The sequence below is a fragment of the Rhinatrema bivittatum genome, chromosome 4 (assembly GCF_901001135.1).
Source record: "Rhinatrema bivittatum chromosome 4, aRhiBiv1.1, whole genome shotgun sequence".
Lineage (NCBI taxonomy): Eukaryota > Metazoa > Chordata > Amphibia > Gymnophiona > Rhinatrematidae > Rhinatrema > Rhinatrema bivittatum.
In genome coordinates, this window is record NC_042618.1 from 432,065,733 (window position 1) to 432,354,090 (window position 288,358).

General features: G+C 46.3%; 4 protein-coding genes across 25 annotated transcripts in view; 2 read left to right on the top strand and 2 right to left on the bottom strand.

The window, feature by feature from the left end:
* Positions 1 to 47,268: 47,268 nt before the first annotated feature.
* CRBN (cereblon) lies at positions 47,269 to 131,996 on the top strand. 6 transcript variants are annotated; one of them, XM_029601471.1, is made up of 11 exons: positions 47,273 to 47,473; positions 47,622 to 47,734; positions 48,431 to 48,633; positions 59,542 to 59,691; positions 60,571 to 60,733; positions 76,104 to 76,166; positions 84,244 to 84,328; positions 112,271 to 112,386; positions 114,597 to 114,661; positions 116,254 to 116,385; positions 127,671 to 131,996. In XM_029601471.1, exons 1-11 carry the CDS (start codon positions 47,377 to 47,379, stop codon positions 127,852 to 127,854), a joined length of 1,371 nt encoding a protein of 456 aa, XP_029457331.1. In that variant the 5' UTR covers positions 47,273 to 47,376; the 3' UTR covers positions 127,855 to 131,996. The 6 variants fall into 6 exon arrangements, with proteins under 6 accessions (XP_029457333.1, XP_029457336.1, XP_029457331.1 ...); XM_029601472.1 differs by having other exon boundaries at positions 47,625 to 47,734; positions 127,671 to 127,854; XM_029601474.1 differs by having other exon boundaries at positions 47,338 to 47,473; positions 47,575 to 47,734; positions 127,671 to 127,854.
* An 8,132-nt stretch (positions 131,997 to 140,128) lies between these two features.
* On the bottom strand, positions 140,129 to 207,913 carry TRNT1 (tRNA nucleotidyl transferase 1). Of its 12 annotated transcripts, none has more exons than XM_029601483.1 (11): positions 207,870 to 207,913; positions 206,674 to 206,775; positions 196,481 to 196,553; positions 190,213 to 190,338; positions 162,259 to 162,397; positions 156,588 to 156,781; positions 156,202 to 156,340; positions 151,957 to 152,083; positions 150,615 to 150,808; positions 149,762 to 150,015; positions 140,129 to 141,319 (listed from the first exon to the last, which is right to left on the bottom strand). In XM_029601483.1, the coding sequence occupies exons 5-11, from the start codon at positions 162,395 to 162,397 to the stop codon at positions 141,065 to 141,067; spliced, it is 1,302 nt and encodes a 433-aa protein (XP_029457343.1). In that variant the 5' UTR covers positions 190,213 to 190,338; positions 196,481 to 196,553; positions 206,674 to 206,775; positions 207,870 to 207,913; the 3' UTR covers positions 140,129 to 141,064. The 12 variants fall into 12 exon arrangements, with proteins under 12 accessions (XP_029457343.1, XP_029457337.1, XP_029457339.1 ...); XM_029601477.1 differs by lacking the exon at positions 207,870 to 207,913 and adding an exon at positions 207,693 to 207,846; XM_029601479.1 differs by lacking the exon at positions 207,870 to 207,913 and adding an exon at positions 207,583 to 207,713.
* IL5RA (interleukin 5 receptor subunit alpha) lies at positions 166,004 to 225,696 on the top strand. The gene is made up of 10 exons (XM_029597528.1): positions 166,004 to 166,130; positions 193,352 to 193,503; positions 201,166 to 201,307; positions 201,647 to 201,779; positions 203,499 to 203,689; positions 204,667 to 204,812; positions 215,478 to 215,616; positions 222,961 to 223,054; positions 224,272 to 224,350; positions 224,432 to 225,696. Exons 1-10 carry the CDS (start codon positions 166,067 to 166,069, stop codon positions 224,501 to 224,503), a joined length of 1,212 nt encoding a protein of 403 aa, XP_029453388.1. The 5' UTR covers positions 166,004 to 166,066; the 3' UTR covers positions 224,504 to 225,696.
* A 7,439-nt stretch (positions 225,697 to 233,135) lies between these two features.
* CNTN4 (contactin 4) overlaps positions 233,136 to 288,358 on the bottom strand; it is a 770,042-nt gene continuing 714,819 nt past the window's right edge. For 5 of the 6 annotated variants that reach the window (XM_029601492.1, XM_029601493.1, XM_029601490.1 and 2 more), the window contains 11 exons: positions 278,497 to 278,672; positions 277,871 to 277,991; positions 277,565 to 277,723; positions 276,218 to 276,367; positions 275,498 to 275,568; positions 274,374 to 274,608; positions 263,906 to 264,021; positions 263,588 to 263,774; positions 260,772 to 260,884; positions 244,008 to 244,173; positions 233,136 to 242,330 (listed from right to left, as the gene is read on the bottom strand). In XM_029601492.1, the coding sequence (XP_029457352.1) occupies positions 242,230 to 242,330; positions 244,008 to 244,173; positions 260,772 to 260,884; positions 263,588 to 263,774; positions 263,906 to 264,021; positions 274,374 to 274,608; positions 275,498 to 275,568; positions 276,218 to 276,367; positions 277,565 to 277,723; positions 277,871 to 277,991; positions 278,497 to 278,672 (1,595 nt within the window). In that variant the 3' untranslated portion in view covers positions 233,136 to 242,229. The remainder of the gene's footprint in view (positions 242,331 to 244,007; positions 244,174 to 260,771; positions 260,885 to 263,587; positions 263,775 to 263,905; positions 264,022 to 274,373; positions 274,609 to 275,497; positions 275,569 to 276,217; positions 276,368 to 277,564; positions 277,724 to 277,870; positions 277,992 to 278,496; positions 278,673 to 288,358) is intronic. The other variant, XM_029601494.1, reaches the window with a different exon arrangement.

Sequence of the window (288,358 nt, forward strand, 5' to 3'; positions counted from 1 at the left end):
TTGGCTACCCTAACAGGGGTAAATCGTTTTGCAAGTTGTCCTTTCCAGGCTAACAGTTTCCTATCTTTTGAATACAATTATTCAAAATGTAAATACTGGTACTTGATGTAATCTGCCAGATATGGTAGGGATGTGATTGATTTTTTTTTTCTGGGGTGTGGGTGTGTATGTGTGTGTGGAGGGTACTTAGCAGTTCCTTTCTGCTCCTTTTGGGTTTCCAGTTCTGTTGGAACCAGGGCCAGGATCTGGTGCCAACACCTTTCATTTGCACTTATCCAGGGATTTTTTCCCCTTGTCTTTTATGCCCCCTTCTAACTTACTTTAGCTCAGTCATAGCAGCGGCAGTCCTTGGCCCGGGATTAGGAATCCTGCATTGATGGGCCCGAAGCCTGGTCATTAGATGTCACTGTTACACCGTGTTTAGTATTCTGTTCCCTCCGTAGCATCCCCAGCTCTGGCCAGTGGGAGAGGGCGGGCACTCTGCATGGCAGTATGCAGCACTGCCATGGAGCCTCCAGGTCAGCCTGGTCTCCTTACTCTAATTGAAGTGTTAATGATTGTCATTGCAAAATTATAGTTTTATCAATATTTATTGCTCCACTTTAACAAAAGTTATTGTGCCTCTGGAAGGCCAGATAAATGGATAGTCTTTACATAAACACTTTTCAGATCTATCAAAAAGTACTAACAAAGGTCAGCAATTGTACTAAATATAAAACCAACTATTGCATCCATTGAGATATAGCCCTGGAAAAGTGAAAAAGAGGAGAGAGGATTTGGGAGATCAGAAACAGAGGGACTGGCAGAAGAAAGCTAGGCAGGAGAAGCTGGCTGTTTGCCTCCTGTAGTAGAAGATACTTTCTGTCCTGCTTCACCCAAAGACATGAATCCCATGGAAGAATATAACATTATTGCAAGCACTTCTCAGCCTGCCTACCAAAGGCAGAGCCAGCCTAGAACGGGCACAGAAGAAAACAGAAGGAAAAGTTCCAGGAATGTTGCCAGCAGAGCTAAATTTGGGTTGTGAGGCTGAGTTTGTCCCTGTAATGGCTTTGTTACAGAATGCTGTGCCGGGTAATTTATCTTTCTGTGTCAGCTCCCTGGGGTGGAGGAAAGAAGAAATCTTCAGCTCCATGATTCTGGCTGAGGACCTCACGCAAGAGTTGCTACTTTTATCTCTGGCAACCCAGAGTCTCTACGGGCAAACAAAGGAGGAGAGGGAAAAGGAGCACAGAAACACAAACCGGAGGAAAGAGAAAACCAAACGGAGCGACAGAGCGTATGAATCACTCTCCCAAAATCGCCTGCTCTTAACATTGAGAAACAACTCAGATAGTGGGGAATACACTCTAAAAGCATCTGCTGTTCGTGTGGGTGACCAAGCAGGGGCCAAACTTTACTCTGTTGACCTAATCGCCTCCTGGCAACCCGGCTCAAATTGTGCGTGCTGTGGGAACCCAGAGACGGCCACATTCAGATCAGGGCAATCTGCATCAAAATCGCCCTGCGATGTCTGGCAAATAGGAGAAATGGGAAACATCCCACGCTGACTCTGTGCGTCTGTCACTTTCCGGAGAAAACCGATGTGGGAGAGAGGAAGGTCACACGGATCGAGGTGAGGGTACGGATTCAAAAGAAGGAACCGTACTGGGCATCACGCCATGCGCCCCAAGAGCTGCTTACAGCAGGACTCCTCCCAGAATGCCTCCTTCCCAGGCGTGAAACCTGGGAGCTTTCTGGCAAGGTCAGCATTACAGCCGTTTCTAGGGTAAAGGAGCTGAGCTAGGCGGAGAGCGGCTGCGGCAGGCGGACTGCAGACAGCTCCGGGCTCAGTCAGCACGTTTTCTGAGGTAGCGTCACCCTGCCAGGGCGCTTTCCACCAATCAGAAAGCAGCGAGCTTACTGAAGCCTCCCCCCCCACCCCCCCCAATAGAACTCGAGAGACCCCCTCCCCTTTAATAACTGTCACTGTTAAAGTGGGTTTTTTTTTTGTTTGTTTGTTTGTACGGGAGGAGGTTACATTTCTGTCTGTTTGGTAGCCCCAATTGGGGGTGGGGAGGGAGGACATTAATCCCTCGTGTCGTACAAGGTTCTCAGGCTCAGCCAAAGGCCAAGAAGAAACTTCTCGGCTCATAGCTCCGATGCTGCAGAAAAGCCGAAGTTGGCACCTGTGACCTTAACGTACAACATTTCGGCTCCGTCTGTACAATAATCTCCAGACCTGGAGGACTGGGAAGTGGATCGGTTTCACTGGTTTATCACTTTGCCGTTGCTATTGCTCCGGCTTTTGAAAAGCTTTATATTAATTGCTTCTTTTCTGGAAAATCTAGAAATCTTAGAAAGATATAACTGGGTAGGGGAATGTCCCCAGTAGGAGTATGCACACTGATTATTATCATTTTATTTTGTTTTCCCTTTTCTGTGCGTGCAGTTTGTAAACTGCACAAAATGGAAAAGGAAACAAAAACTGAATTTCGTTGCTATTTTGTTTTGAAACGACAGTATATTAAAGTCTCTCTCGTTGCGTTTTCATAACGTTTCTCAATGAATTCATCCTTTGCCTTCAGTCCATCATTTGATTTGCTCCAGCAATATGAGACCTAGGATGCTGGCTTGGGTCATCAGAATATTCCAGCGGGAAACCCCTGCATAAACTGGCAGGCTCTCCCTAGCCTCTCTCAGCCAGTCAAGTGAGAAATAGTTGTAAATGGGTAATAATACATGTTGGATATGTTTGTAAAATGTTTTGAATAAAGGTGATATATAAAAGTATAAATATTATTATTGAGAGGACTTTACCTGTTCCTAAATATGATTCCCATCAGTCAGTGTTAGATAGGGCATAGAGGGGCATGGTAAGACAGTCAGTAGATCTACCAAGAAGCTCCACACTGACAGGAGGACCAAACCATGGCATAAGGGCTGTTTCAGTTGTCATTCATTGTGCTAAAACTCTTGAACACAGGCATAGTGTCTACTTTTGTTGTGATTCTGCTCGCCCGCGAGTACCTCACCTCCCAATGCTGTTTCTGGTTTCCAGCGCGGTCTTGGTGCCACTGACTCCCGATGCTGACACTCTCCACAACACTGCCATCTAGGCGTGCAGTGCTGTGCTATCTCTTACAGTGGGAGCCATCGCTAATGCTGATCAGTCTTCACGGCTGAGTGCCGCTGCCGCCAACTATCTTCACGGCAGTGACATGTTGCTAACCTCTATCTACGCCCCGCGGCTGCTGCCCCTCCGTGCTATTTAAAGGGCCCACGGCGGGAAAAGCCCCGCTGCCCTTTCTGATGACGTTTCGCAGACAGCCCTATAAAAGGGCTCTTCCTGTAATTCAGTTTTGCCTTAACAAGGAGTTGCTTGCTCCTGGAGTTCCTGGTCCAGCTTTTCATTCCTGGAGTTCTTCCTTCACTTCTTCTTCCTTCACTTCTTCTTCCTTCATGTTCTTCATTGGTGCGCCACCATATTTTGTTTCATGTTCCTGGTCTCGTCAGCTCCTGTGTCCAAATCTTCATTCTAGTGATGTTCCTGGTATTGTCTCCTTGGTGTTCCTGGTTCCTGAGTCTTCATCTTGTTCCCAAGTCCAGAGTGTTCTAAGTCTTTGGAGCTCTGCAACCAAGTCCTGCGTTGGCGTGGACCATGACCAACCCATGGCAGACTGTGTAGGTTGCACCACTACCCAGGTCCTGGGCCCAAGTCTTCTAAGTCTGTGGAGTTCTTTGCCTCATCTCCAGTGTCTGTGTTTTTGTTTCCTGAGGCGCAGCCCAAGCCTTCGTCTTCAATTCAAGTTCTAGTCTTCAGCTTCTGAGTTCAAGTTCTCTTCTCCAGAGTTCCTGGGTTCCTGTTTCTCATCCTAACCAAGTTTCTTGAGTTTTCTCATGTGCCAGCGCATGGTCTGTGACCAGCCACGGAGGCTGTGTAGGGCACATCGCTGCTCAATCCTGAATCCAAATCTTCAAGTCAGTTCCCGCTGGTTCAAGTCCTCAGAGGCCATCCTCATTCCGATATTCCAGTTTCCTAGTTCTGGTCTCATAGAGCTTGTTCAGTCAATGGATCTCCTTGTTCCTAGCCTAGTTCCTTTTTCCTCACCTGGATCCTTGTCTTCAGCTTGTGTAGATCCCTTGTCAAGCCTGGACCTCCATCTGAAGTCTAAGTTCTAAGTCTTCAGTGGCTTGTCTAAGTTCATGTCTCCAGAGTCATCTTCTGTCCTCGACCTCCATCTGTCCTGACACACAAGCCGTTCCCATGCGGCAGGTCTGAAAAGGCTTTCGAGTGGCCGGAGAGCTACCCCAGAGACCTGGGTGCACAGGTTCAGCGGAGTCTCTGAGTGTTCAGCGTCTCCAAGTGTTCCAAGTCTCAAGTGTTTCCAGCCCATGCCTGGATATGCTCGCCTCCTGCCTTGGAGCCTCGCCCTGGGGTTGTGCTGTGGCCCAGGGGTTCACGTTCATGTCTGCTCCCGAGCACCAGCCACATTCACAACAGATTGTGAAGGTCTTGTGACTTTCAGCATTAGCGAGGCCCCAGTCTGCAACAACCTTCTATTTGTTTCTTGTTTTCTTCCACGTCCCTTCCAATATACATAGACTTTCCACAGAGAGGGATGTGTCCCTCTCTGAGCTAAGCACGGTACTATCTGCATGCAGCTCCTAGGTATCCCCATAAGAGGTATCCTCAGCCCAGGTTCCGCCTGGTCCCAGAGTTCCTGCTTTGTTCACCAGAGTGCCAGTTCTAGCATTGCTTTATATTTATTTGTGCCCAGCAGCAGGGCCAACTCTAGCTTCACTGTTGATGTCCTGTGTGAAAACTGAAATTGGTACCTCCTCCCACTATGAAAAATACTTACTTGATTTTTGGCTTCCCCCACAGCCTCCAACCCCCTCACCTTCCATCCTGTCCCTTCCCCACTGCACCCTCACCTTTCATCCTCCCTCCTTTTGCATGCCCCTCTCCTCATCACCTTCAAATCCCCCCTCATCTTCCATTCCCCCTTCCTGTGGCCCATCAGGAGATGGCAGCAGTAGCAGAGCAGGGCTGGGTTTCCTGGTGCTTCTAACTTCCTCCTGCCTCTGGGTCCTTGTGCTTGCATGGTTCAAAGAGCTGTAACTTGAACAGGAAGGAAAGGAGTCGCTGGCAGGAGGAGAAAAAGTAGGTTAGAAATGATGGGCTATAGGTTTCGGGAGTGGGGCAATGCAACTGCTTTTCTTCAGCTCCCATAGACCACCTCAAGGTTGGATTCTAGCAGATCTTTGGCCCTAAAGGCCCCTCCCCCAAAATTGGACCAGTCCTTCTGTTCCAGTTATGACCCAGAGAGAGCCCCCCCCCCCCCCCCAGATCTAATGACCTCATGAGGTTCCTCATGAGCAGGGAGTTCTCCCCCTCTAAAGATTTCATGAGGGAGGGGGTTAGTACAGGCAGCTCAGTGATTTATCTCCCTGACCTCATCAGTTAGCAGCTTCAGCCTTACACAGGCTGCATCAGAGCAGGGCCATAGCATTTCTTTCTTTTGTCCCCATGGCCACATCCGAAAAGAGGCAGTGACCTGATGATGTTGCACTCCACCTCCTCCTGGCCTTGGGGCTTGAACAGTGCTACTGGGCATGGGCGATTTCCCCACGTAAGGACAGCCCTGAAGAAAGATGGGGCAGCAGGTGCAAGAGCTCTTCAGCCCCAAGGAGTGTATCGGAAGGAAAGGAGGCGACGTTGCGTCAGCCGCATTGTGAGGGAGCTCTGAAGCCCCCTAGTAGATGGCACCCTGTGCAAATGCTCAGCTCACACACCCCAAAAGCCAGCCCTGCCTGATGCTTTTCTTCTGCTGCTTCGGGCTTCCAACTCCATTGGAACCAGCTTCTGTCATGAGCCTTCATTCACTGCTACCTCAGGGAGAAGGGTGGGTGGGTGGGGGGTTTCCCTTATTTTATTTTCTTCCTCCTCCCAACGCACTTAGCCTAGTGCTTACAGCGACAGTCCTCAGCCGGGGACCACATACCAGGGCTCCTTTCAGATTGCCGTAATCATGAGCCCTAAATCCAGCCAGTGGGAGTCACCATTTCATGATGATAGGGACTCCTTCCTCCCTCCTAGGAGCTGTGAATGCTGCCTCCGCAGCAAAGATTGGAAGCAGCCCTGGTGCTTGAGCCCAGAATAAGTTAAAAGGAGATGTAAAACAGAGGCAGAAGTATCCCAAGTGTGGCTCATAGTGCCGTAGCTCAGCAGGCACTGGTTTTGCCTGAGCTGGATGATTAAACGAACAGAAAGGAAATGTCTAGGTCAAGATTATGTACCAATGCTAGGATGGATGTTCTAGTGAAGAAAGCCACAGCTCAGCTTTTAACATATTTTCTCCTGAAAACAAATATTGTTCTATACTGTATATACAGTCTAAAACGAGATATGGTCAGGAGTCTGACTTGTACAAGGTTCCGAAATAAAGCCGGTTATCAAAAGGACAATTACAAATAAGTCTTACACAGGTAAAAGGAAGCAGCTTGTCTAAATCTTGCCTTTTTCCCAGCATGTATAATATTTGAAGCTGTGGCACAAGATACGGAATGAGGCATAATGATGTTATTGGATTTATTGTTTTTATATTATCTGGAGAAAACAAATTCTTTTTAGCATGTTATTATGTTTGATATATATCAGCATCTACATTCCCTCAGTGCATGCTAATGTGTTAACACCACCATCTGACAATAGATTAGAGAGCCTGCTTGGCACATTAATTCATTTAAAAGCACGGAGCAGACTTCTATAAATATCTCACCAAAGATGGGGAGCAAGCACCGAAATGGTTGCAAAAGATGGTAGGCTGGTTATGCAGTGACTCTGCTCCACAAGTTTTCCATAAGAAAGGCCAGCCCAGGGCTGGGAACCGGGGCTCGGTTCTGATGGAACTTTGTTTTGTGTCTCTTTGTTTGAGACTTGTGAGTGGTTTGAAGAGCAGATGGTGTGCAGCTTCATCCATATTTATTAGCCCTGTACTGCTCTCTGGCACCCTGAGATCTAGCCTTTCACACTTTCCACAGTCATCAAGCCAATAAGTCAGGTGTCTTCTGTCAGAAGAGTTTCAGTGAAAACTGGAAGAGGAGAGGCGATAGAAAGTTGTCTGAACAGCAAAGATTAGGGATTGCATCCTGTACAAGGATATTGTGCACTGACATATTGTAATGAATCACACTATTCTCAAGGCACTTAGTGGTTCATTCTTAAAAGCGCAGGCACAGGGACTACACTGTGCAGAATTACAAGACTGGCGATGCCACAGGATACCTCCAAATACCTAGTTACTTGCTTAGAGAGTTCAAAGGTCCATGAAGTCCAACCTTCTCATTGTTTCTAGGGGAAAGCAAAATAAAACTCCTTAATAATAATAATTTGTATTTCTGGACCATCTTTCGAATTTTAGGTCAAGGCAGTTTACAACATTGTTCAGGCAATTGGCTCAGAGTTGCTGAACTGGCTCTTTCCTGTGTATCATCAGATCCCCAGATCTGGCTGGGGGTTGAGGGGAGACATTCCCAGGGGTGTGTTTGCTTGCAGGGGTCAGGGGCTAGCAAATCCGTATTGGATTTTTCAGCAACAGTTGGGCCACAGAAAGAGCAGGTGTAATGTCTTACAGGTCCGTTTATTTTTTTTATTCAGTCTGATAGTCCGATTTACCACAGTCAGCACAGAGCAGATTACAGAAATAAAGTATGGAAATGAAGTATAATACATAAAGAGAACATTATATAGAACAAACAAAAAAGTACATAAATTTATAACCGTGTTGTCTCTGTGAACAATTCTGAAAGGGAAAGGACTTTGCACCAGGCAGAGACTGTTTGAAAATTGCCCGTTAGGAGTCACCACCTAGGAGAAGAACCTCGGGGTAGATTTTATAAATCTGCGCGCGCTCGTACTTTTGTTCGCGCACCAGGCGCAAACAAAAGTAGACTGGATTTTATAAGATACGCACGTAGCTGCACGTATCTTATAAAATCTGGGGTTGGCGTGTGCAAGGGGGTGCACATTTGTGCACCTTGCGTGTGCTGAGCCCTGCGCGCGCTGCCCGTTCCCTCCGAGGCTGCCCGTTCCCTCCAAGGCCACTCCGAAATCGGAGCGGCCTTGGAGGGAACTTTCCTTCCACCCCCCGCACCTTCCCCTCCCTAACCCACCCCCCCCTGGCCCTATCTAGACCCCCCTACCTTTATTCGAAAAGTTACTACTGCCTCCGGGCAGTAGTAACTTACGTGCGCCGGCTGACTGCTGGCGCGGCAGGCCCTGACACAGGCCACTGTATCGGGGCACTCGGCCACACCCCCGGACCTCCCATACGCCCCTGAACACGCCCCGACCTGTCACCACACCCCCTGGCCATGCCCCTGACCACTCCTTTTTGCAATCCCCGGGACTTATGCATGTCCCTGGGCTTGCGCGAGCCGTCGAGCCTATAGAAAATAGGCTCGGCGCGCGCAGGGGCGTTTTAAAAGGGTTACGCGCGTACCTTATGCGCGTAACCCTTTTAAAATCCGGCCCTCAGTGTCCTTGTAGACAATGCATTGAAATCTTTGGCTCAATGTGTGTAGTGGTCCAAAAAACAAATAGAATGCTAGGAATGATCCAAAAAGGAATGGCGATCAAAACGGGACATGTCATAGTGCCTCTATATCAGTCCATGTTGTGACCATACCTTGATTATTGTGAACAGTTCTGATCGCTCCAATCTCCAAAAAAAACCCAAACTATATATATATATATATATATATATATACACACTTAGAGAAGGTGCAGAGGAGGGTGACAAAAATGAGGAGTTGTAGAGGTTAGGGCTCTTCCGTTTGGAAAAGAGGTGCCTGAGAGGGAACAAGATAGAAGTTTATAAAATGAGTGGGTAGCACAGGTAAATAAAGAACAGTTATTTACCCTTTCAAATAATAATAAGACTAAGGGACACAGAGCCTGTCACTTCTAGGACTGGAGGGCTTAGGGGGTGAGCACAGGGATTCAGAGCCCATTGTCCCTGGGACTGGAGGACTCAGGAATACAAAGCCTAGATACTTGTAGGATAGAATGACCAGTGGTAATTTTGTAAGTAAAAATACCGGGTCCAGTGGGACAAAGCCTCTGATGATCTCTGCCAAACCCCTTCCCCCCCAGTCCAGACCTTCTTTTTCCTCCTCTCTCCCTACTTTCCTGTGGGGGGGATGGGATGGGGGTGGTGGTCTACTGTCTTCGACTAGGGCCAGAGCTTCCATTAAAGTAAATGGAAGCCTAGAGCACCAACATTTTGGGGGTGGCAAAAATCTGCCAGCACTAGGTTTAGAGGGTCGCTGTTCCACAGTCAAGACCACTAAAGAAGGGAGTGCTGTGCCGGAGCCACTGCCACCGGTAGGAGGGAGCGCTGTGCTGGGGCTCCCACCAATAGGTAAGTTGGGAGATGGTTGCATGACTGAAGGTTTGCCCTGAGGCACCAAATACTCTTGTTCTAGCCTTGTCTTCAACAGCTAGTGGGATGAGCTCTGCCAGTTGCCACAGTACGATCTGGGAAGCATGCCGTCTAATGTCTTTGGCGGCTGGCGAGATGATTGCTGCCAGCTACTCCATCCCAGCTCTGCGAGCATGATTAAACTTGCAGGATGGGCGATGGCACAAAATGCTTGTGGTGCTGACACCTTTCGCCCATCTCTGAAACCTTGAACTGCAGCAAATTCTTGAAAAATTAATTTGCCACAAGGTCAAAGAAGTTGGTGACTCGGCAGAACATCACCACTGAGCATGACCTAGAAATACAGAGCCCTTTACCTTTCAATTTCTCCTTCATGCCGTGGAAGCAGCTGATCAGGTGAGAGCTTTCTGTATCTCTTACTCTGCCCTACTGTAGCAGACAGGTGTCACTTTCATTCATGCTTCTACATTGGATTTTACATAGAAGGATTAAGCTATCGCAACACTGATACTCGAAGGTCCCTAACCACGGGTTTTCATAATATTCTTAATGAACATGCATGACATAGGTTTTCATGCACACTTAATTTTATGCAGATCTATTTCAGGCATATTCAAGAGGGTTATCCTGAAAATCTAACCCTTTGGGAACCCTTGAAGCCTGGAGCTGCCCACCCATGCTGCATGCAACATTAACAATTATAAAGGGTCACTAAGGGCAAATAAATGTTCTTGTCCATTCTTGATACTGAATATAAGGGCATTCAGTTGTCTTTGGATTCTTCACTATGATCTCTTCCTTTGTAGTTTTGGAAGAGGGCAGTCATAAGAGGAGAATTTACTGCCATGGAGTAAGGTACTGATTACATTCCGAGACAGAAGAGCCTCTCTTAGTACACAGCAACACTTTGATGTAAAAAACTTGCTCTCCATAAGTTCCCTCACACACCCTGTCTTGTGGTTTCTGAAGGATGGTCCCACGGGATAAATAGAGAGGATCCCTAGTTACAAAGATGTGAGGGGATACAACTACAATCTATGGCAATGATCCAGAATGTAAATTGGGGAGAACAGATGGGGCCTTAGGGTATTCTCCCTTTATGTTCTATGCTTATCTGCTGGGACCCTAATCACTGGAAACCGCTTACTGTCAAATCCAGTTGCCAGTAATTTCTTGCGAGGGCTGACTGTAAAATATGTAAGTACAAAGATCTGGTTCCCTTATTCCATCATTAACCCTTTGCTGACTCATCATTAGCTCAAGGTGCAACTGGGTAAAATAATATGCAAGATTTCCCGAGACACTCACATAAAGCATCCACCAGCCCTGCTGCAAAGCAGATCTGGAACAGCAGACTTAATGAATCAAAACACACTGTGATTGAATGATTAGAAGTTCAGAGTTAATTACAAGGAAGGAAACTAATTAAATTGCATCTCAGCTTTTATGGGGGCGACAAGCAAGTGAGAATAGTGAAAATGGCTTCTGAGCTATTTGTCACACTCAGGGTTTGGTTCAGCAGACTAATTCTCTTCCCTACATCTCCAAACAATTGTATTTCAATGATACTCTGCTCCCAGGCCTGCTGCTGCTGCTAAATTCCTGCATGGCCCCTGCACTGTATATACAAATGGTATTTAAGGCAATTCTCATTTTTCACTCGGATGAATGATGTAAGAAAGAAATCATTAAGCACTTATATTAAGATTTGTAATTATCCTCTTTATGTTATTTTAATCTTAAGAGCGTGGACTTTAATGCCGAGGATAACGGATTATAGGACTTTAGGTTGGCCCAGACAGGTGATAGGATGGAGTTGCTGAGAGACCTGCTTCTTCCACAGAGGCAATAACAAACATGCTGATGATGGATTTAGTACCTTTAATAATTCATCCGTCCCTAAACAAAAGCACGTGGACCCCATGTGTGCCAGCTTGTAATGAACCGAAAAGGCTTGGTAGGAGAAATTATCAGATGTTATCGGATCCCAAAGGGTCTAATCAGAGCATTGCTGCAAGTCTGACTGCCAACTGTTAAAGAAAAAGTCACACAAATCATCCTTTGGACAGGTTTTATTGTTTCTGTTTATGCAGCTATTCTCTCTGAGCCTTCCATCAGCCCAATCACAGAAGGGCTGAGGTTGGAATAAGAAGTTAGAAGAAAGTCAAAATAATCAAAAATACCTTTTGCTAAAAGTGGGACTTAAAAACATTAGTGTCACACTAAGCCCCAAGAAGAGAACCACGAGGGGCAGGTCTGCTGAAAGTGGGAGTAGTCACTGACTGCCAAGGCTGTTGTGCAGACACCAGCATCCTGTCCACCATCTGAGGGCTCAGATTCCACTCTCTCATAGGAGAGCTTTGGTACTTTAAGGCTAGAGGCAGGAGCCTTGTTTTAGTCATTTTTTTTAATATTTAATTTTTATTGAGTGAACAAGGAAATTATACATGCCGATCATCTTGACAATAACAATCAGTCCAGAAGATACCTATGTTCAAACTTTAACTATACAGCAATTATATTTCACTCTTTCATAAACTTGTGCAGCCCACACATACACATTCCATACCATTCATACCACATCCATACCAAAGCACACATTTGGCAGTAAAGCACAGAACAATTCTTGCAGAGTACCAATGAGAATCCGTTAACCCCAAATCTCAGGATACTTTAACAAATTTTTTCCCATAGCTTAAAATATCCCCTTTGAAATAATAGTGCCTTTTCCCCCCATATAATTCCTGCTTTCTAAGGGGTAGGTTTTAAAAGGTTGCGCGCGCGTACATGGACTCCTGATTTTATAGCATGTGTGCGCTGGCGCGCGTATGTTCTAAAATCGGGGGTCGGCATGCACAAGGGGGGTGCACAATTGTGCAACTTGTGAGCGCCGATGCCCGCGGCCTTCCCCCGTTCCCTCCTAGGCCACTCCAGTTTCGGAGCGGCCTGGGAAGGAACTTCCCTAGCCCTAAGCTAGACCCCGCCCCGGACCTTTGACCTACCTTCTGCGCCTGCCTCAGGTTGTGTGCACCGGCAGCCTGCTGACATGCGAATGGCATGGCAAATGGCTGCTGTGCCGGGAGCTCTGACTCCACCCCTTTTTCGAAGCCCCGGGATATACGCACGTCCCGGGGCTTTACGCACGTGGCCAGGCCTTTCTAAAATAGGCCCGGTGTGTGTAAATCCAAGGGATTTACGCACGTAGGCTTTTGAAAATCTACCCCTAAGCGTTTCTAAAGTAGCATGTCCCTGCATCAACGCTTTCCAGTCATCAACCAGAGGCATTACATCATTATGCCGGGGTGACAAAATAGTTTTTTTTGCTAGCATAAGGGAAACTGCAATGAACTTGTTTCCACCACTAGGCAAAACCATAACCCCCTGGAATAAATGCAAATACAACATTTTACCATCCCATTGAACAGATTTTTCTAATATCTGTCCTAAAAGCACACAAACTCGTCTCCTTGCAACTTATAGCATTCAGTGAGCATATGACATAGATCTCCACTCAGGATATTACCTTTTAAACACATGGGTGAATCCCAGAATTCATCTTCTCTCCTTTAGTCCTAATGATATATACACCATGTAGTATTTTAAATTGGATTACCTTTAAATTGACTGGCAGTAGATAAGGGTAGACAGCTGTAAATACTTCCATCATATCCACTTCCTTCATATCTATTCCTGTCAGAGACTCCATGAGGAGTTAGCAATCTGATGTGAAAGCTCTGTTGTTAAAGCTGGTATTTAGCAATCTGTAGTTATTTAGAATAGTTGTGGGTGGATCCTTGGACCAGTGGCAGGTGACCACGCCCTCGGGGGAAATTCCAAGAGGGACCACTGATCTGGCTTAGTGTAGAAGACAGACACACACTAGTTCTTTTATTAGACAATATAGTAAACCACCAGAGGTGGCAGTAGTGAGCTGGAAGCGCCCGGCTGGGCTGTAGTCCCTCAGGTCTTGGAACAGCGATCCCAGGGTGGCTGAGCTGTAGAGAAACTAAGACAGTGAGTAGGCAGTATATGCAGAGTTCTCGAACAAGTCCTTGATGGTAACACTCACACAATAGTCTCTTAAGGCAGCCCAGGAGATGGTATACATTAGGCCCTCGAGGAGCGAGTACCTGGACCCAGGGAAAGCTCCGAGAGATAGATGGAAACTCACAATGTTGTAAGCAGCGATGACTTCTCAGCAGAAGTGGTATTCAGGAGCAAGTCCGGGACGTGGGCCCTCGAGGAGCGAATACCGGTTCCTGACTGCGACCTGCAAAGAAAAAGAGAAAGCGAGGCCCCCGAGGAGCGGGTACCTCTAGTGAAGTCCAAGGAGGAAGAGTAGCTAGGATCGTGGAGAGCGAATCCCATCCGCAGCGACCAGGAGGAAGCGAACCCTTGCTAACTCGTCTTGTTAGCGAAAACTGAGATCTTAAATATCTGGAGCTGGTGACATCATCTCGGGGGGACGCCCCTGAGGTTCGCACCAACGCTGGTACATCAGTCGGGCCGCGCGAGCCCTTAGGCATCTGGTCAACAATTCCTAAATCTGCCTTCCAGTAATTGACCAACTTTGCTAAATAGGACACAGGTAACTGCGTGCAATACAGTAAATAAAATTATGCTAATTACGGCCCGCGGTAAAAGGCGCTAGGGACACTAGCGCTTCCCTAGCGCCTCCTTTTTGACAGGAGCGGCGGCTGTCAGCGGGTTTGACAGCCGACACTCAATTTTGCCAGCGTTGGTTCTCGGACCCGCTGACAGCCAAGGGTTCGGAAACCAGACGCCGGCAAAATTGAGCATCCGGTTTTCAACCTGTGAGCCGCGGGCAGATTTTTAATTTTTAATTATATTTTTCTTTTGGGACCTCCGACTTAATATCGCCATGATATTAAGTTGGAGGGTGTACAGAAAAGCAGTTTTTACTGCTTTTCTGTACACTTTCCCGGTGCCGAGAGAAATTAACGCTTACCTCTGGGTAGGCGCTAATTTCTGAAAGTAAAATGTGTGGCTTGGCTGCACATTTTACTTTCTGAATCGCGCAGGGATAACTAATAGGGCCATCAACATGCATTTGCATGTTGCGGGTGCTATTAGTTTTGGGGGGGGGGGGGTTGGATGTGCGTTATTGACACGCTATTACCCCTTACTGAATAAGGGGTAAAGCTAGCACGTTGAAAACGCGCGTACTGTATCGGCCTGTTTGTCTGCATTCATTATCCCTCTACCATTTCCAAGTTTTCCTTAGAGCCGCCACCCAGAATACTGAAAAATGTAGAATTCGAATTGTTAGACTAGGATAATGCAATATATTAATGGGTTTATGCAGTCTGGTCCAGTCCTCCAATAATTTATCAGTATCATACTTATTTTGAAGAGAGATCCAATCTTGAATATACTGCAGCAAACAAGACACATTGTATAGATGTAAATCTGGCACTCCTACACCCCCTTGATTCTTTTCACCCATTAATACAGCCAATTTAATTCATGCCTGCTTATTTCTCCAAATAAAGTCAGAAATCTTAGAGCGGTAAGCTTCTGTTTCTGAATTCTGTACCCATAAGGGAAGCATTTGTAAATTATACAGTATTTTAGGAAGAATAATAATTTTAATGACTGCACATCTCCCCATAATATTCAGCGGAAAAGACATCCATTTGTGTAAGACAGATTTCATTTTACACAAAACATGTACGATATTCTGAGAATACATATCTCGAATGGAATGAGTAAGCCAAATTCCTAGGTATTTTAAGGCTTCTAAATTCCACTTCAATGGGACATTCCAGGTTTCTACTAGAGTAGAGTGCAGAGGAAATGCTTCAGCCTTGCTGTATTTTATTTTTAAACCTGAAAAGGTGCCAAACAGATTTACGGTGCAAATACTTTCCTGAACACTTTCCTTAAGATTACTTACAAACAAAATGCATGTCATCTGAGAACAAGCTGAGCTTAATTTGTTTGTGCTAATACATTTATCGGGTAGTAGAAAGCTATTGTAGGGTGCAGTATATGGCATTATTTATTAATAAGAATACAACTAGTAGGTCTCAGACCTGCATGTCCACAGCCCCATCCATGTTAATCTTGTGCCCACCCAAAAAATCAGTTCAGGCTACACCATTGATCCAGCCAAAGTTGGGAGACCCCTGCTTTAGAGTTGGAGATGCCTGCTACACTGAAGTAGCCCCTTTTTCCAGCACCATCTCTTCTATGTACCTGTAGCACTATACAAATATTTAACAACAATAATAATAGTAGTAGTAAAGACCTGATGATGGCAGCATAATTCTCAGAGGACAAGAAGGATGGTAGTCCTCACATGAGCGACATCACTGGATGGGCCTTCCTCTGGAACTTTGATCTCAAAGATTCTAGAACTTTCAAACGTGCCCTACTGAGCATGTGCAGCTCTAATTATCACCCTGCCCCCTAGGCAGCGTCCCTCAGTCACTTTTTTGGAAGAGCCATGCAGTCTCTTCTTGGGAGCCATCTTTCACAGTATTCAGCTTTGTTTTCTCCTCACAATTTGTGGGCAACAGTGGACGCAGTCAAATGCCACAGGACACCACTGCAGAGCACCATGGGTCACCATGGACTTTTCTGCTGCCGTTCCATGAGGGGAAAGGCGATGTGCCATTTCTGATGCCATTTCAAGGGTTGTGTTCAGCCTCTTAGAGTGTTATCAGGTACTGTGGGTACCATGGGGGTGCTGCCATAGAATGCCACCCACCACCACGCCATAATCTGAGCCCCAGGGGTTACTGGGAATGCCATCATCACACAGTTCCTATTCTGTTCCACACTGTTCCACACTGTGACAGTGGAACCCAGCATGCATGGTCAGGTACAGCAGGGGTCACTTACTCCTCCTAGTGCCTCTGGCGCTGGCAGGTGACATTCTCTCTGTTGGTGCGGTATACAGCCTTACCAGGGTTCTACCATTGATGCATCAAGGTATCAGCTTCTTCATCTGTTCTGCACCATAAGGTGCTAGGGAGCACTGGCAATTGCTTTTTTGGGCCACGTGTAGCCACTGACTAACAGGTAGTGCTCGTCCTTTCTGTGCCATGGGATTCTACCCACAAGCACAGGCCAGTGGGTTTGTAGGTGTGCTGCCATCCATAGGATGGGATACCTCTGTATGAGTACTAGTCAGCATGCTTTTACAGAGGATGGCACTATTCTTCCAGGTGCCCTCTACTGTATGGGGGGCCTGTGTGTGTTCCCCTCATGAGAAGCAGAACAAGTTGTGCGCCACAGCCACAAGACTGACCGAAGACTTTTCTCCTGGTTGAGAACTCCTATGGGAGTGGATACCAGGAGGGTAGTATCGGGAGTCTTTCCCTTCCTGTTGCGTCCGTCGCTGCTCGACGCCCTCACTCTGCACTCTCTACCTCTGTGGCGACTCCCTCTGGGTCTGATGGACGGTTAGCTGCCGCGGTGACTCCATGCCGTCTCCCTCCGGCGTCCCCGGACCGGTATGACGCTGCGGATCCGCCATGTTCCTGTTGACGTAAGGTGCGCGCGCTCCGATTGATGTACCAGCAAGGGCGCAAACCTCGGGGGCGTCCCCCGAGATGACGTCATCCGCTTCCAATGTAAAAGGTCTCAGTATTTGCTAACGTCTTGGAACGGACTCGCTTCGGATTCCAAGCTACTCTTCCTCCTCGGACTTCCCAGGGGTACCCGCTCCTCGGGGGCCTCGCTCTCTCCTTTGTTTTTCAGGTGACGGTCTGGAACCGGTACTCACTCTTCGAGGGCCCTTGTTCCCAGACTTGCTCTGTATTCTCTTCTGCCTGGAAGTCATCACTGCCAACTACATCAGTGCGTTACCATCGCTCTCTCAGAGCTTTCCCTGGAACCAGGTACTCGCTCCTCGAGGGCCTATTCATTCCAGCTCCTGGGCTTCTATGAGACCATTGTGTGAGTGTTCTATCAAGGTTCCTTACCTGAACTCTGCATACCCTGCCTACTCACTATACTCAGTTTCTCAACAGCTCAGCCATCCAGAGATCGCTGTTCCAGTACCTGAGGGACTACGGCCCTGCCGGGCACTCCAGCTCACTACTGCCACCTCTGGTGGTTCCTTATATGGTTTAATAAAAGATCTAGTGTATGTCTGTCTCCAAACTCTGAGCCTGACTGGTGGTCCCTCTTGGGATCTTCCCCCGGGGGCGTGGTCATCTGCCACCGGCCCAAGGATCCACCCACAAACATCCCTATCTGTTTGCCAACTCTCTAACAGATTGCTAACTCCTAACAGGTTGCTAACTTGATGGATCCGGCACAACTTAATGCCTTGCAGGCCATACCGGGTCTGGCCCGCGCACTACAGAGCAGCAAGAAGTCTTGGAGAAACTTACTTCAGCGTTTCATCAGCTACACACACAGAAGGTTCAAGGCACTGCCTCCAACCAAAGTTACAGGAGGTAACTTTAAAGACTGCTGTACCACTGCCGGCTCCAATCCGCTTTTCCGGAGAAATCCAGAAGACCCGGGGATTTTTGAACCAGTGCTGCATGCATTTTGCCTTACAGCCATCTCTATTTCCTACAGCTCTCTCCAAGACTACCTACATCCTTTCATACCTGGATGGTAGAGCCTTGTCTTGGGCATCCACCTTGTGGGAACACAAGGACTCCATTTGCAGGACATAGAAGGATTTATGGACTTGTTTAAATCCATTTTCGATGACCCTGCTCGAACTTCTGTAGCCAGTTCTGCTTTAGTGGATTTGAAGCAAGGCAACAGATCATTGCCTGAATTTGCCATAGAGTTCAAAACTCTTGCGGCAGAACTCCGCTGGGACCCCAAATGTCTCAAGACTCTCTTTTGCAGAGGCCTGGATAACGGTTTGAAGGACGAGCTGGCCGCTTGCCAAACACCTGACTCGCTGGACGAATTAATAGCCTTGGCCACTCGGATTGATCACCGACTCCGGGACAAGATGAGGGAACTCCAGCCTAAAGTGTAACCCGGGTTAAAACAGGCTAGTGCTGTCTGTGCTCCTCGGATGGTTCCAGTAACCCCTGCTGCTGATAAAGATGAACCAATGCAACTTGGTCATGGACGCTTGACCTCCAAGGAAAGAAGATTTCGGAAGAAGCACGGCCTTTGCATGTACTGTGGTCAGTCCGGCCATTATGTCTCTACATGCTCCATTCATCCAGGAAACGGACGGGCCTATGTCCTGCAGGAGGACTGTTCTTAGGCCACACTGCGACATCTCCTCCGCTCTCTCTCCCAGTCTCTTTGACCTACGGACCGATCACGGTTCAGACTCCTGCCCTGGTGGACTCAGAGGCAGGAGGCAACTTCATTCTCTTCCACTAGACCTGAGGAGTCCCCTCATTAAATTAGAAGATCCACTATTGTGTTACAACTTGAAGTGGGCTTTGGACATTCCCCAACTTCGCCACTTCCACTGAAGATCTCAGTGACGTCCCCAGCAGCATCCATCGCTGCTGACATCTACAACATACTCAGCAAATTTTCTTCCAAGACTCAAGATCTACCTATCATTAATGCAGAAGATGACTTAGAACTCAAGATCAAAGAGATTCTGGATGTTCATAAAAGAGGCAAGACTTTTGAATACCTTCTAAAGTGGGAAGGTTTTGGCCCCGAGGTAATCTCTTGGGAGCCTCAGACCAATATCCTAGACAAAGAGATGCTTCGCCAGTTCCACCTCGCGCATCCTTCAAAACCTAAGCCTGGTACCCGAAGAGGAAATCGCCCTTTGAAGGGGGGTACTGTTGTGTCCATCAGTTCCCGACGCCCTCTCTCCGCCCTCCTTACCTCTTTTGCGACTCCCTCTTTGACTGCGGGAAGATTGGCTGCCGCGGTGTCCTTCTGCCAAAGTCCTTTGGCATCCCTGGACCGGCTAGACGCTGCAACCCGCCATGTTTCCTGGAGGCCTACGGGGCGCACGCACGGCGCGCCCCCGACTGAACTACCGGCGATGGCGCGAACCTCAGGGGCATCCCCCTGAGATGACATCATCTGCGACGGATATATAAGGTCTTAGAATTTGCTAACACATCGAGTTAGCAAGGAATGGAACGGACTCGCTTCGGATTCCAAGCTACTCTGCCTCCTCGGACTTACCAGGGGTACCTGCTCCTCGGGGGCCTCGCTCTCTCCTTTGTTTTTCAGGTGACAGTCTGGAACAGGTACTTGCTCCTCGAGGGCCCTTGTTCCCAGACTTGCTCTGTATTCTCTTCTGCCTGGAAGTCATCACTGCCAACTACATCAGTGAGTTACCATCGCTCTCTCATTGCTTTCCCTGGAACCAGGTACTCGCTCCTCGAGGGCCTATTCATTCCAGCTCCTGGGCTTCTATGAGACCATTGTGTGAGTGTTCTATCAAGGTTCCTTACCTGAACTCTGCATACCCTGCCTACTCACTATACTCAGTTTCTCAACAGCTCAGCCATCGAGGGATGGCTGTTCCAGTACCTGAGGGACTTCGGACCTGCCGGGCACTCCTGCTCACTACTGCCACCTGTGGTGGTTCCTTATATGGTTTAATAAAAGAACCAGTGTGTGTCTGTCTCCAAACTCTGAGCCTGACCGGTGGTCCCTCTTGGGATCTTCCCCCGGGGGCGTGGTCATCTGCCACCGGCCCAAGGATCCACCCACAAACATCCCTATCTGTTTGCCAACTCCCTAACAGATTGCTAACTCCTAATACACACTGAGTGCACTGAGCATGCTCAGCCTGCAATTATCCCTGTGACCACAGGTGTCTGCCCTCAGTCTCGTCTTATAGCAAAAAGCGCAAGCGAAACTAAAATAATACTCCTACTCCGCGGGGTGGTGGGTGGGTTTCGTGAGGACTAACATCCTGCTGTCCTGTGAGAACACATGTTACAGGTAAGCAACATTTGCTTTCTCACAGGACAAGCAGGATGGTAGTCCTCATATATGGGTGTGTACCGAGCTGAGGATGCCCGAGAGTGCACCAAATGCACCCAAAGATGTGCAAAATGCGCAACGACGGGGGTGGAATTTGGTAAGGAGGGCATCCTGAAACCCTTAACGGGTTGGTGGAAGGATATTGGGTAGTTAAACCGAAAAGAAGATGAGTAGACGGACTGGCCAAACATGGAAGCATGCCGGCCAGTCTTATGTAAGCAAAAATGGGCTGCGAAGGTATGGAGAGAGCTCCAGGTCGCAGCCTTACAAATATGTACAAGTGGCACCGGCTGAAGGTGAACTATTGAGACTGGTACGGCCCTAACAGACAGGCTGATACAGGACAGTGCATTCCGGCGGAGCGCACTGTTAACCAGCGATTGGACGCGCATTTTGGATGCGCTAGCTTTACCCCTTATTCAGTAAGGGGTAATAGCGTGTCAAAAACGCGCGTCCAACCCCCCCGAACCTAATAGCGCCCGCAACATGCAAATGCACGTTGATGGCCCTATTAGGTATTCTTTCGCGATTCAGAAAGCAAAATGTGCAGCCAAGCCGCACATTTTACTTTCAGAAATTAGTGCCTACCCAAAGGTAGGCACTAATTTCTGCCGGCACCGGGAAAGTGCACAGAAAAGCAGTAAAAACTGCTTTTCTGTGTACCCTCCGACTTAATATCATGGCGATATTAAGTCGGAGGTCCTGAAAGTTAAAAAAAGTGAAAAAAAGAAAAACAATTTTGAAATGGGCCCGTGACTTGCGGATTGAAAACCGGACGTTCAATTTTGCCGGCGTCCAGTTTTCGAACCCGTGGCTGTCAGCGGGCTCGAGAACTGACGCCAGCAAAATTGAGCGTCGGCTGTCAAACCCACTGACAGCAGCCGCTCCTGTCCAAAAAGAGGCGCTAGGGACTTGCTAGTGTCCCTAGCGCCTTTTTTTACCGCCGGCCCTAATTTAAATATTTTAGTTTACTTTATTGCGCGCACAGGCCAGTGTCCTGAGCAGGCGCTCTCCCGCGAACTTTACTGTATCGGCCTGTTAGTGTGGTTACACACGGTGTTGTAGTGAAATGCCTGCTTGTTGGTAGGAAAAAGAGATACAGACCGCCAATTAGGAGGAAAAGATCTGTTTGCCCACTGGAACTCGCAGCTTGGCTTTTGCCACAGAAGGAAAGAGTTAGGTGTAATTCCTATGGAGTGTAGTGCGGTCTAGATAGAATGCAAGTGCACTTTTACAGTCCAAGGAGTGGAAAACTCTCTTGCCTTCGTGAGAGAGAGGTGTTGGGAAAAAGTGGGCAGAGTATATTCTGAGTAAGGTGAGATGCGTCTAACTTAAGAAGGATATGAAGTTGAATACGTAAGACCACTCGGTCACGGAGGAACGCAGGGTCGGGTGAGTATGTAACAAGGTGTGGAACTCACTGACCCTGTTGGCAAAAGTGATGACTACGAGGGAAAGAATTTCCCATTGCAGACTGTTAAGTGAGAGGAATGGAAAGGCCCGAACGGGGAACGTATGAACATAAGAACATAAGAAATTGCCATGCTGGGTCAGACCAAGGGTCCATCAAGCCCAGCATCCTGTTTCCAACAGAGGCCAAAACCAGGCCACAAGAACCTGGCAATTACCCAAACACCAAGAAGATCCCATGCTACTGATGCAATTAATAGCAGTGGCTATTCCCTAAGTAAAATTGATTAATAGCCATTAATGGACTTCTCCTCCAAGAACTTATCCAAACCTTTTTTGAACCCAGCTACACTAACTGCACTAACCACATCCTCTGGCAACAAATTCCAGAGCTTTATTGTGCGTTGAGTGAAAAAGAATTTTCTCCGATTAGTCTTAAGCACTAAATATAGGCCCCATTCCGTAACCAGTAAAAATAGAGGCGGCTTAATCAGTGGATAACCCATGGTAAGCTGACTCAGAAGGGGTTGAACCGTTAATTGGGTATCCCCACTCCCAAGTGGTACACCAATTGGAACAGAGGTGTACCCATGTGGAGGATGTCTGGGGAGCAGAATCCGAGGGAGTAAGAGAAAAGAGTGGTGTAGAAAGAAAAAAAAAAAAGGGGGGGTAATACCCTTTTGTATGCGCCATGTGGTAAATCATGCCATTTTGAATGGTAAGATTTATGTGTGGAAGGTTTTTGTGATGCTACCAGTACCTAAGAACATCAGTGAGTCCATGATATGAGACTGACCTGTGAGAAGGCGAATTGGTTACTGGTGTGATAGATTGAGAAGTATGGGAAAGCATACTGGTCTCGTCCAGGATGTGGGTCTGAGACCCACATCCTGGTCCCGGTGCAGCATAATAAGAGTGCTGGCTATGAGAGGCATTGAAAGAGACACATATAAGAGGCCTTTGTTGCAGCAAAGGCGTCCATGGGAACGCATTCGAGACATGTGTAGGGAGTAGAATCCGTCCACCATATGGTTCGATTCAGACGTAGAGGGCAAGGTCGGTTGACCTCAGCGCCAGAAGATTTTTCTCGCTACACATGTAGACCGAGACCATCCGAGAGGATGGAAACCTATATGGAGAAGGTCTGCTAGTGCATTCAGTAAGTCTGTTAGATAAGTGGCCCTGGGATGCATGGAGTGAGCAAGGGCCAAGGGTAGAGCTGCGTAGCTTCCTAGCAGAGCAGCTAAGAGGTTGTGCGTGCTTGTGTGTTGGAAATACCACATTGTCACTATGCTGTCTGTCTGTATGCACAAAGGTTTGTTGCAGAGGCAGTATTGTAAGGCATAAAGGCATAACTCATGGCTCGAAGCTCCAGGAAGTTGATGTGAAACTCTGCATGGAGCGGAATAGACGCATATTGGGGTGAGAAGATGTTAGTTCGAAATCTGCAACCCTGAGTAAATGCGAGCATGAGCAGAACCAGCCTAGGTTTTGGTTCTAGATCTGCAATATGGATCAGGGACAAAAGCGGTTGAACAGTTTAGATCCACTGATAGTTGAAATTTCACTGAATCTTACTCATAGCAAATCTGGACCTATGAGTAAAGTGCATGGTGAAAAAATCCCGTGGCCCAGCAATGAAAGAATGGAGGGGCTGAAGTTATGTTGTATGCACGCAGAGACATATAGGAATTTGTCAGAATGTGTGCGCGGTTGTTGGACAGGAAGTTCGTTGTGACTGTGATGTCCAGAAGTTTTCTGTATGGGATTTATGGTAGTTAACAGCAATCCCAGGTAGTAGATTTATAGTGAGTCGTGAAGAAGATAGAGCTCCTTGCTTGGATTGACTGTTGTTATGCAGCTGTCCATGCAAGGAAAAGCGTGAATGATGTTTTACTCCATAGAGAAACAGCAGTCACTGCTAGTGATTTAATGAAATACCCAAGTTGCCTACGCTGGAGCAACCGGCAGAGCTTGGGATTGTAATATTGTTGACTCACCATGAAGCACATAGAAAGATTAGAGGAGAGAGGCAACCTACTTACTGCGGTATGGAAGTATGATGATGAGAGACACCATTTTACCTGTCCATTCTGAAGAAAGTTGATATTTCTGAGGTCCAGGATGGGCGGAGAGTAACTACTTTCTGTTGAAAGAAAGATTAGTGAGATTAAAACTCCCCCCCCCCCCCTGCGCTTTATAGCGTCCTGGGGACTGTACCCTGAACCTTGGTACCAAGTGGGGTAGGCCACTCTGACATCCGGCAAGTTGAGAGACCAGGAGGTGTCCAACTGGTGGAGCTGATGTAATCTGGATATCATGTAATCTCCCATAGGAGCGTGAGCAGTAAAAGTCTTACCCGCATTTCTGTGTGCTGTATAAGAAAACGTCGAGACCTGTTGCCAGGCCTCGAGGTGGATTTGCAATTGAGGCAGTGTTTGCTGGATCTTGTGTTTAGCAGATCAGTGAATGCATCTGGGATTTTGGTCCTTAATTAGGAAGCAGAAGCCAGAGTATTAATCAGTACAGAGTCCCGTTGCTGACAACGGGAGGATGTCCTGATACAATCTCAAATGATTGGTAGAGAGGTTCTCTTGGTATTGTGTCCGACATAGCTGGCAATAGCGATATGTGACACTAATATGGTTCTTGGAAGACAAGATGATCTAGAACCTTTCGAACCATATGGCCCGATTTAGAGAACAGGTCTCAATGGGATTGTTGCTGAAGCGGGATTAGAGTATTTACCATCCGTCGTGGATCGCAGAAGGATGAGCTGGTGAAGATCGATGGCTCTGTGGATTTCAGGAGGCATCGAGGGACAGCCTGAAGGACGTAAACATCCAACTCAACTCTATAACCTGGTATGGTAGCACAGGTACAGAGGAGACAGGCTGAGCATGTCTGGCGCTACCACAGTAATTTGTGGAGGGTCAGAACCCCGCACTGGTGTCGGTGGGGAATGCCTCGGGTACAGGGGAGCCATTATGACTCATGAATTATGACAGCATTATGTCATAATTATTATATATTATTATATATATTATATATAATATATTATCATTATGACAGCACTCAACGACTTTAAAGTACATTTAAAGTTCAATAATATAGCCTGCTATTCTTTCAATATCCCCTAAGTCAATCTCCCCTATTTCATGATACAGATGTTTCTACGATGTTCCCAGATATCTCTGTTCATCTATTCAGGGTATCTACCCTGTGTTATCTTGTTTCGTTCATTCTCCTAGTTATGTCATTTCTCATTATTGTTAATTATTTCATTTCAAACATCGTTCAATGTAACTTGTTGTTTTGTATGTAAACCGGAGTGAAGGCAACCCTGCTATACCTCGGTATATAAAAAATGCTAAATAAATAAAATAAATAAATAAATGAATCTGGCCCTCTTTGCAGCGGCTCGATGTATCGTGACAGCAGTGCAGAATTCTTCAGAACTTGGTCCTGTCATTCTGGAGCACCGAGGACTGCCACTGCACCGAGGACTGCCACTGTACCGAGGACTGCCACCGAGGACTGCCACCGAGGACTGCCACCGCCACTGTGTGGAACAGTGGCGGTGGCAGTAGCGATATTGCTCGGCCCTAGGCATTCTTCAGCACCGAGTAGGATAGCACCGATGTCTTGGATGGCGTCGGTGGCGGACGGTCATCTTGCCAGTGACAATGAGTGCCATGGTGCTCGGCCCGGTCTTTCCCCAGCGCCGAGGTGGATGCCCTCACTGTCTTGGATGGCGAATGATGATGGACTGTTAGATGCCTGCACTGCTCCTGGCACTATGTAGTGTCGTGGGCTGATACGGGGCTTTAGTTAAGAACCCAAAGCATGGAGCACTGTGTTTAGGTGAGGGCATTGCGTGTAGATGCTATATCAGTATTGACGGTATCGATGGCGGCATAGAAGCAGCCTCGAGGATATCGTCAAAAATATAGATGAAAAAATGTTGATGGCCCGGGCAGAGCAACGATAACAGTGACAGAGGCACCGACGGCATCGGCATAGGTATCGATGGAAACGATGTGGCATCGAAGAATCGAATAGTCATCGATGACATCGGGAAATTGATACCGGTATCGACGGAATCGATGGCCGCATCACTAGGAACGACAAGGACACCGATGGAAACGATGTGGGCGTCGATGGCATCAATGGATGGAGATGGGCGCCGACGGCATCAGTGGCATGGCCACAGGCATCGACGGCATGGCCATGGGCATCGATGGCATCGATGGCACCGACATGGGTATCGATGGCACCGATCCGGGCATCGACAGCATCGATAAAGGCATCGATGGCATCGACCCAGGCATCAACAGTATCGATGGAATCGACGATGGCATCGATGGAACCGACCTGGGCATCGATGGCATTGATGGAATCGACGATGGCATCGATGGAACTGACCTGGGCATCGATGACACCAAGGTGTGCATTGATGGCATCCACCCAGGCATCGATGACATCGATGGACCGCGGGGGTAGGGTGTTGATGGCATCGAAAAAGGCAGGACAGGCCTGGATGGGGGTACTGATGGTAGCGATGGGGGCATCGACTGCACGAAGGTACCGAGGGATGAATTCGACAGAGGCCCTGGCGGCAATGGTAACCGTGGAAGTCCCTATCCCACTAGTGCTAATAACCAGGCAGAGGGTCACAGGAGGACACTCGCAGGCTATGTGGGGCTAACTGTGAAAACATAGGGAGAGGGAAGGCCGCAATTCGGTTGGTAGGCTGGGGATACCGTAGCGAGGTGACAGGAACCGACCGAAAAACAGGGCATAGTACTCACTGAGCATCGATTAAATGTACGCAAAGGGAGACCCGTGCAGGGAAAAAGCGTTTACGAAGTAAAAGTTTAAGTGTTTCCGTGAGGGAAAAATTGTGAGAATTTCTCACAGAGCTCCTAACCGCTATGCTTACTGCAGAGTGGAAAAAAGAAGACTGAGGGGAGACACCTGTGGTCACAGGGATAATTGCAGACTGAGCATGCTCAGTGCACTCAGTGTGCCAGTGTCAGTCAAAGCTTTATAGAAACTTTGACAGAAAAGTTTTCCGTAACAGGGCTCCGTCCACTGACGTCACCCATATGTGAGGACTACCATCCTGCTTGTCCTGTGAGAAATCATCAAACCATGTTGACTTTGATTTTACCTACCTCTTAAGAAAGGAATAAAATGTTTTCTGTTTATCAACAAAAGTTGATATAATGTTCTTACTCTGAGCTCTATCTAAAAAGTTCTTCTATCGCCTGATATTTTTCCCCTGTAACCCCTGGACTGGGTCCTGGATAGGAGTCCACGAGGGATAAATGTCCTTCCAATTTCATTCATGCTTCAGCCCCAATCCTACAGGATTTTCCGGAAAGTGGAGGGGAGGGGGGTAAATTAGAACCAGGGTCCAGGAGGTTAGCTGAGAATGGATAGGTGCCAATAATCAAACCAGAGGCAAACTGGTATTCCACCACAAGTTTACTGACAAGGGGGCAAAGAGGACTGGGTGAATCTAGCATGTGTGAAAATGGATGAAGTGGAACAAAAAAAGAAGCTATAATAAAGGCAATACAAGTATATAAAAGGAAGAGGAAGGAGGAGGTTCACCAAAGTGCTGGCTGAAAAAAATAAAGGCAAAAGAGCAGCATTCAAAAATTACAAAGAAACTCAAAAAGAGGAAGAAAGGAACATTACCTGCTGAAGCTGAAAGAGACAAAGAAGAGCAAAAGCTCAAGTGGAAGAAAGGATCGCTAAAGAGGAAAAGTGAGGTGAAGAAACATTTTTCAGATATATGAGGGAAAGGAGTGTGGCCCTGGCCACTAGATGGCATCTGGATCCTAGCAGTTTAAAGAGCCTGTCCCTTCAATGACCCAGAGTCTAACCTCATATTCATACCTGGGAACTTTGGATTTGCACTCATCCTGAGTTTACCGTAGATTAGTTGGGGGGAGAGGTGGGAACCACATGTGCACATACTTACTCTTATACATACACATTTATACACTCACATGTTCATTTTCACACACATACATGCACATTCTCTCACATACACACAGACTCTCATTCATTCTCTCACACTTTTACTCTTCTCATTCTCCCACCTACACACTCTCTCAGATGCATGCTCGCTCACTCACCTTTGCTCCCTTTTCCACACACACACATGCCTGCCCTCACATGTTCATTCATACCCTCCTACTCACACAGACATACTCATCTCTTCCCCTCCCCCAGAACCAACCAGGGACATCAGCCTCTTCCTTTAGGCTGACACAGCCAACTGCTTTTCTCCTCCTCCTCTTCTGCTGCAGGAGTCAATGCTGCCATTTCTTCTTCTTCTTCCTCCCAATCCACGTGGCTCCATGTGCCTCCTTCAACCATGGGCCCGACAATGCTTCCTCTTCCGATTTGACTGATGCTATCCCTTCCCCACAGTTTAAGCAGCTCAAAGCCCTTCCTTCAGCCACGCAGGCCCGACGCTGCCTCTCTTCCTCCCAGCCCGCATGGCTCGATGCTCCTCCTCCTTCAGCCACGAAGGCCTGATACTGCTTATTGCTGGGCTCCTGCAGGCCAGCTGCCACAGCACGGCATAGAGGCTCAAACGCTGAACTGAGGGAGAGCCCCAGACTGGGTTCACCTGAGGAGCTCAAATTTGTTTCTTCTTTTTCTCCTTTTTTTTTAATGTAGCATGTGGTAGGTAGTTGAAGCTAGGGAGATGCAAGTCCACCATCTGCTGGAGACGGAGAATATTGGCGGGTTGATGTCGGAGCAGGGCTGTATGTCTGTGACAGCAGCGAGTCAGTAGGAGTGCATAACCCACTGGTGTGGATTGGCCTGCCTTTCTGCACAGGAAAATAGGATTCACCCACCACTCTTTATTAAAGTGTCCAGGACCTGTCATATATTATGTAGAAATGAAAGACCATTATACCAGGACTTAACTGCTCATGCATTTGTTGGTATAATCATCTGGTCTGTGACTTTTTATGAAAAAAAAATAAAAAAATCAAATGTGCTCCATTACTATATATCATGAACATCAATGCACTTAAGCACCACTTAACTTGTATTTAGTGAACCAAAGTCTAAACGATCTCTTTACTCCTTCTAAATGTTTAAGTTGGTCTTTTTTCTCCTCCCGGCATGGCACTATGTTTTGAGCAAGTGAGCTCTGCCTCAGGGACAATTTATTTAGCTTTGGGGCACTTGAATCTGCACTCTCTCACTCTCCTCATCACAGCTTGAACTTGCAATAATTTCATTGGAAAGCGAAAGGAGAAGATATGGATGTATAAATCTCTTCTACTTGCTTTTCATTTGGTTAACACCACCACAGCAACGGAACCTCTGTACCCTTCTCTGTCCAGAGCATCACCGTCCAAGCAAGACAAGAGCTACTGTTTGGGAAACGGAGCCAAAGACTACTGCTGCTGAATAGCACAGTCCCAGATCTGAATCTTGCTTCAACTACCTACCACATGCTCCATAAATTCCATATGATGATCCCCAAGTGTTCATTATCATTTACTTTAATCTCACTTATTGTCACTTAAAAGACTAAAGCAGAATGGGTGACATGGAGACTAATGCTGCTCAGCGTGGTTCTTTAAATTATGATGTAAGACAGATTAGGCTCCTTCTTTATATAAACATGCTGAACAAAGAGCTCAGATTACATGAATTTTTACAAACACTCTGTAAAAATAGAGTTCTTTGCTGGGTTTCTTGGTGAAGGTTTTGTTAGCAGCTTTGCAGGGGTGTAGAAACAATATCAGGCAAATAATCTGTTCAAACCAATCTTTTCACAAGTATAGTAGGACTGCCATCGCCCCTTTTCAGCAGCGGCGACGGCAAGCAACCACCCCCGTACTCAGGACCGCAAGTGTTTGTGTTTCTGGACGCGGTGGGGGAGGGGAGTGGAGAACGCGGGATGCCTTCCAAATCCCACGATCCGATTAAGAAGGGCAAGGGCTGTTCAGCAAGGCCCAATATATATATATATATATAAAAAAAAAGGGGGGGACAAACGCCGGCAGCCTGCCCTTTGCAGACAAAACCGGCCCAGCTGCCCAGCGGCAGCCAAAACACGTGGCTTACATGTTTTAACATCTATTTTATTTCTTAAAAAAAAAATAAAATTATTTTTCTTCTGAACTTCTGCTACCTAGATAAAAAAAAAAAAAAAAAAAAGAGAGGGAGAGACTCACTCCTCAGTGACTGGGGTGGCAAGAGGCCTGTCCTCTGAGTCATAGGGGCCGAGTTTGATTGGCCGTGCTTATGGTGAAGACCTGAGCACTGCGTGCTGCGGCCGCAAGACAGATTAATTTAAAAGAAGACACCAACGCACAATTTAAAGGAGGTTGGTCACACTACACCATGGCAGCCGTCCCGAAAGAAGCCGCGGACAAAAAACACCATGGCAGCTGTCCCGAAGGAAGATGCAGACAAAACAGTACTGGAAAACAAGAAAGCAATGGCCAGGCCACGCGCACAACGGAATGCCAGCAGACAAAAGCGCAAAAGAGCAGAATGCGGGTGCATCACACGCACTGAAGTACCAAACAACAACAGAGATGGTACAACAACAGAACAACAGCCTGTGTCACAAACACAAGAATTGGTCCAAGGGACAAGCCTGACTGAGCAGTCAGCAATACAAAGTCAAACGGCGACACAGGGGCCCAGTAATGCAGAAAATTTGGTCACGGCAACCGGCTGCCCTACCAACATGAGCGAAGGACCGACGCTGGCAGGACCTGCGAGTAACCACATGCAGAATGTTCCACAGTCATCCTGGAAGATGCTAATTCCATTCTGGCCTGGTGCAAATCCATTTGCCAGTTGGAACACAGGTATCGCGGGCATTACCTGCGAACAACCCGCAGCAGCCCCCCCTGGGGATGGTGGCCATGGCCAGGACAAACAGCCGCAGGACAAACAGCCACTGGCAACCCGGCTGAAAGCACCGCATCAAGCAAGAAATCAGCCAGAGAACACAAACATCGAGCTCCGCGCAACATAACACGACCGCCTCTGTCGACACAGCTCCACCGACTCAGGCGTTGGCAGAAGAATTCACCAGTGAAAGAAACAACAAAGGCAATTCGGCAACTGACCCAGCACAGGAGAACGAGAGAACGGCAATAGGTGAGTTGGAGTTAACACCAGGGGCTAGCCTTTGCAATAAAAAAGGTTAAAAAATAAGAAAGCAAAAAAGAGGTAAGAACAGAAATAGAATCTGATTCTAGCAGTTCCAGTGACACATCACCCTCTGACACAATCACTACGGAGCACTAATAAGTCCCCTTAATAGATACACAATCCAACACACTTAGGGACTCCCAAAATATTCCCATAAATATACAATATCAATTTAAATTTATCTTCAATATCACCTTTCAAAAATGTTTATATCCTTTATTATTACATGTCATATAAGCATTTATAAACATATATTATATCACATTTAATAAAACAGCCATTAAATACATCGTTTAAATTACATTAAACACATCATTTCTAATGACACCATATTCAACAGTACATATACATCAATACATATACCCCTCAACATACATGTATCCTATCACAATGTCTGTATTCTGATGAATTCAATGTTTAATCACAGTTTTAAATACACCCAGTCCGGACAAGTCCTAACTAATAACCATCATTTATCCCAACCCTAACCCCTTAATATCACACAATCACACCCATTCATCATTATCCACTTAAAAACTATGTACCCCATAAAAGTGACCTATTATCCTTTATATTATCATCTAATAGTAAACGATTTTATAGCAGTTGGCATTGTTAGAATGAAGAGGAAGTGAGTGGATCGGCGTTGAATCTGTCCGGTAAAACAGTAAGAGGCTATTATTTAGATTTAAAAATCGAGACCCTTGTTGGGCATTTGGTCGGCTGGTTGGATCATGTACCGAACGGTTATAAAAAGTAATTTGGAAACGTGTGGATGCACTGTGTAAGTGTATGTAGTGAGGTTCAGATAAGTGGCGTCCAGAATTAGAGGAAGTAAATTATGATACCCGTTTCATCAAGAGTGATGCACGATTGAAACTGTGATATACAGTAAGAGTCCCCTGAGGAAGCCCGATTAGGGGTGAAACGAGGTGCCTTGTTGGGGCGTTTGATGTTAAAACATCCGTTGAGAAAGATTGGGGTGATCGGCACAACAAACAGTGTTTGTAAAGAATTGAGAATCAGTTGTCTAATAACTGTCAAATTCCTAAAAGAGAGAGGTTGGAATGCAGGACCAGTTCAACAAGATCTTATGGTCAAATTTATTGTGAACGCAAAAGAGAAAGGTATATCAAGGGGTGTAGTGACGAGTCAGCTAGCTGGCTTTGCAGGCAAGAAGTTGGGGCAACCCATGAAAGAATTTCCTAGTTAAGAAAATTATGGCGGGATGGGCCAAAAAATCAGTACCTGTCATTGATACACGTAAGCCTATCACACATGACTTGCTTTTGCAGCTGTGGTTGGCATTACCAATGGTATGCGTATCACCTTTTGAAGTTAAATTATTTAGAACCGCCTTTTCGCTGGCCTTTTTTGGAGGCACTGCGAATTAGCGAGATGGTGGCCGCGTCAAATAGTAAAGTGGGTCTCAGAGGAATATTATTGCAGAACATCACAGTATCCGAACATGTTGTCCAGATAAGAATGCAGAGTTCAAAAACAGACCAAGCTACTAGAGGAGCCAAGTTGTATTTAAGGACCATCGAGAATGTGTCCACACGCCCCATTAAAAATCTTAAGACATACCTATTAGCTCGCCCAGCAGGCAGCACACAATTGCTGATCCATAACGATCATACCCCACTCACTAGATACCAGTTTGCGTCAGTCCTCAGATTGGCAATTCAACAAATAGGACACAACCCTAAGGAATTCGGGATCTGCTCATTCAGGATAGGTGTGGCCACTAGCGCCGTGCAAGCCGGACTAAACATTGCCACCATTCGAAAAATTGGGAGGTGGAAGTTGGATGCTGTCTACACGTATATCAGGCCAAGTTTACTGTGAGCACTTAACCTCATTTGTGAAATTTCTTTACAGAGACACCACAACGGCAAAGGTCTGTCTGGATTATCAGACACTCCTTGTTCACTGGGCAGCCAAGAGGGCGCAGTTTCGCTCTTATGGGATTTACTTGGGTCTAGCGCCAAGAAATGTGAGCATCATATGGATGGGTCATAAAGGAATGACCCGGGATCAGCTTCTCCAGAGAATGTAGCACAGTAAAAACAGTTTGGCTGAACCAGATGCCGTGGTCATTCACCTCGGTGGTAATGACCTGGGAACTATATCTTGCATAGAACTAATATGACGCATTAAACAAGATTGGAGCAAATTGGTTGCCAATTTTCCTAATTCCTGCATGATGTGGTCAGATATTATACTGCGACTAAAATGGCGCAATAGCAGGTTATGGAAAAGAGGTCAAAAAAAGGTTAACCGACAAGTCGGACATTGGGCCACCAGGCTGGGAGGCCGGCCCATATGCCATGAATGGGCGGAAGATGCATGTGAAGGTTTATACAGGTCTGATAATATATACCTATCAGATATTGGCATTGATCTGTTCAACAATTCCACCCAGGAAGCCATTGAACTATTCTTAGGTTGAAAAAGCCGCAGCTTGGAGGGGGGGGGGGGGGGGCATGAGGCAAGTGCTATTACCTCATGCTGGTGGCGGGTGCATGAGTCGGAGCCGAATTTGGTAGGCCGGGGACGGGGCCCCCTTGCTAGCATGAGCACGGCGGGGGGGGCCGGTGGAAGGGGCTGCCTTGCTTGGAGATATGACGGGTGGCACCCTGGACTGTTGGTCAAATACAGATATGATGAGAGACTCGTGCATCTCAAGGTTATATAGTGTTAATTATATAATAAAGCTACAGCCTTTATTACCACCATAAAAAGCTTTTGCCTCGTATCATTCTGCATTGTGTCTGCGATTCCTGATTGCGACAGTGAACGGAGTACTGCCCCGAGCATCGGCGGTCGCAACGTTAATAAAAGGGCTCACGCCCATAAGCATGCCTGCCCTTAACAGCACGCCGCTGGGACGGAGGACTCACCGTCCTCCGGTGCTGGTCTTCCTGGGCATGTCGGGTGTGGGCCTCTCGCGAGAGCGTGCCCTCCAGACGTGCCCATGATGTCATCGGGCTGCGACGCACACCAAAGTGCGCGTCGCAGCGCCAATAAAAACCTGCCTCGCCAGCGTAAAAACCTGCCTCGCCGCTGCCATTGCCCCTTTTCAGCAGCAGCGACGGCAAGTGACTCCACTCACTCACATCTCAATCATATATATGCATGTATTAGAAATAGCAAATAACAGTTAAAGAGTTTCTAGAGTGATTGTTTATATTGTAATATTGATAATGGCTGTTGATTTCTACTGTTTCAATGTTGTTTAGTTCTCTGTTAATTATTACATTTGTACAAATGTAGCATCACATATCGCAGCTTTAGACAAGTGCATGAGTCGGAGCCGAATTTGGTAGGCCGGAGAAGGGGCCCCCCTTGCTAGCATGAACATAGCGGGGGGCCGGTGGAAGGGGCCGCCTTATTTGGAGACACGGCGGGATGGCACCCTGGACTGTTGGTTAAATACAGATATTTATTTATTTTATTTATTTAACAGCTTTTCTATACCGACATTAAAATACACATCATATCGGTTTACATTTTAACGTAAAAAAGGTGGAAAATTACAATAAACAGGAAAAGGGGGAACGGGGCAACTGATAAATACAAAAGGAAGCACAGAGGTGAAATTTAGCAAAATGAAAAAAAGAAAACTAAAGAGAATACAGTATGCAAAAAGTAAAACATATCTACAAATATACAAGTAGTAGTATGTGGCTACATGGAGTCATCAGAGAGCAATTGAGAGGTGTCATGGAGCGACGGGAGGAGTAAGAGGTGCCAGGGAGGTGTATAGTAGTCAAACGAGGAAAATTAATCAGGGAAAGCCTGGTGAAAGAGCCAGGTTTTTAGCATTTTTCTGAACTTAAGAGGGCATGGCTCCAAACGAAGGTTAAGGGGTAGAGTGTTCCAGTGCATGGGGCCAGCAATCGACAGGGCGCGATCCCTGGTGGCTGTCAGACGAGCCTTTTTAAGTGGGGGGACTTGTAAGGTGTATTTGCGGTTCGCTCTGGAGGGGTGGGAAGAATGAGTAAGTTGTAAGGGTACACTGAGCCACAAGGAGTTATGGTTGTGGATGGCTTTGTGAATGATAGTTAGCGTTTTGAACAGAATGCGGTATGTGATGGGGAGCCAATGTAGGTCCTTGAGGATGGGGGTTATATGGTCTGATTTACGAGCATTGCTTATCATCCTTGCCATTGCATTTTGTAAAATCTGGAGAGGTTTGATGTTAGAGAGAGGAAGGCCCAGGTACAAGGAGTTGCAGTAATCGAGCTTGGAGGTTAAAGTGGCTTGGATGACTGTTTTGAGGTCTTGTGTGTGGAGAAGGGACTTGAGCTTCTTTATGACCATAAGTTTATAGAAACCTCCTTTAATGACAGAGGAAATATGTTTTTTTAGGTTCAGGTGCGTGTCCACAAAGACGCCTAGGTTCCGTACAGGGTGGTGAGAAGTGAGTGTAGCAATCCTGGGGTCATTAGAAGGGGAGAGTTTGAGGGTCTGTTGGTTATGGATGAGGAGGAGTTCAGTTTTAGCGGAGTTCAGGGCAAGCTGGAGGGAGGTCAGGAGAGTGTTAATGGAGGTGAGGCATTTCTCCCAGAAGTTTAAAGTAGCAGATAGCGATTCTCGGATAGGGATGATGATTTGAACATCATCAGCGTAAATGTAGAATTTGAGACCAAGATTTGAAAGATGATGACAGAGGGGGAGGAGGTAAATATTGAATAGAGTGGAGGAGAGGGAAGAGCCTTGGGGCACCCCTTGTGGAAGAGTAAAGGAGGAAGATTCTGAGGAGCAGAGTTTAACGGAGAAACGTTTGCTAGGTAGGATCTGAACCACAAGAGGGCTGAGCCATTTATGCCAATGTCAGTAAGGCGAGAGATGAGTAGATTGTGGCTTATCGTGTCAAATGCTGCTGAGATGTCAAGGAATGCTATGAGGAACCTATGACCTTGGTCAAGGCCAGTGAGGAGAAAGTCGGTGAGTGAAAGAAGGAGGGTTTCTGTGCTTAAGTTTTTGCGAAAACCAAACTTTGAGGAATGAAGTATGTCATTATCAAGGTATTCCATGAGTTGGGTGTTAACAACCTTCTCCATGATTTTGGAGATGAAAGGGAGATTGGAAATGGGGCGGTAGTTGGCGGGGTCCTTGGGATCCAGAGTGGGCTTCTTGAGAAGGGGTTTGATTACTGCATGTTTGAGGGGTTCGGGAACTGAGCCAGAGGAGAGGGAGCAGTTAATGATCTCTGCTAGCAGATGAGCAATGATATTAGGAATGGAGAGTAGGGATTTAGTAGGTATAGATTCAGATGGGTGGGATGCAGGCTTAGATTTTTTGAGGATGGCCTCACTTTCTTTAGCAGATGTGAGCTCTATGGTATTAAAAGAGTATTTTTTTGAGGGGAAGGGGTTGTGTGCGGGCTGGAGGGAGCCGGGAGGAGGTGTGGTAGTAGGAGGCAGGGTGCGGAGTAGGTTGGCTATTTTGTTGTGGAAGAATTGTGCAAGTTCTTCACACTTCTTGCTAGCTTCATCAACAGTGATGGTTAGGGGGGTGGGACTGGTAAGGGTTGTGACATAGGAGAAGATGGCTTTGGGGTTAAACGTGTATTGATGGATCTTGGTGGCATAGTAATCACGCTTGGTTTTTTGAGTGTAGGTGGGATTTATAGTCGGTAGAGCACTGTGGGTTTGATGAGATATGATGAGAGATATGATGAGAGACTCGTGCATCTCAAGGTTATATAGTGTTACTTATATAATAAAGCTGCGGTCTTTATTGCCACCATAAAAAGCTTTTGCCTCGTATTGTTCTGTATTGTGTCTGCGATTCCCAATTGCGACAGCGAACGGAGCACTGCCCCGGACATCGGCGGTCGCGACATTATAGAGTTCTTTGCTGGGTTTCTTGGTGAAGGTTTTGTTAGCAGCTTTGCAGGGGTGTAGAAACAATATCAGGCAAATAATCTGTTCCAGCCAATCTTTTCACAAATATAGTAGGACTCCCACAGAGACATTTGAAAAAATAGTTGAAGGCAGAGGGATTTTCAGTTTTTCTAATCGGTTTACACAGAGCACTGGTGACTGTAGTATTGATGCTGAAGAAAAGGCAATTCCCTGCCAGCTCTTAGGTCTTTCATTGGACCATACAGAGATGTTACACATGAATTTTTATAACCATAAAAGTCTTTATAGTTAGAAATTTTAACAATTCCGTCAAAAAGCATGACCAAAATACTGCAGAAGGTTCCAGTATAAAAACAATAATCCTCAGATCACCAAGTTAAATAAACACACACGGCAGTCATTGATGATCTGCTGCACAGCAGTTCCCACAGACCTCTCACAGGATGAGGATGAGGACAAAGATGAGGATGAGGTGTGGCGTAGGGATTAGAGCAGGAGGCTGAGAAGGAAAGCCAGTGTTAAAATCCTGCTTCTCACAGTCTTTGTGACCTTGGCCAAATCATTTGACTTTTTATTGACTCAGGAATAAACTTAGGGGGTAATTTACTAAGCTGCATTAGGGATTTATGGAGCAATAAACAGCAACATGGGTATTAAAACAAACTTATGCAAATTAGCTAATAAATAAGGAAATATAATGCAAATCGAGCAATGCAGCTTTCCTAAATCTGCAAGCCACATTATTTGATTGAAAATTAGGTAAACCTCAAAAGGTGTAGCCAAATCCCTCCCCCCCCCCCACCAGAAGCATTAGGATATTGACACACATTCTGATGCTCCTGGTCTGAGGCTTTACAGTGATCAGTGGGGCTGCTGGTACCCCACCCACACAGATATAAAGTCAGTGGGAGTCTATTGAGACCCCCCTCTCCTCGGCTATCCCTTGAAGCAGCCAAACTTAAAAAAAAAAAATTATATATATATAATTTTATACATATATATGATATTAATTATGATATTGTTTCTCATTACTGATTTCACACTATATATTTACAATATTTAGTAAACTAAGTTTTGCTTTACCAGAATGTGTGTAGATTGTTCTATGACATAAAATACCCCCATATGCCCATTGCGTGCAGAAAAACCCATTCATCTTAATTGATCGGTGGGACTCAAGGAAAGAAAATTAGCAGGTAAGAACCACATTTTTCCTTATGTTGATTCATACACTTACCCTACATATTGTTTAATTGTACCTAGGTGGGTTTGTGTTTGTTTAGCCAACTTTATTTCCACTAGTGAAGAAGGTCATAATGCCCTCTATGCTCCAGGATTGACACTATATACAAAATGGTGCGTGATGCCAGCTGGAGGAGCTTGGGTGCGCTGCAGCCTTCTACACTAGACCTTCAGGAGACCGGGGGAATGTTGGGGGCACCCCAAGGAGATAGGAAGAGGGTAGGGTTTCAGGGCTAAGTTCCAAGCAATTTATATATATATATATATATATATATATATAAATATATACCGGTATATAGGATTAGGATATTGACACACATTCTGATGTTCCTGGTCGGAAGCTTTACAGTGATCAGTGGGGCTCCTGGTACCCCACCCACACAGATGTAAAGCCAGTGGGAGTCTATTGAGACCCCCCTCTCCTCGGCTATCCCTTGAAGCAGCCAAACTTTAAAAAAAAAAATAAAAAAATTCCAGTGTGACCCACTTCACAAAAAAAAACAACATTTGTTTGGACTGATTTGGGGAATAATAAAGAATACAAAATTCAAAAAGCTAATCATGATACAAATAACTTATTTGAGGTATCAGAATATATTTTTCACAAAATACCATTTATGTGCCTTTTCACACAAAGAGAACAATACAAACAAACAAGGTTACATATATACATTCAAAACCAAAAACAATCAATATCCTACCCACATAACTAACAACCCTCTTCTTATACATTAACAGATCCCATCACACATTATCCCACCTCCCAACAATCCCCATACATCAACACCCCTCCCCATCCTTACTTTTTCCACCACATGAATAAAACCCAATACAAATGACCCTCTTTATATTATTTAAAAAAGTAACAGAAAAAAAATTAGAGAAATTGCAGCACTGCAGTAAATTTACCACACCCTTCAAGAAACAATCACAATGTTCTTCAATCCTCCACATGAAGACTTCAGTACTATCACAAATCTCTTCAATTTTTCACTCCTACAACCTCAAAAAAAAATAAAATTTGATAACGGTATACATCTATCTCCAAATACTGCATGCCGATTACTCGGCATTACCATTCTCCATCACACTGAAGATATTCTGCATCATGTTATACATTCTACAGTAGATCACTAGGACATTGGGGGTGGGAAATCTGTACTGTGGGTTTGTGAATCCCATATTTGCCCCTTCTAGGGAAAATACTGCAGCTTAGTAAACAGATCCCTTAGATTGAATGCCCTCTGTGGCAGGGAAATATATTCTGTACATGAATATAAGATGCCTTGGGTTTGTAAAGACAAGTAAATCTAAATCTACTTCTGTAATTCATTTCATGGCATTTTTTTTTTTTTATTTTCGATAAATTGCATTCCTATGTGGCCCTAGAATATGACACTTAAGTAATTCACTTGCTCTACAGATACTGCCGTAAATAGGAGGAAGACCATGTTTTGATTTTGAATAAGACTCATAAATCTGTGATGGCATGTGCAGACTTCTGGAAGATGTTCCAGTGGCTTTCAAATTCATATGCACTTCAGGAGCTATGATAAATGAATGGGACACACCACAAGATCAAATCACTTTTTTGTAATTTTTTTTTTCCCTCCCACACACCTTGGGCTTGAAGGCGTTTCTTGCATATCTCACACCACATAGGAGAGTCTCCATTCTGCAATAAACCAGTACTGTGGCACCATCCAGTGGAAATCTCATTGATAACACCATTCCCTAGTACCAGCTCTTGATTATCTCAGTTTTAGCGTTTGCTGAAGAAAGAAAACCATGGTCTTTGTTCATAGGACAGTCATATTTTGCTTTCAAAGTTTATGATTTACTTTGATTTTGTACTTATAATTTGTTTTCCCAAATCTATCAAGAAAAACACACTTGGGGTACATTTTAAAAGAGAGCGCGCGCGTGTACTTATAAAATCCGGGGTCGGTGTGCGCAAGAGGGTGCACATTTGTGCAACTTGCGCGTGCCGAGCCCTGCGCGCGCTGCCCGTTCCCTCCCCCCGCCCTTCCCCTCCCTTCCCCTACCTAACCCACCCTCCCGGCCATATCTAACCCTTCCCCCTACCTTTATCAGAAAAGTTACTACTGCAAAAAAAGTTCCCAACAGGACAATGCTTGGATCTCGGAAACCCGAGCGGAGGAGATAGAAACAAGAAAAACTGTCTTGAGCATGAGGTCCTTTACCGTAGCCCGACGGAGAGGTTTGAACGGGGCAGCACAGAGGGCTTGGAGGACCAGATTAAGACTCCACGATGGGCAAGTAATGAGAGTGGGAGGATGCAGGTGTTTGACTCACTTCACGAACCGAACCATGTCCGGGTGGCCCACTAGGGGATGACCCTCGACCCGTCCAAGGAGAGAGCCGAGAGCGAAAACTTGCACGCGCAGGGAACTGAAGGAAAGACCCTTCTGTAGAAAAGAAAGAACTAACGAGACCGGGGCTGAGCATGCTGAGACACCCGACTCCTCACAAACAGTCTCAAAGACCTTCCAAAAGCGCATGTAAGCTAGAGAAGGCGACTGCTTCCGGGCTCGCAGCAAAGTGGAGATAACCTCCTCCTTATAGCCCTTATGCCTCAGGCGTCACCGTTCAAAAGCCAGGCCGCTAGACAAAAACGATCGGCCTGGTCTAAAAATACAGGCCCCTGCCGAAGTAGACGAGGAAGATGGCCTAGCCGGAGGGGTCTGTCCGTCGCCAGGTTGACGAGATCCATGAACCATGGTCTGCGAGGCCATTCGGGTGCTACCAGAACCACAGGCCCTCGGTGTAGTTCTATTCTCCTGAGAACTTTTCCCACCAGAGGCCACGGGGGGAACACGTACAGAAGGACGTCCGTGGGCCAAGGGAGAGCCAGAGCATCCACGCCCTCCGAGCCGTGCTCCCTCCAGCGGCTGAAGAACCGATTGGCCTTGGCATTGCACAAGGTCGCCATGAGGTCCAGGTGAGGGGGACCCCACCTGTCGACAATCAGTTCCATGGCTTCTTCCGAGAGTTCCCACTCTCCCGAATCGAGTGATTTGACGACTGAGAAAATCGGCCTGAACATTCTCCTTGCCTGCGATGTGGGAGGCCACCAGGCAATCCAGATGTCGTTCCGCCCAGACGAAGAGACGGCCGGCTTCTAGGGCCACCAGGCGGCTGCGAGTGCCCCCTTGACGGTTGATGTAAGCCACAGTGGTGGAGTTGTCGGAAAGAACCCTCACCTCTTTGCCGCGTATCAGGGGCAGAAAATCCTGCAGAGCCAGACGCACCGCCCAGGCCTTCAATCGACTGATGTGCCAGCGAGTCTGAACCGGTGACCAGATCCCCTGAGTGGACTGGGACAGGCAGACCGCACCCCAGCCCGAGAGACTGGCGTCTGTGGTTACTAATGTCCACTGTGGAGATTGAAGGGACATTCCCCAGAGAAGATGAGGAAGCGAAAGCCACCACTGCAAGGCGGCGATGGTAGAGTCCAAAAGAGGGAGGACTATGTGAAACTATTTCGACACCGGCTGCCAACGGGATAGCAAAGCTTTCTGTAACGGTCGCATATGAGCAAAAGCCCAGGGAACTAGGTCGATAGTGGAAGCCATGGAACCTAAGACCTGCAGGTAGTCCCAAGCCGTTGGAAGAGGCAGCGAGAGCAGATTCCGAACCTGGTCGATCAACTTGAGGGCCCGCGCACGAGGCAAGAATACCTTGCCTACTCGAGTGTCGAAGTGGACTCCCAGGAACTCTAACACCTGGGAGGGCTGAAGCTTGCTCTTAGAAAAATTCACTATCCAACCGAGAGACGCAAGGAGAGCTAATACCCGATCCACCGCCTGTCTGCAAAGAGCCTCCGACTTGGCCCTTAAAGCCAGTTGTCCAGATAGGGGTGGACTAGGACTCCTTCCCGGCGAAGGGCCGCCGCCACCACCACCATGACCTTGGTGAAGGTGCGTGGTGCGGTGAAAAGGTCGAAAGGCAGCGCCCGAAACTGGACATCCCGGTTGAGGATGTGGAAGTGAAGATACTTCTGGTGATCACGGTGAATCGGAATATGGAAGTACACCTCTGTCAAATCGAGCGAGGTGAGGAACTCTCCGGGGCGAACCGCCGCGATGACCGCTCACAAGCTTTCCATGCGAAAATGTGGGATCTTGAGGGCCCGGTTGACCCTCTTGAGGTCTAAGATCGGCCGAAAAGCCCCATCCTTCTTGGGAACCATGAAGTAAATAGAATACTGGCCTGCGCCATGCTCTGCTTTCGGAACCGGGACAACTGCGCCCAGACTCAGTAGTCTGACGAGAGTTTGCTCCACCCCCTCCCGCTTGAGATGATTGCATGGGGAGAATACGAAGAGGTCTGGTAGATCTTGAACAAATTCTAAGGAGTAACCGTCTCGGAAAATGTCGAGGACCCACTGGTCCGACGTAATTTTGACCCATTCCTCGAAGAACAGGGAGAGGTGACCGCCCAGAAAGGGGACCGAGGAATGGGTCAACTGAACTTAATTGTGTGGCAGGCTTTGGGGTGGGGCGCTGGGACTGGCCCTCGCGAAAGGAGCAATGCCCACAAAAGGGCTGAGAACATGATTGAGACCGAGAAGAATAACCCCTAGAGGAGCCACCTCGTCCACGGGGCATATACCTCCTCTGTCCCCGGAAGCGAGGACGAGAGGGCGTAAAGGAACGGGATTGTTTCGGACAGTCCTCCGTAAGCTTATGAACCTTATTTTCCCCCAAGGAGTCAATAAGCTTCTCAAGGTCCTCTCCAAAAAGCAACTTACCTTTGAAAGGCAACGTGCCTAGCCATGCCTTGGAGGATGGGTCAGCCGACCAATTGCGCAGCCAGAGGAGCCATCTAGCGGATACCGCCGAGGCCATCGCCTTCCCTGGACGCGGAGGAGGTCATAGAGCGCATTAGCCCCATATGTGATGACGGCTTCCAGACGTTCAGCCTGCTCCCCCTCTGCAGATGGGAGGTCCTGGGTGCCGAGTAATTGTTGAACCCACCTGAGACCTGCCCGTTGCATGAGACTGCTGCAGATAGTTGCTCGGACCCCCAGAGCCAGGACTTCAAAAATACGTTTCATATGGGCCTCGAGCTTGCGGTCTATCCATCCGTCAGAGCCATCGATTCCACCACAGGAATAGTAGTGTGCTTGGTGACCGCAGAGACCGAGGAGTCCACGATGGGGATCTTCAACATGTCTAAGCATTCCTTCGGGAGGGGGTAGAGCTTATCCATAGCCCGCCCCACTCGGAGTCCCGCTTCAGGAGCCTCCCATTCCCGTAAGAGCAACAACTCGTGCATAGGATGAAAAGGAAAAGCGCTTGCCGGGGCCCTGAGTCCCACCAGGACCGGGTCCATATTCTTGGGCAAGGAGGCCGTAAGGGTATCTGCAGGGGACCCCTCCAGCCCCAATTCCTGGAGGACAAAGGGGATGAGAGGCTCCAACTCCTCATGCTGAAACATGCGGAGAACCCTAGGATCGTCCCCCTCCAGGGGTGGGAGGGCGCTCGCTAAATCGGAAGTGGAATCGGGATCCTGAATAACTGGGGCCACCGGGGGGGGTCAGGGATGGGGGCCACCCCCGGAACCACCCACACCTGGACCCTGGAGGTTCTGCGGCAGGACAAACAGGTAGCGGCACGGGGCGCGGAATTTTCACCGGGGGGGGGGGGGCCCTCCTCCTCCTCCTGCAAGCTAGCCAAATAGGATTTATGCAGGTGGAGGACAAATTCTGAGGAAAAACGAGCTTTGGATTTCCCGGGGGTGGGGGGGCAGGGGGGGTCAGGGACCACATCCTGGGGGGCCTTGGGGCTCAATTGGGGGGGAAAATTGCCAAATTCTGGCTCCTCTGCACCAGGCAGCTCCGAATAGGGAGCTGCAGAAAAACCCAAAATGGCCACCATTCCTGGGTTTTCCGACCAGGGAATGGCCTGGCCATGCGCTGGGGGTTCCATCCCCAGGCTAAATTTGCCTGCCCTGCCGAGGAGGGGCCTTCCTCACCCAGCAGGCAGGCTGAGCAGAGCTCCTCGCGCGATAGGTACAACAAGGGCTGCCCACACGCTAGGCAGGCTGCTGGCCACGGCATCCTCTGCGAACAGGAGCCGCGCACTGAAGAAAAAAGTTAAAAATAGAAATGATTGGCAGCCCGCCAGCAGGAGCAGAGGCAGGGGAGTGAAGCCTGCATGCTCCTGTCTGTCTGGCTGCCGGTTCAAATCCCAGGTAAAGCAAAAAATTAAAGTCTTCTTATAATTTTATATATTTTTTTTTTTTAAACTCAAACTGAGCACAACAATGGAGCACTATGCTCCCTAGGCAGCCAGAAGGGAGGAGACGAATGACTGGACCACCAGCCTCAGTCCCCACACCTGGAAGCAACCACGGACTCAGGCTATGCTCCGCACAAGGGGCGAAGCCCCCCTGAGTCCGGCAAGAGCCAGGAGACGGGACCATCTCCTGCACAGACTAAAAATTAAACTTTTTTTTTTTTATAGAGAGAAATCTGATCAAAATCCCTAAGGAAGAAGTACTTGCTTGATCAAAGAAGAAAAAGAAGGCTGATTAGCCTAAATCAGGAGACCGAAGGGTGAGCTGATCCACCTGCTGGAAACAGACAAATACTGAAGGGCTGCAGGGTAGGCTCTGTCCTCATATAGGATACCCTTTCAGTTTTGGTCTGTCTCCACCTGCTGGAAAGGAGGATCAACCCACGGTCTGGACTGATCCGGGAACATACAGGGAACCATTGTACCTGAAGACTGGAGGATGGCTAATGTAACCCCCAAATTTAAAAAGGGCTCCAGGGGCGATCCGGGAAACTACAGACCAGTTAGCCTGACTGCAGTGCCAGGAAAAATAGTGGAAAGTGTTCTAAATATCAAAATCAAAGAACATAAAAAAAAGACATTGTTTCATGGAACAAAGGCAAGTCTTGCCTCACAAATCTGCTTCACTTTTTTGAAGGAGTTAATAAACATGTAGATAAAGGTGAACCGGTAGATGTAGTATATTTGGATTTTCAGAAGGCATTTGACAAAGTTCCTCATGAGAGGCTTCTAGGAAAAGTAAAAAGTCATGGAATAGGTGGCGATGTCCTTTTGTGGATTACAAACTGGCTCAAAGACAGGAAACAGAGAGTAGGATTAAATGGACAATTTTCGCAGTGGAAGGGAGGGGACAGTGGAGTGCCTCAGGGATATGTATTGGGATCCGTACTTTTCAATATATTTATAAATGATCTGGAAAGAAATACAAGTGAGGTAATCAAATTTGCAGATGATACAAAATTGTTCAGAGTAGTTAAATCACAAGCAGATTGTGATAAATTGCAGGAAGACCTTGTGAGACTTTAAAATTGGGCATCCAAATAGCAGATGAAATGTAATGTGGATAAGTGCAAGGTGATGCATATAGGGAAAAATAACCCATGCTATAGTTACACAGGTTCCAAGAAAGAGATCTAGGTGTCATAGTGGATAACACATTGAAATCATCGGTTCTGTGTGTTGCGGCAGTCAAAAAAGCAAACAGAATGTTGGGAATAAAACGGAAAATGTCATAATGCCTCTGTATTGCTCCATGGTGAGACCGCACCTTGACTACTGTGTACAGTTCTGGTCGCCACATCTCAAAAAGGATATAGTTGTGATGGAGAAGGTACAGAGAAGGGCGACCAAAATGATAAAGGGGATGGAACAGCTCCCCTATGAGGAAAGATTAAAGAGGTTAGGACTTTTCAGCTTGGAAAAGAGACGGCTGAGGGGGGATATGATAGAGGTGTTTAAAATCATGAGAGGTCTAGAATGGGTTAATGTGAATCAGTTATTTACTCTTTCAGATAATAGAAAGACTAGGGGGCACTCCATGAAGTTAGCATGTGGCACATTTAAAACTAATCGGAGAAAGTTCTTTTTCATTCAACGCACAATTAAACTCTGGAATTTGTTGCCAGAGGATAAGGTTAGTGCAATTAGTGTAGCTGTGTTTAAAAAAAGGATTGGATAAGTTCTTGGAGGAGAAGTCCATTACCTGCTATTAACTGACTTAGAAAATAGCCACTGCTATAACTAGCAACAGTAGTGTGGAATAGACTTAGTTTTTGGGTACTTGCCAGGTTTTTATGGCCTGGATTGGCCACTGTTGGAAAGAGGATGCTGGGCTTGATGGACCCTTGGTCTGGCCCAGTATGGCATGTTCTTAAGTTCTTTGAGAAGTCCATAAACAATTATTAACCAGGTAGACTTGGGGAAAGCTACTACTTATCCGTGGACGTTGGCAGGATCCCAAACACTAGATAGATCCCATGCTGTAAGGTACTTGTGACCTAGATTGGCCACTATTGGAAACAGGATACTGGGCTAGATAAATCCTCGAACTCACCCAGTATGGCAATTTTTATTTTCTTAGGCTCATCCCTACTGCACCAAAGTCCGGGCAGAGTCCAGCATTCACATAAATGCCTTGACTTTAATATCTATTGGATGACGTTCTGAATACAAGTTTGTACTGGTACCTGGCTGGAATTTTTTTTTTTAACTTATCACCGTAATCCATTTATTCCTGGATTTTTTACTCTTCTGTGGGAGTCCAACAACCCACAGAGGCAGAATCAAACCACAGAAATAACCAGCAATATATGTTGGTATCATTTCTTGAATTCAGATACCGTTTTTGCCTCCACCACCTACATTGGGAGGCTGTTCCATTCACCCATTACCCTCTCTGTAAAGAAATATTTCCCAAGACTACCCTCTTTCACTTTCATCTCTCTCTAGCGAATGGGGCAGCTGAGACACAACGTAACATTAAAATTAACTTACAAGCTAAAAACATAAATTTAAACATCAAGGGAATTTGCTATCCTGCGAGGAGCGCTAATACTGACACAGCGACTTATAACAAACCTTAAGCAAAGGCTCCTTGGAACCAGCTCAACTAATATATATATATATTTTTTTCTCTCTCTAGATCCACCCCCTCCTTCCTCCAGACCTCTCTATAGTCCCACTTCCTCCTCTGGTCTGTAACCTCTAAATGGGCCCGTCCCCTTCCGCTTCCTTCTCCGGATTGTGGCTTTCCCATGGTCTCTCCCCCTTCCATTCCTTCTATGTTCCCACCCCCTCCCGCACTCCCTCGGCTCTGTGACGTCTCTATGGTCCCACCCCTCCCGCTCTCTCTTCCGGATTGTGAAGCGTCTATGGCCGCACCCCCTTCTCTGCACGCTCTCCTCTGGACCTCTCTATGGTTACCACTCTGGGGCGGCTTCCAGCATCCTTTGCGTGTAAACAGCGATGGCAGAAGAGGAAGGAGGAAGAGAGAGAGGAGGAGGAGGAGGAGATCCTGACAACAATCATAACGACATGGGGAATCAGCTGCAGCTTATCCCCGGTAAGCTCTTGTCCACTCTCCCTGCTCTGGCGGGTCTGAGGAGAGAAATGTGCTAGTACGCTTTGGCTGTTGATTAAAGATGAAAAGAAGCTTCCTTGCAGGTAATGCTGGGCCTCCGCCCCTGAAATGATTCTGTGGCTGTTGTTAGCAGAGAGCGATGAAGAGGAGGCCAATGAAATGGAAGTAGAAGACGAGGACATGAAAGAAACTGAAAAAAGCAACCTTATTAATTTTGACCCTAGTCTGCCAACGTCACATGCGGTACGTACTTCTGCCGCCTCTTCTGAGGGATATCTAATGCCCCCTTGGTGCGAATAATTTAATGAGAAGTGCTTAGCAGGTCCTCCATCCCCATCAAGCTATATAAATAAATATTCATACATATGCACAGCATTTATTAGTTAGATTCCTCCCCCCTCTTGATGATCTTAGTTGTCCCCTGATGGTATAAACAGCTCCCTTTCCTTATGTCATATTCTATAGATCCTCCTGGTTCTGCACCCCTCTCCCACTTCCTGTGGTGCAATAACTGAGTAGCCTGGCTCTGCGCTTTTAATTCTGTTTTACTTTATAGAATGCCAAAATGAGCTACTGATCTTGCATATCAAGAACATAATTAGAGCAGGACATGGGACTGTTGCAACCTAATGTTTGCTGAAGAGGGCTGTAGTGACAGGTGGATGCCCATTGGTGTCAAAAGCACAGGAATCTCCATAGCATCTTGGTTTATATAATTTCTCTTTTGTTTTTTTTAGTAGCCTGCTTAAAAGAAATATCTCTAGGAGATTGCATCATATGCCCTTGTGTTCTGTGCTGGCCTTGACAACCCCCCCCCCCCCCCCCCCCTCTGTTTTATGCTTTGTGCCTTTTGGCCCATTTGCTGCCTGCCCCAGATTTCTCTGGCTGTTGTATTTCTCTGCTTGATATATGGTACATGGTTTCTTTTCATTTCTGTAGTACCTGGGGTCGGACATGGAGGAGTTCCACGGGAGAACGCTGCATGATGATGATAGCTGCCAGCTTCTTCCAGTTCTGCCACATGTCATGATGATGCTGATCCCAGGACAAACTCTTCCTCTGCAGCTCTTTCGTCCTCAAGAAGTTAGCATGGTGCGGAATTTAATTCAGAAAGACAGAACCTTTGCCGTTCTGGCATACAGGTAAGAGTGGATTATTTCTATGCTGTGTAATGAGGCTCATGTTCTAGTCTTTGCTCTTCTTCCCTCTGGTACAGGATGGGAGAAAACTGGGGATGACAGCAGTGCTGGCAGTTCTGGGTTGTACACAGAGCACCTTTTTGCTCAAACTCGACATTTGGAGTAAAAATACTGGAGAAATGTTTATTTGTGTAATTTCAATTTTTCCACGATTCTCTAACATTGAACTGGTTCAATGAAGAAACAACTTCTAACATAGTTGCCATCAAAGAGGTTTGACAGCACATTTGACTGTATAATCCTGAAGGATTTATTATATAGTGCAAATGGTTAGTGAGAATTGCTGGGGGGAGGGGGGGTGAGAATTATTATGCATAGAAACATAAAACATGATAGCACATAAAGACCATATAGTCCATCCACATCTCTTGCTCAGCTTTGTAGTCTCTTCCCCATCGCTCAGAAATCCCCTGTGCCTGTCCTGTTCTCTCTTGAATTCCGATACTATCCTCATCTCCACCACCTCTAGAAGAAGGCTCCTCAATGTGTATACCACCTTTTCTGTAAAGAAGTATTTTATTAGATTACTCTGGAATCTCCCTCCTTTCACTCTCATCCTTCTGTGCATGTCTTCCTTGGAGGTATTGAAATGTCTCTCATATCTCCCTTTTCTTTCCTTTTATCTAGGGTATACATTTATTTATTTATTTATTTATTTATTTATTTATTTAGGGTTTTTATATACCGACATTCTCGATATACATATCAAATCAAGTCTATTTTCATACAACAAAACTGTCGCCGGTCAAGGCGTTACATTAAACAATAGACAGCGTATTGAACAGCGTTACATTAAACAATCAACAGATTATTGAACAGAAGAACGTCAATCAATAAATAATAAATATAAAATAGATATATAAAATAGACGACAAAAATACGTCAAATAACATGTTTAGATCTTTAAGTTTGTTCTCATGTGCTTTATTATGAAGACTGATTGTTTTGGTAGCTGACCACTAGACCAACTCTTTTTAGTTTATATCATTTTCAAGGTGAAGTTTCCAAATTTCCTAGCGTGTAGCCAGATGGACTCAGGACCAATGGGTTATGTGCTCCCCTGCTAGCAGATGGAGATGGAGTTAGGTTTCAAAGCTGACGTCACCTTAGATATACCCCTGCAGAGACCTCAGCAATTCAGTATTCTCTACAATGTAGAAGACACAAAGAGCAGGAAGCAACAGAAGAAGGAAATCATCATACTTGAGCACTTCATAAATATGTCCTCATTTATTTACACAGTGCAAATTTATTCCCAGGCAATAGGTTAATAAAGGACAAAGGTCTTTGCTGTCGTTGGCATTGTTAGTGCAGCCAAAGACATTAATTGTTCTGAGGCTTGAGGTCAAACAGTGTCTGGGCCTCAAAATCTTCTCTTTGTTCACTAATTGTTTTTGTCTGAGTGTAGAGCTTTTGACTTTCAGCTTGGAGGCCCTGGCGAACTGTATATCCAACAAGCAGTGAACAATTTAACTTAAACTACTCACAATGAACTTCTATAATCAAAATATTAATATCTACCCTTTATAGAGAAATAATGGTATCAGAGCAAATCGAGTGCCAGTTTTTTAATCCACTGTCTCTTGCCCGCAATGGGCTTCAGGCAGTATCAGTTTAAGGCACAACTCTATCAAATCATTTACCATGTTGTCTCATTTTTCGCTTTTTATACACCTTTCCTGTTTTACATTTATATATGCTACTCTATATATCGTTATAACCCTCTTTTTAAATTTTTTAATACCATAAAGCTGGCAAAGATTCTACTTAGCTTTAAATCCCAAATTCTAATCACAAACATCTAAGGAATATTCCAATTCAAGTGTCTTCCAAAAATCTTCCTGACTCTACATGGCCCATATTTCAGCAATTATATGCCTTTATCAGGCGTTCATTCCGATAGCTATAAAACAAAAACGTGTATAAATGATAGCGTCAAGACAGGCACGTAACCCACATTATGAGCACAAACTTAAAACTAAAAAACTGCTCATGCACACCCAAATATCTATTTCAACTTATATTTCAAAAATTGGAAGCACTGATGTATTCACTATGGAACCACATATAGTCCACATTTAAAGAGCAAGTTCTGTCAATCCAAAATAATATCAATCAAGTCAACATGTTAGCTACGGAGACAACTATGGTCCACATTTAAGGAACAAGCAAATGTCAATGATGTCCATCAACTCAACATTAAAAGAGAAAAGTTACAATAATGAAATCTATGATTCTTCCTTATATAATGAAGATCATTAGAGAAGAACTTTCATCCTCTCTAAAGGATAATAGGATACCTCTTGATTTTGTATGTGACTTGGCATTTATAAGTAATTTAAACTATTTTTTTCATGTTTGATGGAAAGTTTTATTTGCAAAAGGGGGTAGCCATGGGGTGCGCCCATGGCTCCAGATGTGGGCAGCCTGTATGTGGAGCACTTTGAGGAGCCATGGTTGCCTTTGAATCCTTACAGACAAAGAATCAAGTTATGGAAAAGATTCATTGCTTACATCCTGTCATTTAAGTTCTCTGAATTTATGACTTGGTTAAATGTATGTGATATTAATTTGAAATTTACGTCTGCTTTTAGTCCCATTTGATTACCCTATTTAGACATTTATATTATGATACAGGAGTTGGGCTTCAATTTAACAATTTATTGTAAACCCACTGATAGGAACATCTTACTTAGGTTTGATAGTTGCCAACCGTGTCATCTCTGTGAAAATTTACTGGTGGGGCAATTTTTTTGCTTTCACCTGTGCTCGACTATAACAGAATATAAGAATAAGGCCAAGGAGGAGATGATAAAAATTCTCTGTTCCCTGTATGTACAAGGATCAGTCCAGACCACTGGGTTGTGTCTCCCTTCCAGCAGATGGAGTCAGAGAAAAAAAGCTGAAAGGCACCCCCTCTTACACTGGTGTGCGACCTGCGATCCTTCAGTATTTCTCTTACTCCAGCAGATGAGGGTGACAGAATATGTGGTCCTGATCCTTTATAAAGAAAACAAAGCTAGCTAGAAATTATAAGACCTAAGGATGTTTGTTTCTACCAGTGGCTAAATCAAGCTGTTTAAAAAAAAAAAAAAAAAAAAGTAGTTTTCTTTCTGGAGGTGGAGCAGACTCTGTCCTCCCGAGGCTGTGGCCTTGGTTGAGTCACGGCTGGGGTTAGATACCCCGTTAGCTGTTTTCCCGGAGCCGCTTCTTCTACTGGTGAGTAGGGGGATTTACCGGTGGGCCGGTCGCTCCCACTTGCACCCTGAGACGGCATAATTCCTCGGGGGGCTGCATGTGCTGCGATTGAGGTCCCAGGGGCGTTTTTTCCCCTGGGTGGCTGTGTGCCAGCTTTTTAAAAAAAAAAAAAAAGAGGTTTTTTTTTCTACCGTGTGCACAGGTTTTCCCGAGCTCTGGAAGGGTGATTTTCGCCATGTTTTTTGGCCTCGTGCTCGCTCCCTCTCCGCTGGTATGCCAAGGGGTTCATCGTGTTCAGCATGCAGGGAGCCGGTGGCGCGGCTCTCCCGCGATGGCCTTTGTACATGTGCCTCCCAGGAGGGGAAGGACCGTCGTGCAGCAGCAGCAGGTCGTTTTCAGTGCGCTCCCGTGGCACAGGGAGGAATTCGTGCCACTGCCGGCCTTGGCCTGCCCCTTCCCTGTCTAGCGCGGGAACGGTGGCCATTTTGCCTCCATCAAGCTCCAGTATAGGGCTGGATGCAGGGGGAGGGGAGATCCCTCCTCCATTCTCCCTGCCGAATTTGAGCCCTGTTAGACAGCGGCTCCCAGTGCTTGCCTCCCTCCGAGCTCTGACCCTCTGCGGGGGTGGCCTTAAACAGGCAGCTTCCCTTTTCTTCCAAATTTGTGCTTTTAATGCACAAGGCGTTTTTGGAGGCCGAGGCTGAGGACCCTTCGCCTGCGAAGGTGGCTAGGCTTTCTGGGGCTTCCGATTCCTCCAGAGGGAGGACGGGCCATGCGGATTTGGATCTCTCTGGGATCCCGGCCTCCGATCCACCGGATCCCCCTTCGCTAGACCTTCTCCTTGTGGATATTGACGGGGATGTTGATGAGCCCACCCCAGTTGAGGGGGATGACCCGAGGGTCCTCAAATTATTTCAGAGGGAGAAGATTGATCATTTTAATCCCTCATGTTCTGACGGAGTTCGGTATTGAGCCGCCGCAGCTGAGCTCGGAGGCTACCAAGGGGGACCCCGTACTCTCGGGGCTTCGGGCCCTTCCTAAAGCTTTTCCTTTTCACCCTATGCTACTACAACCCGTGACCCGATAATGGGAGGCTCCTGAGGCCAGCCTTCGGGAGGGGTGAGCCATGGAGAAGCTCTACCCGCTGCCAGACGAGTCCTTGGCTGTCCTTAGGGTCCCAAAAATGGACACGGCCATTTCAGCCATCACTAAGGAGATGACCATTCCGGTTGCAGGGGCTGCCGCTCTTAGGGATCTTCAGGATGGGAAGCTGGAGGTCCTTCTTCAGAGGATTTTTGAGGTCTCTGGTCTGCAGTAGCCTCATGCACTCATATATATTTGATATGTAAACTCCTAGTTTTTCTGTTAAATTAGCACTTTACTTATTCCACTGATGTACATGGTAAAGCCTTTGGCTGAATTACTGTTTGCTGTAAACCGAGGTGATGTGCATTACGTGCCGCGGTATATAAAAAACTATAAATAAATAAATAAATGCAAAGGGTGACTCTTCGTTGGGTGCAAAAGTTGCTCAGCACGCAGGAGTTGCCTCCAGCAGAAGCAGAGCAGGCAGATCATGTGGAGGCGTCTGTGGGTTACACCGCGGATGCCTTGTATGATCTTCGGGCATCCTCGTGCACTATGGCTTCGGCAGTCTCGGCTAAAAGGTTTCTGTGGCTCCGCAACTAGTTGGCTGATGTTTCCTCCAAGGCCCAGCTAGGCAATCTTCCCTTTAAAGGGAAATTCTTGTTCGGGGAGGATCTGAAAGCCCTTATCAAATCTCTAGGGGACAAAGATGTGGAACTCCTTACCAACTCAATTAAGGACACAGCGAGAAAAAAGCAAATTTAAAGCAGACCTGAAAACATGGTTATTCAATGCAGCATACATTGAAAATTAAGTGCAGGCCGCTTTTTATTAATTCGCAAGCAAGGCTACAATGTATATAGTTTTATTGTTTTTACTATATAGTTCTTATTGATCTTATCGTTTTTATTTACATTTTATATTTTAACAGCTATGAGTTTGTAATTTCTTTCTTTTAAATTTAGCTGTTTTTATCTTTTATGATTGAATTGTAATTTCTTTACTGTTTATTTATTTGTATTGTAAACCGCTGTGAAGGCTTGCTGAGACAACTGTATATAAATGATAATAAACTTTAAACCTTAATAAGGGTGTACAAGTTGCCGGAGGACAAACCTCGAACCTCCAGGGCTTTTGGGTCAGCACGCCCTTGGTTCTGGGGACAGCACAAGTTTCGGCAGGGCAGGGCTCTGGCCTTCACTCCATGTCAGCCATCGATGAGGTCTCAGGCTTGGTCTCATTCCTTTTGTGGCTCTCCGCAACGGGGGTCCTCAGGGATCTTCTGGGGGCAAGTCCTCCTAATGAAGGTGTCTTGGCCCACTCCTCTGTTCCGGTGATAGGCAGCCGCCTGTCTCTCTTCTTCGAGGAGTGAGTCAAGATTACGTCGGACCAGTGGGTTCTAAGCATCGTTGAACACGGCTACACTTTGGATTTTGCATGCCCGTTGCAGGACCTGTTCTTGATGTCGCCCTGCGGGGTCCGCGCGAAACGGACAGCTCTGACTCAAACCCTGGGCCGGTTGAAAGTGCTGGGAGCCATTGTCCCGATCCAGCCGGAGGAGTTCAGGACCGGCAGATACGCCATATATTTTGTGGTTCCCAAGATGGCGGGCTCCTTCCGCCCGATCTTGGATCTGAAGAAGTTGAACAAAGTGTTTCAGGTACCCTGTTTTCACATGGAAACTCTCCGCTCAGTCATTACGGCCATCCACTCCGGCGAATATTTGGCTTCTCTAGACCTGACAGAATGTATCTTCACATAGGGATCCGCTAACAGTATTGGCGATTTCTCAAGTTTATGATTCTGGGCGAGCATTATCAGTTTCAGGTGCTCCTGTTCGGATTGGCGACAGCTCCCCGCGTCTTCACCAAAGTAATGGTGGTAGTAGTTGTGGCTCTCAGGCGGGAGGGGATTTTGGTTCATCCTGGACAATTGTCTCATCTGCGCAATATTTATTTATTTATTTATTTATTTATTTTTATATACCGATGTTCCTGTAAAGAATACATATCGCACCGGTTTACAAGGAACTGAACAGTCTCCTCCAGGGCGGAAATACATTAAAACAGTCGCCTCAAGGCAGAATACATTATCACAAGTATACAGGAAATCTATTAAAGAGAACTTTCATAAACTCAATTAAATGTAACTGGGAACCATAAATCAGGAACATATGTACAGAGGTAGGTATATCGTCTGTCGCTTCACCAGATTTTAGCTCTCAGGGAAAGCTTGAGTGAATAGCCAAGTCTTTAGCTTCTTTTTGAATGTCGGAAGGCATGGTTCTTGGCGGAGGTCCGGTGGGAGCAGGTTCCAAAGATGGGGACCTGCAGTGGACAGAGCTCGTTTCCTCAATGAGGTTTTTGTTGGCTGGGTGTGAAGCATGTTCTGGTATGCACTTCTGATTGGTCTATTGGAGATGTGTTGCTGTAGTTGGAAGGATAGGTTGAGGGGGGAGATGTTGTGAAGAGCCTTGTGAATCATCATGAGGGATTTAAATTGTATCCTAAATTTTATAGGCAGCCAGTGAAGATTTTGGAGGATAGGGGTGATGTGATCCCATTTTTTGGTGTTAGTGAGAATTCTGGCCGTCGCGTTCTGGACCATCTGAAGTGGTTTGATGGTGTTGGCTGGCAGGCCCAGGAGGAGTGAGTTGCAATAGTCCAGTTTAGGGAGGATGATAGATTGTAGTACCAAGCGGAAGTCTCGGCAGTGTAGACGAGGTTTTAATTTTTTTAAGACTTGCAATTTGAAGAAGCAGTCTTTGGTAGTATTGTTTATGAACTTGGTGAAGTTGAGTTGGTTGTCCAGAAGTACACCAAGATCTCTTACTTGTGGCGTCACGAGGCCGTTAACTTGGAGCTTTGGAGGGCAGCGGTTCAGTTGGTAGTGGACCGGCTTCAATCCCTCAGTTGGGTCATCAATTTTGCCAAGAGCCAATTAGTCCCGTCCCAGGTGCTGAACTTCTTGGATGCTCGGTTCGATACATCGGTTGGCAAGGTCTTTCTCATTCAGGAGCGAATTGACAAGTTAATGGCTCAGGTCTGGTGGCTGTTATCTCTACCGCTAACCCCGGGTTTGGGATTACATGCAGGTGCTTGGTTCTATGGCGTCTATTCTAGAGTTAGTCCCTTGGGCCTTTGTTCATATGAGACCCTTGCAGAGGGCGTTACTTTCTTGTTGGGACCCGAAATCGGAAGAGTTCCATATCTGATTGCCGCTCTTGGAACCTGCCAGGTCCAGTTTCCATTGGTGGTTGATTCCGACCCACGTGCAGCGCGGGATGGACCTGGAGGAGCCCCAGTGGGTGATCGTGGCAACAGACGCCAGCCTTTCCGGCTGGGGTATGGTTTGACAATCGAGGGCAGCACAGGGCCGATGGACAGCACAGCAAGCGAAATGGTCCATAAATTGCTTGGAAACCAGGGCAAGTACGTCTGGCGTTGCGCAGTTTCCTCCCCCTGGTGAGCCGTCGATCAGTCCGAGTATTGTTCGACAATGCGACAACGGTGGCTTACATCAGTCATCAGGGGGGAACCAAAAGTCATCCAGTGGCATTGGAGGCCAACTGGGTAATGCTCTGGGTGGAGCGCCATCTGGTCCGTCTAGCAGCTTCTCACATAGCTAGGGTTGACAACGTTCAGGCGGATTTTCTCAGTTGTCAGCCCTAGATCCCGGAGAGTGGGAACTTTCCGAGGAGGCGATGCATCTCGTGACTAGTCTGTGGGTGTTCCTCGCCTGGACCTGATGGCTACTCAGAGAAATGCGAAGGCGGCTCAGTTCTTAAGTCGCAGGAGGGAACACGGGGCAGAAGGTGTTGATGCTCTGGTCCTGCTGTGGCCTCGAGACATTCTGCTGTACGTCTTTCCTCCCTGGCCGTTGGTGGGCAAAGTCTTGCGCAGGATAGAGGCTCACACAGGCTCAGTCGTTCTCTTGGCTCCAGAGTGGCCACGGCGGCCATGGTTTGCAGATCTGATCAACTTGGCGGTGGACAGTTCTCTGATAGAGGTTACCCATGGGACATCCTAAAAAAAAGCATATAAAAGAGCACGTTGGGTGAATCGTGATCTTTTGTTTCTTCCATCAAACAAAGAAAAGAACACACAAATTCCTTGTGTACTTCCATATTCTCCACAAGTTTGGCTAGTACAGAAAAGTATAAAAAGACATTGGCATGTGTTGGGATTACACACAAATTTTTTTTTGATGATCCAATGTTTTCTTTCTGTTGGGGACAGAGTATCAAAAATCAAGTAGTGCATTCTCAAATTTCATGAGGATTATGATCCGGTTTTAGAAGTTACTTTGGGTTTTGAACATTTCCCTTGTGGAGGCTGTTCGGTTTGTCAGCAATCATTTTCTTTAACATTACCTTTCTCTAAGAATGAGAAGTTTGTATTGTGTCAGCTAGCGATCTGCGCTTCAGCAGGGTAGATTGATTGGATATGGTGCCTATGCCGGCTTTTATATATTGGTAAAACTAAGCGAACGTTACGGGTGCAGATTATAGAGCATCGGAGTGTGATTAATCGAGAACGACTAGAAACTCTGGTCCAACACTGGATGTCTAATCAACATTCATTTTATGGATTTTACTTTTGCAGTAATAGAACAACCTAAATCCTTCTCTCGAGGGAGTGATTTTGATTTGTTACTATTACAGAAAAACAGAAATGGATATATTAAACCTTAGATTGGTCAGTCTTTTTTTAAACTGAGGTCATTATATAAGGAAGAATCATAGATTTCATTATTGTAACTTTTTTGTCTTTTAATGTTGAGTTGATGGACATCACTGACATTTGCTTGTTCCTTAAATGTGGATCTTAGTTGTCTCCGTAGCTAACATGTTGACTTGATTGATATTATTTTGATTGACAGTCCTTGCTCTTTGAATGTGGACCATATGTGGTTCTGTAGTGAATACATCTGTGTTTCCAATTTATATGGGTCTGTTGTGCCAATAGAATTTGGAGCAGTTCTTGGTGTTGAAATTTTTGAAATGTAAATTGAAATAGATATTTGGGTGTACATGAGCAGTTTTTTTAGTTTTAAGTTTGTGCTCATAATGTGGGTTACGTGCCTGTCTTGACGCTATCATTTATACACGTTTTTGTTTTATAGATATCGGAATGAACTCCTGATGAAGGCATATAATTGCTGAAATATGGGCCATGTTGAGTCAGGAAGATTTTTGGAAGACATTTGAATTGGAATATTCCTTAGATGTTTGTGATTAGCATTTGGAATTTAAAGCCAAGTAGAATCTTTGCCAGCTTTATGGTATTATTATTAAAAAAAGGGGGTTATAATGATATAAAGAGTAATGTGTACAAAAAGGTAAAAATAATGAGAAATTATGGTAAATGATTTGATTAGAGTTATGCCTTACACTGATACTGCCTGAAGCCCATTGCAGGCAAGAGACAGTGGATTAAAAAGCTGGCACTCAATTTGCTCTGATACCATTATTTCTCTATAAACGGTGGATATTAATAATATTTTGTCTATAGAAGTTCATTGTGAGTAGTTTGACGTTAAATTGTTCACCTCTTGTTGGGTGGTGTTATCTTTGACTGGAGAGGTGTTGCTCTTTTTGTGTTTGCAGACTGTATATCCAGCCATTTTATGTCCTATACTACAGGATGCTCGTTGAGCTGGTGCTGTTTTGAGTTAGATTGGCCAGATTCCTCCTTGGGTCATTCCCTTCTCGCATCAACACCATCACGAAGTGAACAGAAACATGCATTCATGTCTGGTTTGTCGTCTCCTTGAAAACTTAGTTCTTCTTTAACCTTCTTTCCTGGTCGAGTTTTGAAGCCAAGAGCAGCAGCAAGGAGGGGATGAGAACTGAGCATGTTTGGTTTAACAGTGCACACTATTTAGCTTTCCTAATGCTGATGCTATTTAGTGATTACATTTTTGGCTTAAAGTGCACACTAATAGTTTAGATACACAGCATCATGTATGTTAAAATGTATTGCATCCCATATTAATGGTGCTTTAGCAATCACATAGGTTTTACCAGCTTGCATGTTAAACATTTTTAGTGCATGTTTTATTGCATAGGCCCTTTAATGTTTACAAGTAAACTTCAACACATTTTATTTTTTATATTTTTATGAAGGGAGGCTGGGATTGATTAGCTTGTAATATTTATTGGGATGGAGTTAGTGAATGAGAGAACGGGACAAGAAGGAGCACGTGGAAGGTTGGGAAGAAATGGTAGAGAGGTGAGTTTGGGATAGGGAGTAAGAGGGTGCGTAGAGAGAGTTGGTGGGGAAGACTGAGTGAGAAGTAGGGGAGCATAGAGGGTGGCTCTTTTATTGACTAATTTGCATAGACTTGCCCGAACCATTCTCTAGTGGCCTTTACAGGGCTCATTGCAAGCTTGTAAGAATTTGGCCTGGTTTTTAGAGCTGAGTAAAATTTCTGGAGCTGTGTCCTAAGTGCACACTTTTCAGGTTTATTTCAGAGCATGACTTTAACCTTTCTCAGGATGCTCTCAACACTATTTGGTTGGAATGTCATTGCCAGTAAATTCTTTGCCATTTCCCCCTTTTATAGCAATGTTCAGGAAAGAGAAGCACAATTTGGCACAACAGCGGAGATATATGCATACAGAGAAGAGCAAGAGTTTGGAATTGAAACTGTGAAGGTGAAAGCAATAGGAAGGCAGAGATTCAAGGTGCTTGAAATAAGGACACAAGCAGATGGGTGAGAAACATGCCCATGTAAATCACACAAATGTACAGTGTGCATACACATATTTAATATATGCATGATTGCTTGGTTGTATATGCTTCAGCACACACATGTATGGGTTCATGAATGCTTTTGTCTGAGTGTGCGTACATCGTTTGTGTGTATGTGTGCACATAAGTATGCTCACTCTCTTGTGTATGACGAGCCAAAAGGAAATAGGAGGCGGCCTATGTGTTCCTCTACATGACTCTTGCACATTACACTCTGCTTCCTCTCATCCTCTTCAGTGATGTCATGTCCCTCCTCCTTCCCCATCCCTCTCTTTACCTTCCTTCCTCCCCAGCATAGACATCAACAACAACTTTGCTGAGTCCAGTCTGCCCCTTCCTCTCTCCCAATGAGGCCACTTCTTCTCAGCCCACCATCATCATGAGTCTGGCACATTTTGGAGTCCTGAAGAGTGTTGAGGGGTGTCATTGTAGGGGTTGGGGAAAGGACAGATTTCACTTGGGAGAGGGGACTGGAGGGTGTATGAGGGCAAAGGGTGAGGAGCATCATCTCAAGTGGACAGGGAAGAAGGGTCAATGGTGGTGAGAAATGTTGGGCCACAAAGATTGTTGTCAGGGGGATAGAATCCTCACCAGAGAGGGTTGAAAAGTAGTAGTATCGGATTGAGGGGGAGGATATTGCCTATATTGGGGAGGGGATGATCAAGAGCAGGTATGTTACAGCCCCAAGAAGAGGAGGATGAATGGGCAGGGGAAGAGAAGGAGCACTCCCACCTCTAGAAACTAAGATCTGCATTCCCCAAGGCAAGTGCTTTTTATTAGCTATATTTAAGTGGTTTGTTATCTGTAAGATAATAACACACGTACATGTAATATGGTGCAGGATCCAGCTAGCAAAAGTGCAGATTCTTCCAGAGCGAATTCTACCCTCCACCATGTCTGCAGTGCAGCTGGACTCCCTCAGCAGATGTCATGTTTACCTTTCAACCAGGCCAACGCAGCGGCGAGATCAGCATGTGCAGCGATGGTGGCATAAGTACCAGAAGGTGGGATTTCTGTATTTCACGTGATGATTGAGAAAAAAAGAAAGTGTTCAGCAAAATAGTTAGCCTGTCCCAGATAGTAGTGTTGTATGGAGCTTCTATAAGGAAGTACAGCTATGGGAAATGCTGCAGTAATTGGCCTGTTGTACATGGGAGCTACAGGAGGAAATAGGAAAATGCTGGAGGCTGCACCTGATGTCACCCTGATAGGAAGTGGGAAGGTGAGAAGCTGTGCCTGGTGACTTCCTGTGGGAAATGAGAAAGATGAGGCTGTGGCTAATGGCAAACCACCAGGCCAGGTTTTATTCAATTGATGATGTTAGCTGCTTCACTCTATGATGCACAAATTAATTCTTCTATTTTGTTGACTTCAGATTTGCAGAACTTAGTACAGCAGCCACTTCTCACAAATGGCACTTCCATGCCATCTGGTGTTGCCAGTAGCTTTTTCCTTTTATAACAAAAGATCACACAGACCCATACTCAGCACTGGGGTCTACAGAAGAGGTAGTTTTTACAGTTTCACTTACTGTAGGATACAGTTGCGCTCATAAGTTTACATATTCCTGATAGAATTTGTAAGATTTGTAGCATTCTAAGAAAACGTGAGTGATCAGATAAAACACGTCTGTTTATTTTTACTGTGTTTCAAATTAAAACTTACTGTTCATACCCAAATTAGTCCAGACAAGTGGATTATGCATCCCTACTAGCAGGATGCAGAGAACAAAACCTTGAGGCACTACTATATAACTGAGCATGCCATCTGCAATCCCTCAGTATTTCTCTGTCTTCAGCAGATGGTAGAGGTGCAAACCTGCAGTCTGACAGAAGTAAAAAAAAAAAAAAAAAAAAAAGAGAGAAACGAGAGAATTTGGATTCCGAGGCTCCCTGAGATGTTAGGCTCCTTCGTGGACCATCCCTCAGGTGGAGCTGGGCGACCCGGGGGGGGGGGGGGGGGTTTGGGAACCTTTGACTGGTTTAGCCTGCTTCTGTCTCGGGGCACTGATAGCCAGGGGCCTGGCTCCCTCAGTGTCTCTGAAGCCTTCTCCTGCGAACTGCCGGTTCCTGCAGGAAAGTACCCTTTGTTGTTGTTCTTTGTGTGATTGTTTTTGTTTAAAAAAAAAAAAATGTAGAAGTTTGATTGCTGGTGGCAGGAACTTCAGCAAGGGCTCAAAGCGGGGCGCCTTTGACCACAGGAGCAGTCAGCGTCTGCAGGAGTGGAGAGTGAGTGTCTTGGGGTAGTCCTTCGCGCCAGTGTATTGGGGAGGGGTGAGGGAATTTCCCACGTGTGCAGCTTACTCAGCCACGGCATAGCATGGGTGCGACCTAACTTTTTGTTTCTTTCCCGCTTGGCGTTCTGTACAGGAAGCAGACCACATGTGGGGCCTGTTGCCTTTAGTCGTATGTGGAGATCGGCGGTGCGACTGCATGTGTGGTGGCGCCCAAGCTCTTAATGGCTGCCTACAGGGCGTGCGGTTTGTGGTCTGCAAACCTAAATGCACAGTCCCTGTGCTCAGCTGAGGCAATTTTGGGCAAGCAGACGTTCGGTTATCGGGGCCCGTGGCAGTGAGATTAAGGGCTTCTCCAGTGCGCGACCAGTTCCGCGAAAGTTCACGGACGAGGTCTGGTGGACTTGGGGGCATCAAGAGAGTCTCTTTCTCCCCCCCCCCCCCCCCCCCCCCCCCCTTGTCACCAGTGGGACTTAGCCCCATGGAGGTTCATGAGGAAGGAGTGGAGTCGGATGACAATCCCTTCAGTCAGGAGACCCGAGTTCTGGAAGATTTTTCCCCCAGAGTTCATGCTGCTCCTTCATGAGGCAGTCCTGGCGAGGAAAGGAGCAGGGGGAAAGCTTTCTCGAATGGATCAGCCGCATCGCTCCTCAGAAGGCCTAAGGTAGTGTCTTTAGGTGGTTCTGATCATATCCTGCAGTGGCTTGGGTTGGGTCATACAGGTTTGGAGGCCGATGCAGACGAGTCTGGGGATTCCGAGGATTTCCAGGAGAATCCTCCGGATGCAGATATGGATGCGCGCAAGGATGATCTTGATCCGGATGTCCTCCAGACTTCGGAGGGAGATGACCCTCGGATGCCCTGGCTGTTTAAAAAGGAGGAATTGCATCCCTTTATTCCCCAGGTGCTGGAGAAACTCGGGGTTAAGGTGGTTCAGGAAGAGTCCAATAACGAGAGCGTGAACCCAGCCTGGAGGGGCTGTGGGGTCTGCCTTGTGCCTTTCCATTACCTAAGAAAATTCGGAAATTGGTGATACAGGAATGGGATTTTCCGGAGGCAGGCCTGAAAGTTGTCAGGGTGATGGCTAAGCTTTACCCTATGATGGAGGAGACTTTGGAACTCTTGTGGGTACCCAAGGTAGATGCTGCGGTGTCGGCTGTTACCAAAAAGACGACTATCCCAGTGATTGGTGCTGCCGCACTGAGGGTTGTGCAGGACCACAAGTTGGAGATTTATTTGATGTTTGAGGTCTCTGTGTTGAGCCTTTGGGCCGTGATTTGTGGCAGCATGATGCAGAGAGTATGTCTGTACTGGGTACAGAAGGCATAGGGGCATGCTTCTTCTGGAAGCCAATGTCGCAGATGCCTTTTATGACTTGGTTCACACTTTGGCTAGGAGCATGGTCTTGGTGGTGGTGGTGGCCCGTAGGTTTCTGTGGTTGTGTAATTGGTCAGCAGGCGTGGTCCAAGGCTCAATTGTGTAATCTTCCTTTTAAAGGGAAGTTCCTTTTTGGGGACGATCTGGATCACTTGATGAAGACTTTTGGGGGATTCTAAAGGAATCAGATTGCCTGAGGATAAGAACCAGCAAGAAGGTTTTTCCGTCTTGCTCCCGGTTTCGGGAGTCGTGTAGGTTTCAGTCAGGCAAGCCTTTTTCTGGAGCAGGAGCAAAGAAGGCGGGGGGGGGGGGGGGGGGACGGCAGCAATCCTTTTTGCGGTTCCCGCAGATCTTCCAGAGATGGTGCCGGTCAAGGGGCCAGTGGGGGGAAAGTCTTCGCAATGAAGCCAGCATCTCCCATTCATCCATAGAAGTGGTGGGAGGCAGTTTTTACGGGGAGTGGGCCAAGATTACCTCAGACCACTGGGTTCTAGAGGTGGTGAGAGATGGCTACGCTCTAGAATTTTCACACCCTGTCAGGGATGCCTTTCTGGAGTCCCATGTCATCTCTCGAAGCAAGCAAAAGGCGATGTAGGGGACTCTACAGAGGCTGTTAAGCTTAAATGTGATAGTTTCTGTCCCGAGGGAGGAGCAGAAATGGAGAAGGTACCCTATTTATTTCATGGTTCCCAAAAAGGAAGGGACTTTTCAGCCCATTCTCGACTTGCAGAAGGTGTACAGGGCCCTATGGGTACCATGTTTTTGAATGGAAACGTTATGAACGGTGATCGCAGTGGTCCGCAAAGGAGAGTTTTTGGCATTGTTGGACTTGATGGAGGTGCACCTCCATTATTCCCATTCGAAAGGACCATCAGATGTTCCTTCAGTTCATGGTGTGGAGCAACACTTCCAGTTCTGAGTCCTTCCCTTTGGCTTGACCACGGCACCATGGACCTTCACAGAGGTGATGGTGGTAGTGGCAGCAGCCCTTCGATGAGAAGGGGTGTTGGTACATCCGTACCTGGATGATTGGCTCATTCATGTGAAGACGAAGGAAGAGTGCGTGCAGTTGATCCAGTGAGTCATGGACACCTTGCGTTTGCTGGGTTGGGTGATTAAATATGGCGAAGAGTTACCTGGTGCCATTCCAGTCATTGGAGTATCTGGGGGTGCTTTTTGATACCCAGAAGAGCAGGGTGTTCTTGACTTCGGACAGGTTGACTAAGTCACAGGTGCAGATGAAGCCTCTGCTTCAGCTGTCTATGCCAATGGCCTGGGATTATTTGCAGGTCCTGGGGTCCATGGTGTCCATGTTAGATTTGGTTCCATGGGCCTTCGCACACATGAGACCATTGCAGAAAGCACTTTTGTCCAGGTGGAATCCCTTGTCAGAAGAGTATCGTCTGTCTTTACCTCTCCTATGAGAATCCAGGCCCAGTCTGTTGTGGTGGCTGTTGCATCGAAACATGGAAAAGGGAATGGATCTGGAAACCCTGAACTGGGTGGTGGTGACCTCGGGCACCAGTCTCAAGGGTTGGGGAGCAGTGTGCCTGGGGCAGATGGCCCAAGGGCTGTAGTCAGCAGAGCAAAAGTCCTGGTCCATCAATCGCCTGGAAACAAGGGCGGTCCATCAGGCGATACAGGCATTCCTTCCCTGGGTCAGAGGCAGGATGGTTCGAGTTTTCTTGGACAATGTGACAACAGTGGCATATATCAACAGACAAGGGGTAACGACGAGTCAGGCGGTGGCTTTTGCAGCCCAGCAGTTGTTTGGGCAGAGCTCCATCTCAAGGGAATAGCAGCTTCTCAATGCGTGGATGAGACGATGGTACAAGGAAGAGGGACTCTGTTTTGTTAGGAACTGAGGAACCTTTTGGGGAAGGGGGAGTCTCTTCCAAAGGGATGGGCTCCACCTTAACCAGGGTGGAACCAGACTGCTGGCGCTAACCTTTTAAAAAGGAGATAGATCAGCTTTTAAACTAGAACAAAGGGGAAAGCCGACAGTCGCTCAGCAGCGCATGGTTCAGAGAGAGGTATCTTCAAAGGATACTAATGATGCATTAGAATTGGGGCATCCCGACAGTGAGGTTCCAATAATAAGAAAAGTAGTCCAAGTGCCTGTAACTAAAAACTCACCTGAGCTAAAAAAATTCTAACTTATCCCTATCAATTAAAAAGCAGAATGAAAATACAAACAAAAAACAAACTTTGAAATGTTTGTATGCTAATGCCAGAAGTCTAAGAAGTAAGATGGGAGAATTAGAATGTATAGCAGTGAAAGATGACATAGACTTAATTGGCATCTCAGAGACATGGTGGAAGGAGGATAACCAATGGGACAGTGCTATACCGGTGTACAAATTATATCGCAATGACAGAGAGGAGCACCCAGGAGGCGCTGTGGTGCTTTATGTCCGGGATGGCATAGAGTCCAACAGGATAAACATCCTGCATAAGACTAAATGCAAAATTGAATCTTTATGGGTAGAAATCCCTTGTATGTCGGAAGACTATAGTGATAGGAGTATACTACCATCCACCTGGTCAAGATGGTGAGACGGACAGTGAAATGCTAAGAGAAATTAGGGAAGCTAACCAAATTGGTAGTGCGGTAATAATGGGAGACTTCAATTACCCCAATATTGACTGGGTAAATGTATCATCGGGACATGCTAGAGAGATAACGTTCCTGGATGGAATAAATGATAGCTTTATGGAGCAATTGGTTCAGGAACTGACGATAGAGGGAGCAATTTTAGATCTAATTCTCAGTGGAGCACAGGATTTGGTGAAAGAGGTAACGGTGGTGGGGCCGCTTGGCAATAGTGATCATAATATGATCAAATTTGAATTAATGACTGGAAGAGGAACAGTATGCAAATCCATGGCTCTCGTGCTAAACTTTCAAAAGGGAAACGTTAATAAAATGAGAAAAATTGTTAGAAAAAAGCTGAAAGGAGCAGCTATAAAAGTAAAAAGTATGCAAGAGGCGTGGTCATTGTTAAAAAAAAAAAAAAAATACCATTCTAGAAGCACAGTCCAGATGTATTCCACACATTAAGAAAGGTGGAAAGAAGGCAAAATGATTACCGGCATGGTTAAAAGGGGAGGTGAAAGAAGCTATTTTAGCCAAAAGATCTTCATTCAAAAATTGGAAGAAGAATCCAACAGAAGAAAATAGGATAATGCATAAACGTTGGCAACAGTTGGATCCGGGGGAATGGGAGTTGTTTCCGGAAGCTTGGGATTGCATCTGCGCCAGTTGGGGGCGGGGCATTCCCCAGTTAGATATGTTGGCGACGCGGACCAGTGCAAAGATAGTGAGGTTCTTCAGTCGCAGAAGAGAGATCGGCGCAGTGGGGCTGGATGCTCTGGTGTGTCTATGGCCGATGGGGATTCTTCTGTATGTGTTTCCTCCGTGGTCACTTGTTGAGCAAGTTCTTCGGTGCTCAACACCGGGTCGGTGTTGCTGGTGGCGCCAGAGTGGCCGCAATGTCCGTGGTTAGCAGATCTTGTGCATTTCGCAGTAGAGGGTCCCCTCTGGCTGGCCCATCTGCCGTGCATGCTTCGGCAGGGTCCCATATTTTTGGATTGGGAGGATTACTTTTTGTCTCAGCTTGGCTTTTGAGAGGAGAAGGTTGCGGTTGAAAGGCAATTCGGAACCGATTTATTTCCACGCTTCTCCGGGCTCGGAGACTCTCTACGTCTCTGGCTTATGTCAGGGTCTGGAAGGTTTTTGAGTCATGGAATGAAGGTTTGTTGATTGTACATCAGTAAAACCTTTCAGGTATCTGAAGGTCTGTATCATATCTCCCCTGCACCTCCTTTTCCTCCAGGGGGATACATATTTAGGTCCTTCAACCTTTCCTCATAAATCATTTGATGGAGACGCCCCACCATTTTTATCGCCCTTCTCTGGGCTGCCTCCATCCTGTCTCTATCCCTTTTGAGATATGGTCTCCAGAACTGAACATAATACTTCAGGTGAGGCCTCACCAAGGTCTTGTACAAGGGGACTATCATTTCCTTTTTCTTACTGGTTATTCCTCTCTCTATGCAGCTCAGCATTCTTCTAGCTTTAGCTATTGCCTTGTCACATTGCTTCGTCATCTTCAGATCACTAGACGCTATCATCCCAAGGTCCCTCTCTTGCTCCGTGCACAGCAGCCCTTCACCCCCTATCACATACATCTCTTTTGGTTTACCACACTCCAGATGCATGACTCTGTACTTCTCGGCATTGAATCCCAGCTGCCATGTCTTCGATCACTGTTCAAGCTTCCTTAAATCTCATCTCATTCTCTCTCTACTCCTTCCGTGTGTCCACTCTGTTGCAGATCTTAGTATCTTCCGCAAATAGACAAACTTTAACTTCTGTCCCTTCTGCAATGTCGCTCACAAAGATATTGAACAGGAACGGTCCCAACACTGATCCCTGTGGCACTCTGCTTAACACCATTCTGTCTTCAGAGTAGGTTCCATTTACCATCACATGCTGCCTTCTATCCGTCAATCAGTTTGTAATCCTTTGTGCTTACTCTCAAACTTCTCATTTTATTCATAAGCCTCCTGTGCAGGACTATATGAAAAGCTTTGCTGAAATTCAAGTAGATCACACTGAGTGCTCTTCCTCGATCCAATTCTTCATTCACCTAATCAAAGAAAAACAGACAGATTTGTCTTACAGGACCTTCCCCTGATGAATCCATGCTGCCTCGGGTCCAGCAATCCTTCTGACTGTAGATAGTTCACTAATCTTTCCTTCAGCAGAGTCTCCATTACTTTTCCCACCACTGAGGTGAGGCTAACTGGCCTGTAGTTTCCAGCCTCCTCTCTGTTCCCACTCTCTTGTCAAGCGGGACCACCACCGCTCTTCTCCAATCACTCGGCACCACTCCTGTTTCCAGGGATCTATTGAACAGGTCTTGCAGCGGATCCCCTAGCACATCTGTGTCCCCTCAGATTGGGAAGGTGAGCCAGACGGAGTGAGCTGTCCACTGCGAGATTGACTGACTAGATCTGCGAACCATGGCCGGCGAGGCCATTCCGATGCCACCAGAATCACCTGCCCCGGATGAAGCTCTATCCTTCACAAGAGTTTCGTCTTCTCCACCTTCCTCCACTGTCTTGATAATTAGCGATGTCCTTCTCCAGGGACTTCTTTAGTGAGCACAGAACTGAAGTAATTGTTTATTCCCTGTACGTACCCGGATCAGTCCAGACACTGGGTTTTGCTTCCCCTCCAGCAGATCGAGACAGAGAAGTTTTTCAAAACAACCCTGGCATATATACCAAGGTGCCACCCACAGTCCTTCAGTCTTACTCTGTCTCCAGCAGATGGCAGAGGTGCAAAACCACAGTCTCTGGACTCTGATTTCTACTGCTTATGGGGATTGGAGTGTAGTCAGGATTTAGTTGGCTAACTGGGGCTGTATCTTTCACTTTAAATTTACAAAAAAAAAAAGTCCTGTTGCTGGTTCTGTGAGCCTCCTAGGGGGTTGCTAGGTCCTGAGGGGTCCATTCCCCCTGGTCGAGGCCGCTGCTAAGGGTCGAGGATCTTGCCTTCGCAATTTTTAAGCAGCGCTGGGATGATACCGGGGAGCCCGACTCACTCACCCCCACACAGGAGCAGGACCTGTTTTTCTCTCCGGAACCTGGGACAGCGAACGGCAAGTTGCAATGCATTTAAAAAAAACAAACAAAAAAAAAACAAACTGTTTTTTATTTGTGCGCGCCGGCTCTCCGTCACTTGTTAGGCTTGTCGGGGGGGGGGGGTCTGCGTGACCAAATTCTTAACTTTTATTTTGCCGAGTTTTCTTGTCTACTTGTTAGTTGCTGCGGGCCTGTGATACCTCGGGGATCTTCTTGCTGTGCGTGCGGCTCATCGCGCTCGCGTCTTTCGCAAGAGGGCTTCTGCTCGGAGTGCTTGCAGGGAGGTGAGGGACCTTCCGCTTCACTTTGGGGGGGGGGGGGGGGCGGGAGTCGCGGTCGGGCGCCACGTTTGGAATCGCGTACTGAGAGGAGTTCTGTGATTTCAGCAGACCCATTCCCGCTTAGCGTGGGAACGGAAGCCATGTTGGACACGTTTCATGTGGACACGCGGGCAGCGATGGGGGAGGGGATTTTACCCCTCTCGCTTTCCCCACAACAAATTTCTGCCGGGGCGGAGGCGCTCTGGTGGGAGCAGCCTCTCTGATACATGAGGATAGCCCCGAGGGGACTACTGATTCCTCATCGGACTCTTCGTTCTCCTCTGAATTTGTACTACTTATGCACAAAGCCTTTAAAGCAAAACACGGAGGGAGAAAGCAGACAGCAGAGAAGCTCTTACAGCTACCGCACCCCAAGAAAGTCCAGGAAGAGGGACAGATCCAGGGGGAGATCTGACCCGCGCCAGGGTAAGAGACCCTTAAGGTCCGTGCTGGTGGAGACTGATTCAGATTCTCCATCTCAGGACGAACAAGACCCACTGGGTACGCCCCCGGAGGCGGCTGGGGGCGACGCTGATCCATAGCAAGTCAGATGGGCTCAGATGATGGAAGGTGACGATCCGAAGGTGGTTCGTCTGTTTAAAAAGGAGGAGCTGCCTCCGCTGATTCCAGCCATATTGCAGGAACTAGGGCTGGAGTCTCAGCCGGTGGAGTCCCGGCTGGGAACTATGGATCTGGTCTTGCTGGGACACAGGGGTCCTACGGTGTCCTTCCCTTTCCATTTGGGGTTGAAGGTGAGTAAGGCGATGGACAAGTTGTATCCTCTTCCGGAAAACGCCTTGGAACTGCTCTGTGTCCCTAAGGTGGATGCCGCGGTGTCGGCTGTTACAAAGAAGTCCACTATCCCGGTGATGGGAATGACAGCCCTCGAAGACTTGCAGGACAGAAAGTTGGAGCTACAGCTCAAGAAGGTGTTTGAGGTGTCGGTGCTAGGGGTCCAGGCAGCGATGTGCAGTAATTTTGCGCTGCGTGCTGGGCTTCGCTGGGCCCAGCAACACCAAGCCCATGCTGACCTCTCTGATGGGGAGGCTGCACAGGCAAACCGGTTTGAGGCGGTCATCGCGTGCAACGTGGACGCTCTTCACGGCCTTTTACACACATCTGCCAGATCCATGGTGTCTACGTTGTCGGCGCGCAGGCTTCTTTGGCTCCGGAATTGGGCGGCAAATGTTTCATCCAAGTCTCACCTCGGTTCGCTTCCTTTTAAAGGCAAACTGTTGTTCGGTAAGGAGTTAGAGGACATGATCCAATCTCTGGGGGAGAATAAGGTTCATAAACCCCCAGAGGACAGGCCCAGGTCTAGAGGGTCATTTGCGGCTCGCCTCAGTTCCGAGCTAATAGGAGCCACCGGCCAGCTCATTCATCCGGGTCCTCCTTTCGCCCAAGTTCCAACAGACAACAGTCGTGATCTCAGTCCTTTCGAGGCAGACGTTTTGGCAGACCAGGTAACATCCCCATCGGCAGCGGGGGCTAAGGCCTCACAATGAGATGCTGCCGGTCCATCCCTCGATAACAGTCATCCACCAAGTGCCAAATGTGGGTGCCCTACTATCATTTTTCTTCGAGGAATGGGCCAAAATAGCTTCGGACCAGTGGGTCCTCACCGTGATAAGTCAAGATTACGCTTTAGATTTTGTACAGCGTCCTCTGGACATGTTCCTGATATCTCCATGCGAGTACCTCGAAAAGCAAGAGATTGTACAAGGCACGATCCAGCGTCTTCTGGACTTGGGAGCTATAACACCGGTTCCATCCACGGAACTCCGCAGGGGCCGGTATTCCATTTACTTCGTGGTTCCCAAAAAGGAAGGATCTTTCCAGCCAATCTTAGAATTCAAAAGGGTCAACATTTGTCTGCAGGTACCACGCTTCAGAATGGAGACTCTTCGGTCAGTCATCGCCTCTGTGCGACAAAGAGAGTTCTTAGCGTCATTGGATCTCACGGAAGCATATCTCCATATCGGCATCCGCTCGTCACACTAGAAGTTCCTCAGGTTCTGCATACTGGGAAATCACTATCGGTTTCGAGCTCTGCCCTTCGGTCTCGCCACCGCTCCCAGAACGTTCACCAAAGTGATGGTAGTGGTGGCAGCGCAGCTCTGGAGGGAGGAATTATTAGTACATCCCTACCTGGATGATTGGCTAATTCGGGCGAAGTCCGAGGCCCTGTGTCTGGCAGCTGTCAACCGAGTGTTACAACTCTTGCGGTCGCTCGGCTGGGTGGTCAACCTTGCCAAGAGTCACCTGGTTCCTTCGCAGTCTCTGGAGTTTTTGGGAGCCCTGTTCGACACTGCACAAGGGAGAATATTTCTCACCACGGAACAAGTTGTCAAGCTTCAGGGGCAGGTGAGGGACCTGTTGGCCATGCAGATGCACAGGGTCAGGGATTATTTGAAAGTCTTGGGTTCCATGACGTCCACTCTGGAATTGGTACCCTGGGCCTTCGCTCATATGCGTCCCTTACAATCAGCCTTGCTGTCCCGCTGGAACCCAGTGTCGGAACAGTTTTTCCTGCCACTTCCACTTATGGAGTCCGAGAATCAATCTTGACTGGTGGCTCATCTCGGAACATCTGGATTGTGATGTTCCCCTGGTAATGCCCGACTGGATGGACGTCACCACGGATGCCAGTCTCTCTGGCTGGGGGGCGGTCTCTCTGGGAAAGTCGTGCAGGGGCAGTGGTCCCGAGAACAATCTCGGTGGTCAATCAACCAGTTGGAGACCAAAGCAGTGATTCTGGCATTGCATGCCTTCCTCCCGCTCATTCGGGGGAAGTCTGTTCGGGTATTGTTAGACAATGCGACCATGGTGGCCTATATCAATCGCCAAGGAGGAACCAAGAGTCATCCGGTGGCGGCGGAGGCACGACAATTGATAGTTTGGGCGGAGCAGCATCTCAACATTGCGGCATTTCACATTGCCAGGGTAGACAATGTATAGGCAGACTTTCTCAGTCGCCACCATCTCGATTCCGGAGAATGGGAGTTTGCCGACGAGGCCTTTCAACTCATCTGCGAGAGGTGGGGCACGCCATGCATGGATCTGATGGCAACATTGCAGAACGCCAAGGCTCCACGATTCTGCAGTCAGTGCAGAGAGACAGGAGCCGAGGGTGTCGATAGCCTGGTACCTCCCTGGCCGACGAACATCTTACTGTACGTGTTTCCTAACTGGCCGTTGATCGGAAAAGTGATCAGACGGATAGAGCTCCATCCAGCAGAGGTGATTCTGGTAGTGCCGGAGTGGCCGAGACGTTCCTGGTTTGTGGATCTGATTAATTTGTCCACCGCGGAACTGCCTCGGTTTTGAGAGTCAGCAGCTCATCTGCATCAAGATCCCATTTGTTTGGAAGAGGCGGATCGCTTTTGTCTAGCGGCACGGCTTTTGAGAGGTAGCGGCTGAAGAATAAGGGTTATTCTGATGCGGTGGTGACCACATTGTTGAGGTCGTGCAAACCATCCACTTCTCTGGCTTATGTCAGGGTCTGGAAAATTTTTTATGCCTGGTGTGCGGAGCGCTTGGTGGATCCTACGCGGGCATCGATCCCTGATATTCTCGGGTTTCTTCAGGCAGGACTTTCCAAAGGTCTCTCCTGCAGTTCTCTCCGGGTACAGGTTGTGTCACTTGGTTGTTTGCGAGGTAAGGTCCAGGGAGTAGTGGTGGCGCTGCACCCAGATGTGGCGCGTTTCCTGCGAGGTGCAAAGCACTTGCGCCCTCCGCTTCACCATCCGTGTCCTTCCTGGAATCTCAATCTGGTACTTTCATCCTTGTGAGCCCTGCCTTTTGAATCGCTGAAAAGAGTGACGCTAAAAGATCTCACGTTGAAAGTGGTATTTTTGGTTGTGATTTCTTCGGCACGTCGAGTTTCTGAATTACAGGCATTGTCGTGCAGGGAACCTTTCTTACAGATTTCTGCTTCCGGAGTGTCCTTGCGGACGGTTCCTTCATTCCTTCCCTCATTCTCAGATGTGGACCGCTCGGATCTGGTGACGAAGGACTTACGCAAACTGGATGTTTGCAGGGCTCTGCTGCGATATCTAGAGGTCACGAATCCTTTCTGGGTGTCAGACCATCTCTTTGTGTTGAGGAATGGTGCAAAAAGGGGTGGTATGGCCTCCAAAACTACGATTGCTTGTTGGCTAAAAGAAACCATAGGCTCAGCGTACTTATTGCGTGGTAAAGTGGTACCGGTGGGGCTTCGCGCCCATTCTACGCGGTCACAGGCCGCTTCAAGGGCGGAATGTCATCAAGTCTCGCCACAAGAAATTTGCAGGGTGGCTACTTGGAAATCGTTGCATACTTTTGCAAGACATTATAGATTGGATGTGCAAACTTCGGATTCCAGGGTATTTGGAGAAGGAGTGCTCCGAGCGGTCCTCTCCGGCTCCCACCCTCGGTAAGTCAACTCTGATACATCCCAGGTGTCTGGACTGATCCGGGTATGTATAAGGAAAGGAAAATTAGTTTCTTACCTGATAATTTTCGTTCCTGTAGTACCACGGATCAGTCCAGAGCCCCGTCCATGACTGTATACACTGAAGTTACAGAGAGTCCGCTCGTATAACATTTTTTCTGGATATTAGTACTGTTTTGTTTTTTTTTCTCGCTTGTTCTTTTGGTTCTGCGAATTCTGTTCCCAGTTGGGGGTTTGAATATGCCTTTTTTATAGGTGGACAGATAGTTGTATGGTTCGGTTTTGTTCCATGCTGCTTTGACATTATGTAAGACTGAAGGACTGTGGGTGGCACCTTGGTATATATGCCAGGGTTGTTTTGAAAAACTTCTCTGTCTCCATCTGCTGGAGGGGAGGCAAAACCCAGGTGTCTGGACTGATCCGTGGTACTACAGGAACAAAAATGATCAGGTAAGAAACTAATTTTCCTATATTTTTGCCATTTCTTCATCTCTCTCCACACACTGATCCCTGTCACCTTTCAATTTTACTATACCACTTTGGACCTTTCTCTGATGTATCTGAAAAATGTTTTATCCCCTCTATTTAACCTCTTTGGCAATCCTTTCTTCCGCTTGACTTTTTGCTTTCTTGATTGCTTTCTTCGTCTCCCTCAGTTTCACCAGATATTTTTCATTGTGTTCCTCCCTTTGGGATCCTTTATATTTCCTCAACGCTGTTCTTTTTACTTTTACTTTATCAGCCACCTCCTTTGAGAACCAGATTGGTTTCTTATTTCTCTTACTTTTGTTTACTTTTCTAACATATAGATTAGTTGCCTTAGTAATTGCCCCTTTTAGTTTGGCCCACTGTAGTTCCACCTCTCTCACTTTCTCCCAGTCTTCAAGTTCTGCCTCCAGATACTTGCCTATTTCCACAAAGTCTGTATTTTTGAAGTTCAAAACTCGAGTCTTCGTGTGACTTTTCTGGATCCTATTTGCAATAACAAACCATACCCTTTGATCACTGGTTCCTGAGGTGGGCACTCACCCAGACATTAGACTTAATACCTGAAGAAGCTTTTGCTGCGAAACACTGGCCATGTTGGGCTTGTATGATATTTTGCACTTAGACTGTTGTGAATATTTTTTATGCATTTCAGAAAAACTTTAAAAAATTACTCCTAAGGTGAATGATCGAACTGACTGGGTGATCCATGCCTAGATTGGCAAGACACACAGACAGGCTTGCTGACACCTTTTAATAAGGATATTACTTGACTTTTTTCACTGCTGAACAATTATTTTTGATTTGTATTATGTTTTCCCTCCTAATGTTTGAACAGGACCATTTTATTATTTCCCTTATTGCTATGGTTTGTTTAATAATTGTGCTATTCTGTGATGCATAATAGTTTTAATTTGAAACATATTAAAAATAACAGATGTTTTGTCTGATCACTCATGTTTTCTTAAAATGCTACACATCTTACAAATTCTGCCAGGGGTATGTAAACTTATGAGCACATCTGTATCTGATCATCCTGATTCAAGAGGCCATCAGTAACCATGCTCAGAGGGTGAAATAACTGGAATCCTCCAGTATACTTCTGGAGCTTGTATTTAGACAAATTTCAGATCTGACGGGAACTTGCTGCTCTGCAACCAAATACCGCCAATTCTCTCTCTTCCCCCACCCCCACCCTTAATTAGAGGTCTCTCAGGTTAGGACTGTTCAGCTTGGAGAAGAGATGACTGAGGGGGGGATATGATAGAGGTGTTTAAAATCATAAGAGGTCTAGAACGGGTAAATGTGAATCGGTTATTTACTCTTTCGGATAATAGAAGGACATGGGGGCACATTTAAAACTAATCAGAGAAAGTTCTTTATCAGTCAACGCACAATTAAACTCTGAAATTTGTTGCCAGAGGATGTGGTTAGTGCAGTTAGTGTAGCTGGGTTTAAAAAAGGATTGGATAAGTTCTTGGAGAAGAAGTCCATTACCTGTTATTAATTAAGTTGACTTAGAAAATTGCCACTGCTAGCAACGGTAACATGGAATAGACTTAGTTTTTGGGTACTTGCCAGGTTCTTATGGCCTGGATTGGCCACTGTTGGAAACAGGATGCTGGGCTTGATGGACCCTTGGTCTGACCCAGTATGGCATGTTCTTATGTTCTTAAAGCACAAACCATTTAATACAATACAAAGGAGAGTGCAAAATCTGGATTATATCAAAGAGCAAAAGAATTGTCTACATTAGGGAAAAAGATGTGTTTGTAACACATTGAAAATGCTCTTATGGCAGGGGCGGTACTGGAGAGGATATAAAATTACAAAAAAGCAATGATCTCTTTTTTTTTTTTTTAATTTCATTTCAGAGGAAGTTTCATTGTGCAAGTTTGACCTCCTGGCCCTCATGGCTCTACTCCCTGTATGATGAGGTACATATGCCACTTCTTTGTTACGAAGGGAGTGGTTGCTCTTGCTGGTGAGGGGGAGGGAAATGAAGGGTTGCTCTTACTGGCTGGGGAAAATTGAAATGAGGAAAGGAACTGCTGCTGTCTTGCTACATGAGGGAGGAAGAGAACAACTGCTGTCCGGCTGCATTGCAGAGAGGGGGGGCGGGGGGGTAGGAAGGGAGCAACTTGCTCTTATTTTTCCTCCACCACACCAGTCCATACAAGAGGGTTTTTCTCTCCTACCAGCAGATGGAGACAGAGAATAAAAACCTAACTGTACTCTTGGTACTTAAGCCACTGTGCCACTTGCAGTCTTAGTGTGTTCTGAGTCCAGCAGATGGTAGGGGCGTAACTAGATGACGTGGAAAAATGTGTGGCATTGAAGGATGACCAAGTCAGAAAGATTTGAGGTCTGCCTTAAACAGGTTTTTGAGGTTTCAGCCTTAGCATTTGTTAAGCGCCAAACACACTTTGACGCTTACCCAGGAATACAAGAACACTTAGATTTTGTAGAAAGCATAATTTTTTATTGAGCAATATAAGATTTCTTGGGAGATGCTGGATACCATTTCTCTGACAAACTGACCACCAGCATCTTATTGTATACATGAACTGATCCTTCTTTTATAGGTAAAATACAATACAGTACTAGGTCAGAAATTCTGAAAGTGCTTGCCCACCTAGAGAATATTTACATAGGTTGTCATGTCAACAGCAGGATAGATTCCCTGTATGTACCTGGATCAGTCCAGACCATGGGTTTAGCCTCCTGTCCAGCAGATGGAGACAGACCAAAACTGTAAGGGTATCCCATATCAGAACCTACCCTACATCCCCTCAGTATTCGTCTGTCTGCAGCATATGCAGGCAGCTGAACCTATGGTTCCCCTTCTTCTCCTTACTTTAATTTTTCCCTGTGGGAATTTTCTCTGTTTCTGGTCTGGATCGAGCAAGTATTTAGTTCTTGGTTATATTTAAAAAAAAAAAAAAAAAAATAGTTTGAAAGATTTCTCCTTTTTCTTCAGAGAGACAGTTCTGTCTTTCCGCTTTGTAGGGGGGCTTGCCCCCTTGAATTTTTCAGCCTAGGCTCCTCAATCCCGGTGACCTTTTGGGGTGATACTGGCGGTCCATTTACTCCCTCTTGGCTAGCTGTCCACTGTTGGGAAAGTGCCTTTTGGCCTGTGAGGGATAGTTTTCCCCTGCACTTGCTGAACGAAAAAAAAACCAAACAAACCAAAAAAACGGCATAACTGGCTTTTAATCTGAGCTGTAGTTTAGCAAGTCTTTTAAGTACTGTGAACAGCTCTGGCAGCGTGCAGAGTTCAGTCGCTGCCTCCGCTGACCGGCTTCAGCTCAGCTCAGCTCAGCACAGCTCAGCTGGTTTTTTTTTTTTCTTATAGCGATTTTTTTTTCTCTTGCGCTGATGCCGCGTTCCAGCGCCTGTAAGGCCTGCGGGGAGCCTGCCATGCGCCTCTCCTGCAGCGGCCTCTGTTCGGGGTGCCTACTGGATGGGGAAGGTCCCTCCTCAGTACCTTTGACTATGGCGACCCAGGGGTGAGCTACACGCCGTGTGCCCAGGCCGTTCCTGACCCAAAAAACCACGGGAATGGCGGCCATTTTGGAAACAGGTTCTAATGCTGAATCGGAGCTGCAGGAGGAAGGTGAGCCTGATTCTTTAATTTCCCCACTGGATTTGATTTCCCCTCATTCTCCGGAGGGGGTGCCTGACTTTTTCCTCCCCCCCCCCCCCCCCCGCCCCACCCCAGGAAGTCCAAGTCTTGTTTTTCTACAGAGTTTGTGCTTTTTATGCACAAATCCTATCTAGCTAGCCTACAGGAGGAGGAGAACTCCTCCCTGGTCCGTCCCCCCCCCCCCCCCCGCCTAAAAACCCGCGTGTTTCTCCTCAGCAACCTCCAAAGGCAATGGATGGACAGGGCTCCATTAGAGTCAGGGTGGTCCCAGGGGTCCCGCTGCCTCCGGATTCCCCCCAGCCGTCGTCGGCCCCTACTCCGGATCCGGATGCTGATCCTCTGCTTCCTAACCCCGCCCCCTTTGAGGGGGACGATCCACGGGTTCTCCGTTTATTTCAAAAGGAGGAACTGGAACCGTTCATTCCCTTCATGTTGCAGGAACTGGGGATTGACGTGCCTTCTATGGATACGGTTATGGCTGCAATGCCTGCTAACATGGACCCGGTCCTGATGGGACTTAGAGCTCCTCCATGTACGTTCCCATTTCATCCTATGCACGAGCTGATGCTTCTTCGGGAATGGGAGTCCCCGGAGGCAGGACTCCGAATGGGTAGGGCTATGGACAAGAGCTATCCTCTCCCTGAGGACTATTTGAATATGCTTAAGATGCCCAAGGTGGATTCCTCTGTTTCTGCGATTACCAAGCACACCACTATTTATTTTTTATTTATTTTATTTAACATTTTTCTATACCGACATTCGCACGAGACATCACATCGGTTTCCAGACAACAGAAAATTCAGCCAACTGGGCTTTACATTGCAACTGATATTATAACTAGAAGGGGGGAGGGACGGGGTGGGGCAGGGAAGCAATTTGGAAATTTAAGTGTATACAGGGAACAAAGGAGGGATGGGAGGTGGTTTATTTACAAGATGGAGGATTTATGTACATTCTATATACAAGGCGAGGGGGTGGAGGGGAAGAGCTTGGGGGAAGAGGAGGGGCTATCCCGGTGGTGAGGACTACGGCTCTGAAGGATATCCAGGACCGCAAATTGGAATTTTTCCTCAAATGCATCTTTGAGGTCTTGTCCTTGGGAGTTCGGGCGACAATCTGCGGCAGTCTCATGCAGCGGGCAAGCCTTAGGTGGGTTCAGCAATTACTCAGCACCCAAGACCTCTCGTCTGCAGAGGTGGAGCAGGCGGATCAGCTAGAAGGAGCGATTGCATATGGGGCAGATGCCCTTTACGATCTTCTACGAGTAAAAGCCAAGGCCATGGACTTCGCAGTCATGGCCAGGCGCCTCCTCTGGCTGAGGAATTGGTCTGCAGACGCCTCTTCTAAAGCGCAGTTGGGAACTCTCCCCTTCAAGGGTCAGTTGCTTTTTGGTGAGGACCTAGAGCAGCTTATTAAATCTCTGGGGGAAAATAAGGTTCATAAGCTGCCGGAGGATCGCCCGAAACATTCCAAGGCTTTCTTACCCTCCCGTACTCGCTTCAGGGGGCAACATCGCTTTAATACCAGGGCATGGGGTTCTTTTCCAAGAGGCAATGCTTCCAGATCCCAATCCTGGTCTCATTACTTTTAAGGTCATTGGCTCTTCCGGGATAGTAGCCAGCAACACTCGGCCACAAAATCCTCCTCCCAATGAAATGCGGCTGGCCCATTCCTCCGTTTGAAACTTAGGTGGACGGCTGTCCCTATTTCTCGAGGAATGGGCCAAGATAACGACGGATCAATGGGTCCTAGAGGTGATAGAAAAAGGCTACGCGTTAGAATTTGCTCGAGACCTACCGGATCTTCACCTAATCTCCCCCTGCGGAAGTCTAAAGAGGCCTGCAGTCGACCAGATCCTGAGCAGGCTGCTGAAACTGGGTGCCATAGTCCCAATCCCAGTGGAGGAACAAGGGTCCGGCCAATATTCCATCTACTTCATTGTCCCCAAAAAGGAGGGCTCCTTTCATACAATTTTGTATCTCAAGCGAGTCAACAAGGCTCTCAAAGTTCCCCATTTTTTAATGGAAACCCTAAAGGCAGTGATAGCGGCGGTTCGCTCCGGAGAATTCCTGGCTTCACTCGATCTGATGGAGGCCTACTTACACATTCCGATTTGCCGCGACCATCAGCGGTATCTCCGGTTCAAGATCCTGGGACATTTCCAGTTTCGAGCGCTTCCATTCAGTCTTGCCACAGCGCCGCACACTTTCACTAAGGTAATTGTGGTAGTGGCGGCCTCTCTTTGTCGAGTCGGAGTGCTGGTCCATTCTTATCTGGACGATTGGCTCATCCAAGCAAAATTGGAGTCTCTCTGCAAGCTGGCGGTCAGCAAGGTCCTGTCTTGTTTGACCTCTCTGGGGTGGGTCATCAACTTTCCCAAGTGCAAACTTCAGCCAACCCAGACATTGGAATTTCTGGGGGCGCGATTCGACACCAGAGTTGGCAAGGTGTTCCTTCCAGAGGCGCGAGCACTCAAACTCAGGGACCAAGTGCGCACCTTTCTCTCCCATGCTCTGCCAACGGCCTGGGACTATCCCCAGGTTCTGGGTTCCATGGCTTTCACTGTCGATCTGGTTCCTTGGTCATTTGCGCATATGCGTCCATTACAGAAAGCCTTGCTATCCCATTGGAAGCCAGTATTGGAATAGTTTTGGACGACCCTCCCGTTCTCCAAGTCTGTCGTCGAACTGCAGTGGTGGCTCTCACCTGCCCATTTTCTGAAGGGGGTGTCCCTTTAAACGCTGCAGTGAATTGTTGTCACAATGGACGCCAGCCTCTCCGGCTGGGGAGTGGTGTGCCAGACCCAGTCTACTCAGGGGTACTGGTCCCTGGTCCAGTCTCGCTGGCACATCAATTGATTGGAAGCTCGAGCGGTACGCCTGGCTCTCAAGGCCTTCCTTCCCTTACTCCATCGCAAGGCGGTGCGGGTCCTATCGGACAACTCCACCACGTAGCCTACATCAATCAACAGGGCGGCACCAGGAGTTACCTGGTGGCTCTGGAAGCCAGCAAGCTCTTCATCTGGGCGGAGTATTACCTAGAGCGATTAGCGGTGTCCCATATTGTGGGGAAGGAGAACATTCAGGCCGATTTCCTCAGTTGCCAGCGGTTAGACCCAGGCGAGTGGGAGTTGTCAGACACAGCAATGAATCTGATGGTCCGCAGGTGGGATTTCCCACACTTGGATTTGATGGCCACCATGAACAATGGGAAAGCTCCAGGTTCTTCAGCCGCAGACGGGAACACTGTGTGGAAGGGGTGGATGCGCTGGTCCTCCCCTGGCCTCAAGACGTTCTCCTGTACGTGTTCCCTCCTTGGCCGTTAGTGGGCAAAGTGCTCCGAAGAATCTAGCTTCATCACGGTCTCGTCATTCTAGTGGCTCCAGAATGGCCCCTCAGACCGTGGTTTGTGGATCTCGTGAATCTCACCACGGACGGTCCTCTCTGCCTTGGTCATCTTCCCCACCTTCTTCGGCAGGGTCCCGTATTTTTCGATCAGGCGGATCGCTTCTGTCTAGCAGCCTGGCTTTTGAAAAGCGGAGATTAAGAAAGAAGGGGATATAAGGAAGAAGTTATATTCACTTTGTTGCGGGCCAGGAAGCCGGCTACCTCTTGCTTATGTCTGGGTATGGAAAGTTTTTGAAAATGCGTGTGCCGCTTCGGGAGTGTCTGCTCATAAGGCTCCGGTTTCCTAGGTCCTTTCTTTTCTCCAGAACAGTCTCTCCAAGGGTTTGTCTTTCAGTTCCTTGCGAGTGCAGGTCTCTACCCTCGGTTCTCTCTCTTAGGTAACATTGACGATTACTCAGTGATGGCCCATCCGCTGGTACGGGTTACTTGTCCCTCGTGGAGTCTTAACTTGGTTCTACGGGTTCTCTGCGAAGCTCCCTTTGAACCTCTATGGAGGGCTACGCTTAAGGATTTGACTCTCAAAACAGTCTTCCTGGTGTCCATTTGTTCCGCCAGAAGGGTCTCAGAGCTCCAAGCTTTGTCGTGCAGGGAACCTTTACTTCGTTTTTCTGATTCAGGGGTATCCCTCAAGACTGTACCCTCTTTCTTGCCGAAGGTCGTGTATTCTTTTCACGTCAGTCAGTGGAACTTCCAGCTTTTTCTTCTACAGATGTTGCAAACACGACTGGAGGTGATCTACGGTGCCTGGATGTGAAACGGATTTTGCTGCGTTACCTCCAGGTTACAAATGAGTTCTGGGTCTTGGATCACTTATTTGTCCTGTGGAGTGGCCCAAATAAAGGTAATAAGGCCTCAAAGGCCACTATTGCACGTTGGCTAAAGGAGGCTATTGCGATGGCTTATATCTGTAAGGGCCGATCGGTTCCGGAACGCTTAAAGGCTCATTCCTTACGTTCTCAGGCCACTTATTGGGCAGAGAGTCAATCGGTCTCTCTGCAGGAAATATGTAGGGCAGCTACTTGGAAGTCCCTACGTACTTTTGCTCATCATTACCACCTTGATGTGCAGGTTCCGGTTTTTGGCTCTTTCGGGTGGCAGGTTCTTCGAGCGGGACTGTCTCGGCCCCACTATGTTTAGGGAAGCTTTGGTACATCCCACGGTCTGGACTGATCTGGGTATATACAGAGAAAAGAAAATTGGTTCTTACCTGCTAATTTTCGTTCCTGTAGTACCACGGATCAGTCCAGACACCCTCCCGTGCTAGATCTATTCCGTCCTTTCGAAAGTCTTTTTCTTTACAGGTTTCCAATTACTTGAGTTTTCTGTTATTACTTAAGGCACCGGAAGCATCTCTCGGATGAAAATACAAGATAAAATGTTATGCAAGAGCGTTTGTTCCCTACAGAAATCTTTCAATCGTTCACTTGTTCAATTTATCAGTTTTTTTCTTGTTGCTTGCTTGATCCTTGGGAAGTTATATCTGCTTTGAAAGTGCTTTATACTGAGGGGATGTAGGGTAGACTCTGTTTTGGTCTTTCTCCATCTGCTGGACAGGAGGCTCAACCCACTGTCTGGACTGATCCGTGGTACTACAGGAAAGAAAATTAGCAGGTAAGAACCAATTTTCCTTTATCCCTAAACTACCCTGACCATTTCTCCAAGGTGGGGCCCATTTACCATCACTCTTTAGATAATCCTTTGTTCTGTTAAAAGCTTGCTGTTCCGGGCAATCATTACATCTTAGGCTGTGTTTACAGATGCCCCTGTTAATGTTGCCCCTGTAATGACATTCTAGCCTGAGGTTCCAACCGTTGCCTTTTGCTTTTGTGACCCTATAATTAGGCATCACAAATTGTTGCCAGCTTCAACTGCTGTCCAGGTGTCCTTGGAATTCCTGCAGGTCAGGCTCAGTACGGCATTTAAAGTTCACATAGCCAGAAAGGCTAAGATAGCAGAGGATTCTGGGTCATTTACGGTCTCCATGTTGGTTTCAAGCTCAGGCACACATATCACATTGCAGCCTCCAAATGGATTGTCAAAATTGAAGCTTTAAGGAGAGGCTCCCTTTTGGACAGGATTTGGAGAAATTTGTCAAACATTTGGGGGAATCGAAATCCCATAAGTTTCCCAAAGGATAAGTCTAAGTGGTTTCCTAAAGGGGGTGCCAGTAAAACATTGAGGGGAGGGGGGAAAGAGAGAGCGCAGCTGTTGACTGTATTGGGGGAATAAAAGTAAACAAAAAATATAAGGTGATCCCTTCTTATTGGACTAACTATATATTTCTTGATCAAGTTTTGGGAGCTACAGTTACATTATTGAGTCAAAACAGAATGAGCAGGTCAGAGCAAAAGATGGCACTGCCTGGACATACTAGTGAATATAAATCAGTATCATCTCTTGCTCTGACCTGCTCACTCTGATTTGATCTGATGAAGTAATTGTAGCCTCTGAAGCTAGTCAAGAACTGTTAAGTTGTTTTTTTAAAAAGGAACAAAAGCTCATGCTTCAATAAATTGGTTAGTCTGTAAGGTGCCACCAGACTCCTGTCATTTTTTCTTTTTATTTGTTAACCTTTCTTGCAGTGCATTCAAGTGGATTGGCATGGCAACCACACTATTTTATCCATCTATTGGAGGGGGAAGATTTACATTCGTCCTCTTGGTTTCCCAAAAATAATTATTTTGGGAGGGTGGTGGATACATGGAACAGCTCCCAGTAAAGGTGGTAGAGACAAAAGTAGTTTCTGAATTCAAGAAAGCAAGGGATAAATACAGGGGATCTCTAAGGAAGTGATGAGAATTAGAATGCTAAATTAATTGGACAGATGGGCAGACTGGATGGGCCAAATGGTCTTTTTCTGCCGTCATGTTTCTATGTTTGTAGGAGAGTAATTTTTATGTTCTCTTTTTTTTGTATGAAGCAAACATTTTAGATGCTGAAAATATTTTCTTTTGATTAAAGGAAATATTGATGGAGAGAGTGAAACGACAACTGCATGAATGGGATGAGAACCTGAAGGATGAACATCTGCCTGCAAATCCCATAGGTAAAATGAGCCTCATTCTTTGCCTGCAAATCCATAGGTGGAATTTGACTGCTTACTTTGAGAATTGGTTGGTGAGGGGTAGGGTCAAGTTCTACACCAGGCCCGAGATTAGTATAGATTGGGAAGGGGAGGGTGAGGAGAACAAACTTTCTCTTCCCTCTTTCCCCCCTCACGCAATGCCCATTCAAGCTATGGAATCTGTTGCCAGATCAATCCAGATGCATGGGTTATGCTCACCAACTAGTAGATAGAGACCGAGACTAATGGGTTCGTCGATATCACCCCTTATAAACTCCAGACTTGGTGTAGCCTTCTCCCTTCCCACACTCTCGATGAGCTTTTGATCCCCTTTTGGGATCCTCCTTTATTTATTTAGTTTAAAAAAAAAAAGAAAAGGTACTGATTAGTTGCCTTTGCCTTCCTAGCAGTATCAATAAAGTTTTCAAAAAAAAGATCTTCAGCAGGACAGCACTCTGGGAGAGCAGGCAATTACTTTTGGTTCCCCAGTCACAGTGGTGTTACTCCTTAGTGAGTGGGGGTACAGGGGGAGCTGTGTCATTGGTGACTGAGCATGGAAGAGGGCTGCATAGTGTGTTGGGAGTGGGGGTGCATTGGTAGCAGGCTTGAGGAGTTTCTAATCTGTGCTGTATTTGTACGGAGGAGAGAGGAGGTAAGCAGCAGAACAATTCAGCTGCTCCGGGAAGGACCACATTGATGGGGTTGGCTGTTTTGATAGTTCCCCCAGTGGGTTTGCTGCTGCAGTGCGAACAGCAGCTATTTTGGAAGCCCAGCTGCCTTCTCTCAGTTCTGCGATGCAAGAAACTGTTGTAAATTTAGCAGAACACGTTTGCTGCTACATTTAAAGGGGCATCACTTTCCTTCTCGGATTTTGAAGCTTCATCATCTGCCTGGGCACCAGTATCTAAAGAATTTTTAAAATGCTTTCACTAGGCTTTTTGTATGTGCCAGAGTTTGGTCCCCGGGTCCACTAGTTGTTCCTTCTCCCCAGGGGGTTTGGGGCAGAAGAGAATCAGAAAAGAGGAGCCTGAGGCGGTGGATGATGACATATCATCCAGATTGAGAGAAGGGATAGTGGAGAAAACTTGGAAAAAAGGGAGAGGATGGTTTTTCCTTGGTGCATCTCTTTCATAAGGAAGAACTTTCGTCCTTAATTTTTCAGTCCTTTCGTGTGTTGAATATTGTGGAGGACAAAGGGGAAGAGGGTCCCAATAATACTGAGGATCCCATTATAACCCGTATTCGAAAGCCTTCTAAATTATTTCCTCTAAATAAGGTGGTGCAGGATCTTCTTGATCTGTAATGGGAATCTCCAGAAGCCAATTTTAAAGGTGGGCACTCCTTGGGAAAATTGTACACTTCAGTTGCTAAAGAAAGGGAAAAACTTCTATTCCCTAAGGTGAATGCGCTAGTTTGTGCAGTTAGCAAGCAGACTACCATTCCTGTAGAGGGGACACTGCCCTTAAGGATGCATAAGATAGGAAAATAGAATCGGTGATGGAAGCCTCAAATGTTTGTTTTTAAGTTGTTGCTTCAAATGGCTGCTTGCAGCTGTATTGTGGCAAGGGCTGATTTGCATTTATCATAGCGTGTACAGGAGAATGCCTTGGAAAGCCATAGCTCCTTAATAGCAGAAGTATCTTTGGTTGATGCTTCCTTTGACTTAGTGCACACTTCTGCCTGCGTATGGCTTCCATTATGGCAGCTAGGTGGCTGTTGTGGTTATGAAACTGGCCAGGAGATTCAATTTCTAAGACAGATTTGACAAAGCTTCCTTTAAAGGGAACTTCTTGTTGGTGAAGACCTTGAGTAGATGGCTAAGGTTTGCAGAGAGTCTAAGTAACTAGATTCCCTGAAGATAAGCCTAAAGGAAGATCCTATCTGCAATAGATTCCAAGTATTCTAAGCAAGGAAGGTCAGACCATTTGGTCGGTTTCAGTCCTTTTGGTCTTATAAAAGAGGCAGTAAAGATGGAACCACAGGGATGGCAGGCTTCTTCTGCAGTTCCCAATGAAGTTTTGAGGACCCAGTCTCCGGTTCAGAGGATAGGCAGTTGTTTATCAGATTTTTAATGGAGATTTATTTATTTAAAAATCCTTTATCGCCTAACAGAAAATATCTTCCTAAGTGATTTACAACAAAGATGGGCCCAAATTACCACAGATATGTGAGTCCTAGAGGTAGTTCAGGATGATTATGTCTTGAAATTTACACAGACTATTTTAGATGCTTTTATGGTTGCCTCTTGTCACTATGTCCAGAAGAAAGAAGCAATAAAGGCAACGCTTAATCAGTTTCTTCTTTATGGGAGCCATATTGCCTGTTCCGGTAGACCAGTGGGGCCAGGGATGGCATTCTGTTTACTTCATGGATCCCAAGGAGGGAGTCCTCTTCTGGATTTGAAGCAAGTTAACAAGTCCTTAAGAATATCTCATTTCTGGATGGAAATTTTGAAGGGGAGTTCCTGACTTCTTTGGATCTTATGGAGGCATATCTTCACATTCCCATAAGAGAAGATCATCAGAAGTATCTTTGGTTTGTGGTGCTGGGAGGTCACTTCCCATTTCAGGCACTTCTTTTTTGGATTAACAACAGTCCCAAGAACCTTTTCAAAGATGGTAGTTGTAGCAGCTCTGCACCAGGAAGGAATTCTGATTCACTCTTATCAGGACAATTGGTTGCTTTGAGCGAAGCCGGCTCCAAAGAGTGTCTCAGTTATGAGGACGGTGATCTGGTTTATTGCATTGTCTGATTTGGGTAGTGAACTTCTCAAAGAGCAGTCTCCTACCCTTTCAGTCCCTGGCATATCTGAGAGCTCTGTTTGACATGAAGATGGGTCATGCTCATTTGACAGGACAAACAAGAAGCTGCAGGACTAAGTGCATTTTTTATATCTTTCTGCTGTCAGAGAGTGAGGGTTTATGTTCAGCTGTTGAGTTCCTTGGTAGTGGCAGCTTTGGATCTAGTTACATGGGCTAGGTTGAACATGAGGCTACTTCCTTGGGCCTCGTTGCCCAGATGGGACTCTCAGTTGCAGGATGAAATTATTATTTATTAAAATTATTTGTATCCCTTGCCATCAAAACATATCTGAGCTTCCTGTTTTGGAGCAGAGGAGACTGAGTTTACAGTGGTGGCTGAAGTCAGAATTTGGAGATGGAAGTGGATCTGGAGACTCCGTCCTGGTTAATAATGACGACAGATGCCAGCCTGATAGGGTGGGAAGTTCACTGTCTAGGTCGGGTGGCTCGGGGAACATGGTTGGTGGAGGAAGCCAAGTGGTTCATCAATCGATTGGAAACCAGAACAGTCCAGCCAGCTTTCCTTCACTTTGCACCCCATCCTCAGAGGTCAGGCAGTCAGGATTTTGTTGGACAATGCAACTGCGGTAGCATATGTGAATCCTCAAGGGGGCATCGGGAGTCATCAAGTGTGGCTCTTTTTTTTTTTTTTTTTTAGTTGGGTGGAAAGGAAAAAAGCTGGGGTGGAAAATGTTCAGGCAGACTTTCTTACTCGCAATTTTTTGGACACCAGGAAATGGGCTTTTCCCCAAGTAGCATTCAGTCAGATTGTAGGCAGATGGTGGGGAGCCACTGATAGGTCTTATGGCGATTAGCAAGAATGCAAAGGTGGATTGGTTTTTCAGTCACGGAAGGAGTGACGTTTATCCTGTCTAGATGCCTTGATTCAAGAATGGCCTTTAGGAGCTTTTGTTTGTTTGATTTATTTATTTAAAATTGCGTATAACCTGCTCCCTCCAAAGTTTGAGGCGGGGCACGGAAGAACGTTCATAATAAAACATTCTTTACATGTTTCCTTCTCTGCCTGTGGTGGGCATGATTCTGCAGAAGATTTCAAAACTTTGGAGGCTGGAGATTTTAGTGGTTCCAGATTGGCCAAGATGTTGCTGGTATTTGTATCTAACCAGGTTATTGGACGGAGATATGTTGCTTCTACTTAGCAGAGAGATCTACTGTCCTAAGGTCCACGCCTTCATGAAGATTGGGCCAATTTTGTCTTACAACCTGGCCCTTGAAAGTGATATTATAAAGGAGTATTGAATACTCTCTTAAAATCTAGGAAGAATTCTACTTCTTTGGCATACATGAGAGTTTGGCAGGTTTTTGAAGATTGTTTGGACAGACAGATTGTACCCACAGGTGCCTCAATTCCTTGCATTTCTTTCAGGAAGGTTTGATTAAGGGTTTAGCATTAAGTTATCTGAAGCTCCAGGTATCAGCTATTGCTTGTTATTAGAGGCTGACTGCATTCCCTGTACTTACCCGGATCAGGGATGGACCCAAAAAGCAACAGGGTAGGCGATCCAGTGAAGCCGTAAGGAAGTAACAAAGTGGTGGATGCCACAAGAAGTCTTTCTCAAATTTTTATTGATGGAGACGTAAAATATCATATGCAAGTGCCCGACTCTGGCCGAGTTTCGCCACTAATTTTAAATTATGCGGATAGTCCTGTCCATACTGATGTTGCTGACTGCACAATTTATACTTTGATGTTTCTGGTCACTTCATTTATTTATATGTAATTTTAGTTATATGCATTTTATGAGGAGTTTTTAGTATTTATCTAATTTATATTTCATATTTGTATTGATTTTTGTTTTTTGCAATTTAATGATTTTATGATTTTTACACATATATGTTTACATACATATTTATGTTATTATCTTTTTAAATGTTTGTTTGTAGCCCCTGAGGCAGCCACCGCTGGTGGCGAAACTCGGCCAGAGTCGGGCACTTGCATATGATATTTTACGTCTCCATCAATAAAAATTTGAGAGAGACTTCTTGTGGCATCCACCACTTTGTTACTTACCCGGATCAGTACAGACTCCTGGGTTTTGCCTCCTCTCCAGCAGATGGAGACAGAAAAGTCTTGACAGACTCTACCCTATACCCTGAGGTGCCACCCACAGTCCGTCAGTATTTTTCTGTCTCCAGCAGATGGTGGAGGTGCAAAACTTGCAGTCTGTATGGGTTACTTAGATTGGTTTTTTTTTCTGGTGGTGTAGACAGGTTTAAAAAAAAAAAAAAAAAAAAGAAGAGGAAAGTTTTTATTTTGGTTTCTTGAGGAAAAGATTTGCGGTACTGTGTGACAGACCCTTCAGCCTCCCAGTGGGGTTGCCAGGTCCTGAGGGGACCATCCCCCCTGGTTTCAGAGGCAGCTGCGGCTGGTGGTTGAGGACCCTATCGCCAATCAACAGCAGCACCTGGGGTGATACCGGGGAGCTTGGATCACTCACCCCAGGGGGACCAGTACCCAGAAGCGGCAGGTTTAAAGTTTTATACAAAAAAAAAAAAAAGAGATTTTATACGACCAGGTAGTGTACAGCTGAACCGGGGAATTGTTATTCACTCTTCCTTCTCTCGCTGCCGACGGGGGCTTGCTGAGCGCCGCGGTTTTTTTCTTTTAAGTTTCCTCCGTTTGGTGCCAGGGCATACCGAGATGGTCGGCTTGCCGCGCTTGCAGCTCGGCGCGCTTGCAGCTCTCCCAGGTCGGCCTCTGTTCCTCCCTGCCAGGCACATGTTTGCCTGGCAGGGAGGAAACCTCCGTGGCGGCAGGTGGGGGATAGTTCTTCGGGATACTTCTGCTACCCACGTGTTCGGGGACCTGCCACCTCCATTTTCTCTCCCGTTCCCGTTGAGTGCGGAAACTAGAACCATCTTGGGTCCTGGGGCTTCAGCAGCACAAATCAATACAGGGGAGGAGATGCTCCCGCCCACTCTTTCCCCGCAGCGCCTGGCTCCAGCTACTAGATGCCTTTGGGGCAGACTGCTGCTGTGTGTCCTGACCCTCCTAGCCCAACGGGAGATCCCGCAGACGATTCAGATTCCTCCTCTTCCTCCTTCTCCTCCGATTTTATTCTTTTTTTACACAAGGCCTGTAAGGCCAGGAGGAGTAGTAGAAAGAGTTCTGCGGACAAGGCTGCTGTGGGGGACATGCCTGTTAAGGCCAAAAAGCGGCCTAGAGCTGAGGAATCTGTGGAGGTCCCTAGAGCCAAGTGCCCTTTGCGATCCGGGGCGTCGCAGGGCAATCAGGATATGTCTTCGGACGAGATGACTACGAATGATCAAGATCCCCCAACCCAGCCCCCGAGGGGGATTGGTGGGGATGGGGACCCGCAGAAGGGGAGGACTCCGTGAGGCGCATGGTACGAAGGGAGACGATCCCAAGGTGGTCCGTCTTTTTCGGAGAGACGAGCTTGGGCCGCTTATTCCCGCCATTTTGGGAGAACTGGGGATCGAGGCTCAACAGGAAGAGTCCAGATTAGGATCAACGGATCCAGTGTTGTTGGGCCTGAGAGGTCCCCCTTCTTCCTTTCCCTTCCATTTTTCTGCTACGGACCTCCTGTTTTGTGAGTGGGACACTCCAGATCTGGGATTGAAAGTCACCAAAGTGATGGATAAATTATACCCTTTACCGGAGGAGGCTTTGGATCTCCTTAGGGTTCCCAAAGTGGATGCAGCAGTGTCAGCAGTCACAAAAAAGACCACGATCCCAGTTACAGGTTCCACGGCCCTTAAGGATCTGCAGGACTGGAAGCTGGAACTCCAGCTCAAGAAGATTTTTGAGGAGTCTGCTCTAGGAGTCCGAGAAGCGATGTGTAGTAATTTTGCCTTGAGGGCCAGCCTTCACTGGGTTCAGCAACTACAGGCCAATGAAGGGCTATCGGAGGAGGAGGCTCGTCAGGTGGGTCGCCTTGAGGCTGTAATTGCGTACAGTGCTGATGCCTTTTATGACTTGTTGAGGACATCGGCCAGATCCATAGTTTCAGCGGTCTCGCGCGTCGCTTGCTTTGGTTGAGAAACTGGTCGGTGGATGTTTCTTCCAAGGCCCAGTTAGGTTCTTTGCCTTTTAAGGGCAAGTTACTGTTTGGCAAGGATCTGGAGGACATGATTCAATCCTTGGGGGAGAATAAAGTTCACAGGCTTCTGGAAGATAGACCCAGGACAAGGGGTTCCTTTTCTTTTCGGTCTCGTTTCCATGGGAGTTGAAGGCCTCGGACTTCGCAGTCGACTACTTCCCCCTTTCGACAAAATCCTAACAGGCAACAATCTTGGCCGCAGTCCTTTCGAGGGCGGTGTTTCGGTAGGCCTGGCGTACCCAGTCAGCATGGGGAGGCAAACCTCAGCAATGATGTGCGGCCGGTCCATTCCTCGGTTCCACTGATAGGGAGCAGACTGTCCCTGTTTTACAAGGAGTGGACCAAACTCATATCGGACCAATGGGTCCTCTCTGTGATAAGTCAAGGCTACATTTTAGATTTTGCACGCTCTCTCCAGCCTCGGTTCCTGGTCTCTCCATGTGGTTATGCGGAAAAGCGTCGGGCTGTAAAAGGAACGTTGCAGCGTTTTCTTGACCTCGGTGCAATTGTACTCGTTCTGGCCCATTCTCGATTTAAAGTGATTAAACAGATGTCTTCGTATCCTCCGGTTCAGCATGGAGATTTTGCGGTCAGTCATTGCCTCGGTACGGATGGGGGAGTTTTCTAGCGTCCCTAGATCTGACGGAGGCGTATTTGCACATTGGGATCCAGCCCGACCACCAAAGGTTCCTGAGATTTTCCATCCTCGGACATCATTAGTTCCAAGCTTTGCCCTTTGGCCTGGCGACGGCACCACGGACGTTCACCAAGATAATGGTAGTGGCAGCAGTGCAGCTGTGGAGAGAAGGATTATTAAAACATCCGTACTTGGATGACTGGCTGATTCGGGCAAAATCAGAAGGGCATTGTCGGACGGCAGTCCACCGTGTACTTCAGTTGTTGAGAGCCCTAGGATTGGTGGTCAACTTTGCCAAGAGCCGTTTGATTCCTTCGCAGTCTTTGGAGTATCTGGGGGCACTGTTCGACACGCAGCGGGGCAGAGTATTTCTCACGGCAGAACGCATTGCCAAGCTTCAAGGTCAAGTTCAGAGCTTGTTGTCCAAACAGCTTCCACGAGTCTGGGATTAAGAACATAAGAAAATGCCATACCGGGTCAGACCAAGGGTCCATCAAGCCCAGCATCCTGTTTCCAACAGTGGCCTATCCAGGCCACTGTTGGGTCCTGGGGTCCATGACATCTACTCTAGACTTGGTTCCCTAGGCCTTTGCTCATATGTGCCCCTTACAATCAGCGTTGCTTTCTTGGGTGTCCGAACTGTTTCATCTGCCCCTGCCGCTGACCGATTCCGCGAGGTTCAGCCTGGATTGGTGGCTTTGCCGAGACAACTAGAGCCGCAGAACCCCCTGGTAATTCCCGAATGGACAGTGGTTACCACTGATGCCAGGCTCTCCAGGTGGGGAGCTGTATGTCTGAGGAAGTCTGTTCCAGGGAAATGGTCTCTGGAGGAATCTCGGTGGTCGATCAGTCGCCTGGAGACCAGAGAGCATTGCAGTCCTTCCTGTCGCTCCTCCGCGGGAAGTCAGTCAAGATTCTCTCTGACAATGTGACCATGGTGGCATACATCAATCGCCAAGGAGGGACCAAAAGTCAATCAGTAGTGGCGGAAGCATGACAGCTGATCGCCTGGGCGAAGCTCCACCTAATCAGCATAGCGGCATCCCACATAGCCGGGGTTGACAACGTTCACATGGATTTCCTCAGTCGTCACAGTCTCGATCCAGGAGAATGGTAACTCGCAGAGGTGGCTTTTCAGGCCATCTGTGCCAGGTGGGGCACACCTAGTATGGATCTGATGGCGACATTTCGGAATGGCAAGGTCCCCCATTTCTTCAGTCGCCGAAGAGAGATGGGGGCGGAAGGAGTCGATGCTCTAGTTCTTCCCTGGCCCTCAGACGTCCTGCTTTATGTGTTTCCGCCTTGGCCTCTGATCGGCAAAATACTCCGCTGAGTGGAACTGCACCCGACAGAGGTAATCCTAGTAGCACCGGAATGGCCGCGGCAACTGTGGTTTGCGGATCTGGTTAACTTGGCAGTGGAGGGTCCACTGCGATACTGAATCTTTTACTTCAAGGTCCCGTTTGTTTCGACCGGGCAGATCGCTTCTGTCTAGCGGCCTGACTTTTGAGAGGCAGCGCTTGAAGGGCAAAAGTTATTTGGATACTGTGGTGGCTTTGCTGTTGCGTTCTCGTAAAACGTCTACTTCCCTTTCTTACGTCCAGGTCTGGAAAGTCTTTGAATCCTGGTGTGTGCTGCATAAGGTGGTTCCGACCAGGGCGTCAGTGTCTGATATTTTGGGTTTCTTACAAGCCGGACTAGCCAAAGGATTATCCTGTAGTTCATTGAAGGTGCAAGTGGCAGCTCTAGGTTGTCTGCGTGGTACTGTACAGGGAGTGGCATTGTCGGCACATCTGGATGTGGCTCGTTTCCTCCGGGGGGCCAAGCATTTGCGTCCACCAGTAAGGCTTCCTTGTCCTTCGAGGAACCTAAACTTGGACCTTACAGCCTTGTGTGCTGCACCTTTTGAGCCATCGAAAAGGGCGGCATTAAAAGATCTCACTTTAAAGGTGGTGCTTTTGGTGGCTATTACCTCTGCTCGTAGGGTGTCTGAGCTTCAGGCCTTATCCTGCAGGGAACCCTACTTGAGGATTTCGGATACCAAGGTATCGTTGCAGACAGTTCCGTCTTTTCTCCCAAAGGTGGTGTCCTCGTTCCATTTGAATCAGTCTGTGGAAATCCTGTCCTTTTTGGAGCTGGACTGGTCGGATCCTCTTTATAGGGACTTGAAGAAATTGGATGTCCGCAAGGCCTTGCTTCATTATTTGGAAATTACGAACAGTCTTCGTGTCTCGGATCATCTTTTTGTGCTGTGGAGTGGTCCAAAAAGAGGTAATATGGCATCTAAGACCACAATAGCCCGCTGGTTGAAAGAGACCATAAGTTCAGTCTACTTGCTCCGTGGTAGACCTTTACCGGTTGGTCTGCATGCTCATTCTACCCATTCGCAGGCTGCGTCCCGGGCGGAATGCCAATAGGTTTCACCGCAGGAAATTTGCAGAGGTGAGGCATTACAGACTGGCTGTCCAGGCTCCGGGGTCTGGAGGATTTGAAGAAGGTGTGCTCCGAGCAGGCCTCTCTGGATCCCATCCCAGGTAAGATAGCTCTGGTACATCCCAGGAGTCTGGACTGATCCGGGTACGTTCAGGGAAAGGAAAATTGGTTCTTACCTGATAATTTTCGTTCCTGTAGTACCACAGATCAGTCCAGAGTCCCACCCGTGTCAGGCATAGAGACAATGGAGAGTCCGCTCATTTCAGCATTTGTTAGTTTTATTCTGTAGACCAATTTAGCCTACCATGCTTCACGGGTTCTGTTTCTCATTGGAGGTTAGTGATCCAGTTTTTAAAGTTAAGGTTACTGTATATAGTTAGTTTGGTTTTGTACCATTCTGCTTTGTGACTGAGTAATACTGACCGACGGACTGTGGGTGGCACCTCGGGGTATAGGGCAGAGTCTGTCAAGACTTTTCTGTCTCCATCTGCTAGAGGGGAGGCAAAACCCAGGAGTCTGGACTGATCCGTAGTACTACAGGAACAAAAATTATCAGGTAAGAACCAATTTTCCTTTCAACTAGGGAACATGTGCCTTTGTAAGCATAACTCTATTTAATTTTGCCGTTGAAAATTTGTAATTTATATTATATTTTGAAGCATTATTGTTTGCATATTCAAGCCAGGGAGGATGCTTGCTTTGTGTGTTGGAAGTGTTGAGAGCAGTTTTGGCAGTATCCCATCCACTTCAGGAGTAGCTTGGGTGCACTTATTCCCCTATGAGGAAAGACTAAAGAGGTTAGGACTGTTCAGCTTGGAGAAGAGATAGCTGAGGGGGGGATATGATCGAGGTATTTAAAATCATGAGATGTCTAGAATGTGTAAAAGTAAATCGTTATTTACTCTTTCAGATAATAGAAGGACTAGGGGGCACTCCATGAAGTTAACATGTAGCACATTTAAAACTAATCTGAGAAAGTTCTTTTTCACTCAACGCACAATTAAACTCTGGAATTTGTTGCCAGGGGATGTGGTTAGTGCAGTTAGTATAGCTGGGTTTAAAAAAGGTTTGGATAAGTTCTTGGAGGAGAAGTCCATTACCTGCTATTAATTAAGTTGACTTAGAAAATAGCCACTGCTATTACTAGCATCAGTCATCTACAACCCAACATCAAGGGAACTCCTTGATACGTGGACAATGTGCGGTGGCTTTTACCTAGGATTGCCCTTTGTGTGGCTATCCTGTTACTCCGCCACCGTTGTTTATTCTTCAATCATTTTATTCAAAACTGCTTTTTTTATTTTTGTTTTTTAATTTTAATTTTGTTTTTCTGTGCTTCTTTTTTCTCTCTCTCCCCCCGGCGTCCGACCCACCCGATATTTATCACTTTTTTGCTAGTACTTATCTGGAAGCTTGAAGGCTATTAATCATTTAATGCCACTCATGTAGGTCCGGATCCACCCGCCCGACATTGGCCATGTTTCGGCAGCGTATTGCCTGCTTCAGGGGTCGCAGGGGCAAACTGTAATGTGTCCGAAATTCGGGTCCACTATTGAGGAAGCACACCAATTTTTGTTTGTAGTATGTAACAACGTTTATGTGAGTGGCACCTTCATCCTGTGTTCCATGGTCTGACCCAGTATGGCATGTTCTTAGTGCTATCCCGCAGTGCTGGAAACTGTGATTGTTAAGCAGATCCATCTGTTATTGAAGCTAGATAAAAGGAACTGGCTGAGGCATACATAAGTTGAATTATATCAGCTCCTGCTGCTGCATGATTCTGACGTCTGTGTGCTCTGTTTGGTTCACTTTTTAAGTGAATAAGATTTCCATAAAGACGGATTGATAACTCTGGTGGCTGGTCAACTGAGCTCTGCATCACTGCAGGAGGACCATAAGCAAATTAGTTGGTTATTAACACTGCACGACTCTCGGCATGATATTTTAAGCCCTTAATTAGATAGTCTCACATATTTCTCATTCCTCTTCCTTCTTCTCCACCAGTCCTAAATATATGAGTATAGCCTCTCATCCAGTATTTGGAGGCAGATTTTTTTAATGACATCAGGATATATGTCATGAATAGAACTCAAATAAATAACCGGAATAAATCTACAAAACTTTTTCAATATTTAGCTTAAAACTTTAAAACTAAGCTATGCCCATTTTAAATTCAAAATTTGTCAGAAAAAGCTTTAAAACAAAGTCCATTTTTCTGATAAATTTTGAATTTAAAATCTAGCGAAAATTTTTGATAAGATATGAATCTGGTAGTTTTTTTTGGGAGAATTAAACAATTAGGGGCGGATTTTCAGCGCCCTGCTCGCCTAAATCCGCCCAAAACCGGGCGGATTTAGGCGAGCAGGGCCCTGCGCGCCGGTAAGCCTATTTTACATAGGCCTACCGGCGCGCGCAGACCCCGGGACTCGCGTACGTCCCGGGGTTTTCGGAGGGGGGCGTGTCGGGGGCGTGTCGGGGGCGGGCCCGGTCGACGCGGCGTTTCGGGGGCGTGTCGGCCGCGTTTTGGGGGCGGGTACGGGGCGTGGCTACGGCCCGGGGGCGTGGCCGCGCCCTCCGTACCCGCCCCCAGGTCGCGGCCCGGCGCGCAGCAGGCCCGCTGGCGCGCGGGGATTTACGTCTCCCTCCGGGAGGCGTAAATCCCCCGACAACGGTAAGGGGGAGGTGTAGACAGGGCCGGGTGGGTGGGTTAGGTAGGGGAAGGGAGGGTAAGGTGAGGGGAGGGCAAAGGAAAGTTCCCTCCGAGGCCGCTCCGATTTCGGAGCGGCCTTGGAGGGAACGGGGGGAGGCAGCGCGGCTCGGCGCGCGCAGGCTATACAAAGGGGCGGATTTTCAGCGCCCTGCTCGCCTAAATCCGCCCAAAACCGGGCGGATTTAGGCGAGCAGGGCCCTGCGCGCCGGTAAGCCTATTTTACATAGGCCTACCGGCGCGCGCAGACCCCGGGACTCGAGTACGTCCCGGGGTTTTCGGAGGGGGGCGTGTCGGGGGGCGGGCCCGGTCGATGCGGCGCAGGCTATACAAAATCGATAGCCTTGCGCGCGCCGATCCAGGATTTTAGTGGATACGCGCGGCTCCGCGCGTATCTACTAAAATCCAGCGTACTTTTGCTTGAGTCTGATGCGCAAGCAAAAGTAGGCTGTTCGCGCGCCTCTTAAAATCTACCCCTTAATCGATAGCCTTGCGCGCGCCGATCCAGGATTTTAGTGGATACGCGCGGCTCCGCGCGTATCTACTAAAATCCAGCGTACTTTTGCTTGAGTCTGATGCGCAAGCAAAAGTAGGCTGTTCGCGCGCCTCTTAAAATCTACCCCTTAGAGAATTAAACAATTAGGGGTAGATTTTAAGAGGCGCGCGAACAGCCTACTTTTGCTTGCGCATCAGACTCAAGCAAAAGTACGCTGGATTTTAGTAGATACGCGCGGAGCCGCGCGTATCCACTAAAATCCTGGATCGGCGCGCGCAAGGCTATCGATTTTGTATAGCCTGCGCGCGCCGAGCCGCGCTGCCTCCCCCCGTTCCCTCCAAGGCCGCTCCGAAATCGGAGCGGCCTCGGAGGGAACTTTCCTTTGCCCTCCCCTCACCTTACCCTCCCTTCCCCTACCTAACCCACCCACCCGGCCCTGTCTACACCCCCCCCTTACCGATGTCGGGGGATTTACGCCTCCCGGAGGGAGACGTAAATCCCCGCGCGCCAGCGGGCCTGCTGCGCGCCGGGCCGCGACCTGGGGGCGGGTACGGAGGGCGCGGCCACGCCCCCGGGCCGTAGCCACGCCCCGTACCCGCCCCCAAAACGCGGCCGACACGCCCCCGAAACGCCGCGTCGACCGGGCCCGCCCCCGACACGCCCCCGACACGCCCCCCTCCGAAAACCCCGGGACGTACGCGAGTCCCGGGGTCTGCGCGCGCCGGTAGGCCTATGTAAAATAGGCTTACCGGCGCGCAGGGCCCTGCTCGCCTAAATCCGCCCGTTTTTGGGCGGATTTAGGCGAGCAGGGCGCTGAAAATCCGCCCCATAGAGAATTAAGTAAGTTTTAACAAGTTTTTTGCAAATAGTAAAAAAATAAAAAAAACTTAGAAATCAAAATTAGTAGACAATACTTGAGACTGTTGATATTAAAAAAAAATATGGTGGTTGTTTGTCATTTATGATTATTAAAATCCAGCTGAGGTAACCTGGATGGGACCATTAATGGCTAAAATATAAAACTACCATCCTCCATTTAAAAAAAACAAAAACCAAAAACATTTCTTTTGATTATTCAGAAAATTCAGTTCTAAGAATATTAAAAAAGTTTTGTAGGGTTTTTTTTTTTTTTAGTTTGTAATTTATTTGAATTTGGTCATCTATCTTGAGCAAAGGTTTTTTTGATTAGATGAATAGAACTCAACCAGCCAGTGTTCTCTGCCTCCAGCTACTGGATGGTCATTGAGTTTGGAACTTGTTGAGCAGAAAGAAAATAACTTTTAAAATCCAGCCTTTATTTTATTTTCCAAGTCTGTGCCTGGTTGGTAATATGCGGGCCATGCTCTTGCGGATGTTTCTCCAGCAGTAAAAGCACGCCCAGACTGTGACTGTTGCTTCCTGCCTATCTGCCATGGACTAGGTAGACCGTTTATATTTGTAGTGCGAAGAAATTGAGGGAGAGTTCATATCGGGAGATTACCCTTCACTGGCAGCTGCTTTCTCTGACACAGTTCAAGCCACAATTTACTTTAAGAGGCACTCATAATGGCTGAAAAGGTTCACCGGTGTAGTGCTTGCGGTTCCAAACGTTTATCGTTGTTAGAGAGAAGCTTGTGCTCCGGGTACTGCAGTAAAGCAGATACGCCCTGTGTGACGACTCTCGCAAAGAAGTCCTCTTTAGAGGCAGGTAATTTTGCCAAAGCCGTCCCCCAGACCAGTTCCACTGGCTGAGTTAGAAGCAGTGGCCATTTTGAAACGGCAATCTGTGCTGTTGTCAGTGAAGGGAGGGTCGGTTTTATCTCAAGGCCTCCCAAATTGCTGCCAGAGCAGAGCTTCCTTCAGAGTGTGATACAGGAAGTTCCTAGCACCAGTGGAGGAGCTTTTTCATCGGATTTAAAAAAAAAAAAAAAAGTTTTTTACGTCAGGTTTTTCAAGCTCCTCAGGTGCAGCATGAGAAAATGGGAGACGGATCTCAAAGTGCTTTCTCTGGTTCTGAAGTGGCAAAGGCTCATAAAAGGAGACTGGAGCCTGATGATTTTGAGTCACTCGCGTTAGGTATGGATTCTCCCACCTAATTTAAAGTTTGAGGATGACAGTGTTGCTAGTGGACTGGAAGATTAGATTCAATCAGGATATGAGGAAGAGCAGATTAGGCTTTTCCATAAGGAGGAGATGGCAGCTCTAATAGCGCAGATTTCTTCAGCCTTGTGGCTAGAGGAGGGCAAAGCGAAGGAGATTCCTGATTAGGATCCTATTTTAAGAAGCACACGATGATCTGCATATACGTTTCCTATGCATCCTGAGACTGAAGCGATAATATTTTCTGAATGGGAAGCTCCTGCTCTATCCTATGCCATCTGAGGCATTGGAACGTGTTTTCCAGTAACCCAAGGTGGCAGCTGTGGCCAGGAGGACTACTATCCCAGTGGAAGGTGGTGCCATTTGGGATCCGCAGGATCGGAAAATAGAATTAGTCCTTAAACAGAGGGCAGTTTGTGCAAACTACTTTTCAGGAGCTTTACTTTGCTGGATTCAGCAAATCTCTGAACATGAGGGAACAGCGAGACTTGTATCAGTGTCTGCCTATTTATCTGACACATTGTATGATATCCAAATTTCATCCAGGTTTTTAGCTCTTTCCTTTTGGATTCAGGCAACTTCTGTGGCTTAGAAATTGGGCCGCAGTTATATTGTCAAAGTCTCGGCTCTCACACCTACCCTTTAAGGGTAATCTCTTTGTGGAGAAACTAGATCATTTGGTAAAAAATTTAGGTGAAACAAAAATACAGCGTTTACCCAAACATAAGGCCAAATCAAGCACTCATACATTTAGGGGTATAATTTTAAAAGGGTGCGCCTGATTTTATAATTTGCACGCAAGTTATAAAATCGGGGGTCGGCGTGCGCAAGGGGTGCACAATTGTGCACGCCGAGCCGTGCTGCCTTCCCCCGTTCCCTTCCCCTAGCCTGACCTTCCCACCCCTTCCCCTAACCTTCCCCCCCTAGCTCTACTCTAACCCCTCCCCGACTTTTGTCTTACCTTTTGCTCCTGCTGGCAGCCTGCCAGCCTGCGATCCTTCGACACAGCAGCAATGGCCGCTATGTCGGAGGCCTCTGGTCCCACCCCCGCTCCACCTCCGGACCGGGCCGCCCCTTTTGGAAAGCCTCGGGACTTACGCGCGTCACCGGGCCTTTTTAAAATAGGCCCGGTGCACGTAACCCCCTCTACACGCGTAAATCCTTGAAAATCCGACCCTTAGTTTGTTGAGGCTAGGAGGTATAGGCTTGGTAAACTGGGGTCCCTGCAGGTTACAAGAGGTAAAGGAAAGGCTCAAACCTTTCGAGGGGCAAGAAGACCACGGGGCAACTCACAGGCCCTCCAGAGTTCCTAATGAAGAGCAGGGGATTCATTCTCTGGGAGAGCCTTTAGGGGCAGGCTACAGGCTTTTCTCGGGGAATAGATCCACATTACATCAGATCAATGGGTTTTAGATATAATTCAGTATGGGTATGCCCCAGAGTTAAGATATCCAGTAAGGCATCTTTATGTAGTTTGTCCTGCTCAGGTCCCAAGCAAGGTGGCACAATTTATTCAACTTTGATCTTGTTACAGGCAATTTGCCCAGTGCCCATAGGAGAATATTGAAGTAGTTGTTATTCAATTTACTTTGTGATCCCAAAGAAAGACAGGACTGACAGACCAATTTTGGATGTAAAAGGGGGGAGCCGAAGTTTGTGTTCCTCATTTTCACATGGAAACCCTTTGTTCGGTGATATCTTCTGTGTGTAAAGGCGAGTTTTTAGTTTTGCTAGATCTAAAGGAGTTTACGTTCATATTCCAATGAAGCCAAGCTTCCAAAAATATCTTCATTTTTGTGTAATCAGTCAAAGTTATCAGTTTATGGCCTTTCCTTTTGGCTTAGCAATGGCTCCAACAACCTTTACAAAGGTGTAATGGTAGTTGAAGCAGTCTTTTTTAAGGAAGAGAGGAATTTTAGTTCACTCTTATTTAAACAATTGGTTAATAAGGTCCAAGACATATGCAGAGGGAGTCATAACTGTGGGAACAGTAGAACCATTGCTCTAGTGTTTAGGATGGATGGTCAGCTTTGGAAAGAGCCATCTGCAGCCATTTCAGACCATAAAACATTTAGGGGCATTATTTGACACCGTGGCAGGTTTGGTTTATTTGCTGCAAAAGAGAATTTTAAAGATTTGTTTGCAAGTGATGAGTTTTCTAAGTAAACAAGGCTGACTGTTTGGACTTATCTGCAGCTTAAGGCATTATGGCTTTGGATCTGGTAACTTGGGCAAGGGCACATATGATGCCTCTTCAGACCTTGCTTCTAACCAGATGGAAACCACAACATCAGGGGTATGAGGTTTCCTTAACATTATCCAACAAGGTTTGAAATTCTATGCTCTGAATTTGCAGAATGCTCTGAATTTGCAGAAAGGAATGCCCTTGGAGTATCCAGATTGGGTACTTCTGACAGCAGATGCCAGTCTAACAGGCTGGGGGGTGCATTAGACTGGTATACTCAGAGCGCTTGGTCTCAGAATGAGAGTCAATGGTCCATCAACTGGCTCGAAACCAGAAGTATCAGATTGGCCCTGTTACGTTTTCAGGATCTTTTTCAAGGGAAGGCTGTGAAAGTATTATGTGACATTGCAATGGCAGTCACGAACCTAAACGAGCAGGGCAGAACATAGAGACAGGGCATTTTGGAAGAAACTGATCTCCTTTTTGCTTGGGCCGAAATTAATCTGATGCAGTTGTTGGCTCTGCATATAGCAGGGCAGGTGAATGTTCAAGTGGAATATCTCAGTCAGAATGTAATAGACCCTGGCAAATGGGAGTTGAGTCAGGAGACCTATCTTCAAATAGTGCAAAGATGGGGGCCACATCTGATAGATCTAATGGCAATCAGGAGGAACTGAAAAGTGAGAAGGTTTTACAGTCTGCGCAGAGAGGAAGGTAGCGAGGCGATAGATGCCTTGCAACAGAGTTGGAAAGGACACTGGCTTCTGTATGTTTTCCCACCATAGCCACTTATAGTACGGGTATTAAGGAAGATAGAAAAAGAAAGAGTATTGGTTGCTCTCATAGCGCTAGACTGGCCACGAAGGCCATGGTATGCAGATCTAGAAAGATTGTTAGTAGATCACCCTTCATTTCTTCCACAGGTCAAGCGTCTTCTATATCTGGGTCCTGTCCAAATGGAGGATCCAAGTCTATTCTTCCTTACAGAATGGCTCTTGAAAGGGCCAGGTTAATGAAAAAGGATATTTCTTTTTAGTTATTACTACAGTGTTGCATTATAGAAAGAGGTCCACAGTTCTTTCATATTTAAGAATGTGGTGTATTTTTGAAGATTTTTTGCAGGCAGAATAAATTATCACTTTGGCACGGCAAATCAGTTTCCCTGTACGTACCCGGATCAGTCCAGACAGTGTGTTGTGTCTCCCTCCCAGCAGATGGAGTCAGAGAAAAGCTTGAAGGGTACTCTCTTATAGCCTGGAGTGCCCTCTGCGTCCCTTCAGTATTTCTCTGACTCCAGCAGATGAAGCTTGCAGGCAAATAAGTATATTCCCCCCCCCCCCCCATTTATTTATTTATTTATTTATTTATATTTTTTTATTTTACAAAGTGGTCTGAAAAAGGTTTGGCTTTGAATTCGTGAAAGGTGCAAATTGCAGCCATCTCATGTTTCGTGGAAAGATTAAGGGAAGCCTGATTTCTTCTCATAGGGATATTTCTCGTTTTCTTACTGATGAAAAGCATGTTTGGTCACCTGTCAGATCAGTAAGTCCCCAATGGAATTTGAACTTGGTTTTGCGGGCTTTAGCCCAGTTCCTGTTTTGAGCCTTTGAGACATTCAACATTAAAGGGGTTAACATTCGAGACGGATTTTCTAGTTGCTATTACATCAGCAAAACGAATTTCAGAATTGCAATCTTTGTCATGCCAATCATCTTTCTTAAGTTCACTAGAAATTCAGTTTTGAGAGCAGTTCCTTTTTTTCCTACCAAAGGTTGTTTCCTTTTTTCATAAGAATTAGAGGATTGTACTCCCCACATTCAACAAAGAGAAGCATAGAGTGGAATTGGAACTTCTACAATTTTTAGATGTAAAGAGATGTTTACAAGTTTATCTTGAAAGGACTAAAGAGTTTCGTAAGTCAGAGAGGTTGTTTTTCATTTTCAGTGGTTTACAGAAGGGAACAGCAGCCTCAAAGGCTTCTGTTGCAAGATGGTTACAAAAAAAATGCAATTGCCTCAGCCTATTTGTTATAAGGACGATGAACATCAGACATGATTGAGGCTCAGGCTTCGTCATAGACTGAAAGAGGTGCAGTATGTTTGGGGAGATCTGCAGGGCTGTCCCCTGGATTACCGTAGGGCATTTATGAAACAACATAAGGTGAATCTTCTCGCTAGACATGAATATCATGTTTGATTCTTCCGTCTTAAGTGGGATTGTCATTCACCCAACCCTTAGATGGGCTTTGGTACTTCCCATAGGTTCAGGAAGGAAGGAAGGAGATATTATGTCTTGCCTGTTAATTTCCTTTCTTTTACTTCTGCTAAACCAGTTCAGAACCCCACCCACTTAAATAAAGAAAAGAGAGAGAAGGGGGAATCTGTATTTACTGTGGGTAAACAGAGATTGCTTTTTTTCAAGCATATGGATGCTTATGTTTATTGTGACATTGCAAGCCAAGTCCTTCCATAAGAAGCCTGCCAGTATTCTCCATCTGCACAGATGGTGGACATGCATTCAGTTCTATGAATGTAGGCCTGTCAGATTTGGGACTGACCTAGGTGCTCCTGAGATGGATGACAGTTAAGCCTCCTTCCCTCAGTTGAGCTGCTCCTAGTGACCGAAGTCTTTTGCTGGGAAGGCTTTATGAGGTGAAGGTAGATTCTCTCTTTTTCTCTCTCTCTCTCAAAGAAGCTAGGCAGATTTCCAGTGGGGTAAGGCAGCCTTGATCTGTCTTCTGTTATGCTTGCTCCAGTTTATTAATCCCGTATCTCTCCTCCTTCCTCTGCTATCTCTCTCATGTTTCAACATGTCAGGGACTCTATTGCTTTAAGTTTTATTGTGCCTGATCAAGTGGAACAATAAAATAAAAAATAAAATAAAGGTGAGTCCCTGACCATGTGCTGCATGGAGCTCTTTTGGGGAGGCAGTGCTATGCTGGTGATTGCAGCTTGCATGTTTGCCACGGTACAGTCAGGAAATGAGAGAAGGACATTCTGTCAGCATTTTGTACTTTGGTCTGACCACATGGTAAGTGGTGATGGCACCCGGCAGTCAGTGCGAGAAACGACTCTTGCTGTGTTCTGCCTGTGCAGCCAGGTATCTCTTTAGGTCTGTGTGCAAAGTGTTTCTTGGAGCAGTGGGGGTGGGGGGGGGGGAATCTCCACTAAGGAGTTCACAATCCCAGTTTAGGGAGCTAGAAACGAAATCAGCTCGTGAGGAGGGGGGATACGTTGGAGGCTTCCATGGAAGGAGGGGAGCAGGTACCTCCTTCCCTGTTTGATATCCCTCTGCAACCAGTGGAACTGAGTGCAAGTAGGGCCTTTCCTGCCCCACTGGTGCCCTGAATGGATTAGTCAGCCTTTTTGTGGGTGGAATTCTTTAAGGGCCTGCAGACTTTTTTGTATGGGTCAGGAGACCTTGTGTTTGAGATCTGTAGCCTGACCTCCTCTGGAACTTTCTTCCTTCCAGGCAAGAAGTACTGTGAGCGTCAGTGTTCCCTTCTGGCACATGTCGGGCAGCCAAAGAGGGGTCATAGAGACAGAGAGAAAGAGGAGGATGAGCGGGATTACTCTGAGGATTCTTTGGAGGATCTTAAGAACCCCCTGGAGGAACATGGGGACCTGGCTTTAGAAGAGGGTGAGATTCCCACTGAGGCAAAGCCACACAGGTCAATGCTGTGACTCTTCCAAAGGGATGAGTTATCTGGTTTGATCTCTGCCACTTGATGCGCTGCAGCTGGAGGAGAAGGAGACTATTTCCTCCAGCCTTCCAAAGAAGGACCATATTATGGTCCGTTTAAAGAAGACATCCTGTTTTTTCCATCTATATGAGGTAGTGCAGGATCTCATTGATTTGGAATAGAGAGCATATGAGGCAAATTTTAAGGGGAGCAAGTCCTTGGCAGGCCTGAGCTCTTTAGACCCTCTGGCAAAAGAGCTGTGTTTTCCGAAAGTGGATGGCCTGGTGTACTCCATCACTAAAAAAATTACCATTCCGGTGGAAGGTGGAGCTGCCCTCAAGGATGCTCAAGATTGGAGAATAGAGGCAATGCTAATGCAGTTCTGAAGTGATGATCATGAATATGTAAATCTTCGCTTGCTGCTGCATTGTGGTGCGCATAGGTATACGTTTGACCCAGGAAGCACAAGAGGACCTAGGAGAAAATGGTCCTTCCCTAGAACCAGGGACAGACTTTTTGGCAGATGCAGGTTATGATTTGGCGTGTACTGCAGCTCAGGGTGTAGCCTTGGTGGTGGCGGCGCGACATCTGCTTTGGTTGCACAACTGGTCGGCGGACACTATCTTCTAGTCAAATTTGACAAAGCTGCCCATCAAGGAATATTTTTTGTTTGAATACGAGTTGGAGAAGATGGCAAATGGGAAGATTCAAAGATCCCTCACCTACCAGAAGATAGAAAGTTATCTTCAGAGCCCTCCTTTTCGAGGGGCCATTTTTGAGATTCCAGAAGGTGTCACTAGAACAGAAGTTCAGGAAGTCAGGCCTCACTCCTTTGGTAGGTCTCAGTCCTTTTGGCCTAAGAAGCTGGGTAAGGAAGGAAGCTCCAGGACAGGAGCTTCCCATTTTTCGCAATTAAGTTTTGGGAGTCTACCTGCAGGTACCAGATATAGGTGGACGTCTCTCCCGGTTCTATTAGATTACATCTGATCGGTGGGTGTTCAACTTGGTCAAGTTCATACTGGAGTTGGTGCAGCCAGATTAGATGTTTTTACGGTTTCTCCATGTCACTCTGCTGAAAAGAAGGCCACTGTACTAATCACGTTGCAACGACTGATCACATTGAAAGTGGTGATTCTGGTACCAAAGGATCAGGAAGGAACAAGCTGCTGTTCCATTTATTTTGTGGTCCCCAAAAAGGAAGGATCCTTTCATCCAATATTGGATCTGAAGTGGGTCAACAAGTTTCTACGAGTGACCCATTTATGGATGGAAACCTTGTGAACCATAATTATAGCGGTGCAGAAGGGAGAGTTTCTCCTTTCACTACTTCTAATGAAAACTTATCTGCATATTCCAGTCTGGGAGGAGCATCAGTAGTTCCTGCGCTTCTCAGTGTTTGGCCATCATTACCAGTTTCAGGCTTTGCTGTTCAGGCTGGCTATGGCGCCCAGTATCTTTTTGAAGGCCATGGTGGTCTTAGTGGTGGCACTTTGCAAGGAAAGCATGTTAGTCCATCTATAGCTGAATGATTAGTTGATCAGGGCCAAATCAGGGGAGGAGTACTGAACGGAGTCTCGCAGGGTGGTCCAGTTGCTGCAGCAGCTTGGCTGGGTGGTCAGTATGTCCAAGAGCAGTTTGGAGCCCACTCAAACTGTATCGTATTTGGGAGCTCGTTTTGATATAGCTCGAGGCAAAGTTTCTGCCTGAACAGCGAATCCAGAAGCTGTGGGGAAAATTTGAGCCTTACATTCAACAAGCCATCCTTCCATGTGGGTGTACCTGCAGACCCTAGATTCCATGGCAGCAACTCTAGAGCTGGTCCTATGGGCCAGGGCGCACATGGGTCCACTGCAGAGGACATTGTTGATTTGTTGGAATCCTCAATTTCACAAATACAGAATTTGGCGCTCTCTCCTGGCGGTGGTGAAGCAGGAACTCATCTGGTGGCTGAAGAAAGAACATCTTGCTAAGGTAATGGACTTGGAAGCTCCCAACTGGATAGTGGTGATGATAGATGTGAGTCTCCAAAGATGAGCAGCTCACTGTTAGGAGCTGGTGGTGCAGAGTCAGAGGTCTTCTGAGGAGATGGGTTGGACAATCAATTAACTGGAGGCCCGAGTGATTCAGCTGGCATTTCTGAAGTTTACAGACAAGTTAATAGGGAAAGAGGCGAGAGTGATGTCCGACAACATCACAGCGGTGGTTTACATAAATCATCAGGGAGGAACCTAGAGCCAGCAGGTTTCACTGGAAATGAATCTGCTTCTGCCATTGGTGAAATGTTTTTTTCAGGCACTATCAGTATCGGTTAATGTGTCCTTTTGTAAGAAATAGTATTTTGTTCTAAGGTTACATTGTTATGGTTTTACTTTATTCTTTGTACATTGTTTTTTTCTAATGTTTTATTGTATCGCCCACCTGAGTTCTTTGTAAACCGGCATGATGTGCTGCACGAATGTCGGTAAATAAAAGTTAGTTAATAAATAAATAAATAAATAAATCTCACATAGCAGGCGTCTCAGTCATCATGCTCTGGATCCAGGAGAATGGGAACTGGCAAATGATGTTTTCCAACTCATGGTCTCCTGATGGGGGTGGCATGGGTTGGACTTGATGGCAAGCAGTGCAAACACAAAAGTCCATCACTTTTACAGTCAAGATGAGATCCTCAGGCGATTGGGGTTGACATGCTAGTATAACCGTGGCCACAGGATGGAGTATTATACGTGTTTCCTCCATGGTCAATGATAAGAGTACTAGAGAAGATAGCTTGATACCTAGGCTTTGTTCTTCTGTTGGCTCCAGATTGGCCTTGGAGGCCTTGGTACATGGATCTTCAACAGCTGTTAGTAGACAGGCAGTGGAGGTTGCAATACACAAGGATTAGCTGCATCGGGGTCTGATCCTCCACGAGAAGTTTTGTCTTACAGTTTTGACTTGAAAGGGCACTATTGTTGAAGTGGGGTTATTTTTCGGTGGTGGGGAGCATGTTGTTGTGAGGTTTTGTTTTTTTTTGTTTTTTTTTCCTCCTTGGCCTACATACGGGTCTGGAGAATTTTTGAGACTTGGTGTCTAGAGCAGACCTGTCATTCTACTCTGGCAGCTATTCCTCTCATTCTGGAGTTTTTGCAAGAAGGTTTGTTTAAGGTGTTGACTCTTAAGACTCTGAAAGTGCAGGCAGTGGCTCTGGCTTGTTATAGGGGACATGTTCAAGATCAAACTCTGTCCTCACGTCCGGATGTTTCTAGGTTTTTGAAGGGAGTCAAACATATTTGACTAACTCTGAGGCTACTTGTACCTCTTTGGGATCTTAATTTAGTACTGGCATTTTTATCAGGACCTGCCATTCTTCCTTTTAAGCAGCTTTTCTTGTGTTTGTTGATGATGAAGATGGTATTTCTAGTAGCCATATGTTCAGCATGGTGAATTTCTGAGTTGCAGGCACTGTCTTGTTGAGAGCTCTTTCTCGCAATTACATTGGATAGTGTGCAGATTAGAATGGTACCTTCCTTTTTACCAAAGGTTGTTTCAGAGTTTCACTTGAATCAGTCCAGATCAATACCATCTCTGGATAAGGGGTATGGACAAGCAGGAGTTCACAAGGTTACGTTGTTTGGATATGAAAAAGCATCTTTTGCATTACCTTAAGTTTATTAAGGATTTTTGTTCTTCACTGGAGTGAGAAGAAGGGCGAAGCAGTTTTTTGTGCCACGATGGCATGTTGGATTAAGGGAATAGTAACGGCAGTTTATGTGAATGCGGATATACAGTTGCCAAAACAGATTAGAATTCATTCTATGAGAGTGCAGGCTTTGTCTTGTGCATAGTTGCAACTGGTATCTGTGTCTGAAATCTGTAGGGCAATGATGTGGTCTTCCTTGCATATCTTTTCCAGACATTATCAGCTGGATGTTAAGGTTCAGGAGGATGAATCTTTTGTGAGAGCAGTATTGACAGGCGTGGAGGAAGTAGCTTTGGTACATCCCAGTTGTGTGGACTGTTTTGGTCACGGTGCCACAAACCACCTCCAGTATAATGTTGCTGGCACTTTGGAAGGCCTTATCTTGACGACTGGTTGATCGGAAGAAGTCTGAGAACGAAAACTGGACTTTGACAAATGTAGTTTAATTTCTTTGGGAACTTGGCTAGCTTATAAATTTCACCAAACACAAGTCAATACCGTATCAGTCCCTGAAGCCCTCTTCGCTATGCATAGGTGTAAAATCTTTATGATAAAAGAAAAAGACTTAGTTTTTGGGTACTTGCCAGGTTCTTATGGCCTGGATTGGCCACTGTTGGAAACAGGATACTGGGCTTGATGGACCCTTGGTCTGGCCCAGTATGGCATTTTCTTATGTTCTTAGGGTTGTCGAGCTCTGCAGTTGGGGAACTAATGAGCATGCAGATTCCCAGGATCTGGTATTATTTGCAAGTTCTGAGTTCCATAGTGGCAATATTGGACCTGGTCACAGGGACTCGTGCTCACATGCAGCTGCTGCAAACGTCTCCTCTCGCAGTGGAATACATAGTCCCAGGACAGGTGGGGTTTCCACTTCAGGAAGGCCTTGCAAATGTTCCCACTGATGATCCAGGGAAAGATAGCAAGTGTATTCTCAGACAATGCCACAGCTGTGGCCTATGTCAAATGCCAGGGAGGTACCAGAAGCCACCAAGTTGCTCTAGAGATGAGCAAAGAGTCACCTAAAGGATCTCTCTGCTGCCCATATAGTGGAAGTGAAAAATGTTCAGGCAGATTTTCTCAGTCAGAAAACATTGGCTCTGGGAGATTGGGAGTTAGCAGGCTCTACCTTTTTGCTAACAGAGGACAGGTGGGGTATCGCACTAATGGATCTCATGGCAATGGTAAGGAATGCAAAGGTTGCAGGCCTCTTCAGCAGAAGAAGGGAATGGCGCATGGCAGGGTTAGATGCCCTGTCTCAGTTGCAGCTGGTTTACGTTCTTCTGTCTGTGTTTCGACCATGGCTGATGGTGGGTTGGATGCTGCAGAGGCTTGAGGCCCATCAGAGCTGTATGGTTCTATTAGCTCCAGATTGGCCCAGCAGTTGAGAGACTGTCACAAGGAAAGCGGCTGCTCCTCCAGGGTCCAATTCAGTTAGATGACCTGTCTCCCTTTTGACTTTTGGCATGGCTCTTGAAAAGAGATGTTTGAAGCGGAGAGGGTATTCAGATGAAGTGGTTCCTACTGTACTGCAGGCCCAAAAGAGGTTTACCTCCCTGACTTATGTCAGGGTGGGGAAGGTATTCAAGGAATGGTGTTCAAAGCACCACTCTGCGATCTTGGCTTTCTTGTTTTGCAGAAGGACCTGAATTTGAATTCTCTCAAGGTTCAGGTGGCAGCAGTAGCCTGTTATTGCTTGCACTGGCCTTCCATGTCTCTATTGGCTCATCCAGATATTTCATACTTCCTGAAAGGAATGAAGATTCTTCGGCTACCAGTGTAGGCAATGGTGCCTCCTTGGGACTTCACTTTAATTCTGTGAGCCTTGTGTTTGAACCCATCCAAGAGGTTTTGACTGAAGATCTTACATTTAAGATGGTAGTTTTGGTGGAGTGTCTTGATGTACAATTCTGTCCTTTCTTCTTAAAGTGGTGTCGCCTTTTCATCTGAGTCCAGTAGTGTCACTGCCAGCCTTCAGAAAGGGAACGTAAGTCAAAGCATGTGAAGGAGCTTAGTCTATTGGATGTGTGTAGAAGCCTACTTAAGTATCTAAAGATTACAAGTACCTTTAGGAGGTTGGACCATTTGGGCATCCTTTTTTATGGCCTGAGGAAAGGTGATGCAGTATGCAAATCTATAATAGGTAGCTGCATCAGAGGCTATTTGTTCTGGCTGTATATCTGTGATCTCCAGAGAGCTTAGAGCTCATTCCACAAGGGTACAAGAGGCTTTTTGGGTGGAAAACCATTTGTGCTGCCTAGGAGATATGCAAGGCAATAACTTGCTCCTCCCTGCATTCTTTATTCATATACTACTGCTTGGATGTGCAGTTCAGTGAAGCCGCTGTCTTTGGCGAGGGGTTTTGAAGGCAGGCTGGTTTGAGGGTTGCGTATGAATCACATTCATTTTTATTTATTGTATTTCTATACCATCATTCTGTGACCAGTCATAACATGCATCTGAACTGGTCCAGTGGGATGAAAAGGAAGGAAAAACCTTTGGTTCTTATCTGCTAATTTTCTTTCCTTGAGTCCTACCAGACCAGTCCAGGTACTCACCTGAGTATACTTCAGCCTGTTCGGCAGAGATGTTTTCATTGGCTATGTGGTTTTCATTAGCAGTTAAGTGTTTAGTGTTTGGACTTTATTCCTCCTAGCTGGTGGGAATTCCGTTTGGTTAATGGTTCCCCTGCTTGGTGAGGGAGGGGGAATTTGTTTGCTTAATTTTAGAAATACTAGATTGCTACTAACTGCACAATTAACTATAAGGTGAGCTCTGCAATCTAGCTGTTTTCTGTCTCCACCTGTTAATAGGCATCTGGACTGGTTGGACTCAAGGAAAGAAAATTAGCAGGTAAGAAGTAAAAACCAAATTTTTCCATAGTCTCATCTGAGCCCTTCTTTTTTTTTCACAAGAGGCTGATAACGAAGTGCAGTTGTTGATAAATATGTTTATTGCTGTCATAGGCTGCCTAAGCCCTTTTAAAATGTTTGGTGTCATATCCTCATTAAGCTGTCAGGATTTGTCTGGGGCGAAGAAGATCCTGATGGGATTTTTGGGGGGAGTCACATATTGTATATGCACACCTGTGCATCCCAGAAAGTCCTAGAATATCTATATAATGATCTTGCTTCTCCTTTCAGATTTTTCATACCGAGTGGCTGCTTGTCTTCCTATTGACGATGCATTGCGCATACAGCTGCTGAAAATTGGGAGCGCCATTCAGCGTCTGCGCTGTGAGTTGGATATTATGAACAAAGTAAGTGTTTTACTTCTCAGCATTCCAAAAGGGGAGAGAGGAGGCAAGAACGAAGGTTGTAGAGGGAAATGTGTTGAAAAAGAATTCAAAAGAAGGAAAATTTGAAGAGAAAAAATGCTGAATTAGATAAGCAATAAAATGGAAACTGAGTTGAAATGCTAAGGTACAGAAAGCTAAACCAAAGCGTACAACAAATATTTTCTTCTTTTCCTTTGGTTTTAATGTGGCTACAGAAGTTTGATCCATGTGCGCACAAAATAGTTTATTTTTCTGGATGCAGGGTTACGTTACAGAAAAGCCACTGCCAGGACAGCAGCTCCAGTCTTCTCATCACCTTATAAAGCCTTCCTGGCTAATGCTTGGCACGTCTCTTATGATTTAAGGGAGCCAGAGAACATACTGGGCCCAATATTCAAAGATATCTGGTTATCTAAGTTATTTGAATAAATTTATCCGGCTAACTTAGCAGGGATATTCAGTGGCACAGCTATGCTGCTGAATATAACCAGATAAGTTCTAGTTAGCCGGATAAATTAAATCCAGATAACTTTAAACCTGCTTTTGAGGAGGTCTAACTTATTTGGTTAATTTAACAGGATAAGGCTGAATATAGGACATATTCGCTTAAGATAACCAGATAAGTTGCCCCACCTCGATCTGCCCATTCCCTGCCCCAGAATATCCTGCTCGCTACTTAACCAGATAACTACTTATCCAGCTAAGTTATGGCTGCTGAACATAGCTGGATATTCAGCGGCAGCTACTTAGCCGGATAAGTCCCTATTTATCCGGCTGAGTAGTGCTAAATATTGGCCTCTTTTTTTTTTTTTATTTTCCCTAGAGAAGAGTTCTTTTGGGTCTGTAATGAGATGATTCCACAAACTTTCTTGGCATGATAATTTCTATACATTGCCAAAGTAATACCTAAAGAGGACAATTATTTTCCAAACAATTTATGCAGGTAAAATGTTTTTTTAACTCAGCTACATTGGTTGTCTGAAAAATGCCCTTCCATAATAAGGCTAAAAGCCCCTGTGGTGTTCCATATTGAGAGGAGGTGTTCTTGGGAGAAGGGGGGGGGGGGGGGGGGCGGTGTTTAGGTTGGGGAGGAAAAGTGAATGTGTGGTTTGTATTTTAAAATCCTACTCTTCCAGCAAAAATCTACCTGCTGAAAAAAGCAGTTTCAAGGACAACCTCTGTGTCCTTGTGGACAATACCTTTTGTGTTCAGTGTGTGTGGTGGCAATCAATAAGGCAAATAGAATGTTAGGAATTATTTGGAAAGGAATAGAGAACAAAACTGAGAATATCCTAATCCACGGTGCAACTGCACCTTGAGTACTGAGTGCAGTTCTGGTCTCCCCATCTCAAAAAAGAGAGAGCGGACATGAAAAAGGTACAGAGAAGGGTGACCAAAATGATAAAGGGGGAAAAAAAGCTCCTTTAGAGAGAGAGAGCCTAAACGGATTAAGGCTCTTTAGCTTGGAAAAGAGATGACAGAATGGATGTATTTGAGATTTATAAAATCATGAGCGGGGTGGAATGGCTAAATAGGGATCGGTTATTACCCTTTCAGACAACATTAGGACTAGGGGACACTCCATGAAACGAGCAACTGGCAGAATTTAAAACAAATTGGAGGAAGTATTTTTTTCACCGAGTGTACAGTCAAGCTGTGGAATCTGTTGCCAGAGGACATGGTCAAGGCAACTAACATAGTGAGGTTCAAAAGAGGATTGGGCAAGTTCCTGCAGGAAAAGTCCATAATCCATTATTTGCCAGGGAGGCTTGGGAAAGCCAAGGCTTATCTCTGGGAGCGAGATACAAGGAATAGATCAATTATTGGGGATCTGCCGGGTACTTGTGAACTGGGCTGGCCACTATCAGAGACAGAAGGCTGGGCTGGATGGACCTTGGTCTGACCCAGCACGGCACTTCTTTCTTCTGTTCTTACTTTGTACCCGCAGCAAAACGTAAGGCAAAAGCCCACATGGGCGTTTCTTCTGAATATTAGTGCAAACTGCTGCAGGTAAAAAGCATGCATGGTTTTTGTCCCACTTGAGACAATCTGGAGCTGTAAAATCAAGAAGAGAAATAACAGAGACATTTCTGAGGTGATGGTGACAGGATCCCCCATAGTTTGCAGTTTTGGCTGCTGGTTCTCCTCATTCCCTGAGGATTAATGTCTTTCTCTTCCCTCTTTCTTGGAAGTGCACATCTCTGTGTTGCAAGCAGTGTCAAGATACAGAAATTACAACCAAAAATGAAATATTCAGGTAAGCTTTTTCTTTTTTTTAATTTACCAAACAACCTTTCCTTATTCCTTTTCCATCTGCTTCTCGTCAGGAAGCCAAGGATGACCTCGTTTCTTTCTTTCTCTCGTGGATCTCAGCAGAGGGAGGCCTGCATGGTCTTTCTCCTTACTGTTTCACAGTTAGCTCTGATCAGGCATTGCTATCTACGTAAATAACTTGCTGTACTCAGGCTGTGTCAGTAGCTTGCTGGGCTGCATGAGCCCCTCTCCTTTTGTAAAAGCTTTTATTTCTTTATGTAGAGAAACCTGTCTACATAAAGAGGAAAAAGGTTTCCTCTTTAAGTAGAGAAACCTTTGATAACTTCTCTTGCATTGGTTGAGTAATTGCTAGGGGAAAAATAAATTGCAGTTGACTTCTGGGGGAACTTTGCGCAATGCAGGATTTGCACAGAATTCGTCCCCACCCCTGCCCAGAATTGACCTGGTTCCACGCAGGATTTAGAAGAGCTGGCATGTGTAAGCGCAGCAGTGGAGAAGAAGCTGGTGCAGCTGGCCCTGCAGGAGGAGCCGATGCCGTCCTTTTCCTGCCCAGCGCGGCTCTCGGATATCGTGGGCCATGTGGTTGCACACCTTTCACACCGAGACCCGCGCGGTGCAGGAAGAAGAGCCAGCTGCTCCAGGGCAGTGTCTGCAACCTGGGTCAGTGAGCAAGGGAGGGAGGCGCGGGAGAGGAAGGTGTGTGGGGGAGAGGAAATGTCTGGGATAGGGGAGCAAAAGTGTGGGGTGAGAGGAAAGAGCACTGGAGTGGACAAGTGTGGAGAGTTTGGCAGGGGGATGAAGGAGAGTGTTGAGGAAAGAGGAGAGTGGTCCTACTGCTTTCTGGTTAGGGATTTTGGCTTTCGGGAATTTTAATTTGGCGAGTTGCAGCTGCTGAGGTGTGCAGTAACAACCACTGATGTGGCAATACTGTCAGCTGCAAGCAGTCACTACTGCTGGCGGCTCCCCTTGGATCTTGGATTGCTAAAATAAAATCACTGAAACCCAGAAGCCCTAGTGATGACTGCTGGGGAAATTCTGCACCAAACATTTTTAACATTTTGCATCTTTTGAGTAAGAACTATTTTCTCTTTTGATGTTTAAATGTAATTGCTACTCAAAGATAGTGATTATATTGCATTATTTTGATATGGTATGCAGAATGTTTTGATTTTGTGAGCATGAATTTTAAATTTTATGCCCAGAATTTCCCCAGAAACAACAGTCCTACTGAGAATTCTGCTGTCCTGCCGCCTTTTTAATATTGACCTCTTCTGGATCTTTTGGAGCCTAAACCTCTCCTTAGTGTAGTCTTTAATACAAGTTGGTGCACTATTTTGACTCTGGAGTTACTTGTTTTGTAAATATTAATAAATAAGTGTTTTATTGGAATATAGTGATTTCTCATCTCTCACTTATTTATTATTCTGACTTTTCTGGTATTGTGACATAACAGCCCAGTGGTAAAAGATCCCTGATAGGGAGCACTGCGTGGAACAGGAGTCCGTGTGCTGCCGCAGCCCCTGGCAGTGCTGAGCATAATCGCACAGTTGACAGTGATTTGTTTCTTCTTTCCAGTCTATCGTTGTGTGGCCCAATGGCAGCCTATGTAAATCCGCATGGATATGTCCACGAAACGCTCACTGTATACAAAGCTTGCAACTTGAACCTAATCGGCCGACCATCCACGGAGCACAGCTGGTTCCCTGGGTAATGACTTCTGAATATACTGTTTGAATTAAAATATCCTGCTTACAGATCTGTCCGCAGAAAAGAACAAGGGGCACAAAGCAATATGTGAACAGTCTTCATTGGTCTAAACCAGTGGTTCTCAACCTTTTTCCCATCGTGACACACCTGACAGGCCATGCTCACATGTGTGACACACTGCTCATCACAATTCACAGCGGAAATAAAAAGTAAAGGTCCAGTAATTATTTTTATTGTTTAAAATGACAAGGAAAAGATACGTATTCTGTCTGAACAGAAACTGGGTAAATAGTAAACATCCCACACCAAAACAGCACCAATTTCCAGCACATAAACAGTAACCACCTTACCTAAGAAAAGGCAACAATGAAAATATTACACCAGGCCTTAAGACACCAATACATCTCCTATAAGTAAAACGGACCAAGTTAGGCTGCTATAGAGCCCTACACAGAAACTACACGCCCGCAGAAAACCTCACCTAAATCACATGTGCTGATCCTCACCTAACAAGGAATAAAGAGACCAAAATGCATAACTAGAAGCATGCAGACAAAAACTGAATTGGAAACTGCAACAAGCCACAGTCTCTGTATGCAGTGCAATAAAGGAAAAAAAGAACCACCACCAGTCCTTATAAAACAAATCAAGAAATATACAATCAATAGCAGCAAAACCATACTATCAAAAAGAACAGATTATTTCAAAACAGCTGATGAGTGGAATATCCAATAATTAAAAACTCATATAAAAAATTCTAGATACCAATAAAATATTTCAAAATAGCAGACACAAGGACCAAGTAATGAAAAATAAGGATACAAAACTTTTTTTTCCTCTGCATACCTGGGAATGTTTGATATCCAGGTCTCCTGAGATTGTTTTGAATTAGCAAGAGTGGTTTGCTTGGAACTTTCTCCTCTCTCTCAGTCACACACAAGCTCTCTCTCACACTGGCTCTCAATTACACACCTATACACACATGCTCTCAGTCACTCACATATACACATGCTTTTTCTCTCACTTATATAGGCTCTTAATTACACATTTACACACATGCTGTCTATCTTTTCAGGCTTACATACACAGGCTTTCAATCACACACATACATGCTGTCTTTTTCTCTCGCAGTGGTACTGGGGCACTATTATCACACTGTTCTATGCACTCCACTGGGAGTTACTGTGACAATGGAGCACAGCATGTACAGTTGGATACAGCAAAGCATCTACTCCAAGTGCTTCAGGTGGTGGCAGTGAGCATTCTTCCTGTTTGTGCAGTTCTTAGCCATGCCAGGGTTCTGCCATCATTACATCAATTCTGCCCAACAAAGTGCTGGGGCAGCACTGGTGAGGAAGGCGTCATTATACACTGTGTGATTTGCCTTTTGGCAACGCAGCCACCGACTCTAGCAATTGGTGCTCGCTATGCCATGGGATTCTGCCCACAAGCATGGTGAGTGGGGTCATAGATATGCCGCCATCCATAGGATGGGATACCACTGTATGAGTACTGGTGGGTGTGCTTTTAAGGCGGAAGGTTCTACTCTCCAGTGGCCTTCTACTATATGGGTGGGTGTGTGTGTTAACCTCGTGGTGAGCACAACAAGTTGTGCGCTGCAGGCAGAGGACTGACTGACCTAGGACAGCATTCCTGGTCGAACCCTAAGGAGAGTAGACATCAGGAGGGTAGTGTCGGGAGTATTCTCCCAGGACAAGCAGTATGGTAGTCCTCACATTTGGGTAACGTCATTAAGCGGAGCCCTATTACGGAACACTTTTCTCAAAGTTCCTAGAAACTTTGACTGGCACACTGAGCATGCCCAGCATGCCATGATCCCTGTGTCCACAGGGATCTCCCTTCAGTCTCGTTTCCTGTACGTACCAGGATCAGTCCAGACCGCTGGGTTGTGACTCCCTTCCAGCAGATGGAGTCAGAGAACAAACTGAAAGACACCTCCTCTTGTACTGGTGTGCCACCTGCGATCTTTCAGTATTTCTCTGACTCCAGCAGATGAGAGACAGAACCTGTGGCCCTGATCCTTAAAAAAAAAAAAAAAAAAGAAAGAGGTGTTTTTTCAGCTTCTTTGAAATTCAGGCAGAGTGTCTCTTTAAGACAGTCAGTGCCTGTGGCTACATCAAGCTTGTTTAAAAAAAAAAAAAAATAGGAAACAGTTTGTTTTTTCTTCAGCGGTGAGCGTCTTTAGTCCTCCCGAGGCCCCTGCCTCGGTGGAGGCGCAGCTAGGGAGAGTTTCCCTGAGAGCCAAGTTCCCGGAGCTGCTGCTGATCCCGGTAAGTTGGGGGATTAACCAGTGGGCCGGTCTCTTCCCCTTGCACCCTGAGAAGAGGACATTCCTCAGGTGCCTTTGCCTGTACCGTGGCTGTTGAAGGAAACAGGTCTTAGCTGTGCACGGTGCTCCCAGGGCTCCAGAAGGGCAGTTTGTTTGCCGATTTGGTGCTAGCGCTGGGTGATCAGTGCGCCAGAATGCCGCAGGGCTCACTTTGTTCAGCTTGCGGGGAGCCGGTGCTCCGGCTCTCCCGCAACGGTCTCTGCGCTCGGTGCCTCCCCAGGGGTGAAGGTTCATTGGGGGGAGGCTCCGGAGTGTTTCCTGACAGAGATCATGCTGCAAGGGGGAGATCTCATTCCAGCCAGCCTCGGGCTGCGTCGGCCGCGTCCAGCACGGGAACGGTGGCCATTTTGCTGGCACCACGCGACTCGGCTGGAGGTGGGGGCAGGGACCTTCCTCCCCAATGTTCACCACCGACTTTGAGCCCCGTCAGGCCTCGGATTCCCTTGCCTGCTCCCTCTCCTGATTTGGACCTTCCCCCGAGGGGAGCCTTAAAGGGCATTTTTATCTACATTTGTGCTTTTGATGCACAAAGCCTTCCTGGAGGCTGAGCAGAGTCCCAGGCTTTGGAGCCCCCACAGGCTAAAGTGGCCCGACTCCTGGGGGGGAGGGGGGGTCGGATGCATCCGGGGGGGGGGCCGGACCAGACCAGACCAGACCATTGCAGATCGGTCGACATTTCCAGCTGACAATCCTCCCGATCCTCCTGCGTAGGACCCACTCATGGGGACTTCGGACGGGGATGTTGATGAGTCCACCCCAGTCGAGGAGGATGATCCGAGGGGGCTCAGATAGTTCAGGAAGGAGGAACTGGAATATCTGATTCCCTGCGTTCTGACAGAGCTTGATATTGAGGCGCCGCAGCCCAGTCCCAACACCTCCAGAGGGGACCCGGTTCTCTCGGGGCTTAAGGCTTCTTCGGCTGCTTTTCCTTTTCATCCGAAGCTGCTGCAGCTTGTGACCCGGGAAATGGGAAGCTCCCGAAGCTGCTCTTCGAGTGGGGCGAGCTATGGAAAAGCTCTACCCATTGCCGGACGAGTCCTTGGCCATCCTTAGGGTCCCGAAGGTGGACGCAACCGTCTTGGCTATCACCAAGCGGACGACCATCCCAGTCGCAGGGGCGGCCACCATTAAGGATCATCAGGACCGGAGGCTGGAAGTTCTCCTCAAACGGATCTTTGAGGTCTCGGTGCTTTGCGTTCGGGCGGCGGTGTGCAGTAGCCTCATGCAGAGGGCGACCCTTAGATGGGTGCAGCAGTTACTTCACAGGAGCTGCCTCCGGCAGAGGCGGAGCAAACTGATCGCTTGGAGCCGACTTTGGCTTACACCGCGGATGCCTTGTACGATCTTCTTCGGGTGTCCTCGCGTAATATGGCTTCGGCGGTCTCGGCGAGAAGGCTTTTGTGGCTCCGCAACTGGTCGGCGGATGTTTCCTCCAAGACCTAGCTGGGCAATCTTCCTTTTAAAGGCAAATTTCTGTTCGGAGATGAGCTGGAGGCACTTATCAAATCCCTTGGAGACAATAAGGTGCATATGTTGCTGGAAGATAGGCCTAGGGCTTCCAGGTCTTTCAGTTCCACCCGGATGCACTATTGGGGCCAGCGCAAGTATCGGCAGACCAGGGCCCCGGCCTTGACTTTGTGCCAGCCGTCGACAAGGTTGCAGATTTGGCCTCATTCCTTTCGCGGCCACAGGCCTTCCCGCGATGGTGGTCCTCAAGGGTCTTCTGGGGGCAAGTCCTCCCAATGAAGGTGTCCCGGCCCACTCCTCGGTTCCAGTCATAGGCAGCCGCTTGTCTCTCTTCTTCGAGGAATAGGTCAAGATTACGTTGGACTAGTGGGTGCTAAGCATTATCGAACACGGTTACGCTTTGGATTTTGCATACCCATTATGAGAGCTTTTTGTCATGTTGCCCTGCGGAGCCCATGCGAAACGGACGGTGGTCCTTCAAACTCTGTGCTGGTTGAAAGAGCTAGGGGCCATTGTCCCGGTCCCACCGGAGGAATGCAGGACCGGCAGATACTCCATTTATTTCGTGGTTCCCAAGAAGGAAGGCTTGTTCCGTCCGATCTTAGATCTGAAGAAGGTGAACAAGGCGCTCCAGGTTTCGCGTTTTCACATGGAGACTCTCCGCTCAGTCATTGTGGCCATCCACTCCGGCGAATATTTGGCTTCTTTGGACCTGACAGAAGCGTATCTTCACATAGGGATCCACGAACAGTATCGGTGGTTTCTCCAGTTCATGATTCTGGGCGAGCACTATCAGTTTCAGGCGCTTCCCTTTGGGTTGGCGACGGCGCCCCGCTTCTTCACCAAGGTCATGGTAGTGGCAGCGGTGGCCCTCAGGAGAGAGGGAATCTTGGTTCACTCCTATCTGGATGATTGGCTCATCCGTGCAAAGTTGGAGGAGCTTTGCTGATCGGCGGTTCATTCCGTGGTGTCCAGGCTACAGTCCCTTGGTTGGGTAGTCAATTTTGCAAGAGTCAATTAGTTCCATCCCAGGTCCTGAATTTATTGGAAGCTCAGTTCGATAGGTCCATCGGAAAGGTGTTTCTCACGCAGGAGCGAATTGACAAGTTGATGGCTCAGGTACGGCGGCTATTGTCCCTGGCACTGCCCTGAGTTTGGAATTACTTGCAGGTGCTTGGTTCTATGGCATCTACTCTGAGTTAGTCCCTTGGGCCTTTGCTCATATGAGACCCTTGCAAAGGGCGTTGCTCTCTCGGTGGGACCTGAAGTCGGAGGAGGTTCAAGTCCGCTTACCGCTCGAGGATCCGGCCAGGTCCAGTCTCCAGTGGTGGTTGATTCCTGCCCACGTGCAGCGCGGGATGGACCTGGAGGAGCCCCAGTGGGTCGTCGTGACAATGGATGCCAGTCTCTCCGGATGGGGGGCGGTGTGCAAATTGCAGACGGCGCAGGGCCATTGGACAGGGCATCAGGCTCAGTGGTCCATCAATCGCTTGGAGACCAGGGCGGTTTGGCTGGCGTTGCGGAGTTTCCTTCCCCTGGTGAGTGGTTGTTCGGTGCGAGTGTTGTCGGTCAATGCGACTACAGTGGCTTACATCAATCATCAGGGCAGAACAAGAAATCATCTGGTGGCGCTGGAAGCCGATCGTTTAATGCGCTGGGCGGAGCGCCATCTGGTGTGGCTGGCAGCCTCCCACATAGCCGGCGTCGACAACGTTCAGACGGATTTTCTCAGCCGTCAGCAGCTAGATTCCGGGGAGTGGGAACTCTCCAAGGAGGCGATACGTCTCATGACTCGTCGGTGGGGGATTCCTCGTCTAGACTTGATGGCGACTCAGAGGAATGCCAAGGCGGCTTGGTTCTTCAGTCACAGAAGGGAACACGGGGCGGAAGATGTCGACGCTCTGGTACTCCCGTGGCCTCGTGGCATTCTTCTGTATGTCTTTCCTCCATGGCCGTTAGTAGGCAAGGTATTGCGAAGGATAGAGAGGCACTCTGGCTCACTTGTTCTCGTGGCTCCGGAATGGCCCCGGCGGCCGTGGTTTGCGGACTTGATCAATTTGGCTGTGGACGGTCCTCTTCGTCTAGGTCATCTGCCGAATATTCTGCGGCAGGGTCCAGGATTTTTCGATCAGGCGGATCGCTTTTGTCTAGCGGCTTGGCTTATGAGAGGCGACAGTTGAGAAAGAAGGGTTATCCGGGTTCTGTTATTTCCACGGAAGACATCGCCATCGCTCACTTATGTTCGAGTCTGGAAAGTTTTCGATTCTTGGTGTAGCGGGTTTAATGTGTCCTCGCGTCACACTTCAGTGGTCCATATTCTAGCATTCTTGCCAGAGGGCCTGAAGAAAGGATTGCCGTGTAGCTCCCTCAGGGTGCAGGTAGCAGCCCTGGGATGTTTGTGGGGCAAGATTAACGGAACATCCCTGGCGTTGCATCCAGGTGTGGCGCGTTTCCTGAGGGGAGCGAAGCATCTGAATCCTCTGATTCGTCCGGTCTGTCCTTCTTGGAGTTTAAATCTGGTTCTCCAGGGCTTATGTGGTCTTCCTTTTGAGCCAGTGAAACGGGCCACCTTGAAGGATTTGACATTAAAGACGATCTTCCTGGTGGCTATCACATTGGCGCGGCATATCTCGGAGCTTCAAGCTTTGTCATGTAGGCAGCCTTTTCTCTGGATTTCAGATTCCGGAGTATCTCTTCGTACGGTTCCTTCCTTTCTTCCGAAGGTCGTGTCGGCATTTCATTTGAATCAGACTGTGGAGTTGGCTGCCTTCATAGATTTGGATAGGGATTCGCTTCACGTTCGTGAGCTCCGTCGGTTGGATGTGTGGCGGATTCTTCTGCACTATCTGGAAGAGACCAATGCTTTTCGTTTGTCTGATCATCTGTTCATCTTATGGAATGGTCCTAAGAAAAGGACATAGAGCCACCAAAGCCACTATTGCCCGATGGTTGAAGGAAGCAATAGCTTAGATGTATATATGTCTTGGTCGTAAAGTGCCAGAGGGTTTGAAGGCACATTCCATTCGTTCTCAGGCGGCATATTGGGCTGAAAGTCACTTTGTGTCGCCGCAGGAGATTTGTAGAGCAGCTACTTGGAAGTCACTACACACTTTTGCTAAGCATTACCGTTTGGGCATCCGTGCTCTGGATGTCGACTGTTTTGGCAGTAGTGTTCTTCGGGCAGGACTCTCCAGGTCCCACCCCATTTAGAGCAGCTTGGGTACATCCCAGCGGTCTGGACTGATCCTAGTACGTACAAGGAAAGGAAAATTGGGTTCTCACCTGCTAATTTTCGTTCCTGTAGTACCATGGATCAGTCCAGACGCCCGCCCATGGCATCTGGAGAGTCCGTTGTGCTATCATTTCCGTTTTCTTCTGCAGAATATACGTTACTTATGGAAGTACTCCCTCCATGTGCATAAGTTCGAGAACTTACACAGTTTTTTTTCTTCATTTCAAGGTTTGATGTAGCCATTGGTTCTTAAGTTGAGGTTTTTGATCTATTTCATTCTGCTATGGTATGGATTATACTGAAAGATCGCAGGTGGCACACCAGTATAAGAGGAGGTATCTTTCAGTTTGTTCTCTGACTCCATCTGCTGGAAGAGGAGACAAAACCCAGCGGTCTGGACTGATCCATGGTACTACGGGAATGAAAATTAGCAGGTGAGAACCCAATTTTCCTTTTGTTGCAAAAAAGTGCGAGCAAAAAATAAAATAAAACGTAAGCGGACCCAACTTCGCGAGGTGGCGGGTGGGTTTCGTGAGGACTTCATCCTGCTGTCCTGGGAGAACACCTGTTACAGGTAAGCAACTCTGCTTTCTCCCAGGACAAGCAGGACAGTAGTCCTCACATATGGGTGATTAGCAAGCTACAGGCTGATTCATATTACAACAGGCCAATAGCAGACAACTCGTGCAACAGGCACAATAATTGGGGTGCTATTGGCAATGATGAGGCAGCTTGAAATCACAGCAGGTGGTTGTGGAAGGAGTTGGGCATTATACTGGAAAAACATTTTTCAAGACAGATTGTCCAAAGGCAGAGTCTTGACAGCCCTCCTTATCTAAGCAGTAGTGGGCTGCGAATGTGTGAAGAGAGCTCCATGTCGCAGCTTAGCAGATGTCTGCAATTGGTACTGAACAATAGTGTGCTATCGACGTTGCCAAGGCCATTACAAAATGTGCCTTCACTCACCCCTGGAGAGGAAGGCCTGCTTCCTCATAGCAGAATTCGATACAGTCTGCTAGCCAATTGGAGAGAGTTTGGTTGCCCACTGCAACTCCCAGCTTGTTTTTGTCAGTCCATAGGAAATCCACCCAGCTTGTTTTTGCAGTCCATAGGAAATCCACCCAAGAGTTGGGTGGATTTCCTATGGACTGCAAATCGGTCTAGATAGAATGCAAGTGCACACTTACAGTCCAAGGTGTACAAAAACCTCTCGCCCTGGTGAGAGTGAAGCCTTGGGAAAAGAGTGGGCAGACTATAGACTGAGTAAGGGGAGAGACTGTGTCCACCTTAGGAAGAAATTTAGGGTGAGTATGGAGGACCATTCGGTCACGGAGGAACCTAGTATAGGGTGAGTATGCAACAAGAACTGGTAACTCACTGACCCTTTGAGCAGATGTAATGGCTGTATTATGGACTGAAGGACTCTGCCTAGGAGGCAGGGTGATGACTACAGCTGCACATGCTCAGTAGGGCGTGTTGAAAGTTCTAGATTCTTTGAGATCAAAGTTCCGTGCCAGGCTCCAACCAGGGATGTCACCCATGTGTGAGGGCTAACATCCTGCTGTTCTCGGAGAACACCTGTTACAGGTAAGCAGCTCTGCTTTCTGTGTGTTTATTAATAAAAGGGGGAGGCTGGTGGGGTGAGGTAAAGTAGGCTGCTTATGTTTGTATTAAAGCATATTTTTAGTAATTATTTTTTATTAGCAATATTTTATTTCACAAAGGGTCTATTGTTTAGCAATGGTATTCACTTGGGGTGAATTTAAAAGAGGTGCTTATGTTAAAGGCTCATTTACATGAGTAGCTGGGCCAAATGTGAGCAACTCATATTTTAAAATGGCCCAATTATGTGTGTGCATGCATACATGACCAACCCAATGTGTGAAAAAAGGGGTGGCATCAGGGAATGTCAGAGGCGTTCCGTGGTGGGGGCCAACATTTACGTGCATAAATCCAGATTTTGAATCCTGCACCTGCAGCATGCGGGGGCTGTTGGCTGCACATATTTACTTCTGCTCTTGATGAGGCGTAAGTCTCCATATATTTCTTTTTATGCCTAAAATGATTGGGTGACAGGTCTGGGTGAATTGGAGGGAGTGCAGGTTGAAGAACAAGAGGGGTCTGGATGACCTTGAGATAGACTAGGCAAACTGGTAGACTAATTGATAAAACTGGGAATGCGAACATGTTTTAAAATCCGCATACTTGCATGCATTAAAACTGACAAAGTCCTAAGGTAGATATGCAAACTACTCTTCCAGTATATACCCAGATCAGTCCAGACTCCTGAGTTTTGCATCCCTGCCAGCAGATGGAGACAGAGAAAGTTTTACTGACACTGCTACTTAACCTAGTGTGTTACCTGAAGTCCCTCAGTATTTCTCTGACTCCAGCAGATGGTAGATGGGGCAAACCTGCAGTTGGTGAAATAAAAACAAAAGAAAGAAAAGCAAAGGGTAGAAGATTTTGGTTCCTCCCAGGGAGATGTTATGTCCTGATAGGGCCATCTTCCCTGGTCTGAGGTGGACGAGCAGGTTGGTGACATTTACTAGTGGTTCGCTTCTAAATTCCGTGGGGTGGACATCTGGTGGTCCAGATCCTTCATCCCTCATGAGGCAGCCTTGCAACTCACTAACAACTCCACCCTATCAGGCTAGAAGAGCAAGGAAACCGGGAAGTACCCTTTTTCACTTAAAACTTCCAGGGCTGGGTGTCTGTGCTTTTTATAAAGTTTTTTTTGGAAAAAAAAAAAAGAGGAAAGTGTTCTTCCTTTACATGGTTGAGTCCGCGGTAGTTGGGCAGCAGATCTGCTTGGTGTCAGCATGTGGGTTGCTACGAGGCTGATCTCTGGATCTCTTCGAGTAAGCCTAGTCAGCTTGTGAGCAGCACATGGTCCAGCCATGTTAATGGTGAGCAGCAAAGCTTGCCGTGCCTGTGGGAATTTGGGCACGTGCTTAAATCAGAGCAGTCTGTCTGATGTCTAACAGGCGGGGAAGGCACTTCAGCTGGTCTTTTTTCTGCGGTTTGTACTCCAGTCGCATTACCAAGGCTTCCTCAGGTCTCCAAGCATGCCATGGTGGTTTCCCTTACTAGTGCAGGAATGGTGGTTCCCTGTATGTACCCGGATCAGTCCAGACAGTGGGTTATGTCCCCCTTCCAGCAGATGGAGTCAGAGAAAACTTCGAAGGGTGCTCCCATATAAGCTAGTGCACCCTCTGTCATCCTTCAGTATTAAGAATATCAAAGCCTGAAGAGACAAGATGGATGGATCAAGGTATAAAACCCTTTCAGCTTGAACAACTGTACAGTGTGTACTAAACTTTAAGAGGCAACTAAACTTGCAAAATGAACCATTAAACAGCCACTAAACACGTGGTATACGGAAAACAATTTGAGCAGAGAGACAATCCCAATCCCATAAATCCTTAGGGTGGGTGTCTGGACTGATCCGTGGTACTACAGGAACGAAAATTAGCAGGTAAGGAATAATTTTCTTACAATTTGCATGTGGCAACAGGGCCGGCGGCATTGACGGGAGACCAGTGGATCCTCTCCGCATCTGTCTCCCACTGTAGATCGGACCGGGAAGCTTCAGATTTTGAAGATTTTCCCCTAGACAGGGGAGGGTTAGATTTTGAGCATTTCTCCTTGGTTAGGATTTAGAAGGCTCCCACAGCTTTCCCCCCAGTTTTAATCTGTGTATGCATCAGGCTTATTTAGCTAAGAGAGCAGCTAGAGGGGGCTCTAGGTCCCCAGGAGCGCCTCCCGTCTGGTGAAGGATCCCGGGCCAATAAAGAGGAAGTGTGCGGAGAGCGTTTGCAGGGGGTGGAGTCTTTCTTCTCGGACAGGAAGTACTGATGAGAACGCTGAGCAGTCAGTAAAACTGGAATCTCCTTCAAATGAGCATATTTTAAAATCCATTTACCTGAATGCATTAAAACCAACAAAGTCCTAAAGAAGATACGCAAACCGTGCTTGCTTGTGTAACCACTTACAATTAGGAGCACACATACGCGTGATGGGTGTGTTTAAATCTTCTGCGCACACTGGGCGCCTGCGTGCTTGTTTTAAAGTTACTGTCCCTGAGTGAATCTCATTGGTATTCGTGGACAGAAAGGAGTCTGAAACCAGTGGTAGCCAAAAATGTGCAGTGGTAGAATGAACGAGCTGGTGGTTGAAGTTTTGTGCCCTTCCTGTGTCTGCTCACAGCCTCCCTCTCTCTCTCTCTCCCCTTAGATATGCTTGGACAATAGCGGGCTGCAGAATCTGTGCAAATCACATGGGCTGGAAGTTCACAGCCACTAAGAAGGACATGTCTCCCCAAAAATTCTGGGGTTTAACACGCTCAGCTCTGATGCCCAGGATTCCCGAGATGGAAGAAGAACCTGGCCAGCAGCAGTCTCCTCTCCTCTGCCTGTGAACTGAAGCTCTTGTCTGGTATTAATGTCTCCTGACCGGCACCCCCACTGCATGATACATACATGGAACTCTCAGCAGCCATGTGGCCGACATCCTCTGCAAGAGAGCGCTTCAGAGGTTACAAAGTGTAGTTTTTTAAACTATTTAACAAAGGCAGAACTGCTTAAAAAGAAAAAAAAAGAAGCCTGTGCTACACAAGCATGCATCTGAGCATGCATGAATGTAACTCCCTGTGCTTCTGATTTCTGTGTATGTGATGTGGGACCTGCATTTTTATAACTTGATCTAGTGAGTGTGATTTAACCCCACGAAGTCCACATTAGCACTGTAAGTACGCCCAATGTTCATGTTCTCTTTTGAAGCCTCTGCACAGAGAGCGAGGGAGTAGCTGCTCTTTGCTGTGCGCTTAATTTTAGACCTTTTGGAAATGGTGAGGAATAATGCCAGGGAAGATGGCTTTGCTTTAATATTGTTCAGGCCAGGGTCATTTATGTGAATGGCACTTTCTGAATTGTTTTTGCCATCATTTGAGGCTTTTGTAGAATAGTGTTAAAGAACCAGTTTTTGGGGTGCAACAGCCGTGTCTCCTTCCAGGCGTATTGCACACGTGAAAGGGATGGAGCTGCAGCAATTCCTTTTATTCAAAGGAGCCACAGTGGGTGAAGCTCGCAGACTGGGTACTTTTTTACTCATGGACATTGCATCAAATGTTAAAGCCTGTCATGGACAGAAAGCACCTGCAGACATGTGCACCTGCTGTGTGTGGGGGTAGTGTTGGCAGTAAGTTGAAGATACAGCTGGTGTGTTATTTTATGCCCTTTGAATGCCTTACCTAAAAGTACAAGAAGTGTGACAGAATGTGCAGACTTTACTTTTGGCAGCTGTATTGGCTTTGAAAGTCATTTTCCAGCTGAAAAGGCCATTCTGGACCATTTCTGCTCGTCTTTGCAGCTCCCGGATTTTTGGAAGGGTAATCCTGTACAGAAGAGGGGCTTGACGGAGACAGTTTTGTTGCAAACATTATACTACTGGTAAGGTTTGTGAGTGATATAATTTAAAGTTGATGGAGTTAAAAATACAAACAATGCCTAAAGCCTGTCTATATGAAAGATGGCATTTCTAGGGGATTAACTGTGGCTTATCCAATCGGGATGTCCAATCTGATTCATCTGCCAATTTTTGTTGTAAAATATTTCCATCATACTAAATAGTGTGACTAATCCCACCGGCAGCAGTCTAGATACAGCACGGTACAGCTTCTGGGCTCTAAACGTGAGGTTACACTGAAACGGCCCGTGTAAGAGCAAGGCAGAAACCTGTACAGCACATCGTATTAGCCAATCAGCTTAAAGCTTTTCTACTTAGAAATGTAGCACCAACTGCTGCAGGCTTGTGAGTGTTGGCAGGAACTAGACTGGTGGAAGGTAGGGTAGCACCAGGATTGGAACCATCCCATATCAGTACCCTGTGACGTGTTAACACGTCATGTACCGGTTTCCCTTGTGTACAGCACTAGTATTTTACAACTGACACCTTTCAGGTTCATTCACATGAACATGGTAGGAGGGGGGCAGGTGCGGACAGCATGGCATTTGTGGGCAACTTTAGCTCAGGCACATGAGTTGAGCAGAGGATGCATTTTAGCAGCAGGTGAGCCATGTCATGTCTCACTTTGAATAGGTGGAGTTCTACCGATGCAGTTTTAACTTTCCACATTGAAAGCAGTGGGAGTAGAGCTTGAATTTTTTGAGAAACAAAGTACAGCAATCCATCATTACATAGCAAGTCACTCAAAGAACTTCACTAGCAGAATTTACAGAACACACATACTCTAAAGTAATTTTGCCCTGTTCGGTTTAATGTTTCCTGTTGGAATCTTAACGTTCAAAAAAAAAAAAAAAGTTGGTACACATTGAAAGTTGGGTGTGATAATTATAGAAGAAAAAACTGATCAGCGCCAGTGCTGAGTAAAGATACTGTGGAAGCACAGAAAGAGCAAGGAGTGGTAAACAGTCAAATGTGACTGATCAAGAAACTGAAACCAGTGGTCTGCACTCAAGTGGGACATTAGAGAGGCAGCTCCAGGTTTAATGTGGAAGTCAATGGGAAAATAAGTTTTGATTTACAAAATGTTGATTATATGGAAAAAAGCCATGGGAATGTACCTCTTCTGTATATTAGGGAATTGCTGTAATAATTGTATTACTTACTGGGAATCTTAAAAGATTGCAATGCTGATGAATACGAGAATGGCAGGCGGGGGAGGGATGAGATTTCTCACTACTCTGCTGCTGACATCAGAAAATTACAAGCAGCCACTATTTTACCTTTTTTTTATTTAGCATTCTGGAGAAAAATCATGCACTTATAAATGTACAAATTGTTGAAGAATCTTGAACACTGCTCTGTGAGAATTATATCCAGAACAGCAATCCAATTGTTAAAATAGTATGGAAAGAGCCCAGTCCTAAACTTATAGAAACAAGGACTTTTGGAGAATGAGAATCGGCTCTGGTAATATTATTGCATATATCAAAATCCTATGTGTATGCTCTGTATACAACCCCGAAGAACCCCACTATTACGCTGACTGGAACACCACCATCGTGTATGGAAGGGCTGATACATCTTTGTTACAACGCAGGAGGGGAAAAATGGTGTTAGGAAGGAAGAAGTTTTCAGAAGCTCATTTATGTAATTCCAAAATGCAGCTTAGCAGACAAAAACTAGCCATGCTTACTCTATCGTTTTTGTGCCTGCCTCTTATGACACAACCATGTATTTAGCCAATACTTTGAAAGCAAATGTTTGCTTTGACGATGCTCAAGTAATTGGCCCAGTGCATGCATAGATTAACTTGTGTAAAGTTACAGCTCCTCTTTGGCGTGTGCAATTTGTGCAGATTTATTTACACACATGGTTTGTTGTTTTTTTTTACATTAAAGACCATGACTCTGAAGCTTGGCAAAAGTACACTTATACCCAGATCCCATGCCTGCTTTTACATGCACTGAACCCTGGGCTGTTTTAGAATGGCCAAAAGCAGGCTTTCTGCACATAAATGACTTCAGCAATTACCTCCTTCCCCCTGCCCCCACCCAGAGCAAAGTGTATGAATGAGGTGGCTGTGGAATGGCTTCGAATGGGACTCAACCAAACCAAACAAACACAAAACCCCAAGCAAAATGAATGCCATGGTCGATCCTTCTTGTGCTTCAAACCTGTCATTTTCTGCTTGTAGCAATCTAAACTTTTCCAATGGCCACCCACAACCAACCTGACTTCTGCTGATCACCCGGCCTTGAATTGCAAGTCCAGTCCAGGACCAGCCACAGGCACTGTGCAGCACTCGAGTCATTCTTGAGATGTCTGTGAGGTGCTAGTTTAACCTCTGATAACATCATTTTAATGTTCAAAATATGAACAATTGTAATGGGGCAAACTGTTGGGAAACCCAGGATTTGGTAATTATATATGTATTGCATTGTTTGTTTTAAGTGTAAAGCTGTTGATGTGTTCATGGCTCCAGAGTATGAGTGGAGCTCAACAGGATCAGTTCATGCTGTTGCTGCAGCTATCTGTGTGCTTACAGAGAGAAAGCGGAAAGTAAACTAAACGCCACAACCAAGTTCATCATTTTCAAATCATTTAATTATAATCTATATGTAATTAAATGCCTGGGCTTGTAATGAGAAGGAAGTTACTCTTTTCTGCCTCTGTTAAATAGTTTTAATGTTCCTCTGTGGTAAAGCAAAAAAACAAGATATGCAAATTAAAGCCACATGATTGGCTCAGCTGCAGCAGTCGTGTTTGCTTCTGTTTACTATGTCATTAATGTACATGGATAAGAACCATATTTTAGGCAGTATGAAAAAGTGACATGTTTAGCTTCAGTTGTTGATTTCTTGTAGAAACCTGCCCCTTTGCGCCAGGCCAAGGCTGCAGCCTGTATGGACTTCGGCGAGGTTCTACTTGGTGTGCTGAGGAGAAATGAATGGTAGATAACTTGAGAGACCCTGATTGTAACTATAATGAGATGTGTGCTGACATCAGTAAATTATGCATATGTTTGAGAGAGCTCATTACTGTGTTCTGACTATTCAAGAGAATTCTTGTTTTGGTTTTTTTTACGATACCACTGGTGTTCATCACCCAAAGCAGTGGATAGTAACCCAGGGGTGACTGGATTTAGCTCTAGCAGAGATGCAGCACCAGAGATGTATAGAGAACGATCAGTGAGCGAGTGGTGTCTGATGGCCCAAGCACTGGCCGACTAGCCCTCAGGTGCTCAGTGACCTTCGACAGATTGATAGTCCTGCCCCTTCTTCCTCCTACCACAGGGCATGGTTCAGGGAAAACTATCGTTTCTTAATTCTGTGGCCAAAATCATATAAAATTATTTTGTAAAATAAAGCTAGTGTGACTCTGGAAGTACTGAGTGTATTTGTAACTTATCAGGCTTGGAGGATGGGTGATCCTACAGAACTCCCACAAGGTTGTAGCTGAGGAACCAATTGGGTTACGTGAAAAGGACCTTATCACTTCCTGAGTGGTTTGTTGTACAGGAGGCCATGGGTCAGAGAATAACAAACGATTGTTGTAACGCAGAAGAAATACAAATGTCAGGAGCTGAAGACTGTAGTTTGACGTCTAAAGTTTATTTATAAATAAAACTAGATAGCTGCAGAAAAAAAGCAATCATTAGGATAAGGGAACTACACAGGTTTCTGATGCATAGATGGAGCGCCTTTCCCTAAGAAGCAAAGTGTGTGACAGCAAAAATTCTAGATCTGTCCTCAGAAGGTTCAAATATCCACAATAACTTGTTGGAAATGCATTTTAATGAGTCTCAAAGGAAGTCATAATTTCCATCAACAGTAAGTCCTCTGAGACAGTCTGCGCTTTGCATGAGACTTCATCAGGAGGGACAACATGACCAACAAAGGTCCCTTTTAAATCTTCGTGATTTATAGTTTCCACATGTGATAGGGTCACTTCTTTATCTATGGAAACTATGAATAATGATTGAAAAGGGACCTTTGTTGGTTGTGTTGTCCTTACTGAAGAACAGAGAGCCCAGCACAGAGAGAAATATTTCCCTACTTTTGATTGCCTCAAGCTGCTCCTGGCTGCTTCTGTCTGGGAGAGAGAGAGTGTCCTCGTAGGGGGTGAGGGAACCAGGATCCCTGGTTATCAGTCCCCTCTGGAAACTGAGGGCCAAGCCATTCCAGGGATCACCAACCCCTGCTCAACCTGAGGGATGGCTCATGAAGGAACTTAAATCTAATATATCCTAATATTACACCAGGAACTCTTAGAAATAGTTTTGTTTTTTAATTTAAAAACATTTTTTTTGTAATTTTTACATTAATATTCTCCCCACAACATATTACTTATACATAAAAATTATTAAGGAAACTGGTTGATAGTTTCATATAAAATTAGCACTGATACCAGTCCGGATAGTCAGTACTATGATGTAAATATAATCATTAACTATCAACCATCTTCCACCCTATCTAAACAGTTCAATATTTTGTTAGATATTTTGACTAAGAATTTTTTGGATTTATTAGAAAAAGATTACTCTTAAAAGTAAGCTTTTGCACTTCATTAATAAAATTCTCCATATGTATGTACATAATTAATCGGTGAAGGGAATGCTTCTTGATAAATCCTTGGCATCAATCTATAGTACACTGATTCTTACTATCCTCCCTGCGTGGCTGCGTTTCATACTGTGTCCTTCATCAGGGGATATTTCTTTTCTCTCGATGTGAAAATTATCTCCGCTGTGAACAATCCATGCAATAGATAAACGTTAAAGGGTATCCATTTCTTATATATACATCATCGGACCTGGAAAAGACCAATCGAAATCACCTTCACGTGATGGACCAATCACAGCAAGGGACAAAAATGCTAAAGAACCAATCGAGATGCAATATATCCATTCGAATCCTTGCACATAAATAATGGTTATACCAACGATGTCCAGTTCTTCATTCGTGCCCACTGGACATACTGTGTTCAATGTATAACTCCAAAAAGCTTCCTGCTAATTCAGTCTCAATACTAGATCACCACCCTGGCTCATATTGAATATTTGTTCAATAATGGTCTACTGCAGGGTTGAAAAATCATTCTCTAATCCAGCACAATTTTGTACCATAGGTGTTAATTTGCTCATTTTTAAACAGGACTTATGTTCCGTTAACAGTACTTTAATAGGGCACGATGTGCGCCCTATATACACTTTAGGACAGGGATATATAATAGCATAGACTGCATTATTCGAACAACAATCAGCGTGTGCCCGTCTTTTGATCCTAAATCCTGTAACCGGACCCTGTCACACTCTGCCCTAAACTATATTCACACAAAATTACATGCTCCACATTTTGAGTGACCCTCAGTGTCTTCCACAGAAATATCTTCCAGTAAATGAGACTGCACCATTTTATCCCTAATATTTAAACCCCAGGATGTAGCTATTAAAGGAGATGCCTGAAAGATTTCATGTGATGTTAGAATGTGCCTGTGTTTCCTAATAGAAGTAGCTATGGCAGCTACCACTGTAGTTTGTCTCAACACCCAAACCAGTCAGGACTGTTCTTTCACCGGTTTCTACTGTAACAGCAACTGTCGATCTGTAAATTTAGCTCATTTATAAGTGTGGCTGATGGCTTTAGTGGGATATCCTCTGGCATGAAATTTAGCTGCCAGAATATCAGCTTGACGCTCAAACTCGTCTATCTCAGAACAAATTCTTTTAATCTGAAAAAATTGGCTAACCGGCAAACCCGTTTTAAACAAACATGAATGAGGACTATGAAAACATAACAAATTGTTCTTATTTGTGGGTTTGCGATACACCTGAGTCCTGAATTGCCTCTTGGAAAGACACCAATACATCCAAAAATGAAATTGATTGATGAGACAATTGTGCAGTGAATTGTAAATTATTATCCAAACAGTTAATCCATTTGCAAAATTCTTTTAACTGTTCCTTCACAGATTGCCATTAATAAAAAAAAAAGTCATCTATATATCTATACCATCCAGCAATATACTGCCACCATTCTGAGGAATATACGTCTCCTCAAAAATTGCCACATATAAATTAGCCACAGATGGTGCTAAAGGGGAGTCCTTAGGAATATCATGGATTTGATAGAAAAATATTGATCCAAACAGAAAATTGTTATTAAATAATACCACTTCAGTTAAATGTACCAAAACCTGAGATGATATGCGTTGTGGACCCAGCCTTTTACATAATATGTTTTCTTCTACCTGTAACGCTTCATATTGTGGGATATTGCCGGTTGATGCAAGCCACCGTTGTTGCATTGTCCAAGAAGACTCGCACCATTCTACCCTGGATCCAGGGAAGAAACGCCCGCAGGGCCAGATGTACAGCCCTGGTCTCAAGCCGGTTTATGGACCAGGATCTTTCCATCGCCGACCAGAGCCCTTGGGTGAACCTGTCTGCACACACCGCCCCCCCAACCTGAGAGGCTGGCATCGGTGGAGATTATCAGCCAATTCGGAGTGTCCAAATCCAACCCCCATTCCAGATTGTCCAGTGACAGCAACCATGACAGACTGGTTCTGGATTCCGGACGTAGAGGCATTGGTAGATGGAATTGCTCCAACACCGGGCTCCAGCGAGACAAAAGTGCACGCTGTAAATGTCTTAAGTGAGCGAACACCCAAGGAACCAAGTCCAAGGTTGAAGCCATGGAGCCGAGGACCTGAAAATGATGCCACACTGTGGGATTGTTTCTTCGAAGAAGGGAATGTATTTGTTCCTGCAGCTTCCCTATTCGGTCCGCCACTAGAAACACTTTGCCCAGCAAGGTATTGAATTGTGCTCCGAGATAAATCAACTTCTGAGTGGGTTCAAAGTGACTCTTCTGCACATTGATTACCCAACCTAGGGATCGCAATGTGAACATCACCGTGTGCACTGATCTCTCGCAGTCCACCCGAGACTTCGCACAAATCAACCAGTCGTCCAGGTATGGGTGGACCAAGATTCCCTCCTAACGAAGGAAGGCCGCCACCACCACCATCACCTTGGTGAACGTGCGAGGAGCTGTTGCAAGACCAAATGGGAGGGCTCAAAATTGGAAGTGTTGTCCCAAGACCTTGAATTGCAGAAACCTCTGGTGATTCAGCCTTATCGGAATGTGTAAATACACCTCCGTGAGGTCCAGAGAAGCGAGAAGCTCCCCTTTTCGAACCGCGGCCATCACTGTCCTCAGGGTTTCCATACGAAAGCGAGGAGCCCAAAGGCAATGGTTCACCTTCTGCAGATTGAGGAAGGGCCGAAACGTGCCCTCCTTCTTGGGGACCACAAAATACACGGAGTACTGACCTCGTCCCTGTTGAGCCTCCAGAATTGGAACAATAGCTTTGAGCTTGAGAAGACGTTGTAGAGTCACCCGGACTGCTTCTTGCTTCACACTTGAGGCCACTCGGGACTCCATAAAAACTTCCTAGACCGGGCGCAAGAACTCCAGTGCATACCCGTCTTTGATCACTTCTAAGACCCAGCGGTCGGATGTAATTCTTGCCCATTCCGTGTAAAAGTTGGATAATCTGCCATAGACAGCTTCGACAACGGAATGGGTGCTTGTGGCTTCATTAGGGGTTTTTATTACTTCCTGCACCAAGATGTCCCAAATCTCTTCCGGGCCGGCGACCCCCTCGAAAGGACTGTTGGCACCCCGAAGCAAGTTTAGAAGCAGGAAGTGTGGAGTATCTACCCGCTCTGAAGCAGTGAGAGTCCCAAAACCTAGCTCGAGGAGGGAAGACTTTCTTAGAAGATCTTTTATCTTCCGGCAACCGACTGCCCTTGGATTCGGCAAGCAGCTTTACTAGTTGATACAGATCCTCCCCAAAGAGGAACTTGCCCTTAAAGGGTAGATTACAAAGCTGGGACTTGGAGGACAAATCCGCCGCCCAATTTCACAGCCAGAGGAGATGCCGCGCTGACACTAAGGACACCATACCTCTCGCCGAGGTCCTCACCAGATCATACAAAGCATCTGCAACATAAGTGATGCCTGCTTCTAGGCGGGCGGACTGCAGAACCCCACTGTCGCCCCTACCGGCCCCGGCAGCTGACTCCTTGACCCAACACAGGCCCTCTGCATGTGGCTAGCACAAACCGCCGCTCGAAGGCTTAGCGCGGCAACCTTGAATGCTTGCTTCACCTGGATCTCCAGCTTGCGGTCCTGCATATCCTTAAGGGCAACCACCCTAGCAACCGGGATAATGGTCTTTTTCGTGACCGACGAGACCGCGGCGTCCACCTTTGGAATCTTCAGTAAATCCAAAACATCAGATAATAATGGGTACAGTTTTGCCATAGCTCTGCCCACCTTCAAGCCGGAATCCGGAGTCTCCCACTTCTGGGTCATTAGTTTGCAAACCTTCTTAGGCAGAGGAAAAGATGTTGTGGGACCCCTAATGCTGCCAAGGACTGGATTGACGCCCTCGTTGTCAGACTCTTCTTGAGAAACCTTAAGTCCCAGAACTTCAAGGACCTGGTGAATAAGGGGTCTTAACTCATCCCGCTTGAACAAACACACCACGCTGGGGTCATCCCCTTCTAATCTGGCTCAACTGGATCATCAGTATCCACATCAGCTGGATCCGGCTGCGGATCCGGGTCTGCCGCCCCCTACTACCCAAGAAGCTGGCGTCACCTCAGACCCCGGGATCGGATCTTGCGTACCCTGGGGAGAATCCCCTGTGGTGTGAGCCTGATCAGAGAGGCGTTGACGTGGGTCCGTACTCTGACCTCTTTTCTCAGGCAGGTCCAAACCTGCCCCCAGGAGACCGGGCCACTTTACCACCGAGCGTTTCCTTGCCAGGAAAGCCTGGTGCATAAGGAGGACAAATTCTGGGGAAAACCCCTCCGGGTCCCCCTCCCCCACTGGAGTCGGCTGGGGTGATATCATCCAGGCGGAGAATCCTCTTCCCGTGAAGCCGAAGGCGAGACAGATATTCCCTCCCCGAGGGAGGAGGCAAGAAGCCCTGAAGAGCCCTCTAACCCCGGGGAACACGCTGCGCATAATGAGGCCGCATCTAACGCCTGGCTGCATGATCCACACGCGCAGCAGGCCTGCGATTCTGTTTTCCGTCCCATCCGCAGCAGCGTGCTGATTAGTCTGAAGTGAAATAGAAAAGGGCGCGAATAAAAAAAAGAAATGCTCGGAGCCACGACGCAGAGAAAATTTCAGTCAGGCAGGACCAGAAAAACAAACTTTTCATGCTGCGGGCTAAGAGACTACTGGCTGAGGAGAAAAAAAACACGCCAGCCGTGCCGCAGGAAAGGAGCCTGTCTCTAGTGAAATCACAAGGCCCCCAGCAGGGAAGCGGCAAGTAAACGAGGCTCACGGAGAAAGACTCACCCTTGCCCTCAGAAAACGACCTGGAGCCCCGGGAGCTGAGGGGAACACTGCCAACAGCTTCCCTGGCTGGCCTTAAAAGACCCGGTCCCTCCTGCACCTCTCCTTACCTCAGCACTGAAGACTGTCAGTCAGCCGCAGTGAAATCAGCTCTTTTCTTTTTTTTTTTTTAATTAAATTTTACCAAGACACAGAGAAAAGCTGTTGCAGGAGACAAGGGAGCAGCTGTAGCAGAGACAGTGGTGAGTAGCCAGGAGCTCCTGGTCGTTAGACACCGAACTGTGGCAGGTGAATCCCTGACAGGAATATCCAATTCCCCGGACACCTGGCTTCTACTGAGGGATGGCCCATGAAGGCACCTAACATCTCAGGAAGAGAACCGTAAACCAAAAAATTAAATTCAAATTAACTAAATAAAAAATATAACTAAAGACTGCAGGTGTGCATCTGTACCACCCGCTGGAGTCAGAGAAATACTGAGTGACTGCAGGTGGCACTCTCGTTATGTAGCAGTGCCCAAAGTTCTAATTGTTCTCCGACTCCACCTGCTGGTAGGGATACACAACCCACTTTTCTGGACTGATCTGGGTATGTTCAGGAACTGACCATTGTCTCACCTCGCCCTCCACAGACACCACAGGCCAAGGGGATGCTCCCAACATGGGCAAAAGTTGTAGCAATCAAATCGCTTTGAGCATCTAAACAGTCTGACACAAACGGAGAGAGAGTGAGGACTGAATTGCTATCAAATGGCAAACCTCACAGATAGCAAGGTGCTTGGACCTGTTCGTCCCTGGCGCCTAGCTCTCCTGAACTTCGGCTCTAGGTGGCCTCCTGCGCATACACGTATACCCCGCCAGGATGCCTACAAACGCGTTCAAGACTAGGTCATGGTTGTACACACACAAGTACATGTGCAAATATGCACTTGTACAGGCTGTCGTCGTACGCTCACAAGTACCCACGCAAATATGAGCTCCAGTCTAGGTTGCGGCCTTACACGCCTAAATACTTGCGCGAATGTGTGCTCAAGTCTAGGTTGCAGACGCACGCACTCAAATCTAGGCTGTGGCCTTATGTGCACAGGTCCCTGTGCATGCAACTGCCACACGGCGAGAATGCGCATACCTATCTATGCATGCAGGAAAAGAACCGCTGCTGTGGCCTACCACATGGCTAAGCAGAGTCTGCCTACATCTTCAGTGCGTTTATGCCCGGATCCGTTCAACTTCTGGCACCGAAAATCATTGACAGCCTGAAGAGCTTCTCAACAGCTCAGGCCTCTTGACCAGCCAAGAATCCATGGAGACTGGGGCCGAGAGCCAGCATCCCCTGCTGTTTGTTCCACTAAATAAGCTTTGCGCATAAGCAAATTAAAACTGGCAGAAGATCTCTACCAGAACCAGAGATTCTTCCTTGGTGAACGTGCATCTCTGCACCTCCACGGGACAGGGAACTACCAGTGATAGTTGAGGAGGGGATTCCCCTGTCTTTCCCACCAACACTGCTGGGGAATCGAAAATGGCCTGTTTCCACACTGACGGGGAAAGCCTCAGCGCTAGACCCCATCACCCGCGAGGCTTGTTCTACTGGTGCGGCCATGTTCGATGCAGACCCCCGAATGCCTTGCCACTTCTGCCTTATGCACGTGCTGTTCCTCCCCGCACCCACGGCACCACCAGCATCTCAACAGCAAGTAGGGGAACAGTCCTTCAGCATCAGAGAGCCAACATCTGGTCTCTTCTGCAGGCAGAGAAGCTGCTGAAAAACCCCATCACCGAGCTCCTTGAGCTGCTAAGTTAACTTCCCCCTTGGAACCCCAATGCTGCACAAATTCCTCTAACTAGTTCCTTGTTCTTTTTTTTTTCTTTATTATCTGAGAACAAATAAAGATACATAGAAACCAATACTTTCATTTGGTGCAGAGTTTCTGGTTGCAGAAGCACAGGCTGCATGGCAGATCAGAAAAGAGCCAGACCACTGGTTAAATCAGTTTCCTTTCGCCAAACTTTAGCGAATCAGCCAAGGACAAATTGTATAAAAGGGATACTTCCCTGCTCCACTGGGTTTGTAGTGCAGAACTGCCAGCAGGTTCCACTGCTGTCATGTGGGGGATGAGGGATCTGGACCACCAGATCTCCACCTCACAGACCTTTGGATGGTGCTATTAGAAGGGTCACCAGCTCCCTGCTCGTCTGCATCAAACCAGGGGGGATGGACCCACTAGGACCTCACAGCCCCCTGGGAGGATGCAGAAATTTTGTCTTTTAATCTTTTTTTTTTTCTCTCTCCAGACTGCAGGTTTTACACCATCTGCTGAAGACAGAGAAATACTGAGGGACTGCAGGCGGCACACTGGGTTATGTACAGTGTCAGTGAAAATTTCTCTGTTTCCATCTGCTGGCAGGGAGGCAAAACCCAGTAATCTGGACTGATCTGGGTAAGCACAGGGAACAGCACCTTAACCATAGGACGAGGGTACAGTACAGAACACAGCCCTAAGCTATGAGAACATGTCTGCAGAGCAGTTCTGAAAAGCATGAGGCCAGCTCACTTGAGGGCATGAGCTGATAGTCCACTTTGGATTCTTCTAGTGTAACATGCTACTAAAGTATTTTACTATTAATCCTTCAAGGAAGTGGCAGAAGTCATCAGACAGGGCTTTAATCCTGCCTCTGATGCAGCAGCGCTCACCAATGTACTCATGGCAATGACACAACAGAAGGAAATTGTCTCTTTATTCAAAACTAGACAAATCGCAGGTACTTCCAAGTGTTGTGACCTGCTTCACTTCAAAGCCTTCTCCATGCTGTATAGAAGTGCTTCCTTGTCCATCTGGTACCCACTCTTCTTCCATTGATCTCTCAGTTCCTGTAACATGATCCCAATCTCCTTTCCAGAGGAAATCCCCATTCTTCTTAAGTCATGCCCATTTACAGGGAAGCATGGGACAGACCAGAGCTCCATCTCCTTCAGAAGGCGCTGCTCTCCTTGGTACTTCAGTAGCTCGCAGATCTTACTGTGCGCATCGGGTTCCCTGGACTGAAGCAATGGACACAGATATCACAAGGCAAGAAAGCAGCACTGTCCCCATTATATTCCTGTGCCCTGTCTCTAGTAAGCTGCAGCAAGGCTGCTCTAAAGCTGTAAAATCACAGCTAACAAACCCTGGCTTCTTTGGCACCTTTCAGACTTTAGTCTGCTCACCACCTGCATCGCTCTTTTCAGTTCCTTCATGTGAAAGATTTCTGACATTCAATGTTCTTTATCCAACCTTGCTCACACTACCTCATGGAGGACTCTCCATATTCCAGCTACACCTTCCATAACTAAAGTCAATCATAAGAACATAAGACATAAGAAATTGCCATGCTGGGTCAAACCAAGGGTCCATCAAGCCCAGCATCCTGTTTCCAACAGAGGCCAAACCAGGCCACAAGAACCTGGCAAGTACTCAAACACTAAGAAGATCCCATACTACTGATGCAATTAATAGCAGTGGCTATTCCCTAAGTAAATTTGATTAATAGTAGTTAATGGACTTCTCCTCAAAGAACTTATCCAAACCTTTTTTGAACCCAGCTGCACTAACTGCACTAACCACATCCTCTGGCAACAAATTCCAGAGCTTTATTGTGCGTTGAGTGAAAAAGAATTTTCTCCGATTTGTCTTAAATGTGCTACTTGCTAACTTCATGGAATGCCCCCTAATCCTTCTATTATTCGAAAGTGTAAATAACCGATTCAAAACATTACACTCTCTTTAGTCTTTCACCTTTCTCCCTCAATCTTTTTTTTTTAAGTACCTGCCAATGCCCTCTCACACTCAACCATATAAAAGTTCTCTTCTTCTCCCAATCCCCTTCATTACCATCTCTCCTACCTAGCTCAGTTATGACGATTCCAATCATCTCTGGCACAAACTACCTTTGCTAGAAAAACCTTTGGCATTCTTTTCAAACATTAGCTCTTCTTCAAACCCTCAGATTTCAACGATACAATATTTTCAAGATCAGAAAGTCCTTTCATCCAGATATACACACTACTCTAGCCAATCCCTGACTTTACCACCCTATTTAAATCCTACAGAATTCTGTCTCTTCCCTTCTTTCCTGCCTCCTTCATTGTATTTTACATCTCTTTTCTGCTCAGATGTCACTGGCTCCCCAGTCATATCTCAAATACAGGTTATACATGCTTTGACCTCCCCTCGCCAACCTCCCACACCTCTCTCATCCCCTTGGTTCGACTCACAAAACTCATTCCTCATACAGCTCATGCCCTGCCATGCTATCCTGTATGTCTCCTTTTAGCCCCTCTGCAGTGTAATCATCTACTATCAACTGTCACATCTTATCCTATCTCTGCAGCCTTCTGCAAATTTGCCTGCTTAGGCAACATTCAGTTAGCACTGGCTCTTCACACTGCTCAGTTTTCCTTCCACTGTCTCCATTTTTACACATATGAAGTGTGTCACCACCTAACACAGCTCTTAGTAAAGTGCCATAAAAATAATATTGCTGGCTTTCAGTTATTAGATTATGACAAACTCATTTGCCAATTATGCTTACATCTACAAGATTCTGTGTGTGAACAGGTCATGGAAGGGTCAGGCTAAGAGGGGTGATATGAGGAGGTCACTTTTCAGGGTTAACAGAGGTAACAAGAGGTGGTCATGGTAGGTTCTTGTTAAGTGGGGAGGGGGGCGGGTTTTATGAAAATTGGTTCTTACCTGCTAATTTTCATTCCTGAAGTACCACAGATCAGTCCAGACAAGTGGGTTTTGCATGCCTACCAGCAGATGGAGGCAGAGAACTGAAAGCTTTGAGGCACTGCTACATAACCGAGTGTGCCACCTGCAGTCCCCTCAGTGTTGACATGTACCCAAGCCAACTATAGAGTAACAACTGCTCAACAACCACCTAAATGAGGGCAAATGTTAAACCCAAGGTTGGAGCCCCCCAAACAGGAAAACCAAAAATGAACCCAAGGGGCTAACCACAACCAGGCAAGCTTTTTTAGGTTCTGTATATATACATTCTGACAGTTCTTCCCAGTAAGCATGCCAGAACATGGACTTGCTGTAACAGTCTTGAGAACCATTAAGGGGCTGGGTCTCTGGACTGATCTGTGGTACTTTGAGTATGAAAATTAGCAGGCAAGAACCATTTTTCCTTTCCTGTTTGTACCCCAGATCAGTCCAGACAAGTGGGATGTACCAAGGCACGCCTACACTGGGCGGGCCCACGAAAGACCCCCTCTCAACACACTTTTGCCAAAAGTCGGCTCTCATGGAGCCTGAACATCTAAATGGTAATGGCAAGATAAAGTGTGAAGAGAAGACTACGTCACCACTCTACAAATCTCCTGTGGCAACACTAACTGACACTCTGCCCACGACGCTGCCTGTGCTTTAGTAGAGTGTGAATACAATCCCTCTGGAATTCTTCTCCCCTTACAATAGCTTCCTTCAGCCAATGCACTATTGCACCCTTGCATCCATTTCTGGCACCTCCAAACAATAAAAACAAATGATCCGACTGCCAAAAACTGTTTGTGACCTTTGCCTCCAGCAACTCAGCAGACCAATTCCGGAAGGCAAGAGCTACACAGTCTGATTCAGGTGAAACGAAGATACCACTTTAGATAGGAATGAGGGTACCATGCGCAAAGACACCCCCTCATCCAAAATCATCAGAAATGGCTCCTTACAAGACAAAGCCTGCAGCTCAGAGATCTTTCTGAATGAACAAATTGCCACCAAAAACACTACCTTCAGCATGAGGTCCTTTAACGATGCCTTCCTCAACAGCTCAAAATGAAGGCCCACAAAGCACCCAGCAAGACCAAGTTTAAGTTCCACGCCAGACCCAATCTATGTACCGGTGGCTGCAGATGCTCGACCCCCTTCAAAAATCTCACAACATCCGGATGTGAGGCCAACGACGTTTTCCCTGGAGTATATCTCTGAGACACCCCAAGGCTTTACAAGGAATTGTAAACTAAGCCCTTGAAAATCACAGGCTTAGAGCATCTTTTTGTCACAAGCGCCTGCTCTCAAAAGTCAAGTCATGAGACAAAAGTGATCTTCCTGATCCGAGAAAACAGGACCTTGCCTTAACAACCCCTGCAACTGAGCCAATCTCAGGGACCTGTCAATTACGTGCTGAACCAGATCTTCAAACTATGGATGACACAGCCTCTCTGGCACCACCAGTGCCACCTGGTCTGGATACCTCTTGATGCACCTAAACACTCAACCTATTAACGGTCACAAAGGGAACACATACAGCAGGAACCTTGTCGGTCATGGAAGAACCCGAGCATCTATGCCCTCGGCTGCGACCTATCATCTGCAGCTGAAGAAACTTGCTGCCTTGGCGTTGCTCCTTGAAGCCATCAGATCCAGAAGGGGACTGCCCCAACGAGACTGGATAAGACCGAAGGTCTCCTTCGACAGCTCCCTTTCTCCCGTGTCCAACTGTTGCCTGCTGAGATAGTCTGCTTGCACATTGTCCATTCCTGCAACATGTGAAGTGGCTATCCCTTGCAAATGTCACTCAGCCAAGGCAAAAAAGTCCTGGGTTCCTTGGGCAACCGCGCAACTCTTCATTCCCCCTTGCCAATTGATATAAGCCACAGTTGTTCCATTGTCCAAAAACACTGACCATTTGACCTAAGACTTGTGGAAGGAATTCCACCAATGCCCTGCACACTGCTCTTGTTTCCAAGCAATAGATAGACTAGGATGCTTCCACTGGTGACCACAATCCTTATGCCATCTGTTCTTGACAGATCGACCCCCAACCCTTGAGGTTGGCATCAGTGATCCATATAACAGAGTCCAGAACCTCCAGGCCCATCCCTTTCTCCAAACTGGGCTGACACATCCACCATGAGAGACTAGACTTAGAAGTACCCTGAAGTGGTAAGGGCCGATGAAACTCCTCAGACAACAGTTTCCAGCATGACAGCAACACCACTGTAGAGGGCTCATGTGGGCAAAAGCCCATGGCACCAAATTCAACATAGATTCCATTGAACCCAGACCTGAAGATAATCCCAAGCCCTGGGCACTGGCATCCGCAATATTCGCACCACCTGGGATTGTAACTTCTGAATCCTCTCCGAGGTGAGAAACACTCTGCTGAGCTGGGTATCGAACTTCACCCCCAAGTATTCCAGCATCTGGGTAGGGTTCAGGTGACTCTTCGCCAAATTCACCACCCAGATCAAGGACCACAACATATCCATCACTGTGCGCACAGACTGTCGGCACACCTCCTCCAATTTCCCTCGGATAAGCCAGTCGTCCAGATAAGTATGAATTAGGATCCCCTCCCTGCAGACAGCCGCTGCCACCACCACCATTACCATTACCTTTCTGAACGTGTGAAGTGCAGTCACCAAACCAAACAGGAGGGCCTGAAACTAGAAAAGTTACCCCAGAACCATACCACGAAGAAACTTTGATGTTCTTCCTGAATGGGAATGTGCAGATAGGCTTCCGTTAAGTCCAGCGAAGTCCGAAAAACTCCACACGAACTGCTGCCATCACCATCCACAACATTTCCATACGGAAAAATGGGGAAATCGCAGTATCACATTTCACCTTGTACAGATTGAAGATGGGACGAAAGGCTCCTTCCTTTGTTGGCATGACACAGTAAATAGAGTACCTCTCGCAACCATGCTCCCTGGCCACCACAGGCACAATCATGCCAGCAACTGAAGGTGACACAACTTGTCCTGAATCACCACTTGCTTGCCTCGGACACTGCAATGAGATACCATGAAAGCTTCCGTGAGGGCAAAAAATTCTAAAGCATAGCTGTCCCTTATTACCTCTAGGATCCATTGGTCTGAGGTAATCTTGGTCCACTCCTTGTAAAACTGTGATAGATGGCCTTCCGCTGCCAACTCGAGAGAGTGGACCAGCCTGACTACATTGTGAAGCCTTACCGCCACCAGCCCCCCCGGTCAGAGCCCTGTCAGGGAAGTCGCTCTAAGCTACAACAGCAAGAGGAAATGTGGAAAAAAGGATTTGCACTCACAAAGTGGGGAGTAGCTGGCTTGTTACGGCGGTTACTACCCCAAACCAAATAAGCCTGATACTTCACTTTCAATGCATATCCAGCATAGCTCTCTGCTTCAACGGCAGGGGAGAAGAAAACCTGATGCTTCGCGCATGTCCAGCATGGCTCTCTGCTTCAACAGCAGGGGAGAAGAAAAACTGATACTTCACGCATATCCAGCGTGGCTCTCTGCTTCAGCGGCAGGGGAGAAGAAAAACTGATACTTCACGCATGTCCAGCGTAGCTCTCTGCTTCAACGGCAGGGGAGAAGAAGGACTGGTGCTTCACGCATGTCCAGCGTGGCTCTCTGCTTCAACAGCAGGGGAGAAGAAAAAAGGATTCGCACTCACAAAGCAGGGAGTAGCTGGCTTGTTACGGCGGTTACTACCCCAAACCAAATAAGCCTGATACTTCACTTTCAATGCATATCCTGCTTCAACGGCAGGGGAGAAGAAAAACTGATACTACAAGCATATCCAGCATAGCTCCCTGCTTCAACAGCAGGGGAGAAGAAAAACAACCAATAAGGGCTGAGTAACACAGTCTGGGTAGGGCAGGTGGGCATGGGTGTAGCTTGCTTATTGCGGCGGTTACTTCCCCTACTACCCATAACTAATCAGGCTTGATATTTCACTTGGTTGCAGCTCCATCACTGCTCTCTGCATTGATGGTGGGGGTGGAAGGGAAATAGAACCAAAGAGCTAGGAGAAGCAGATAGGTATGAGAAAAGAGTGTGGGGCTTGCTGGGCAGACTGGATGGGCCGTTTGGTCTTCTTCTGCCGTCATTTCTATGTTTCTATGTTTCTACTGGTGCCTCAAAAGGACTGCTGTCTACCAGAACCCTTGTTCTGCCCCAAAGACAGTGAAGAACCCTTATTGAGACGAAAACCACCGCACCTCCCGAAACCTAGAGCGAGGTGGAAAAAAATCCTGGCTGTCATCTTATCCTCCAGCAGCTTATTCCCTTTAGACTCCTCCAAAATCTTCATCAATTGTTCAGGAAGGACCTGAAACAACAATTTTCCTTCCCTTAAAGGGAAGAATACAGAGCTGAGACTTGGACCACATATTAGCTGACCAATTCCGCAACCATAGCAGACATCAAACTGAGACTACCATGACCATATTCCTGGCCAAAGACCAGCTCAAACCATAAAGCGCCTCAGCCTCATATACAATCCTGGCCTCCATTCGAGTTGCCTGGTTATTAACACCAGCCTCTGCTGAAGACGTTGCCTGAGACTTCTGGATCCAGCGTAAACAGGCCCTCTACATCAGACTTCCACAGACCGCCACTCGCAGGCTCAGTGCTGAGACTTCAAACATCCTCTCCCAATGAATCTCTAGCTTACGATCCTGCATGTCCTTTAACACTGCCAAACCCGCAACCAGAATGGTCATCTTGTTAGTGATCGCTGAGACCAAAGCATGCACCTTCAGCAATACCAGCAGCAGCAGGATATCCTCTGTGAAGGGATACAACTTTGCGACAGCTCTAGCCACCTTGGGGCTCGCCTCCGGGAAGTCCCATTCCTAGTTCACCAACTTCTTGATCCTCTTAGGGAGAGGAAAGGCTTTCGGTAGGCCTCGGAGTCCAACCAAGATCGGATCCACCCCTTCATTGTCTGACTCTTCCTGGACCACCTTAATACCCAGTTCCTTCTGACCATGGGAAATAAGAGGCCTCAACTCCTTACGGAACAGATGAACCACCCGCTGGTCATCTCCCTCTGTTTTCGTCCAGAATCAGCCATGTCCTTATCCCCATCCTGACTGACATCCGCTGTGAGATCTGCTGGGTCATCCTGATCCACCCTCTGACCAACCCCCAAGACCATCTTCTGGGTCATCCAGGTTTGAATCATCTGAGCCACCAGACCGCTCAAGATGGTCCAGGCCCAGCCGGCAAAGGAGGTCCCTTGACCCCCTGGCCAAGGAGCCCCTCAGCCTCTTTTTGCAGCAGGATGAGATGGCTGACAGAAATGCCCTTTTATAGCCAGTGTTTTGCCTGGTTAAAAAGGCCTTATGCATAAGCAAGACAAATTCTGAGGAAACCTCCACGTCATCCTCTCCCCTGTCCGACCCACAGCACACATCTCCTCCCATCCCTGGGCTCCCGGGAGTCCATCACCTTCTGAGCTGTAGCCCTTCTCTTGGCTGACATTCTGTTTAGACTCCCAATATTGATCCTGACAGGGCCTTGGGAACCTGTGGCTCTACAACCAGCTTCATTCCCCCCCCCAAAGGGCCCCTCCCCTCAAGAAACGAATCGTGGCATAGCACTGCTACCTTCAGCTGTCCCTGAGACAGGCTGCCAGCCCAAGCTTTCCCTCGTTGGGAAACTGCTGTCAGTGTCATCTTGTCTCCATGTGGCCGGGCCTGCTACAGAAGGATTGAAGCTACGTGATCGCAGCACACGGGAGAGGATGGGAACACGGCCCAACGCAGCCTCGGACTCCCTGAGCAGACCGAATCTGCGAACAGAGGAGCTACACTGCCCCCTTACCCCCAGCCTGGGCCTGCCCCAATGATCAAACCAGAAACAGCCCGAGTGGTTGCTGCTGAAAGAAAAATGTAAAATTTTTTTATTTTTTTTTTTTTAATTAAAGAAACAGCAGCCACAGCAAAGGAAGAAATTCAAGCAAAAAAAGGAATACTTCCCTGCTGCTGCCAACACCTCTGGGAAGGAGCCTTCAGGGGATAAGAGGGAACCAGGACCCCTGGCTGTCAAGACCCCTGGATCGGCTGCGGGCTAAAGCTGATCAGGGATTACCAACCCCCGCTCGCCCAGCTCAACCTGAGGGATGGCCCACGAAGGAACCTAACACCTCAGGGAGCGTCTTCTAACTTCTCTTCTTCTGGCCCTTCTTTCTTTCTTTCTTTCTTTTTTCTTAATTGAAGGTTTGCACCTCTACCATCTGCTGGAGACAGAGAAATACTGAGGGACTGCAGGTGGCACTCTCAGTTATGTATAGGTGCCTCAAAGCATTTAGTTCTCTGTCTCCATCTGTTGGTAGGGATGCAAAACCCACTCTTCTGGACTGATCTGGGGTACGAACAGAAAGTCAGATTCATTGAAGCTCACATTCCCATTAATGCATCTGAAGACTTCAGAGGAAGTGCCTTGCATTTGTATTAGTATTCATTTAGAAAACTGCATCAAACAGGGAAGAACCTGCGCTGCAGAAGGATACAGATATCTATAACTAGAATTTGTATGTGCATACTGCAGCATTTACAAGAAAGAAAGCATGGCATTTTAATCACTTGGTAGTCACTGGCTAAACATTTGCACAGAAAGGAAAATAATTTGCTAAAGACCATAGCCTCTCTGTGCTTTAGCTGATTGTTCCTCCTGCAATAAAACATGTCTGCTGCAGCTAGTATGAAGGACGGGAAAACCACTTACATCAGTCATGAAATCTTGGTATGGTTTCAAAGGTTTGGAGCTAGCAGTGGCTGGGGTTAGATCTCGCCGATGCCTCAACAGGAAGAGGCCAAGGTTCTTCTCCTCTTTAGATATCTTTAATCTAAGATCCAGCTTCGTGACCTCATCCTGCAGCCTCAGTAGTGATGCCAAAACAGTCATGGGCTTCGGAGACAGGTTCTGCACATTCTTACACACCTTGTCCAACTCCTGTAAATTTCCATCCACTGGTAATCCTATGTATCAGCACGGAGAGCAATGAACATCATGAGATGCAAACATTAGAGGATGGAGAGCAGACCCACAAGAATCTCAGAACTGAAGCAAGCACACACGGCTGACAGCATAGGGAGCAAACACATACACAGGTGATTTATAGCATGGAAAGTAAATTTATGCACAAATATAGTAACATAATAATGAAGGCAGAAAAAGACTAGATGGCCTATCCAGTCTGCCCAGCAAGCTTCTCATGGTAGGAACTGCCACTCCATGAAGGATATCCCTATGTTTCTCTCAAGGGTAGTAACTGCTGCTCTGTGCAATTACCCCAGGCCTTAATATAAGGGTAGCAATATTTACAATCAAAACCAAACAACTGTCAAACCCATAAGAAATTACTACTAGCAACATTTTTACTGCGTGAGGAGTATTCTTGATAATTCAGACAATGCTGCTTGATGTCCTTTGTTTTGAGACTTATATTATAGCATGAAGAATTCACAGGTGTTCTAACACAGAGGACACTATATAGGTTTGTTAGGAGACCAGAACACATACACACACAGTAAAACCACAAAGAACAGACACAGTGATTCAATACTAGAGGGCTTACCAATATATGTTGCCACGCCAAGTTGGTACATGAGATGCACCAAGTGACTGGTGTGCTCACCAGTCAAAATCTTTTTCAGCTCCATCCAAATCCTCTCTCCTGAGATTCCAGCCAAACCTTGGGCATTGTGCCTAATGGCATCTAATGTTGCAGGATCATGGTTGCTGGGACGCTCTGATATTCTCCCATAGAACCTACAAAACCAGGGCAGGAAGATAAATGAAGTCACAAAAGGTGGAGGGTGATCAGATGAAACTTATCATGGTGGTGGTGGTGGGGAGTGGGAATTAGTGGCTGGCCCAGAGCAATGACGGATTTAGGATTTTGCCGCTCCTAGGCACTAATGGTGCTGTCGCCCCTCTCCCTCCCCTGGACAAGGGACAATGAGCAAAAGGTCTAAGGCACAGCTTTCTTTACTCTGCTTTGCCATGCTCACCTCCTTCCCTCATGTCTCTGAATTACAGGGAAGGGAGGCTGGATTAGGGAGCAGTGGAGAAATTACTTATCTGATAATTTCGTTTTCCTTAGTTTAGATAGATGGACTCAGGACCAGTGGGTTTATGCTCCCCTGCCAGCAGATGGAGACGGAGCAAGCTGATGTCACAATACATATACTCCTGCAGTGACCCCAGCCTACCAGTATTCTCTTCAAAAGCAACTGAGGACAGACTAGCAAAAAACTTGATTAAAAACCATAACTGTACTCAACCAACAAGAAAACACTGAACTCACGTAAGATTCTAGGTACCCCAAATCTAGGGACTGGACAGCACACGCAGCATGTGCTTCCCTGCTGTATCTGCACACTCGACGGGCAGGGAGATAGGTACATCCAACCCTGTCCATCACTGCCTGGTTGTCCCCTCTTGTCTTGAACGAGGCTGACGGCCAACCCGATTGATGCTAGCCCAGTCCTGCTGCCTTCCCCAGAACCGTGGCACTCTAGGGTCACCTAGGACTTCCATCAGCCCCGCTGGTGGTTCAGCATCAGTGCTTAGTGGATTCAATTCACAGCTCATTCCATTTGCAGGATGGGATGGAGATGGGGCAGGAGCTGGGAATGCTGTGGAGGCAGTGTCCACAGCCCCAGGGGGAATCACAGTCATCATGCAACAGTGATCCCTGGAGCGTGGCCTTCTCCAAGGACCCTCACTGCAATGACCAGTCTGAAGTGAGTAGGGAGGGAACATAAAACATGGGGAAAATTCCTGGATAGTTGCCCTAGTTGCAATGGAGGGGAAAGCCCAATGAAATTGCAGGAAACTGCTAAACTCCTCCCCCCCACTCCAAGAATAAAAACAAGGATCTTAAAATATCTCAGACAATAATGTGCTGCCTGCACCTGAAGTAGCGCAGAATGCGCAGATAGTCCTCTTGTATTCGGTGTGCTGCATCTCCAACAAAACAAATGCGTTTCTTTTTCAAGTCTTCATAACCATCAAAGTAATCATAAAGCGTACCGTCCAAACCTGTGGAGGAAAAGAGCATAGTACATCAGACCGGGGCTAGAATGAGGGAGCCCATCTGGTACCAGAAGAGATGATCTCAGTGTAGCAAAATAGTGAAAAAAAAGACCGTGGCTAGAACCAGAAAGATGCTAAGGTGTATAGGGAAAGGCATAACCAGCAGAAAAAAAAAAAAAGAGAGGCAATAATGCCTCTGGTGAAGCTTCGTGTGCAGAATTGTGTCCAATCCTGGAAGCCTCTGACCAAAATGGCAAACAGAGAAGTGGCAGTACAGAAAAAGGGCAACCACACTGGTACAGAGTCTGCTCCATAAACCCTTTGAAACTTAAGAATTAAATATGTATCCCAGAGGAGAGACAAGATAGAAAGGACATGACAGAGACATTCAAGGACCTCAAATGTCCAACTAATTCATAAGAAACAAAGCTTTCTCAGTGGAAAGAAAGTACTAGATCACAGTATGAGACTCCAAGGGGCAAGACTGAGGAACAGGATTAGAAAATATCTCTTCACAGAAAGGAAGAGTCTTCCAGTGGAGGAAAGGAGACCAAAATGAAAAGAAGTTAAGAAAAACCTGAGAGGGGCACAGATGATCTTATACACGAGGATGTCATGGTAAAGCCTGAGATTGGGCAGGCACTAAGATACTGCATCAAGAATAGGCAGACTAGACAGGCTTTATCTGTAATCAGTTTCTATTCTTCTATGTTACCGGAGGAACAACGAGGGAAGAATGAAGGAGCATGGCTGCTACTGTGGGGTCGAAGAATGAAGGAGCACGGCTGCTACTGCGGGGTCGCAGCGAGGGAAGAATGAAGGTCAGGAGTACGGCTACTACTGCGGGATTGCAGCGAGGAAAGAATGAAGGAGCACGGCTGCTACTGCGGGGACGCAGCGAGGGAAGAACGAAGGAGCACGGCTGCTACTGCGGGGACGCAGCGAGGGAAGAACGAAGGAGCACGGCTGCTACTGCGGGGTCGCAGCGAGGAAAGAATGAAGGAGCACGGCTGTTAATGCGGGGTCACAGCGAGGGAAGAATGAAGGAGCACGGCTGCTACTGCGGGGTCGCAGCGAGGAAAGAATGAAGGAGCACGGCTGTTAATGCGGGGTCACAGCGAGGGAAGAATGAAGGAGCACGGCTGTTAATGCGGGGTCACAGCGAGGGAAGAATGAAGGAGCACGGCTGCTACTGCGGGGTCGCAGCGAGGAAAGAATGAAGGAGCACGGCTGCTACTGTGGGGACGCAGCGAGGAAAGAATGAAGGAGCACGGCTGCTACTGTGGGGTCGCAGCGAGGAAAGAATGAAGGAGCACGGCTGCTACTGCGGGGACGCAGCGAGGAAAGAATGAAGGAGCACGGCTGCTACTGCGGGATTGCAGCGAGGGAAGAACGAAGGAGCACGGCTGCTACTGCGGGGATGCAGCGAGGGAAGAACGAAGGAGCACGGCTGCTACTGCGGGGTCGCAGCGAGGAAAGAATGAAGGAGCACGGCTGCTACTGCGGGGTCGCAGCGAGGAAAGAATGAAGGAGCACGGCTGTTAATGCGGGGACACAGCGAGGGAAGAATGAAGGAGCACGGCTGCTACTGCGGGATCGCAGCGAGGGAAGAATGAAGGAGCACGGCTGTTAATGCGGGGTCACAGCGAGGGAAGAATGAAGGAGCACGGCTGTTAATGCGGGGTCGCAGCGAGGAAAGAATGAAGGAGCACGGCTGCTACTGCGGGGACGCAGCGAGGAAAGAATGAAGGAGCACGGCTGCTACTGCGGGGTCGCAGCGAGGAAAGAATGAAGGAGCACGGCTGCTACTGCGGGGATGCAGCGAGGGAAGAACGAAGGAGCACGGCTGCTACTGCGGGGACGCAGCGAGGAAAGAACGAAGGAGCACGGCTGCTACTGCGGGGTCGCAGCGAGGAAAGAATGAAGGAGCACGGCTGTTAATGCGGGATCGCAGCGAGGGAAGAATGAAGGAGCACGGCTGCTACTGCGGGGACGCAGCGAGGAAAGAATGAAGGAGCACGGCTGCTACTGCGGGATTGCAGCGAGGGAAGAATGAAGGAGCACGGCTGCTACTGCGGGGTCGCAGCGAGGAAAGAATGAAGGAGCATGGCTGCTACTGCGGGATCGCAGCGAGGGAAGAATGAAGGAGCACGGCTGTTAATGCGGGGACACAGCGAGGGAAGAATGAAGGAGCACGGCTGTTAATGCGGGGACACAGCGAGGGAAGAATGAAGGAGCACGGCTGCTACTGCGGGATCGCAGCGAGGGAAGAATGAAGGAGCACGGCTGTTAATGCGGGGTCACAGCGAGGGAAGAATGAAGGAGCACGGCTGTTAATGCGGGGACACAGCGAGGGAGGAATGAAGGCGCACGGCTGTTACTGCGGGGACACAGTGAGGGAAGAATGAAGGAGCACGGCTGCTACTGCGGGATCGCAGCGAGGGAAGAATGAAGGAGCACGGCTGTTACTGCGGGGACACAGTGAGGGAAGAATGAAGGAGCACGGCTGCTCTGCGGGGACGCAGCAGAAGAATGAAAGAGCACAGCAGCTTCTGCGGGGATGCAGCAAGGGAAGTATGAAGGATCATATCTGCTACTGCGAGGATGCAGCAAGAAGAATGAAGAAGCATGGCTGCTACTGCGGGGGCACAGCAAGAAGAATGAAGGAGCACGGCTGTTACTGCGGGGACACAGTGAGGGAAGAATGAAGGAGCACGGCTGCTTCTGTGGGGACACAGCAGGAGAAGAATGAAGGAGCACGGCTGTTACTGCGGGGACACAGTGAGGGAAGAATGAAGGAGCACGGCTGCTTCTGTGGGGACGCAGCAGGAGAAGAATGAAGGAGCACAGCTGCTACTGCGGGGTCGAAGAATGAAGGAGCACGGCTGCTACTGCGGGAATGCAGCAGGAGAAGAATGAAAGAGCACAGCTGCTTCTGCGGGGATGCAGCAAGGGAAGAATGAAGGAGCACGGCTGCTTCTGCGGGGATGCAGCAAGGGAAGAATGAAGAAGCATGGCTGCTACTGTGGGGGCACAGTGAGAAGAATGAAAGAATGGCTGCTATTGCAGGGACGCAAGAGAAGAATGAAGGAGCACGGCTGCTTCTGTGGGGACACAGCAGGAGAAGAATGAAGGAGCACAGCTGCTACTGCAGGGTCAAAGAATGTAGGAGCACGGCTGCTACTGCCGGAATGCAGCAGGAGAAGAATGAAAGAGCACAGCTGCTTCTGCGGGGACGCAGCAGGAGAAGAATGAAAGAGCACAACTGCTTCTGCGGGGATGCAGCAAGGGAAGTATGAAGGATCATGTCTGCTACTGCGAGGATGCAGCAAGAAGAATGAAGAAGCATGGCTGCTACTGCGGGGGCACAGCGAGAAGAATGAAAGAGAATGGTTGCTTCTGCAGGGATGCAGCGAGGGAAGAATGAAGGAGCACGGCTGCTACTGCAGGGACACAGCAAGGTAAAAATGAAGGAGCACGGCTGCTACTGTGGGGACGCAGCGAGGGAAGTATGAAGGATCATGTCTGCTACTGCGGGGATGCAGCAAGAAGAATGAAGAAGCATGGCTGCTACTGCGGGGGCACAGCGAGGAAAGAATGAAGGAGCACGGCTGCTATTGCAGGGACGCAAGAGAAGAATGAAGGAGCATGGTTGCTTCTGCAGGGAACGCAGCAAGGGAAGAATAAAGGAGCACGGCTGCTACTGCGGGGACACAGCCAGGGAAGTGTGAAGGGTCACAGCTGCTACTGTACGGAAAGTGCATAAGAGCATTATACTTTTACAATTTTTTTCCTTTGATTAATGAAAAGAGAAATAAGATTGAAATTATTATTATTATAGCCCTTTTGAAAACAATAGCTGCAAATAAAGGGCCATAATACCTCAGCCTGGAAAACCCCTTCCTTCCCCTATTATTAACCACAGTGAATGAGGGCAGAGCATTGCTGGAGTGAGAAGAGGAGGGATTTATGCAGAAGCACTGGAGAGTGTGAGATGGCTGATACTCTGTGGTTCAATCCCAGCTCCTAGCTGTCAAGTGGCCTACAATAACTTGGCCAAGGTGTCTTAGGATAAAATGCCTTTCCTGCCACAGATAAGAGCCGCGCATTTTCCAGTCGGTTACCGAGGAACATGGAGTTGATTGTGAGGTCTCGGCGCTCAGCATCCTTTTGCCAGTCGGTGGTGAATAAGACCTCAGCATGCCGCCCATCTGTACTCACATCAATACGCAGGGTTGTCACCTCAAAATTTTCTTCATGAATCTGCAAATCACAAACCCAAAAGAGCACAAAGAATTTACTCATTATACATAGAGAGCAGAAAACTAAGAACATGCCAGAAACCAGTAAAGTCAAAAGAGATGCTACAAGAAACTGACAAGTTTAACTCAGACTGCACCCTTGCAAGAATTTTAGGAACACTGGCTCCACCCTCTCCTATGCAGAGCCGGGCCATCAGCTCTGCCCTGTCCCCCTACATTGCTGGGGTACCTGTTGGCTCCGCCCTTACTCTGGCTGTGATGGTTCCATGTTTCTCCCCTTTGTTATTTATCATTCTGATGCCGGCTTTCTGGAACATTTCTTTCATTTGATCTGGTGTTGCTGTGGTGGCAAAGTCTACATCTTGAGGCTTCTTTCCCATCAATAAGTCACGTACTGCGCCTCCTGCTATTCGCAGTTCCTGGTTCTCCTTCATGAACAGGTCTAGGAAAAGGCCAGAGCGGACAGAGGAGAAGATAAGGATAAAGTCCACAAAAACTAATGTAATTAAAAGAAAAACCAACAAAGTGTTTGGGAAGTGATGGCACTTTTCTTGGGAAAACATATTTAAATATACAAACTTTTGGGACTACTAAAATACTCGTCTATCTGAGGAAGGAGCTTAGTGATCCTGAAACTTTGCATCCTTAACCTCTGTCAATCTTATAAAAGTAATTTAACACCTGAAGCCAGGGTTCAAATCCCATTGCCACTCCTACTGACCTTGGTCAAGTCACTTCATTCTCCATTGCCTCTGGTACAAACTTAGAGAATCATTTACTAAGCTGCGATATGGGTATAATACACGAAAAACAGTGTTTATCGTACGTAAAATGTTGTTTTACGTGTGATATTTGCAATATTGCATATTTTTGTCAAAATGCCATAGGAAAATTGGTTCTCACCTGCTAATTTTCGTTCCTGTAGTACCACGCATTAGCCCAGACTGCTGTGTTATGCCTCCCTTCCGGCAGATGGAGACAGAGAAAAACTTGAAGGACACCCCTGTAAGTAGGATGCGCCACCTGCAGCCCCTTCAGTATAAACAATATCAAAGCAGAATTAAAGTGGTAACTGGAATCCAAAACTTTAAATGGTTAAACCAAATTTAGGAGACTCAACTATGTACAAAATGTGAAATCTTCATCCTGCTTTAATATGACAGGAAAAAACAGATAATCTGTCGAGCGGAATAAAAAAACTGGGCGGGCGTCTGGGCTGATCTGTGGTACTACAGGAATGAAAATTAGCAGGTAAGAACCAATTTTCCTTTCCCTGTACATACCTGGATCAGCCTAGACTGCTGGGATGTACCCAAGCCGCCTTACATGGGGTGGGACCCAGAAAACCCCGCTTGAAGCACACTGCTGTCAAAACTCTCAAAGTTGGAAGCCCGAACATCCAAACGGTAATGCTGAGCAAAGGTATGTAAAGATTTCCAGGTTGCCGCCCTACAGATCTCCTGAGGGGAAATCAACTGACTTTCTGCCCAGGACGCCGCTTGAGAACGGAGCGAATGAGCCTTAAGACCTCTGGAACTGCTCGCCCATGACATATGTATGTTGAAGCAATAGCATCCTTCAACCACCGGGCAACAGTAGCCTTGGAAGCTTTTTGCCCTTTCCTGGGACTGCTCCACAGGACAAAAAGGTGATCCGACAGGCGAACATCATTAGTGACCTCCAAGTAACGCATCAGTGCCCGACTGACATCCAAACGCTTCAATTCACGAGCATGTGGAGAATTCTGATCCAACTCCGGGAATGCAGGCAACTCAACCGACTGGTTCACGTGAAAAGCCGATACAACCTTAGGCAGAAAGGACGGCACAGTTCTAAGAGAAACGCCAAAATCGGAACACCTAAGAAAAGGTTCATGACAAGATAGGGCCTGAATTTCCAAAATTCTACGAGCCGAGCAGATAGCTACCAAAAACACTGTTATGAGCGTAAGGTCCTTCAGAGTGATGCACCTGAGCGGTTCAAAAAGGAGGTTCACACAACGTCCTAAGGACCAAATTCAAACACCAGGATGGACAAACAGCTCGACGTGGTGGATGCAAATGCTTAGCACCCTGAAGGAAACGAACCACATCCGGATGAGCCGCTATGGATGCACCGTCCACCTTTCCATGTAAACATCCTAATGCCGCCACTTGAACCCAGAGAGAACTGAAAGCTAGCCCTTTTGCCAAACCCTCTTGCAAGAAAGCTAGAATGTGGACTATCGAGGCCTGCCTAGGGGAAACATTTGACCTACTACACCAAGAGTCAAAGTCCTTCCAGACTCGGACATACGTAAGAGAGGTGGAAGTTTTGCGAGCCCGTAAAAGAGTGGAAATCACCGAATCCAGATACCCCTTCTTTCTCAACTGCCGCCTCTCATAAGCCGAGCCGCTAGACAAAAGTGATCCACCTGGTCGAAAAATACTGGACCCTGCTGCAGAAGATTCGGAAGATGACCCAGACGTGTCGGCCTGTCCACTGCAAGGTTGAGGAGATCCACGAACCACGCCCTTCGTGGCCATTCTGGAGCCACCAGCACCACCGCTCCCGGATGGGCTTCTATCCTTCTCAAGACCTTGCCTACCAGAGACCAAGGAGGGAATACGTAGAGGAGAATGTCACGAGGCTATGGGAGGACAAGAGCGTCCACCCCTTCTGCGCCGTGCTCTCATCTGCAACTGAAGAAGCGCGGTGCCTTGGTATTCCCTCGAGTCGGTAGTAGAGAGATATCAATGCGAACGCCTCATCAGACAGCTCCCATTCTCCATTGTCTACCCTAGCAATATGTGAAGCCAGTATCCTAAGCAGATGGGTTTCTACCCAGGCCATGAGTTTGTCCACCTCCGCCGCTACGGGGCAGCTCTTTGTGCCTCCCTGCCGGTTGATATATGCTACCGTCGTTGAGTTGTCGGAGAGCACTCTCACCTACAGACGATGAACCAGAGGCAAGAACCTCTGCAGGGCCAAGTGGACTGCCCTGGTCTCGAGACGACTGATGGACCATTGCACTTCCTGCTGCGTCCATTGGCCTTGGCCTGCCTGAGATTGGCAAACTGCCCCCCAGCCGGAAAGACTGGCATCCGTCGTCACAATAGGCCACGAGGGACCTCCAGATCCATCCCCCGGAACAAGTGTTCGTGGGTCAGCCACCAAGCTAGGCTGGACCTGGCTGGTTCCTGGAGGGGTAAGGGAACTTGAAAGGCTTCCGATTTGGGGTCCCAACGTGAGAGCAAAGCCCTTTGCAACGGCCTCATATAAGCGAAAACCCACGGGACCAACTCCAGAGTAGACCCCATAGAACCAAGAACCTGTAAATAGTCCCACGCCCTGGGAACTGGCAGGGACAAGAGATGTCAAACTTGCGACATGAGTTTGTCTATCCGATCATCGACTCTTGCCCCCCATAAATCCAGGACCTGGGCGGGGGACAACTGGCTCTTGTCCGCAATGATTATCCAACCCAGAGCGCGAAATGTCTGCACCACCCTGGCGACCGCCGCCTCACATAGTTCCTTTGACTTCGCTCGAATGAGCCAGTCATCCAAGTAGGGATGGACCAGGATCTGCTGGCGACGGAGAGCTGCCGCCACGACCACCATCACCTTGGTAAATGTGCGCGTTCCGATTCTATTTTTTTATTTTTTTTAATTTGCGTTGGCCTCACCAGAGCACAACTCGCGGTTGTCTCTGGGCCGGGGCGGAGGGACCGGCCCACCGGTAAAACCCCCCCCAGTCACTCACCGGCTGCTGCTCCTGGTACCCTGGAGTGAAGAGCAAAGCACACGGCAAGCCTACCACTGGAGGATAGCTAATGTAACCCCAATATTTAAAAAGGGCTCCAGGGGCGATCCAGGAAATTACAGACCAGTTAGCCTGACTTCAGTGCCAGGAAAAATAGTGGAAAGTGTTCTAAACATCAAAATCACAGAACATATAGAAAGACATGGTTTAATGGAACAAAGTCAGCATGGCTTTACCCAAGGCAAGTCTTGCCTCACAAATCTGCTTCACTTTTTTGAAGGAGTTAATAAACATGTGGATAAAAGTGAACCGGTAGATGTAGTGTACTTGGATTTTCAGAAGGCGTTTGACAAAGTTCCTCATGAGAGGCTTCTAGGAAAAGTAAAAAGTCATGGGATAGGTGGCGATGTCCTTTTGTGGATTGCAAACTGCTAAAAAACAGGAAACAGAGAGTAGAATTAAATGGACAATTTTCTCAGTGGAAGGGAGTGGGCAGTGGAGTGCCTCAGGGATCTGTATTGGGACCCTTACTTTTCAATATATTTAGAAATGATCTGGAAAAAAATACGACGAATGAGATAATCAAATTTGCAGATGATACAAAATTGTTCAGAGTAGTTAAATCACAAGCAGATTGTGATAAATTGCAGGAAGACCTTGTGAGACTGGAAAATTGGGCATCAAAATGGCAGATGAAATTTAATGCGGATAAGTGCAAGGTGATGCATATAGGGAAAAATAACCCATGCTATAGTTACACAACGTTAGGTTCCATATTAGGTGTGCTACAACCCAAGAAAGAGATCTAGGCGTCATAGTGGATAACACATTGAAATCGTCACTTCAGTGTGCTGCGGCAGTCAAAAAAGCAAACAGAATGTTGGGAATTATTAGAAAGGGAATGGTGAATAAAACGGAAATTGTTATAATGCCTCTGTATCACTCCATGGTGAGACCGCACCTTGAATACTGTGTACAATTCTGGTCGCCGCATCTCAAAAAAGATATAATTGCGATGGAGAAGGTACAGAGAAGGGCTACCAAAATGATAAGGGGAATGGAACAGCTCCCCTATGAGGAAAGACTAAAGAGGTTAGGACTTTTCAGCTTGGAGAAGAGACTGCTGAGGGGGGATATAATAGAGGTGTTTAAAATCATGAGAGCTCTAGAACGGGTAGATGTGAATCGGTTATTTACTCTTTCGGATAATAGAAAGACTAGGGGGCACTCCATGAAGTTAGTGTGTGGCACATTTAAAACTAATCAGAGAAAGTTCTTTTTTACTCAATGCACAATTAAACTCTGGAATTTGTTGCCAGAGGATGTGGTTAGTGCAGTTAGTATAACTGTGTTTAAAAAAGGATTGGATAAGTTCTTGGAGGAGAAGTCCATTAACGGCTATTAATTAAGTTGACTTAGAAAATAGCCACTGCAAATACTAGCAACGGTAACATGGAATAGACTTAGTTTTTGGGTACTTGCAAGGTTCTTATGGCCTGGATTGGCCACTGTTGGAAACAGGATGCTGGGCTTGATGGACCCTTGGTCTGACCCAGTATGGCATGTTCTTATGAGAAATGACTCTGTTCCTCGGGAGGCCTGGCTCTTTTTTTTTTTTTTTTTGAAACTTTGTTTCAGCCAAACAAATTTAAAGGACTCCTGTCACTGCAACTCACTTTTTCTTTGTTTTTCTTGTTTAGAATCAATTAGCCAGGACTGCAGGTTCTGCTACCTTCATCTGCTGGAGACAGAGAAATACTGAAGGGGGCTGCAGGAGGCGCATCCTACTTACAGGGGTGTCCTTCAAGTTTTTCTCTGTCTCCATCTGCTGGAAGGGAGGCATAACCCAGCAGTCTGGGCTGATCCGGGTACGTACAGGGAACCCTATTACAATGAGCTGCTTTGCATGTGGTTGTATGCGTAAAATTTACAAATGCAGATCTAGTCTGCTCATAATGATTCTGTCAGTGAAGCATATCACAAACCTCCCAGAGAGGGAGTGGGATAAAATCAAAGGGCCCTCCAAGACTGGGGTCTGCACTCATGTTTTCAAGCAATCTGAAAGAGCTCACTAAAGAAGAGCGGGAGATGAAATGAGGTGTGGGGAGGCACATCACAGGGCATTCATTCTGAGCAGAGAATGCAGCCTTATCAACGAGCTCTCCAAGCTCTCACCTGCCACACTTTTCAACCCATTGGTAAACAGGGCCTGGAACTCCTCTGACTGCAGCTGCATTGTAAAGAGATTTCGTTTCACCACAATCTCACGCACGGCATTAAGTCTCAGCGTCTGCTTCACGAGCCGCTGAATCATCTAAACGGAAAGAAAAAGATTATGTTTAATAAAATATTCGACTATTAGCTCCCAAAGCACCTCACAATATTCTTGCAGGGACAGTCTCTTTGGTGGGAGTGCTCAGACTAACCCTGCAGTGACAGCTTACACCAACACACCCAGTACTGCAGCTGTGTGTGTATGAGAAGCCTGTACACTGCTCTCACCTGTGCTCTGTCTGTCTGTGTGCTTGAGGGAAGCTTACACTGCTGCTTTCTGTGCTGGGGAAGTGTGCCTGTGTGCACATGTGGTGTGGGAAGCTTGAACACTTCTGTCACCATGCTAGGAGAGTGTGTGAGTGTAAGGGAAGCTCACATTGTTTTCTGTGCTGGCGAAGTGTGCGTGTGTGTAAATGTGCTGTGAGAACTGCACACTGCTGTCACCTGTGCTGTACCTGTTCTGTGGTAGGGCTGTGTGAGAGAGGGAAGCTTTCCTGTACTGTATCTGATCAATGGATGTCTGTGTGCATGAGTGAAAAGTTTGTATTGGCACTGCCTATACTGTAGTGGGGCAGTAGATGTGTGAGAGAGGGGGAGGCTTGCACTGATGTCCATACTGTATCTGTCCTGTGGTGATGTGTGTGTGTGTGTGTGTGTGTGTGTTGGGGGGGGGGGGGGGAGGGTCTTGTGGAGCAGGAAGGGAGAGTGTTTGTACGTGTAGCTTCACTGCCGCAGCCTATACTGTACTCGTTCTCTGCTGAGGCAGTATGTGAGCGTGTGTATGGGGGAAGCTTGCATTGCCAATGTCTGTGCAATACCTGTTCGGGGATGGAGTAGTGTCTGCGTGTAACGCTTATAATGCAGCTGCCTGCGCTCCACCTATCCTATGGAGGGGGTGTGTGAATGAGGGATGCTTGCACTGCTGCCATTCATTCTGTATTTGGTGTGTGCGAATCTTGCTGCCAAAGGTGAAATATATAAATCAAATAAATAATGATATATTGGTGAGGCAGTGTGTATAAAATGGAAGGTTTCAATGCAACTGCCAGTGATAGGCACTGTGTACAAGGGAAGATGCACTGCCACTACCTGGTGTGGATGTGAATCTTGCATCTGCACTGCTCAGTTTGTGGTGGGACAGTGTGTGTGTGGGTAAACAGAGGGACTTCCACTTGTTTTCATGCTGTATCTGTTCTCTGGTGATGGTGTGTTTGGGAAACTGGTGTGTATGCATATATAGCTTCACTGCTGCAGCCCATGCTATACTTGTTCTGTGGATAAACCAAGGTCTTCAGCTGCCAGTGTAATCACTTTAGTACATTTCATTAACACAAAATATAAGTTACTAAAAATACTTTTGAAACTAAAAATGCAAGTCCAACTACAATTGCTGAAACAGATGATACAGAGATATGGAGAGCTACTCTTAGTCTTGGTGTTGTAACTGATCTCTTACATTTGGTTAGCCATTTCTTATCTTCTACGCTACAGTAGCTGTGTGATGCAACAAATTTTGCAGAACTAGAGAACTGCAGACACCTGAGACCCATTCTCACTATGCACCCCTCACCCAGATGCCGGAAACCCTTCCTCACTAGCTGCCCCTAATTCAAAGCCAGCAAGTGGCAGATTCTAGAGAGAAGCAAGATGTGATGGAGCACCTGCACGCTCAGGTATGGGAAGGATGAGGGGGGGGGGATGTGATGGAGCATCTGCACGCTCAAGTACAGGAAGGCAGAGGGGATATGCGAAGGAGCAGCTACATGCTTGGGTACAGGAGGGTGGGGAGGGGATGTGATGGAGCTGCTGCATGCTTGGGTACAGTAGGGCAGGGGGGATTTGATGGAGCACTTGCACGCTTGGCTACAGGAGGGCAGGGGGGATGTGATGGAGCACCTGCACGCTTGGGTACAGGAGGTGGTGGAGGGATGTGATGGAGCACTTGCATGCTTGGCTACAGGAGAAGGGGGGGATGTGATGGAGCACCTGCACGCTTGGGTACAGGAGGGCAGGGGGAGGTGTGATGGAGCACCTGCACACTTGGATACAGGAGGGCAGGGGGGGTGTGATGGAGCACCTGCACGCTTGGGTACAGGAGGGCGGGGGGGGGGGATGTGATGGAGCTCCTGCATGCTTGGGTACAGGAGGGCAGGGGGAATGTGATGGAGCACCTGCACGCTTGGGTACAGGAGGGCAGGGGGGATGTGATGGAGCACCTGCACGCTTGGGTACAGGAGGGCAGGGGGGATGTGATGGAGCTCCTGCATGCTTGGGTACAGGAGGGCAGGGGGGGGGGGATGTGATGGAGCTCCTGCATGCTTGGGTACAGGAGGGCAGGGGGGGGATGTGATGGAGCACATGCACGCTTGGGTACAGGAGGGCAGGGGGGGGATGTGATGGAGCTCCTGCACGCTTGGGTACAGGAGGGCAGGGGGAATGTGAAGGAGCACCTGCACGCTTGGGTACAGGAGGGCAGGGGGGATGTGATGGAGCACCTGCACGCTTGGGTACAGGAGGGCAGGGGGAATGTGAAGGAGCACCTGCACGCTTGGGTACAGGAGGGCAGGGGGGGGATGTGATGGAGCACCTGCACGCTTGGGTACAGGAGGGCAGGGGGAATGTGAAGGAGCACCTGCACGCTTGGGTACAGGAGGGCAGGGGGGGGGGGATGTGATGGAGCACCTGCACGCTTGGGTACAGGAGGGCAGGGGGGGGATGTGATGGAGCACCTGCACGCTTGGGTACAGGAGGGCGGGGGGGGGGGGGATGTGATAGTGCACCTGCACGCTTGGGTACAGGAGGGCAGGGGGGGGGGGATGTGATGGAGCACCTGCACGCTTGGGTACAGGAGGGCAGGGGGGGGATGTGATGGAGCACCTGCACGCTTGGGTACAGGAGGGCAGGGGGGGATGTGATGGTGCACCTGCACGCTTGGGTACAGGAGGGCAGGGGGGGGATGTGATGGAGCACCTGCACGCTTGGGTACAGGAGGGCAGGGGGGGGGATGTGATGGAGCACCTGCACGCTTGGGTACAGGAGGGCAGGGGGGGGGATGTGATGGTGCACCTGCACGCTTGGGTACAGGAGGGCAGGTGGGGGGGGGGGGGGGTGATGGAGCACTTGCATGCTTGGGTTCAGGAGAGCAGAGTGGGGACTTCACCTTACTTGGCTGCACTGTTCCAGCCTAGTGAATACCTGCACACAACTAACAAAATAGCTTGAAAAATGGCAGGAAATATTTGATATGTCTATTAACTATTTACGGGTTAAAATAAAAGGCAATAAAACCCGATACTAATAATGCCAGAGTGTACTGACAAAGCATACTCATTATACACAAAATGAAGGGAAGGTGGATAGAAAAATCCCAGGTGCTTGGGTCTTGGTCTGCTGCCTGCTGTGGAAGACCTATAGCACCAAAAGAAGCTGCCACTGTGGCCCCGAACAGCAGCCCCCTACTGAAAAGAGAAAAGGAAAGGAGAGTGATTTCTAAGTGTAGGTGGGAAGAAGGAGGCTGGCTGGAGAAGCAGGGACAGGAAAGCCAAAAACCACATAAGGTAAATAAGAAAAAAAAAGTATCTTCTCATACTGCAATAAGCTCTGTGCTGCTACGTTTTGTCCAAGATTTTCGTAACGAGTGATGCTTTCTTCGCATTTCCAGGAGACTTCATAACTCTTCAGATGAGTCTGCCGTTTGGAACCAGAAGCCATGGCTCTGGCTGGGACAAGGACCATCTTTCTGATTGTCATTGGGATATCCAGTGCCTTAAACAGTGAGTTACTTCCTCCTGCTGCCTGGGGCTCTCTATCTTATCAAGACAGATTTACTGGAGATGCCAAGGGCAGATTAGGTGCTCGGGAGGGTGAAGCAATAAAATACACGTTTACTCCTCAGCCTGCCTTTGCTTTCATTATAGTAGCTTTAGTTATGTCGCACAAATAATTTCTGTGCAGAAACAATTGCTGAAAATAAGACATTTTTAAAAGAAAAAAATCCACACAAGAGGAAATCTGCTCCATTTGTTAAGTCAGCTGTCACATTGGGAAGGGGGGAGAGAGAGAGAGAGAGGCACACAGAGCTCCAGTCACTAATAGGCCAATGCAGACAGATGAAATTCAGCATACAGTTTCCTAACGTACAAGCTACTTAATTTTATTTCCCTAAGCAGTAAGCTGTTATGCTAATGCATCAGGAGTTAAAATGTGTGTTCAGCACAGGGGGAGGGTGGGTGGCAGCCATGTGCACTGCTCCGTTCGGATATGAAGCAATTATACACGCTTTATAATTGTGGTCTGCAAACAGCAGAGTTGTTTACCTGTAACAGGTGTTCTCCGAGGACACCAGGATGTTAGCTCTCACATATGGATGACATCATTGGATGGAGCCCGGCCCGGAACTTTGATCTCAAAGATTCTAGAACTTTCAAACATGCCCTACTGAGCATGTGCTTCTGTAGTTACTGCCCTGCCCCCTAGGCAGAGTCCCTCAGTCCATGATATAGCTAATACATGAGAAACTAATTCCCAGGGGAGGCGAGTGGGTTTTGTGAGGGCTAGCATCCTGCTGTCCTGAGAACACCTGTTATAGGTAAGCAACTCTGCTTTCTCCAAGGACAAGCAGGAAGGCAGTCCTCACACAAAGGTGAATCCCTAGATAGAGACTGCTGAAAACAGGACAAAACAGCTGAAAGCACCACCTTTCTCCCATTTTCCTGTGAGGCAGCTGACCCAAAAACAGGTCTAGGTGGGACAAGAGCTTTGTTTTACAAAAGAAAACCAAAGAACAGACTAAGACAAACAACCCCGATGCACCTAAGGCAGGGTCATGATTAAAGTCCAGCAAAAGCATACTTTGCCTCACGGAAATATTACAGTCAGGGTTTTGGATTAGCAAATCCTGACAAGCAAAGTAGGTCTAAATCCTCCAGTATACAGGAAAAAGCCTAGAAAATTAACCAAGAGAAGAACACTTGGAGGAAGACCATACAATTTCCTTCTGTGTCACAAGTCTACTGAAAAATCCAACTGGGACCAGAGAGCTCCCCTGAAAGGAACTGTGGGCCACTAGCATTTGAAGGACAGAAAGCATTTGCCGAAATGTGCCCAATGATTGGCTGATGGGCAGAAAAACCCAAGCGATATTTGGAAGAAGCAGCAGCAAAAGCAGTCAGGACTATCGTAGACCTTGTCTGCCAGACAGATCTTACCACCTAGGACAGCTGTCAAGAGTGTCAGGTGATGAAAGACAATCCCTGAACGGAATTGCTAGCCTTACCCCCCCCCCCAAAGTAGGGCCTGAAGCTCATCATCCACATTCCACCTTGTCAAGGGTAGGCCTATCCATCCTGTCCACAGTACATCTCAGGTGAGCAAGAAGGGACTTTGGTTGACCCAGTGAAGTATGAAAAGCTAAAGGCAGTACTGACCAGAACTTGGTGTAAAAAGCAGGGAAAAGGTGGTGTTCAGATTTCTGCAAGTATACACTAATATATACCAAGAATACCCTAGCTTTTCTCCTCCCCCCCCCCCCCAACATTCTGATCAGAAGTCGGAAGGAGCGAAGAAACAAAAGGAGGCAGACCTTGGGGCTGCAGAGATAAGAAAAAGCTGCTAGGCTGTATTTATAAACCCCAACCAACAACTCACTGTTAATTCCAGTAGGGAGTTACCCCCTGACGTAGACCTCTCAGCATGATAGGAACAGCGGAAACTGAGAGCAAACCTACCGGGGAAGAAATCCAGAACTCTCCACCAAGAAACAGAAAGCAGGGATGCTGCAAATGCAAACCCCTGTAGAAAAGGATTTCTTTACTGACCTGACAACCCGAAGGATACCAGGGCAGGGTCGGACTGATCTCTTAACAAGACTGCCCAGTAACCTGGCCTAGGTATCAATACCTAAGGCCATCATTACATATACTTTCCTCAAGGAATCATGTGGTCCAGTAAGTGGAATAATGCTTGCATGAACTAAGACCTCAATGCCCATAGACAAGTTTATTCCTAAAAGAGGGAAATATAACTCGCAAGCCACCGCATCAAAAGCATAGCACTGCTATTGCAGGGTCCTTTATCCCCTAACTCACGCAGCATGATATGGTAAGAGACAGAAAGGCATACCTGGCAACTGGGATACAAATGGACCAGAATCCTTCTCCCAGAGGTAGAGACCCTCATGTGAGAACAACTGGCAAAAGCAGTCTTCAGTGAGAACCGTGCGGGAGAAACCCCTAATCTTTGCCGGAGAGCTGCCCAGAAGGGAAGACCCTGTGTATGATGAGAATAACATAAGAACATGCCATACTGAGCCTTAAGATGACCTCGGAAAAAATGTTAATGCCCGACTTGCTCTCGGATCCGTGGGGGAACAGGCAGAGACTGCCAATCAGAGAGGTAATGAAATCCCTTTTTTGGAAAACAGAGAATGAGGGCCAACCCTTTGTAGGAGTGGACAACCTGGAGTTCAAGGGAGACCCAATCAGGGTCGCCTCTGGAAAACCCAGTCATATCTCCATTTTCCAAAGGGACAGGAAAGCAACAAGAATCAGGGCTTCCCGATCCCAAAAAACCTTTCTATTCTCCAGGGAAGAGTGGGCTACTGTTGCTGATCGCTGAAGTTCATAAGCAACCAAATTGGCCGCAGGTGGTCACCCAGTCAAACAGGTAGTCCACCATGGTAATCCTTGGACCAGCAAGAACAGTCCATCGACACTGCTGCTGTCTCCCCAACACCCACAGGTCCTGGTCTGCAAGGAGATGTAGCAATTCAAATGAATCGATGCTCCAATTTGGCAATGCACCTGCAAGGATGGAGCCCCAGAGGTTACCCCCTAAGGGGATTCAATGTAAGTACAACTAGGAACACAGTTTTAGGGCAGTCTTGTGGCAGCAGCACACAACTTGCTGTGCTTGCCATGAGAAAAACACACATACACATCTACACTAGAGGGCAACTGGCGGAATAGTGTATTCTTCCATTAAAAATGCGATGACCAGTATTCATGTAGCGGTACCCCTTCTTGCAGATGGCGGCACACATATGCACCCCATAGTATAGTAATGATGGCAGAAAAAGACCTAAATGGTCCATCTAGTCTGCCCAGCAAGCTTCCTAAGGTAGAAACTGCCACTCCGTGCAGGTTACCCCCATGTTTCTCTTAAGGGTAGTAACTGATGCTCTGTGCCTGTTAAGCTTTTTTATTTATTCCCATCCGCTAGACTTTTAGGGATCCACAGTATTTATCCCATGCCCCTTTGAAATCCTTCACAGTTTTAGTCTTAACCACTTCCTCCGGAAGGGCATTCCAGGCATCCACCACTCTCTCAGTATAGAAATATTTCCTAACATTGGTTCTAAGTCTTCCTCCCTGGAGTTTCAAATTGTGACCCCTAATTCTACTAAATTGTTTCCAATGGAAAAGGTTTGTTGATGATCATGTATTAAAACCTTTCAAGTATCTGAAGGTCTGTATCATAACTCCCCTGCACCTCCTCTCCTCCAGGGTGGGTATACATATTTAGGTACTTCAACCTCTCCTCTTCTAAGTCATTTGATGGAGACAACCCACCATTTTGGTCGCCCTTCTCTGGACCGCCTCCATCCTGTCTCTGTCTCCTTTGAGATACAGTCTCCAGAACTGAAAACAGTATTCTAAGTGAGGCATCACCAAGGACTTGTACATGGGGATTATCACTTCCCTTTTCTTACTAGATAGTCCTCTCTCTATGCAGCCCAGCATTCTTCTGGCTTTGGCTAACGCCGTGTCACACTGCTTCGTCGACTTCAGGTCGTTAGACACTATCACCCCAAGGTCTCTCTCTTGCTCCATGCACATCAGCCCTTCATCCCCCAACGCATATAGTTCTTTCAGATTACCACACCCCAGATGCATGGTTCTGCATTTTTTGGCATTAATTCTCAGCTGCCATATCTTCAACCACTCTTCCAGCTTCCTTAAATCCCTTCTCATTCTCTGTACTCCTTCTGGCGTGTCCACTCTGTTGCAGATCTTAGTATCATCCACAAATAGACAAACTTTACCTTCTATCCTTTCCGCAATGTCGCTCACAAAGATGTTGAACAGAACCGGTCCCAACACCGATCCCTGTAGCACTCCACTTAACACCATTCTCTCTTCAGAGTAGGTTCCATTTACCATCACTCATTGTCTTCTATCCGTCAACCAATTTGTAACTCACACCAACACCTTGGAGCTGACTCCCAAGCTTCTCATTTTGTTGAGTCTTCTGTGTGGGACCATATCAAAAGCTTTACTAAAATTCAAGTAAATTACATAGAGTGCTCTTTGTACATAATATTCTTGCCTGAACCAATTCTCTAGTCACCCCATCAAAGAAATCAGATTCTTCTGACAGGACCTTCCCCTGGTGAATCCATGCTGCTTCTAATAGAGCAACCCACCGTATTGTAGATAGTTGTCTATCCTTTCCTTCAGCAGGGTCTCCATTAATTTTCCCACCACCGAGGAGATTCTAACTGGCCTGTAGTTTCAAGCCTCTTCTCTGCTCCCACTCTTGTGAAGCGGGACCACCATCACTCTTCTCCAGTCACTAGGCACTACACCCTTTTCCAAAGATCTATTGAACAGGTCACACAGTGGACCCGCCAGCACATCTCTGAGTTCCCTCAGTATTCTGGGGTGAACCTCATCAGGCCCCATGGCTTTGTCCACTTTCAGTTTTCTTAGCTCTTCCCATACATTATCTCCTGTAAATGGAGTTTCGTCTACTCCACTCCCTTCTACAGTCTTGATAACAAGTGACAGTCCTTCTCCAGGGTCTTCTTTTGAGAACACTGAAGTATTTGTTTAATATTTCAGCTAATTCATCACCTCTCTCCACCCATTGATCCTTATCCCCTTTTAATTTCACCATACCACTATGTACCCTTTCTCCTTTCTCTGATATACATGAAAAATGTTTTGTCACCTCGCTTTATGTCCTTGGCAATCCTTTCCTCTCTGTCTGACTTTTTGCTTTCTTGATTACTTTTTTCATCTCTCTCAGTTTCGCCAGATAACCCTCCCTGTGTTCCACTTTTTGGGATTTTTATTTCTTAAAAGCTGCTTTTTTTGCTTTTATACATAAGCCACCTCCTTTGTGAACCAGATTGGATTCTTATTTCTCTTACTTTTGTTTACTTTTCTAACATACAGATTTGCTGCTTTTGTAATTGCTCCTTTTAGTTTGGCCCACTGTTGTTCAACCTCTCCCATTTTCTCCCAGTCTTCATGTTCTGCCTCCAGATATTTCCCCATTTTGACAAAGTCTGTTTTTTTGAAGTTCAAAATTCGGGTCTTTGTGACACTTCTCCGGATCCTATTTGCAATATCAAACCATACTATTTGATGATCACTGGTACTGAGGTGGGCATCCACCCGGACATTAGAGACATTATCCCCATTAGTGAGCACTAGGTCAAGTAAAACTCCCTCCCTCAAGGGTTCTATTACCATTTGTTTGAACAGAGCCCCTTGCAGGGCATCCACTATCTCTCTACTTCTGTTAGATTCCGCAGAAGGGATTCTCCAGTCCACATCCAGCTGATTAAAGTCACCAACAATCAACACTTCCCCCTTCTTTCCCACCTTTATAATGTCTTTGATCAGATCTCTGTCTAGTTCTTCCGTTTGAGTCGGAGGCCTGTACACCACTCCAGTAAAAATGGATGCACCATCATCTTTTTTTTAGGACGGCCCATAATGCTTCTTCTCTACCCCACTTTCCTTGCAGTTCAGTTGCTTGGATATTATTTTTGACATAAAGTGCTACTCCTCCCCTTTTTTTGTCCTTTCTGTCATTCCTTAACAAGTTATAGCCTGGTATGGCCGTATCCCAGTCATGAGAATCCATGAACCATGTCTCCATGACAGCAACAATGTCCAAGTCTGCCTCCACCATTAAGGCCTGCAGGTCTGAGATTTTATTCCCAAACTGCGAGCATTTGTAGTCATAGCTTTCCAATTTTTCTCCCTTGCTATGTTGCACTTCCTAGGAACCCTTTTTTGTTTTTTTGAGCTGATTGATTGTTATTTTCACTTCGCATGTCCGTCACAGGTCTTATTCTGTCAGAACCTACTGTTATCCAATTAATTCTGAGTTTTTGAATCCTGGATTGTCTGATAACTCTGTGGGAGTGGGGGTTGAGGTACAGATTGTTGTAAACTTGGGCAAGGTGGGTGCCTGATTGTCACATGTCTAGTTCTACCTGAGCCCACTGTAAAATATTTTTTCCTGGGATTCCGTAACCGCTGTGGGAGATGGGTGACAGATGGATGTTTCAAGGAAGGGGAGGTTAATTGAATCCTGGCCAATTGCTCCCTTAGATGGATCAGCTCCATTTTAATTTTAGACAGCTGAAGGCAAAAGGGACAGCCCTTGGGTCCCCAAATGATAGGCCTTGGGGCATAAGCACCATAACTGTTGCATTGAATTAAATTGTAAACTTATGTTTAAGATTGTAATTCTCTCTGATTAATTACAATCTTAAACATAAGGTAAGGTATGTTTAGGCCCTGGCAAAGATTTTTAATAGGTATTTGAACTAAAAGTTATGTGTTATCCAGTAAAGATTAATAGGCAGAGTATGCAAACCAATTTAGCAAGCAATATGACAATATAAGTTATACCTAGGCTGTAAGGAACTACTAAATAATTGGGGATGAGGTAATTGAAGATAATTATCTAGGAGACCAGGGAAGAGTATATATGAAAGTAAAGCTGTGAATATAGCTGCGTATTTAGCTGCGCTTGTGGGTAGAATCCCATGGCACAGCAGGGACAGAGCACCACCTGTTAGAATCAGTGGCTGTGCACCACCAAAAAGCAATCCAAGAGGGTGTGATGGCACCCTGCTTGCTAGTGTTCCAAACCCTAAAGTGCGAAACAGATGAGAAAGCCGATATGTCACTGCAACAATGGCAGTCCCGCTATCTCTGGCACAGCTGTGCTCGGCACGGACAGAGAGAATATTGCTCATCAGTGCCTGGAATGCTTGGAGGAATAGATGATCCCTGCCGTATCCAACCCGTGCTCCATTGTTGCCCTGCAGCATCCAACCACGACCATCTGTGCCCACAGTGGCAACAGCACTCCCAATGCCAATAGTGCCCTCGGTGGTCACAAGCAATGGATTGTATCTATGGTACCTCCAATACCACACCTAGGGCTCTAACAGCACTTGACCGTGCCACAAGTGCTTAACATGCTTGATGGCATGCAGCGCCATCGATGACGCTCCAGGCGCCTGCAGACAACAGCTGGGTGGCACTCATGGGGTACACTGCACCCAAAGGCACCAATGACTCGCAAACACGTCCGAGAGTCAGCAGCACTGATGGAGATTGGTGCCTGAAGGCGTCAATGGTCCAGCAGTACCAATGATGCCTGTGGTATCTGAATGTGGAGGCTCTCTGACACCGTCACGCAGCATTAGTTTCCAAAGAAACAGATAATGGCCAGTATCCTTGACAGCTCCTCGCAGGCTTGATGGTGTTCATGTCAGTGTCTTTGGCTGACGCTAGTCTCGACAGCAACTCTGGCACTTGGCAGCACCAATGGTGCTTGAAGCTTCCAATGCCTCATGATCCCAGTGCGTTTGGTGCTGTATAGCAGCTCCGGGCACCCAAATGCATCAGTGCCCACAGCACCCGACGGCCTTATGCCATCAACAGCACATCTTGATGCCCCTCTGAGTCCTTTCCGGTACCTCAAAGGAGACTTGGCGCCTCCAGAGCTCGATAACCTCGAGGGTACTGGGCCTTGGTGCACCCTGGATGCCTCAGTGATCCAGAGTGCATCGGGTTGATGACAACACTGGCGTTTGATGGTGCCACAGCTGCCCCAGGCCCAAAGCCCTTGTTGGCTGACTGCCTCCATGGCGCTCAAGGGCTCTCTGGATGTCCGTGCCCTGGCGATCAAGTCTCTGGGCAACCAGGCGCTCTATGGCAATCCAGGTACCCCCTGGTGGTGATGGAGCTCATCATCAAGAGTAGCCATGAATGGCATCGCTGGCAAACACACCTGTTAGTCTCCATGGTGCTCGATTGCCTCAAGAGCAGCCCTGCACCTTGATAGCATCGAAGGCAGCTCTGATGACAACAAGGGTGACCAAGGTTCTCTATGGAAGTCCTGGTCGTGATGTTCGAGGTTGGTGCTGTTCCTCTGGCTCAATGGCGCCTACTGTGCATGACATTGCCTGCCAATGCCTATGGCACGGAAGGGCTCCTGCCCCCAGCCAGTGCATTCAACAGCATGCATGGTGCCTGATGGCCCTTACGACTTCGAGGGTGTCCCAGCACCTCAACGGCATCAAGGGTGACCAGGGTATTCGATGGGAGTCCTGGTCCCCGATGCAGTCCTGACATCGACATGTCAAACTTTTGGTGTGCTGGCACGGGTGTACATGGACAACCATTTCAAAGCATGGCATCGAAGCGCACCCTCTCTCACAAGGATGCTGCACTGCCAGCATTGGCAAGCAAGAGGGGAGGCTACATCTTCCTGGGCTTTTGCCCAAGACTAGTTCCCTAGAACAGTGGTTCTCAACTGGTGTGTCACCAGGAACATGCAGGTGTGTCGCCACACTTCTCGTTCCCCCGCTGACCCAGTTGCTCCCCCTTCCAAGCAAAATAGGTCCTCCAACCGGGCTTAAAAGAAAATTATTCCTTACCTGCTAATTTTCGTTCCTGTAGTACCAAGGATCAGTCCAGACGGTGGGTTATGTCCCCCGTCCAGCAGATGGAGTCAGAACAGACTTCGAGGGACGTCACCAGTATAAGCCAGTGCTCCCTCTGCTGGAGCTCAGTATCCCGTATAGCAAAGCCCAAAGGACCCGAAAGGGATTGAATCAAGTTACTCAACATACCTGAAAAGACAGGCACTAAACTGCAATAACAATGAACCGCCAACGAGCGGTAAGAACCCAACTTGTAGAGAGCTGTGCAAAACAGAAACAAGGCACAAACAGCAGGTAATAGAAGATATCGACAGGCATCAGAACCGAGCAGAAGCAGAAAGATCCCAGAGTGGTGGGCGTCTGGACTGATCCTTGGTACTACAGGAACGAAAATTAGCAGGTAAGGAATAATTTTCTTTTCCCTGTACGTACCAGGATCAGTCCAGACGGTGGGATGTACCAAAGCTTCCCTAAACCGGGTGGGCCCCTGAAAGCCCTGCTCGGAGAACCTGGGCACCAAAGTGTCCCATGGAGGACGACGCCAGGTGCAGTCGATAATGTCGTGAAAAGGTATGCAGCGACTTCCACGTCGCTGCTCGGCAGATCTCCTGGGAGGAGATGGAGCGAGATTCCGCCCAGGACGCCGCCTGTGAGCGGGTGGAATGAGCGATAACCCCGCTAGGCGGAATACGGCCAGCTCCAATGTAGGAGACCGAGATAGCTTCTTTAGGCCATCGCGCAATCGTTGTCTTCGAGGCCTGACACCCCTTCTTCGGACCGGACCAGAGAACGAAGAGATGATCTGAGAGCCGGAAATCATTGGTCACCTCCAGATAGTGACGCAAGGTGCGCTTGACATTCAAGAGACGAAGAGACCTAGGCTCGCTGGGTCCAAAGGACGGAAGTTCCACCGTCTGATTCAAGTGAAAAGACGAGACAACCTTCGGAAGGAAGGAAGGTACGGTGCGCAGGGAGACACCGGAATCCGTGAACCTGAGATAAGGCTCCCTGCAGGACAACGCTTGTAGCTCCGAGACACGACGCGCGGAGCAGATGGCCACAAGGAAGACCGCCTTTAGAGTCAGATCCTTGAGGGTCGCTCCACGTATCGGCTCAAAAGGTGCCCCTGACAAGGCTCGAAGCACCAGGTTGAGACTCCAGGAGGGACAAGGATCCCGGACAGGAGGGCGCACATGTTTGACCCCCTTGAGGAAACGGGCAACGTCCGGTTGCAGGAGAAGAGAGCCATCCGCGCGCACGAAGGAACTCAGGGCCGACACCTGGACTCGTAGGGAATTATAGGCGAGTCCCTTATCCAGACCATCTTGAAGGAACTGCAGAATCGACGGGACAGACGCCTCCGTGGGTCGGATCCCCCTGGAAGAACACCAGACGTCGAACGTTCTCCAAACTCGCACATAAGTAACAGAAGTAGAAGACTTCCGGGCCCGCAGCATTGTAGAAACTACCGCCTCAGGGTAGCCCCTGCGTCGAAGGCGGCGCCGTTCAAAAGCCATGCCGCAAGACAGAAGAGTTCGGCCTGGTCGAAATATACTGGACCCTGGCGCAGGAGCCGAGGAAGATGACCGAGCCGAAGCAGGCCGTCCACCACCAGCTGGAGAAGGTCCGCAAACCAGGGCCTGCGCGGCCACTCCGGAGTGACTAGTACCACAGGACCTTGATGATTTTCTATCCTGCGGAGCGTTTTGCCCACCAGGGGCCACGGAGGAAAGACGTAGAGCAGCCGACGAGTCGGCCACGGAAGGGCTAGGGCATCCACCCCCTCCGCGCCTCGTTCCCTCCGGCGACTGAAAAACCGAGGTGCCTTGGCGTTGGCGGCCGTGGCCATCAGATCGAAATGCGGTGCGCCCCACCGCTGAATCACCAGCCGCATCGCCTCGGCGGAGAGCTCCCATTCGCCGGGATCCAGTTGTTGACGACTGAGAAAGTCCGCCTGGATATTGTCCACTCCGGCGATGTGAGAAGCTGCGATCCTGACTAGATGCCTTTCCGCCCACTCCATTAGGGGGGTCAACTCTAGGGAGACATGCTTGCTTTTCGTGCCTCCCTGTCGATTGATATAGGCCACCGTGGTGGCGTTGTCGGAGAGGATTCGTACTTCCCTGTTCCGCACCAGGGGAAGGAACCGCTGTAGTGCCAGCCGCACCGCCCTGGTCTCCAGACGGTTGATCGGCCAGGTCGCCTCTGTCGGGGACCACGTTCCCTGTGTTGCGCTGCGGTCGCAGACGGCGCCCCAGCCCACGAGGCTGGCATCGGTGGTGACCACCACCCAATTGGGAACATCGAGAGAGACACCCTGAGCTAGATTCGTCGGCACCAGCCACCAGTCCAGACTGTCCCTGGCGACAGAGGGGAGAGGAAGGATCACCTGATAATCCTGGGACACCGGTTTCCACCTGGAGAGGAGGGACGCCTGCAGAGGGCGCAGGTGCGCAAAGCCCAGGGCACCATATCGATGGTGGACGCCATCACTCCCAGCAACTGAAGATAATTCCAGGAAGTGGGCTCCTGCAAAGCTGAAAAATGACAGACATGCTCCCGCAACGACTGAGCCTTGTCCGGACGCAAAAACACCTTGCCCTGCAGCGTGTCGAAGCTGGCACCCAGGAAGTCCAGGCGCTGAGAAGGAACCAAAGAACTCTTGGCGAAGTTCACGACCCATCCCAGGGATTGTAGGACCTGGACCACCCTGGCCACCGACTCCTGTCCGTGGGCAAAGGACTTCGATCGAATCAGCCAATCGTCCAGATAGGGATGGACAAGTATCCCGTCCCTGCGGAGAGCCGCGGCGACGACAACCATGATCTTGGTGAAGGTGCGAGGCGCTGTCGCTAGACCGAACGGGAGAGCTGTGAACTGGAAGTGCTGGCCCAGAACCTTGAAGCGGAGAAAACGACGATGCGCCGGCAGGATGGGAATGTGCAAATAGGCCTCCGTCAGATCCAAGGAGGCCAGAAATTCCCCTCGATGAACTGCTGCAATCACCGAGCGCAGCGTCTCCATGCGGAACCTGCTGACTCGCAGAGACTTGTTGACTTCCTTGTGATCGAGAATGGGCCGGAAGGAACCGTCCTTCTTTGGCACGACGAAGTAGATAGAATAGTGACCCGAGCCCACCTCGCCGAAGGGGACGGGGGCAATGGCTCCTATGCCCTGTAGTCGATCCAGAGTCTGCTGTATCGCCGCCCTCTTGAGGTCCGAGCCACAGGGGGAGAAGAGGAACCGGTCTCTGGGAGGACGGGCAAACTCCAAAGTGTAGCCGTCCCTTATAGTGTCCAGAACCCACTGGTCCGCCGATATCCTTACCCACTCCCCGTAGAAATCCGCCAGGCGACCCCCTATCCTGGGCATGGGGGAGTGGGGGCATCTGGCATCATTGGGACGACTTTGGTGGAGGAGGACCCTGTCCGGAGCCGTCACGGGCGGAGCGGCGCCCCCGAAAGGACCGAGACCATGTCTGGGGTCTGGAGGAGGAGGAGGCAGCACGGGTCCCCGGCTGCCTGTACGACCTATAGCGCCTCTGCGCTCGGGTTCTAGTCCGGGTAGACGCAAAAGCCCTGGAGGGTCGATGTCTGTCTTCAGGGAGTCGGTGAACAGCATTCTCCCCGAGCGATTTGATGATCTGATCCAAGTCATCTCCAAACAAGAATTTTCCGCGGAAAGGCAAGGACCCCAAGCTCGACTTAGAGGAGGCATCTGCCGCCCAGTTGCGGAGCCAAAGGAGCCTCCTAGCCGTCACCACCGATACCATGGAACGCGCCTGTACTCTGAAGAGATCATACAGGGCATCGGCCCCATAGGCTATCGCGGACTCCAGGCGGTCAGCCTGCGCGGCTTCGTCCGCTGGTAACGCTTGAGAAGTCAGCAACTGTTGCACCCACCGGAGACTGGCCCGCTGAGCCAGTGAGGTACACATGACAGCCCGCATGCCCAAGGCGGATACTTCGAAAACCTTCTTCAAGAATACCTCCAACTTGCGGTCCTGAGTATCCCGGAGCGCCGTGCCGCCCGTGACCGGGATCGTCGTCCTCTTGGTGACCGCCGAGACGGCTGAATCCACCTTGGAAACCTTGATAAGATCCAAGAAGTCTTCTGGCAGCGGGTACAACTTCTCCATGGCACGAATGACCTTAAATGAGGCTTCAGGGGTATCCCACTCCCTGGTGAGAAGCTGCAGGAAAGACTCATGGATGGGAAATGCCCGAGGCCGGGGACGAAGGGCAGCGAGAACCGGGTCCCCCTTTCTGGCCGATGTGGTGACTGCGGGCGCCACCGGGAGCGGCGGATCCGGAGGAGGATCAAGATCCAGCTCCAAAAGGATCTGCTGTATCAGATCATTCAGTTCGTCCCGCTGGAAAATCCGGAGTGCCAGCGGGTCATCCCCCTCGGAAGGGAGCTCCGAGAGCGCAGGGTCCGCAGGATCCGGTGAGGGTGGCGAGATCGGTGCCACCGCTCCCGTGGCAGGCCGAGGCCGCGGAAGAGGAGCTGGGGCCCCGGACACCGACCCAACCAGGTCAGGGGGCGTCCCAGGAGGGGCCACGGGCACCCGAGGAGTCTTTGCCGGTGGAGGGCGAGGGGCCAGGTCCCCGGGAGCCCCCAATCCCTGAAGGTACGCACTATGCATGAGTAGAATAAACTCAGGTGAAAAACGAGGCAAGCTGGGAGGGGGGTCCGAGGAAGGAACCTCCGAGGGCCCAGGATCGGACAAGCCCCCCTCCGGGGATAAATTCGGAGGTGAGACCTCCCGAAAATCCCTCCGCTCGGTCACAGCCTCAACAGCAGCGAGGTGCCGCGAAAGCAAAATGGCCGCTTTTTCCTCTCTCCCCTCCCCCCCCGGCAGGGGGGGAGGGGAGAGAGGAAAAAGCGGCTGCCGGCTGCGAGGTGCCTTCCCCGCCCGGGAGGCACCTCGCGCAGATCCCCTCCCTTGAAATCCTTGACCCCGGCTCGCCGCAGGCCGCACATCGAGACGGCCGCGGCATTCTCAAAACTCGTCGGGAGCGGGCAAAAAAGCCTCGGGGGGGGGCCAGGGGCACTAAAGAGGTGCCGCGGGGGGGCCGGAGGGCCTGCACAACCCGCCAAAGGGATCCCTGCAGCGCCGAAGAGGACGCGAAAAATAGGCCGCAAAGCCGCGGGATCGCCTGCCGACACGTGGGAGCCGGCCCACCGGCAACCACGGGGCTCCAACAACCTGTGAAGAGAAAAAACCCTACAAGGAAAAATCAACACAGGGGAACAAAAAAACCAAACTTACCCCAGAAACGGAGGAAGCAACAGAGGAGGAAGCAAGAGAGAAGGCAGAAAGACACGCCTCCAAACAAGAAACCTCCCTTTTTTTTTTTTCAAAGAATTTAACTTGATTCAAATAGCTCAATAACAAGAAAACCTGAAAGGAAGAAAGAGAAGAAATAAAGAGAAATCCTGAAAAAGAATCCAATCAGCCTGGGGAGACCGTGGATCCCCCAACTCTCATCTGCTGGAGTCAGAAAGATACAGAGCTCCAGCAGAGGGAGCACTGGCTTATACTGGTGACGTCCCTCGAAGTCTGTTCTGACTCCATCTGCTGGACGGGGGACATAACCCACCGTCTAGACTGATCCTGGTACGTACAGGGAAAATGCTGATAGCCCAGACGGAACGCGGCAGGACAGCTGGAGTCAGCGGCACCGGTATGCTCTCTTCTCCCCGCCCCCCCCCCCCGCGGCCCGGAAGAGGAAGTGGTGAGCAGCGGGTGCATGCATGGGAAGAAGAGACCATGCTAGTGCAGGCAGCGTCGGCCCGAAGAAGAGAAGAGAGGCGCAGCCTGAGGAATGAGCTGTGCGGCTTGGAGAAAAACAAAGAACGTCGTCAACCCCCGCGGCCGATGGGACTCTTTTCTCCGCGAGTGCTGAAAATGAAGTAGGTTGCTGCTGCCTTTAGGGTTAGAAGTGGAGGAGGCTGCTGCCGCTAGTTCGGGGGAGGGAGAGTGAGTGAATGAGAAAGCATGTGTGTTTGAGATCGTGTGTGTGTGTGTGTGTGTGAGAGAGAGCATGTCTGTGAATGATTGAGAGCCTGTACATGTGAAAGAGATTTGTGTGATTGAGAGCTGGTTTACGTTAGGGAGCATGTTAGTATGATTGAGAGCATGTGTGAAAGTGAGAGAAAGAGCAGGTGTGTCTGTAATTGAGAGCTGGTTTAGGTGAGGGAGCATGTGAGTATGTGATTGTGAGAGAAAAAGACAGCATGTATGTGTGTGATTGAAAGCCTGTGTATGTAAGCCTGAAAAGATAGACAGCATGTGTGTAAATGTGTAATTAAGAGCCTATATAAGTGAGAGAGAAAAAGCATGTGTATATGTGAGCGATTGAGAGCCAGTGTGAGAGAGAGGAGAAAGATGCAAGCAAACCATCCCTCCTCCTGCTAATTCAAAACAATCTCAGGGCACCTGGATATCAAACATTCCCAGATATGCAGAGCAAAAAAATTTTTTGTATCCTTATTATTTTTCATTACTAGGTCTTTGTGTCTGCTATTTTGAAATATTTTATTGGTATCTAGAAATTTTTTATATGAGTTTTAATTATTGGATATTTCATTCATCCAATGTTTTGAAATAATCTGTTCTTTTTGTTAGTATGGTTTTACTGCTACTGATTTTATATTTCTTGATTTGCAAAAAAGGATGGGTGATGTTTCTTTTTTTCCTTTGTTGCACTGCATACAGAGACTCTGGCTTGTTGCGGTTTCCAAATCAGTTTTTGTCTGCATGCTTCTAGTTATGCATTTTGGTCTCTTTATTCTTTGTTAGGTGAGGGTCAGCACATGTGATTTAGGTGAGGTTTTCTGCTGGGGTGTAGTTTCTGTGTAGGGCTCTATAGCAGCCTGACTTGGTCCGTTTTCCTAATAGATGTATTGGTGTCTTAAGGCCTGGTATAATATTTTCAGTGTTGCCTTTTCTTAGGTAAGGTGGTTACTGTTAAGTGCTGGAAATTGGCACTGTTTTGGTGTGGGATGTTTACTGTTTATGCAATTTCTGTTCAGACAGGATACGTATCTTTTTCTTGTGTCATTCTTAACAATAAAAATAATACTGGACCTTTATTTTTTATTTCCATCGTAAATTGTAATGAGCAGTGTCACACATGTGAGCGTGGTCTGTCAGGTGTGTCACGATGGGAAAAAGGTTGAGAACCACTGCCCTAGAATGTGGGGAGGATGAACTCTTCCTCTCACAGGTATGGTGCAGTCCTCAATCCCTTCACTGACTGTGCCTACACATTGATGCCAATTGATCAGTGAAACAACATAGAACTCCTGCTCAATAGAACTCAGGCGAGTCCCCAGGCTCAGTGGCCTACACGGATCACTCACAGTCTTCATTCTGTTAGTCCTGTCAGCTACAGACAAAAGCACAAAGACAGAAAAGTAAGGAGAGGACACAAGCTAAACAGCAGATGCAGTATTTATTTATTAAGTAATACAATTAGACTCTGCCAGGTTGCTTAGTGACTAAGGCCTGCCATGCTGCTGGCAGAAAGTTGATAATAAGAGAAAATTTTAAAAAATGTATCAAAAGGAAAAGAAAAAGGAAAACAGCTGCAGCTCTAGAAAAAAAATCACAACAAAAACTGTGAGGAGAGAGCACAGTTGAATACTGAGACCCCAAGACTCCATGAGGGGAAAAAAAAAAAAAAGAGAGACCGAGGGACTCTGTCTAGGGGGCAGGGTGATAACTACAGCTGCACATGCTCAGTAGGGTATGTTCGAAAGCTGTATAATCTTTGACATCAAAACTTTGGGCTGGGCTCCATCCGATGACACTAAGACTTCCATACTGCTTGTCCTTGGGGAAGTAGATCTTTCGCTAATACGTTAAGAATATTGCAGTCTCTCATGTTAGATATTAATTAAAGAACAGGTTTCAAGTGGCTTTATTTTGAAAAAAGTCACATCAATCAGTTCAAATGCATCGCGTGCAAAACAAAGCACTTCCTCTACAAAAATACGTCCTAAAGTGTCTTCTAATGTGTCCTGCCCATGAAGTAGGAAACAGTGCTCAAAGAATATGGTACTGCTGGGATCTCACTGCCTCGACCCTGCTCTCTTTTCCACCCTGCACAAGCAAGTCTCCCTGGGACTTCCCGGGCGCCATATACCCACTATCCTCCGAGGTGGGCAGTGATTTTCATTAGCAACAGTCCTACGGGTGAGGGATGTAAAGCAAAATTTAAAATACATAGCTATCAGTGTTACATTGCTGCAAAGTCCTGGAAGTTGCCTTTACAGCTTGCAACTCATAGAACAGAAAAGGAATAAAAAAGGGATGAACACGGGGCAGCTCTTATTCTTCATTTGTGTACACATTAATTCTCCAGAATGAAGGGCTGCCAGTGTTCACACATTAGAACTTAAGAACATGCCATGCTGGGTCAGACCAAGCATCCTGTTTCCAACAGTGGCCAATCCAGGCCATAAGAACATGGGGCAAGTACCCAAAAACTAAGTCTATTCCATGCTACTGTTGCTAGTAATACAAGGGCTATTATCTAAGTCAACTTAATCAATAGCAGGTAATGGACTTCTCCAAGAACTTCTCCAATCCTTTTTTAAACCCAGCTACACTAACTGCACTAACCACATCCTCTGGCAACAAATTCCAAAGTTTAATTCTGCGTTGAGTGAAAAAGAACTTTCTCCGATTAGTTTTAAATGTGCCACATGCTAACTTCATGGAGTGCCCCCTAGTCTTTCTATTATCTGAAAAAGTAAATAATCGATTCACATCTACCTGTTCTAGACCTCTCATGATTTTAAACACCTCTATTATATCCCCCCTCAGCAGTCTCTTCTCCAAGCTGAAAAGTCCTAACCTCTTTAGTCTTTCCTCATAGGGAGCTGTTCCATTCCCTTTATCATTATGGTCGCCCTTCTCTGTATCTTCTCCATCGCAACTATATCTTTTTTGAGATATGGTGACCAGAATTGTACACAGTATTCAAGGTGAGGTCTCACCATGGAGCGATACAGAGGCATTATGACATTTTTTGTTTTATTCACCATGTCTTTCTATATGTTCTGTGATTTTGATATTTAGAAAACTTTCCACTATTTTTCCTGCCACTGAAGTCAGGCTAACTGGTCCGTAGTTTCCCAGATTGCCCCTGGAGCCCTTTTTAAATATTGGGGTTACATTAGCCACCCTCCAGTCTTCAGGTACAATGGATGATTTTAATGATAGGTTACAAATTTTTACCAATAGGTCTGAAATTTCATTTTTGAGTTCCTTCAAAACCTTGGGATGTATACCATCCGGTCCAGGTGATTTACTACTCTTCAGTTTGTCAATCAGGCCTACCACATCTTCTAGGTTCACCGTGATTTGGTTCATTCCATCTGAATCATTACCCATGAAAACATTCTCTGATACGGGTATCTCCCCAACATCCTCTTCAATAAACACTGAAGCAAAAAAATCATTTAATCTTTCCGCGAGGGCCTTATCTTCTCTAAGTGCCCCTTTAACCCCTCGATCATCTAACGGTCCAACTGACTCCCTCACAGGCTTTCTGCTTCGGATATATTTAAAAATGTTTTTACTGTGAGTTTTTGCATCTACGGCCAACTTCTTTTCAAATTCTCTCTGAGCCTGTCTTATCAATGTCTACATTTAACTTGCCAACGCTTATGCATTATCCTATTTTCTTCTGTTGGATCCTTCTTCCAATTTTTGAATGAAGATCTTTTGGCTAAAATAGCTTCTTTCACCTCCCTTTTTAACCATGCCGGTGATCGTTTTGCCTTCTTTCCACCTTTTTTAATGTGTGGAATACATGGTTGGTTTTTTTTTTTTTAACAATGACCATGCCTCTTGTACACTTTTTACCTTTGTAGCTGCTCCTTTCAGTTTTTTTCTATTTTTCTCATTTTATCAAAGTTTCCCTTTTGAATGTTTAGCACGAGAGCCGTGGATTTGCTTACTGTCCCCCTTCCAGTCATTAATTCAAATTTGATCATATTAATATCACTATTGCCAAGCGGCCCCACCACCATTACCTCTCTTACCAAATCATGTGCTCCACTGAGAATTAGATCCACAATTGCTCCCTCTCTCGTCGGTTCCTGAACCAATTGCTCCATAAAGCTGTCATTTATTCCATCCAGGAACTTTATCTCTCTAGCATGTCCCGATGATACATTTACCCAGTCAATATTGGGGTAATTGAAATCTCCTATTACCACCGCACTACCAATTTGGTTAGCTTCCTTAATTTCTCTTAGCATTTCACTGTCCGTCTCATCATCTTGACCAGGTGGACGGTAGTATACTCCTATCACTATAGTCTTCCCCAACACACAAGAGATTTCTAACCATAAAGATTCGATTGGGCATTTAGTCTCATGCAGGGTGTTTATCCTGTTGGACTCTATGCCATCCCGGACATAAAGCGCCACACTGCCTCCCGGGTGCTCCTCTCTGTCATTGTGATATAATTTGTACCCCGATATAGCACTGTCCCATTGGTTATCCTCCTTCCACCATGTCTCTGTGATGCCAATTAAGTCTATGTCATCATTCACTGCTAAAAATAGATAGATGCCAAGGAATGTCCGTCAAGATGCTTTATTAGAAGATCCAATATAAAACCGCCCGACTCAGGCCGAGTTTCGCCCCCACACGGGGGGCTGCTTCAGGGGCTGTATAAGTAATGTCTTATATGCATTTAATAATTTCTTTGTACTGATGATTTTGGCAAGTTGGAATGATATGGAACAATGTAACCAGGACTAATTCAAAGTTGTGATGGAGACAGTTGATTAATAAATATACAGTACTGCACGCCGAGGCTGGCTAGCTCTCAGGTCAGAGTATTTGGTCAGACTGTACGCTTGACGGAATGTTTTTTGTTTGTATTTTCATTCTGCTTTTTAATTGATAGGGATAAGTTAGAATTTTTTTAGCTCAGCTGAGTTTTTAGTTACAGGCACTTGGACTACTTTTCTTATTATTGGAACTTCACTGTTGGATGCCCTAATTCTAATGCATCATTAGTATCCTTTGAAAATACCTCCCTCCGAACCATGCGCTGCTGAGCGACTGTCAGCTTTCCCCTTTGTTCTAGTTTAAAAGCTGCTCTATCTCCTTTTTAAAGGTTAGCGCCAGCAGTCTAGTTCCACCCTGGTCAAGGTGGAGCCCATCCCTTCGGAAGAGACTTCCCCTTCCCCAAAAGGTTCCCCAGTTCCTTACAAAACCGAATCCTTCTTCCTTACACCATTATCTCATCCATGCATTGAGACTCCAGAGCTCTACCTGCTTCTGGGGACCTGGCAATGGAACAGGGAGCATTTCAGAGAATGCTACCCTGGAGGTTTCGGGGATGTTGGACACATGTTTTCGACGCGCTATTACCCCTTACTGAATAAGGGGTAAAACTAGCGCATCGAAAATGCGCGTCCAAACGCGGGTTAACAGTGCACTCCGCCGGAGCATCCAAACCCTCCACCCCCCCGAAACTAATAGCGCCCGCAACATGCAAATGCATGTTGATGGCCCTATTAGTTATTCCCGCGTGATACAGAAAGTAAAATGTGCAGCCAAGCCGCACATTTTACTTAGCACCTACCCAAAGGTAGGTGCTAAGTAAAATGTGCACTTCCCCTGTGCACATGGCGATATTAAATGTGCACGTCCCCATGTGCACATGGCGATATTAAGTCGGAGGTCCCAAAAGTTAAAAATAATCAAAAAAAAAAAATTAAAATTGGCCTGCAGGTTGAAAACTGGATGCTCAATTTTGCCGGCGTCCGGTTTCCGAACCCGTGGCTGTCAGCGGGTTTGAGAACCAACGCCGGCAAAATTGAGCGTCGGCTGTCAAACCCGGTGACAGCCACCGCTCCTGTCCAAAAAGAGGCGCTAGGGACGCGCTAGTGTCCCTAGCGCCTCTTTACCGCGGGCCCTAATTTGAATATTTTTTTTTTCTGAATCGCGTGCACAGGAGAGTGGCATGTGCGCATGCCGGGAGAGCCGCGCTCGCCTGCTCTCCCGCGATTTTTACTGTATAGGCCTGTATGTTATTTGATAGCTGACGCACACTACTAAAGTGAAGATTTCAACATATTTTCTATAAAGATTCCAAGATCCTTTTCCTGGGTGGTGACTCCTATGGAACCTAGCATTGTGTACCTGTAGTTAGGATTATTTTTCCCTAAATGCATCACTTTGCACTTGTCCACATTAAATTTCATCTGCCATTTAGATACCCAATTCCCTAGTCTGGCAAGGCCCTTCTGTAGTTTCTAAGTCTGTTTGTGTTTTAACAACTTTGAATATTTGTGTCACATGCAAATCTGATCACCTCACTTGTTGCTCTCTTTTCCAGATCATTAAAAATAAGTTAAACCCTGGTCCCAGTACCGATCCCTGGGGCACACCACTATTTACCTCTTTCCGTTGGAAAAACTGATTATTTAGTCTTACTCTATTTCCTATCTTTTCATCATTTACCTAGCCACAGCAAAACCTCTCCTTCTATTCAATGACTTGTTCATTTCCTGGGGAGTCTCTCGTGAGGGTCTATCAAACACCCTTTGAAAATGCAAACACACTACTTCAGCTGGCTCACCCCTATGCACATACTCATTCATACCTCAGAATAACTAATAAATTAGTAAGGCATGACTACCCTTTGCTAACTCCATACTGGCTCTTTCCCATTAAATCATGTTTATCCATGCATTTAGTAATTCTGTTCTTAGCAATAGCATCTACCATTTTGTCGGATTACTTGGATCATCCCTGGACCCCGATTTTTTTTCTATTTATCAATTTGCTCTAGTACCACTTCCAGATTCACACTGCCTTGTTTTAATTCTTCAGTGTTCTCATCTACAAAGGTTCCCAGTGTGGGGATACCCCTAACACCCTCCACAGTAAAGACCAAAGCAAAGAATTCATGTCGTTTTTTCCGCTACAAGCCCCTTTTACCCCTCAGCTCTACTGATTCCCTTGCAGGTTTCCTGGTTCGTTTGTTTTTTATTGTATTTGAAAAAGCTTTTAAAATTAGTTTTCTCTCCCATGGCAAGTCTCACATCAAATTCTTTCTTGGCCTGCTTTATTAATGTTTTACGTCTAACCTGTCAGTGCTTGTGTGCCTTCCTATTTTCCTCATTAGGTCCTGATTTCCATTTTTTAACGAATACCTTTAATTGCTTCTTTAACAGCAACATTTAGCCATTCTGGGAGATGCTTCTCTTCAGGTTCTGTGGACATGATTTAGCTCTATGGCTCCACTACTCTTGTCCATGTTTAAATTTTTTATTTATTTTTATATACCGAATTTTGTGGAACATCATAATTTAAGTACAAAAACAGCAAAGGTTGGTTAAAATATATCAATTAAAAAATATAAAACATAATCACATAGGGCCAGATCTTAAAAGATACGCACAGGTGTAGATTTGCTCGTGCAACCTGGCGCGAACAAATCTGCACCCGATTTTATAACATGCGTGTGCTACTGCGTGCATGTATAAAATCCAGGGTCGGTGCGCACAAGGGGGTGCACACTTGTACAACTTGCACGCGCCGAGCCCTAAGGGAGCCCCAATGGCTTTCCCAGTTCCCTCCAAGGCCGGTAAAAAAAAAAAAAAAAAAAAAGAACTACCGAAACAAACCAGAAGGGAAGGAACCTCGTGGTGAGTCTAACCGCGCCCCTTCTGCCTCAGCCAGCCTATCAGGAGCTGTCTGGGAACCTTTTAAAAACTGCGGCGATCCCAGCGGCCTCCCTCTTCGGCGACCATCCTCCCTGCAATCTGCCCTACCTCTTCTCTGCCGGGGCTTGCGCGGTCGGCGCAGCCCATTCGGGGCAAGAGCCCGCTCACCCCCCCCCCGAGCGTGAGCTGCGCGGAGAAAGCGGAAAACTAGAAAAAAAAACAAAAAAAACTACCGAAACAAACCATAAGGGAAGGAACCTCGTGGTGAGTCTAATCGCACCCCTTCTGCCTCAGCCGGCTTATCAGGAGCTGTGTGGGAACCTTTTAAAAACCGCAGCTGTGTCGCGCAACCTAAGGGGCCTGCCCCTTAATGCGCCCCTTCATGAGCCCCAGGACCCAGGGCAGAGGCCCCCCTTCTTTTTGCAACCACTCCCTAACACTATTACACCGGATCTTCACAGGCTTCCAGCATTCATCCAGTCTCCTCCAGCCTCTTCCAGCAGTCAGCTTCCAGCAGTCATCCAGCATTCATCCAGTCTCCTCCAGCCTCTTCCAGCCGTCATCTCATCCAGCACTCATCCAGCCTCGTCCAGCATTCATCCAACCTCCTCCAGCACTCATCCCCTTCTTCTTCTTCACAACAAAACAAAAATGACATCAGGATTCCCAATACCCATCCTACACCACAGTCTCCTCACCACTGGAAAAGTATCCATGCAACCTCGATCACGCTCCATCAAAACTCTCATCCCAATCATGACATCACTATTTACTCAACTCCTAGGCCTCGCATTATTCTCCTTAACACCCTTCAATGCACAATCCCTCACCAAGAAATCACTTATCCTCAATGATTATCTCCTAGACTCAAAGCCTGACATCTGCGCCATAACGGAAACATGGCTTAAACCAACAGATACAGCCCTGATAAATCAACTCCCCACACATCTTTACGACATTTTTTCACTTCCCCGACATAAGAAAAGAGGCGGTGGCCTTCTCATAGCAGCCAAAAAAGAGCTGAGACTAACCCAACTCCAAGCCAAATCTGACTCCAAAATTGAATTAGGCCTTTTCAAAACCGACCAACTCCAAATCCTCCTCATTTACGCTCTGCCAGGACTTCTTGACTCACAGACACCTCTCCCATTATAGAAATCATTGCAAAACATATAAATCTGGACTCCCCTGCTATGATCCTAGGGGATTTCAACTTCCATGTCAATAATATCCCATGCACAACCAACTGTGAGGCATTTCTCACCTCCCTCACGGCCATGGGCTTCAAGCAGATCATCAACAAGCCCACCCACAAAGCTGGACACACCCTGGACCTTATTTTCATAAACTCTGGCCTCACACACTCTTCCCCCCCCAAATGCACTCCGATCCCCTGGTCGGACCACTCAATCTCTGCTAACTTCACAATGGAAGAAACCCCCAATACTCACCCCCTTCAATCCTCTTTTCAATACTGGAGAGCATGACCTTCCGATGTCCTCAGCAATCACCTAGCCAAAGAACTTCCTCACATAGACCTCTCAAATCCCAACTCAGCTCTACTTTCCTGGATTCATCTGAAGAAAATAGGAACAAGCATAAGGATTGTCAAGTTAAGTGTAAAACATTGATATGGCAGGCTAAGAGAGAATTTGAAATGAAGTTGGCCATAGAGGCAAAAACTCATAAAAACTTTTAAAAAATATATCCAAAGCAAGAAACCTGTGAGGGAGTCGGTTGGGCCGATAGATGATCGAGGGGTTAAAGGGGCTCTTAGGGAAGATAAGGCCATTGCAGAAAAACTAAATGAATTTTTTGCTTCTGTGTTTACTAATGAAGATTTTGCAGAGATACCGGTTCCGGAGATGGTTGTCAAGGGTGATGATTCACATGAACTGATCCAAATCACTGTGAACCTGGAAGATGTAATAGGCCAGATTGACAAACTAAAGAGTAGCATATCACCTAGACTGGATGGTATGCACCCCAGGGTTCTGAAGGAACTAAAAATGAAATTTCAGATCTATTAATTAAAATTTGTAACCTATCATTGAAATCATCCATGGTACCTGAAGACTGGAGGGTAGCCAATGTAACCCCAATATTTAAAAAGAGCTCCAGGGGCAATCCGGGAAACTATAGACCAGTGAGCCTGACTTCAGTGCCAGGAAAGATAGTGAAAACTATTCTAAAGATCAAAATCACATAGCATATAGAAAGAAATGGTTTAATGGGACACAGTAAGCATGGTTTAATGGGACACAGAGCATATAGAAAGACATGGTTTAATGGGACACAGTAAGCATGGATTTACCCAAGGGAAGTCTTCATTTTTTTGAAGGGGTTAATAAACATGTGGATAAAGGTGAACCAGTAGATGTAGTGTATTTGGATTTTCAGAAGACGTTTGACAAAGTCCCTCATGAGAGGTTTCTAAGAAAACTAAAAAGTCATGGGATAGGAGGCGATGTCTTTTCGTGGATTACAACCTGGTTAAAAAAACAAGAAACAGAGAGTAGAATTAAATGGTCAATTTTCTCAGTGGAAAAGGGTAAACAGTGGAGTGCCTCAGGGATCTATTCTAGGACTGGTGCTTTTCAATATATTTATAAATGATCTGGATAGGAAAACGACAAGTGAGGTAATCAAATTTGCAGATGATACAAAATTATTCAAAGTAGTTAAATCACAGGCGGGTTGCGATAAATTGCAGGAGGTCTTTGCGAGACTGGAAGATTGGGCATCCAAATGGCAGATGAAATTTAATGTGGACAAGTGCAAGGTTATGCATATAGGGAAAAATAACCCATTCTGTAGGAGCACAACGTTAGGTTCCATATTAGGAGCTATCAGCCAGGAAACAGATCTAGGCGTCATAATGGATAACACGTTGAAATTGTCGGCTCAGTTTGCTGCAGCAGTCAAAAAAGCAAACAGAATATTAGGAATTACTAGTAAGGGAATGGTGAATAAAATGGAAAATGTCGTAATGCCTCTGTATTGCTTCATGGTGAGACCGCACTTTGAGTACTGTGTACAATTCTGGTCGCTGCAAGTTGCGATGGAGAAGATACAGAGAAGGGTGACCAAAATGATAAAGGGGATGGAATAGTTCCCCTATGAGGAAAGGCTAAAGAGGTTAGGGCTGTTCAGTTTGGAGAAGAGATGGCTGAGGGGGGATATGATAAAGGTCTTTAAAATCATGAGAGTTCTAGAACAGGTAAGTATGAATCGGTTATTTACTCTTTCGGATAATAGAAGTACTAGGGCGCACTCTATGAATTTAGCAAGTAGCACATTTAAAACTAATCGGAGAAACCTCTTTCACTCAACAGACAATTAAGCTCTGGAATTTGTTGCCAGAGGATGTTATTGCAGTTAGTGTAGCTGGGTTTAAAAAAGGTTTGGATAATTTCTTGGAGAAGTCCATTAACTGCTTAATCAAGTTGACTTAGGGGCAGATTTTGTAATCTATGCCCGATTTTATAACATGCGTGTGCAGCCGTGCACATATTATAAAATCCGGGGGTCGGCGTGCGCAAGGGGGTGCACACTTGTGCACCTTGCGTGCGCCAAGCCCTAGGGGAGCCCCGATGGCTTTCCCTGTTCCTTCCGCCCCCCATCTTCCCCTCCCTTCCCCTATCTAACCCGCCCCCCAGCCCTACCTAAATCCCCCCCCTATCTTTAATTCTTTATTTACACCTGCCTCTGGGCAGGCGTAGGTTGCGCACACTGGCCAAGTGCCGTTGCATGAGCCCCCGGCACGACCGCTGTGCCAGAAGCCTCGGTCCCACCCCTGGCCCGCCCACTCCCTGCCCGTTTTTTCAAGACCCGGGACATACGCACGTCCCGAGGCTTGCGCGCATCGCCGAGCCTGTGCAAAATAGGCTCGGTGCGCGCAGGAGGGTTTTAAAAGTGTTACGCGCGTAACCCTTTTAAAATCAGCCCCTTAGGGAATAGCCACCGCTATTACTGGCATCAGTAGCATCCTGGATCAGACCAAGGGTCCAGGTACTTGTAGCCTGGATTGGCCATTGTTGGAAACAGGATGCTGGGGTTTGATGGACCCTTGGTCTGATCCAGGATGGCAATTTCTTATGTTCTTATACAAGATTTTAAATAAATTAATCAACATTAGAACAAAAAAAAAAGCAAGGCATCAATTAGATTATATTAATTAAAATGTTTTCCTAAATAGTTGGAATGAAGTTAATTTACTCTTAGGAAAGGAGTTAAAGATAGCAGTTTTTACAGTAGCAGAGAATGGAGCAGCTCCAGAAGCTCAGCTCCATTCAGACCCTAGCTCCAGCTCTGGAGCATATTTAAGAAAACTGAGGAGCTCTGCTCTTGGCTTCAGGTCTTGGAGCTGAATCTGAGCTCTGGAGTCAGAGTCAGAGTCCCAGTCATTCCTAATGCACAGCACTGCCAATGAGTTGACCTGATGGCTGACCTTCAAGTAAATTATACTGTACATTATTTAACTCTCTAGATATATATATATATACACATTTATATTTAAATAAATGCATAACTTTGGGCATTTTCTAAATGCAAGCCTTACTAGTCTCAATGTGTATATTTTTTAATCAGATGTTCAAGTCCTGCAGCCAGCAGACCTCAGTATAAGCGTCCCTAGACTAGGGGAAGTCCTCCTTTCATGGAAACCCAACCCCATTCCTGATCCAGAAACATATCTTGTCAAATACAATGTGGTGATAAAGACTCCAATGCAAGAAGAACAGGTAAAGGCGGTCTTTATTTTAATTTGCACCCATTTAATAATCAGCACTGGGCTTTCATCATGGCCATAAGAAAATATATATATATATATATATATATAATGTGTGTATTATAATAATGCTATATTTTTGATTGTACAGTTTGAAAGATTGTTTCTATTGGATATAATGAACCAAGGTGAAAGTTAATTCTCCTGAAATGAAGTACATCTTGTCCTTATATTCTACAGCTTGTAAATTGTGTATGATTATATAGATAGATATAGAAAGATAGTAGTAGACTAAATACTGGCAGGAAATTATATGAATATAAATGACAAAAAAAATACCCCCTCCTTTAACATAAATCAAATATCATTACAAATTACCTCACACAGGGCCTGATTCACTAGGCTTTTCTCCCATTCTGAGTCTATGGGAAAGATGTTTAGTGAATCAGGTCCATAGCTCTCAGTCACTTTTATTTAAACTCAATAGATATTCATAAAAATGTCTACTTTAGCTAAATCACTTACATTGTTAATACCAATACACAAAACCCAAGTAATATCACACCACATTCACTCACTCATACACTAAACTAAAAAATATATAAATTTCTATTGGAATCGATCAAGAGACGAGCAGTACAAATATATTCCACTGTATGTGAACACACATATTCCACTGTATGTACACAATATAGAACGATTCATAAACTGCATTTAGAGTACATTCCCAGAATTACAACTTCCATCCTTATCACTGGTGGCGTTAATATTTGTATAGTCCTGGATGAGTGTACCGAATCAGTCTCACTTCCTATTTCCTTGACCTTATAATCCTCATTGAAAATGCATCTGGTGATGTTAATGCTGCTGTTAATCCATGAACACCACTGCCGCCGCCATTTTGCAATAAACTTCTGATTCAGATGACTGATTCACTAGATAAGTGGAAACACTCAAGGTTTTAATCTAAGGAACACGCTGGAGGCTACACCCAGCTGGCATGAAGCTATATTGTGTTTGCTCTTCTATGATGATTGATGAGAAATGTATTTACTTATTTATTTATTTTTATATACCAGCATAGCTCTCCCTAAGGAAGCCAGTAACAAGGCGAAACAAAGGGCTTTGCAGGGGTCTACTAATGTGAACTTGATAATGTAGCAAAATTTCATATATACTTGCTGGAAGAAATTTGATAAATGATTTTAAACTGTGCAAGCACAGAATACCAGTGGTGTGGTGTTCATGGATAAACGGCAGCGTTAACATCACCAGACTGCTTCTTCAAGGCTGTTGAACCCAGCGCAGGCCAGGATGTAAAAAAAAAAATTTGCTGCACATGGCAGCCCGCACTCCCAGTGCGGAGACCTCAGAAATATTCTTCAGCTGAAGCTCCAACTTCCGATCTTGCAGATCCTAAGGGCTGTCGCTCCCGTGATAGGGATAGTAGTTTTCTTGGTGACCACGGACACAGCCGCATCCACCTTAGGAACATAAAGAAGTTCCAACGCATCCTCTGGTAAAGGATAGAGCCTATCCATTGCCTTACTGACCTTCAGCCCAAGGTCAGGATTGTCCCATTCTCGGAACAATAAGTCTGAAAAATTAAACAGAAAAGAAGTAGTCGGGCCCCGTAGGCCCAAAAATACTGGGTCCATCTCAATACCTAACTCCCCCAAAATTGCCAGTATAAAAAGACCCAGTTCCTCTTTTCTAAACAGGCAGACCACCTTCGGGTCATCCCCCTCAACCCCCTGGGAGTTGCGTGGGGAATCCTGTTTTATCAGCATCCCCACTGGCCCCCGGACAGAGGCTTAGGCTATCCAGTGTGGTCATCCGTGTCCAAAGAAGCAGAAGAGGGATCCGTGTCTGCGTGCGCGGCAAGAATGTAAAGGCCATTTAATCCTTGACGCGCCAGCTGTCCCTGGGGACTTAGCCCGCTTCCTAGCCTTGGACGTGGAGAGACCCAGAGAAATCTTCTCTCCCCACTGCTTCTTCAAGGCTTTACTGACTTTAAAGGCCCTATGCATCCTCAAAATAAACTCTGACGAAAAAGAGGAGGATGATGAGTTAGAGACCCCCTCGGGGCTATCCTCAGCCGCGCCTGTGCTGTGCTGCATTGATCGACCCCCCCCCCCCGGGGGGCCATTTGCTGCGGCGATAATGGCGGTGGGAGATTGATGACTACCTGGAAACAAACAACATCCTATCCCCAAACCAATATGGTTTCAGAAAAAACCTCAATACTGAGACTCTCCTTCTCTCTTTAAATGACACTATTCTAAGAGGATTTGATAATGGAAAGCAATATCTTCTAGTACTCCTTAACCTCTCTGCAGCGTTTGATACAGTAAATCATCAAATTCTTCAAGAACGACTATCTGAAATCGGTTTAGCTGAGACTACACTACAATGGTTTTCATCTTATCTCTCCAACAGAAGCTACCAAGTTTCATTCAATAACAACATCTCTAAGAAAATTAACCTCAATACTGGAGTTCCACAAGGTTCAGCGTTATCTGCCACTCTATTCAATGTATACCTTTTACCAATTTGCCAGCTACTAAATGATCTTCAAATCACCCACTACCTCTATGCAGATGACATACAACCTTTAATTCCCATAAAAACTCCATTGATGAAACATATAAAGACACTTCTATACTACTTGAATCAAACAACTCCTTACAAAATGAAAACTCATAATCAACATTGATAAAACCAAAATACTTATGAACAAAAAACCCAAAGTAACACCACCACCTCTATTCACAACAATCAAATTAACCCAATATCCCCTGTCACTCACGCCAGAAACCTTGGAGTAATCATTGATAATAACCTATCTTACAATAACCACATAACTACCAAAATCAAAGGAGGATATCAAAACTCCTAATTCTAAGGCAGATAAAACCTTTTCTAAATTCAGTAGATTTCAGAACAGTTTTACAACTAATAATTTTCTCAACCATTGACTACTGTATTACCTCATGATTGGCCTTCCGTATATCAACATCAAGCCTCTGCAGATTCTTCAGAACTCAGCAGCCAGAATTTTAACTGGAAAAAAAAAAGAATGATCACATCACCCCAATATTAACTTCACTACACTGGCTTCCTATTAAATCCCGAATTGAATATAAGATTTTGACCATTATACACAAATTAATACACTCCAATCACCACAAACAAACAAGCTTAAAAATCACTCCACAGAATAACAACAGGAATCTTCTATCAAATAACACTTCTCATCTAATAATTCCTCCCATCAGAGATGCTCATCTATCAACAACAAGAAATAGAGCATTCTCCATTGCCTGTCCTAAAAAATGGAACTCCCTACCACCTTATTTGAGAACTCAAACAAATATCAAAACGTTCAAGAAGGATCTAAAGAATTTGCTTTTTCATAAAGGGGTAGATTTTCAAATAGCGCGATTTGGCGTACTTTTGTTGGCGCATCAGGCGCCAACAAAAGTACGCTGGATTTTAGTAGATACGCGCATAGCCGCGCGTATCCGCTAAAATCCGGGATCGGCGCCTGCAAGGCTATCGATTCCGTATAGCCGGCGCGCGCCGAGCCGCGCAGCCTACCTCCATTCCCTCCGAGGCCGCTCCGAAATCGGAGCGGCCTCGGAGGGAACTTTCTTTGCCCTCCCCTCACCTTCCCCTCCCTAACCCACCCGCCCGGCCCTGTCTAAACCCCCCCCTTACCTTTGTCGGGGGATTTACGCCTCCCGGAGGGAGACGTAAATCCCTGCGCGCCAGCGGGCCGCTAGCGCACCGGGACGCGACCTGGGGGCGGGTCCGGAGGGCGCGACCACGCCCCCGGACCGCCCCGGGCCGTAACCACGCCCCCGGGCCCGCCCCCGAAAACACCGCGCGGATCGGGCCCGCCCCCGACACGCCCCCCTCGGAAAACCCCGGGACTTACGCGAGTCCCGGGGACTTACGCAAGTCCTGGGGTCTGCGCGCGCCGGTAGGCCTATTGAACATAGGCGCACCAGCGCGCAGGGCCCTGCTCGCCTAAATCCAGGCGGATTTAGGCGAGCAGGGCTCTGAAAATCCGCCCCAAAGTCTACATTAATGATTATTTAATTCAACAATCTAACTTCAATCAATACTACCAACCAGACCCATGCAAGAGAGATACTGAAATAACGTCTGGCATCAACCATTGTAGTAGCAATATGAACTTATAATTAACAACGCTAGAAGTCCATCCCGAAGATGAATAAATACCAATACTGTTACCATACTCCTTTTCCCTTTTTTTCCTTGTCCTCCCTTTTTCACCACAAACCTCTCCCCCATCCCTTCATCTCTCCCACTGTTAATTTATGCAACTATGTTTTAATTGTATATTCTTTGTTTGATTTTTGTAAACCGTTATGATGGCTGCACCAAATGACGGTATATAAAACCGAACAAGTAAGTAAATAAATAAATAAATAAATAAATAAAGTCCCCTCCCCCACCGTGGCGCATGTGGCAGCTGAAAAGGATGCCAAAATGGTGACCGTTCCTGCGCTCCGCGGGAATGGAGCAGGAGAATAAGCTCTGTCCGTCTGCCTTTGTTTGGAACCTCCAGTCGCCCTCCCCGGTCGGACTGGAGGTTCCTTCCCCACCGGGGAGGCAGGAGGAGCACAGACCTGTGCACGCGCTAAGCCACAAGCCCGGCAAGCAGCTCCCCTCGGCATGGCTGCAGAAGCCTCGGCACACCGGCAAACTCTAAGAAGAAAAAGACGTGCCAGACACGCGGGACGGAGACGAGCGAAAACTTAACAGCCGCGAAGGACAGGAGAGCCCGATCGCCCCACAACAAAAGAAAGTAAACTTTTTTTTTTTATACAACCTGCCAGGGCTGCAGTCTTTGTTCGGTCCTGGTCCAGCTGGGGTGAGTGAGCCGGGCTCCCCAGTATCACCCCCTACAGGACACTGAAAAGGCAAATAGGGTCTTCGACCCTTAGCCTAGGAAGCCTCTAGCACCAGGGGAGATGGTCCCCTCAGGACCTAGCAACTCCCTGGGAGGCTAAACGAAAGCTGCCGAGGTAGCTGTCTTTAAACTTTTTTTTTTTTTTTTTTTTTTTTTTTAAGTATTATCAAACCAACCAAATTGCCTGTCCAAACAACCTAATTTCCCTTTTTAGAGGAACACCAAATAAAACTACACAGACTGTAGGTTTTGCACCTCCACCATCTGCTGGAGACAGAGAAATACTGATGGACTGTAGGTGGCACCTCGGGTATTAGGGCAGAGTCCTTTGAGTTTTTCTCTGTCTCCATCTGCTGGAAGGGAGGCAAAACCCAGGAGTCTGGACTGATCCGGGTACGTACAGGGGAATTGGTGTTTTCTGGCTAACTTTAAGAATGCCTCGGAGCAGTATTTAAGTTATCCAGGTATATGTACCCAGATAACTGGACCCTTAATCTGGTCTGGACCAACAGACCCGATCGCCCATATCTTCATCCTGCTAAATCAGAAAAAAATGTTGTGCATAGTACCTGATGCCTCCTCCCCCAAGCCCCCAGAAGAATTAACATAGGTTATAGGGCTACAGCAGTCCCAGGATCTTTCCCCCACTCCCCCAGTTTGGAAAACACACAGAGTCTGGGTCCTCTTCTAACCTCTACTCTCTCTCCTCCCAGCCACAACCCCTACCTCAACTCTCTCACCCAACTGGGAACCCCCTAAAAGTCCCATGGCCGCTGAGAGCATGATACGCATGTACCACTCCCGGCAGCATCCATATAATACTCTGTATAATAGGGAGGGATCTGACAAAGTTATGATTTGCTGCAGAAATCATGGTACTAGCAAGAGACCGCTGCAAAACAGATCCATTTAAATCTCATTGACATTGCTTTCCTTTTACTTAGAATAAGAAAGTAGGTGGCAAATCTGGCTCCCATGATATTCCCTGAGAGGAAAAAAAAAAAAAAGAATAAAAATGGAATTTTTCCTCCCACAGTAAATAAGGGCAAAAGAGGCCATCTGGATTTACTCCTGCTCTGAACTGGAGTAAACCTGTTTGGGATAGAGTCACAGGGATGTCAAACTGCAAACCTGGAAGCTCACAAACCAGTCTGATATTCAGAATATCTCTAAAGAATATGCATGAGAGAAATCTGAACATGACTGAGATGGTGCATGCAAATTTATCTCATGCATATTCATTAAATATTCTGAAAACCAGACGGTTAGCAACTCTGCAGGATTGCAGTTTGACATTCCTGGGATAAATGCTTTGAGGGAAGCAAATACAAGCTGTGCAACCAAATGGGTGAATAACCCTTTGTAGGCCAGACTGGAGTGTGTGTGGTAGTACCACCACTTGTACGTCCCAAAGATCACTGTTCTGGCAAACCTGAATAACTATTTGTCTCTTTCAAACCCACCCAAATAGCAGAGAATATGCCCTTTCACACCAGGAATACAAAATTCAGTCTCTATGAGTGTAATGATAAACTTTAGGGAAAGGACTGTGGTTGTGAATTTGATGCAAAGCTTCCTAGTTCAGAGCACTACATAAAATAAAGATACATGCATACTTCTGGGGTGCTGAACACACCATGGAGAGTACTGAAACTCTTTTGAGCAGGCACAGAATGATGCTTGAATATACAAGTGAATCACCATATACATTACAGTGGTGATGTGAAAGGGGAAAGGTAGAGGTGATGTATAGCTGAGTGACATGAAGGTGACAAGAGAGCCAGCACAATTTGACAAGTTCAGAATCCTGCTTCTGACTAAGACTGTGCACTGCTGTACCTCAGCTGCTATCTCCCACCTTATATGCTCTCCCACCCTCCGTGATCTTTGCTGTAAGCCTGCCTGGCTGTGCCAACACCTAAGGAACTGCGCCTGACAAGTACCAGAGAAATAAAATCTTTGCAAAACCAGTTCTAACCCTATAGAACTCACTGCCACTTAACATCAAACTAGCCTCGAGCCTGCTAGTCTTCAGAGAAGCATTCAGACTGGAAGCTGAACTCAACCCCTTCAGTCTTTAAGAGACCTGTCTTCCTGCCCTTATCAGTTTAATTACTGTATCCCAGTGCTTGCTTTGCAAACATTAGAGATTCACCCTCTTGCATTATCGAAGGGATGGATCTTGTAGCAGATTTTAGCTTGTTGTAATTCGATGCGCGCTCTTTAGCTGGAAAGCATGTAAGAAACAAAATGAGGGGGAATCTGGCAGGATGTAATAAAGCCCATGTCCTATGTTTTGAAGTGTCTGATCAGGTTAATTTTCTTTCATGGAAATGAAAATGTAAAGAGCTGTGGCTCAGTTACAAGTGTGTGTCTTCCTGCAAAAATGTTCACTGGCGCTGCAGTGGATATCGGGGGGGGGGGGGGGGTATTGGGCGATTGTCCACATCGTCTTGTTAATCCCAGATGGAAGCTCTGGTTTACAATTTTATTTTCTTTACCTTGCTCTAACTTTGCCCGGGTTCCCCCACTACTCTGTGGACTAAAGCTGAAGTGATCATTTATTTCATTGGTACCTGTGATTTCAGATTTTATGCCGGTTTGTCTTATACAATTGTTCAATCTGGTTTGCTACTATCAAGTTATCTTGATAAAAGTTCATTAAAACCGTACTAAGAATTTTCATTTTCTGAACCACTTCAACCTGATATCCCTTTGTGGCTCTCTTTTTAGTACACAACTCGGCACACTAAAACAAAACGTACCATTGCCCTGCACAGAGGCCTCTCTGCCCAGATCTGTGCTGTTTACTACCACAGAGGGAAAGAACTCGCAAGGAGTCAGTGGGCACATGTGGAACTTCCACCACCACCAGGTGAGAGGAGAGTTCATCTTCCAGGTCACTGCTTGGATAACTCTCTAGAATCCCAACATCATGACAACTTTCCTCGTTTACTGCCTGAATGTCCTTTATACATAAGCCCATCTATGAAAGCAAGGTGTCACTGCTGCATTGTTTGCTCATGTGCTGGTAGCACTCGCTGCTGTTGGTGGCATAAGCACCTTTTGCCTGGGAATAGGGAGGGAAGGAAAGGCTTGGTCAAACTAAGAAAAAAGGAACTTGCTTATGACCAAAACAGGGATGCACACACCAATAAGAGCGTGGTTCCCGCTCTGAACACAGTTTCAATCCAAGGTGGTGCTGTTCTTGTAGGTTCTGAAGGAACATCTATTACTAATCTGTCCTGTGTCGTTTACGCTGAGGTTTCTAACAAAGTAGCCTTGGACTGTTGCTGGCTTGCTGGACAGGAGGCCCCAGAAGACATCCAGTACTTCCTGTTTTACAGGTGAGCATCATCCTGATTATGCTGGATAACTTATGCACTTTAAATATTCTGTGCTAAGTCCTACAATGATTTAGGACTAACTGGAAAATGCAGATGTGTGGGGTAGGATGGCTTGGCACTCCATACACAAGTTTTTGTACACATAACTTTATTGCATGGATTTTTCATGCGGACCTTTTGCATTTGTTTGGCTCAAAACCCAAATCCAGCAGATTCAGATGCTTTGTGGTGGTGGCATGTGTCAGGCATGGGACAAAGCCACAGATCTTCTGTCCATTGACCAGACTGAAACACGAATGAGGGCATGAAATTTTAGGTCAGACTGCACTAGTCACAAAAACAGAAAAAAAAAGTACACTTGCCAACTTGTTCACCCTGAGATCAGTGGGAGAAAGACAGAAGGAAACGTATTCAGAGTTTCTGGTTCGAGAAATGGTCACAAATCTCTATGTAGGCAGGTGCCCATAACAAGGTACGGTGAAGGATCACCTTATTGGTGGTACCTAACTGCACTTAAGGCAACTGCACCCGTCCCAAAAAAACACTTTGCAATGCCCTGCTTCCTTTCCCTCCTCATCATTATCTTTCCTCCAGTGTCTGCTTGTATTCCTCTTCATAGGGCCCTGATCTGCCGCCCCAGCCCTCCGTCTCATTTTCTCTCATGCTGCAAACTCTGCTCTCTGACATTTTACTGCTTCTCCAGTGACCTATGCGCAGAATACTTCCTGCCTGCTCCTGCATTCTCTGGCATCTTCTGCTAAAGTGCTAGTCGAGTTTGGTTAATCGCTCGTTTTGGAATTTCTCTTTGCTAGTCATCAGCTTGTTACTGGAAATTTCACACTCTGTCTACAACATCCAACTTACTTTGCCATTTGTTCCCCTCTTTCGGGCCAATACAGTAAAGTCTGCTGGAGAGCGGGCGAACGCCTGCTCTCCCAGCGCACGCACAGGCCACTCTCCTGTGCGCGCGATTCACTATGCAAATTAGGCCCGGCAGTAAAAACAGGTAAAAGGAGGCGCTAGGGACACTAGCGCGTCCCTAGCGCCTCCTTTTGGATTGGAGCAGCGGCTGTCAGCGGGTTTGACAGCCGACGCTCAATTTTGCCAGCGTCAGTTATCGAGCCCGCTGACAGCCATGCGTTCGGAAACTGGACGCCGGCAAAACTGAGCATCCGGTTTTTGACTTCAACATTTTTTTTTTTTTTACTTTTGGTAACTTTCGGGACCTCTGACTTAATATCGCCATGATATTAAGTTGGAGGGTGCACAGAAAAGCAGTTTTTACTGTTTTTTTGTGCACTTTCCCGGTGCCCAAAGAAATTAGCGCCTACCTTTGGGTAGGCGCTAATTTCTGAAAGTAAGATGTGCGGCTTGGCTGCACATTTTCCTTTCTGAATCGCGTGAGAAAATACCTAATAGGGCCATCAACATGCATTTGCATGTTGCGGACGCTATTAGGTTCGGGGGGTTGGACGTGCGTTTTCGGCCCCTTACTGAATAAGGGATAACGCTAGCGCATCGAAAACGCGCGTCCAATAGAGGGTTAACAGTGCGCTCCTTCGGTTGTATCGGCCCGTTTGAAAGGTAATCCTACGATTCCTGCCTCTTCATCCATCAGACGATTCTTTGTCAGAGAAGTTTTGGAAGTAGGAGATTCCAGCCCCTGTTCCCCCACCCCATACTGAAACCACTGTAAATGAAATTTCCTTTCTAATGTAGGTATAAAATGTATCTGGAGGAATGCCAGGAGTACCACATGGACCAGGATGAGAAAAGACACACCGGCTGCCATTTTTCTAACACCCACATAAATATCATGAAGGGCAGCAATATTGTGATATACATTAATGGCTCCAGTAAATCTTCTATCATTAAACCTTTTGATCAGTTATTTGATCCCAATAATATTGGTAAGAAACAAACTGTTCTGAGTTTTTATCTTTTTATAATTTTTTTCTTGTAAGTCTTCATGCTCGACAAAATGCAAGTGTAATCTGGTCCATAAATCCACAGAACATAAACAGTACAGGGAGCAGCCATGCAAGACAAACACTCACTCTGTCCAGCATAGGACAGATGCACTGCTGCTGCCTGTACTAAGACTGAGTGTGTGGAGGGAAACTTGCACTGCTGATGATCTGCTGTACTTGTTCAAAGCTGGGACAAAGTGAGGGTGTATCTGTCTTGCACTGCTGCTGCCTGTACTCTAAGAGAAATACACACTGCTCCACCACAGAACACATACAGCAAAAGCAGCAGCAGTGCGAACTTCTCTCTCACACACACACCACTGCCTCAGCTCAGGACAGCAGCAGTGCAAATGTCACACATGCTGCCCCAGCACAAAACAGACACAGCATAGGCAGCATCAGTGTGAGTTTCTCACATGCTCACCCGAACACGGGACAGGTACCACCACAGACAGAGGAAGCGCAAACTTCACGCAAACAACCTCCACACAGAACAGCGACTGTACAGACGGCAGCAGCACAAACTTCACACACACACTCTGCCCGAGCACAGGACAGGGACAGTACAGACCGCAAACACACACACATTGTCTGAGCACAGGCCAGAGGTAGCCCAGACAGCTGAAGTGCAAGCTACACACACACACACACACATTCCATCACAGAATAGATACAGCACAGGTAGCAGCAATGAGATTTTCGCATACACACCTCACCCCAGTATAGCATTGGTATAGCATGTTCCATGCTGTGCTAATGTCCTGAGCTAGCCTGCTCTACAGGAGAGAGTTTCTGCATCCCTATACTCACCCCTCGCATCCTTAAACCATCCTATGTCAATTGACTGTGCTTTCTAATCTTAATCTAGCATTCGTTTTTATCAGTTGACTGTATCTTTTCACTACATCATTTTCCAGAGAGAATAAACCCACCCATGAATGTTACTGTGCTGGTAAAAAAAGATACCCTCTATGTTCAATGGATGAAGCCAATTTCTCTCTTGCCTAATCCATGTTTTCTGTATGAAATCAACATCAGCGAGTGCTTGACTGGCAATTCAAAGGTACGTTCCTTAGCAAATCATTTCTATCAATTACACTCATTCTATAGACTGCTAAAAAGATGTATCAGTGATAAAAAGACATTTTTTAATCATAATCAGCGGTGCAAATAGTTTTAGAAATCTTAGGCACCAATCAAAATTCTTAAGAGCCAGGAAATAATCCTTTTTTTTTTCATTTTGCCTTTTTATTTAAACAGTTTTTGCTCCTCATCTCCCCTGCAGGTTTTTATCCTTTTTTTTCTGCAGTCTGGTAGCAGCTTCTCTCCCCAGTCCCAAGAGCAGGCACCAAATTGTAATTGCTGGGACAACCTGATCCAATAGCCTGTTCCAGTCTTGCTCATAACATACTGAAAAACAAACACTGAGTCTTCACATACACACACGCCACCCCCATGCCTTTTGGGGGGAGGGAGGAAGGGAGAATGGGAAGGTCTATAAGGCTGCAAAATTCATCCCATCATTGAACCCCCCTCTCCCAACAACACATACATCACTCTCCTCCCCACAACACCTCTCATAGAACCACATAATCCTATAGTATGTGCAACCCCAATGACTCAAGTTATCTTGTTACATATGTTACAAAGTTACAATGTTTTTACTACTTCTGTTATCCTACGTTACTCTGTAAACTGGCGTGATATGTCCAACTGAACATCGGTATAGAAAAACAAACAAATTAATAAATAGTTTGACATGTTCTGAACAGCTTTATGACACTAACACTTTCATATTAACACATATATACTCCTTTTGGCATATCAGTAAACAATGAAGTCCATACTGAGTAAGCCACAGTGTGGGAAAGTTATCCTGGTAAAGTTACAGTTTGATATTCAGTGGAACAAACCCAGTTATGCGTTCTGCTGAATGAAGAAAAGTGGATCTAAATACAGACAACAACCAACAAGGACTGGATTATTTTGTCTGGGTTTGTTAAACAAATAAGCATGGGTGTAGCTTGCTTATTGCGGCAGTTACTACCCCTAACTAACTGGGCTAGATATTTCACTTGGATGCAGTTCCAACACTACTCTCTCATTAATGGTGGGGGTGGAAGGGAAATAGAACCAAAAGGTTACAAAGAGCCAAGAGTAACAGATAGTATGAGAAAAAAAAAAAGTGCGACACTTGCTGGGCAGACTGGATGGACCGTTTGGTCTTCTTCTGCCATCATTTCTATGTTTCTAAAGTCAAAGTTATCAGATAACTTTAGGACAATCCTCCAGCATGACCAGACTTACTTGGATAATTTTATCCGGATAGCATTGAATATAAGCATAATCTGGCTAAATGTTTAAATTCAACCCTGGGAACATCCCAAAACTGCCTTTTATTTTTATCCAGATAAGTTTTAGCCCAAATAAAACATTTGCTGAGAGGGGCAGGAAATTAAAACCTAAGGCCCGAACATACTGGACAAGCCCGGTGAATACTGACTTCCATCCTAAATACTGTAACAAAAAAGAGTTTGCTCTGAGACAAAATGTCCCAGGCTGTTCCCGAACCTCCCATTGATAAGTTTTGTAAGTTTTAAACTATGCCCAATGGTTGCAGCAGGAACTGCGGTCGCATGCGAGGAGGAACAGATGTAAAGCCCCAAATAGTTTAGGAACAAAGGGCAATATAATAATGTGACCTAGCGTCAGCAAATACTGTACCATATGATACTATCCCTCCTGCCATAACACACATATTCTCATTTCACAATTACATAAGTGCACAACCAATAATGGTCACTTGCATGCACCCACACACAAAATCAGAAAAACCCTGTCAGTCACACACAGTGCCTCCTGTTCGGGCTACAAAATCACCACATCCAACTTAACTTATTTCTGCTTAGATATCTCCTTCTTACCGGAATTGGCAGCTCTTCCCTGCTCTCGCCCACTAAACCAGGTTGGTTTGTTCCTCCCTGCCAGTTCTATGTCAGATCAGAGGGGACCACAGTGTTACAGATCTGAAATATAAAATGATCACAAAGGAGCCTCAAAATTATCCTATTTCTTAAGAATGGAAAAAAATGTGCACTGCAAACAGAGCAAAACAAAAATAGTTAAGCAGTCTAGAACTGCCTGGCAACTTAAAAGCGCGTTTTATGAAACAAATATTATTTTGATCCATTCCCTAGAACAGTTGGAGTCTCAGGCTAGGATGAAGTGGTGGCGATGGCAGACAGTCTTGGTGCTTCACCTACTCCTCCTGCAGTTCTAAAAATGTTTTAGTATATCAAAATAACTTTTTTCATGTAACACTTTTTAACATTGCCACACAATTCTAGGCTTACTTTGTTGCTTATTTTGATTTTTGCTATCCTCCCTCCTCTTCCCCACAGTCCTTCCCTTTCACTGTCCAGTTTCTTCCACGTCCCCACCCTTATCTTTTTTGTTGCACAGCTCTCCTCGACCCAGCCGCAGTGGCAACGTCTCCCCTGGGCCTAAGACCGATACAACAGCAGCTCTTCCGCATCCCCCCCCCCCCCCCCCCCCCAAAAAAAGGTGCAGCATACAATAATGATCCGCCGCTTCCTTGCTCTTATAGCAGATCACCGCCACCACTCAGGGTAATCCGTAGAGGCGGGGGGAGACCGGCTCGGGATGCCAGTGCGTCTTTCTGCTCCAATGTGGCTGCTTCTGAGCGGCCCTCACGCCCGAGGCACAGTTTAGATGGGCGAACACCCCCCCCCCCACACACACACACACATTTTGTTATCGGTTTCTCCGCCTATAACGCGATGGTCGGACATAGGCACGAACCAATAACATACACGAGCTTTCTTTCAAAAACGTGAAACAATCCACAAATACATCCAAGGCTTCCTAGATCCGAAACTGAGTGGGCGCTAAGTAACGGCAAAGACCAGAAACTCAGACGCACCTCCTCTGCTACGATGCAGGAGGCACTGAGGGCAGATTCACAAACCCAACTCCGCTCCCCCTAGTCCCACTACCGCAAGCCAGAGCCGAGACAGGACACAGCTGATTGGCTGCACTACAGAAACAGAAAGTAAAAGGCACTCTAGGCATTGGGCAAACCATCGAAAACAAATCTCACCCCCACCCCAACCAGGCCGCAGCAACAGGAAGGAGGGCAGGAGCGGGAGGGCTCACTCTGGCTTAGCTGATTGGCTGTAGGAGCAGGCAGGAGGACTCAATGGGGCTCTGTTGATTGGCTGCAGGTAACCAGGAAGTGGAAGTAGAACTGGAAGGCAGCTAGGTTGCGCATACACATCTTCGGATCAGCGGGTTTGCGTCCTTGGTTGTTTCACTCACCAGTGGAAGTATGCGTAGGTGTATGATTGGGGATCAGGTTTTCTCTCTGCATTCTTTGCTTTGTTTCTTTTTCCTCACATCTGGGGGCACAAGAGAATGTAGGTGGTGTTGTGTTTGTGTGTGAGGTTGTAGTAGTACAATGGATATATGTTTGTGTGGAGGAGGAGAAAAAGTTAGTGGATGTATGTGTATGGGTGCGGGAACTTTTTCCACCTTTCCTCACCTGTGTGTGTAAGGGGAGAGAGGTGTTGGAATGAGGGGGCGAGAGTATGGGAAGTTGGCGCATGCACTCTTTATCCTTTGTACTCCTCATCCTCCATATATGTGTATAGGATAGGTGTATGTGTGGGGGGGCACTCTTTCCCCCTCACACTCTCCAATTTGTGGGTGTGTGGGGATGGGTGTGCACTCTGTAGATTATTCCCCCCACTACCATGCTCTCCCTTGTTCTCTTTCCAAATTGTCCCACTCGCCTCACCCCGTGTGTATGTGAGGTTTACTAGTTTTTACTTTATTTATTTATTGTTTTTTGTTATACCGAGTTTCATGACAGGCATCACATCAACCCGGTTTACAATTAACAAAGTGTGAAAAACATAACGTAGCGTAGTAAACAATATTCTCAATAAAAACCTTGAACTTTAAATACAGGGAATCAGAAAAAGGATATGAGAAAGTTACAATAAAACAGGGAAAAATTAACTTGGAACTGGAAGGGGGGAGAGAAAAGAACAGAGCAATATTTACATTTCAGCCGATTAATGTAAAAAATTAGCAAGATGAGTAGATAAGACTATGCGAATAAATGTGGCGGTACTTCAATTTACTTGCTCTATTTTTTTAAATATGGGGTGATGATGTGTGTGTTTGGGGCAGGGAACTAGTAGGGAAGGGGTAAGTGAGCTATGTGTGGGAGCACCCCTGCCCCCCAAATTTGCTCGCCTCTAGAGAATGGGTTGCAGTGCAAGAGTGAAGACATCTTATAATAGACACAATGAATCCAAGATGTCCCACTCGCCTCACCCCGTGTGTATGTGAGGTTTACTAGTTTTTACTTTATTTATTTATTTATTTATTGTTTTTTGTTATACCGAGTTTCATGACAGGCATCACATCAACCCGGTTTACAATTAACAAAGTGTGAAAAACATAACGTAGCGTAGTAAACAATATTCTCAATAAAAACCTTGAACTTTAAATACAGGGAATCAGAAAAAGGATGTGAGAAAGTTACAATAAAACAGGGAAAAATTAACTTGGAACTGGAAGGGGGGAGAGAAAAGAACAGAGCAATATTTACATTTCAGCCGATTAATGTAAAAAATTAGCAAGATGAGTAGATAAGACTATGCGAATAAATGTGGCGGTACTTCAATTTACTTGCTCTATTTTTTTAAATATGGGGTGATGATGTGTGTGTTTGGGGCAGGGAACTAGTAGGGAAGGGGTAAGTGAGCTATGTGTGGGAGCACCCCTGCCCCCCAAATTTGCTCGCCTCTTGAGAATGGGTTGCAGTGCAAGAGTGAAGACATCTTATAATAGACACAATGAATCCAAGATGTAATGAAAAGGAATATATAATTCCTGCATACTGTGAAACATAGTCCCACAAAGAGCACAAATGAGCTATTTAATTATTGTATTTCTTTCTTTATTTCGTTTTTCATTTCGGTTTACATTATAACATTAACAAGCATGTAAGAATGCGATTACATCGAACAGGGAGAATAAACTTGGATCAAGGAACTGGGGAATAAGTACAATGAATACGATAAGGTAATGAGATTCTAGATTAAAAACCTGGCTAAGTATCTAGGAGTCATGTTACATGGTACACATTGAGGGGAGATTATTGGTATGATTTAATGACTCCTAGATACTTAGCCAGGTTTTTAATCTAGAATCTCATTACCTTATTGTATTCATTGTACTTATTCCCCAGTTCCTTGATCCAAGTTTATTCTCCCTGTTCGATGTAATCGCATTCTTACATGCTTGTTAATGTTATAATGTAAACCGAAATGATTTGTAACATTGCTACATGAATTTCGGTATATAAAAATGTTAAATAAATAAAATAAATACATACATTTATGATTTGAAAATAGATGATCTATTCCTCTGCACTAAGGCAGGTCAATCCCCACAAGTGGGTTATGCACCTCTACCAGCAGATGGAGATAGAGTAAAAGCTAATGTCACGGATATATACCCTTGCCCTGACATCAGCTTGCCAATATTCTCCATTTCCAGCAGATGGTGGACATGTTTTTCCCTACTGCAGATTGCCTGTAAAAAAAAAAAAAAAGGGGAAAAAGAAGGTGAGACAACTGAATAGCTCCGCTTTCCTCCTGAGGTGATACCTTGGGTCCCTCCCTCAGTTGAGAGCCTTCAATCCTGTAACCTTTTTCTGGCATGGACCTAAAAAAAACAAACCGGTTGCAAGTCGAGAGAGGCTTGGTGATGAAGGCTTTCACCCTCTCCCCCCGTAGCCAGCGACCCATTCCTGCCTTCAGCTAGGGAGGGCTGAACTCAGGTAAAATAAAAAAGAAAAGAAAAGAGTAAAGAAGTTCTTGTGAAGCTATCTATCTTTCTTACTGGGTCCTTCTCGGCGTTTCATGTTTGATGTTTCCCACTCACATTTCTGAGGAGTTAGTGAGGTGAAGAAGCAGTGGAGGCTTGGAGGGTTGAGAAGCTCTTTTGGGTTAGGCCCCTCTTCCTGGCTTCTTTTCTCGGGCTGCATGGTAGGCCTCGGCAGTTCCTTTGTGTCTTTTTGCGTGTGTGATGGCGCGGATGCCTTTTTGTGCACCTAGATTCGTATCTCCTGTTGTGCACATACTTATGCAGCCTGTTGGTGTGCACATTTGAAGAGTGGCTGAGTGTGTATTGCGTACACAGTTAAGCGCATAGCTGAGTGTATTTTGTGCACGTAGCTGTGTGCATATCTAAATCACATACCTGGCCACATAGCTGACTGCTGAGGTGTCTTCAGCGCATATCTCTATTACTCCTAATCCAGTTACCCGTTCTCTATTGCTTCACCCCCCCTTTGCTTATCTGTCCTCCTCTATCCTTTAAACTCGTCTTGTTAATTATTAACTTGAAACAGTTATTTGTTATGATGTAACTTTATTTCTTCCCTTCCCTTTCCATTTCCTCCTCTCTATCCGTTTTATGTAAACCGATGTGATGTCCATACGAATTTCGGTATATAAAAGCATTAAATAAATATCTTATTGCAGCACACAATCAGACAGCTCCATGCAGCCCATGTCAAAGAAGTGTAATACTTAATTATTTGTGCTGCATGCCATATAAGGGCAATATAGCCGGAGTTTTCTGTGAGCCTGTGTCAGCACTGCCTGGATGCTCAAAGTAATTTGCTCCCACTGATTTTGTCGATGCTGGTCCACCCCCCTCATCTGAGGGGAGTGGAGCTGGAGGTGACACAACAAAGGTGTCACCCTTCTTCAGTTGATCCACTGACAGAGATATCTTCGGGAGAGTCTCACTCACAGGATGTCAAGTTTGAGCCTGTGGGGCCTGGTATGGACCCATTCTCCTTTTTCTGGGTTGAATTTTTCCGGGGACCACAGACCTTTATGCAAGGGCATCTTTCAGAGACAGTAATGCCTCCTAAATCAGGATCGCATGCTTAGGGCCTCCATTTGCCTGCCACCACGTGCAAATGGTGTGGCGCAACAATCCCTGGCAATTTTTTAGTGGATGTAGATCAAGATGACACTGATGATGATTTGGGTTGCTCCCCTCTTGAGGAAGGGGAAATTCCCTTGGATTTAGAGCTACATAGAACTCTTCTCCATTTCTTTCATAGGGATGAGTTGCCAGGTCTGATTTCTCAGACTCTAAAGACCCTTGGGGTGCTGGGAATGACTCTTCGTGTATGCAGAAGGACTCCATATTGATCACCCTATGCAAGGCTTCATGTTTTTTTTTGCTCCTGGATATGATTCAAGAATTGATTGACCTTCAATGGAGTGCCCAGAGGTGAGCTTTAAAGGTATGCACCTTGGTGGGTTTATATCCCTTCGATCTACAGGAAAGAGAGCAGTTGCATTCCTCAAAGTTGGATGTGTTGGTGTGTTCTGTCACTAAGCAAACCACCATTCCAGTGGAAGGAGAGGCAGCTCTAAAGGATGCTCAGGATAGAAGGATTGAAACTATCCTTAAGCAAGCCTTTGAGGCCATGGCGATGAACTTGCAAATTGCTTCTTATTGTTCTCTGGTGGCTGAAGCTACTCTGTGTCTCTCTCAGGAGTCTAAGGGAACAGTTTTGGATGGTAGAGCGACAATGGAACCAGGGGTGGCCTTCTTAGCTGATGCGGGCTGTGATCTTGTTCGCACTGCTGCCATAATAGCGGCTAGACATCAGCTGTGGCTGTGCAATTGATCGGCAGATACTATTTCTCAGTCCAGTCTCACCAAATTGCCCTTCAAGGGTTCTCTGTTGTTTGGCAGTGAGTTGGAGAAGATGGAAAATAGATGGGGCGAAGCCCAGGTTCCTCATTTGCTGGAGGTTAAGAAGCCGGCTTCATGGCCTTTTTGGACAAGTGGCCACTCTCAAAATTTCAGGTGATTTCGTTTTTATAGGGGAGCTTCCTCTCAGAGACCCTGTCTCTTCAGGAGGTCTCAATCCTTTCGCCTCAGAAGGCCTCGGAAGGATGCGGGGTCTGGGAGTAGAACCTCTCGATCTTCCCAATGAAGGTTTGCGGACTCAGGTGCAGGAAATAAGCGGCCATTTATCTTGCTTTTATCAGAGGTGGGTCCAGATCACCTTGGACCAGTGGGTCCTGGAAGTAATTCGGGATGGTTATTCTCTATAATTTCTTCGCATTCCTCTGGATGCCTTTATGATCTCTCCTTGCAACTCACCTCAGAAGAGGTTAGCAGTGGAAACTACATTGAGAAGACATTTGAACCTGAAGGCCGTATTTCAGGTTTCCGAATTGCAACAAAATATGGGCCACTATTTTGTCATACCGAGGAAAGAGGGGTCCTTTCAGCCCATCCTGGATCTCAAAGGAGTCAATCATCATTTTCTGGTCACTCATTTCCAAATGGAGACTGTAATAGCAGTACAATCAGGGGAATACCTCAGTCTCTGGATCTGACAGAGGCATATCTGCATGTTCCCATTTGCTAGGAACATCAACAGTTCCTAAGGTTTGCCATTCTAGGATGTCATTACCAGTTTCAGGCCTTGCCTTTTGGGCTGGCCACTGCTTCCAAGACCTTCTCCAAGGTCATGGTGGTAGTAGCAGCAACCTTGTGGAAGGACAGCATCCTAGTTCATCCATATTTGGATGACCGGATGATTCATGCCAAGAGCGTGGCAGAAAGTTTTCAAGCTTCTCGCAAAGTGGTCTCTTTACTGCAGGACCTAGGCTGGGTGGTGAACTTGGCCAAGAGCAGCTTACAGCCATCCTAGATGTATCCCAGCATTTGCTTTGATACAGAGGCCGTGATATGCCGATCTGCAGAGATTGCTAGTGGGCAGTCTCAGACTGTCTCCTTGGAAGGATCTGTTGCAGCAGGGACCCAGTCTTCATGAAGATCTGGGTTGATTTTGTCTTACAGTTTGGCCCTTGAGAGGGCTAGGTTGTTGAAGTGTAGTTATTCGCCTGCAGTGATTTCCACTTTATTTCGGGCCAGGAGATTTTCCACATCTCTGGCCTATATGAGAGTTTGGAGAATTTTCGAGGCCTTTTGTACGGAATGAGGTTCTCAGCCTCTCAAAGTAGATATTCCATTGATTTTGGAATTTTAACAGGAAGGATTGCATAATGATTTGGCCCTTAACACCTTGAAGGTTCAAGTGGCAGCTCTCGCTTTCTATAGGGGATGAGTCAATGGTGGGACTTTATCTTCCCATCCCAATGTGTCCTGGTTCTTGAAGGGAGTTAAGCATCTTTGTCCTTCCTTGTGACTGCCAGTGTTTCTGTGGGACCTTAATGTGGTCCTGAATTTCTTGGTGGTTTCAACTTTTCAGCCACTACATGGTCTTTCCTTGTGGCTGCTTACCTTGTAGACAGTTTTTCTAGTGGCAATCTGTTTTGCATGTTAGGTTTCTGAGCTACAGGCTTTTTCTTGCTGTGAGCCTTTTCTGCATATGACTCTAAGAGCAGTACAGCTTTGCACTGTGCCTTCTTTTTTGCCAAAAGTGTTTTTGGAGTTTCATTTGAATCAATCTGTTTCCCTGCCCATGTTGAACAGGGACAGAGATGAGAGTGAATATTGTCTTTTGCATACCTTGGACATCTAACTTCATTTGCTGTGGTACTTGGAAGTTACTAAATCTGTCTGGAAGTCCGATCAGATGTTTGTGCTCCATGGTGGTTGTAAACAAGGTGGATCGGCGACATGGATAACTATAGCCCATTAGATTAAGGAAGTCATCACTGCTGCCTATGTGGTTGCTGACATTCCTTTACTGAAGCAGATTAGGCCTCATTCCACAAGGTTTCAGACGGTATCGTGGGCTGAGATTCGGTTGTCTTCTCCTGTCAAGATTTGCTGAGCGGCAACATGGTCATCCTTACACATCTTTTCCAAGCATTACTTCTTGGATGTTTGGGCCCAGCTGGATGCCATGTTCGCATGAGCAGTGTTGACTGGACCATGGGCAGCCTCATACCCTGTTCGGGAGTAGCTTTGGTACATCCCACTTGTGGGGATTGACGTGCCTGAGTGCAGAGGAAGGAGAAATTACTACTTAGCTGATAATTTCCTTTCCCCTAAGGAAGGCAGGCCAATCCCCAACCTGCCCTTGGCTGCTGATTTTTGCTTTTAGTTCACCCTTTAGGTGCGGACGATGCAGAACATTCTTCATGCTATTCTTTGGAGGACTAATAAGTGGCTTAACCAGCCCCTCAGTTTAGTAACTGTTCATTGTTTTGTCTGAGCTCAGTGTTCCCTATTGGTTGGAAGCATTAGTGGTTGGTTGATTGTTAATAATCATTTGAAGTATAATCAGTTTGTCCACAGTTTGGCTTTTTCAGTGAATACTGGCGGGCTAATGTTGGGGCAGGGCTATATATCCATGACAGCTTTTACTCCGTCTCCATCTGCTGGTAGAGGTGCTTAACCTACTTGTGGAGATTGGCCTTCCTTCCTTAGAGGAAAGGAAATTATTAGGTAAGTAGTAATTTCTCCCTTGGCACATAGGCACTGTTCCCCTTTTAGAAATGGCTTCACCACACACACTATCTCTGCTGCAATTTTTTTTTTTTTTTTTTAATCTGGACTATATTTTTTTTTAATCCAATGGGAGAGAAATCATGCAAGCAGAGATTCAACCTTTTGCACACTGAACTTGAAGGTAATGCAGCCCTTTTAGTTTCTTTAATGGTGTAATGGGCTCATTTTCTAGTTGCTGAGAGTTGAAGCTGTCAGCATGCAAATACCGATGGACAGCTCAGGCAGACATAGCGTGCAAGTTCGAGCTGGCGGCAGAGAGCTATGTGGGAAGAGCAAGCAATGGAGTGCATGGAGCCAGCCTGTCTATACTGGTGAGCCCACCAAACACATCTACTTCTGCAGTCTTCAGGACCATTGTTTTTAAGGAACTACTCTCTTAGCACATTTTCCAAAAGACTCATTGTCATGGCTGAAATTAATTTGACCTCCCGGAACTACTCTCTTAGCACATTTTCCAAAAGACTCATTGTCATGGCTGAAATTAATTTGACCTCCCTAAATCCTTCCTTGAATGTGAGGTTCCTGCTATTGCTGCTACTGGGATCAGCTCCAGAACAAGCAGTTCAGCTCAGCTCAGCTCATCTCATCTCCTGGCATGACATCACTAGAGCACTTGCAGCTTGCACAGAAATACTGTTTCCAAGCCCGCATTGTAGGTTCAACTGATTTATATCTAAAACTTGGGGGTAATTTTATAACTGCCCACATTGATGCAAAGTCCATGGCTACATTTTACCCACAAACTTTTTCTTTTTGAAAATTATCCCAGAAAATCTAAATACATGCACATTTATACCTGCTAATTTTATGTGGATAGCGTTTTCTGAGAAAAATTACACGCATACTTTTGTCAATGCAAAAGTGTGCAATAACTCCATATCCTGCCCACAAGAGTGCCTTTTCACACTATATCTAAAAGTATGCATATAGAAGACATATATATGTACTTTTACCTACATATAAGGTGGGCAGTTTTAAAAAAGCCTCTGCCATAGGTAAAGCACTGTTTTACTCATGGAAATAGCTTTTAAAATTATCCTTCTATGGTATGGTCAGGCACCACCCTCACCAGGCTAGACAAACACCTTATTTTTTGGTACATTTTGGCATATGGGATGTCTTTGAAAGAAAACAAGAATGCCAGGCTGTAGTCTTAAATTCAGAAATAAGAGATGTGTAACTCAGGAGAGACTTCTCCCAGACTGGAGCTCTAACACTATCACACAGTGCAGACACAGTCTCACTTCCTGTTTCTCCCTAGACCCTAAATTCATGCTGGAGATGCAAGAGAAGCTGCTTAGATGGGGGGGAGGGGGGGGGGGAGTCTAAAGCAGGTAGAGCAAATGAGGATAATTTTGGGGAGGTTAGGAGGTGCTGAGTGGGAGGTCAATGTGGGGTGAGCAGAGAGGCTATGGGATGAGAGGGGATCAGCTGGGGGGCATGTCTGTGTATGAGAGAGAAGGTACAAGGAACACAGTGTTTATACATTTATTTATTTATTTAAAATCTTTTATATACCGACATCCGTTTGCACATCGCATCGGTTTACAAGTAACTTAATAACTTTTAGGCAAAGCCTTTACATTGAAAGCCTTTACATGAGAGAGAAGGGCTTGGTACCAGGGGTGTGTGAGACATTGGGTGGGACATTAGAGAGGGGATGCAAGGGGGAGCAGGACTGGAGCACAGTAGCAACATCCTCTTCTTCCACTCCAGCCCACACCTTGGATTTTTTCATCCAGATCCTGGAACCCATCCCACCCCTCCTATTCCCTTCTCCCCTTCCTGTATCTTGTATCCCTAATCTGCTCTATTCTCTGTCCTCTCTTTTTCTCCCTTTCCTCCCCCTATCCCCAGTTCTCTCACCTTCTCTTCACCCTACCCCTGATCTTCCTCATTTTCTTCCCCATCCCTTGTCTTCCCACTCTATTTCTCTTCTCCCCATCTCTGAAATCTCTCTGTACTGATACTTGGGATCCCTTTTGCTCACCCAGTAAAAAGAAAATACATTTTCCCTGTATGTACCCAGATCAGTCCAGACTCCTGGGTTTTGCCTCCCTGCCAGCAGATGGAGACAGAGAAAATTTCACTGACACTGTATATAACCCAGTGTGCCATCTGCAGTCCCTCAGTATTTCTCTGTCTCCAGAAGATGGTAGATGGTGCAAAACCTGCAGTTCTGCAGGAGTCTGTTTTGGATTTATGAGCCTTCCTCCCAGGGAGTTTTTGGGTCCTAGTGGGTCCTTCCCTGTCTGGTCGAGGCGGACGAGCTGGGGGTTGGTGACCCTTTTGTACACTCATTTCTTTCATCCGAGGGGGGTAAATCTGGTGGTCCAGAACACTCCCCTTCACGAAGCTGCTGAGGCAGCTACAGGTTCAGGGCGGCTGTTTTTAATTTGGCTGATTTTCTTTTGTTCTGCTAGCATCTCTGTGTTCCATTCTAAAGAGTAGGTATTGTAAGTCTGGCTCTTTTCTGATCTGCCATGCGGCCTGTGCTCCTGGAACCTAAACCTCTGCACCAAAGGAAAGTATTGGAATGGTTTCTATGTATCTTTAATTGTTCTCAGAGAGTAAAAAAAAAAAAAAAGAGAGAACAAGGAACTAGATAGAGGAATCTGTGCAGCAGCGAGGTTCTCGGGGAGCTCAGTGATGCAGTTTTTCAGCAGCTTCTCTGCCTGCGGAGGAGACCGGGTGTTGGCTCAGTGGGGCTGAGGGACTGTTCCCCTGCTTGCCATTGAGGTGCTGATGGTGTCGCGGGTTCGGAGAGGAACAGCGTGTGCATGCAGCAAAAGTGTTTGGGGATCTACTTCAAACATGACTGCACCGGTAGCACAAGCCTCATGGGTGACGGGGTCTAGCACTGAGGCTGTCCCCGTCAGCGTGGAAATGGTGGCCATTTTTTATTCCCTAGCAGTGTCAGCGGGAGAGGCAGGGGAATCCCCTCCTCAACTATCGCCGGCAGTTCCCTGTCCCACAGAGGGGCAAAGAGGCACTTGCATTGAGGAGTTGTCTCTGGTTCTGGTAGAGGTCTTCTGCTGGATTTAATTTGCTTATGCTCAAAGCATGTTTAGTAAGATGCTGGCTCTTGGCCCCAGTCTCCATGGATTCTTGGCCAGTCAAGAGGCCTGAGCTGTTGAGAAGCTCTTCAGGCCAAAGATTTTCGGTGCTGGATGTTAAACGGATCCAGGCCTAAATGCGCTGAAGGTGCAGGCAGACTTTACTTAGCCATGTGGTAGGCCACTGCAGCGGTTGTTTTCTTGCGTGCATAGGCGTGTGCGCGCATTCTCACCGCATGGAGGTTGCATGTTCTGGGACCTGTGTGCATAAGGCCATGGCCTAGATTTAAGCGTGTATGACTGCGACCTAGACTTGAGTGCATATTTGCGCAGGTACTTGTGTGCTTAAGACTGCAACCTAAACTTGAGTTTGTATTTTTGCAACTACTTGTGTGCATACGACCATGGCCTATTCGAGCGTGTATTTGCGCATGTACTTATGCACATACGACCGCAACCTAGTCTTGAGTGCGCATTTGCATGTGTCCCGGAGGGTTGTGCGTGTATGCCCAGGTGGCATTGGTGTGTGCACAGGAGGCCGCCTAGAGCCAAAGTTCAGGAGAGCTAGGCGCCAGGGTCGAGCAGGTCCAAGCAACTTGCTATCTGTGAGGCTATCATCTGATAGCAATTCTTTCCTTACTCTCTCTCTGTTTGTATAAGTAGTCAAAGCGATTTGACTACTACAGCTTTTGCCCATGTTGGGACATCCCCTCAGCCTATGGTGTCTCTGGAGGGGGAAGCAAGGCAATGGTCAGTTCTCCTTGTTCCCGAGGGTAGAAGTTTCCTTGAGAAAGGTTGGAAAGAGCAAGGTTGGACCTATGGACTCTGGTATAGATCCATCCTCCTCCTCCTAGGTGGAATGTTTCCAGGGCCTGCAGACCTTTCTGCGGGGGTGCCCAGTGAAGGCAAAGCAACCTACTATGTAGAGATCATGTGCTTGGGCCTCCCATTTATCAGTCACAGCGGGCAAATGCCACAGGGAGGCTGTCCCTGGTAATGTTCAAGGGTGTGTGGATCATGAGACATCGGAGGATTCCGATGGGGAATTGGCTTTCTCACTTCTAGAAGAGAGAGAAATTGCATATGATTGAGAGGTACTTTGGACTCTGCTCAGATTTTTCTTTTTTTCAAAGAGATGTCTTGCTGAGTTTGTTGGCTCAGACCCTGAACACGCTTGCTGTGGCCCGAGTCTTTTGGCTCAGACCCTGAATATGCTTAGTCTGGCCGGAGGTCAATTTTAATTTCTTTTTACCCCTATATCCAATTCAAGAGATATTGGATTTAAAGAAGGTAAATGCAGCTCTCAAGGTTCCCCGTTTTCCACATGGAAAATCTGAGGTCCAACTCTGAGGTCCGTCATAGCGGTGGTACCCAAGGCAGAGTTCTTGGCACCTCTTACCTTGATAGAGGCATATCTGCACATAGCCATCAGACCGGAGCACCAGAGATTCCTGAGGTTTATAGTCCTAAGGGAACATTTTCGGTTTCAAGCCCTTCCCTTCAGCTGGCGATGGCTCTACGTACCTTCACTAAGGTGAGGGTACTGGGGGCAGCTGCAGTGCATAAGGAGGGTGTGTTGGTGTATCCGTATCTGGAAGACTGGCTTATTCATGCGAAATCAAATGACCTCTGTCGACAATCAATACAAAAGTTACCGATGCGCTTGAAGTCTCTAGGATAGGTGGTGAATCTATCAATGAGCCATTTAATCCTTTTACAAACTTTGGAGTATCTGGGAGCTCAGTTCAACACGCTGGTGGAGAGTGTTTCTCACAGAGAGAGATTGCTGAAATTGCAGAGTCAGATTAGGCTTCTGCTAGAGCTTTTGGTGCTTAGGGTCTGGGACTATTTACAGGACTGGGTTCTTTGGCATCAACATTGGAATTAATGCATTGGGCGTTCACATATATGTGGCCTTTGCAGGGGGCTTGTCTCCCACTGGAATCTGTTAAGAGGGGGAAGCCAGGGACAGTCTTTCGTGGTGCTTGTTTACACCAATGTCGAATGTGGTGTGGAATTGGAGATTCTGAATTGGGTAATAGTCACCACCAATGCAAACCTGTCTGGATGGAGGGCGATGTGACAAGATCAGTTGGTGCAGGGCCAGTGGTCAAAATAGGAGGCTTCATGGCCTGACAATCAGTTAGAGATGAAAGTGGTGCATTTCGTGTTGCTTGCCTGTCTCCCAAGGTTACACGGCCTTCCAGTGTGGACCTATCAGACGACGGTCTACTACATCAACCGTCAAGGCGGAACCAAGAATCAGGCAGCGGCTCAAGATGCCCAGAAGTTGATTTTCAGGGCAGAACAGCACTTGGAGCAGCTGGCAGTGTTTCACATCGCTGGAGTGAACTACGAACAGGCAGATTTTATCAGTCAGAGAAAGTTAGACTCTGGGGAATGGGAGTTGTCAGAGGCAACAAAGTGTCTCATTCACGGAAGATGAGGATATCCCGACCAAAGAGAACACCAAGGCATCATGGTTTTATAGCCACTGAACAAAACACGGTACAAAGGAATTGGAGCTCTGGTGCTCCCGTGGACTTCAGGGATTTTTCTTTGTCTTCCCTCCCGTGGCCTCTGGTGGACAAGGGATTATGACAGATAGAGAAACATCCAGGTAACGTGATCCTGGTAACTCCAAAGTGGTCACATCAACCAAGCTTTCCAGATCTGATCAACATGGCCATAGACATACCCCTGAGGTTCGGACATCAGTCAACTGTTTTCCACCAGGGCCCAATATTTTTGGGTCGGGCATCTCACTTCTGTCTCGTGGCTTTGCTTCTGAGAGGAGACAACTGAGATGGAGGGGATATTCCGAAGCGGTTATTTACATATTCTACATCCTTGACGTAAGTGTGAATTTGGAGAATCTTCTGGTCCTTGTCTGCTGTTGACAGAGTGCAGCCTCAGTCTGTTTAGGCTACGGTGTCACATATTTTGGCTTTTCTACAGAAAGGTTCTGGTCAAGAGACTGGCCTTTAACTCTCTGAGTAGAGACATTGGGTTGTTTCCGGGGAAAGGTGCAAGGGTATCCTCTGTCCGCACATCTGGATTTTCTATGGTTTCTGCAGGGAGCTAAGAACTTGTGTCTTTAGGTGCGGAACATTTGTCCGTCTTGGAATCTGAATCTAGTCCTTAGAGGATTGTGTGAGGCTATGTTTGAACCACTAAAGAGAGCTACTGTTAAAGTCTTGACTCTTAAAGTGGTTTTCTTGGTTGCTGTTTGTTCAGCCAGGAGAATTTCGGAGCTCCAGGTGCTGTCGTATTGAGATCCCTTCCTACAGATGCCTGATTCAGGGGTATCTTTATGAAAGGTGCCTTCTTTTCTGCCTGATGTAGTCTCGGCATTCCATCTTAGTTAGACAGTAGAGCTTCCAGCTTTTATGGATTTGGATTCCTCTCTTCTTCATGCAGGGGAGCTTAGGCTCTTAGATTGGAGGCATGCATTATTGAGGTATCTAAAGGTCAGTTATGATTTCCATAGATTGCGTCTCCTCTTTGTAGATCATATCACCTGTTTGTACTGTGGTGTGGTCCAGAGAAGGGAAATAAGTTGTCTAAGGCTACAACTGTGCAGTTGCTGAAGAAAGCAATCGAGTCGACTTACATTTCTAAAGGGTGCCCGCTGCCGGGGTGGGGGTGGGGGGTTTAGGAGTGCACTTGACATGTTCTCAGGCGACTTCCTGCGCTGAGTCACAATAGATGTCTCCGCATAAAATTTCATCGGTGGCTACTGGGAAGTCATTACCCACTTTTGCTAGGCATTATCATTTGGATGTCAGGGCTCTGGCTTCCATGTGCTTTAGTGAGTGTTCTATGAGCAGAACTCTCCTACCTGAGTTAAGGGGAGCTTAGGTACATCCCAGGAGTCTGGACTGATCTGGGTATGTACAGGGAAAAGAAAATTGGTTCTTACCTGCTAATTTTCGTTCTTGTAGTACCACAGATCAGTCCAGAGACCCGCCCATTTACTGGGGAGAGAGTTTAACCGCTCATACTGTTGCTTTGTATATAGTGTGGAGTTGTTGGAGGTTTTCAATGCTGATAGCTTATGTTAAATTTGGGAAACACGTTTTCCGTTGTCTTTGGGCAACATCACCTTATTCCGGCTCGTTGGAGTGGAGCGAGTTTGCTTTAAAGCTTGCTTAGAAATTTATGGTTTTTGCTGTCATCTTGGTTTGGGTACAGGTCAATACTGAGGGACTGCAGGTGGCACACTGGGTTATGTACTGTGTCAGTGAAACTTTCTCTGTCTCCATCTGCTGGCAGGGAGGCATAGCTCAGGAGTCTGGACTGATCTGTGGTACTACAGGAACAAAAATTAGCAGGTAAGAACCAATTTTCCTTTACAGATACAGGCAAGGTTGCAAAATGACTTTACTTTTATAATGTAAAATAAAATATGGAAATATTTTGTCAGGGTGTTTCAGAATTTTCAAATTTCTGACACAGAATCTATGCCTGAGTGCCCTAGACCTGCTTCTTGTTGTCTGACCTTCCAGAGGTATGGGAAAGGAGTGACCGCCAACAGTGCCTGGGGCAGAAAAATCCTAAATCCATAAGCTGCTTTCATGCCTTTTGTTTCTTCTGTAGAGGAACCACAGTTGTCATCTGTGGTGTTGCGGCTTTCATTGTTCCATGGAGCACTAGCTGTCGTCATTCTCCTATGTGCTGTGTTATGTATGAGGCAAGTACTAAATATGTTTATTTGCATTGCACTGGGCAACGTTGTCTCCAGTGCTTATTTGTGAACTCCATATTCAGTAAGCCAGTGAGCAGACAAGTGATCCAGCTAAATTTAGTTGGATAACTTGTGAGGGATATTTGGTGGGACAATTTTCCTGCTGAATATACTTAGATAAAGTTATCCAGGTATATTCTGATGTAATTCTGCTATAATTCAATCCGCCCCATTGAGTATAGTGCTCGCTGAGCCCCCCCCTTACCAAAGCCCCCCAAAAATAATTAAAATAGGTTGTAAGACATAGCCCAAGGAGCCTCCCCCTCCCCAAGGGCTCTGGGCTCCTTCCTGTCCCCCACCCACCCCAAACCTCACACATTCGCTCCACCACCCAAACCTTCAAGGCAGCCATGAATGCAGTACATTTGTATCACACCTGGTGGTGTCTGGCAGCAGTGCTGGATGCTGCTGAGAGAGGTACGGATGCACTCCACTCCTACTGGCCTTGGGAGTTTGGGGAGGGGGGGTTTCTGGCAGAGTGGGGTTAAGAGGGGGCATGAAGCGGGGGTGGAAATTGCAATATGGGGGGGGGGAGGATGATTCCCTTGGCTTGCAACTTAATTTTTTATGGAAGTTTGGGGGAGGGTGGGGCTGTCATGCTGTAGGTCTCAGTATCATTTTTTATTATTTTGTGGGTGGGGGATTGGGCCTGCTGGCCTGGAAATTTTTTTTTTGGGCTGTTCTTTTCTGGCTGTATGTAGCTGGTTAAGGTTAAAGGATTGTGGGTACAGGTACCCACATAACCTTAGGACTGGCACTGAGGAAGTCCTAAACTTAGCCAGTACAAAGACCGATTGCGGCAAGAGGAGCATAGAAGTAGGATCATTCCACCTCCAACTAGTGAACAGTGCTGGGGGTGGGCTGATGATGAAAGCACTCTTTGGGAGGACTCTGCAACAGCCAGTAAAAGAGGAAAGAAGAGGCAAGTCATTGTAAAAGATAACTTTTCCCCAGAATGCGTTGCCCTTTCAGCTACCGAGATATTTTCCACTAAAATCAGTTCCCAGAAAAAAGGACTCCTTTCCATCCTCAAGTACCTCTCCTTTCCTAGAGAGAAGCACAACAAGAGGAAAAAATACAAAAAGGAAAAAGGTGTGCTGAGAGAGAGAGAGAAAGAGGGGAGGACCTACTCTAGTTAACACGCCATGTTCTCACTCTTCCAGGTTTCAGCTCTGTGGAAGACTCTTCCCACAAGTTCCAGCTCCAAGAAACCCATTTAAAGATCTCTTGACAGATAATGAGGTGAGGATAATCTATATTTTTGTTATAACATTTTTTGGTAGCAGAAAGACAAGCCATAAACATCTGAGCTTTTCTCCCTAGGAGCCAAAGGAAGGAGAGCTGGAAGTGATAAGTTATGTTGAAGTTCTGGATTCCGATGTCAGAGCTGAGTGAACAGAATGAGGACTCGGGGGGGGTGGGGGAGGGTGTTTGACCGAGTGATGGCTTGGACACTTCCCACATTTTTCTGACATCTCATGTGGCATCCTGGTCTTGCGCTCGCTGCGTTGAATTCCTGACTCTGCTCTTCGGACATCTCTTTCCCAGAAATTTCTGGGGGGGGGGGGGGGGGGGTGGCTTTTTTTAAAAATTGGATTCTTGGTTGCATCTGTTGGAGGTGACTCTCTGTGTCCATACATGTCTCGTAGCAATGAAATCCCAGCCACGTGGTCAGGGCACGTCTCCCATAGGCAGATCTGACCACGTGTTCTGTAGCCACATCTCTTTTAAGGTGGCTTTTTGGCCAGATTTTCTGTGGTGAATTCTCAATCACATGTTCTCAAGCCATGTTGCTGTGACAAAGCGTTCCGGATCTGTTCTTATTATGCTTATTTCTCTTTTTTTTTTTAATTTGTTTTACGGAAAAAAAAACCAGATTAAAATACATACAATTGATATCGGCAAAATACCAAATGTTAGGCATTGGGACTATAAGATGGTAACTTTAAAACAAGTGCAGGGGCAGCCATACACGTGCATATGGGTGCGTGAGGGAACGTACACTGGAATTTTAAATCATGTGCACATTTACACATGTAAGATTTAATAACCACCTAGCATGCGTATGTGTGCTCCTAATTTTAAGCTGTTACTCGAGCAAGCTTATTTCTCATGTCTTCTTTAAGAAATTGTCAGATTTAATGCACGCAGCTAATTGGATTTTAAAACATACTCACATGAAGGAGATAGCCAATTTTCCCAATTGGTCCACCAGTTTGCCCAGTCTATCTCAAGGTCACCTAGACTCTTCTGGTTCTTCATCCTGCACTCCCTCCAGCTGACCCAAACCCCTCACCCTGGCGTGTGAGGTCTAAACAGTGGTTTCTGCAGACTTACACCTCCTTAGGAGCAGCAGTAAATACATGCAGCTGACAGGCTCCCGCATGCTGCGGTGGCTGGTTTTAAAATGCAAAGTTATACGTGTAACTTGGCCCCACCCCAGAACACCCATGCCCCGCCCCCAACTCAACCCCTTTTTTAAACTCGCATGTGCCTATATGTGTGCCAAATTTCTGGCTTTTAAAATGTATTGCTTGTGCAAAACCCAGCTACTCGCATTTTTTTAGCTTTTTAGTGCAAGTAAAATTGACTCCTAAATGATAGCGTGCATGCTATAGTGTTTATCCTATATTCAGGATAGCACTAAGGTTCTCATGTGTATGCTAAACCAATGTCAGAGCATATTAGTGGGTATATGCTAAAATTAGCATGTACCTGCATGTAAATGAGGGAATGTTGTATGCAAATTAGGCTTTGGCAGCTGCACAGTAAATATTGTGGAATGATTTCTTCCATGTACTAGTTCCATGGAACCACTAAAGCCTAACACTTAACACATGTTAAATGTTAGGCTTCTCTGTGTTTCTTTGGTCATACTACGTGTTCAGTAGCTGGAATCTGGCATTTACTGTATGTCTGTGTTGCCATTTTCAGTTTGTTGCAGCTTTATGATGCTCTTCTCTTGATTGATATTACTAGCTGATGATCAGCCAGGGATTTCCAACATGTCAGCAGCAGTACTTGCAAAATTCCCAGGGAAGGTGCATGGGTACTGTGCCTTGGGAAACAGACATGGCCAGACTGGTTCATGACAACTCATATCATCCCAGAGAAGTTTCTGAATTCAGGTCAAAGAACAAGGAAGGAAGTCATAGTTCTGTATTAGTGTGTGTGTGTGTGTGTAGATAGAAATGAAGTCCATTGTTAATATATTTCCCATTCTTCACTTCTCCAGCCATCTTCTCTGCTGCCATGTACACTGCTTTTGAACTTCAGAATTTTCTTGGTCTCATCTGCTTGTCACCACTCTTCCTAAAAGCATCCATCTTAACCACCATTGCCACAATTTCACTTCTCCTCTTCCTCTTAGGTAGGGGTATCAATCTCAGTCCTTGCCCTTCAAAAGAGCTCCCACCCAATCAGCGCAAATCAACTTGTAACCCCCTCCAACTTTATCCTTATTGCCCTCTTTCCTCCATCTCTGCCTTTCTCATGTTTTCTCTGGAATGCCTGCTGTTTCGAACAAACCACAACCTCTTTATCTCTCATTCTCTATGAGGTTCATATTCAGTAGGCCATTTAGTAGACAAGTTATCTGGCTAAAGTTAGCCGGATAACCTGTCCTGTAGATTCAGTGGCATAAAAGTCCTGCCAAATATACTTTCCTAAAGTTATCTAGCTAAATGTAGCCGAATAACTTGTAAACCTAACCGACTATATTTTAATATATCTGGTCTTGTGTGGCTGGATAACTTGCTACACACAGCTTACGTTTCCAGCACCGCTCTGACAGAAGCTGAGTAAGCTACACACAACTTTCACTTCCAGTGCATCTCTGTCAGAAGCTGAGTAAGCTACACACAACTTACGCTTCCAGTGCATCTGTGACAGAAGCTGAATAAGCTACACACAACTTACGCTTCCAGTGCATCTCTGACAGAAGCTGAGTAAGCTACACACAACTTACGCTTCCAGTGCATCTCTGACAGAAGCTGAGTAAGCTACACACAGCTTACGCTTCCAGTGCATCTCTGACAGAAGCTGAGTAAGCTACACACAGCTTACGCTTCCAGTGCATCTCTGACAGAAGCTGAATAAGCTACACACAGCTTACGCTTCCAGTGCGTCTCTGACAGAAGCTGAATAAGCTACACACAGTTTATGCTTCCAGTGCAGCACTGACAGAAATTGAGTAAGCTGTGGGTAGCTTACGTTTCCAGCACTTGTGTTTTGGAACAGAGCTGGAAGATCTGGGAGCAGTGTAAGACGTTACCTCGCTCCCAGCAGGGGCTTTTCTGCTTCAGATAGGATGGGGGACGGGAATATCGCTGACAGAGGTGGGTGGGCAGAGCGTTGGGAGGGAATGTGACAGGATGCCATTTCAAAATTTAAGCAACATAGAGAAAGGGGGAGGAGGGGTGGGGTTGATCTGCAACCTGTCCCAACTAATTCTACTTTTTTGGGGGAGTTTAGGAGTGTTGGCACTGCTCGGTCCTTCAGAGCCATTTTGAACATATTGAAGTTGGGGTGGGAATTGGGCCGTTGGCCCACAGATTACTTTTTAACAAATTTTAACAGCGCTATGCAGCTACACAAGGCCAGATAGCTTTAGATCTGCTCTGAAACGGGTCTAAAGTTATCTGGCTAACTTAGCTGGTTACAACTGAAAATCAGCTAAGTTAGCCAGATAAGTTAGTCACACCCCAGTAATGCCTTTTTTTTTGTATGGCTATAATTTAGCTAGCTAAGTGGACAAATATTTAAAAAGTTGCCATTTAATTTGTAAGTTATCATTCTAAATGGCTTTGAATATTGACCTGTATTGGACTGAGATCTGGTTTTCCTAGGGGACTTTGCTCTGTCACTGAGGTTCTTTTCTCCCACACACCTTACTTGGGATGGTAGTGGTGTCAGACTACTGCTCTCCCCTTGCTTGCAAATCTCCTCCTCTTTCTTCTCAATCAGTTTTCTTCCTTTGAGCCCCAAGTCGTTCACCTGTTCATCTCTGCCTTTCTGGGTAGCTATTATTTATTGCCTCCCTTATAAATGCACCATCTGTTTTCCTTCACCCATCTTCCTCTTCCTTTATCCTTAGAGACTTTAATGTCCACACAGATGACCCCCTCTGATCCTTATGGCTGAAAGGTCTGTGCCTTAACCTTTTCATTTAACCTCTAACAATGGTCTATTGGCTCCACTCACCAGCTTGGCCACTGTCTTGACCTAGTCCTTTCTTTTAATTGCTCTCTCTCAGCCTTCACCACCACTGTTCTTACCTCTTCTGGTCATCATGGTATATCTTTCATATTTATCCTCCTCGTCAGTATCATCCAGTCATTTTCAACACCGCTTGGAACCTCCAGGCTGCTGATACTTGCATCCTCTTCATTACCGTTCCATCTCTTTTCCTGCTCAATCTTATCAGAATCCGTTGATGCAGTTCCTCCCTACAATATTATACTCTATTCTGCTTTGGACTCTTTTTCCCCCACCCTTCCATCATACTGTAAGACATACAAAACCCCCAACTTTGGCTCACTTCCACAGTTCACGTCCTGTTTTCCTGCTCCCGCTCAGCAGAGCGCATCTGGCTCAAATCCTGTTCCATGCTAACTTCATACTTTTCAGATTCACGCCCACTTTCTTGATATTTTGCATTTCAAGCTATTCTTGATCCACTCCAATCTAGATTTCATCCTTTACATTCCTCAGAAACAGCCCTTATCAAAGTTTACAGCAATCTTCTCATGGCCAGGGCCAGGAGCCTTTATTCAAAGATTATTCTGGAACTATTTGCTGCTTTTGACACAGTTGATCACCATCTACTCACTCGGATTTCAAGTCACTCTTCTATCTTAACTCTCCTTTACCTCTCTCATTTCACTTTTAATATTTTGTAAGGTGGATCCTCCTACACTGCTATCCCATTAACAGTTGATGTGTCTTAGGTATCTTGTAGGGGATCTATCCTGGGCCCTCTCTTCTCCTCTCTCTACATTCTTTCCTTTGGTAAAATATTATCTTCCCATGGCTTTCAGTATCATCTTTATGTTGATGACTCCCAGATCTTTATCTCTGTACCAGAGCTCTCACCAATAATCTGGTCCCGTGTCTGACATTGCCTCTTTGATGTCCCACAGTCATCTTAAACTTAACATGGCCAAGAAAATACTTATTTTTTTATCACAAAACCACTTCCCCCTTTCCATGGAAAACACTGTCATTTGCTCATTCCCCCTCACAACTTTAGTGTCATCTTCAACTCCTCTCGCTTTATCCAACACTGCTAAAATGTGTCATTTCTTTCTCAATAACATCACCAACATCCATCCTTTCCTTTTTGAACATATTACCAAAACCCTTATTGATTCTGTTATCATCTCCCGCTTAGACTATTGCAACCTGCTTCTCACAGATCTCCCAATGAATCATCACTCCACTACAATCTATCCAAAATTCAGCTGCATGATTTATTTTCTCTGTCTTTACACCATGTAACTCCTATTCTTGAATCATTACATTGCCTTCTCATCTCTTCCAAAGTTCAGACTTCTTGTACTCACTCAAAAATGCATTCTCTGCAGCTCCTCATTACCTCTCCTTCCTTATTTTCCCATGCAGCCCTCTTCCCAAACTTAGTTCATCTGGCAAGATGCTTTTATCTGTACCCTTCTCCATTGCCAAATCTTGATTCTGCACTTTCCACCTCACTGCACATGTTCCTGGAACAGCCTTCCTGAGTTGGTGCATGATGATTTCCCTTCACCTCTCCTTTTTTGTGCTTGCTTTTAAAAGTTAAATTCTGTGTTTTCCTGTTCATGGCTTTCTAGAGTTTAACTATTTTCACAGTAAGTCAAGTTCCTCTTCTGTGTCTTGTCTAGAATGTAAGCTCCAGTGAGCAGACATTCTTCTCTATAGTGCTGCATGTGTTTTGTAGCACTATCCAAATGATCAATAATATTATTAGGTTGTTTGTGTACTCTGCTCACCCTGATGCAGCTTCTGATAGCATGTGATGCATGCAGAAGGGCTACAGAAGCAATCGGACCCTTATTTTCCCACAACATGCATCAGATTTATGTCAAAATTAATCACAAATTACTTCCAACAACCAAAGATTCTATTCAAGTCTAAAACTTGAAATCTAGGATACAGAAGAAAACTGTGTGACAACAGTCTGTACAAATAACAGCATATTTATTACAATACCTCTTAAAAAAATGAGTACAGAGAGGCTACTGAAGGTCACTGGGAATGAAAGGTCATCTGTGAAGGGAAGGGACCTTCTGCTTTATTTTCCAAAGACAGACGTTACCAAGGAAGCAACTTGACAGTATTTTCCAGTTGCACCTCTGTAACATTGAAATGAACATGTATAGTTTGTAAACTCTAAAACTACAGTGAAACAGTGGCTGCAGGTTAGCGGCAGTGCAAAAAAAAAAAAGGCTAGAACTAGAAACATGTCAGCACTGGTAGAACAGACCAAGGGAACAAGCTCTGTGACAGCTACAACCACATTAAGAATGGTGCTGGAGATGATGAAAGCCAGCTACAGCGAGTCATTCTAAACATGCATACGAGGCTAGAGCCAACGCCAAAATACAACTATAGTGAGAAAATTATAGGACATTAGTGTAAGAGCCTGGCAAAAAGGCATTTAAATGTGTAGATTCACCTTCCCCACTGCCGAATGCTCCTTTCCTTAGCTACAGATAGAAAGCACGTCTACTTGTCATAGTTGGTAAGAATACACATTGCTGTTACACCGCACACCCAGGCTGGACACTGTCTGAAATGATTTGTTTGCATGTGCACATGTGCTTACCTATGGGAAGTGCGTAAAAAATTGCTGTCTTAGTTTCCAATGAGAAATGTATTTTAATTGTATTTCATGAGGGGAGGAGGAATAGCCTCTTGGTTGGAGCAAAGGGTTGAGAAGCAGGGAATCCAGATTTCAAATCCTACTTTTCCCACTGATACTCCTTGTGAGCTTGGGCAAATAAATGTCACCCGTTGCCTCAGTTCTCACCGCATCATTCATCAAAATGTGTTATGTCATTAACACCATAATGTATGCGATAAACACTGTAGCGCACATGCAAATTTTTTGGGGTGGGTAGGATCAGGGAGGAGTTTTGGGCAGGAGTTAGTTAAATTAGGGGCAATATCGCACGGTGTGATAGCATGACGCATGCTATCGCGAGCAAGAGAGAGAAAGCGCCTCTGGGGAGGGCCTCACTGAGTGCACCTATTTATATCTCTATAGGAGGGCCACCTAATAGGTCGAGGTGAGGTGTTAGTGGTGGTTTAGGGGTCAGTTTCACATATAGAGTGAATCTTCACCTTGGTGAAGATTTGAAGATATTTGGATTGAGGAAAGTCTGACAAAGATGAAATTTTATACTATGTTATCTCACCCTAGCTTGATAGTACCCTGTTATAGAGTCCATCAAGCTAGGGTGAGAGAACATAGTAGAAATGTTATGTTTTTGAGACTTTTCTCATGCTAAATGACCCCTAAACCACCACTAACACCTCACCTCGACCTATTAGATGGCCCTCCTATAGAGATATAAATACTTAACTACTATGAAGGCCTTGTAGATAGGTGTTCGTTCTCTCTCTCTCTCTCTTGTAAGTTACCACACCACATGGTAACTCAAAAATTTCCATACACTAACAATTTTTGATGAATAATGGGGTTAGATTGTGAGCACTTTGGGACAGGGCCTTATTGTAAAATTGTTAAGAGAAATTTATGGCAGGATATTAAGAGGATGATTTTCAATGGTACCAAAACTGGTTCCCTTGAAAATCGATTAAAGATGAGCACCTAAACTTTCGGTGCCTTTTTTCACTAGGTGCCTAAAATTATCCTAAAAAATGGGTTGGGACGGGATTAGGTCAGGGGAAAGAAGTTAGGTGGCTAGTGCTGATTTATAGCACTAGCACTATTAGTAACTCAAAAATTAGCTGAAAAGCAGAATCTGTCACAATAATAAAAATTCAGCTATACGAAGAGGAACTCAATAAGGCATGATATCTAGCAACAGTCATATATTGCCACAGTGAGCTATATGGCTTATATGATCAAGCCCGTGGAACACTGGGCTTGTCTAATCGTAGGTTGCATAGAAGTAAAACTCCTGAACCAGGCTGTTTAGCAAGTGCAGGCACTGTGTGAAACAAGAAGAATCAACTAATGCTTGCACTTATCTTATTCCACCAGTGAAAGGAAAGTGTGTTCATTCCTGAAGTGCATCCTCCGACACGGCAGTGTTTCGGAGCATGTAACTCCTTCTTCAGGGAACTCCAGGCAGTGACATACTGATTAGATGGGTTGAGAGGCTGAATGCGGTCAGTCAATGTGCTGGTAACCGCGTGTGTTAAATCGGTGCACGATAGAAGTGCAGCCTCACAGCGATTTGTGCCACTAACTGACCAGCCTCTCAACCCATCTAATCAGTATGTCACTGCCTGGAGTTCCCTGAAGAAGGAGTTACATACTCCGAAACACTGCCGTGTCGGAGGACGCACTTCAGGAATGAACACACTTTCCTTTCACTGGTGGAATAAGATAAGTGCAAGCATTAGTTGATTCTTCTTGTTTCACACAGTGCCTGCACTTGCTAAACAGCCTGGTTCAGGAGTTTTACTTTTATGCAACCTACGATTAGACAAGCCCAGTGTTCCACGGGCTTGATCATATAAGCTATACAGCTCACTGTGGCAATATATGACTGTTGCTAGATATCACGCCTTATTGAGTTCCTCTTCGTATAGCTGAATTTTTATTATTGTGACAGATTTTTAGCACTAGCCACCTGAGTTGGTTGGACAAATCTAGATGTTGCTATTGCAAGCCTAAATTTGGCAGAGCAGGTTGTTCTTCCTGATTGGCTGATTTTGAAAGTTATGGTGGGGTTAGGAGGGCCACAAGCCCCCCCTCCCCCACTTTAGAAATGCTGTATTGGTCTGCTAGACCCCCCCATCCTCTTCTCTTCCGTAAGTTTAAAAATATTGTACTGGGGGGGGGGGGGGGGCTTGAAGCCCCCTTGGCGTCCTCCTCTCCTATTCCATGCCAAAATATGGCATGGAACCAAAGACTCTCCCACTCTCTCTCTCTCTCCCTAGAAGTCCAGATCACCGAGCTTAGCCTGGAGGACAAGGCTTACCTCCTCCCAGCAGATGTCTAATGTTGCTTTGATAGCATTGCTCCCAGCTCTGCTTAGTGATCCTTTTGGAGGCTTCTGGATAGAAGAACAGGATCTTTCAATGCTCAACATTATTTTTAATTCAAGCGGGAGACACTGGAGGCGCCTCGCAATGCAACATTTTTAAAGTTGAGGATGGGAGAGGGATCAAGGGGGGGTTATCAGCCCTATTGGGCACTTTTTCTTTGGACACATAGGAAGGAACGTAGCCACCTAAGCTTCGATTCCCAGAGGCTAAGTGCACTATTCCTAGGCTTTAGCTGCTTTTAGGATGATTTTCTAGATTGGGCTGACAATCTGCTTAATGTAGACTGTCATCTTTGTTTTGGAAAATCAGCTTCGAAGGAAGTGAAATGAATAATTAATACTCCCAGAACTGCAGTGCAAATATCATTTTGGGGGGGGGGGGGGGGGGGGGGGGTGACACATAGAGGGAGCAATAATCAAAACTGCCTGCATTGATGCAAACACTGCAGCTACTTATTCCAATAACGCAAAAGCCTGCATAGGATTTTAACTTGATTATTGCCCAAGGAAAAATTATCCACAGAGACTGCACCTGTTTTCAGTTGGAAGCAATGCCTCTAGTTTTGATTATACAAAACTATGTGCGGTGTTACAATATTCATTTCCCCAGACAGCCGCTTCACTGTGCAGCCAAAAACTTCTGCACATTCATTATTGTCCCAACAGACCAGCCCAGACACATGGGTTTTATCTCCTACCAGCAGATGAAGACAAAACAACTAGAGCTCTGCCATCCTCCTATACAAGGCTTCATGCAGCCTCAGCGCTCCAAGATACGCTGCCTCAAGCAGGTGGTAGACAGTTGATCTCATGCTGTTGTAAATGCCCAGAGAAAAGAGCTTGTTGCGGGGTTATGGTCCTAAGCGATCCCTTCCCTCCAGTTGAGCAGGGGACAAGGAAGGAGTCGATGGCCCCTGATCTATGCTTGCCATCCAGCTCTGTTGGGGGTGGGGGGTGGGGTTCAGAGGTCCCTGATCTCTGCTGGCCCTCCAGCACTGGGGGCTATGATAACCAGAAGCTCTGGTTCCCTTCTTCTCCCACCTTCTCTACTTTTTTATGGTCTGCAGCTAGAGATGGAAATTAAGAAGGTAGCCTTGCCTGGCAGGCCAACTCCTGGAGAGCCCTTCTTGCTCCAGCAACAAGTTGAAGGCAATGATTGTGGCACTGCTATGGTGATCGGTTTCTTCAGAAGGACGGGGTTTTTGGTAAGGTTGCAGTTTCTCTGGGTTGAATTCCTAACCCATCACAATCTGCTTGGACTTTGGTGGCAGATAAATCCACTGTAACCTGGGAAGAGCTGCCATCAATCTCCCAAGCTCTGGGGATACTTGAAATTGCCGAAAAATGGTGGTCGATGATGCTGCCTGGAACCCAGTCCTAGAAGGGTTACAGAGACCTGTCAGGACTTTCGGCACCTCTGGGTAATTAGTGAAATAATCTCAGTGGAGTGGGAATCCCTGGTGGCAGACCCCAAGGTAGGCAGGGCTAGGAGCAGGTTGTATCTGTTAACCAAAAAAGAGGCTCTGAAGTAGATTTCCTGGTTTCAGCAGTCACTTGCATAGCCACGAATCCGCTGGAAAGTGATAATGATAGTGCAGGAACCACAGGAAATAAAATGAATGCCCTTCAGGCAGCAGTTTGTAGTGTTACATGTCCCGCACATGTTTTACGCTGAATACACCACCTCCTGGAGAAATGTTTGGAAGATAACATTGCGGAATTTAATGATGCTGCCTGGCAAGAGGGAGGCATAGCCTTCATAACAGACCCATTCTATGATCTCATGAGAACCTCAGTGAGAATTAGGGTCATGGTGGTTTCTGCTAGGCAACTATTATGGCTCCTAGACTGGTCACTGCATAGGGAGTCTAAAACACATCTTGGAAGGTTACCCTTCCAAGAAAGCTTCTTGGGGAAGCCTTCAAGAAGTAAGTTAAAGAGCTGGAGGGAGGGGAATCAAGCACCAGAGGTTACTGGAGGATCATCCATGAGGGACCATGCATTGGGTCCTGGCAAACCTGGATTCAGAATTGAGATGCAAAATAATGTGAAATTTAAAAAAAAAAAAAAAAAAAAAAAAAAAAAAGACTCCTTGTTGCAGTGGAACTGCTGTCCTGGCAAAACCGAGCCCTTTCATGGGTACAACAGAGAATCCTGAGAAGGGGGTGAGAGGCATTATGCTTGTCTGAAACACACAATGAAGGTCAAGGGGTCCACTCCCCTAGTGTTTAAATAGGCGGTCGGCGCACCAGTTTTTTTTTTTTTTTTTTTACAGGGAGTGGGCTCAAGTCACAGCAGACCTGTGGGGTCTTAAGTGTGGTAAGACACAGCCACTCACCTGAGTTTTCCTATTGCATTGTGGACATCTTCATAGTGCCTCCAAGTCATTTCCCTCCAAAGCAGTTGGCAGTAGGTTTTTCACCTTAGAGTGACTACTCCAGGTGGAAGCTATGGTCCAGGTCCCAAAATAAGTACAGGGGCAAGGAAGATATTCTAGCTACCTTTTCATGCTCAAGGAGAAAGGCACATTCTGGTCCATTCTGGATCTCAAACAGCTCAATGGAGCAAGCCATGTATCCTATTTCTCATGGAAGTATCTACAGTTGGTAATAGGAAGTAGGAAGAATTCCTTACATCCCTGGATCTCATGAAGGCATACCTCCACTTGCCTATTAAGGCAAACCATCAGAGGTTCTTAAGGTTCGTGTATAGGGAGGATTCTTCCATTTTTGACCCTTTACTTTCACACTAGCTATGGTCCCATGGACCTTCTCCTAGCCACAGTGCTTGATGATAGTATCCTGGTATAAAGGGGAAACTCAAGGCAGTGGAAGAGGGAAGAAGCTTCAATGTCAGTTCAGAATATTCTTCATGATGCCAGTGCCTACATCCTGGGATTATTTACAGGTTTAGTTTATTTTATGAATTTGTTATACTGCTAGCTTCTGAGATCACTGGGGGCAAATTTGTATGGGGCCTTGGGCACATATGCACAAGTGGCCCCTTTGGTGATCCCTCCTATTTCATTGGAAGCCATGATCTCAAGATCATGATGTGAGACTACTGTTTCAAAGGGAGACCAGACTGAGCCTAGTCTGGTGATCCTACACCAAAAGGGCATAAAGAGATGCCAAAGTTCTTAATTTTTTTTCAGTCAGAGAAAGGAGTGGTATCTCTGTTCCATGTGAGTCAGATGGTCTCACTACCAGCCCATGGATTTCCCTGGAGACTTTTATTTTCTGGGTGGGTGTAGGACTTGCCTACAGTACTAAGTCATGAATCCCTTTAGAAGATCTGATCCTATAGTTGCTGTTTGCTGAATGGATGGAAAGAGAGGCTGCACCTAAGTGACCATAGTCTGCTGGATTTAGGAGACAATAAGATCAGCCTATATCTTGAGGGGGCATTAGGGCCCTGGAAGAGCTGCCAGCTCTTTTGACAAGGGTATAAATGATTTCAGAGGCCAAGTGTCATCTGATCTTTCCAATGGTGATCATCTAGGTGGACACCTGGTCTTCTTTGCTTTCCTTTTTTAAGTGTTACTGCTTAGATCTACAAGCCAAAGGGGGTTTCCACCTTTGGGATGGTTGTCCTAAGAGCAGGCTTAGTCAGGTCCCACCTGAATTAGAGTTGCTTGATATATCCCATGGATCTGGAATGGACTGGCCTGGAGGGATGATAAAGAAGAAAACAAATTTGGTCTTATCTGCTAATTGTTCCAGAGCAGTCCAGGAATCAAATCTGTTTAAGCTTGGCTGCCTGCTAACAAGGCGTCTCAGCTATTGCATTTAATTTTCTTGGTTATACCGCTTGAGTTAAAGTTGTGTCCTGGTGGACTCTGGTCATTTACTGCTATGATACTCCCTGCTGGTGAAGGGGGGAGCAAGGAGAGGTAAAGTTGCTTTGATGCAGGAATACTGGAGAGCTGAGGCTGCACAGGACCCTATAGAGGGTAATGACAATTTTAGTTCTCCTCTAACTCCATTTGCTGGTCGGGGACAAAACCTATGCATCTGAACTAGTCTGGTAGGATTCAAGGAAAGAAAATTAGCAGGTAAGATCACATTTTTCCTATTTTTACCTGCAGATAGGTTGGACAATAATAAAAGCCCAAGTTCCATGGGTAAAATGTTTTAGCTCTGGAAAGGACTTTCAATACTGCCCTTACTGTGACCAAAACACAAATATAGCAAATCATGTATAGCAAGAACATGTAGAACAAGGTGGTTCTAACACAGTTCTAGAAGTGTCAGTGTCATGTGTATCTCTGTCTTATCACAGTTTAAAAGTGCAGGTATTGGAAGCATTGTTGGCCCCTAAAATGAATATTATTCCTGTTATTCTTATTTTTATAATTTTTTTTTAGGGGATTAGTGTTTTTAAAGGATTTGATAGCTAATTGACAGCAAATTGTGACCCCTATGGTCAATGCACTCATTCATGAAAAGCATAAATAAGGCAGGAGGAGCTGAAGAATGACCTTGAGGAGGAAGACTTAAAATAGGAATAAAACCAGAAGCTGAAGCAGCAGAACCAAAATGCAGATAACTTATTTTAAGCAATCTACCTTCAGCACGATTCTAGTAAATTCTAGATGATTGTTAATTATCTGTTGTGCACCATTAGTCTGATGCAGCTGTAGCAAAAGAACAACCTTTGGACAAAGTGAATCTTTGTAAGGTTCTAGGTTTTATTACGTTTTAATTCTAGCACAGATCTATGTTTTAGGAATCTCTCTATAACAGCTTAGCCTAATGAAAGTCTAGATTAAGTATACTGTATATGTATTCTAAATTTACAGTTCTGATGAAGTTCAGACCATGCTAGGATGCTTGTAACTTGCTTTAACTCAGTGTTTCTATTTCTCATTTATTTTAGCTAATTACAAGTTTAGATTCATTTTGTCTTTGCCAATTTTATCTCAGGTCTATGCTGCTCTGACATATTTCTAGCATGATCTCAACTAGATCTAGTATCAAGACAAATGTGGCTCATTTCTACCTGAACTCAAGCTTGTACTGTATGAGATTAGTTTCGATCAGGCTCTGCCTATGTTCTAAATCCGTTCTAGCATGGCACTCATTGTGGTAGTTTGAGCTTATATATTTCATATAGTCCCCATTCATTTGGTAATGTTTTAGTTGGGTCTAGCTGTAAGTCATAGCTTTAGACTCTTGAAACAAACTTCTCTGTGCTCTTCCAGTCTGCCTTGCATGCCAGTAAGGTTGAAGCCCTACCACTGCATGTGTGATGGCTTTGGGTTTTGCATCTAGCAGTGCAGATCCTGATATTAGCTTGGTCTAACAGTTCTAGAACTGCTGTGCTTAACATCTTATAACTATTTGCTAGTTGTTTTCTAGCATGCAGACACATATACACAAACAGATTTTAGTCTTACAATGTCACATTTGCAGAGGTGCTTTAAAATCTTCTATTTGTATGAAACCTTTATCTAGAAACTAGTCTTTTTACCTGCAGCACCCGAAAGCTAAAAGTACTTCCACCATTACTGCAGAATGATAACACCAGTCTTCCAGCAACACTGATGTCTGTATAAGCATCGTTTCAATCATGTTCCAAGCAAAAGACATATTGCATTCACAAACAAATTAGCTTGAAGCTAAAGTGAGAATCACTTACACAAGCTACAAGCAAACTGAAATGATCTGATTTTATTTTGCTGCCTTTTGGCCCTGGAGTTGGCTTGTGCCTCCAGCGGCACCCTGTGACACTTTCGTGAGCTTTGTACAGCTGTGGGGAGGGGCGCAAACAATTATTTCAGAAACTACTGTAGAAAAGACAATTATTGAGGTTAGGACAGCTGCAGCCACTGTAGTCAGCAAATGGTTTTCCTGCTCTTGTCCCACAACTCTGGAAGCACCGTCTATGTGTATTTTTGTTGTAAAGATTAGCACAGCACTGCTGGCAGAAGCATCCCCTCCTAAGCGTGCCACAGGCAAATATTCAAAGAATAAAGTCCTGCTTAAAAGTAAGAATCATCATGAATGTGATACCTAGACAAACATAACACACATGCCCGAACCAGCACAGGACAAAACAAGAATCAAATGACTTTCAGGCATGGTTTAACATATTAGTGGAGGTTAAGCAGGAAGGAGCATTTGCATCCCTAGAGCTCCCCAAACTTCTACAAGCTTTGACGTGGTCTTGAGATGTCCATGCTGGAATCCCCCACAAGCACCTTTTAAATAAGCCTCTGTCATGGGTCACCTGTAATACCATCGCTTCCTGTCCCACAAAATAGCCGTGGCTTTGAATTCTCTTTGGGGACTGAATGTCTAGGAGCTGTTTCCTGGTGCTCAGACACGAGCCAGCACTGGCTCTTTCCCCTCACAGGACACGTGTGGCATTCTGGCCCAGTTGGGCATTCTTGTTCGGTGGCAATAAAACAATACTTATGCAATCGTCTTTCTTTTCAGGCCCAGATCACCTACATTTGGAACTACAAGTTGTTAGGGTAGTGATATTCAGTCCCTCTCTTTGCTTGGGTGAATGAGACCTAGCTATAAATGGAGAGTATTTCTTTGTCCAGGGCTGGCAGTGTCATTGCCATCCTATCATGCAGTGTTAAGATTATTGGCAGTGTGTTTTTAATGCATAGATAAAATAATCATAAAACAGAGATTCCTCTTAGAAACTGTTCCTAGCTTCTTGGAAAAGTGCTGACCTTGTATGCATAGCATTGCCAAATAGAGCTGAACATTATTTACAAGACCAGAACAAAGTATTTAAAATGTAAATAAAAAAATAAGCCATCTTTCCATAGATTGCCTCTTGCTCCTTACTTCAGTTGCTCTTCGGGAGCTGCATGCCCTCTAGTGGCAGGACAGAAAAGCTGCTGCTGCTGCTGGAATTTTTGTGCTTTTCAAATGTGTCTGTGTCTGCAGCCACTGCATGAACCTCTGACTCTATTCCCGGATTAGGCAGGTCTGGTTTTCAGGATGTTCGCAATGAATATGCATGAGATATAATTGCATACAATGAAGGCAGGGCATACAAATATACCTTGTGCATCTTCTTTGTGGATATCTCGAAAACCAGACCTGTTTGTGGCACTCGCAGCCTGGAGTTGCCGAGCTCTGCTCTGTTCTGTGCACCTCCAGAGTAACTTGGGTTACCATAAGTTCCATCTCTCGTCACCGTGTGGGTGATGTGATGTGAAGGGTGGGGAGTAGTATTGTGACTATTTTACTGTCAGGTCTTAGTGATCAAGCGTGCAGTAAATTAATGGATCTCTCGGAATCTGATGGGGCCACAACTGTTTCTGCTGTGACCCCCTGGAACTGAAGTGAGATCACCAGCTCATTTCACATTGGTCTCTGGTTTTAAATTGGTAACTTAGAGGGGAAGGGCTCTTTAATACCAGAAAGATACCCTTGAAGCATCCGGTCCCCCTTCTGTTAGGTGAGGTATGAGAGTGTGGGTGAGGTCTATAAAGTTCAATTTGACTGTATGGATGTCCTGGTCCTTAAATACTCACATCTTCTATGCTTGATTAAAAGCATTCTTGTCTGTATACCCAACATGTAAATTAGGGTCTGTAGCATTCAGTTATGTATAATGATTAATAGACTTGGGGGGAAAAAAACCACCAAGGAGAGACTGATTACACTGTACACATTATTGGACCTTCCACACATCTGAAAGATTATTTTTTTTTAAATCTCAGTAGTAACAAACAAACAAGGGTGTATCATCTCAGGACAAGGGGAAGGACGATATCACCAGTTTCAGAGGGACGGATTCTTGACTGCAAGAGTGGGAAAATTATGGGGCATTTTGCTAACCATCATGGTTGCAACACTGAGTTCTAAAGAAAACTGGACCAGTCTTCGGAGGAAAAGCGATCAATGAACATGGAGTAAACTGGGAAGCATATGTGCTAATTGTGTAGTTGCTGATCTATATATGCAGAGTATATTTTCACCTTCCTCTGGCTTACTACAAAGAAAGCTGTTATGGAAGCAGATGGTTAGACCGGATGGACATCCAGTCATCTTTCAGTCTGATGGCAGTAAAAGATCATGCAGCCTATCTAGTTTGCTCATCCACAGCTCTGTAACCCAGTAAGCAATTTCCTAAAGCTGATATGTGGCTAACCTGTTTGCTGCTTTTTTTTATGTGGTACCAATTTTAAAACTACGATTCACAAAGCCAGCACCCACATCTAGATCTGACTGAAAATTCATGTGCAAAATACTGGCCCATAAATATCAAGGAAACAGAATATGTCCTGCATGTGTGCACCTTTCTCAAGAGCCCAGGGATGGTGCATAGAACAGAATGCAGCACTTTCAAACGCAAGTCATTTAATCCTTCAGCCAGAAGAGCTGGCACTGAAATGGAGGATTCTTGTGCGTCCCAGCAGCTTCCTACCAGTATAACCCTTATGAAATCACAAAGTCCATCTCACACACTGAGCTCATTCAGAACCAGAATCCCAAACTATAGATGTATGTATATACCCACACACTTCTTATGACGGTGGTTGCCGGGAGTATTTTACAGCAGAGGAAAAAATGTGTTCTCTATATCATGTTAACTTTTAAAAAATTCTATAAAACACTAAATATATAATAAAAAATATGCATATAAGGACATATGTAAACTGCTTTGGTAACATCATATTACAGATGTTTTCAGTGCAATGCAGAGTTTCCGAGGGAAACATCAGACAAAGCTATATTTACTTTGAGGAAGTTCTGTATAATGCCATTCCTAAAGAAGCATAAAACATTGTATTTTTTTTTCCAGTAATAAGAAGTACTTCAACAACATCACTTAGTACCGGGTGTCTTCAAAACAACTAGCTAGACGTTGCTTAGATTATAAATAAAAAGTCTTTAAAAATAATTTGTGTCATAAACTCGATCTTGCTGTGAGAGAGATCATTATTGTGCTGATGGCTGACAAGGTGCAGGCGTTGGAGGTGGAGGCACCGGATCCTCGGGCATACGCATCTGCAAGACAGAAGACAGGATGAGATGGAGTAGGAGGGGTATTGGGGGGGGGGGGGGGGAAAGGATCTTCTGCTGCTCTTTTATCCCAGCCTGGAAGTATCCACTGCGGCTCATGCCTGTCCCCAGGGAATACCTTCTCTACTTCTGTCCCAGTGTAGGAGGTGTCCAATCAGTGCAATTTGTTGTATGAAATTTAGCAGATCTTACACAGATTAATGGCATTGGGGTTGCAGGAAGCCATTACATATTAGATGATCAGTTGGTCCATATATTCCACCCCGTTATTCCTGTCCACACTACTAAGGATATATCCCAGCTGTCAGCTGTAGAAGCTTGAGTGCATGTAAGCTATCATCAGTTTTTGTTATCTTCCTCTTTTAGGCTCTCCACTGTCCTGGGTTGATGAACATACAAATTCCCAGTCTTAATTCAAGTCCTATTCCCCCTATGTCTTACCACCAAGTTTGTATTAATCTAAACAGATACCAAAACTAATGAGGCTGCTGCCTGAACATCTGGCTTCATGGGTGCCCATGGCTTGTAGTATCCAGCCACCACAGTCCTCCCTTCTGGGAGTTGTAGCCGGCGGGTAGCAACTCAGCTATCCCATACCCCATAGCATCACTAGGTTGTGCTTCCTCCTGCCTGATTAACGGAGTCCTGGAGCAGCAGGTGCAGGAGGACAGCACAGCCGATGTCAAAACAAAAAAAGTTAATAATTTTACAAGGCGAAATACACAGACAGCAGATGCCACAGCTTCTTCTGACTCTGAGACAAGGACTAAAATGAATAACATTTTCTCTTATTTTATAATCCTGCTGGCAGCTTGCCGATCTGTGGGTAGGCTGCTGAGAGGACAGTTCAGACCAGGGAATTTCTTCAGATGACTGCTCAGTTACCCCGGGGGGTATTTTCAGATGACAAAGTATGTGTTCCTTTCTCTCCCCAATTAACACTGTCCCACCTTTCCCCATAGGTAAAAGGACACACACTGTGAAACAGCACATATCCTTCTGCCCAAACTGGAGGAAAGCAATTTTTAAAAAAGTTTTTTTTTTTTGTAGGGAACCATGAGATTTGCTGTGTAAAAAAAACCTTTGAAAATGATCCTCTGTAAGGGCATTGGGAAAAAAGTCCACAGGTAACTTATTTTCACGGCCTTTATTCCAAGCTTCAAAGTGAGCAAAGGTCTGAGTGTACTGTCAGATCTAAAACTGGCATGGGCACAAGTGCCCAGGAACTTGCATTTGCTTTTTGTACTCTTGGATGGAAAAATAACATGCAGAAATTTGAAAATGCAATCTGTGCACGTTACTTTCCTTACTAACCTAAAGAGATCCCCAGGCACACCACACGGACTTTAGTGACATGGAGGAATGCCAGTTTATACAGATAAAATGCTTTTGATTTGCGTGAACGGCTTGGAACATTGTCCTCCCACTGTGTAAGCAGTGAATTCTCTAGGGTTAAACTTCGGCATTGAACTTTTATTTCCTTCTGTTTATTAAAAAGCGACAAGCTCTATATACCTGCACCCACCCCCGAGCCCTCCTGTTATGGTGGTGATAGGCTCTATATCCCCGAGTCCTCCAGTGGTAGAGGTAAGAAGCTTTGTTCTATTTTACCCGTCCCTCCTCCTCCTGTGTTTCTCATGCTCGGAGTCTGAGAAGGCTTACTTGATATTCTTGGGATTCGAACTTGCTCGCTGCTGCTTCCATCTCCCCCGTCACTGATGGGCTTTATCTCAATGATACAGTCTTCATCATAGGGCAAGGACAACTCCACGGAGGTCTGGTTGGTCTCGATTACTGATGTGCTGCTCTGTCTGTTCCTGTACAGAACCTGCAGAAGAACGCCCAGAGGCCTATGAGAGCAGAACAGCATCTTACGCTTTTATGTTCCTACTGCTTGTGGCCCCAGTGTACCCGAAGTTTCAATGACACTTTTCGCTGACTGCTTCTCGATGTAAACCATGCGTGTCCCCCTTCTGTGTACGTGTCTGCGTGCGGGTGCTTGTTTGTAAGTGTCTTCCTGCTGGTAGGCTGGTCGCTCCAATCACTTGCTTTTTCCAGCTTCCTGCCCGGAAGAGAAACCTGTGGAGCTGTGGCAGAGCCCATCCTGCCATGGCCCTATAAGAGGTCCTGCATGGCCGCGGCAGAGTTCATCCTGCTGCGGCTCGAATAGAAGCCTGTGCCCATCATTCTGCAGCCAGAAGAGAGGCCTGCTTAGCTTTAGCCGAGGCTCTCCCCTCCCCCCCCCCCCCTTCCAGCATTGAGGTGCAGCACTACCATCACTCAGTGGACAAAGGGAAGGCCAGAAGAAAGGGGGAGTTCTGAAAACTATATGTGTGTATGCTTGTGTGTATGAGAGAGAGAGACTGCATGTGTGTATGAGAGAGAGAAAGCCTGGGTGTATGTATGAGAAAGAGAATGCATGTGTGTGTATATGAGAGAGCCTGCATGTGTATGAAAGTGCGACAGAGCCCGTGTATGTGTGAGATACTGCATATGTATGATAGATTGAGATTGCCTGAGATATGATAGCCTGAGACTGTGTGTGTGGGAGCGTGAAAGAGCCTGTGTATGTGACAGCGTATATGTGAGTGAGAGCCTGTGTGTATGACAGCATGTATTTGTTGGGGAGAGAGATAGAGAGGTATAAAGATTGTGAGGCCCCCTCTCCAATCCACAACAATCTGTGGGTGACTGGAAATCAAAAGATCCCAGGTATGGAGAGCTGGAAATTTTTAATCCTATTAATTTAAATTCTTGGGTGTTATTTCATGTGTCTGTTTGAAATATTTGATGTTTGTGAAATATTACAAAAAACTTGTTATTTTAATTACTGGATGTTCGATGGCTGTTGCCTGCTTCACATATTCTTTTTTTTTTTATTATGGTTTTGATTATGAATGATGTTTTATATATCTTGATTTTACTGCTTAATGTTTTATGAGGAATGATGTTTCTGTTTTTCCTTTTTGCAATGCATAATAGTCAGGCTTACTGTGTTTTCCAGAGCACGTGTGTGAGCAAGAGTGAGTGTGCCAGTGAACATGTATGTGAGAGAGAATGGAAACGCAAATGAGCATTTGTGTGAGCAAGAGGACTATTTAAAACAGTGAGCATGTGTGTGAGCCAGTCAGCATTTATGAGAAAGAAAATATAAGGGAGTTTGTGTGACAATGAGCATATATGTTAGGAAGTGTGTATATATAAGAGAGAAGGTGACTGGAATTTAGAGTTCCCAGGTATAAAGAGCAAGGGATTTGTTTTTAGCCTTAGTTTTAATTATTGGGTATTATTTGATGCATCTCCTGTTTTTAAATATTTTATTGATTGGAAAATTAAAACAAAAAAACAATGTATATATTTTTAATTATTCAATGTTCTATTCACCATCTGCTTTTAAATATTTATTCTTTTTAGGAGTATGGTTTTAATATTATGATTGATGGTTTATATATCATGATTTTATTGTTTGATGATTAATGAGGAATGGTGGTTTCTGTTTTTCCATCATTGCATTGCATATGGAGTCTGTCCTGTTATGGTTTCCAATTCAGTTTTTGTTTGTATGTTTCTAGTTAAACTTTATTGTTTCTTTATTCTGTATTTGGTGAGGGTCTGTGTATTCTGCATGTGTGACTGAGGTGAGGTATTCTGCTAGCGTGTAGTTTCTTTGTAGGGATCTGTTACAGCTTGGCTTGTTCTGTTATCAGGTGTATTGGTGTTTTAGGGCCTGCTGTAATAGGACAGGTAGGCAGTGCAGAGCCTGGGGAACTATGACAGCAGCAGGCTCTGTAGCACTCAGTCAATGGGAATGCACCGGAATGGTGGTGGGGAATATGGAGAAGTGGAGGCAAGCTACAGTCACAAAAAAGGATGGGGTGAGCCAAGAGGAAGTTCCTATGCAGTGTTGGGGAGGCTACTGTAGGCTGGGCTTTCCTCCTGAAAGGGTCAACTGGCTGTGGAAACAGTGATTCTCCTGGAGTGAGGGTGGGAATGGGAAAGGGAGAGGGCGAATGCAGCTGCAGGCTGGGGAAAGGATGGCATCAAGCAGAAACTTTTTAGATAATCATTTGGCAGTCAGGGGCGGTTCTATCATGAGGCAGGATGAGGCGGTTGCTTCAGGCGGCAGAATTTTGAAGCGACAAAAAGTGCCCCTCCAAAACACCTCTACTGCAGCCGCCCCCTCACCCTGCCTCCAGAGCCAAACATCGGATCAGGCAGGGATAAACCAAACCCCTGCCAGAGCTGCTCAGTAGCCACACACGTCCCTAACCCTGGGCAGCAAGAGTCGCATTTACCCCAACGTCATCTCCTGCTGCCGGGGGGGGTGGGGGGTGGGAGTCTCGCAGCTTTTACCGTGAAACTGGCTCCCGGCAGCAGGAGGGGACGTTGGGATAAACGCGACTCCTGCTGAGGCCACTCAGGCCAACGGGGGTCAGGGCTGGTGGCACCGAAGAAGGGAGCCGCAGGCTGCTGCTGGAACTCAGGCCTGCGGGGCTGAAGAAGAAAGAATAAGGCTGTCGCCAAAAAAGGGAGCCGAGGGCTGCCGGCGGAGTTGAAGGGAGCCACAGGCCAATGCCGGAGCTCAGGCCAGTGGCGCTGAAGAAGAGTGAATCAGGCCGTCGCAGGAACCGATGAAGAGAGCCGCAGGCCACTGTAGGAGCTTAGGCTGGTGGGGCCAAAGCAAAAGGAGGGGCTTCTGTGTGTGTGTGTGACAGAGAAGGAGGGTGTCTCTGTCTGTGGGTATGAGTGTGTGTGAGAGAAGGAGGATGTTTCTGTCCGTGGATATACATGGGTGTGAGAAAAGGAGGGTGCTTCTGTCTGTGTGTATGTGTGTGTGTGAGAGAAGGAGGGTGTGTGTGTGTGTGTGTGTGTGAGGGAGGGAGGGAGAACACTTATACACCTACCTCTCTCCTGCTAATTAACGACAATGTAGGGAGACTTTAAGATGACTGGAAATCAAACGTTTCCAGGTATGGAAAGCACAGTATTTTTTAAATCCTGGTTAGTTTTAATTATTGGATGTGATGTTTCTGCTGTTTTGAAATATTTTATTAGTGTTGGGTAATATTTTAAACATTTTTATGCATGTTTTTAATTGGCTGAATTTATGAGCAGATTTGACATTATTTTTATTGGTTTGTTTAAAGTTTTATATTTCTTGATTGTGTTTGTATTGCTTACAGAGTTTGGCGTGACATACGGCACGCGCGCTCCGATTGATGTACCAGCAAGGACGCGAACCTCGGGGGTGTCCCCCTGAATTGACGTCATCCGCTTCCGATATAGGAGGTCTTAGTATTTGCTGACGTATCGAGTTAGCAAGGACACGGACTCGCTTCGGCTGTCTAAGCTATTCTGCCTCCTCGGACTTACCAGGGCTACCCACTACTCCTCGGGGGCCTTGCTCTCTTTTCTTTATTTCAGATTGCCGATAGGAACCGGTACTCACTCCTTGAGGGCCCATGTTCCTGAACACTCTGAAGATTCTCTACTGCCTGGATGCTATCGCAGATACAGACATTTGTAAGTTGCCATCGCTCTCTCAGAGCATTCCCTGGAATCAGGTACTCGCTCCTTGAGGGCCTAACCCTTTCCAGCTACTGAGCTTCCTCAAGACCTTATGTGAGTTCTGTCATCTACTTCTGGCTATGAACACAGCATACCCTGCTACTCACTATCTATAGTTTCTCTACAGCTCAGCAACCCTGGGATCACTGTTCCAGTTCCTGAGGGACTTCAGCCCTGCCGGGCATATCAGCTCACTACTGCCACCTCTGGTGGTTCTACTAACCTGTCTAATAAAAGAACTATCTGTGTCTGTCTCCATACCCAAGCCTAGCCGGTGGTCCCTCTCAGGATATCCTCCTGGGGGTGTTGTCATCTGCCATCGGCTCAAGGATCCACCTATCTACATTCCTCTACAGCTGGGTGCCCTCTCCAAGCACTCCGCTGGTACTACTGGTGCTACTCCTTCCTTATCAGGAGTCTTCAGCAACAGATTGCTACTCCACAGTCTATACCTTAACAGTTTGTTAACTACTCCCTCTACAGGAGCTACGCATGTCAGATTGTTACTCCTCCTACCATGGGAGCCGATTCCTAACAGATTGCTACTCCCAGCTCTAACACAGAGCTTTCACAACAAGATTACTAACTCCTCCCTCTTGAGGAGCAGAACCATAACAGATTGCTAACTCCTCCCTTCTTGAGGAGTAAAGCAGAACAATAAGCAAAGAAGTGTTTTTGATTTAGCTCATATTCTGTTAACAAATCTTGAAAGGATCATACACACACAGCCTCATCTAAAAACTGCAAAATAATCTTCAATCCCTTAATGGCCCAGATGGTAAAAATGTGACTGAGACCCAGGTAAAAAATTTTATTCCCCTTAATGGGTAAAAATTGAGAAACGGAACCATTTAATTTCAGCAAGGAACAGAGATATTTCCAAGTTTAAATCAATGGCATTACTAACAGACTTGTTTTAAAATGAACAGGCAGAGCTGCCAAAGAAGAATGCAAAACATATCCAGGATCAAGCTGAGAAAGAACAGGTTTCTCTAGCGCAATGGGGGTACAGAAAAATGAACCCTTCAACCAATCAGCAACATGGCACAAGTTACACACAATGTTACGTCATCTCAGATCAGCCAATCCAATTCCCCCCATCCCATTTACCTAGTAACTTGGTCAATGCTATTCTCAGTTTTGCATTCTTCCACAAGTAATGTCGAATAAGCTTCTCCAATTGGCCCAAGTCTTTCCTCAACAAATATTTATGTATTTATGTATTTATTTAGAAGCTTTTCTATACCAATATTAGTGGGTACATCATATCGGTTTACATTCAAACTGCAGGTAGAAATTACATTAAACAGGGAAGGGGGTAGGGATAAAGGGTGACTAAAAAAAAACTAGAGAAGTAACTAAAAGGAAGGCGAGAGAAAAATCTGTAGAGAAAATAACATGATAACATCTTAAGACATCGTAACATGACATGAGTGTTAGTAGTTTAGAGGCAAAATCTGAGGGGGTGAGTTTAAGGAGTAGGGATCTAATCTGGGTATGCCTGTTTGAAGAGCCAGGTCTTTAATTTTTTCTTGAATTTGATGGTACAGGGCTCGAGGCAGAGATTCGTAGGTAGAGAGTTCCAGCGGGCGGGTCCTGTGATGGACAGGGCTGGATCCCTTATGGATGAGAGGTGTGCCTTTTTGAGGGAAGGGATATGGAGCGTGCCATTGTGGCTAGATTGAGTGGGATGGCTGGATTGTATGACGTGGAATGGCTCATCAAGCCAGTTAGAGTTGTGTAGGTAGATGGATTTATGAATAATGGTAAGTGTTTTGTAGAGGATGCGTGAGGGGATAGGAAGTCAATGAAGGTCTTTGAGAATGGGGGTGATATGGTCGGATTTACGGGCATATGAGATGGTTCTAGCTACAGCATTCTGCAGCATTTGGAGCGGTTTTATGGTGGAATAGGGGAGGCCGAGAAAAAGGGAATTGCAGTAGTCCAATTTGGATGAGAGGGTCCTCTGAATGACAAGGGAGTTTAGATTAGCATTAGCAATGGTGAGGATGATAGGTATGGGAAGTGAGGTGACGGGGAATCTTGCTATTTTATTGTGGAAGAAGTGGGCAAGTTCTTCACATTTACTGGTAGTAAATGTCTAGATCGCTAGACATTTACTGTCTAGCGATCTAAAGATGGTGAAGCAATGTGACAAGGTAATAGCTAAAGCCAAAAGAATGCTGGGCTGCATAGAGAGAGGAATATCTAGTAAGAAAAAGGAAGTGATAATCCCCTTGTACAGGTCCTTGGTGAGGCCTCACCTGGAGTACTGTGTTCAGTTCTGGAGACCATATCTCAAAAGGGACAGAGACAGGTTGGAGGCAGTCTAGAGAAAGGCGACCAAAATGGTGGGAGGTCTCCATCAAATGACTTATGAGGAGAGGTTGAAAGACCTAAATATGTATACCCTGGAGGAGAGGAGGTGCAGGGGAGACATGATACAGACCTTAAGATACTTGAAAGATTTTAATGATGCATGATCAACAACAAACCTTTTCCAATGGAAAGAATCCAATAGAACTAGGGGTCATGAAATGAAATTCTGGGGAGGATGACTCAGAATCAATGTCAGGAAATATTTCTTCATGGAGAGGGTGGTGGACGCCTGGAATGCCTTACCAGAGGAGGTGGTGAAGGAAAAAACTGTGCAAGATTTCTAAAGGGCATGGGATAAATACTGTGGATCCCTAAAAGCAAGAGGGAGGAGAATGAAGTAAGAGGCTTGGGGGTAACTTGCTGGTGTGGCAGATACTACCCTTAACCAATAAGCCTTCATACTGTTGATGCAACTCCATCATTGCTCACTGCTTCAATGGCAGGGGGAAATGAGGAATTGGATTCAGTCAACAACCAACAAGGACACTGAACTGTACAGTCTAGGAAAACAAATAAGCATGGGGTTAACTTGCTTGATGCAGCAGTTACTACCCTTAACTAAAAAGCCTGATACTACACTTTTGATGCAATTCCAACATTGTTCTCTGCTTCAACTGCAGGGGCGGGGGGGGGGGGGGAGTTAAGGAAACCAAACTGAAACAGTAACCAACAAGACCATGGAGGTAACTTGCTTAATGTGGTGGTTACCACCCTTAACCAAAAAGCCTGAAACTATGCTTCTGATGCAACTCTAACATTGCTCTCTGCTTCAATGGTGTGGGGAGGGGGGGGGGAGGAAATTGGACTCAATCAGTAACCAACAAGAGCCCTGACCTTGGCGGACTGAGTAACTGATAAGTATGGGAAACTGATAACTATTGGAGCTTGCTGGGCAGACTGAATGGGCCATAGGGTCCTTTTCTGCCGTCACTTTCTATGTTTCTATTAGTTTTAAGACGGCTGGCTTCCAGGAAATCTTACAATTATAAATGGGAAAGATTTTCCATTTGGTTCACAAAAAGTCAAACAGGGGGGGCGCTAGCACCGCGGAGTGGAATGGTCGCATAAACCTGAGCTCCTCACTTCCCCGGGCTAAAAACGGCAAAAACTCCAGCAAATTCTGCAGCTATTTGCACACGGGCTCCCTTATTGGAAAGCTTATCAGAGGGAGATGGCACAAAAGAAGAAAAGTGTGGATTTTCGTCAATACTCCTATTCTAAAACCGAGACGAGAGAAATTGGGCCTATGGAGGCAGAGGCTCCTGCCAGCCTGGTCGAGCATGAGGGGGACGGAGACGCTGACTCTGGCTCCGGAGAGCTGGGCTTGAGCGATACACCGACCAGAGATGAATTTCGTCAATGGTTCGCTGACTTAAGAAAAGATATGAAAGCCAATAAAAAGGAACTATTGGATCGGATGGCGGACTTAAAAGAAGAAATCTCAGATATTGGTCGGCGGGTAGACGATCTAGATGGCAGGATGGATGCACAGGCTGAGAAAATAGAGGGACTCTACACTCAAGACCAGCAGCTCTCTCAGGAAACTTTAGAGCTGCAATATAAGTTAGAGGATCTTGAGAACCGGAGCCGCAGAAATAATCTGCGGGTCCGGGGCGTCCTGGAGTCTGCGGACTATGCGGACTGCGCGGCCACTATAAAGACTTTGGGACTGTTCTTTTTACAAAAGGATTCGACAACACCAGAGACTGTGACTTGGCCAGAAATTGAAATTGAGAGGGCGCATAGGTCCCTTGGTCCAAAGGTCGGTGACAAGCCCCGGGACATAGTGGCTTGCTTTAACAGGTTCCCGATAAAGGACAAGATCTGGCAGATAGCAAGACGGCAAAAGGAATGGGAGTGGCAAAATAATTCCATATCTGTGTTTGCAGATTTGTCTCCCATTACCCTCAAGCGCTGGGCGGAATTTAGAGACCTTACTGCTTTAATGAGAAAGGAAGAAATTCGATATCGCTGGCTCTATCCATGTGGTCTGGCCATAACCCTTAATGGGGCAACAGTAAAAGCTCAATCAGTTACAGAAGCGGCGGCCATTTTGAAAGACGCAGGCCACGAGGTGCGGGTGCTCACGGCCCTGAGGAGACAACTTACAAATGTTCCTTCTGAACCGCCCAAATGGCAGCGGGTGACGAACGGAGGGCGCCGACTGCGAAGGCAAGAACAACAGACTGCTTTCCCCATCCGCAGCAGAATGGAAGCGCTTCGCTGAAGTCGTGCGTACTATATCTGCAAATGAAAAGTGCCCGGAAACCTGTGCGGGTGCAGTAAGAATCGAAGACTCGTTACCCGGTTTTGTTTAGACAATTTATTGCAAACCTTTGACTTACACAAATTGAATTTGCCGTTCATATAGTTATTTGTGATGATGTTTGGCCTGGGGGGGAGGGGGAAGCACACTCCATGGGTGCCATTGTCCTTTTCTGCTTCGGCAGAGCAGCCTGCTTTCCAAGGCGGCGCAAAGATGGGGGGTGGGGTATGTTCTGGGTCATGGTTGTTTGCTTTGTTGCGGAGTGTCAAGGGAGGGTGCTTTTAAACCTGAGACGAATTCGGAGCCTAAACTTAGTCCGTATATGCTTATCTGATTTTGCCAGTGGGAGGTGCAGCCTGATAGTGATGGGCCTGATCTCCTGGGACAGGGTAGCGTTGGGTGGAGGGGACCGGGGTGGGTCTCCACAACCACAAGATCATGATTTCCATATGTATCCGGTCTTTAAATGTTAAAGGCTTAAATAACCCGAGGAAGCGTCAGCTTTTGAGGGAAGATGTCCAGCAATCAAGGGCAAATATAATATTCTTACAGGAGACACATCTACTTAGGAAACACGATCGCTTGCTTCCATGGTCTCTATACCCTCACTGTTATAGTGCCCCTGCCTCTCGATTGCACAAATATACTGGTGTGAGCGTCCTATTGCACAAAGATTTACAATGCCAGGTTAAAAAATTTCAGGCAGACACGGAGGGGAGATATGTGTTGGTTCAGCTAGAGCTGGGGGGGAAAATGTACAATCTTCTCAATATATATGCCCCACAAGCTTCTTATGGTCTATTTATAGAGCATATGACTAATATGATGGCTCAGCAGGAGATGGGTATTTGGATAATAGCTGGGGACTTCAATATGACTATACAGCCGCCCCTGGACAATTCTACTGGCGGAGGGATTGGGGCTAAGAAAGAGAGGAAACTTTTAAAATCCTTCATATATAAGTGGGGTCTAGTAGACATTTGGAGGACGCGAAATCCGAGTGGGAGAGATTATACATTCTATTCGAACCCTCATAAATCCTATTCCAGGATTGACTATTTTTTGGTGGATAGATCTTGCTCTAGCTCAATCACGGCTGCGACCATTGGGCAGATCACATGGTCGGATCATGCCCCAGTGGACATAACCGTGGCTGTTACCGGCTGTGAGAGTGGACAGAAGTATTGGAAACTGAATGACACGCTACTAGATGATGCCACGTTTTGTCAGTCTGTAAGGGATGAAATAGAATTCTACCGTACACATAATGAGGAGGCTTTGGGTAATCCTTCTTTGTACTGGGAATGCCTTAAAGCTGTCCTAAGGGGTAAATTCATCTCACAGGGGGCTTATCAAAAAAGGGTCAAAACCACTCAAACCCAATGTTTGCAAACAGAGATTGCCAACCTGGAAGCCACACATAAACGGAACCCTACCACAGCAGTTCTGCAACAACTCCGAAACGCCAGGTCACAATACTGTGCATTGTCATTAGCGGATGTGCCTGTCAAACTGAACTTGGCCAAACAGCAATATTTTGAGTGGGAGGATAAGGCGGGCAGACTTCTTGCACACAAGTTAAAGCATCGCATAGCTCAGTCTCAAATCACCAGCATACGGGGCGAAGACAGAACATTGTTACTGACTGCCAAAGCTATACACGAGAGGTTTCAGAGGTTTTATGGGGGGCTTTATAAGAAGGAGGATTCCATACAGGACGGGAACATAGCGGAGTTTCTAGGGCAGGTAACTCTCCCACAAGTATCTGAACAGGAACATGACAGGTTAGAGCAAGATATATCCCTGTGCGAGGTTCTTCAGGTAATTAAAGACCTCAAGGTTAACAAAGCCCCGGGCCTCGACAGGTTTACTGCCCACTTCTATAAAACGTTTGCTACCGTCATAGCCCCCATACTAAGGGAGTTATTTAACTCTTTACGGCAAGGCGGCTCCTTATACAAAGGTTCTAATGTCGCTGGAATTACAATTTTGGCTAAACCGGGTAGGGATCCTACAGAGTGCGGCTCATATCGTCCCATCTCCTTGATCAATCTTGATCTGAAAATCCTAGCCAAGGTCCTGGCTAACCGTTTAAATATGGTGCTGTCACACTTGATACATCCTGACCAGACGGGATTTATTCCGGGTAGGATGGCCGCGGACAATGTCCGAAAAATTTTGGATTTAATATGGTGGGCTAAGGAGAATCAGTTACCGGCCGTGCTCCTGTCCATAGATGCCGAAAAGGCTTTTGACATGGTACACTGGCCATATTTGTTTAAAACGATGGAGAGGATGAATTTTGGCCCTTTCTTCCTCAGATGGATTCGGGCCTTATATGAGGATCCAAGGGCATGTGTCAAGGTGAACGGATCCTACTCTGAACCCTTTGCGATAGAGAGAGGCACCAGACAGGGGTGCCCTTTGTCCCCGCTACTATTTGCGTTGTTTCTGGAGCCATTGGCAATTAAAATTCGGGATTTGAAGTCAATTTCTGGTGTAGAGGTGGGAGGAGTGGATTACAAGATATCTTTATTTGCGGACGATGTTTTGTTCACCCTGACCCGCCCGACTGAATCCTTAGCTCAGGTAGTAGCGTTGTTAGCCAATTTTAGTTCTGTCTCCGGCTTTAAATTAAATTTAGAGAAATCGGAGATCCTAAACGTCTCCTTGCTGGCTGACCAGGCCCAAAAAATCCGTTCTCAATTTCCTTTCAAATGGGCGCCGCACCGCATAAAGTACTTAGGGATCTTCATCAGTAACAAATTGGAGGATCTTTTTCAGTTAAATTACACTCCTCTTGCTTCCAAAATTTTCCTTGATTTGGATTGTTGGACAAGGCATCAATTGTCCTGGGTGGGACGGATTGCAGCTATAAAAATGACTGTCTTGCCCAAGTTTCTATATCTTTTTCAGACGCTTCCTGTACCTATATCATCTTCTATACTTAAATGTTGGCAGAAAAAGATTTTTGCGTTTATCTGGAAACGGCGACCACCGAGGGTGGCACGGTCGACCTTGTATAGACATAAATTGAAGGGGGGTTTGGGGGTGCCTAATTTAGCATTTTATTATGCAGCCGCTCAACTACGGGCTATAGTGGATTGGAATAGAAAATGCGAGAGGAAGCGTTGGGTGGATATAGAACAGGCATTATTGGACCCCATGCCGCTGTGGGCCACTACTTGGCAACCAAAGGAAACCTGGTTGCCAGGAGGTGTAGTGTCCCCATCTCTGGCCACTACCCATCAGATCTGGTGTACATGGCACAAAAAGTTAATTGGGAGTAGACAGTATTTCTTGAGCTCCTCTCTGTTCTACAACAAGTTGTTTACCCCTGGCTGGAGCTCCCGCGGTTATGCCCATTGGAAGGAACGAGAGATTCAAACATTTGGTAAACTATGGGAAGCGGGTGGCATTCTCCCTTTTGCGATATTTCAGGAGAGATTCCAATTGGAGGTGGAAGATGCATTCCAATACTCACAAGTTAGTCATTTTCTTCGTTCCAGGGTCATATCCACAGATCTCTCATTAGGTAAGAGTCAATTTGAAAATTGGTGTGAGAGGGCGGACAAGGCGACCAAAATGATATCGCAAATATACGATTTTCTTAACACGGATATTCACTCACGTCCTGCCTTTGTGTCCGCCTGGGAGCGAGACCTAGGGAAATCACTTGACCAGGATCAGTGGGATACCATTTTCCTAAATACAAAACGTAGTTCTATTTCAGCATCTCTACAGGAAAATGGGTACAAGGTGTTATTAAGGTGGTATTGTACCCCCTATAAACTATGGAAAGCTAAATTGCGCGGTTCGGCGCATTGCTGGAAGGAGTGCGGAGCTGTTGGCACTTTCTTCCACATGTGGTGGAGCTGTGCCAAGGTGCAGCCCTTTTGGGAGTTGGTGAATACGGTTCTGCAGCACATATTAAGAGGCGTTTTGTGCTCACCCCTGAACAGGCGCTGCTTAGTGTCCCTGTGTCCAGTAATATCACTGAATGGAGACTCATACATCAGATCTTAATAGCAGCGAGGTGTGTATTGGCCGCAAATTGGAAAAATAGCACTATACCTGATTTATCCCTGTTGGTCCGGAAATTGGATGGGGTGATGGAAATGTATAAATTGACTGCCCAAAAACATAGAAACCAGCCTAAACATTTCGCTATATGGCAGCCGTATAAGACATGGAGGGCGGCCTCAGTCCAATAACATTTGTACGATTTGACAGCTGTTATTGTAGTGCTGGAACATGCTATATAAACAGGAATTATTATAACTATGCCAGAGTTCACTGTATAGGATAACCGCTGGTTGACGGTAGCCTACGGGCACATACAGCGTTTAGTCTCATGTATTAGGATATGTAATGCCTTTGACGTCTGCACAATTGTAAGCTGTTTTATGTACCCAGACACTCATATTTCTTGGGGAAAGTTAAAAACCATTACTATTGTATAATCAGTTGGTGTTTTACTTTTTGTTTTGAATGGTCAATAAAATATTATTGAGAAAAAAAAAGTCAAACAGGCTCTTTCAGGTGCTGAACTGACACTGTTCTATGCTATCTGCTGCATTTATCAGCCTCCAGTTCAAAATCAAACTTGGTAAGGATACATCTGTCTGCAATTTCTGCATACCAGAGTTTGATAGATGGCAAACCAATCTCACAGTACCCATTAGTGCAGAAATTCATATAAGGTTTATGCAACCTAAAACTTCCCTTGAAACAGCCGGTGCCACAGTGGGATTTAAAAGTAGTTTTGACATAATTGATTCATTCCTTATGTGAATCATTGTCGTTGTATGACATGAGATATGTCATTTGGAAAGTGCTATTTCTAATAGCGATTACTTCAGCACGGAGAGCGAGTGAGCTGCAAACCTTGGTTGACTTTTCATCATTTCAACGGACATTCAAAGATAAAGTGGTATTAAGAACACATACAAAGTTCCTGTCAAAAATAGTATCACAATTCCATATAAATCAACACCTTACCTTGCCAATACTCTATTTAAAACTATACTTAAGCCCAGAAAATCAGGCTCTTTATAGATTTATATTTATTATGTTTAACAAAAACTCTGAATATAAAAACACAACGGGAAGATCTAACAATAATCTAACAATAGATAACAAATCAAAATAACAAGCACAAAGGTACACATTTTCCATTTCTTGGTAATGCAATAAATGGAGGAAGAGAATAAGAAATCAAGGAGACCTAAAGAAATATCATAACAGAAAGAGCCATAGAGTGAAATATCCTGCAAATTATACATCCCAACACTGAACCTACCTGGGAGTCGGGGACAAATGTTAACAATCTTGTAGAATCCAAAACTGACTTCAGTTGTGCAGGGGCAGAAAACCATGACAATCATTATTATATGTAATCACGCATTTTCTGGGGTATCTTAAAAGAAAAGAAGTACCCAAAGCAATAAGCTCTTGCCTAAAGGCAAGAAATCCTTTCCTCCTCTCCTTGAGTTATTTTAGACAAATTAGACTAAATCCTTATAACTTGAGCCAGAAAACAACAATTCATATTGCTAATACATAATCACAAAAGAAACTAGCAAAGTTCATCACTCAATAATCTCGGCACCTGAATTTTCCCCAAAATTCATCAAATTAGGTAAGTCCATAGAAGGTTGAGCAGTTCGATTCTGTTAAAAATTAGATCAAACTACAGTAGGCAGGGAATACACCCTATTTAGGGGAAGAATAGCATCAGCCTATATGTCTATAACTTCCACAAAATATTTCTTTAAAATCATATGTGGCGTTTCACCCATAACTTTAGGAAAGTCCAACATATGAAGATTCAGATGCCTTGATTGATTTTCCAAGAATTTTATTCTCCAAGGAAGAATGCTCCACTCTTGTACATGGCAGCATGGTAATTTAACCAAGGGGCTAATTTTCAAAATGATTTACATGTGTAAATGTATCTGCTATCGTAGCAATTTTCAAAAGCCATTTACCCACATAAAGTGCACTTCCACATGAATATCCTATGGACAAGTCAATGGCATATATTGTAGCAATTTTCAAAAGCCCACTTACATGGGTAAAGTGCATTAACACATGTAAAAACCATTTTTAAGTGTGTAAATGCTTTTGAAAATCAGGCCCTGCATGAATATTTTTAATCTCACTCTCCAAAGACTGAATCTTATTGTTATGTTTCAACGATGAACCTTCATGTTTCAAAATTAATGGCCTATGGGGAAGGTCCCGTAGGTCCTCACAGACAGCTGGCAGAGCTATACAAGGAAGAGATGGGTCAGGAGCTTCACCTATACCAACCCCTTTCCGCTTGGGTTGATACCTCGGGTTCTGGGGGCCAACAGGTCTCAGGCAAGAGTCTCTACAATAGTGGCCTAGCTGAAGGTCCAGGGCCAGGCTAGAATCAGAGGTGGATGGACAAACTAGAAGGGTCAATATCAAGGTAAGGGTCAGTGGCAGGTAAGAGTGGTCAGTATGAAGGCAAGGGTCAAGGTCAGGCAGCCAACAAGAGTGGTCAAAATCTAGGCTAGAGTCAAATCCAAAACTCAGTCTAAGGGCAGGCTAGAAGACAAGGAGGAGGACTGACATAGCAGGGCAGGCAGGGAGGCAAGGCTGGATAAGATGAGGCGAGCTGGACTGGAGAGAAGAGTTACCTGGGCTGGAGAGACAAGGCAGGCTGGGCTGGAGGGATGAGGCAGTCAGGGCTGGAGAGACGAGGCAGGCACAGGATCAGGAAAGCAGGAATCAGGAAGCAGCAACACACACCACACACAATGCAGGCGACCTGTTGCTGAGGCAAGGAAAGAGCATCCTGGGGACCCTTAAGTAGGACAGTGGCTGGTGAAGTAATCTAAGGATGCCGTGACCTTTTCCCACCTCGAGCCTGTAAATGGAGTCAAGTTAGGTGCATTCACACCTATGGAAGAGCGGTCCCACGGCATCCTGCCATACAAGTGAGCTCCGACAAGGACCCATTGCGGAGAGGAGACCCAACTGTCTGCAGTATCGGGGTTGAGTGCAATGGCCTGCAGGGACATCCCCAGGCGAGCAAATGTAACATTCGAGTCTAAATGTCAAACAATCTATCCTGGAAGAACAGTCATTTAAAGACATCCCGAAGCCAGTAATAAGCTCCCAAAGAGATTCCAGAGCTACCACCACCAGCTTTGTTGGCATTGGAAAAGACTCATTAAGAAGAACACACTGTCCCAACTGCAGCAACCTCAAAGAAAAAGATTCCAAGGCACCCTCTGGAATAATCTAGTGAAGAAGAAAGGGACTGTTGAATAGAAATTGCTCTTTCAGGGTCTTCTACCGCTAGCAAGGAAAGAAGCTGTTCAGATGCCAAAACCTCTCCGGTCCCTTTCCTTGTAGTCACATCAGTGACATCATCTACTAGCGCCAAGGTAAACCTGCATAAGGAGTTACATCTCTTTCCTGGCAAAGGTTGATAATTAAGGGGCTTAAAGAAGCCTCTCTTGGTGATTTGTATGCTCCTTTGCCAGAAATCACAGTGGGGAATATTTGTGAATGTTTTATTGTAACCCTCCCCGAACTTGGGAGGGCATGGGTAACAAATTCTTTCAAACAAACAAACAAACAAATAGCTCCTGTGCTGCAAAAGACCGGTATATGAAAGGTATAATGTTCGGATGAAAAAACACGCACCTTCCCCTTGCGTTTAGAGGGCGTAACGAAAGGAGAATCAAAATAAGAAACCGTGAACAGTAAAGCAGCACTGTATGTCCTCATTCACTGCCATCTTGCTCCTCCTCCCGGAAGATTACGCTCTACAAATGTTGGATTGCAGAAGAGCAATATTGTTCTCCTTAGAAAGAACAAGGCCATTTTGGAAGACTAAATGAATAAGGACAACCAGTGCAGAAGGAGACTCTTTCAAAGTGGTTGACACAGTGCATTTCTCACTGTTATAAAATCAAGTATCTAGACGTTCCATAGTCTATAAATGTCATCAAATATGAACTGTAAGCAACTTTGCGATCACTTCCTGTTTGGTGGGATTGTGAGAGAGAATGATGTGTCACTTCTTATTTGGTGGGCACATGAGATAGAGAATGATGCGTCACTTTCTGATTGGTGAATGTGTGAGATACAGAATGATGTGGCACTTCCTGTTTGGTGAGCATTTCAGATACAGAGAGAATGATGTGCAACTTCCTGCTCAGGATAGTACTTACTTTGTAACCCTTCACCTCTGACTCATTCTCCAGTGCTTTAACCTGATCCCAATTCAAGATAATTTTAGAGTCAGACGAATTCCAGGTAATGTTTCCAGGAGGCTGACTTGGGGCTACAAGCAAAAGGTAGACACAGATCTTTTGTTTAATTTTACATGATTTGCTACAACAAAACATTCCATTCCTAAAATGGTTACCATGCATACACAGTCAAATCATTGAGGATGACATCACTTACAGTAGTAATGAGAGAGCCTGAGCTTATATGGGTCACTGGGGACAGGGCTTTCATGGAGACTGCTCTCACACCTGTAACCCATGGCCGTAACCAGAGATATTGTACTCAGTCTTAACCAAGGAAGACTGTGCTCATATCTGTAACCAGAGAGACTGCAGTCATGCCTGACTGGGGAAGACTGTGCTCATAACAGTAAACAGTATGGATGTGCAGGGGAAAAAATGTGTTTTCGTTTTGTTTTGGGAGGTTTTTCCCCATAAATGTTGGTTCGTAGATTGCTCAATTCATTTCATTCATGTGAAAAAAATGAATCAAACAATAACCCGGCAAAAAAACAAAAGCTAGGCCTGCCTCCCTCCTTCCTGGAAAAATGCCGAGGCCAGGATCTCCCCTGGCCCCCACTTACTTGGTCCCAACACCTGTGTTTTGGCCTAGGCCAGGGCCTGGACCCAGGCCAGACGCTACAAACCCAATCTGGAGGCTGGGTCCTGACACCAAGACCTTAGCCAGGACCCAGGCCCGACACTGCTACCTGCACAGGAGGCTGGGTCCCGACGCCTGGGCCTTGGCCCAGGGTCAGGCTCAGGCCTTGGAGCCCAGGTGTAGGAGCATTGGATCCTCTTTTTTATTCAGCGCTTCATAGCCAACTGAAGGCGTTCGCTGCTGTTGTGCCAGAGTTAACTCTGGTGCACTCACCCCAGAGGAAAAATAGCATCAAAATGGCATTATCCTCTGGGGTGAGTGCGCCGGAGTTAATTAACTCCAGCACGACCACAACGGAAGCCATTATTTGGCTGTCAAGTGCCAAAGAAAGAAGAGGATCAAAGAAGAGGAGCTCCCAGGCCTGGGCCTGACCCTGGGCCAAGGCCCAGTTGTCGGCCTGGGTCCGGTCCTAGGCCCGAGTTGGGACCTGGGCTTCAGATTAGGTCACGGCATCGAACCTGGGTCTGGGCTGAGGCCCTGTTATCATGACCTGGCATCTGTGTCGGTTCGCAGCATCAGATCTGGGCTTGGGATCCGGCCTACGCTGAGGCCCAGGTGTCAGGATCCAGCCTCCGGATCGGGTCACGGCGTCAGGCCTGAGGCCCCAGTGTCGAGACCCAGCCTCTGGGTTGGGTTGTAGCATTGGACCTGGGCTCAGGCTCTGGTCTAGGCCAAGGCCCATGGGCAAGGTCGCAGCATCAGGCGTGGGTCCCGGCCAAGGTCCCAGCATTGGGACCCGGCCTTTGTTGGATCACATAAGTTTTTTTTTTTTTTTTTAATTTTCGGGGGTCTTGACTGAGGCTCTGTTGTTGGTCTGTGCCTCCCCGAATGAAGTGAATTAGCCTTATTCGTCGTGTTTTGCATTTTTGTTTTAAATTAATGCACATCCGTAGTAACCAGAGATACTGCTCTCATGCCTGCAACTCATGGCAATAACCAGAGAGACTGCACTCATGCCTATAACCTCTGTACCTTCTCTGTACCTTCTCCTCTGCGATGGAGAAGGTACAGAGAAGGGCTACCAAAATGATAAGGGGAATGGAACAGCTCCCCTGTGAGGAAAGACTAAAGAGGTTAGGACTTTTCAGCTTGGAGAAGAGACGGCTGAGGGGGGATATGATAGAGGTGTTTAAAATCATGAGAGGTCTAGAACAGGTAGATGTGAATCGGTTATTTACTCTTTCGGACAATAGAAGGACTAGGGGGCACTCCATGAAGTTAGCATGGGGCACATTTAAAACTAATCGGAGAAAGTTCTTTTTCACTCAACACACAATTAAACTCTGGAATTTGTTGCCAGAGGATGTGGTTAGTGCAGTTAGTATAGCTGTGTTTAAAAAAGGATTGGCTAAGTTCTTGGAGGAGAAGTCCATTACCTGCTATTAATGGAGTTGACTTAGAAAATAGCCACTGCTATTACTAGCAATGGTAACATGGAATAGACTTAGTTTTTGGGTACTTGCCAGGTTCTTATGGCCTGGATTGGCCACTGTTGGAAACAGGATGCTGGACTTGATGGACCCTTGGTCTGACCAGTATGGCATGTTCTTATGTAGTAACCAGACAGACTGAACTCATGCCTAACAGAGAAGACTGTGCTGATATCTGGAACCGCCCTTTTCCTTATATTAAGGAATCTATTCACAATGTACATTGTTGTCTTCTTGTTATGACCTCTTGTTGATTTCTTGTTGTTTAATCTATTTTCCCTACTGCTCTAGGTTAACCCCCTGCCCAGTTCGCCTCCCCTGTTGAAATGTACTTCTAAATCTTTTGTTAATATGTGAACCGGTATGATGTCCCCACTAATACCGGTATATAAAAGTTTCTAAATAAATAAATAAATAACCCATGGCAATAACTGGAGAGACTGCTTTCATGCCTGGAATCAGAGAGACTGCACGCTCGGCAGTCTCCAACAGCCAGGCAGATTGCACTCATGTCTGTACTCGGGGAGACTGCACTTACACCTGTAACTGATGAGCGTGCATCTACCCCAGTAAAAAGGGGAGATGATACAGCTCTAACAGAGTGACATTCACATTGGTAACCAAACAGATCGCATTCACAACAAAAATCTTGTATATGCACTTACGTGGTTTCTTAGTGGTGATATTGGCGGTAGCACTGGAGGGCCCACTCCCAGCCGTGTTGAAAGCTCTGACATTCAGGTGATACAACATGTTTCCATATAAGTTAGTGATTTTGGTGGACGTTTGGTTCCCCATTGTTCTTAATTTTTTGGCCCTGTCTTCTTTATCATCATGTCTCCAGTATCGGATCTAAGAAACACAACACTTGTTCACGACAATAAGTTATGGCTTTATGATGAAAATATTCTATCTGTGCACAGGGGACATGATGTACTGTGTCAGGTCCTAGCTCAGCTGCAGTGAAAAAAGTCCAGTCCTACCTCGTAGCCTTGTATCCGTCCTTTGCCGAATATCTCTGGAGCAGAAACCCAGGACACCTGAATTTCAGATGCAGTCAGGCTTCTCGCCATCACATTGGAAGGGGCCCGACTAGGCTCTACAGATAGGAAAGCAACAGATGGGAAGAACCATTAGACTTGGGAATGGCTACAAACATCTTATTTTCAGTGAGTGTGGTATATACAAGGCAGGCTCAAGCATTAGGCAGACTAGGCAGTTGCCTAGGGTGCCAGCTTCTTGGCGGGTGGGGGTGATTAAGAACAGCAGCAATGACTGCACAACAATAACCACACAAACTCACAGAACCATCAGTGCTGAATCACTTTGTCTTCACATCTTTCTTGTGCACAAATAACAGACACACCAAGTACCTTTTTTCACCATGGCTTTATTTATTTGGATGTGTTAGGTTTTTATAATTCTTTTTTAATTGTTTGACAAACTTTGTTTCTCACAGGACCAAAACATTCAGTTTTGTTTCCTCAACCTTGCTGCCCAAAAGCCTTAAAAAAAAGCTATTAAATGTTTCCTAAAACTTGTAAGACAGACTTCAGCTCTCAATTGTTCCGAGATTGAATTCCAGAGCAAGGGACCTGCTATTGAAAAAACAAGATAGGCCACTCTCAGAGGGAACATCCAAAAGATTTTTCCCCACAGAGTTTGCAAGAGCCTATAAATTTTCAGCAGAATGCTAAAACATTCATTTGCATCATGACTCAAGGCCTTATGGATTAAGGTCAAGATTATGAATTTACCGTGCTACTGAATGGGTAGCCAATGAAGCGAGGCTACAGCCGGAGTTAGTTTAGCTCCTGTTAGGACCCTTGCAGCTGCATTCTGGATTAATTGTAAAGTTCTAATTGTCATGAATGGCAAAACTAGGTAGACTGAATTTGCATAATTCAGAGAGGTAAGAACTAAAGTCAACGAATGACAAAACGGGTTTTAGGTTTCTCAGAAGCCACAGTTTGAAAAATGCCCCCATGACCACACTTTTAACTTGTACATGCAAGGACAATGGTGTATTGAAGATAATGCCTAGGTTGTGAACCTGTTGAGAGGCTGGTACTATATAGTCTTCAAACTGAAAAGTGTTGGGTAAGTTATTTGAAATAAATCTACCAAGAATTAATATCTGATTTTTTTCAATGTTTAAAACCAGTTTATTAGCAGTAAACAATGGGCAATGTTTGCGAAAGCATTAGTAAAAGTGGTTGAAAGTGGTACAGGGACAAAAAATTGGATATCGTCAGCATACAAATTATAACCTATGTTAGGATTGGCCAAAACCTTGCAGAGAGGAGAGATAAATATTAGAAAGCATAGCCAAGCGTGCCAAACCCTGTAGAAGTTCAAAGTGGGAAAAAGGAAGAAGCAAAGTGGGAAAAAGGAAGAAGCAGCACCAACAACTTCTTGTGAGCAGTCTGTCAAAATACGAAATGAATCACCTTAGAACAGTAGCTGAAATTCAAACTGCTTAGATGGGAGAGCAAAATCACATGGTTAAGAATGTCGAATGCAGAAGAGATGTCCAGGACCACTATAATATACTCAGTTCCGGCATCAAACATTTAAGCTTGAAAGCAGCAAGGTTTCAGTACTATGGAAAGGACAGAATCCTAATTGAAACTGGTCCAAGATACGGTGTGCAGTCAGAAAATACTGGAGCTGTTTTAACATCACCTTTTCAAAAAGCTTTGCTTAAAGGGGGAGAGAGGAAATAGTACGACAATTCCTTGGTTCTGTAGGATAAGGAAAAGGTTTCTTTAAAATAGGTCAAATAGATGCTTGCATCAAGGAAGTAGGCAAAACATCAGTAGACAAAGAAGTATTGATCAAACTTGAGAGGATAACACCTACATCTGATTGAAGGGCTTTCACAACTGTTGGACATGCTTTGGATGGACAACGGGTGTTATTCATTGAAGAACTAAGTTAACAAACCTTGGAAGGCACAGGAGAGAAATGTTCCCAACCTTCTAAATCAGGATCAATGGGTGACACATCTAGAGCTACATCACAGGGAAATTTAGCACAAATGTTCACCATTTTCTGATGAAAAAAGTTGCCAAAGGTATCACTGCTGAGAGGGGGCCTATTAAGGTGATTAGGGATACCTCTCTTGTCAAATATTTAACAGTCATAAATAACTCATAAGGATGATTAATTGATGAGTGAATACGAGAAGAATAAAATTCTCTTAATTTTCTCAACATGCAGCCTATAATTGTCAAGGCAGGCTAGATATGCTACCTTATCATCAGGGACTTGAGATGTGCCAATGCCTCTCAGCATAGCGCATCAAGCTCTTATAAGATTTAACAACTAATGTAAACCAAGATATTGTATGCAACTGGGGTTTCAACTTAGATTTTACAGGAGAAATAATATCTAAGGCAAATCTTGCCATAAATTTACAATGGATTAATGTTAGAATTAGGTTCAACGGCTAACCTGGGAAATCAGTAGGAGTGGACTCAATATCTACATGGCCTCTTAACATACATGCAGTTGGTCCTAGAACCAGAATCACGTGCAGCTGACACAGCTAGTCTTGATTGGTAGAGCATGAATTCCCTTTGCTAAAACCATGTTGGCCCTTTCTCATTAAGCCAGAACTATCCATATCCTCAATAATTCTGTTCTTAACTACAGTTTCTACCATAATATCAGGCTTATTGGTCTATAGTTTCCAGATCACTCCTTTTTTTTTTTTTAACTCTTTATTTACAGACACCTTGAAATACACACAGTAGAAACATGGGTAGTGTCATCCACAAAACTAAAATGATAGTGAGTAGATACATAATATCAGCAGATAGCATTAATGACATCAAAAAACAATCATTGTCCCAACTTTCTCCAGTGTCAAGGCCATAAGTAATCTTTTCTCCTGGAGTCCTTTTTAAAAATTGGTGTTACATTGGCTACTCTCCAGTTTTCAGGTACAATGGCAGATTCCAGTGATGCAGGCATGCCACTGAATATACTCAGCTATTCTGAAGTTATCCGGATAAGTCTAACTTTATGACAGGTCTACAAGATGAACAGACTTAGCCAGATAACTTATTCAGCTAACTCAGCTCCTCCTAGTTATACCTCTAGAATACCCCTAATTATCTGGCCAAATTTTAGCTGAATAATAAGTTATCAAGCTAAAATGTAGCCAGTTAATTTCCCAAATATTAATTTATCCAGATAACTTCTGGTTTATCCAGCTAAATATTTCTTAATTTGACCCTCAATATTCTCTATTCGTTTGATTGCATTCTGATCATTACTGCCAATTGTCCCCCCCTCCAGGTACTCATTGCACCAGGTCCTGCAATCCACGGAGAACTAAGTCTAAGGTAGGTCCTCTCTCATTGATTCTAGGACTAGCTTCTCCATGAAACAGTCATTTATGGCATCTAAAAATTGTACCACCCTTGCATGCCCTGATGAGATGTTCACCCAATCAATAATGGGGTAATTGAAATCCTCACTATTGATGTGCTGCCAAGATTATTAGACTATCTAATCTCTGTTAGCATTTCACAGTATGTGTCATCATCCCAATCAGGTGGATGATAGCATACTCCTGCTGTTATACTCTTCCCTGTCTCTCATGAATTTGTATCCATAGAGATTCCAGAATGTAGTTTGTTTCCTGTTGAACTTTTATCCCAGTTGACCTCATGCCATCCTTAATATATAGCATCACCCTACCCCTAAATATGTTCTGCCCTGTCATTTTGATACATCTTGTACTCTGGTATCACAGTGTCTCATTATTCATCCTCTTTACACTAGTTCTCTGAGATGCCTATTATGTCTATATCTTCATTTAGTACCATACAGTCTAACTCCTCCAAGGTTATGTGCTAACATATTGTCTTGTATCCAATAATCTACTGGATGTATTCTTTAAGTGTGATTAAGGAGAGTAGGAGTAGCCCAGTGGTTACAGCAGCAGAGTGAGGTCCGGGGAAGCCAGAATTCAAATCCTGCTTTTCCCCTTGCTACAGACACAACTTACATTGTAAGCCCTCTGGGAACAAGAAAACAGCTACAGTGCCTGAATTGTAACTTGCCTTGGTTTGGAAAAGGCAGGTAAGTAAATCTAAAATTCAAATCCAAAGATGGCTTTCATATTTGGGCCACAGGGAAAAGCAGTTTTATATCTTCTGGACTCTTATATACTATACTGGACTCTGAAAGACAGTGGAGCTAAAGATAAATATTAACCATAACTGGGGGGGAGCGTGACGTCACGCTACGAGATGGCTGCCTGATTCCTGAGCTCCCACCGACTCCCCACTAAATCTGCCGCCATCCGCGTTCTACCTGACCATTCTGACCCATTTTAGATACGAGCGGGCGTAGCTCACTGGTGCGATGACTAGCAAGAAAAAAATTGCGGATCTCCAACGATTTTCCTACCAGAGGGAAGGCACTAAGGAGGTGAGCGATTCTCCGATGGATACAGCCGGAGACCAAGATGGCGGCGCCCTGAGTGCCGAACTCTCCGAGTCCGCTACCAGTATGCCGGCCGTCCCGGACGACTCTCTTTCTGATCACCCGTCCCGGGCTGAGTTTCGAGAATGGTTCGCCGGGATTCGGGCCGACATTAAGGCATATCGCCAGGAGCTTTTGAATCGCGTGGAGGAGGTGAAGGAAGACCTCACGGCCCTGGGACACCGCGTCGGCGATATCGACGTGCGAGTGGAGGGGCAGGCCGTACAAATTGCTGATAACAAAACCACCTGTGTCTCCTTGCGGGCCGAGAACGCTCAGCTGACCGCGAAATTAGCTGATTTAGAGAACAGAGCGCGCCGGAGCAATCTCCGCTTTCGGGGCTTCCGGGAGGCCCCCGGACCTGAGGACTGCCACGCGCTGGTTCGTGACTTTTGCATCTCTATGCTTCGGGAGGCCAACACTTTGGAGGAATTCGAACCCCCCGATGTCCAATTCGATCGGGCACACAGGGCCCTGCGTGCTCCTCAACCTAATCGCCCACGCGACATCATAGTGTGTTTCACCTCCTTCAAAGTTAAGGAGCAGATCGCGGCGGTGGCCCAGGAAAAAAATGAGTGGGTGTGGAACGATCAAACCATTGCCATCTTTCCCGATTTATCTCAAGCTACGTTACAAAGCAGGCACGCTTTTAAAGAACTGACCTCATTCCTCCGCACTAAGGCTGTGCGGTACCGGTGGCTACACCCTTTTGGCCTTTCATTTTCCCACGAGGGGGTTGCCCATAACTACGTGACACCAGAGGAGGCCTTGCCGAGTCTCGCTGCTATGGGCTATGTAGGCCTACAGCCACCCCGAAAGACCGTTGGCCCTCTCACTGCCCGAGTACCCTTACCAGCGTGGCAGCGAGTGGGGAAGAGAAGCAGCCGACTCCGGAGGCAACCGGGGGGCCCCACTTCTGACCAGGGTCCGACCTGATTTCTTTATTTGCTCTGGTTAGAAGGTCTCATTACCTATATACGCCCTGAAGGTTATGATCCTGATGTATTTGGGTCAGAATGTATTTAAGTTTGTGTACTCTATGTACAGCGGATGAAAGGTTGCCTTTTGCTATCTGTTTATTTTGTTGGGGGGGGGAGGGGGAGGGCGCCATTTCTTGCTTCCGTGATATTACCTACTTCCCCTATTTGGAGCGGGAGATAGCCTGCTAGGAGGATATGGCAGGCGTTCTCTTAGGGGACTCTTGTAATGTATGGGTCCTTATGGGGATCATGCCTATTTATGTTGCTCTCATTGTGGATGTTGATGCGTTACTCCTCCATGCTGCATATTTTTTGCTAATGGTAGGGTCTCTTTTTTCTCGGATCTCCGCTGCTATCTTTGATTTTCTTTCCCAGCCGGTTGGACCGTCCTCAGATTCTGTAAGGACGCTCCCTTTTACCATAGTTGGTATTTTTTGCTCACTTGGGGCCGTTGGTTTCTTAGGGCCTGTCCCTCGAATGGCCTGTGATCCTTCCCATGGCTTGGCTTAAAGTTTTGTCCCTTAATGTTAAGGGACTCAACTCCCCTCAGAAGAGAGCCCTTTTTTATAGGGAGGCAGTCTCCTCGGGGCCGGATATACTTTTTGTGCAAGAAACGCACCTAACACGTAGATATGAGGTCCTAATGAAATCTCCTAAATTCTCAACTCAGTTTTTTTCGGCAGCAAACAAAAATGCTAAGTATGCAGGAGTGGGCATATTTTTTGCATCACATGTGGTATTTGAATGTACGAAGATTGTGGCGGACCCACAGGGTCGGTACTTGTTGCTGGGAATTAAGATGTTTAATCAGGAGTTCACGCTCCTCTCAGTGTATGCCCCGAATAGGGAACAGGCTGTGTTCTTTAGACATCTTCACCACATCCTCACCCAACATGCGCAGGGATCCCTTATTGTGGGAGGGGATTTTAATGTACCTTTGTCCCCGGCCCTGGACACTTCAAAGGGGATCACACACACAGCCCGGGTACACACCAGGGCCCTCAAAGATCTCTTATCAGAGCATAACTTGGTTGATTCTTGGAGGGCCTCTTACCCGCACTCTCGCTCCTACTCTTTTTATTCTAAACCACATGATTCTTACACTTGCATTGATTATCTGATGGTAGATAAAAATTTGTTCTATCGGATTCGTAGCCCTGAGGTTGGGGTGGTGACCTGGTCCGACCATGCTCCCGTGTCCCTACAAATCTGTATTCCCGCAGGGGATCACGGCTCCAAATTTTGGCGGCTTAATGACTCTCTGCTTCAAGAGCCACAGTTTACACAGTCCACTACGCAGGAGATACGAGACTTCTTTCTTCTTAATGCTGGGTCAGTCCCCTCTCCGGTCACTGTGTGGGATTGCTTTAAATCATATATTAGGGGGCATTTTATCTCCCGCTCCTCTTATGTTAAAAAGAAGAAGGAGGAGGTTTGCACTCATTTACGGGCCAGAATTGCGGATTTAACTGCTCAGCATAGTAAATCTGGCTCTCAACGTCTTCGGGCGCAACTTACTCAAACCAGGGAAGAGTTACATAGGCTTGAGCTTGACCACATCACCCATGCACTTAACCTCACCAGGCAACTCCACTTTGAGGGAGGCAACAGGGCAGGCAAGATCTTGGCCCACCAGTTGAAAAAACAATCATTTCAAAATCACATTCTTAAAATTAAGAATGACCAGGGGGAGGTCGAAACGTCTGCTTCTGCTATCACGCAGCAATTTCTGCGTTTTTATCAGCAGTTGTACTCGGCGGAACCTCACATTCAGACAGCAGATATTTGTCACTATCTCAGCGAGCTTTCTCTTCCCAGACTTCACGGGGACATGCACGACAGACTGAATGCGGAAATCACGACCCCTGAAATCCTTGAGGTCATTAAAACGCTCAAGACGGGTAAGGCCCCGGGACCCGATGGCCTCACAGCTACATTTTATAAAGCCTTTAGGCATGTTCTGGCACCACATCTACAAAGCCACTTTAACTACCTACGCAGTGGGGGACAGTTACACTCCGACTCCAACACTGCGGGCATCACTATCATAGCTAAGCCCGGCAGAGATCCCACCTTGTGTGCCTCCTATCGCCCGATTTCATTAATTAATTTGGATCTCAAAATTTTGGCAAAGATTTTGGCCGATAGGATTAATACTTTTATTACGCATCTTATCCACCCCGACCAGGCTGGCTTCATACCAGGCCGTATGGCCAGCGACAATGTTCGCAAAATTATCAACATTATATGGGGGGCTATACAAAGACGGGATAGTCACCATCTTCTCCTGGCCATAGATGCGGAGAAGGCCTTTGACATGGTCCACTGGCCTTTTCTGTTTCAAACTTTACAGAAGATGGGGTTTGGGTCTTCTTTTCACAATTGGATCCAGGCCCTGTATCACAACCCCTTAGCGTGCATAAAAATCAATGGTAGATATACCACCCCCTTCCCGGTACAGAGGGGGACCAGACAGGGCTGCCCTTTGTCACCCTTGCTATTTGCCATTTTTCTCGAACCCTTAGCCATCTCTATTCGCCACAATGCAAGGGTGCAGGGATTTCCCGTACATACCTGCGAGCCTAAGTTGTCGCTCTTTGCCGACGACATTATCTTCACTGTTGGCAATCCTGTGGGATCTCTCCCGGAGCTCGAGTCGGAACTGGCCCGCTTTAGCGCCCTTTCGGGTTTTAAGATAAACTGGGATAAGTCCGAGATTTTGAATATTTCATGCCCCCCTGCTATCGTTAGCCAATTGCAAACAGCGCATGCATTCCGATGGGCATCCACCAAACTTAAATATCTTGGGGTGTATTTGAGTAATAATATATGTGATCTGTATCAGCTTAATTATGCTCCTCTACTTAAGCAAATGGACGCGGACTTGGAGAAGTGGGGCTCCCTACCACTCACGTGGCTCGGACGACTCGCTACCATCAAGATGAACTTGTTGCCCCGGTTTCTTTACCTCTTCCAGACACTGCCAATTCCACTTAGCAGAGTTACGCTACTTCAATGGCAACGGAAGCTGCTCCGATTCTTGTGGCGCCATCGCCCTCCTCGAGTGGCTCAAAATATTCTCTATCAGCCTAAATTGGCGGGAGGATTGGGACTTCCTAACCTGACATGGTATTACGTTGCTGCCCAGCTCCGGCCCATCATTGACTGGCATTGCCCTGATGCCGTGAAACCGTGGGTTGCTTTGGAACAGGCCTGGATTGCACCGGTACCCTTGGCCTCACTCCTTTGGCAACCTGCCCTCACGTGGAGACCTACTCTTCAGCTTACACCCTGCACCAGGCACACATACAACATATGGAAGCAATGGGGACCCCGGCTGGTGGGGCGATATGATTATTTTTCACTTACCTACCTATTCCATAATGTTCAGTTTCTGGCTGGACTTCCCACGAAGGCCTACGAACTCTGGAAAGCTGGAGGTATCTCTTGCCTTTATCATGTCATGCAGCAGGGCCAATTGATACCCTTTTCCACCCTTCGTGAGCAGTTTCACCTACCAGCCACGGAATTTCTTCCCTACATGCAACTTCGCCATTTCTTATTATTTGCTCAATCTAGGGGACTTATGGCTCCCTCACGCTCTTTATTTGAGGGATACTGTGTTTCATCTAAAGCCATTGGAGGCCTTATTTCCAAAATTTATCAACAACTGTTACTACGTCCGTTTAACAAACATGCTCATATGAAGGCTTGGGAAGATGACCTAAAGCGGTCTCTCTCTGAGGAGGACTGGGTTTCCATATTTTCTAAGGTGTCTCGTGGCAATGTGTCCACCCGGATTATAGAAGCCAATTATAAGATTCTATACCGCTGGCATTTAACGCCGTCTAGGCTGCACCACTGTTATCCGCAGGTGGATCGACACTGTTGGCGGAATTGCCACCAAGACGGGACATTCCTTCACATGTGGTGGACCTGTGTTTTTATTAGTCCTCTTTGGTCTTACGTCTCAAGGCTGCTGTCGGACTTGCTCCGGACTCCTTGCTTACTTACCCTAGAGCAGGCGTTACTATTTGCCTCATGCGATTCTCTGCCTTTGCCTGCTCAAACCCTAGTGCAACAAGTGTGTACAGCGACTAAAATGGAGATCGCCTATCGTTGGAAGAGGCCTCAACCGCCTACGCCGGACGAGCTACTTAAACGCCTAGATGGTGTCTGCCTTCTCTATCGACTCACGGCGCTGAAGCATCAACGTCTTTCTAAATTCAACCGAATCTGGGAACCCTACATCTCATGGAGATCCTTAACATTCACGACTTTTTAATGCGATCTTATGTTCAGTTTTTCATTTATCCTCTAAATACCTACCATTCAACTACCCTGCGTACAATTCTTGCATTGCTACCGTTTGGAGTGATGCACTTCTGCTCACAGCTACTTGGACTTTAAATGGCATGATGGGGGGTGGGGGGAAGGGGATACTTATTCAAATGTTGCTGTTGTTACTCCACTATGTTGCTATTGTTTTGCTTTACCTTCAGTTTTAGATGACTGTTATGATGTTCTGGAGGTTGTACATGTTTCTTTTGTGTACCACAGCAATTAAAATTTCCAATTAAAAAAAAAAAAAATATTAACCATAACTGCTGACAGTGAGGATCCCTGGAGCACCCAAAAAGCAAGAGATTTCTAGAAGGAACATTTGTCTCCCATCCTCACTTGCTGACTGCTACCTCTCAAAAATGGCTTGAACCACCTAATGACCATATTTCCAATATCGATGCCCATGAGGCACTCAAGTCATAATTGTGTGCTTCAGGCTATCAAATGCAGACGAAATATCCAAACCCACTAAGATCCACCTCTATCCAATAGTGTCTAGCATGGAGACCAATATGTAGTGAGTGCTGATTATATGAGCCCATGCAGGGTGCATGAACAGAGTACATGTGACATTACCCACCATGCATGGCATGCTGCTTATAAGTATATGCGTGGTGTCCTGATGTACCTTCTTCTGCTGAATACACTACTGTGACTGGACTGAAGGAGCCTTCGCCTCTGTTATTGTAGACGCCCACTTTCACTTCATAAGGGGCGAAGGGGGGCAGGCTTTCATTACGAAACACATATTTAGAGGCATCTGAAGATGCAACCACTGTCTGCATCCAGCTAACCGTGCCAAAGGGTCGGAATGCCACCACATATCCAAAGCCCCCTCCATTCTGTAACTCCTCGGGAACAGGCTGCAATAGGATAAAAAAAAAAAAAAAGAAGCAAAAACTAGTGTCAGACACCCGCTGCTTCAGATTCCGGGGAGTCTAAACTACCAATGGGAGACATTAAATTCCTGCCTAATCTGAAAATGTTCTCTATTCAGGAAGATGAGTTTATACCAGAGGTGGGAGCCCAAACTCTACCTGTAGTCAGTTAAGCGGGCCTGGGTTGATACTGAAGTTTAACATCTCTGGAAGGCCCCACCTCTTCTTTTTTTTTTTTTTTTTTAATTTATAATTTATTAATTTTCTCAAAAAACATTTACATGTAATAAGAAAAGGAAAATAGTGCGTTACAACATAATGATAATTCAATAAGCTTCAATCATAAAGGAAAACTTTTTATGTAACTAACACAATACAGACCCCATAATCATTGGGGAGCCTTTCTACTAAAATAATATTTAAAGGAAATTATGAACAAAAACATAACATTGAGAGAAATTATTCCATTTTACCAAACTTTTTAACTCCTATATAAGGGCTATATACCACTCAGCCACTTTTATCTTGAAGGAAAGTTTCTAAGTGCCCTGGGTCTACGAAAATAAACTTATTCCTTTGATAGGAAATCATGCATTTACATGGATGGCCCCACCTCTTCTATTAACAACAATTCTGGTCAGTGCCTGAGTTTAGTGGCAACTTACCCTCTCACCTGATGTGAAATTTCACCTAAGAGAAGAAGATACAGTGCAACATCCATGTACTATAACACACATTACCGTATACACATGCAACATACATGGATTGAATCATACATGTTACTGCCAGCTATGTTGGATTTTTCTACGTGATCTCATATGTCCTTCTCCCTTCTGCCTCCCCCCCAAAGGAAGAACAGGTGAGAGAAGCTCACCTCCCAGGTAATCACCAGCTCTGATTTGCTACCTCCCCCACCACTGACATTTGCTGGGGTCACTTCTGGAACTGTAAAAAAGACAAAGCAAATAATGAAGAGCGCAGGAACAACAGAAATCTGTGCTGTCACACTCACACTGCATGTGTCATTCTTTCATAGCTCACAATACGTCACATACCTCATGTATCACGTACACCTCATAATGCTTGTGTCACACTTATCTACCCAACACTGCATGTCACACACACACACACACACAGACCTCACGTAAACCCCTCATAATGCACTTCTCACACACAGCTCACAATACATGCATCACACTCACAAAGCTCACAATGCATGTCACACATCCCTCACACAATGCACGTGTCACATGCATCCAGCTCACAATGCATGGGTCATACTCACACAGTTCACAATGCATGTGACACACTTACCCCACAGTATATATCACATATACACACACTCTAACACGTCACGCACACATACACCTTATAATACATGGATCATATGCAATTCACACAAAGATCCTAATGAATGGGTCATACTCACACACCCACACCTCACAGTGCATGTCACACAGAAAGCTGTCAGAATCGCATACTTCATACTGCATCCCATCATATTCGCAGAACTCTTATAGTAACAAAGACAAGCCAAATATTTAGAGTTTCTCATCTTCCTAGTCACTTTTCTCTCATGTTTCACCATACTCACGCGCCTCTTCCGTTCTTTTCTTGTCTGAGGGTCTGCTTGGCTCCCCTATCCCGATTAGGTTAGCAGCAACTACTCGGAACTCATACTCAACCCAGGGATTTAACCCCACCACTGTGGCTGTGAAAGATCGTCCATCAATGATCTCTGGAACTAAGAGAGATGTCTGCATCAAACTTTCATGTCACCTTTTCAGTCAGTGCGTGTCTTTGTGTATAGTAGGTGTATCAAAATGAACGTGCAACTGAGTGTGCAGGGGTATGACATTATGAACACGTAACTGAGTGTGTGAGGTATATCATATGCAGGTGTATGCACTAGTTTGAAGGAATTTATCTGTGTGCATATCATTATAAAGGTGTGTCAGTTTGGAGATGTTTCTGTATATACAGGTGAGTGTGTTTATGAAGTTGTGTCTGTGCATGTCAGTGAATATTTGTTTGGTTTAGCATGAAAGCTTGGCTGTGTGTATCAGTGTCATTCAGCAGACTATGAAGCCAGTGACTCAGCAGTGAGAGCAGCAACACTGCAGACTATAAAGCCAGTGCACAAAAATGAGCAGCAACACTGCAGACCATAAAGCCAGTGATCCAGCAGTGAGTGAATTAACAACGCACATTATAAAGCCAGTGACACTGCGGTGAGAGCAGCAGCACTGCAGATTGTAAAGCCAGCACCTCAACAGTGAGAGCAGCAACACTGCAGAATATAAGGCCAGTGACCCAGCAAGGAGAGGAGTGAATGACCCAGAAGTGAGAGTAACGACACTACAGACTATAACACCAGCGAGAGCAGCAGCACTGCAGTGACAGCAGTGACCCACCAATGGGACAAGTGACATTACAGACTATAAAGCCAGTGACCCAGCAGGGAGAGCAGCAAATGACCCAGTAGAAGAGCAGTAACACTGTAAATTATGACACCAGTGATAGCAATGATACCGCAGCAATAGCAGCAACCCTCCAGCGAGCACTTTACCAGATCTGACGAAGTGGACTCTGTCCTTGAAAGGTCATGCCTCAATAAATTGGTTAGTCTATATGGTGCCATCCACCTCTTGTCATTTTTGCTACACCAGACTAACACAGCTTTGAAGATCTGCAGTGAGAGCAATGACCCAGCAGTGAAAGCAGTGATCCAGCAGTGAGAGCAGCAACGCAGCAGTGACAGCAGTGATGCAGCAGTGGGAGCAGTGATCCAGCAGTGAAAGCAATGATGCAGTAGTGAGAGCAGTGATGTCACAGATTATAAAACCTGTGAGATGGCAGTGACAGAGTAGTGATGCCACAGATGGCAATACCAGTGAGGTAATAGTGGTAGAAGTGTAACTAACACATGCTTCTGGCTGACCTGTGTTTACAGCCTGCCATCCCACAGAGAATGGAGTCCGGGCCTGAACCACATAGCTGGTAATAGGACTGTGATTGTCCATTCCTGGCATCCAAGATAACTGGGCTGTTGTATCTGTGATCTCTTCCACTGTCAGGGCATCTGGAGGACCAGGAGGACCTGCCACATAGAACACAGCAGAGAAGAGTAGGTGCCGTCACTGCAAGGCATGTGAATAAACAATAGTACTATACAGCAAAGGATGCTCATTTCCAGCTCAGAGCATGAGTGCCACGATCTCATGCCTCCCTTCCCACCCTGCTATACCTCGCACTATCAGGTCTGCTCCAGCTGAGAGCTTGTCCACAGTTGTGTGAACCAGACAGATGTATTTCCCAGCATGCTTCAGCTGGATGCTTCTGATCATCAGATCCCCAGCTGAGTCCTGCTGAAGGAGGAAAGGAGCAGGAATTACTCTAATGCACTGACAGCAGCACTCTCTCGTGAAATAAGGATTCTGGGAGAGGGTGGGGGAGGGGGAGGTCATTTAACAGGTACTGACAGAAAAGAGTTCCAGCAGAAGAAAGACAAATAAACAAACAGTTAGAAAGAGAGATGGAGATAAAGCAAGACAGAGAGAGAGAAACACATAGCAAGAGGAGAAGGCTGAGAACCAGAGAAGTTCAAGGTTCAAATCCTGCTTCCCCCACTGATGCTCCTTGTGACCTTGAGGAAGTCACTTCACCCTCCAATGCCTCAGGTACAACTTAGATTGTAAGTCCCCTTTGGCAGAGAAATAACTGCAGTACCTGAATTGTAACTCACCTTCAGGTTGGATTTGGAAAAGGCGAGTAATTAAATCTAAAAAAGAGACAGCAGGGAGGAGAGAGAACCAGACAGAGATAGAAAAATAGGTGGAAAAAGAATAAGTAAAGAAAGAACTAAATATTTACTCCTCCCACTCTTTCGTAGTGATCGCTGTCTCTCTCAAAGTCTATGAGCTGCCCATTAAAGAGCCAGGAGAAGCTGATGTCAAGAGAGTGGTCGTGGGACACCTGGCAGGGCAGCACGATGCTCTCGCCCACAGTTACGTCCATGCTAGAGGGGGGGACCATGATCACGGTGGGATCTGTGGAAGAGAGGGATGACATTCTGTCAGCTCAGCCCTAGAGTGTGCACGGCTTTAAGAAGTGGCTCAGCTGCTGGGAGTCATCTCTTCTGAGAACATAAGAAGTGCCATGCCGGCTCAGACCAATGGTCCACCAAGCCCAGGTCTACGTCTCTGACAGTGACCAACCCAAATTGCTTGAAAGTATGTGGTAGATCCTAAAGAGAGAGATTGATTGCCTGTGGTTCATTCCCAGAAATAAGAGGTGGAGAAGTCACCTCTTATTTATTGCCTGGCTAATAATTGTTAATGGACCGGTCCTCCGGAAACATGTACAAACCTTTTTTAAACCCAGTTATACTATTGACCTTGACCATGTCCTCTGGCAATAGACCCCCACAGCTTGACTGTGCAGTGCGTGAAAAAGTATTTTCTACGATTTGTTTTGAATCTGCTGGTTGTTAGTTTCGTGGAGTGTCGCTTTGTTTTAGTATTATTTGAAAGGGTAAATAACTGACTTGTATTCACTCATTCCACCCCACTCATCTCAGCTGTCTCTTTTCCAAGCCAAAGTGCCCTAATGTGTTTAGCCTCTCAACACTGGGGAGCCGTTCCATCCCCCTTATTAGGGATGTGCATTTGTTTTAATTTGATTGGGAAAAACGTGATGAATGATGCTGCAGTGACAGCAGAAATACTGATGACTTTAAAGCCAGAGATTTTCATTCCGACTTGTGTCAAGTGAACCAAATGGTCCCTATCCCTAAAAAAAACAGAATCTTTTTCAGTTCATTCGTTTTGGTCCCACTGAAGTCCATGGGGGATGCAAAGTGTGCATTTTTTTGTACTCCAAGCCAAATAGCTTGGAGCTGGTTAGGGTTGTGACAAGGAAGGAGCAGGACTAGGCATGTTTCAGCACTTTTACAACCAGCCTATCCCAGCTGGCAGCTGCACGTCATCATCATTTTTTTTTTTTGTTGAAAGTAAAATTAAGAGCGCTTTGAGCAGTAACCATTTTTTTCAGTCATTCCTATGTTGGATCTCCAAGAGGGAAGCCAGAGATTTTAAAAGTCCTTGCTTCAAAATTTAGAGTGAAGGAAAAGATCATGAAAAAAAGATAATTTACAGGAAATAGCAAAATGTGCTGTAGAGTCAGTCACTAACACTGTACCTGGCTGTGGTTCGGGGATGCTACCAAGTAGCAGGAAAAAAAATCTGTAATCTTCGTGAGAGGGGTACAGTGTGTATCATCTGGGTAAAGCTCAGTGGTGGCCCAGGGGCCAATGCATTTGTGTGCCTCTCCAGCACCTCTCCCACCTCCCAATCTTAATAATGCTTAAGGTCACAGAAAATCAGTGGGGGGGGGGGGGGGGAGCCAAAATGACATTCCCACACACCACACCCACCTCCATAGCATGGCTCCCTGCCTTAAAATTGGCCTTAAAAAAAGTCTCAATAAGAAAGTACCATGGGCCTTCGACATAATTTTTAAAAACCTGGCCAGTTTCATCCTTCTAGTAAAACTGCTATTAAAATTATTTGATAGCCTCATTCAACTAATTCCATATGGCTATGAGAGTGAAGTCTGGAATTTATAGGAAGGGACAGAATGTCAATATAAATCCTGCACCTCCAGTTCTGTAACACACTGTGCATACACAGAAATTCCCCCAACAATGGAGCTTGGATGTTTCCCTTACAGCTCATCAGACAAAAAGATATTTTCAAATTCTGGTGTCACCTCACAGTAACATAGAAACATAGAAATGACGGCAGAAGAAGACCAAATGGCCCATCGAGTCTGCCCAGCAAGCTACGCACTTAATCCATTTTTTTCCCCTTTTTCTCTCTCCCACCTGTTACTATTGGCTTCCAGTACCCTCCAGCCCTAATTCCCCTCCACCCAATTTAGAGAGCAGCTTTGAATCTGCATCCAAGTGACATCCAGCTCAATTTGGGGTAGCAACCGCTGCAACAAGCAGGCCACCCCCTTGCCCCATACTCTTACCCACCCCTGTTTTTATTGTTTGTTTTGTTTTGGTTTTTTTTGGAAATAGCAGCCCTCCATCCTTCCGCTCCGTGAAGGTGGAACACCAACTACTGGCCACTGGCATCCCGCCCCGTGAATGCCTCTGTGGCTACTGCCGCTCCGTGCAGTGTTTGAATGCCTCCACTTTATTCACGCCCTCTAGACTTGATGGATCCACAGTGTTTATTCCATGCCCCTTTGAAGTCGTTCACAGTTTTAGACTTCACCACTTCCTCCGGAAGGGCATTCCAGGCATCCACCACCCTTTCCGTGAAGAAATACTTCCTGATATTGGTTCTTAGTCTTCCTCCCTGGAGCCTCAGCTCGTGACCTCTGGTTCTGCTGATTTTTTTCCGATGGAAAAGGTTTGTCGATGTCTTTGGATCATTAAAGTTTTTCAAGTATCTGAAAGTCTGAATCATATCACCCCTGCTCCTCCTTTCCTCCAGGGAGTACATATTTAGATTCTTCAATCTCTCCTCGTATGTCATCCTGTGAAGACCCTCCACCTTCCTGGTCGCCCTTCTCTGAACCGCTTCCATCTTGTCCTTGTCTCTTTGTAGATACGGTCTCCAGAACTGAACACAGTACTCCAGGTGTGGCCTCACCAAGGATCTGTACAGGGGGATAATCACTTCCATTTTCTTACTCGATATTCCTCTCTCTATGCATCCCAGCATTCTTCTGGCTTTTGCTATCGCCTTGTCGCATTGTTTCACAGACTTCATATCATTAGACACTATCACCCCAAGGTCCCTCTCCTGCTCCGTGCACATCAGTAGTAGGAGGACAAACACCTTCTACTGCCAGACATGTTTGTAAACTAATAAGAATATCGCAAAAAAGACACTCAAAATCTATACAGCAAACCTATCATAACATAACAATAATAACACCAAGGAGTCAAACAACAAAAAATCTGTGAAAAAGCACAGTTAAATAATGCACTGGGTCCCAGAATACCAATACACCACCTACCGGGGAAACAAAACAAACCCAATTGCTATAGATCCCTACCAGACACTACACACTAGCAGAATCTCTCCCCTTGAACAAACGCACAGAGCAGAGACAGACCCTCACCAAATACAGAATAAAAGGATCGCAAATTAGAACCAGCAATATGCAGACAAAAACTGAAATGGAAACCTCAGGAAGCCAGACCTACAGTGTAACAATGGAAAAACAGAACCACATTCCTCATAAAACAATAAAATCAAGAAACAAAGAATCAATTATACTAGTAAAACCATACTAATAAAAGGATAAATATTTCAAAACTACTGATAAATAGAATAAAATCTATTAATTAAAGTCAAATACATTTTTTTAAATTTCCCAAGCACCAATAAAATATTTCAAAACAGTAGACACATCAAATAACACCCAATTATTAAAACTAATAAGGATAAAAAAAAGCCCCTGCTATCCGTACCTTGATTTCCAGTTACCTTGAGATTGTTGAGGATTAGGGGGCTGGTAGCGGTGTGCATTCGTTTTCGACGTATTGGTAATCCACAACGTATATGTCCCTATTCGTTGTATTCATGGGGTCACGAAACGAATGGCGAACCCCCAGGAATACAACATATCTAATGAATAAACCCCCCACACTCCTGACCCCCCCAAGACTTACCAAAAGTCCCTGGTGCTCCAGCGGGGGTCCTGGAGCGATCTCATGCACTTGGGCTGTCGGTATTCAAAATGGCGCCGATAGCCTTTGCCCTCACTATGTCACAGGGGCTACCGGTGCCATTGGTCGGCCCCTGTCACATGGTAGGAGCACAAGGGCTACCGGTGCCATTGGTCAGCCCCTGTCACATGGTAGGAGCACAAGATGGCGCCAGCCGTCCATTGCTCCTACCATGTGACAGGGGCCGACCAAGAGAACGGATGCAACGGATTTGACTCCCCACGAATACGAATGCCGAATGGGACGAATCTGTCCCTGCTGCACATCCCTAGGGGCTGGGGGGTCACACAAATGTATCCTCTCTCTCTCACACTTACATGTCCATTCTCTCTCACACATATACTGTCATATACACAACCTTTCTCTCTCATAGACACACACACTCTCTTGCACAGGTTCTAAGACCCTCTCTCTCCCCCCCCCACACACAAGTTCTTAGTCCCCCAGAATCCCTCACACACACACATGCTCTCACTGGCTCCCTCACATACACACATATACTCTCTCACTGGCTTCTCACACAAACACACACACAGATGTTCTCACTCTCTCTGGTTCCCTCACACACACACACATATACTCAGGCAAACACCCATTCATTCTCACAAACACACACACACACCCCACCCAGCAAGGCACCCATTCTCACATAACACATACACAGACCCCCTGGCAGGCATCCATTCTCACACAAACACACACACAGACTCCTAGACAGGCACCTATTCTCACACAAACACACACACAGTCCCCCAGGCAGGCACCCATTTTTTCTCTCTCACATACACACACGGGCAAGCACCTTTTTATTCTCACACACACATATAGACTCCCAGGCAGGCACCCATTCTCTACAGATCCCCAAGCAGGCACCCATTTAGGGCCAGCAGAAACATTAGGCAGGGTAGGTGGTGGCATAAGGCACCAGAAGTGGGCGGGGTGGCAGTTTTGAAAGGACGGACAAGATGAGAAGTGGTGCAAGTGAGGCATGGATCTGGAGGATGTTTTCTGTTTGTGGGTGTGTTTCTTTGAGGAGCTGGGGTCATCTATCATGTGCGATGAGAGAGTGATCATGTGACAACATCATCATCTAGGGCGGCTGGACACCCTTCCACTGGCACTGCACCCATTCATTCTCTCTCACACACACACACACACACACCCCTCCAGGCAGGCTCCCATTCATACACATGCACATACTAAAGGCAGGCCCCTCTCTTTCTTTTGTCGGAAGCCTCTAAGCCTCTATCACTCCTCTGCTGCTGCTGTTACTGTCACCGCATGGAGTCACATGGAGAAGTGATCGCTGCAGTGAAGCCTGTTCTGTTGCTTCCTCTGTGCAGGCTCCGCGGTATTAAAAATTCACGGGGCTAGCACTTCCTCCGTGCTGATCTCATGCAGCGCGAGATCACTTCTTCTCTGTTCAACCGCTGGTGGGATGAGGTCCACTGGCAGCCATATGGCCTCTCTCCCTGTTTTTCAGCTGCCGGAAGGATGGGGATCCACTGAAGGCCACATGGGCTTCCCTAGGTCATCCATGAGCATCTCGCTACGGCCCTGCACCAGGGGAGCATTGCTTCCCCTACCCCCCTCCTCAGTACGCCACTGGTAAAGCTACTACATCAATTAAGCTAGGTGACAAAGTCAGAGATCTTGGCATTTGGATTGACCCCAAGCTAAATTTTAAAAAAACATATATCAATTAAGATTAAAGAAGGACTCAGCAAATTATTAATGCTAGAGCGCCTTAAACCACTTTTACATCCCAACGATTTCAGAACAATTTTACAATCATTAATTTTCACTGGCACTGACTACTGTAACTCCCTCATGTTAGGCTTACCCAAATCTACGATCCGACCTTTACACATTCTTCAAAACGCTGCTGCTAGAATACTAACTGGATGCAAAAAAACAGAACACATCACTCCCATTCTAAAATCATTACACTGGTTACCCATCGAAAAACATATTAAATATAAGGTACTCTGTATTTTGCATAAAGCAATCTATGGCAATCAAGTAGAATGGTTAAATGCCGTGGTTTGACTCCATACACTGCAGCGCAACCTTAGATCATCTAACAAAGGGCTATTATCAATACCCTCAATATCTACAGCATGACTCACTACAGTTAGAGAAAGAGCAAGCTCATTAGCAGGACCTGGATTGTGGAACACTCTTCCAGCGAACCTGAGGTTACAGAGTGACTTAAAACTGTTCAGAAAACATCTCAAAACTTGGCTTTTTGAGCAAGCTTACGAGGAAGGCATTAGCTAAATTTAAATTTATTTCACCTACACTGCACCGTTTTATAATGTTATTTATTTGGATTATTTTTGACCATTTTTAATTGAGTTTTTAGTTTTTTGATTTCTTTATTAATTGTAATAAGTACTTAGAATTGTTATTTTATCCCAGTAGTTTTTATTGTGTTTTATGATTTTGAAGGCTTGTACTCAGTTATTTAATTACTTTCTTAATTATTTTATCTTATACCATCAGACCCTATTGTTTAAATAATAATCTTTTTATTGTATTTTAGTATTATTTTTATTAAAGTCTATTATCTTTTATTCTTATTTTTCTTGCTTGTAAACCGTTGTGATGGCATGTTCCAAACAACGGTATATAAAAGTTTATAAATAAATAAATACTAGAGTGGCTACAGGAAAGATATACACAGAAAGATTATCTATTGCTTGCAGCAGTGTTTCTGCATTGCAGTGACTAAAAGAAAGCCTCCTGCTTTATCTGTGTGTGACCCCCTTGTTGGCCACTAGATGGCCCTAGTTCCCTACCCTAGGATTTAGTGAGCTAGGAGGAGATACCACTTATCAGCACTTCCCCCAGAGTGGGGGTCTGAAGTCGGTGGATCCTTTTTCCTATAAGTGGGGGCTAGGAGAGTGTAACATGTGGTTTTGAGTTACTTCTTGGAGAATAAGGAGCTCTGTTAGTTTCCTTTCTTGAGTGAGGCTCTTTTCCCTCACTCAGTGAAGCGTTTTGGTTAAGGGGAATCCTTGCTAGACGCTGCCTATCTATCCTGAGTAGAAGAGAGGCTTTGTTCAGATTTACAGCTATTTTTCAAGTTTTGATGAATGGAGGCGATAACTTGGAGCCCGAGGTGAAGGTCGTCCCTCGGATCAGGATGCCCGGGCACTGAAGACCTACGTGCATCCTTTCCAGGAAGAAAAGGGGCTGCAGTGACAGTGAATAGTGAAATATCTACAATATCTACAGCATCTACAATACCTAAATGTAATCCCCTTTGAAGTACCAAAAAACAGAACTCAAATTAATAAACAAAAAGCAGTGGTGATAAGAGGTGCAGAATGAGTACCAAGAGCCCACTTAGCAGAGTTAGCTGAGAAGCAGGAGCACCCCCATCTCCCGACTCACTGAAGGATTAACCTACTAATTCAGAGGGATTAGAGGAAGGAGATACTGAAAATCCAGTAGCTGAGGATAATTTGGTCACTAGCATGAGAGGCAGTAAGTGATCCTGGCTGGGACCAAGATCACCTCCCCAAGAACAGCAGGCAGTAAATAACACGAGAAGCACCTTTGGCTTTTTACCTCCTAGTCCATCCTCAATTCCAGCCTCAACAGCACCCAAGGATCCTGCAAAACATCAGGGGTGTGGAGACACCTTTCAGTAATGAAGGATCGACCAAAATGGTCTGGCATCTGAGTCTGTGCCCAAAGTCAGGATGGTCACATGGAGTGAGTGGAAGTGTATACTGTAGATGCTTACCATTTGATTCTTGCCCCAGATCCCAACAATCCTAAGGCCAGCCACTGATGGTAGCTCTAACAGCACAATGTTCCTCCTAGCAGCTGGAGCATTTGTCAGTACTGGCTCGGAAAAAAGAATGCTCATTCTATCAACTGAACATAGAGCACCAGATATCAGCTGGCAAACTGGTGTAGTCCAGAATTTTCACTGTTGCCTCAAAGCTTATCATGTTGATAGTCCTGGGTTTCAGGAAAAGCATGAAAATCTGTAGGTGCTCTCACCAGTGAGCTCACACTTTGATTTAACTTAAATGCTTTCTGGGAGGTGAGAACTATATGGGTGAAATCAATTGCATCCGTTACATTTGGCAAGCCAGGAATATCAGAAAAAGCACACTTCATCTTCTGCCACCATGTACCAGTGGCGTAGCTACGGGTGGGCCTGGGTGGGCAGTGGCCCATCCACTTTCCATTCAGGCCCACCCAAATTTTTTTGCCAGATTTTTTTGCCACTGCAGCGTGCAGGCAGCACGCAAAGCTAAAAGAAAAAAAAAAGTCAGGCAATCAGCGGCGAGTTTACTTTTTTGAGCAGCCGTGACTCACGTGACCGCTCACTGCAGCACCCGCCCAAGAGGAGTTTGTGCATGCGCACCGTGCCGGACGCACGTTTACGATGCAGACTGGTCACGGGTCAGGTGACCAAGGCACGTGTGGTGCGGGCGCGCGGCACGCTGGCTCCCTTCATTGTGCGGTGCGCACTGCACAGCCACAGTTACCTCACACTTCCAAGAGAAAGGCTGGTAATCTTTATTAAATTGGTTGGACCGGGGGAAAAGAGTGAGGGGAGGGTTGGGGTCACCCGGGGGAGGAGGGAGAAAAGAGTGAGTGGAGGGAGGGAGGGAGGAGGAGGGGGAAAAGAGGCAGGAGAAGTGCTGGGGTCTCTGGGGAGGGGAATGAGTGTGAAGGGGCAAGCTCTTTCTTCCCTGCTGCTGTTGCCGCCGGGCTATCAGCACGTTGAAGCCCAGTGGGAACGGCAGCAGTGCTAAAAGAAGCTGGGGCACCCGTGGCCGGCCTTTTCTTCTTCCCGCGCCTGCAACTTCCCCCCCCCCCCCCCCGGACCCGGAACCGGAAGTGATACGCCGTGCGCGGGAAGAAGAAAGAGCCGTGCCGCGTGATAAAGTAGCAGCGGCCACTGCAGCATCGGCCCCCGAGCAATTAAGCAGCCGGGGATCGAGAAAGGAGATAGCATCATGAGCCTCCCGCGGCTGATGGAATTCTTCCTTCTTGGCCTGCGGGGGCTGGAGCCGGAGGAGGCTGCTGCAGCTGCAGCTACCATTTGTGCTGGGGGGGGGAGAGAGAGGAAGTGAGTGAGTGAGAGAAAGAGAGAGAAGCAGCCAGCCAGCCAGTGTGTAAGTGAGAGAATCTGTGTGTAAGTGAGAGAATGTATTTGATCGAGAGCATGAGTTGATTGAGAGAAACTGGTCAGAGAGCTGATGTATGTGTGTGTATGTGAGATACAATGAAAGTGACTGCTCAAGGAGATGACTGATGTGTATGTGAGAGTGTGAGACAGTCAGGGATGTGATGTGACTGATGTGTGTGTGTGTGAGAGAGAAAAAGCATGGAAGTGAGAAATCTGGGTATGTGAGAAAGCATGGGAGTAAGAAGCCTGGTGTTGTGGGGGTGTATGTGAAAGAAAGCATGGGAGTGAGAAGCCTGATTATGTGAGAGAGAGCATGGGAGTGGGAAGCCTGTGTGTGTGTGTGTGCATGCATGAGAGAGAGACTGGTTGGTAAGGTGACTGTGTGACTGGTGTGTATGTGAATGTGAGAGAGAGAATGTGATTCAGGGAATGAGAAGCCTGTGCACATGGAGAGCGAGTATGGAAATGAGAGAGAGACTGGTGTGTGTGTGTGTGTACAGAGAGAAAGTGATTATGGGAATGAGAAGCCTGTGCATGTGGAGAGAAGAAGCATGCAGTGAGAGACTGGTGAGTGTGTGTGAGAAAGTGATTATGAGAGTGAGAAGCCCATATATGTAAGTGGAACACGGGAGTGGGAAGCCTGTGTGTGTGTGTATGGCATGAGAGAAACTGTTCAGGAAGGTGACTGGTGTGTGTGTGTGTCAAAGACTGGGAGATGATTGGTGTGTGAGAGACAGAAACTGGTCATGGGGGACATGACTGGTATGGTGTGTGTGTGAGAGACATGGGCCCTAAGGAAGAAGACTATGAGTATAGAGCTTAGCCAC

What these genes read in the sequence shown, in the direction of transcription:
- CRBN (XM_029601471.1), top strand. Translation starts at nt 47,377, where the DNA reads ATGGCAGAAGAGGAAGGAGGAAGAGAGAGAGGAGGAGGAGGAGGAGAT. An exon ending in TCTACTCCCTGTATGATGAG is followed by an intron (nt 76,167 to 84,243) that starts GTACATATGCCA and finishes TTTTGATTAAAG; the next exon opens with GAAATATTGATGGAGAGAGT. An exon ending in TCTGCCTGCAAATCCCATAG is followed by an intron (nt 84,329 to 112,270) that starts GTAAAATGAGCC and finishes TTCTCCTTTCAG; the next exon opens with ATTTTTCATACCGAGTGGCT.
- TRNT1 (XM_029601487.1), bottom strand. Translation starts at nt 162,397, where the DNA reads ATGATTCAGCGGCTCGTGAAGCAGACGCTGAGACTTAATGCCGTGCGT. An exon ending in TGGGTTGAAAAGTGTGGCAG is followed by an intron (nt 156,782 to 162,258) that starts GTGAGAGCTTGG and finishes GCCTTTTCCTAG; the next exon opens with ACCTGTTCATGAAGGAGAAC. An exon ending in ACCAAGATTTCATGACTGAT is followed by an intron (nt 141,320 to 149,761) that starts GTAAGTGGTTTT and finishes CCATTGCTTCAG; the next exon opens with TCCAGGGAACCCGATGCGCA.
- IL5RA (XM_029597528.1), top strand. Translation starts at nt 166,067, where the DNA reads ATGGCTCTGGCTGGGACAAGGACCATCTTTCTGATTGTCATTGGGATA. An exon ending in CTCCAATGCAAGAAGAACAG is followed by an intron (nt 193,504 to 201,165) that starts GTAAAGGCGGTC and finishes CTCTCTTTTTAG; the next exon opens with TACACAACTCGGCACACTAA. An exon ending in TGTGCTGTGTTATGTATGAG is followed by an intron (nt 223,055 to 224,271) that starts GCAAGTACTAAA and finishes TCACTCTTCCAG; the next exon opens with GTTTCAGCTCTGTGGAAGAC.